This window comes from Solea senegalensis, linkage group LG15 (genome assembly GCF_019176455.1).
Source record: "Solea senegalensis isolate Sse05_10M linkage group LG15, IFAPA_SoseM_1, whole genome shotgun sequence".
In the NCBI taxonomy this organism is placed as follows: Eukaryota; Metazoa; Chordata; class Actinopteri; order Pleuronectiformes; family Soleidae; genus Solea; species Solea senegalensis.
This window is the reverse complement of record NC_058035.1, coordinates 9,248,406-9,532,039: the sequence shown is the minus strand read 5'-3', so window position 1 is coordinate 9,532,039 and position 283,634 is coordinate 9,248,406. Positions and strand designations below refer to the sequence as shown.

General features: G+C 40.9%; 19 protein-coding genes across 30 annotated transcripts; 7 read left to right on the top strand and 12 right to left on the bottom strand.

Moving 5' to 3' along the window:
* Nucleotides 1–71,957: 71,957 nt before the first annotated feature.
* On the bottom strand, nucleotides 71,958–76,352 carry ly6pge (lymphocyte antigen 6 family member pge). The gene is made up of 3 exons (XM_044045690.1): nucleotides 75,251–76,352; nucleotides 73,565–73,681; nucleotides 71,958–72,826 (listed from the first exon to the last, which is right to left on the bottom strand). Exons 1-3 carry the CDS (start codon nucleotides 75,309–75,311, stop codon nucleotides 72,633–72,635), a joined length of 372 nt encoding a protein of 123 aa, XP_043901625.1. The 5' UTR covers nucleotides 75,312–76,352; the 3' UTR covers nucleotides 71,958–72,632.
* A 178-nt stretch (nucleotides 76,353–76,530) lies between these two features.
* Nucleotides 76,531–118,499, bottom strand: tacc2 (transforming, acidic coiled-coil containing protein 2). The gene is made up of 24 exons (XM_044046297.1): nucleotides 118,467–118,499; nucleotides 113,200–113,447; nucleotides 112,243–112,365; nucleotides 104,509–110,595; nucleotides 102,861–103,415; nucleotides 99,270–99,521; nucleotides 89,756–89,874; nucleotides 88,007–89,393; nucleotides 86,576–86,633; nucleotides 85,926–86,133; nucleotides 85,535–85,584; nucleotides 85,337–85,443; nucleotides 85,040–85,193; nucleotides 84,573–84,719; nucleotides 84,253–84,294; nucleotides 83,429–83,488; nucleotides 81,485–81,610; nucleotides 80,968–81,044; nucleotides 79,551–79,594; nucleotides 79,011–79,019; nucleotides 78,223–78,383; nucleotides 78,003–78,109; nucleotides 77,597–77,717; nucleotides 76,531–77,502 (listed from the first exon to the last, which is right to left on the bottom strand). The coding sequence occupies exons 1-24, from the start codon at nucleotides 118,497–118,499 to the stop codon at nucleotides 77,437–77,439; spliced, it is 10,341 nt and encodes a 3,446-aa protein (XP_043902232.1). The 3' UTR covers nucleotides 76,531–77,436.
* A 5,251-nt stretch (nucleotides 118,500–123,750) lies between these two features.
* nsmce4a (NSE4 homolog A, SMC5-SMC6 complex component) lies at nucleotides 123,751–128,535 on the bottom strand. Of its 3 annotated transcripts, none has more exons than XM_044045688.1 (11): nucleotides 128,362–128,535; nucleotides 127,051–127,275; nucleotides 126,889–126,969; nucleotides 125,816–125,946; nucleotides 125,246–125,394; nucleotides 124,739–124,838; nucleotides 124,553–124,643; nucleotides 124,380–124,474; nucleotides 124,236–124,284; nucleotides 124,053–124,138; nucleotides 123,751–123,930 (listed from the first exon to the last, which is right to left on the bottom strand). In XM_044045688.1, exons 2-11 carry the CDS (start codon nucleotides 127,250–127,252, stop codon nucleotides 123,865–123,867), a joined length of 1,050 nt encoding a protein of 349 aa, XP_043901623.1. In that variant the 5' UTR covers nucleotides 127,253–127,275; nucleotides 128,362–128,535; the 3' UTR covers nucleotides 123,751–123,864. The 3 variants fall into 3 exon arrangements, with proteins under 3 accessions (XP_043901623.1, XP_043901622.1, XP_043901621.1); XM_044045687.1 differs by lacking the exon at nucleotides 128,362–128,535 and adding an exon at nucleotides 127,960–128,039; XM_044045686.1 differs by lacking the exon at nucleotides 128,362–128,535 and adding an exon at nucleotides 127,641–127,913.
* Nucleotides 128,536–128,618: 83 nt separating this feature from the next.
* LOC122781723 (coiled-coil domain-containing protein 177) lies at nucleotides 128,619–131,675 on the top strand. 2 transcript variants are annotated; one of them, XM_044045685.1, is made up of 3 exons: nucleotides 128,619–128,667; nucleotides 128,760–128,820; nucleotides 129,127–131,675. In XM_044045685.1, exon 3 carries the CDS (start codon nucleotides 129,267–129,269, stop codon nucleotides 130,953–130,955), a length of 1,689 nt encoding a protein of 562 aa, XP_043901620.1. In that variant the 5' UTR covers nucleotides 128,619–128,667; nucleotides 128,760–128,820; nucleotides 129,127–129,266; the 3' UTR covers nucleotides 130,956–131,675. The 2 variants fall into 2 exon arrangements, with proteins under 2 accessions (XP_043901620.1, XP_043901619.1); XM_044045684.1 differs by having other exon boundaries at nucleotides 128,649–128,820.
* A 30-nt stretch (nucleotides 131,676–131,705) lies between these two features.
* Nucleotides 131,706–136,196, bottom strand: LOC122781726 (zinc transporter ZIP9). Its single transcript, XM_044045689.1, has 7 exons — nucleotides 135,890–136,196; nucleotides 135,573–135,678; nucleotides 134,093–134,257; nucleotides 133,927–133,995; nucleotides 133,621–133,706; nucleotides 133,402–133,536; nucleotides 131,706–132,663 (listed from the first exon to the last, which is right to left on the bottom strand). The coding sequence occupies exons 1-7, from the start codon at nucleotides 135,983–135,985 to the stop codon at nucleotides 132,397–132,399; spliced, it is 924 nt and encodes a 307-aa protein (XP_043901624.1). The 5' UTR covers nucleotides 135,986–136,196; the 3' UTR covers nucleotides 131,706–132,396.
* A 781-nt stretch (nucleotides 136,197–136,977) lies between these two features.
* On the bottom strand, nucleotides 136,978–156,950 carry tmem63ba (transmembrane protein 63Ba). Of its 4 annotated transcripts, none has more exons than XM_044045097.1 (24): nucleotides 156,559–156,950; nucleotides 149,961–150,179; nucleotides 149,709–149,788; nucleotides 147,969–148,031; nucleotides 147,096–147,186; nucleotides 146,946–146,983; nucleotides 146,677–146,819; nucleotides 146,449–146,500; nucleotides 146,251–146,359; nucleotides 146,082–146,152; nucleotides 145,488–145,568; nucleotides 145,228–145,351; nucleotides 144,317–144,450; nucleotides 144,071–144,208; nucleotides 143,096–143,249; nucleotides 142,152–142,258; nucleotides 141,944–142,030; nucleotides 141,641–141,706; nucleotides 141,322–141,484; nucleotides 140,731–140,836; nucleotides 140,381–140,548; nucleotides 140,184–140,299; nucleotides 140,007–140,078; nucleotides 136,978–139,792 (listed from the first exon to the last, which is right to left on the bottom strand). In XM_044045097.1, the coding sequence occupies exons 2-24, from the start codon at nucleotides 150,153–150,155 to the stop codon at nucleotides 139,613–139,615; spliced, it is 2,538 nt and encodes an 845-aa protein (XP_043901032.1). In that variant the 5' UTR covers nucleotides 150,156–150,179; nucleotides 156,559–156,950; the 3' UTR covers nucleotides 136,978–139,612. The 4 variants fall into 4 exon arrangements, with proteins under 4 accessions (XP_043901032.1, XP_043901029.1, XP_043901030.1 ...); XM_044045094.1 differs by lacking the exon at nucleotides 147,969–148,031 and adding an exon at nucleotides 148,304–148,345 and having other exon boundaries at nucleotides 156,559–156,942; XM_044045095.1 differs by lacking the exon at nucleotides 147,969–148,031 and having other exon boundaries at nucleotides 156,559–156,942.
* A 290-nt stretch (nucleotides 156,951–157,240) lies between these two features.
* Nucleotides 157,241–158,620, top strand: mrpl14 (mitochondrial ribosomal protein L14). The gene is made up of 3 exons (XM_044045100.1): nucleotides 157,241–157,321; nucleotides 157,542–157,632; nucleotides 158,159–158,620. Exons 2-3 carry the CDS (start codon nucleotides 157,553–157,555, stop codon nucleotides 158,523–158,525), a joined length of 447 nt encoding a protein of 148 aa, XP_043901035.1. The 5' UTR covers nucleotides 157,241–157,321; nucleotides 157,542–157,552; the 3' UTR covers nucleotides 158,526–158,620.
* A 170-nt stretch (nucleotides 158,621–158,790) lies between these two features.
* LOC122781449 (calpain-1 catalytic subunit-like) lies at nucleotides 158,791–170,792 on the bottom strand. Of its 2 annotated transcripts, XM_044045098.1 has the most exons (22): nucleotides 170,653–170,792; nucleotides 167,173–167,422; nucleotides 165,962–166,031; nucleotides 165,754–165,872; nucleotides 165,535–165,668; nucleotides 165,245–165,413; nucleotides 165,030–165,113; nucleotides 164,851–164,936; nucleotides 164,663–164,737; nucleotides 163,940–164,100; nucleotides 163,683–163,852; nucleotides 163,576–163,587; nucleotides 163,247–163,458; nucleotides 163,116–163,155; nucleotides 162,946–163,011; nucleotides 162,337–162,394; nucleotides 162,137–162,201; nucleotides 161,928–161,996; nucleotides 161,763–161,841; nucleotides 161,546–161,659; nucleotides 160,276–160,334; nucleotides 158,791–160,193 (listed from the first exon to the last, which is right to left on the bottom strand). In XM_044045098.1, the coding sequence occupies exons 2-22, from the start codon at nucleotides 167,416–167,418 to the stop codon at nucleotides 160,167–160,169; spliced, it is 2,115 nt and encodes a 704-aa protein (XP_043901033.1). In that variant the 5' UTR covers nucleotides 167,419–167,422; nucleotides 170,653–170,792; the 3' UTR covers nucleotides 158,791–160,166. The 2 variants fall into 2 exon arrangements, with proteins under 2 accessions (XP_043901033.1, XP_043901034.1); XM_044045099.1 differs by lacking the exons at nucleotides 163,940–164,100; nucleotides 164,663–164,737; nucleotides 164,851–164,936; ... (5 more) ...; nucleotides 167,173–167,422; nucleotides 170,653–170,792 and having other exon boundaries at nucleotides 163,247–163,453; nucleotides 163,683–163,744.
* Nucleotides 170,793–172,655: 1,863 nt separating this feature from the next.
* LOC122781965 (calpain-2 catalytic subunit-like) lies at nucleotides 172,656–180,368 on the top strand. The gene is made up of 21 exons (XM_044046097.1): nucleotides 172,656–172,952; nucleotides 174,135–174,204; nucleotides 174,412–174,530; nucleotides 175,659–175,792; nucleotides 175,888–176,056; nucleotides 176,159–176,242; nucleotides 176,315–176,400; nucleotides 176,483–176,557; nucleotides 176,645–176,805; nucleotides 176,923–177,092; nucleotides 177,887–177,898; nucleotides 178,016–178,227; nucleotides 178,416–178,452; nucleotides 178,599–178,664; nucleotides 178,744–178,801; nucleotides 178,884–178,948; nucleotides 179,082–179,150; nucleotides 179,246–179,324; nucleotides 179,750–179,866; nucleotides 179,948–180,006; nucleotides 180,089–180,368. The coding sequence occupies exons 1-21, from the start codon at nucleotides 172,716–172,718 to the stop codon at nucleotides 180,110–180,112; spliced, it is 2,103 nt and encodes a 700-aa protein (XP_043902032.1). The 5' UTR covers nucleotides 172,656–172,715; the 3' UTR covers nucleotides 180,113–180,368.
* Nucleotides 180,369–180,736: 368 nt separating this feature from the next.
* Nucleotides 180,737–189,967, top strand: LOC122781966 (calpain-2 catalytic subunit-like). The gene is made up of 21 exons (XM_044046098.1): nucleotides 180,737–181,124; nucleotides 182,198–182,267; nucleotides 182,647–182,765; nucleotides 182,864–182,997; nucleotides 183,089–183,257; nucleotides 183,381–183,464; nucleotides 184,800–184,885; nucleotides 186,748–186,822; nucleotides 186,966–187,123; nucleotides 187,215–187,384; nucleotides 187,481–187,492; nucleotides 187,606–187,817; nucleotides 187,913–187,949; nucleotides 188,032–188,097; nucleotides 188,187–188,244; nucleotides 188,340–188,404; nucleotides 189,117–189,185; nucleotides 189,265–189,343; nucleotides 189,452–189,568; nucleotides 189,659–189,717; nucleotides 189,800–189,967. Exons 1-21 carry the CDS (start codon nucleotides 180,888–180,890, stop codon nucleotides 189,821–189,823), a joined length of 2,100 nt encoding a protein of 699 aa, XP_043902033.1. The 5' UTR covers nucleotides 180,737–180,887; the 3' UTR covers nucleotides 189,824–189,967.
* Nucleotides 189,968–193,753: 3,786 nt separating this feature from the next.
* On the top strand, nucleotides 193,754–196,152 carry LOC122781477 (cofilin-2-like). The gene is made up of 4 exons (XM_044045159.1): nucleotides 193,754–193,836; nucleotides 194,821–195,107; nucleotides 195,470–195,546; nucleotides 195,621–196,152. Exons 1-4 carry the CDS (start codon nucleotides 193,834–193,836, stop codon nucleotides 195,758–195,760), a joined length of 507 nt encoding a protein of 168 aa, XP_043901094.1. The 5' UTR covers nucleotides 193,754–193,833; the 3' UTR covers nucleotides 195,761–196,152.
* A 2,518-nt stretch (nucleotides 196,153–198,670) lies between these two features.
* On the bottom strand, nucleotides 198,671–211,681 carry rrbp1a (ribosome binding protein 1a). 2 transcript variants are annotated; one of them, XM_044046153.1, is made up of 27 exons: nucleotides 211,439–211,681; nucleotides 208,344–209,520; nucleotides 207,302–207,456; nucleotides 207,096–207,218; nucleotides 206,525–206,677; nucleotides 206,221–206,339; nucleotides 205,677–205,830; nucleotides 204,662–204,800; nucleotides 204,375–204,556; nucleotides 204,256–204,290; nucleotides 204,083–204,158; nucleotides 203,907–203,944; nucleotides 203,732–203,813; nucleotides 203,602–203,642; nucleotides 202,611–202,662; nucleotides 202,420–202,509; nucleotides 202,245–202,331; nucleotides 202,075–202,164; nucleotides 201,834–201,926; nucleotides 201,625–201,675; nucleotides 201,459–201,539; nucleotides 201,023–201,106; nucleotides 200,696–200,773; nucleotides 200,003–200,086; nucleotides 199,811–199,909; nucleotides 199,308–199,451; nucleotides 198,671–199,206 (listed from the first exon to the last, which is right to left on the bottom strand). In XM_044046153.1, the coding sequence occupies exons 2-27, from the start codon at nucleotides 209,497–209,499 to the stop codon at nucleotides 199,168–199,170; spliced, it is 3,525 nt and encodes a 1,174-aa protein (XP_043902088.1). In that variant the 5' UTR covers nucleotides 209,500–209,520; nucleotides 211,439–211,681; the 3' UTR covers nucleotides 198,671–199,167. The 2 variants fall into 2 exon arrangements, with proteins under 2 accessions (XP_043902088.1, XP_043902089.1); XM_044046154.1 differs by lacking the exon at nucleotides 200,696–200,773.
* Nucleotides 211,682–216,119: 4,438 nt separating this feature from the next.
* snx5 (sorting nexin 5) lies at nucleotides 216,120–221,845 on the bottom strand. Its single transcript, XM_044046474.1, has 13 exons — nucleotides 221,682–221,845; nucleotides 220,730–220,834; nucleotides 220,480–220,590; nucleotides 220,219–220,340; nucleotides 220,002–220,125; nucleotides 219,493–219,588; nucleotides 219,144–219,249; nucleotides 218,934–219,009; nucleotides 218,789–218,828; nucleotides 218,608–218,694; nucleotides 218,352–218,511; nucleotides 218,174–218,259; nucleotides 216,120–217,440 (listed from the first exon to the last, which is right to left on the bottom strand). Exons 1-13 carry the CDS (start codon nucleotides 221,715–221,717, stop codon nucleotides 217,390–217,392), a joined length of 1,200 nt encoding a protein of 399 aa, XP_043902409.1. The 5' UTR covers nucleotides 221,718–221,845; the 3' UTR covers nucleotides 216,120–217,389.
* An 895-nt stretch (nucleotides 221,846–222,740) lies between these two features.
* Nucleotides 222,741–233,163, top strand: mgme1 (mitochondrial genome maintenance exonuclease 1). 3 transcript variants are annotated; one of them, XR_006361830.1, is made up of 6 exons: nucleotides 222,741–223,436; nucleotides 223,557–223,794; nucleotides 223,880–224,012; nucleotides 224,209–224,339; nucleotides 224,685–224,872; nucleotides 232,167–233,163. XR_006361830.1 is itself a non-coding variant. In XM_044045482.1 (6 exons), exons 1-5 carry the CDS (start codon nucleotides 222,923–222,925, stop codon nucleotides 224,722–224,724), a joined length of 1,056 nt encoding a protein of 351 aa, XP_043901417.1. In that variant the 5' UTR covers nucleotides 222,741–222,922; the 3' UTR covers nucleotides 224,725–224,742; nucleotides 224,855–225,049. The 3 variants fall into 3 exon arrangements, 2 of the variants coding, with proteins under 2 accessions (XP_043901417.1, XP_043901415.1); XM_044045482.1 differs by lacking the exon at nucleotides 232,167–233,163 and having other exon boundaries at nucleotides 224,685–224,742; nucleotides 224,855–225,049; XM_044045480.1 differs by lacking the exon at nucleotides 232,167–233,163 and having other exon boundaries at nucleotides 224,685–225,049.
* LOC122781637 (glycine-N-acyltransferase-like protein 3) lies at nucleotides 224,469–227,342 on the bottom strand. Its single transcript, XM_044045483.1, has 5 exons — nucleotides 226,523–227,342; nucleotides 226,347–226,454; nucleotides 226,096–226,216; nucleotides 225,563–225,695; nucleotides 224,469–225,449 (listed from the first exon to the last, which is right to left on the bottom strand). Exons 1-5 carry the CDS (start codon nucleotides 226,595–226,597, stop codon nucleotides 225,047–225,049), a joined length of 840 nt encoding a protein of 279 aa, XP_043901418.1. The 5' UTR covers nucleotides 226,598–227,342; the 3' UTR covers nucleotides 224,469–225,046.
* On the bottom strand, nucleotides 224,469–234,849 carry LOC122781638 (glycine N-acyltransferase-like protein 3). 2 transcript variants are annotated; one of them, XM_044045484.1, is made up of 6 exons: nucleotides 234,208–234,849; nucleotides 234,025–234,132; nucleotides 233,774–233,894; nucleotides 232,879–233,011; nucleotides 232,389–232,766; nucleotides 224,469–225,071 (listed from the first exon to the last, which is right to left on the bottom strand). In XM_044045484.1, exons 1-6 carry the CDS (start codon nucleotides 234,280–234,282, stop codon nucleotides 225,047–225,049), a joined length of 840 nt encoding a protein of 279 aa, XP_043901419.1. In that variant the 5' UTR covers nucleotides 234,283–234,849; the 3' UTR covers nucleotides 224,469–225,046. The 2 variants fall into 2 exon arrangements, with proteins under 2 accessions (XP_043901419.1, XP_043901420.1); XM_044045485.1 differs by lacking the exon at nucleotides 234,025–234,132 and having other exon boundaries at nucleotides 234,208–234,847.
* Nucleotides 234,850–235,084: 235 nt separating this feature from the next.
* Nucleotides 235,085–237,562, bottom strand: LOC122781639 (cystatin-C-like). Its single transcript, XM_044045486.1, has 3 exons — nucleotides 237,283–237,562; nucleotides 235,898–236,008; nucleotides 235,085–235,459 (listed from the first exon to the last, which is right to left on the bottom strand). Exons 1-3 carry the CDS (start codon nucleotides 237,484–237,486, stop codon nucleotides 235,385–235,387), a joined length of 390 nt encoding a protein of 129 aa, XP_043901421.1. The 5' UTR covers nucleotides 237,487–237,562; the 3' UTR covers nucleotides 235,085–235,384.
* Nucleotides 237,563–240,110: 2,548 nt separating this feature from the next.
* On the bottom strand, nucleotides 240,111–244,514 carry LOC122781558 (MAD2L1 binding protein). Its single transcript, XM_044045284.1, has 3 exons — nucleotides 244,069–244,514; nucleotides 242,135–242,415; nucleotides 240,111–241,142 (listed from the first exon to the last, which is right to left on the bottom strand). The coding sequence occupies exons 1-3, from the start codon at nucleotides 244,487–244,489 to the stop codon at nucleotides 240,615–240,617; spliced, it is 1,230 nt and encodes a 409-aa protein (XP_043901219.1). The 5' UTR covers nucleotides 244,490–244,514; the 3' UTR covers nucleotides 240,111–240,614.
* Nucleotides 244,515–245,026: 512 nt separating this feature from the next.
* On the top strand, nucleotides 245,027–268,886 carry kif16bb (kinesin family member 16Bb). The gene is made up of 20 exons (XM_044045293.1): nucleotides 245,027–245,110; nucleotides 245,201–245,264; nucleotides 245,351–245,461; nucleotides 245,571–245,687; nucleotides 246,611–246,708; nucleotides 247,543–247,658; nucleotides 247,741–247,883; nucleotides 248,179–248,347; nucleotides 248,943–249,068; nucleotides 249,207–249,382; nucleotides 249,474–249,539; nucleotides 249,617–249,676; nucleotides 254,579–254,698; nucleotides 254,851–254,902; nucleotides 254,987–255,124; nucleotides 257,096–257,178; nucleotides 258,968–259,056; nucleotides 264,860–265,036; nucleotides 265,650–265,725; nucleotides 266,303–268,886. Exons 1-20 carry the CDS (start codon nucleotides 245,064–245,066, stop codon nucleotides 268,535–268,537), a joined length of 4,263 nt encoding a protein of 1,420 aa, XP_043901228.1. The 5' UTR covers nucleotides 245,027–245,063; the 3' UTR covers nucleotides 268,538–268,886.
* Nucleotides 268,887–283,634: the final 14,748 nt, after the last annotated feature.

Below are 283,634 nucleotides of genomic sequence, written 5' to 3'. Positions count from 1 at the left end.
CACACAATAAAAATAAAAATAAACACTGGCTAACTAGTATTGTTGAATATTTCCTTTTCCCAGAAGAGACGAGTAAAGCTAAAAACGAAACGGTCCCTTACCTTGAATAGAAATATGGATTTATATGGATTTAGAGTTTTAGAAATGTTGTTATTTTTAGATATTTTAACGCAGAAATGTTACATACTATATCTTCAAGTAAAAACAATATGCTGTGGATGATAATGGTTGTGTGTGTTTCAGGTACTCATGTGGAAATCTAAATCTGTTTCTTCCTTGTGGGGACAAAAAAGCAAGTCCCCGTATCATAAATGATTACAGTTATGGTTATGGTTAGAGTAAGTCTCCAGGAAATGAATGCAAGTCAATGCAATGTCCTCTAAAGTCACAGAAACCAGACTGTGTGCGTGTGTGTGTCTCTGTCACTGTCCATTGACTTCACCTGTCCTCCACCACTGTAATCCCTGTATACACCTGGGCCTGTGGGCTTTAGGGGCTTTTAGTAAATTGCATGTGTCAGACTTAGGACAATTACACTGATTGTTGTCCTAGAAACTGTGCTCAGCTCGTGCTCCGGGGGTGAAAAAGTTAACATAATTAAAGGTGAAAGGGAAAATATGTGGAAAGCATCAGAATGTGACGTCTGTTGTTTTCACTATCGTAATCGTGTGATTCAGACTGTTTACCGCCTTCATTTTCATCACAATATGTGCCGCGGCTGTTAGCATTCATAACACTATTATGCTATAAAAAGTCTTCACAACACCTGCAATGACTCGTTCTCATTTGTCGTAAGACGTTCATTTCCTCCCCACCTCTCCTCGCTCTCCAATTTTCACCTTTCACCACAACCGGCCCAGGCATATTTTTGAGTATGCCCTCGGTAAATTACTGCGGGAATAATACACAACTCCTTATATGGACGTCCTGGGAGTGTGTGCTTATAGGTCCCATCTTCAGGCTTTACAAAATGCATGTTCTCGTCTTCTTATGTGTTGTTAAGTTAAGTCAAAGTTATGATTCATTTGAAGATGCTTTTTTTTTATTATTTAAAAAGGGATTAGCGATAATTCTGTGGAAGTCTCCGTTATTATTTTATTTTTGTTCATAAAACCGAGCCAAGTGAACTTTGAACTGTGACGCATTTTTGAAATTTTACAAATTCAATTTGATTTTAAAATTTCTGAGCACTTTTTGCTCAGGTATGTTTATATTGTTGGTGAAAATGAAAACGATTCCTTTTTCATCAGATTGCCTACAGGTTGTGTTGAAAAAGAGGATATAAAGCACTCTATACTGCACATTCTTATAACCTCTGTATATATTAAAACAGAAAAAAGCAGCTTAAAAAGGATATAGATATTTTATCTTTTGGTTTATGTATAAGATTATCTCATTACATTACATGTCATGTCATGTCATTTAGCAGACGCTTTTATCCAAAGCGACTTACAATGGAATCGAGTACAATCAGCCAGGGGTGGAATCGAACTTGCGACCATGAGGTCTTTCGCACACAGGGTACCGGTCTTAACCACTGAGCCACTCCACCCCAAATCTCTTCTGTTAATGCCATGTGTTTTCTTTCTACTCTCTTCACTGATACCAAGCACTTGCTCATTGTATAAACTGTTTGGATTCTCATCTCTCTGTAATATTGGAAGGATAATGTGTAATGTGTATAATGTGATTGACAAATCTAGTAAAGCCACAATGTCCAGAACCAAACAAACAAATCAAAATGGTCCATTAAGAACTTTTAAATTGACCAGGTCTTCTAAATGTAGGCCTCACTTCCCCTCATGAAGTCATAATTCTCAGCAGACAATTCATTAGCCACAAACATTGTACTCCAGCTGTGATTGCACTGCTGCGCTTTACCTTCGTGTTCAAATTGTATTTGTTGGTATTCAGGAAAGGCGTGATGCTTATTGCTCATCATATTCTTTACTGACCATAATCAGATTGAGCTCCAGTCTCAGCACGGTAATGTAATATTCATAAACAATAGACAAAAGAGCAACACAAAGCAACACAAAGACCAGTCCCCGACCACGTCACTTTCACATTATCTTCATTTTGGTTATTACACATTAGGGGTCCTCCAGCAGACAGCGATGGGTGTGTGTTTTGGAGCACGGATCAACCTGAAACCCAGCTAATAAATGACTTCCTGTTCACACCTTAGTCTTCTTTGACACACAAAAGGTGAGGGAAGTGTTTGAAATCACAAAAGTGTTTGTACAGAATGGGCTGTTAGACTCAGACAGAGGGAACGCTGTGTGTAAACGCAAAGTGTTATGAGGTGGGGAGACTGAGAGGAGTGGGTGTAAACAATAATTAAACATAACATCTGTTGGAGGTAGAGACACTGGCAGCTTTGGAGCTGATCAGAAGCCAGAATTGACTTCATTCAGTCATTTAATATCAAATAAATAACGTTTGCTTGATCGATCCGAGGAGGAAAAGTCTTGCCTCCAGTAAGCTTCACATGTGGGAGTTTCCTGCCCACTGTGGGCCTCCCTCTGCCAGTTTATTATTCCTGATATGAACTATAAACCTAAATTTTGTTTTTTGATGACGAGCGTTGCTGAGTGATGATATTTCATGGGGGAAACATTATGTCCACTTCAAAATATCGGCAGCTCAGCACATTCACTGTGCTCGTCGAGTCCAGACCAACATTATAGCTTCATTTATGTATGTACCTGTGTGCGTGTGCAGAAGTGAGTAGGTGTGTGTTTACATGTCTAGATTAATGGCCACTGACACAGGAAATGCCACCAATGAGCGTCGAACACAAACACCTTCCAGTTTAGTGACGACGCGGGGAGAAGCCTTGGGGGTAAAAACATGGCTTTTGCGGTCCTCCGTCCCTCCCTCTCTTTATCATCCATCGCTGCCGCTCACCTGCGCCACCTCACTAATGATTGCTCAGCGGCCGCGAGTTTGCCATGCATCAATTACCAGATGTTCCAGAGAAGCAGCGGAAAGAGAGAGGTACAGAGAGAGAGCAAAAAGAGCAACGCGCAGGCTAAAAGGGACCGACACCGATAACTCGGAAAGAGAGAATGAGAATAGAGGAAATCACAGAGGTGATGACGCTATAGGAGACAAGCATGTGCTGCGGAGGAAGTGTAAAGAGAGAAGGTGAGAAAAGGCTGCAGGGAACCAGGAGGCCCATTTTATTAATCACAGCCTTGATCTGGTGGGAAACGCTGACAGCTGTGGATGGAAACAAGACTCCCGGGCTGCCGCCACTGCACGACTGCCTGCCGCAGTGAAAGGGTGGAGGGACTGAAGCAAAACAGGTTTTGGAATGATGTGGGTTTGTTTTGTTTTTTAGCAGCATGCTACGTACGAAATGCTCAATTTTGGAAGATGTTCAATATAATCCAAAATATCAATATTTTTGGATCACAAAGATATAATTGACCATTTCAGTTGAAAGCCCACAGGATTTCGCAGGTAAGCCAGTGGTTAATGAATTTTTAATTTGGCCTGCTGTGGCGTGTTATGTTTCGTGGGGGTGCTGGGAGAGTGTTTTAAACTGTGACATGTTCTGGATTTGTTTGTTACTGTGTTACATCATCTCGCACACTCATTTATGCCGGTGGTAAGCTATTCTGACACGATTACTGTAATAGCAAACGAAATACCTGTCCGTCACTTGCTTCCACCGTATCATTTAAATACCTGGGTTTCTCCAGACATGCTCTGCATCCGCGATCAAAACAAAACAAGACGGAACGAGGTACAAACGACTTATTGAGTTTGATTCTCACGTGAGACGAGCCTGGACAGAACACAGGGGCATACGTGATGTCATATCAGCCAGTCCTGGATTATTTAATACAGTCATTTATCTCTTCCAAGCACAAAGCCATGATGAAGTCATAACCAAGTGACAATTTGTCCACATTCCCCGTGTTGAATTAAGCTGAATTAACACTATTATTAGGTGTACGACACGAGGGACAATTAAGTTGTTAATAATAGGTTGGATTTCTGCAGACAGGGGAGCGGCAACACAGGAGCTGACCCCGCAGTATATGGCCAGCCAGTGGTCATCTTATTAGCCTATAAAAAGCTGAGGTGTGGGCGTGCTTTGTTTGCCTCAACATGCTCTCTCATCACACCAATATCACCTCATATCTGAAGGAGAGAGCACACACTGACGGGGGGAAGGGTGAGGAAGAAAGGTGGAAAAAAAGGCTTTTTTTTTTCCTTAAAAGTCTTCGATGAATGTGATTACACTCTGCAACTATGGTTCCTCTTTGTTATTAAACAGAATTAAATGAATGACTGAAATGCAGATATGAGAAGAACACCTGGAGCATTTGTCCTTTCCATAAATTACACCAAACGATTGTAAATGTGCGTAATCAATGTATTGGCAGGTTGGTGGAGTTACCAGAGGCAAGACAGACAGTGGCAAGTTCGTCCTCTCCGTGCACACGTTGTTGTTGTTTTTTTCTTTGACCTTTGTGCTCTGGCACTTGAGGTACTTTTTCATTTTAAAGGATACACGCAAATCCATTTGTGGCGCAGGGAAATTTATGCAAAGCAGTGAGCCGAGGGTTGAATCCACAGAAGCCACATACCAGCGAGCAGAGATTACGTAGAAAATAAGGTCACGCTGTTGTGACGCTGCACTGATCTTTTGAGAGAACTCCTCCTGTAAATTTGACTGACACATCAAAGTTTGAGGACGTTAATGAGGAGGGAGCGACAATTTAAATAAAGAGGTATAGATAAGGTCGCCACATGAAGAGCATCACAAAGTATTTCAATTACACTATATTAGATTAATCTTTTTCCGTCTTGAAAAAATCCTTGTAAAAGCTCTGTTTCATCTCTAAAGAAATGGTGACGGATAAGAAAAACAAAAAAAAGCACCACTGCACTGTAAGACAGGTCAGAACCCCAGATGAAATTAATGAACAGGCATCACACCTGCTTACATGGAACAGACGGAGGCTGCAAAGGTGGACGCATGATGCTGCCGCTGCACCTGCTCCTCTCATCCTCTACAAGATTGTTATCTGAAGCACCACAAGGCAGTGGGTGTTAGTTGGGCAAAAAACCCATCTGTACGATTTTTGACCCCCTTTGCGGTGCAATCTTTCAAAGTTCAACAGCACAAAGTTCAAGAAAGTAATTCCACAGTTTGACAAGCAGAGGGGATTTTGAAGCCTGAGACCTGTGGTCCTTTCTCTTGTCACATTTCCTGCGTTCACGTTTTCAAAGGTGGCTCGTGCTGCAACAAAAAGAGACAAAGGAACAATCTCACCACTAAGACTGTGAGTAAGTGTTCTCCCAGACTCCCGCATTCCCTTTGGAGGGCACACCGCAGCCCTTCATCTCCGCTCTTCTCTGTATCTGTCCTCTCATCTCTCTGCTTTATATGTTCTGCTTTCCGAGCAGAGTTCAAACACTGGGGACCAGTTTAAATACTGGAGGCTCCCACTGCAGAGCTCCAGTGAACTAGAGCGTATAGTGAAATGTAAAAATCTCCCGCGTTTGCTCCTGTATCCCCTTTTTTATGATATAGCCCCACATTTATATGAAGTGCCTCCCGTTCTTTGCCCCAAATAAACCCTGTTAAAGGCAACACTGTTTCATGGCAATGCTATTAAAGGCTGGGTCTAAGTGCTGGATGCATGAAACAGGACACAAAAGCTGGACGATATTCTTGCACATACGATGCAGCTTTCCAAACAAGCCAATGAACAAATCAATAATATGAAAGAAACAAAACAAAAGAAACGAAAGGAAGGTGGATGCACCTGGATCAATAGACTTGCAGGTGCCTCGTCGTGCCTCGTCGTGCATGCGTGTACATGTTTACATCGCGCGCAAGTTTGTGGCTTCATCATTTACGACCTATAGTGCTCGTGCCGCACGTGTCCCGAGGACGTGACCGCCTCTTTTGTGGTGTGCATTGTGGCTCCCGATCACCTGCCTGCTATTGAGTCTTCTACAGGAAGTGTTACAGGGACAGAGAGCACTGCGCTGCGAGCAGACCTTCAACTCCATCAATAAAAGGAAAAAAAAAAAACAAGAAGTGAAATGGCAGTGAAACTGAAAACCCTCCGTGGCATCCACACACACCTACAGTGAGGGAAGCTCTTTAAATCCCACAGTGGGAACGAGTTCTGAAGCGAAACACGTTTTTTTTTTCCTCTACCAATCATTTCATCATTAATTGGATGCGAGCATATTAATGCCACGCCTCTACAAATACAATTATATGGATTAGGTAATAAGACATAATCTACTGTTCAATCCTCATTACGCTGGTGATTAATCCACACTGATTAATACATTTTAATTAACATAATGAAATCCTTAAACTAACCATTCTGCCAACAGTGAGTGTGATCTTTGGTTTTGTTTATTCTGAAAGCAATATTGTGCAGTGCGTGTCTGTGTGTGTGTGTGTGTGTGTGTGTGCGGGAGAGAGAGTGTGTTCTACCTGGCTGACAAGGACAGTCTGTCGGTTGAAATTAGATTATAAAATCACAAAAGTCCCAATCAAGGCTCATGCATATTTCATCCCCCCCGCCTGACTTTCATAATTACTTAATTAATTCCCAGCTCTAACAAGATAGGGCAGCGCTAATCCACCAGCCTCCCCCGGGACTTCCCAGGGCTGCTATAGATGTCCTGTCCCAGGATGCACTACAGCAAAATAGAGTGAGACATCCTGAACAGTTGTGCGAACTCTTGCCACGAAAGCTATATCGGCTCTCTTGAGGGACCTCTCACCAGTTTTCTTTTTTCATCACTGCCTGTTGGCATTCCAGGATTCAAAGTTCCCCGTCAAGCTATCATCTGGGGTTTTGTACTTAGATAATGTGTTTCCAGCTCACTGTGAGAAACATTTCCTTCCCTCGACAGAAAGAATGGATTCTGACTGATCTGACACGTGGAGAAATTTGGGGGGATGCACCTACTTGCGTGCTGTTAGAAGCAACCTGTGCTCAGTCTGTTTTCGCTGCCTCTTCATCTCTCGTGCATCCAGTCAGAATACTGATGTCTCCTGCACTCGGTCTGAACGGGAGGCAGATAAGAAAACAAAAAGGAAGCTTTTCTTTACACTCTCACAGAGTAATGTACGATGAAAATGACTCCAGCACAAACAACCGTTTACATATTAACTCCCTCATCTTGTGTTGCAGGATTAAATGACTCCAACATCCACCAGAGGAGCGATTTCTGCTGTATCAGCCTTCGAATGTTTAAGAAAAATTTACCTGTGGGAAAGAAAATGGAACTGTACAGAAAAACAACAGTCGTGATTAATGTTAACACTCATAAGCTGCAAAGCATTTATTCCCTTTGGCGTTTAAAGGAAAGTCAAATGAGCTGTTGCTGTTGGACCAGGAGCTACTTAATCACTGATGAATGAATATAAGTTAACACAACTACACTTATGTAATTACACCTCTACGACCTCCGTGGCGAAGGCAAATAACATCTATTACTGGAATTATGTTGACCCAGTATATGAGTGAGGCCATGACCTTTCTTCCCTTGTTCCCACTTGAAAAATGTCCTGTCATTTATTAGGCTGTGATTCGTAAATATCTGTTGAGTAAAATTAGTTTTCTTTTGAGCACATTACGAATTAATTATACGTCCACCGAGGTATGAAATCACCACAGTTGAGGCCTCGTGTCAGCTCTGCAGAGGGACCGGTCACCTGCTGTCGCTGTGCTGCCTCTGTGCTTGCACGTTCCCCACAGCGGGACTCTGGCGACCGGGGGGTTTCCACAGAGAGTGTGAGTCTGTGAGATGGGAACGAAAGCAAGCAAGAGACCAAAGGGAGATTTAAAACACTCCAATCAATCAGTGATTTGACTCTGGGCTAAATCCATGTTGATAATTAGCCAATCAGAGTACGCTGGGCTGGTGGGAGCTGGCCAGGCAAGTGCCTAAAGGCCCTCTGGGGACGTGAACTGTCTCTTCCTTTCATTAACTCCTATCGTCCTCTCTACTTGTCCGCCTGATCCTGCGAGCGGCCGGGGCTGGTGGGTAATTCAGTCTCCTGTCTCTGGGGTGACCTCACGCCGCAGGGTTGAGGGAGCCAAGGATACAACACTTCTCTTTAACCTCTCTCTGACTCTCTCTGTCTTTTTCTGGGACCACCACTACTGTCTGTTGTTAGCTTTTTGTGACAAAGATATGGTCAAATGGTCTAAATACCAGGACCTTCTTGTTTTTCCTGATCTTTCACTCAGTTTTTAGACATGGAGGATAAAGGGGAAAAGATGGCGGTGCTTCGCTTTGGTGTTATCTTTTATCTGCTCTCTCCTCCTTTCTGTCTGTCTGTCTGTCTGTCTGTGCAGCAGTTTCCTCCCTTCTCACTGTTTGGAAATCTTTATGGGCTCTTTATTGCCGTTCTTAGCTGATTGCTCATATTTATTTACAACGAATGCAGTTATGAGGTAGGGATTTGAATGCAGTGGGCATATAAATGCAACACTCATCTCCTGTTAGCTCATTAGAATGTATTGCACAGCTTTCATCTAAACATTTTTCCCCTTTTGTCTTCTGCACCTCCAAGGATCCTCTCTTAGATTAAGATTGTCAGAAACAGCTTTGTTCCACAAAAAAGCCCAAAACACAAAGGGCCTTTAAAGATGAGCTACAGTCTTTAATATGTGTCAAAAAAACTCAGTTGTCATAATATGCAACTTTAATAAGGAATGTGCAGAGAGCCTTGTCTCGCAGAAATCCAACCAGCCATGCATGCACGCACACGCGCACACACTGTAATCAATGCAATTTTACATTATGGTTTTGCACATCACCATTAAAGCTGAGTTACAATGTGATTATTGCCTGTGACAAATGAAGAGGTTATAGTCAAACTATTAAACAGCTCATAGCTTTTGATAGGAGACATATATGATCAGTTAAGGTGCTTCAGGCAAAGAAGTGCTGCCTGTCTCTCTCTATTTTCCTCTCCATCTTTCAACAGTGAGACACTGTAGATATATTTTTACATTTTGAATTATGTTTATCTGCAGCCTGTTTTTTTTTTTTTCGAAGGAGGAAGAAAAGAAGGCAGTATTGATTGTGTGTGTGTGTGTGTGTACACAAACACAAAACATCAGAACATGTTTTTCAAACGTATGTTAATCTGTGCCAACAAACCCAACATTAATTCAAATGATAATGCTGTAGTTCAAACAGCCACATCTGTTTTTGCTGTAAAAGAACAACAACAACAACAACTCAACAATCAGCTCAACTGATGAAGAATTGTGCTTCTATAAGCCACAGACCACAAGTACCTCTTTGGAGAGTTTATATATTATGTTATGTCTATCAGTATAAATTCAGGTGAGATGACAGGAAGAGTGAGACATGCACCCGTAAAGTGTGTGCACATGAGTTGGCTGTGACACACACACACACACACACACTCACTGATGACAGGTGTGGTACGCTTCACCGAGCAGCTTTGCTTACTGACAGTTTGTGGCAGGTGAGCAGGTCTAAGCAAAGTGACGACTGTCACCTTTAATCTCCCAAATCCACACGCACACACACACACACAAGAACACACACTGGCAAAACAATCTTTTTTTTCTGCTCCACACCTTGCATGTCTGATTGTTATCCTGCCTGCTGGGGACCGGCACTACTCCAGGGGGAACCAGAGTGGTGCCGGTGACTAAACCGATCTACCTCTCCCCAGAGATCTTTTTTTTTTTTGTCCTCTGGTGAATACACAACTAAAGCACTGCTGCCCATTTCACCCAAACCCGCCTCCTGCGGGGGTACGCTTTAATGACTTCCTCTCACCTTCCCTGCTCTGCATATAGGTGTGGCTGCCATAAAAGGAGGTGGTGGGTGGAGAGGCTGTGGGTATTAACATATCATTTCCCGGCCTGGAAAAAAAGAGGGTGCTCAAATTGAACCACATATGGAGATGCATGACTTCTTTACAAGTAGAATGTTTTTTTCCCTTCAGTCTGAGGCTCAATGGCCTCGTGCACAGTTGTTATCAAAATGCCAGGGCAAGCAAACAAGATCATTAAATATCTGGCAAAAAAAAAAACTGTGTTTTAGTAGACCACTAACAAAACTGGAGCGCGTAACTTTTAAATAAAAACAGAAGTCTGTTACATTCAAACCTTTGTCAAAACAACAATCAGAGAAGGCAGACTTCAGCCCATGCACGCAAAAAGCCTCTGGCGACCTCTGTTGCTCATATTGGCAAGTGGAAGCACAAACAAACAGACGGACAGACAGACACACAGAGCCACCAAAAACAATACTTCACTCCCACTCCGTGCAGTGAAGTAATGAGTTTAAACAGTGCAGATTAAACCAGATCCACACGACTCACTCTGTTTTTCTCAGTAAAGTGGAGTGCAGGTCTCATAACACACTTCACTGGGTTTCGTGTGGATGGAGACTTTTCCTGAAACTATGCCGTGTTGACAGGAACTTTTTTTTTTAAATGATAAAGAAGAAGACGGCGCCTTATGGTGCTTTTCCACTCCACAGTTCTGGAACAACTCGACTTGGCACATCTTTTTTTTTTTTTTTGCTTTTCCATTAGCGGTAGTACCTGGTACTTTTTTAGAGGTTCCAAGAGTCATGAGCGCGACGTCCGACACTAACAATGCCACACTGCAGATCAGTTAAAAAGACTTGAAAATCCTGAAGACGTAAATTAATCTCCTAAATTTAGCAAGAACATTTCTATAATCTTAAAACAGAGGCGTCTCGTGTGTTTAGCGACAGCACTTCCCGAAGGTGGTGATCACAGTGTTTCGTTTCAGTGACTGTGTCAGACGGCGTCCGTGCTCCGGTCATGCAGGAAGTACTGAGCGATTCTGTGAACAAATCCTTTTAATTAACTGAGTCTAATGATTCAGTACACCGAAAGCAACTGCTTTACAAGTCACTAGTCACTCGTTTGTGTGTGTCACGTATAAAACGCAGCCACAGCAGGTTCATGGAGCTGTGCTATGACGCCTCCGCAGACGCTGAGGAGGTTACTACAGTAATGGAAAACCACATCGAACTGTGTGGAGCCAGGCCGCGCAGTGCCGAGCCGAGGCAAGCCGTGCAGGAACCGTTTAATGGGGAAAGTGTCGCCATTAGTGTGGGGTGAAGTTCATGTTTCCCTGAGCCAGCCCTCACTTTGTCAGCTTTATCAAAAAGATTGTCTAAAATCAAATACAGAGAGGGTGCCTCTTAAACCGACAATGGGAGGTGCTTCCACAGGAGACCGAAGGCTCTGCCTCCCACTCTACTCTTACAGACTCTGGTATCTACAAGTAGGCCTGTATTTTGACACAGAAGCTCAGTGCTGATCGTGTACAGCACAGAGACAGCTTACAAACAATGTCTCGTGTGACACTGTGATAAGAAACGCAAGTCACTAAAAGTTACACACTGCAGCTTTAGATTATTAATATTCATTTAGTTCCCAGTATGCTTCCCGCTGGTGAGGTTGGTTTTGGCTCGTGTCCAGCTGATCCAGCACTGCCCAATGAAAGGCTCCGGCTCGGTGTCAGTTGCAATACATGAACCTGACCTCTGGTGCTCTGTCTCTGCCGCAGGACCGAAGAGTTCCTTACCCCCATGGATTTTTCATTTGTGGATCCTGCAGAATCAATGTTCTGTTTTTACCTTCCCAGACAGGGACCATGGATCAGCATTTTTCTTTCACTGTTCCTTATCTCATCATGGCTGTGTGTGCATATGTGTATTTATGTGTTGCTTCTTCTTCTTCTACTACCTCCCCCCACTCTGTCTGCCCTTTGGAAACCACTTATATGAAATGTGTTTGCATCCTCTTTCGGTTTTTGAAGATTTCTGTTTATGCCAAGTACCAATGTACCAATACCAAGGTATTTATTTATATAGACAAATATATGTCCCTGGAGTTGTTCTCATCACAGCTGAGGTTTGCGGGCAACAGAGGGAATAACTGATTTCACCAAAGGCTGGAGAAAGTAGGGCAGGAATCCATCTTTGATAAACTAAATTGTTTGAACCATTCTTTAAATCACAGCACGAGGCAGTTACATGGCATTGCATCCCCAACTGAGAACAGTTGGAGAGTGTACTTTGGAAGCAGGTATTTTTTTCCCCATCATTACTCACACGGTGCCCATAGAAACCTGATTTTTTTTTTTTCTTTCTGAGGTTTAAGAGTTGAGAAATAATTGCCTAAAAATAAATCCAGTTTTAGGTTATAAAGCAAATGTAGGCTAGAATACAAAGATCCCAGACTTATCTTTGTGTCTTCGCGGGAGTGGATTAAATAGTTTTACATCACATGATTTCTTCTTCTTTAATTATGTTGATGAACTGGTTTAGGTCGTTCCCATCAGCCTGATGTACGCTCCAATGCTCATTTCTTATTTTTAAAATGTGTAATTAGTTTCGATGCAAACTGGGCAAACAGCTTGAAGTGCACTTTAAACGACATCGCCTGTATCTGGGATATTTTTGGCGTGAGCAGACACATCCGTCTTGTACGTAGCATACTAAACTCGCTATAATATAATAATTTACATTCAACTAAAGTTAAGATGCTACACATATCAGCGACATCAACCGAAACCAGTGGCCGATTTACTCAACCTATTAAAACAGACCGCACACAATCACAGGCAAATGACTGGTTAATGTTTGGGCCGATGCTTTTTATTGTTTAACAAGATACTGTATTTCTTAGCAGGCAATTATTACCTCTATCATGGAGGTCATGTTTTTGCCCTCCAGACATTTTCAAATGCACACACGTAGACCAAGGACACAACAATCTTTGGTGGCCGCATGTTTTCCCGATGGAGCTCACTTTCAAAATCCTGCTTACGGCCCCGTTTCATAAGGACTGACGTCATTGTTACCAATGTTGCGTCTCAATGTGACAACGGCTGTATAACACGGTTTCTAGCCGAGCCTCACTACCTATAAGGACCTCACTGCACACAATGAAAATGATTCCTCTCTTGTGCTCCCAGAACTGCTCCCTCAGTTCTGCTGTCCAGCGGACCATCAGAAGCACATAATGAGCCAAATTTTTACACTTCCACACTGGCACACTGGAGGCGGAAAAAGTAAATCTTGACAAAACTGCCCTTAAAAACACGTAGATCCACCAGAAGTGTAGCTGCTGCTGCTGCTGCTGCTGCTGCTGCTGCTGCTGCTGCTGCTGCTGCTCGTCACCACACAGCGCAGATCCAAACACAAGATGGAAAACATAATTGGATTCTCACCACACTGTCAGACAAAAACTCCCCATAGATATTTGGGTCAGTTAATTGGAATTTCACTTAGTGCCAAAGAGCCATCAAGTAAGGCACTGGGTTTATACTGGCCTCTATTCATATTGTGGAGCACGAGGAACTGAAAACATCCCACACTGTTCTAATTACCAGTCTGTAGACTGTTAGGGAGGCACAACTTTTGCTAGTTAAGGGAACAAGTGTCGAATGAAGAGAACAATTTTGTAAAGCTGTAAATCTAACGAACCCAATAAACATTTTAAGTACCATTCCTAGTGACCTTTGAAATGCTGCAAAAGAAAATGTGTGTGTGGGGGGGGGGGCAGTGAAGGTGGAGCACATCCACAGTTCTCCCTCTAGTCACCAGGGACTTTAGGTTTGTTGGGAGACATCACTGAGGAAAAGCTATACACAGACAATTGATTGGATGGCATTGGATGACTTCATCCAGGGTTACAGTGTTTGGACTGCACTGGCAAGGTGTAAAAAAAAAAAATGTATTAACATTTACACTGGGGTGAGATTCCGAGTTTTCTGCTCTTTTTCATATTTTAGTTCTGGTATCTGGTTGGCATGTGCATATTTTTGTCTTTCCCTAAGGTGAGACCCTATCCTCACATCACACCCTCTACTCTCCGCCGAGCGCAAGTCCCGATAATTTGCACTTCTCTGGTGACCCTTTCGTCATGCCGTGTTGTCGTGTTCCAGCCATTATATGCTACAGCCAGAATGTATCAGTGTCCAGCATTATTTCTGAGACTCCCTTTTCTCTGTAGCCAGGGGAGGCGTTAAAGGCAGGCAGAAAGCTGCTGTGCAGGTCTGGTTTCACCTCCTCAGTCTGACTCCTCCACCACATATTAAATCCCACCCACTCCCCTAGAAAGCCAAGAGGCCATAAAAAGCAGTGCAAGAGAGAGGAAAGGAGGAATCATTATGTGCAATTTATAAACCATTAAGAGCTGTATTAAAAAGCCTGCAATCTAATTCACCCAGCGGTGGGCTTTGGCATTGATGGTGGCTGAGGGGGAGAGGAGAGTTCATTTCACCTCTAGCAGGAGGAGCTGCTGTCTGACACTGACACTCACGTTAGTATAGTGGGCCTCCCCAGGGAGGACATGAAGGCTGACGGACAGCGTGAACGTTGAAGATTGTATCACTTCACCTATCCCATCCAGTCCGGGTGGTCACCTTTTAAACATGCGGGTGAAATGAAAGCAGAAGTTTGCCACCACACTGACCTCCTGGTGGCTCCATTATTACGACAATTTGTTGCGTGAACATTGCAAAAGACGGATTTTTGTTTGAGAATGAAGATTCCAAATAAAAGTCAAATGTGTCTGAAATACTGCACAACACATTAAACACACACACTATAATATGAAGTTATATATACTGTATATTAAACATTAAATCACCTAAAAAACTTGTGCTTGATCACTGGCTCAAAAAGAGGATTAAAGCAAACTTGATATTATGTATTACCGTTATTTGAAAAGTGACAAGAGGTTAAAATAGTTTATCTGACAAATGATCATTAGTTATGAGTTGAGTTAAAAGATGTTATTTCCTCACATGTTTAGTGCAAAAACAAGAATAAGAGACCGATGGAGACCCTACATCCATTCACATGGCAAAAAAAGACTCTCAGTGGACAAGGTCGAGTGATTGTTGGACACAGCCATTGCATCAATATTCTAAAAGTACTAAAGCAGTGAAGAACAATATTCAAAAGTATTTAAATGAATAAACAGTGAATTACAAATGTTGGTCAAAATATTCTTCTAAAGCCTCAATCTGTAGTTTATTTTGCTTCATGGCACTGGGTTGACGATGATTTAGCACATTCTTAATTTAAGAGTCTGTAATGTTATCAGCGTCTTAAATTACTCCAATAACATAAAGAAATACAGTATTGAAAATATAATTGCTTGAGTTGCACTGCATTTTTCAAAGAATACCAACAGTGGGATACAAAAGACTGAGCATTCGGTGTTATACTTAACCGTTCCTAATCCTTGGTTCTACAGTATGTCAGTATTGATGTTCAATACTCACCTCTACTGGGAAAACTCTTTTGAGAGGTTTGTGAGTAGATATTTTAAGCCTTCTTATAATAAATGCAGACTGACTGTTTTTTGTTGATATCACCGTTATGTTGATACGATATAATAGGACCACTATAGGCATGTCTAATATATTGTCCTTGTAGGGAGAAGGTCAAGAGGGTCAATAACTGTGGCGTTGAGAGCGTCTGCCCGGAGCCCGAGGCCCTCCCTCGCCATATCACAACAACACCACAGTCGATACACTCCAAACTGAGCCCTCATGCAGAACACTGTACAAATCGATATTCTTAAAAAGGTTACACATCAAACTATTAAATACTTTATTGATCTATATGTGATATCTAGTGCTTCTGTAGAAATCCATAGATATGGTATTCTTGTCCTATGGCAGAGAAGTAAGAAATATCTCTCCTTATTTTGATTTCCTAAAGTATCGCGTGGCAACGAAGGTGTAGAAGGGCGGCGAATAATTCCCATCCACTTGGCCACATGCCTTGATGACTGCCACTTTCTCCTCTAAGAACATCCTGTCAAACCAGAATATGACAGTTTTCCAGCACGCAGTTTGACATGATGTTCAAACTCTGAAAGAGGGACGATAACACTTAAACAGGGCTAGCTACAACATGAGCTTTGTTAAGAATATCTCAGAAAACAGGCTGAACATCCCCATTTTGAACCCATTCATCTCTTTTCTCACAGCTGTCAACATTTGGAGAGAAGCTGCTCGAGCTGAGAGACTGAGGCAGTCATGCAGAATCTCTCTCATCAAATCCACCTATTTCTAAACCCAACATTAACTTCTTTTTCACAGGACAGCCACACGCCATTCACCCGACTGCTAGAGATGCAGCCATACAGTCACAAAAATGCACAATAAACCTGTTGTGGAAGGCGGACATTTTAGTTTGTCAGGTCTAAATCTGGCAAATGGGAAAGGAAGTTGTATGAGGTGGTGGGGGTGGTGGGGGGGGTGACCAAGATAGATGGATGGAATAACACAGAGTATCAAGGTCAATGGTAGAAGCATGCAGAGGCACAAAGTAAAATGCAAGATGAGACAAAATGTCAAGAATCGGGTGCCAAAAAAGTCCGCTGGCAGCTGCACTTGCACCTCAGCCAAGCGTTACCTAGAATAAAATATAGTCTCATGATAAAATCCAGGAATTGAACATGAGAAAGAGACACGTCAATCCAAGGCGCAATAAAGGAGACTTTCATCTACAGAACCATGAGTGGTGAATAGGAAAACTACGAGTGGTTTGGGTCTGATGGCATTTTAGATAACTTGTTGTACCGCCACAGCATCAGAGGAGGGAGGAGGACTGGGGAAATAGTTTTGGGGACGCATTAAAGTACACAGAGAGAGAACGAGTAGAAATTAGTGACCAGAGGCAGTTATGAATGCACAGTCAATATATAGAGAGAGAGAGAAGGCAGGAGAGGGAAAATCGAAAAGGACACAAGAGAGCAAGAGAAAGTGAGTGGGACAGAGGAAAAAAGGCGAATGACATTGAAGAATGAAGGCAGTTAAAGATATCTGCAGAGCGATCTGTTATTACAGAAAGGGGGAGACAAACATCTCCGCTCCTTTTTTTTTAACAGCGAAATAAAGACACTCATCAATTTGAATCGGCAGGGTTCCTGGACCTCACCTTTTCTCTGTCAGACGTTGGGTGGTGAAGGCATGTTCCTCCCTCCTCCTGTCCATTCATCACGCGGAGGAAGAAGAGACCTTTCAGGGGCATGCTGGGTAATCTTGCGTGGCCGGAAACGTGGCGACGGTGAGCGGATGGTGGCAGGACCCTTTGTTATTTACTGCTCACTTAGCCCCTCTGCACCCTGACACGCACACAATTTATGAGGACAATCGTCGGGCCCGCTGCGCTCCATCGGAGCACTCCCTGATGGATGTACATGGAGCCAGGAGAGGAGACACATAGAGAGAAAGGGAGGCAGGAAGAGTGAAGAAGAGACAAAGATTGAGGCTGGGTGTCGTCCGGCTGTCATTACTGTAAATTAAACAACTCAATGAGCTTCACAATATGGACAAAAACAGTATGCATGAAGTCAGACAGCAGCCATTTCAGATATGTTGATGAACACCTCAGCGCGGCAGCTTGCATTTTTCAGAAGGCATGCAGCCCTGGCTCATGCTAGAAGTGATCTGAACTGAGTCACATACTCGTATGTCTTGTGAAATGCCACTGATGCACCAAAAGTCACCAGAATGTCAGCGATTCCACTGGCTGTGATTTGAGCTTTTGTTTTGGTGCTTTCATTTAAGCAGACACCTCTTTTCTTTGCCCCGGTCGTCCCATCTTTACCGACGCTCACCTCCGCTGTGCTCTACACCTTCGCTAACAGGGCCGACAGTACAATAAGTGATCGATCATAATAATCCATCAGAATAATCACTGATAACAAGTCCATTTTCATAAAAGAGGCAAGAGAGGGATTAACGAGCTTATCCCTACTTATGTTCCATCCATTTTGAGCTGTAAATCAATAATCTAGTAATAATGTTCTTCAGTGGGGCAACACAGCCCCAAGAGCAGCATCCTCTCCCTCTCTCTCTCTTCGTGAGTTATTTGAGCCATCTTGCTACCTCCTCTGTTCTCTATGAAGTTGCCTTTTGGGATGCCAGGAGCAGCGAACACATATTTTTAGTCTTTTCAACACAGGCTGGTGTGAAACAACAGGAGGCATTGGTAAGACTCCAAGAGGCAGAGAGTTCACAGGAAAGGGAGGGGAGGGAGAGAGGGAGAAAGCAAATGAGAGGAGAGGAGGAGTGATGGAGCCGAGGGAGGAGAGAGCTGGAGCTGGAGGAGAGAGACGATGGAGGAGACACATGGAGGTGGTGAGTGTGGGGCATTTTTACAAAACAGGTCTTAATCAGCATGTCCTCCTTGTTGGACCATACAGTATATATCTCTCTCCTGGGGTCTGTGAGTTATTGGGAAGGATAGTGTTTTTTTATTTTTTTTGGTTCAGTCACTTGTAAGTGCTTGTAAATGATTTGAACCACACTTAAATCAGTGGCATTCACTACTATTCTGACTCATTTAAGGGGCAATTTAGAATATAAGAGAACAAAGTTGAAGCGGTGGACCATTTTGAGAAAAAACTATTAAAGCATCTTTTTCCCCAAAGGGTAAAACTGTATCTGGCTCTTAAGCAGCTAAATATTCCACTGTGTTCACCAGCTAGTGGCAGACAAGCCAACAGTGACAATGTACATTTAGCCAAGCTCATTAGTTTAGCTGAACACAGCACCTGACGCTTGTGAAATAGTGGTGAAGAGAGCAGTAAGAGTGAATCATAACAGTAAAGCTGCAGAAAACAAAACCAGTGTACTAAAATACACTATAAAGCTCCAAAGGGCTGAGAGTAACTGAAGAACTGGGTGATCATTTTTCTACAGATACAAGGAACTTGTTAGCACGAGTTACTATATCTTCTTGATTAAGGTAAGAGAGATTGGTGTAATGGTTTGAAAAAGAGGGGTAAGCCTATTAAAACCTACACAAGCAGCGACAACAACAAACTTACTGATTCACTTTCACCAGCTTCTTCTTTTTTGCAGATCATCTGCCTCCATCTTGCCCTGTCCCTTGTGTCCTCTCGTGTTTCACCAACCACACCAAATACAATTACCAATCACTGCTACGCCAGTTTTTTATATATAAAAGGCAAGATATTTAAAGCTGCAGTTTGTAACTTTTGGTGATTTACATAGTCGTTGTTTTGCCTTTGTGAACAGAACTGATGTAACTGTACAGGTTTTGTCAAGCAATACTATCAGACCATTTGTGTGTACATAGCTGCAGTGCAGGGACAAGCTGGGCCAAGAAGCGTCACATATGTTTCATTCACTTCTGAAACCTTTCATGGACACGTCTTTGTGTTTCCAGCCGTACTCAATAGCTGTGTCTCAATAGTCCAAGGCTGCATCCTCCAAGGAGAGAGAAGTCAGGCGCTGTGAGATAAGAGAAAGTCTCGCCCACGCGACTCAACAATTCCTCTTATTCTTCTTCTCCTAATAAATGTACACAGAGAAGTTAAATGCTGCCCTCCACAGTTCAAAGTCCGGAATCGCAGTTCTCCCTGCCCCTCGCTGACTGCTGGTTTAAGCCCTAATCAACCAACACATCCTAAAAAATATTATAGATATATTTAAACATATCACATATGTTTAAATACATCCATCTAAAATATTTTTAGTAGTATTTATTAGTGATTTTTAGTTAGTTCTAGTTTTGTTAAATAGTTTGTAACACTGGAAGAAATGGCTCAGAGACAACTATGGATCAACATAGTCAAATAATTTACCATAAGCAAGTGCTACTAACCTGGAATATGACTTAAATAATTATTATTAAATATTCACAGCAGATCATTTTCAACGTGAAGTAGGAGAACAAACACAGGTTTGATCTGTTTAAATATGAAGGAGATGAAATTACTTAAGTTCCTGTCGATATTAAACGATAGAAAAAAGATCACCAAAATTATATCTTCATTTTGAGTGGTTGTCATTTTAGAGTTTTATTTTATGTATTGCATATGTTACAAAAATCACTTGTTTGTGTCGTGTCGTTAGGAGAGAGAAAAAAAAACTCTTCTGGAGGTTTTTTTTTTAGCGGCTTATATTCCACACTTCCATCTTGAGTGGAATCATCCAGTGTGAATGTAATTCCCAGGGAAACTGGGCTCCTGGGGTCTTGTGATTGTACCTGTCTTACTCTGGGCAGCAGTAATGATCAGGTTATGTAATGAACTCATGTGCTAACTGTAACTTCTTGATGCCATCTCGGTTACAATGTCTGAATCATTTGATATGAAATAAATGAATTACACTTCCAACTTCTGCCCCACCACACTGTGTGTTTACAGCACATTTTAAAAATAAACCTACATATACCTGCTAATTTTGGTGCAAAAAATATATATAATAGTCCAAATTTTTGTCAATTCAAGACTGATTAAAGAGTTCAACACTTAGGAGGATTTGTGTTTACATAAGTGTATAATCTGTTAAAAAAATAACAGTGTTGATGAAAGAGGATGAGGGAGGATGAGATTAGCTGTGGGCTAATTTGAAAAGTCCACACATCTTCATGTGGCTCCAGCTGGCAACTTCTTTCCTCCTCTAACTCAGCTTTGGGTCCTCACATCTTCATAATGCACAGAGAGACGAGAAGGAGACGAGAGCGAGCTGGCAAACTCGGCTGCCCATAAGCCACCGCCAAGCCCCAACAATGCTCTGCCTGCCTCAGCAACAATCTTTGCAATAGCATTTAGAAGAGAAGGTAATAGCCCACAACATACCCTGACACTGCATTTATTCAGATAATGTCGGCACATTTGAATACAGCAGATAGACATCTCTTTCCGTCTATTCTCCAGATTTCAAAATACCTCAAGTCATTCAGTGACGGAGGATGTAACAGATCTCTGCTGCTTGAGTATGTCCCTCAGGTCCTGGTGTGTTTTAGCTGACACAGCCTGTACAGTCTTCAGGTGCTTACAATCTGTTTACCATCAAGAGGACAAAGTGAGGAGATATTATATTAGGAATCAGTCATCTCGAGTGCAATCAAATGTGAGAAAATACATGTATTTTCCCCCCGTCAAAACAATTATCTTTACACCTTGTGCACGTCAAGCAGATAAGCAGTTTTTCGTCTTACTCCTATTACATAACAGTGTGCTGTATAATTGGATGCGTGAGTTCAGCAGAATATCTGGTGTTATATTCTTAGGGATTTACAGTTTATTACAGATAAAACAAGTGCAGCAACTTAAGAGCTGAGCCGAGCCGAGATGAGGATAAGAGACTTGTAGAGGGAATGAAGAAACACCAGAAGCCATCTGCATGTTTTATTTAACTACCCATCGTCTTACACTAAATCCCAACAGTGGAAAAGAATCCAACAATTAAAGCACATATGGCCAGTGACCAGTGCCTGAATTATCCTTCAAATGTAGGTTAATGAATTCAGAAGCAGGCTGAGCTCGTGAGCATCATATCTGAAAACAACGTGACAGTCGCACCTGCCAATCGGTGGCAGGGCTCCCCACGTGGGGTGGTGGAGTGGTTGGGGGGGGTGGCGTGTGATCGATCAAAACCTGTTGGGTGACAACACTGCTGGAGACGCCGAGACACAGAGACACCCACAGCATGTCCATTCATCAGAGGCCGTCAGGAGCTAATAAAACACACTAAGAAAGTGATTAAGACAGAGACACCTACTACAGCAGAGCCCTGTGTCTGATGCATTAATCACAGCCACTGTCAGCAGGTATCTGATCCCTCTCTGTCGTTGGTGTCTGAGTGTGTGTATTTGTTACCTCTTTAGGGCCTTTTCCAAACAAGTAGTCCCCATGGAAACTAAAACCTGCTTCTAATAAGGAACTACCACCTTTCTGAGGATATGGTAAAGTTTAGGACTATGTTGCCTGTTTGGCTGAGCATCAGAAGACGGAGACCCAAAAAGCAGGGATGATATTTTGATATTTTTTTATGTCAGTCGCAGAAAAATGGAGAAACAAGAATGAAAACAAAAGAAACCTCAAAAACAATAATTCATGAATCAATAACTAAAATCTCACTCAACAAAAATAAACTCCAAATCAATAACGCAGCCTCTCTCTACCCATAAACAGGTGTTGTCTCAGGCTCTGTGGAGCTCACTCTGAGAAACCCCCTCGTCAGCAGAGGCATATCATTCTGGTCCAGACCATCACACATATGAAAATCAACTACAACCAAATATCCTATCCAAATGAATGTAAGTCAATGCAATGTCCCATTGTTCAGGGCTTAGGTTTCAGCTGTGGTTTGTTGCATGTTCAGGATAAGGTTAGACATTAACCGATCATGGATAAGGTTAAGGATGACGTTTTGTTCAGGCTGTCCAAATTAGGGCTGAAACCATTACTCAAGTCATAGATTATTAATTGATTACTAAATGAATTACTAGTCAAGGATTTGAGTTGTTTTCTGCATTTTCAGCATCTTATTTGCTTCATAAACTAAAGAAATCATTAAAACGTAATCATTTTGGTTTGTGGACATAAGATGACATTTGAAAACATCATCATTTCCAGGTTTGGTCAACACTTTTCAACATTTTCTGACATTTTATGGCCCAAACAATCACTCGACAGATTAATCGATGATGAAAGTAATCATTAGTTGCAGCCCTGGTCCAAATAATGGACGTTAATGCAGTGTCTTGGGAAGAATAGCTGTTTGACCTGCGTGTGTGGTCTGTGAAAAAGCCTGTAATGTATACTGTGGATGTGGGCATGTTTGTGCACACAGACACACATACAGACCGGCCTGTGGATTTGTTAGGGAAATAGCTGCAGTACATGCATGGCAAAGGTGCTATCCTTTTCTGTTTGCCCTTGGATAAGGTCCACCACCTTTGTCATTCTGCCAGAAAGACACAGTGCTCGGACTTGGCATAAATACAAGAATATGTTCTTCCTCTCTCTCTCTCTCTCTCCCTCTCTGATCATTAAGTTTTGGTGTTAATTGATTAATCAAACTGAGCTGATAATGAGGAAACACTAGAAAGCCTTAAAAAACAAAAAGCGTGCTCCACCTAGGAGGATTTCGCACCATCGGCTCAGTAAATGAATAATCCAATGCATATGCTAAGTGTGATATATTCACTTTGGAGAGAGACTTCTCTGCAGCTGACAACAGTCTGGTTACACATACGTTTGTTTCATAAACTTGGCTTTTAGGAGCTGTTGCATTTTTTTTTTGAAAGTCCAAGTCTGCGCAAAGGCTTCACAACAGATTCATTAGATGACACCAAAATACCATCTGTGGTGTCACCATGAGCGAGTCAGGCTCCATATTGTTTATGACAGAACCAAGATGAGATTTTTAACACCCAGTTTTATTGCTTAACAAATGAAGACAGGCTGAAGGTGATTATTTATATCTATTAATTAAGTTAATTATGATGAGAGGATTTGCTTCCCTCGCCCTTGTTGTTAATTACATCTATGTCTACAGCAGCCAGGTTGATGCCGTAAATACAGATGTCATCGCTGCAGAGCCCGTTTCAAAGATTAAGCTCACCATGTGTTTGCATGCATGTTTGTGTGTGTGTGCGCAAGCATGGTTTAGAATAAAGTATCTGGTGCACAATGTCTCACACCGCAGCTGCAGGGACACACATTTGCTGAGTTATATTGTACAGAAAACTTAAATATGTGTAATCCCTCGAAATGGAAAAAAAAGGACAATGTTTTTCATTGTGTTTCATGTGTCTTTGTCCAAAGCAGCTCAGTAGTTCGACCTGCTGAGTGAGCAAACCCGCTCTGTCCCCAATCTATCTCTGTCCCTTCTTCAGACTTGCTTGTGTTGCTGCAAATGGGACAGCAACCAAGGGGTCTTCACTACAAGCAGCAGATTAAAGGATTACCATTAATTAGATGTCAGGGACAGAGAGGGGCTTTGCCTGTCTTGGCCATGATACAATATCTGTTAATCTGCTGTGCTCCTGGATAAAAAGAAATCAGTCCATTGACAGAAAAATAGGAAAGAAGAGATGAGGCCAGAGAAGAACTGAAAACAGGAACAAAGAGGCAGAGGAGGAGGGGTGGCAAAAGAGATTGGATGAAGGATGAAAGAAGTGGACGCGGGCAAATATGCTCATGGTCCACTTGAATGTACGCTGAGCTTTTTCTTATAGAGAGAAAAGCAGCTGGTGATAATTGGAGGAATGAGAGCAAAAGGTAATAATGAGTTAATAACAGTGTGATCTCTGGGGAAGCAGTGGACTGAAAAGAGCAGTGAAGTGGCAGAGGCCACAGAAAAATAAAATATTTTGTCCCTTTTTTCACGGCTGGCTCAACATCTCTACCTGATGGACATTTGTCCATTTCTTTTGTCAGCTTCGCCCTGCACCACTGCATCTGTATGGTTGTCAAAATAAAATAGAGAAAAATGCCCATCTGTGCATCGCAGATACAGTGTTCCTTTGTACACACGTCATTTCTTAATTGAAGACTTGGTCAGAGGGATAGCAGGCAAGTCAGGTGATTGACAGGTGACTGGCCGGTGTTTGATAAGGCAACAGTCCATAATAGAAGTCCCGACCCTTACTTTTCATGCTATTAACCCAAGCCAGACTGTTCGTGTTAACATCAACTTTCTTTGACAGGGAGTTTGATACAGCACCTCGGGGCAGGTGAGGGGAGGCTATCAGGGTCCTGTTAAACACCAACCTACTGCCCAGCAGATAATGCTCAACCTGCAGGCATCAGGTACTGTCCTCGCAATGTGGACGTCATTCACACTGGGCCTACAGCCGTATCGGCCTTATCACTCTCATTTGCACACATTTGTCGGCAATATTGCTTACAGGAAATGCAGCATAAACTCGATGCAAAGTGATTTTGATTTCAGAACATACAATCTTGCATTCTGTTGAGTCGGTTTAAACGCCAGAAGGCAACAGCACTGCATATTCTTGCTGCAGCCAGTAGCAGCTAATGTAAATTTAAGTTGTGAGGGTGTAATTGATGGAAAAGGACTGGGACATCATTTTCTTATGGCCAGGCATAGGGCATTCCCTCTATTTGAGTAGAGGGACTCTGTGTACCCCTGTGAGCCCCTCTCGCCTGAGACTCTAATTACTTTGGGGACCTGGAGAATTCAAAGGATTTAGATACGGGGAAAAGGGAATTTCCAATTTACTGCACCACTTGATGTTTGTCTTCATTCGTGGTATGTCTTGTGCTTCGGGAAGCAAACGGACACTAAGTGATCATTGGTGCATCCTGATAAAAGTGGAACATTATTAGAGCGCTGTCATGGGCATGTTTATCCCTGGGGAGTGTGTGAGGATAATAATCTCCTGGACAAACACCATGTAACCTCCAACTCTGTCTGATCTATCTCCATCTCACAAAAGCTCAACCCCTGCCTGTCTGGCCGAGGACATTTCCGCTCACGCTGTGATGGAGCAACCACCACTCGCACATTCGCACTGGTAATAAATGACCTCTCAGCATATATAAAAACAGAGCCGTCACTTGACTGAGCTCATACATTTTCACTGTGCCATTGTTGAGACGTGAAATATTCAATGATGAGTTCACATTTGAGGAAAATGTCCCGCACAACAATCTACTGTAGACGTGATATCTTTGGGTCCTGGTGAGGCAAATTATTTGGTTACATGCTAATCTTTAATTTCATTCCCTTAATTAGAATCCAGTAATCCAATTCAAATACTGAAAGGCATTAAAAACATATTTGTTTTCATTTTTTTCATTCGTTTGCAGCTTAGATTACATTTTCCACCTGATTGAGCACAGTCCCCCGTGGACTGTGGAACTGTGGAAGGTGCTGTCTAAACAGTTTAAAACATGGCTGCCTTGACAACAGATTCTCTGTAGCATGAAAATCAGAAACACATTTTGGTTATGAGGTCAACCGGACAATAATTGCCTGGCAGGTTGATCAATTAACACTTTTGGTTCCGTACACATGTGTATGTTGCACCTTTATACAAGGGTTCAGGAAGGTTTCTCCCCTTTGTGTGACTCAGTCAGTGCATATTAGATAAACGGATCACATCACATTACAAGGCTCAAACGTATTTGTGTGCTTCCCACTCATTTAATGTGGAATATTTGAAATTACGAGGCTACAAAAGCAGCAAAAGCTTAATTCGAGAGGGTATACTATTGCTGAATTAGAGCAGTAAGGAACCTCAATGGTAAAATGAGGATTTAATAGAAAAAACATATTCCCAGTGATTCAGTTGTTATCAGTTGAGAGCACCCCTGTGCATATGCACAGCCCCATGACCAATGAAATGAGAGTGAGTGAAAACGGGTGGTAAACTTTTCCATCATCTCCATTCTTTGCTATTTAACAAGGGGATATTTTGCCAGTAAAGCCACCATGTTTTATGGCCCTGCAGCTCAGTGTTGACAAAGACTGGGCACCAGAGAGGCCTGCAAAAAAGTCACAAAGTCATGCAGGACAGAGAGTGAACCTTGAATGACAGGGCTCCAGTGTTGCTAATGGCTGAGGACATTAATGCCAAACTTTCACAATTTATCTGAGCGATTGGTGAGCAAGATGTCAAACAGCAGAGCCCTGCAGGGTAGCCTTATGGTGCTTTGCCACTACACACTTTCAGCACGACTTGGCTCCACTACTCATTTTTTTTGCTTTTCCATTAGTGATAGTACCTGGTAATTGGTACTTTTTGAGTATCTGCTCTGGCAAAGTACCAAGTGAGCTGAGCCAATATTAATTGTGACGTCAAGAGACTGCCGGCCACTGATTGTCAGAGAGTGTCGTCACTGAAAGAGTCATGAGCGCGACGTCCGCTAAAAGAATCAAACTGAAAAACTGTAGATCAGTTAAAAAGACTTAAAGATCCTGAAAACATGCGTCAATCTCCAAAATTAACCAAGGAAATGTCTAAAATCTCAACATTTAACTGAAGAGCAACCGTGAGAGGTGAGCCACATCACAACCCATTCAGCCGTATTTCAGTTCAGTGACCGTCAGACGGAGACTGTGCTCCAGGAAGTACTGAACGATTCTGTGAACAAATCTTTTTAATTCACTGAGTCTAATGATTCAGTACACTGAAAATGTGACTAATTTCATGCAGCCGTGCTATGATGACTCCGCCCACGCTGAGGAGGTAATCACGATACCAAACTGAGTCTAGCCGTGCCGTGCCGAGCCGTGCTGGAACTGTAGAGTGGAAAAGCACCATTAGTTACATAAGTTAGGTGTGTTTGTTTGACTGTCTGTGCCTATGTAAGTGCAGGTTTGTATGTGTGTGTGTGTACTAAAATGTTACTTCTTTAGGAACTTTCCTGACATAAACACTGAGCTTGTCAGGACCAGTAGTCCTTGTAGAGCCCAAAACCTGGTCCTAATGAGGCAGAACCTCATTTCTGAGGAACTGCTTAAGTTTAGAGCTTAAGGTTAAGGAAAAGGTTAGTGATTAACTGATTATGGTTAAGGTTAGGGATGAGGTTTTGTTAAGGCTGTACAAAGTAGGGATGAAACAATTACTTAATTCATAGATTATTAATCGATTACTAAATAATCTTCAACTATTTTAATGATCAATTCATCGATTTGAGAGTTGTTGTTTTTTTCATTATTTTCAGCCTCTTAAATGTGAATATTTTCTGGTATCTTATTTGCTCCATACAACAAAGAAAACATTAAAACTTAATCAGTTTGGTTTGTGGGAAAAGGCAAGACATTTGAGAACGTCAACACTGATTAACATTTGTCTACAGTGTATGGACCAAACGATAAAATAATTGACAGATTAATCGATTATTATTGGTCCAAATAATGAAAGTTAACGCAGTGTCCTAAGAAGAATAGCTGTGCAAACCTGTGTGTGGGAGTGTGACAGACAGAATGAGACCTCTCAGCAGAGGGTGCTGGGAAGACAATCAATACTCCTCTCCAAGGTGTACGTCAACAGCCCTCTTTCGTTATGCGTGGTGAGGGAGGTTGCTGCCATGTCTGGCTGTAGAGGAGCCAGGGGAGTATGGACACACATTCACTGAGGCTCCCTGATGCTGGGCTTTGTTGTCTTTTTTATGATACGTGACAAGATAATGAGTCTATAGCACCTCTGGAAACATCCCCCGTGGGTGTATTATCCCTGTGTATCTTTTCTGTGGAGGAGTCTTACTGTTTTCCTTTTTGGATTCACTGTGAACACTGACACCAGATGTCCATTCAAAGGCACCTCTATTTTAGATGGGATGATGTCTAAAACCAAGAAAGGCTATTTGTGGATATTCTGTGCCAACTAACACGGGGAGAGGAGAAAAAAAAAAAAATCACGGAAAATGATACCGACAGCATACAGTGACAATGGGGCATAAAAAAAACACATTCCTGCAAAAACAATGAGGCCCCATATTATCTTCAAATAACCAGAATCCCAAAGGTGTTTTTGGATTAAATATAACTACAAAAATAATGGGCATATTTCAAAATGTGAAAATGCAACCCAATCCTTCTGGACACCGTTTTGTTGGACCAAGACAGTGGGACAGGTCTGTCGAGCTGCACCCCATCCATTTTTATGCATGCTGCCAGTAAGCCGTGCCAAAGTGGTGATATCCCTCATTAGAAAAGCAGGATCCAGGAAAGAGTCCAACTACTGCCTCCAGTACGCAAACTGACACAATGATGGTGCAGGGTCGCCACAGGAGATTTGAAGGTCAACAAGAAAATGGTTGTAACAGATAGTAAATTGTGGCCCTATGAAATTTTGGCCATTTAAATAGAATCTCATGTGCTTTTATAGAACGAGCTTAAGGGGAGGAGAGATGTGTTGCCCCATGCTTGTTAACACTAACTGAATTTGACTTGAGAAGGAAACTGCCATGCTGAGTGGGGTGACTGTGCGTGCATGTGAATCCAAGTGAAGCTTGTGTGATTTCCATGGCAGCTGTCAATTTATTCACACAGCGAGGAGCCACACACGCATGCACACAAAAAGTGCAGAATATTTGGCATAGATTAGGAGAAAGTGCAGTCATTCATTATCTGGTCATACCAAAGATAACTGTATCCACTGAGCCCACAAGAGCCAACATTTATCCAACCCTCAGAGCAAAGCCTGGGGAGGTTGACTGCAAGCTGGCTGGAATATGGAGTTAACGCAGGTTGCATCGCATCTCCCATATCATTGAGCAAAACATGCATCCTTTTTTTTGCAGTAATTACATATCAATAGCACAGCTTTCTTTCAATATGATTGTTATTCCCATATCATATTACCATATGTATTGTTTAATTTACTCACTCACACATGTGGGTAAAGTAGAGGCATACTCCCCACATACTACACATGTCGGGAGGTTGTACTACTACATACTACATACAGTCTACATAAGTAACACTCCCGTCTTACTTTGAAGTCTTTTACATTCACTCTGGGGTGTTCTAGGTGTGTGTGTGTGTGTGTGTGTCAGCGCGAGGAGGGCATCTGGTACCAGATATGGCACAAAGATTACACCCACACTAGATTAAACCACCATCACTGCCTGCTGGGGATCGGAACAGTTATCAGCTTTGTACTGCAGGGATGTGGGACTGATGGGGACAGGGGTCCTGAGGCAGAGGAAGGGGCCAGCTGGGTATTGGTTGTCACAAGGGTAATGTCTCCATCCTGAACACTGGTCTGCCACATTGAGATAAACATTGCCTGCCAGACAAACGTGGCACAAAATGTCAGATGTCTCAGAAGCAATGTTTAAGACATAGCATCAGGAATTTTGCTTTATGTGACTGGCTTAAGGACACCCTGCTGCTTATCTCCTTTTATTCCATTCTGTATCCTTGGCCACAACACTAGTCACTGATGCTGCTGTTGAAAGTGTTGTTGGGTTTTTTTGCCTTTTGCTGCTCTTAGAAAAACAGACCTCTGTCATTTTGAAGCTTGTTGTAAATTAAAAGACCCTTCTGAGGGCACTGGGGAAAGTAAAGTGGGCCCCTAATGAGAACATTAAACTAACATATGCTGAACCACTCTTTAGGATGGCTTTTATTTCACCCTGTTCCCTCTATTGCACCCTCTGTTAAATTCCCAGTTGCCTATTTTTGGAAAGTCATTGAGAGTCTTTGACAAAGACAAGCTGAAGTGAATGTGAAAGCCTGCCCCTAGCCTTGTCGCCTCAGAGTGGAGCAGGCCATCTGACCACCAGCAGTAGGTTGGGCCAAGTGGGGCCATTAGACTAAACCTGAGAGACCCGGGCAGCCACCACTGCCAAGCTGCTCCACTCTCCTTCAAGCTTCAGCACTACTCTGGCCAACTCTCCTACCACCACACCTCTTCTCTTCCCCTGCAGGTGGCAACGCTTCTGCTCAGCTAGTTCCCACAGGAGCACACTAAAAAAAAAAACAAAAAAAAAACATCTAGTCAACCCCGTTCTTGTGTGTGTGTGTGTGTGGGGGGGACAGTTCAGAGCACTGGTGACAAAATGGGACACGTAAATGGAGGTGTCAGTGGAGGTGCAGTCCTGGGGGGCTAATTTCATATTGCTGTCCAGATGACCTTGAGCTGGGTACCATGGAAACATTTCTACCTCGACTCTGCGAGGTGTCTTGGCGGCTCTGCGTTTGTGTGAGGACAAAGCCCTCTCACCTCAACACAGAGAAATTGCCAAAGGCAAAAGGCTGGAAATAATAGTAGGGCTCCTTCAGATACCCAGGGAAGGAGAGTGTTAGCAGGAAATCTTTTGAGTTGCCACTGTTCATGCTTCACAGCTCCTCTTCAGACAGGTAGCCGTATTTGAAAGCTATTGATGGCCTTGTTCAATCAACGGAACAACAAAGTCCTGAACCAAAGTGACTTGGGAAAAGTGAGGGTAAATGTGTGTGTTTGTGTGATAAATGGAGAGGAAGGAGGAGCTTGTGATTGTGTGCGTTAATGTGCGTTTAAAGGGCTGTGTGTGTGTGTGTATTTATAAGGAACAGACAATGAGATTATGAGATTTGATCTTTTATTATGAGTTTGGTAATGTACCAAACCATGTTTGAATCCAAGCAATGTGTGTATTCTATGTAAATTCATGTCAACTAACGCTATTAAACTGCTGTTTTTTGACAGCCAAATTGGAGTTAGAAAGCATTAGACTACACACATTTATTCGAGGAATTAAGCAATATTAGGCTTTGATCACCAGAAGTTGTGTCCAAGCAGGACCAAACAATATTTGTATGCAAATGCAGACAAAAACAAAACTGCTCTGGCTGAATAAAGACAGTCATGATTCTTTTTCCTCTAAAGACAAAATGCAAAATTCTTTAACAAAATAGACACATATTTGACATTAGTATTTGCAAACATTGCTCAATTTGGATGTATTTTAAATTAGATTTAACAAACTTGTGGATGTACTGTACTTGTTTCATTTTCTCCATCATACCATGGCTCATTGGCACAGACTGAGGATGTGTTTCTGTAGGATTAGGAAGTACAGGCATCTTTCTTTGTGCCACACCACACCCACTGTCCTGCTGTCTCAGGCTCAGCCCACCTGCCACCTTTATGCAAACCCAGAAAACACACATAGATTATCTTTGACATTTTCCTTCTCATGCTTGTTTACAAGCACATTTATGACTTTAGGCTAGGGTAAATAATTGTTTTGATTAAGAAGGCAGGTAAATGTGAATCTTGTTTAGTTTGCTTCCTTCTCCTCTTGAAAAATTAAGAAAGTTAGCAATTGCTGTTAACACCAATTAGGAATTAATGACACACTGCCTTGTAAACAGTGTTCTAAATACAGACCAAAGGGCTGTGCGTCATTGTTTAGTATTTACACTGAGCAAGCGTTTGTAGCTGGCATCTCTTTTCCTGTGAAGTGCCCTTGGAACCTAGTCTTTTATATCTCAATTAAAGTGCTTTCCCTGTGCTCCCTTGCTCTGAGCATGGCCATTATCACCATGGCTCCCAGCAGTGTAATTATGCCCACTCCCAACAACACCCCAACCACATACCGCGCCCACGCTGATCTAACTTGGACCTTGGAAGGCTCACCTCAGCCTCCTTGCAGCCAATCACAGAGCAGGATATGGGATCGGCTGTATGGCACTGGGTGCCGCTATGGGTGGCATTGATGAAATACCCCAGGGGAGGCCTGGCACAGCAAGGCTGCGGCTAAACCCTGAACTGCCTGTCAACAGCGCTTTGTCTGAACATGATAAGTTCCTGTTAAGAGGCAGTGCTGCCATGGTAGAGCCCACGCCCCCTGCAATCTTCAGCTGCAGAGACCTCCAAAATGTAGCCCCGTATTTCAAAGCAGCCTCTGATGTGTGGACAGCAGTGTTGTGCAGGCATTCTCTGTTCGGTAACAATTACCACAATGCTGACAGCAAATAAATAAATGTATAAATTATAAAATTCAACATTCTTGAGTTTGCTGCTGTGCTCGAAGTTCACCTTTAGGCAAAACCACTCCATGAAATAGAAATGATATTCATTTAATGAAACCCTGAGTCAATCTATGTAAACAGTACAAGGCCTTTGCATACACCAGACAGCTGTTGTTTTCTTACGCACACACAAAAAAAACTGTGTCAATATTTTTCAAGTCTCATATCCAGTCAATGTCAGCTTCCACATCATTATTGCCGCTTTTCTTCTATGGATCGAGATAGATTTTTTTTTTTTCTAATACAATCAAAATTGGGTTGCTGATATGTGATATTTGAACAGTTAAATGCACCCAGCGGTACACATACTGCGGGATGCCGAAACCAATGCAGACACTTATGGGGTGTTTCCACTCAGTAGAACTGTTCGGTATGTTTTTTTTTTTGTGTGTGTTTCCATTATGAATAGTACCAAATAATTGGTATTTTCAGTAACCCTTCCCTCGGGGTACCAGAGTAATGGTACGGTAGGGGTGGAGCTAGACCCTTGACAGAAAACCACTCCCTTGCACCGGTGTTTAATCAGCGTCTGCAGTCTGTCTCAACGCGACGTACATGTTTGTATGAGAGTCACAGCCACAAACCAAGTAAAGGTACGGTTCTCAGTCGAAACGCAAGCTGGACCGAGCGTATTACCGACCCAAACTGCATCATGATGGAAACATGGCTCTATTTTAGTATGAATTAACCTGTGGGCATGCACATGTCACCTGAACACATGTAGCTCTTCAGAGATATATAATACATAAGAGTTGTAAGAGAAGTAGAAACAGCAAGACCGATTATCTCCTGCTGTCTCTGGGAAATGTATTTTGCCTTCAGGTGTAGTGAATTATTTTAATCATTCTGAAACGTAAATGGAACTAATATACTGTATGCCTGAGTGAAATAATGTCAACAAAGTGAAACAAAGAACAGTGTGTGCTTGCGGAAGCACTCGTGGGTTAAAGACGAAACAGACTTTGTGCTCATGATAGCACGCCGCGCTTTCTCCCAGAGAAAGGGAGGAATGCAGAGAGAAAGAGAGGGAGATAGTCAGAGAGACAGAAATATGAATTGGTTCAATGACTTGCAGCCTTCCATAGGCAGAGTGGCATCTTAATGGAAAATAAGTGAAGGAATAGAACTGCCAGGTGACAAGTCCAGGGATGTATAGGTACAAACAAAGCACACCTGTTCTGCATAGAGAGCACAAATGAGACTTCACCATCATAAATCATGCACCAATAGTAGGCAGGTACCTACTCACATTTAGACTCTGGGGGCAGATGCTGTCTGTGGAAGCATAGAAAGACTGTTGCATGTGGAATAAACCTCCATCCATCAGTAAGAGAATTGGAGTACCCTTTGATGATGGCAAGTAGCCTATAGAACAGCATGAAACCTCCTTGAAGTTGTGTCATTTGCGTCACACACTGTGCAATATCAGACTATTCTTCAAGAATGACAGGATTAAGTCTTTGAGGGGGCCAGGGTCTGAAAAATCAACTGCTCTTCAAAAACTCCACAGGTAGGTCCAATGATGTTTACATATTTTAAATTAAAAGTGTCTGTAATGTCTTTCTGGTGTACGTTAAACCACTTTTTAATTTATTTAGCACCATGATTTGTGACGTTGTCACAGCACATGGGAACATCACAGGGGACAAGTAGCTGCACCGACGGGTGCACTTGGTTCTGTAAAATAGCTTCATATTCCTTGGCTGTTATGCAATCATGCAGAGCAATCATAAGACCTAATGATCCCCTCAAGATGGCAGACCCATACTATTACAGCTCCGCTGCCATGTTTAACAGTCGACAAAAGACATTGTGGGTTGAAAGCATCATTTAGCTTCCCTCAGATTCAAAGAGGATGACAAATGACTCCATACACCCTTTTCCTCTTGCTCATCCACAGGGTCCAAGTATACCGCAGGTGTTAGCGTTATAGTGGCTTACACCGTATATGTACGTATAGATGCCCAGAGTACAGGAGGAATAAGGCAGCCATAAAAATTTGACAAACACAAATGTCTTTGCCAAAATGAAAAGACACATTATCCTACAGACATTTGGAAGGGCAGGGGTGAAAATTAAAAGGACACCTACTATGTACTGGTCTGGCAGGCGCCATTAAGACACTTAAGGCAAGCATATGTCTAAAGTGCAACCTGGGGCCAAAATGCAGCCAAGCCCTGGGGACTGAATTTTATGTGGAACTCTATATGGACCTCCCACACATTATTGTTTGATTATGCAAAGTTCAAGTTGCATTTTGTAGGAATGTTTGTCACCTTTTAAAGTAATGTGCCTTTGAAGATGAAGCCTTGTTATGTTCTAGATTATTGATATACCAATTCATTTCTATACAGCACTGAAATATAATTTTCCTCTAAAAGGACACCCTTTGGGACATGGACATTTAGGCGTGGTAAGGAACGTCATAACATCTTATAGGGCACTGTGTCTCTTTTCCCCACCTTGTTTTTAATTTAGATTTTTGCTTTAGAGGCCACATGTGAATGGCGGCCAGTAGGGCACTTTCTCATGTTCTTACCACTATAGAGGGTACTTAGGTGTGTCTTGTGAGGGCACTTTAGCATGCTGCGTTTTTGTCCGTTAGGGCATTGCCCCCTCCCCCCCCGTGCACACCACTGCTACATCGCTTGTTACGCTACTACAGCAGGCTAAGAGCTGTCAGATAGCACCTACACACATAATGGCTCTATCCATCTGCACAGACTGCAGGTTATCAATCGTTTTCATCGCAAATAGATATACAAATTACATTATTATTTGCGTGTTCCCCTGTGTTTCCTGTGTCTTTTCTTGAAAAGTTTTTTTTAATTATTGTTTATACAATAAGCAACCAATCTTTCAACCGTTTATTTACATTCAGTTTAAATTCATTATTCTGAACGTGTGCAGAGCGTGACTGCAACTGGATGTGACAGATGTCAAATAAAGACTAAGGAATGTGTCACTTCCTAGAATAGGACTTGAAATGAAAGTCGATATTAAAAGTTACTCAGCCCTGTGACAAGCTGACCTGCAGCTTGTTTCATTTAGCCATTGTTATATTCACTTTGCTCTCACAGCTAAACGAGGCAGTTGCCATATGAAGGGACTGTAAGAATAGACATTAATTGATTTCTGAATTGTTTTGATGAATACAATGAATACAGAGGGAGTGAGAGAAAGAGAGAGTAGGAGAAAAGCAAGATTAGGCAGTTAATTATTTAATCAGTTTTGTTTCTGACTAATGATAATTAGGAGTAGTACGCGCTAAATACAATTTCGTAGACATGGGAGCAAACAAAATGTATTAACGCGGCAGTATATATCGTGTAATCAACAATTAACAGCACAGCAAAACACTGTTTGGTTATCACATAATTCACATTGCTGCCCCACGCACAAAACATGCGGGGATGATGAAGAGAGCCTGCACTTCACACAGTCTTTTGCATTAAGACTAAATGAAAAAGTTGTGACTCTTACGGCGTTCATATAGTTGTTAAAGCTTGTTAATTCTCTACTCTAATAATATTCCCCGTGTGGACAACTCGGATGTATTTCCCCTACAGAACGCTCCATCTTGTGAGACCTTGATTATACACATACAAAAGCAGAAGGCAGGGATGGATGATGTGTGTGGGTACATTAATCACATGCATGCGTTTGCAAAATGTTCTCCCTTTGTTTAGTGCTGCCGGGCTGCTATGCCTGCTTTAATTTTGCCTCTTAGTCACAGACATGCAGAGGTGCAAGGAAACAAGGGCACAACGACACAAAGTCAGCAAGTCACTGGGCAACAGAGGCATCCAAAGTCAACACAATCATTACCTGCTGTTGAATAGAAGAGAACCTGCTAGTTACCGTTAAGTAAAATATAAATGAACATGAACAGACATTGACACTGTCAAATCTCCCTTGCTATCACTGACCTGGGTTAACTTTGATGTCCTCCTGGTCTCCAAACCACAGGAGACCGTCGTTGTGACTTCTAACTGATTCCTCTTACGTGACAGAACTGTTGCCTTCACAGCATGAAGGACACATGATCAATACCTTGACGATATCTTGTGGTTCCCTGTGCCCTGCTTTCCGCTCACAGGCTACAGGTGCAGATTGCACTAACTAGCTTTCATTTGGACAGCTAGTCAGGTAGCCTGGCTTGGTAACATTAGCAGTGATTATTTTGACACCTGCTGAGTCACTGGCAGCTCAAGGACACTCCATGCACCACTAACTTTAGCTGTGTCTGTTTTATGTGACCATCTGTTAACAGCAAATGAACAAACCGAAAACTCGGCGCAGCAGGAGGTCCCCGTCACCTTAGATTTCATTTAAAAATGCATAAATTCTGCTCTGAAGCGCCCTGCTGTCCACACTTGTCCGGAGACCCTTGAAAAAATGCTGCTGCCTCTGTTTTCATATGAAAACTCAACGGATGTGTTTTTGGTCTGGGTGGGCAGAATTGGACACCTTTGTATGACCCAGTTACCCACATTGAAAACTTGACCAACTACCAGTACATGTTTGAGAAAAAAGGATAACAGTTAATTGCTAATTGATTACTAAATTAATCAAAAATGTATATTTTGATCATCAATTAATCAGTTCAAAGCTTTTTTTCATGATTAAAACAAGATTTCCGATTAAGCTTCTTCAATGCAAGGATTTTTCTTCATTTCTAACCAAGAAATCATTAAAAGTGAATCATTTTGGTTTGTGGACAAAACAAGACATTTGAGAACATCATCATTTCCACCGATAGACATTTTTTAAGCTGATATTTTATGGACCAAACAATTAATCTAGAAAATAATCGACAGATTAATCGATGCTGAAAATAATCGTTAGTTGCAGCTCTAATAAATATTACCACAACATCTGAAATGGCATTTAGTCCTTCAATCAAACACATTCCTGGTATAATAGTGGCCTGTGTTACAGAGTGGGAGGAGGTCACCTATATCTTTATCTAACTCAGGTATGTCTCTTTCTCCCCCTATGAATTATTCAGCACTCATCCTTTCATCTCCCTGACTCATGTGTCTGTCCCAGAGGAGTGATGGGTAAAGATCACTTTTCATGAACACTACCCTATTTCCCCTCAGGTGATCTCTCAGAGGGAATAAAAAAAAGACCAAATTGCTGAATGGAGATGGCTGTTGGCCTCCGAGGGGGAAAAGAGAGGGATAGAAATGAGGAAAATTGAAAAAAGGAGGGACTTTATCATCCGTTCTCTCAGTTCTTCTCCCAGTGCCACCAACTGGCAGAATGTCAGCTTCACCTGACCCCATAACTGCCTCCTCTGAAGACATGCCACAGAGCGACAAGACTCATAATCAACCGATCTGGACACAACAAGCAGATATGACCCCCTCAAGAGGAGAACATGAAAAACAGTAACAAAAAGTTAAGATTAGATTTTTCTGAACATTAAAGATGCTGATGATTAGCACCGTGGCTTGTAACGCTGTTTGTGCACCTTTGTTGAAAACGGTGATACACATGAGACAGAGAGAGAGAAAGAGTTGTGAGTGTGAGGATGGAGTGAGATGATTATCTGGAATAAGTATTAGTGTCTCATGGGCTCTTAATATTTACAGCCACACCTGACTTTCTCACAATCTTCTTTCCTTCCTTTCACGTGTTTGCCTGTTGTTAGTTGCCATGTCTTTCTGTCTCACTTGTTTCCCAGTAGGGCTGGATTCTAGGTGTTGACTTCTATTTAAAGACATCTAAAGTCAAATTGTTTTGAAATTCTTTTCTCATTTTGGCAAACATGCACAGAGCTCATGTTCCTGTGTTATGATACCCTATTCTTTTTAACACTGTTTTCTTTTTTTCCTTTTTTTGAAAAGTACAAAGTACAAAATGCTATTTTGAGCCAGTTCTGCAATCAGGTGAGTTGGTGAAAAGTGCGAATGCTGCTGCAGAGCACAACGGACTGCCTGCTCTGTCCCCATGCCGGCTGCCTGCTCCCATGGGCCCACGGAGGAATAATCAGTCATTAACTGGTGCAGGCCTGACTTCAGCTCCAGAGTGCCGTGTCCCTGGGAGGATCAATAGGCCAGGGTAATTAAAGAGCTGACCGGGGACAGAGGGGGGCATGTTGCCAGTAAATCCGCCGCAGCGGCAGGATGCCTGTAGCCAGAGTGACTACAGCACTGACACTGAGAATGCCTGACCATACACACAAACACATAAACCTTGGAACACATCACTATAGTAGGACCTTCACAGACCCTTAAACACTGGATGATTATCTCCATTAAGGGGCTGTTTCGGTGTTATACGAGTCGTTTAATTTATTGTGTGCTACCGTCATATTTGTAAATTGACATACGTAGTAACTGTGATTTAGACATCTGTGCTGTGCCCAGCATGATTGTGTCTCCTTGTGTCTCGAAGTGAAGAAGCAAATCTATTGAGCTGTCAGGACACGTGGTGATTTAATTTCTCTGAGCCGCTTTTAAGTCGAGTAATGTTTTATGGCAGAAAAAGGTAACAGGCAACACAAGCTGCAAAAACATGAGCTGTGTTTCTTCATTTTTGCCTCAAATGAAGTTGCTCTGGTGCAGAAATTCAAATAAAGTGATGAAAAACTACTATGGAAAATCCTGTGGGAAAACTGATGGAAAGGATGTTTTGCTGTTTGTTTACAGAGGTATAATGTGTTTTTGCAGAGTAAAGTTCAGTGTGTGTCCTAAATCCCTGAGCATTAGCAGGCTCTGTTGTTTTCTTTAATCTGATGCATTAGCAGTTCTTACTTTGTTCTAATAAGGACAGCGGTCTTGTGTTGTTGTCCTCCCTCTGAGACGTTTAACACTTCTTAAATCCAGCCCTTTACATTACAGCCCCTCTATTCACTTAATGTAGTGTAATCAACAATACACACTAAGTGCAAAACAAGCAAGCAGCGAAGTGGTTTTCATACTCAGGGAATAGTGCTGCAAAAAGATGCACGCTGCAATACCTGTGTTGATAATTAACTTCTGGTGCATTTCCCATTATCATGAAATTTCTGACGTTACAGGTAGTGATAGGCATTACAGTTCTTTACAGTTCAGTACAGCACGCTCAGTAGAATGATTACAATAAAGCTGCCAATGCTGCAAAGAAACCTAGAAAAAACTGACAAAACAAAATGATGTTAAAAAAATAATAATAACAAACAATACTAATAAAGTAATAATAATAGAATACAAACGAGACAAGTTTGCAATAACATTATAAAAGAGAGTCGGACAAAATTATTTAATAAACTACGCATCCTCACCTTTAGGAATTTCAAATAAGTGGTAGCATTTCTGCGTGTTTTTGCATCAAAGAGTGAGTAAACGCAATGATGCACTGACAGTTTTTATATAAAGTAGTTACAGAATTTGAGGAGGAGTGATACTAACTATAACTCTGGTGTATCATCATGCTATATTTTTAGACACGCCTAAAAAAAACCTGAATAAGACACAAGAGAGAAACTGTTTCCAATCGTTACTCCATAATTCTTAAAAAAAGATTCCACAATGTTCTCAGCTACTATTTTCTAACATATACAATGTGTGAAGAGGATCATTTCTACATTTGTTTTACATGCACGTAAATATTCATTTTCTTTAGTTTGTACAAATTGATTTTAATTTCAGGTGCATGCACTCTCACCTCTTGTAAACGCAAATGCTCCAAATGTAATTTTCAAATGACCTGAAACTGAAAAAGCAGTAGGATGTTGAATACTGCACCCAAACTCACACAGAAACTCAACACCATTCTCTGTGTCCTCACAGAAAGAGACGATAAATGCGATAAATCTGTGACCAGAGTTCCCACTTCATTTCAACTCTACCACAAAATGGCATATAATGTTGCTTATGAGGGACTGACAGCTCTTTGTGGCAGTAATCAAAATACTGCATGTACCAACATCAAGGTAAACAATATAACATATTATGTCACTTGGCTTGGAGTGGCTAAATCCAAATAGATTCTGTGGTGTTCATAAAAGCAAATTGTAAACTGTGAAAGGATTAAATAAAAGGTTGAGTGTCATATCTGCCTTCTGGGTTCCCACAGAGCCCGACGGAGCACATCAGAGTCAGAGAGCAGAGCAGACAGAACCATCACAATAAGTGGATTAAGAATTTTTAAAGACTGACTATTTTTATAGCATACGGAAATGGCCTAGATATTGATCACTTTAATGAGGCTCATTGAGCAGACTGCATCCTGTGTATGCGGTTTACAACTGACCATTGTATTATTCGGAGATTTAGCCAAAAGAGTTGTAAGAAGGTGTTGAAAAATGTAAAAGCTGTTTCTGTCCTACCAACATGTACTACTTTTGTTTTCTGGCATTACTGTCAGGGCAAAGTTTCCATTTGGACCAGAAATATTATATTATTGATTAGCTGGCATAAAAATATGTGTGCACTTCTTTGTTTTTCAGATTCAGTACCTTTATACTGTATACTGAACCTATCAATATACAGTTGGTCAGAATTACCTTTTTGACCTGAATTTGCCATTTTGATAGCCATGGAAAATTGCTATCAAATTGAAAACAAACCGTTGCATTCAAACTATTGTCAAATGAGTTCACACAACACTAATAAAGCCTATCAGCTACACTCAACTCTAGGTTTCTCAGTATAGTGTTTAGATCTTGTGTCGCCTGGCAACATTCCCAAGCTGCACATAGTGACTAGTTTTACATCAAGACAGAGGGAGGGAACAGCAATATTGTGCTAGTAAAGCAAGACGGCTGCAAGCAGGTCGGAGTATGACGGAATACACAAAGGAGCCCCCAAAAATGGAATTCAGAAGGGAATTCTACTGTATAAAAACCCAGTCTTCAGCAGTTTGACAGGAGAAATGCTTCTTGTCCCTGTGCTGACATTCTGTACACACAAACTGTCCCTCAGTCAGGTCTGATAGTATTGCTTGACAAAGCCCATTTTCAACAAAAATTGCCAAAGATTACGGACTGCAGTTTTAAAGAGTAGTAAAAATAGCTCTCCCTTTCTTTGTATTTCTCGGCCGTCAATGGCCCCCTGTGATGACCGTTGAGTGTTTCACCTAAAACGTAAATGTGTGGACCTATTGATTTGGATGCTTTCAGTTCCTAATGTGGCTCCTTATTAAAAGAGGTTTCACCGGAAATGTTACCTGGTAAATCATTTGTGTTATAAACACAGTGGCTGTTCCATCCGTGTTGGTAACATATTTCTAGTCTCTCAGCTCACTAAAATTTATTCATACCTTGGGAGTTTTAGATATTTACCTTATTAGACAAGTTTTTTACAGTCAGTGGTTTGGAATCTCTGTAAGCCCACAGAATCTGCACCTGTTTTTTTTTAGATGTGCAACTATGAATTAAGTTTTTGCATGAAATGCTTTGCAAAGTGCTTTAATTTAAAAGTATAAGAACCTATTTTACTCCCTGTGCAACATATAACATTTAACATTTGGGCAGCCCATGGCCAAAAGGAAAGGAATTGGGCTTATAACCGGAAGGTTGGTGGGGTTCAATCTCAGGTTGTGCCAAGGGTTGGAGTGCCCATGAGCAAGGCACCTAATCCCCCACTGTTCCTGCACCTGGCTTGTGTGAGTGTGTTCACTGCTGGTGTGTAAAAAGGATGGATAAAATGCAAAGGACAAAGTTATTGTTGTATTGTTGTGCTGTCCTTGGCACGTCGCTCTTGAAAATGAGACACCATGTCTCAATGGGATAATTTTGAGACAAGAAATAAATAAATAAAAATTTGCTATCACTAACTGGTTTGTCTAATTACTAATAGTAATTCTAAAATATGCAGTGTTCATGGTGCTGTTGTGGTGCACTGTTTACTGTATTTGCAGTCAGTGAACAGAATACTGATGACAGATTACTTATTAAATAAATCCCTAATGCAATAAACTCTTGTCAGCTGATTGTGCTACATCCCACCAGTACAGTGTTTGAACAAACTTGCACCTCTATAGCAAAGGGCTACACTGTTGGTGCAGATCTATTACTGCCAGACCACAGGGGAGAGGAAAGATTGCCCCACCTCTGTCTATTTATGCTAGATATAACTTTTGGACAGATCATGACATTTCTCCCCGTCTCAAAGCCTCCCAGGCACTGTCCTGAATGGATAACTTGACTATGTTGTTCAAAGAAAAAGCAATTATGTCATTGACATTAACACAGGTTTGGTTTTTTTACGTTTGCCTATGACAATATCTGATGACTGACCATAGTGAGGCCTTTTCCAAAGAGATAACTGCTCCCTCCTCCCTGGGACTCTATCCTGTCTGCTTCCCTGAGCTCATTGATTGTTTGATTTATTGATCCAACCCACATTTCCATTAAGATGTACAGGAAAACTTTGTCCACTCTTGTAAGGAGATATTAAACAGGGAGTCGGAGAAGTGTATTGACTTTGTGGACAGTGACTCTGATCACTGTGAACAGCCAAGGATCGACCACCCGTCCCCAGGCAGAGAAAAGCCTTGATCAGGCAGAGAGGAAAGCAGCTGATGGGCGTGTCCATCAGCAACAAACACTCCACAACTTGACAAAAACACAAGAGGGTATTAACTGTGATGCCCATCGATCTGTCAGCACTGCACACAAGCTGGCCCATTCAATTTGTCGAGAAACCGAGTGGGCCCAATGTGATCGTAAGAGACTACAAACGGCAAAATGGACAGTGTGGGTCAACATTGTCAGTGGGAACACATTTGTGTTGTGAAATGCAGATGGACAAGAAAACAGGTAAGAGCGCTCAAGAAAAAAAAGATGGTGGTGGGGGGGGAGGGGGGGTGATGAGGAGCATGGAATGACAGTGAACAGGAAAAATACACCGCTCCACAGGGGACTGATTTAAGCAGTGTCATTAACAGTCAAGGCAGAGATTCCCTCCTGGCTTTAGTGCCCACTGAGAACCAAGGGTCATTCTTTTTCATTCTAGACAGATCTGTGAACAGGAGGGAGATTTATTAAGAGCTTAGAGTCAGCTTTATTCTGTCGTGTTTGGCAGAATGTTACAGGTGGGGTCAAAATAAACAACAAAAACAAGTTTGGAGCTGCTAGACTGTCCTTCTCCTCTTGCGGCTTGACAGCAAGCTGAGTGGGTGTACCCTACAACACCAATTTAAAAGTGTGAATGTTAATAACCCACAGAATCTTGGCTTTTCACATTCCTAGTATATGCAAGATACAGTAAAATGCACTGCAGAGTGTAAGTTCTATTTAATTGTGTCAGACATAGCAGCTTTTTTACGGTGCACCCTGTTGTCTTTTAAATTCCCCAGCTTTTCATTTAAGGAGAATATTGTATTTGAAGTTACAAGCTGGAGTTGCTGTGGAGAACCGGGTAGAGCGACAGCAGTTTTACTGCATGTCATTGTGGAAAGAAATGATGGCCAGAGTGATAAAGCCTTCACAGTAAGAGAAAAGAAAAATAACTACACCTAAATCAAAACACAGCATGTCTCGTGGCTACATGGTGGGTTTTTTCATTTAATATCGTCAACTTACAATACTGTAATGCATTGTTTTTATCGCATAGTTCATCTTTGATGATACTTGAACATTGGTGCACGATGAGTCAATTAAAAATAAAACTATCGTGATTTAGATAATTGACTTTCTTTTTCACAAGACCTCCAGCAGAGCACAAAGTACAAATAAATGAGATTTAAACTGATTTTCCTATGGATATACTTGATATACTATGTCTGTACTATACTATAATTTGTTGTCATTAAAAGCAAAGGAGGTTTTCTATTTTATGGCACCATGTCTAATAACACATTATTGTTTATAGACACTTATGGTGGGATGGCTAGGTTGAGCAGGATTTATTTTAAAGGCAACTTTGCAAAGCAAACTGAGGTGAGGACTATAGGTGATGACCCAGTAGAGTAGTGAAGCAGAGCAGAGGCGACGCTGGGCCAGGGATGTAAAAGAGACAAGAAAGGTTTGTTCCAAGTTTAAAAAAAAATAAATAAATAAATAAATAAATAAATAAAATAAAATAAAATAAAATAAAAAAACACAAGGAGCTCAAAACTGAATTGAATAACATTCTGTTCCGTGAAACGAGTATTTCATTCACTCAAGGTTTATGGAAAGATATGACAAAAAGTGACTGCTGAGACACAACCATACACTGATAACCATGGTAGGTATAAACTAAAAATGTGTCTTAGGTCGTTTCCACACCGATTAGTCCAGGGAGACTTGGTTTAATTCAGGGTTGCAACATTCAGCCAGTCCGAGTTTGCTTTCACACTGCACTTGAGTGAACCTAACCAAACCTTTGGAACAACATATTCCCCTCCTCCTTTGAGGAGTTACTGAAGGAGAAGACAATACAAACAATGAACAAGAAAACTCACTTCTCTACCTGGTCCAAATGCAGTAAAACTTAATTTCTGAGGAACAGGTTTAGTTTAGGGTTAAGATTTGAATTGTAGTTAGGTTAAGGTTGGAGCATTCACTGGTTATGGTGAAAGACAATAGAGTATAGTCAATAGAGATTCCTCAGAAGGATAGCTGCATGAACCTGTGTGTTTGCAAAATCATGTTGGGGTTTAATCTGATGATCCTGTTCCTTTTCACCATGTATTAAATGATTGATTAATCAGATCTACATGAACGATGATTTGTGAAATGTTTAGGAGTGGAATGGACAAAAAAGATGATTGAAAATCATTGCGTTTGAGTGGCTGTAATTTCTCTCCATGTCAGAATATGACAATTGTCATGGTCATGAGTACTCCGAATTTCCCAAACCTGCAATTAAACAGGGGGCACATAAATCACTGGAGCAGGAAGAATGGCAGACAGGGACTTTCTTTCAGAGCCATCTGTACAATTACTCTTTGTCAAAATTTAAGAGGCTTAAGCACCAAATGACAGTTATTAATGAGACACATGTTTCTCAAACATCGTATTTCAAAATCCCATATTTCACAAGCCCCAAAAACACAATGCCCTTATCAACTGAAAAAAATAATGTATGCCTGTATCTCAATCAATGTGCTGTTGATCAGATAAGTCTAATAAATAGGCAACACTGATTTAACATTTTAGCACTGCATTCCCACAGTTTAATTTCACTTTCTAGAAAGAAAAAAACAAAGTTAAATGAATCATTCAAGTTAAATTTGACAAAGCAAGAATTAAATCTCCCAAATGCAAAAAAAAACAAAAAACACACACACACACACAGACAGGAAGCAGACAGTGTCTTTGACTCCCACCGCACAAAGCCATTATTGTGGGTGCAATTTAAAACAGCCCTTTGTAACATGGTAATTATGGCAGATGGGAAGATTTTCACATTACAGTAATCTAGAATTGCTGACGGGTCGCTGGATTTCTGCAGTGAGAGGGAAGAGGTCTGTGAACAGATTAACAGAACAATCTTTTATGTTTTATCTCTGAGACACAAGCAGAGAATAGAGGTGGTCAGTGTGCTTTTAAATCACAGAGTCAATTACGCTGTCCATATGGGACACCAGTGATTTGGATATTAAAGACAGGCGGAGATGAGTGTGAAGGGCCTCTATCATAGGGGGGCTCCCCAAGCCATCTTGTGTCCCTTAAGGCTACATTTATGAACACCTGACTGACTCTGATGCGAGGCTGCGCTGGTTGTGATATCTTTGTTAGTGGAAGCAGTGATATCAGGTTGAAATAACGCAGAAGATGGAGCACCTGGTCCAAAAGAACAGATAACATCTCCAGGGATTCAAATAATTAGCATCAGATTCACATCAGTAGCACTTCTAAAAACACATTTGTGTCTGGCAGCACAATAACACCTTCAGTCAGTGTTTGGGAATAATCACACACAGAACCATTGACAAAAGATGATGAAAGAGAGCAATGTTACAGAATCTTTTTCAGGTAGGATGTAGTGCTGTGACAAAAGAAATGCTATGTATAATTATTCCTAACAAACACTCACCTAACAGGCTAGAAGTTACGCTTGTTTAACTGCTTTTTAAGGCAAATATCAGCAAATGACATGGCAGCAACTAAATGCCTTTAGGCATATAGACATGATCAAGATGACCTTTTTAAGGTTAAACCAAGCACCAGAATGAGGAAGAAAGGTGATTTATGTGACTTTGAACATTGCATGGTTGTTGGTGCAAGACGGGCTGACCCGAGTATTTCAGAAACTGCTGATCCACCGCGGTTTTTGTGCACAACCATCTCTTGGGTTCACAGAAAATGGTCTGAAAAATAGAAAATATCCAGCGAACGACGATGATGCCTGAGGTCAAAGGAGAAAGACCAGACTGGTTCACAATGATGGAAAAAAACACTCGATACAACCAAGGTATGCAGAAGATCATCTCTGATTGCACCACACGTCGAACCTTGATGCAGAACACCACATCAGTTGACACTCCTGCCACTTTATAAGGTGTCCTGTGTATCTACTGAAAAAAAGAAAATTTAAGCGAAGATATTAGATTAACCTACAATTAAGCAGTTTCCCTTAGCTCTACACTGTATTCAAACATCTTTCAGTTCATCGTAGCGTTGACAGCAGAAAAGCTCTCACAACCAAGTATGCCCTTTGACCACCAACAATCAGCAGACAAAGTTAGAGACTGTGTGGTGCATAATATGGAGCATTTATCAGGAGAGAAGCCAAATCTATTAGAAGCTAATGGATACTAAAAATGAGCTAAAAGCATGGATTGTGTATAAAAAAGTGGATGTAGTCTTCTAATTTCAAAACAACCTCTTGTTTGGAAGCTGCAAGATTAAAATGACTGCTGCCATGTCAATTTTTTTTAACAAAGAAATAAAATATAAAAAAAATACTTTCCCATGGGTAAGAAATTTGAGCTGCATTTTTCTGTGTAAACGGTGGTTCTATGTGAATACCAGTATTATTATTGGGCCATATTGTGTCCACTATGTGCTATCCTTTATCATCTATGGTCTTCTTTAAAAGAACACCATGTTCTTTTAAAGAAGACCTGCAACTAGTGATGAGACCATTAACTACTCAGGAAAATGTTTACTGTCAATATAAATAAGAGTTATTTTTGCAACCAGCAGAGTCACTGCTCGGGTTTACTGCTGCTTCTGTAATATTTCCTTGACTTTTTTTCCTTTTTGAACCGAGTAACTATATCTGTTTTTATATACAGTCTATGGCTTAAAGGAGAATGTATTAATGCTCATGGGTATATTTGGGTGTGTATATGTATAAATTTCGCAGTAGTTTGCTTCTGCAGCCCGTGCATAGCCAAATAAATATTTACATATTGTAGGTTTAATGTGTTGTAGGTTGCAGTTTAATGTGTGTCATTTGAACCATTATGGACATGAGAAGTGTTGTGTGATATATGCAAAATGTCCATCATTTAATTTATATGGCACTCAAGAAAGACTGTAGACTGAATATGACCTGAAAAACCTAAAGACTACAATTCACTAAATGACTAGTCAATATACAGTACATCCACTACATTTGGACAGAAATCTGTTAAAGTTTCATCAACAAATGAAAGACTTTTTCAGCATTTATGCAAGGCAAGTCATTTCAATACAGTAATAGATATATACTATATACCACAGAGATCAGATCATATTTCTGTGTACATTAAAAATAAATGTAAAACAGTTTTAAATGTTGGAATACCAACTTGGCAATACAAATCTTTAAGGTGTGCAGACGCCAGCTGACAAAAGTTAATTATTGCCAACCAATCTAACAGTGTTTTTCTTTCCTAGTGTGATCAGACTTCATCAGTCAACTGTCACGACCATAAAACACACCTTAAAACACATTTACCCAGAAATTACAAAGGTTTTTATGCTGATTATGAATTTACATATTCTCAGAAACATATATGGCAAATAAATACAAATTGTTTGTGTACTTTTTTTGTTTGGTGGTGTCTTTCTTAGCACATTGACGCAAGATGGCTGGTCATAATAATCCAGTGAGGTCCCAGACAGCAGTAGATAATCCAAGTGATCAAAGGGTCTTAATGCAATATGAAGGTTTTTTTAAAGGTCAGTTGGAGATCTGCTATTTCCTTTAAGTCCTGTGTCCTCCTCTGGCCTGCCAGCTATTAAAGGTCACATCACACATCTCCCCTTTGGACAAAAAGACGGCAAAGAGGTCTGTGTGTATTGTGGAAGGGGCCATACTTCATCTAACAAGAGCAGGCACTGCTATTATACTACATGCTATCACACCAAATTCATAGTGCACTCTCTCAACACTGAGTTCTGCAGATATAAAGGTTTGTCCTGCAGCTACTGAAATGATTAAAGTTACCACAGCTAAAGCGGAAGCTTTGAATTCCCGTGTAGTGACTCACTGAATGATCGCAAACGGAGGCACTGCCATTAAATCTCAGTATTTTTATAGACAGTAAATGACATCAGCTATAAGGAAAATAAATGATCTTTTCAATACCTGTCAAAGCCAAGATAATTTTAGCACAGGCACACCATTTCATGTCATAAAAATGAGTTCGCTTTCCACTGAGAATGGCATTACGAGTTATAACAACTAAATCTTAGCTTAAACTGATTGCACCTTAATTTTATTTTTGAAATTGACAACTGTTTGTCTTAAACTTGTCACCAAATTGTTAACGGTAAAAAATATGTAATTAAATGCATTATATTAAGACACAAATTGACTATGAAATGTCAACAGAGATTTAGGAAACATGTTTATGTGAAATATTGGCTTCAGTGATAACAGTCGTGCCGCCAGTATATTCACAAAAGCTATGTTTCCATCATGGTACAGTTCGGTTTGGCACAGTACGGTATGGAACGGTCAAGCTTGGGTTTCTAATGAGAACAGTACCTTTAGGCAGGGTTCTCCATGGCCGCATCAGCAAGGTATGTAGCATTAAGTTGTACCCATGCAACAACAACGAACAACATCAAACACCACAACGGAGGATATCCAGCAGCTTGTTTTTCCCTGCTTGATTTGTGACTCGACAAGATGTCAAGCAGGGGGGTGACGCTTTCTTGTCGCCCAATACAACCCACTGTTGTGAGTGGAGCTCCACTCGTACCCTACCATTACTCTGGTACCCCAAGGGAAGGGTAACAAAAAATGGATAAGTTGGGGCCAGTTATTTTGGTACTATTCCTAATGGAAATACAAAAACGCAAGTACTGTACCGAACCAGTCCCCTCTGTGGAAACAAGGAAAAGATATTTTCTATTTGTGAACCACAAATTGTGTTCATGTTTTGGTTTGGTGCTTTGGTGTTGCACCACCCACTCAGTAATAGTTAGCTGCACTTTGACAAATTGGATGCAAGCAGAGTGAACAGAGAGCAGCTAGCAAAGTGTCAGAAATGGGGGATCTGTAAACTCCCTCTTCTTCAGCCAGGTTACTTAGTTTCCCTCAATCATTTGAGCAGTGCTACCGAGCGCTGCCTGGTTGAATATGCCAGGCAACGCGTCAAGACTGTCACTCGCGACGGAATATCATGGACACATGTACAGACACACATGGAGTCTGATTTGACTGTCTAGAGCTAGACTATATCTCTGAGTGCTACCTGATGCTGTATTCTTTGTCAAATGTCATAAAAAAAAAAAAAAGAATTATGTAACGAATGATGATAATGGGGGTGGGACTAGATAAGCCTTTTGCTTCTCCCGCTTTCCCTTTCGGTTATGTGTATTGTGTGAACTGCACTGTTGTGTGATGAGTGATCTAAATGTCATGACCGAAATAAACATATAAATAAAGAGACATGAAGTAGTGACACCCGGTGACTGAAACCAGCAGGAACCGTTTACTTTAGAGCACCTTCATTTGTTAATTAAAATATCAATATTTGCTCTAGTGTATCTATTATCATATTGCATGAGAAAGGACAAATTGATATTTTGACCAACCACCTAATTCATGTTTACATCGATCTCCTACGAGCCTTACTATTACTTTTTAATAGAAACAAGCAAAGAAACATTATACTATGCTCTAATTATTTTGAATTCACAACAAATAAGAGAATAGCATTTATTGTTTTTTACAGCAGGGGTGATTATTGTGATTCAGCAGAACACCAGCTCTGAGGAATAAGTACCTGTGTCATCACCAGCATCTTGCTACGGCTGTATGTTTACGACAGTCACCAAACTGTGTTTGTTTACTGTCAATGGAGGACAAGACTAGACATGTAACAGAAACAAATTAACATGATGTTAATGAAAACCCATCTGCCTGAAACATTTTGGCATATGATGCAGAACAACATTACATTAATCTGAATACTTTAACTTTTGACATTTACATTCCACTGTGTTGGGCAAGGAGAAAATGAAGCTCATTAAGAAATGAAATTATTTTAATTAGTCTCTTGTGGCTTATAGGGAAAATAGCAGCGTTGTGAAGACCAAGTAAACTGAATAAATGCTGCAGAACATATATGGGGAAGTATTTGTGTGTTTCAAGACTGAAAAACAACTGTAACAACTGAACTGTAGTATTCTTTTGTCACCAGATGTTTTTCCTTTCTTTTTTATGTACTGTGAGAAAATTATATGTTTCTAGAATATACTAGAAAAAAGTAGAAACAAAAATCTATTTTAGTAACAAATAAAAGGAATTCACAGAATTTAACAAATCAATTCATGGTGGTATGAAGTACATCGTGAATTTCTGGTGTCCCATATAAAAGGAAACATCTGACTATAAAGCAGGTCTATGAGCTGATTAAAATACCAGAATGCTCAATCCATACAGACCATACTCAGAAAACACCAGTCCAATATTGTAGAATTTCTTATTACCTGAAGTACAGGTGGAGATAAACCAGTTCAACCCATGACAGTGAGCTGATTTGGCGACATAAGGGCGTGACTCCCCCGGCATCCGTGTTTCTTCAACGTCAACAGTCTATTCTCATACAAAGCTTGATGTTTGTGGAGACAAACAGCCACAAACCAAGCAGGAACAACAACAGTCACCCTAACACCACCAGATAACTAGACCCAAGGCGACAGTGTTTAGCTGTTTAGGTTATTTCAGCACTGACAGACGCTTGCACTTAAAAGCCACGGTTTTTTCCATGGAGAATAAAACAGTGGACTAAATAAAAGGAAGACTAGAAGGCCAAAAACAGATATACATGAATACCTATGAGATGAATACATACATAATCCTGTATGGAAATGCATCATGATAACTGGCAACTAATCTTTAAATAGAGGACTGACAGCTTATTAAGCACAGCATCTTTTCTGTTATTTGTTATGGGCCCAGTGTGTAAGAATTACTACACCTACCAACAGTACATTACATTACATGTCATTCAGCAGACACTTTTATCCAAAGCGACATACAATAAGTAGATCTGATGAGACTGCAGATTGTAATAAACAGAGGACATTTCTGTTCCGTTTCATGTAACTATAGTGGCCCTTACATGTGCTTCTTCATTTACACAGTAAGCTTATATTTTAAAACATGAAACACACACTGGTTTGTTTATTTGGGCTGCTGTAGAAAAATGAAAGCCTCAGGAAAGCAAGGTCCTTGACTTAAGTACAAATAAAAGCATCATTCCAAGGTTATAAAAAAATAAACAGTTTTTACATTAAAATTATTAAATACTTATACAGCCAGTTTCAATGTCTGCCAATAAACCCTCATGGATGTAGCATACTGGATTTTAACATGTGTAACAGACTGTCTGACTTATGGATGAGGGCTGAAGTTATTATATTGCATATTGTACTGATTTTAATAAATCACTGTAACAAAATGTATGCATAATGAGCTTTAAATTGTCAAGGCTACCTCCACACAGCATGTGAAAAATAACTAGTTTGTTAATGTAATTTTATTTAATTCATTTTAATTAATAATAAATACCTTTTGTTTTTCTTCACTCACTGAGTCTATACACAGTCATTGGTTTGCGTTTCCATGCCTATTGCAACAGAACTATGGAGACTTCAAGCTCACTTTCAAAGCTAATGATTTAAGAAGAGTTTAATTAGTCATGCCAGCTGCGGCAGGATATTTGTCATCAGTGAAAAGGTGATTTTGTGGTCTGACATGAATGGATAATGGTATCTTAATCTATGATGTATGGCATGTTGCCTTGAAAGTAACCTTGGAGACAGACGTAACCTCATTGAGTAACCTTAGATTTAATTCCAATTGTTTTTATATTTTGTTTTTGTTGAAAACAAAGCTTTTCTGTACAAGAAACAGTAGAATGTCTACTTTAGCCTGATGTGACCCAACATAGATGAAGAGCATTTTCACATTAACACAGATCAACAGCAGCTCTCCTATACATCACTATAGATAGATAGATAGATAGATAGATAGATAGATAGATAGATAGATAAGCTTTATTTTCAGACTCAAGGTCCAAGACAAACAGTACAGAAGGAATAAAAATCACACAATAGAAAAATAATAATAATAAAATAATAAAAAATATATATAAAAAATAAAATAAATAGAAAAAAAATTATCTAATGACTAATTTTTAAAAGACACTTATACCAATGCCCCCAAAACTGAGACGTGCAGCGCGTGTCACTATACATAATGTTCCCCATTGCCACAACATTTCGATTCTCAGAATCATTTAACCGGCAGATGAACCTGTGCATTACATTTCTCAGAGCCGCTTGCAGTGTATTCACTGAAGCACTCACAAACAGCTCACTCGCACTGGTCCATCTGGGCCTTTTTAAAAGTATCCTCAAGGCGTCATTGTATGCCACTTGCAGTTTCTGAAGGCTGTTTTTTTTATATTTCAACCACAGATGTGCAGTGTACATAGGTGAACAGTACGCTTTGAACAGAGTCAGCTTCACACAGTACATACAGTATATACAGTATATACAGTACCAAGGGCACAGGATTGACAGGAACACTGATGAGGCACCATAGTACTACTGCTAGCAACGTGAAGCCAACATGTGACAGAAACCAGGTTTAGTTTGCTAACTGAAGCTAGCAAACATGAGTAACTAACATTAGTGGACATTATATTTTCCAGTAAAAAGCGACTTCAGGTAAATAAATCAATACAGCTAGCTTAATTTGATCACTTGCTGTCTGGGTGGTTAAAAAACAAACACACTCTAAATACGCCTGTTGATTTCCCTCTCTTTTTTGGTGACTATAAACGATAAATGGTGTAGGCCGGGACAAAGTGGCGTCTGTGTTAAGTAGTGAAGGCCAGAGAGAAAGTGGAAGGCACAGACATTTACCGGTTTGCGTGAATTATTATGGACTGACAGCCGTAAAAACTCACCGCTGTGTTGTCAGAGCACATCCTCAATTGCGGCCTCGAGTTCTCTCGCAGCGAGAATCTCGCCGAAGTCTGATTTCGGCTCCGTGTGACGCGTTTACGATGCTCGTAAAATCCGCTCGCTCGCTCACTCTCGCTCGCTCACTCCTCACAGCGTTAGTGTTGCCAGATCTCGCGAGAGAAACAAGCAACCGAGCCTATGAAAGACCAAAAACTAGTGAAACAAGCTACTTTATATACACAGAAAACCTACGAGAATTAAACTTTGCACACACACATAAATATCATCCTGAATCCACAAATGTATTATTGCTTTTTATGTGCTCATTTTATTTTTTTTTATTTTAGTTCCAGGACATCAAATGAATATGTCATAAAATAGAACCAAACTCAGATGCTCCCTCTTTCATTTTGAATATATAACAAATAAAAATAAATAATAATAATAACAATAATAAAACACTAAATTGCCCTCTTGAGTGGTGAAAACACGAGGAAGTGCCCTACTGGCTGCCATTTTTGTGTTGCGTCTAAAGCAAAATAAATATTGAACAAAATTCTAGTGGAGAAAAGTGATGCAGTGTCCCTATAAGATGCCCTTGCAATGTTGTTTCCTATGGGTGACCACTGTTATGAAGTTCTTGACTATCCCACAGTGTCCCAAAGTGTGTCCTTAGAGGAATTGATATTTAGGGCTGTAAAGAAAATAAAAATAGTGCTGTGCTGTAAAGGATGTCCCTGTGATTATTATAATTTCAATCTGAATCGTCAACGATAATTAATGATGAAGAGAGGTCATGTAAAAATATGTGGGGGCCAGCTGCTTCTTGCATCAAAATAAAATCACGTCAACCTACAATAGAGTTGCAATTTTATTTTCAGTGACATAATACACCTTAAAGAATGGTTCAAGTTGATTCTGATTCTGATCCATACTGAGGCTTTCTTGCATATTTTCAAAGGCAGTGCATATTTAAAGGTGACAAACATTCCTACAAAATGCAACTTGAGCTTGCTTAAATAAACAAGAATGTGTGGAGGTCCACATGAAAATCAGTCCCCATGGCTGGGGCTGCCTTTGGCCCAAGCAACAGCAGATCTTCAGTTTCATAATTTCTTTCCTGATATCCACCTATACTCTCACCAGTAATTGAGGTCTTGAAAGCCACCTTTTTTTTCAAATTGCATTTATGACGGGCACAAAAGAGAATTTTATCAAAATGACGGATATTTGTTTGTAAAGGATGAAAGTGTGGGGGAGAAGAGCAAATGCAGCGGGACCTCCTACAAGGTCGTACTCTCTTCATTCATCACCAGTGCTTGACACAGTGGTCCCAATATCCTAAAGCATGAAGTGGTCTTGAATGTGCATCTTAACCCTGTGTTCCGGGATGAATTGCTCCTTTAGTGTGACAGCCCCAGTGGATGTGTGTTGATTACTTGCCACATGCACTCATTACTGATCCACAGAAAGGCATTATTTGGGTACAAATCAGGGGCCAGAGAAAGATAATGTTTCCTGAAAAACCACTCGTGTGTTGATAACTGACACCTGAAGTCATGCATATTGATTCATTTCCAGAGGCATTAGCAAAAATCAGTTAAATCTGCGTAGTTTGGGGCTGCTGCAGCAACAGTGAGTGAGATCCATTTAAAGACATCTAAATACTGGAGCTGTGCTATAGTGATAGGAACAGTAAATAAATCCAGCCTTCATGATGCATTAGTTTTAGCCTGTGATACCCCATTGTGATAGAGCGTGTTTGTTTAATGAGTCATTTTTAAGATATTCCTTCACAATACAGCCGTCTTGTCCCCTTTATTTATGGCTTACTTTCTATCCACTACATTGGCTCACTTCATTTTCTGCAAATTACTGTAAAAAAAAAACAGTCCTACTTCTACTTTGATGTCAGCAGCTCTTCAATTATTGTTTTATGATGAGGTGTTATGAGCTGTGGTGATCACTTCCCTTCCACCAACTGCGATTCCCTTTTTTCTATGAGTTTTAAAGCCCATAATCGGCAATCTATATATTGCAGTTGTGCCATTAATAAAGCGGTGCAGCACTCCAGGTGTTCTGGAACCCAATCAATGTGTGTGCAGAAGTCAAAGGCGTTTGCCGCGACACATCTTTCCTGGAAAACTGTGTCTGGCTTCCCAGAATCTACCTCAGCAGTAAAGAGAGAGAGAGACACCTCTTCAGATTTCCTGCTGAAATCCAATGTGGCATCTTCAGTTTCCAGAGATTTGCGTTATAGCTTCTCTCAGTCATGATTATGAGGTAACCACCAGCACAAACAGGACCACATGAAATGAAACACCATAGTGAATAAACATAAAAATGTACAGCACATGGATGCTTCCGGGAGGGGGGGAGGCAGTGGCGAGCAGATTCAACTCAAATGTGTACATGTAGTGAAAGGACACACAGACACACACCAATCACAGATCCACTGAGCTCAGAGGCATTCATTATTAACAGAGGAAATCATAGGAGGTTTTTAATTGGAGATGCTCTTGTGGGTGTCTCAGAGGTAAGCGGGGTGCTGTCACTGTCGATCTGCAAACTTCCTCAGCTCGGAGGAAAGCGGCGGGACGTCGCACTTTCATGTGCACCTCCTGTTGACTGTGAAGGATGTAATTTGAAGCCGTCCTTCTCCTTTCACCACAGCCTCTGATTAGCAGTCCTGAATCCCAGGCTGGAGCATATTAATTCAGGAATGGCAGTCTGGGAATCACCACCATTAGTGGAACGTATGAAGTGAGTGAACAGCAAAATATGCAAATGAAACGGAGGCATCACCGTGGCTGTCAATCACTAAAATGAAATAAAAATTCTGTACAGCTGCTAATAATACCTCGCTAGAGGGAGGGAGTGGAGGAATGCATGATGAAGAGAGACACGGAACGGGGAAGTATGATGAATCAAAGGCAGTGGACTTGTGAGGCTGTGATCGTCGCAGGCACTCAGGCAGTCTTTGTGAAATGTGTCTAGGAATTAATGACAGGTAGGACATTTCTGATCATCCGAGGTGTGTCACTGACTCATTGTCACCTATCAGGACAGTCAGTATAGAGTAACCGTGTTAGTCCAATTAAAACCAGACTTTCAAATTACATGAAAACATAGTCCGACTGAAACTGTACCAAATCGAAATGTCAACTAACAGACCCAGATCATCTGACTGCTGGTTGAATTACTATTGCATGTATATACATTCAGTTGAACCAGAGTCAGACTCAAGCTGACCTGGGTGCTCTGCATCAATTTTATGCCCTGTAAGCATTAAAAAGTGGGTAATTTCAAGTTCATGGATTGTAGGAAGACTTGGAATGGTGCTTGACACTGCTTAATACAAACAAGCTGAAAGGGGGATTATTGCCCCCTAGCATAGTGGATGCAGACACACTTCAATAAAGCAATTCACCACTAGTGCTCATATACTTGGACAAGGGCAGTAGTCTAATTGGACTGCGTAGCTTGACTAAACTGAGCATTGAAACGTACTGACTGTTGCGACTTCCTGCATGTTCCCATAATGACAAGCTGCGCTTAGCCACGATTACACAGCTCTGTTCACAAAGGGGCTCAGGCTGAAGAGTTGCTCTTTTTTCATCAGAACAATCAGACATTAGCACAACAGGAGCTTTGAGCCGGGATGTTAATATCAGACATGTCATATAAAGAGGGCACAACATCTCATCATAGCCTAAAACTGCATGATGTTCTGTGTTTGGCTCAGTGTCTGAACCCGGGCCCAGTGTGCCACAGATCGTCTGGTTGGTCACACTGTGCTGGCTGGCAACTGAGAGTCCCTCTTGCTTGTCACATATTGACCCACTTCGTCTGACAGCTGAAAAATCAGAGCCATCAGTCCATGTGTGCTCTCTGTGTGTATGTGTATTTACTCGCCCTCCAGCGCTACCTTCTCTCTAGAGGCTTCTGGGGCCTTACCTCATTTGCGCACATCACAGCAACTTGGGACCGGGCTGACAGGCTCATTTTCCCCACTCTGCATGGAGCAGTGCCTAAGAACAACCTGGCACCTGGAGTGGTTTTAAAATTAGCTGCTTGCTCTCTGTCACTAATGTACAGGGAGCAATAGCCTCCCTGTGAGTGTGTGGTCGGCAGGCACTCAGCATGTGCAAGCCACAGCTGATCATACTATGTAGGTGTACAGTGGTCTGTGTTGACTGAGGTTGCATTGACAAGCTGGGGCGAGATGTGAGAGGGAGATGGGCGGGGTTGCAATCCTGTGTAGAAAGTGCTCGCTGTCTCACCACTCAGTAGGTGAGAATTGTGCCCAAGGCTGTGGGTTGATTGCGTTGATGTGAAATGATTTCTTTTTTAAGTGGCTGTGAGGTGCACAGACCATCAACGTGGCCCTGGTCTTGTTGTCACATGGTCATCGTGGCTCAGGTTAGAACTCAGCTGCTGCTCCCATTTCCCAGGTAAAAGGACTTAAACATGTTCACCTCAGCGAATCCACAGTTCCTCAAAAAAATGTCACTTCAGTGTCAGGGAAAAAACAGACTGTTCACACAAATAAGATAAAATGAAGTGCTTCATGAACACATTAGGCAAAGAGTTGCAAAGAGTCTAGCTTTCCATGCATGCATACTCAGTCCCATATGGGCAGCTCATGGCCAAGAGGAAAGGAAATGGACTGGTGGGCCAAGGGCTGGGATGCCCCTGCTCCCCGGGTGCAGATAACTGCTTTCCACTGATCTCTGCAGGTGTGATACTAGTGACCACAAAATTATATCCACATAGGGTCTGTGTGTTCTGTTGCCGCAGCGGAGCACTGTGAACCCCCGTATCCCTAGACTTCTGCTGAAAGATGTTAAACATCAGCTGCATTATTGTTTTTAAAAACAAGTTCAGAAAAACCCAATCATTTCACATTTAATTAAAATTTGGTCTAAAATACGGAGGCATTTTGGCTGGCAGAATTGTTCAGGATTATTACCATTAATAAATAAACACTAATTTCCTCCATCCCTTTCTAATATGTCATTTCGCAATTGGTATTTACAAGGAATTCGGACAATCAACGATCTTTTTCTCGACAACATTTTTCCTACATTTCAGCGACTGAAAGCGAAATTTAACATTATCAACACAGACTTTTTTAGATATTTGCAAATCAGAAATTTTACAATACAAAAAACAGATACAATTCAAAACACTACACAGACTACATTTATCGGAACTGCGGCTGTCGATGATGTTTCCTACAGTCGACCCCCTATGTGATCGAGCTGTGAGCGATGCGAGCTGTGAGTAAGGCCACAACAGCTTTGTCTAATGACCAATATACTATAACACGTTACGTGAACAAAAGAAAAAGCACAATATAAAAAGGTGTGATACTGTGTTTGAAAAATTCAATGAACACATTTGAAAAAAGAGAAAACAAGTTCATAACTGCTGTGGAAGTTATGAAGCCATGTGGCGTTACCACGTAATGTGTCTCATCTCACCCTGTCCTGCCTACCGACCTCCGCTGCTCTCTGTATTCCCGTCTTTATAGGACAGACAGCATCTGTTGTTCAGTCACGCTCATACAGTGGATAGAACATCCACCAAGTGTGGAGGTGGAAATGGAGCGATCAATTAGATTTTAACAAATGACTTTCTGTGTATTACCCAGCAGCTGTTAAATCGGTCAACCTTAGCACACCGCCCTCTCTGAGGGGACGTGTGAGAGGAGGAACAGGGCTTGTCTGCACTGCATGCTACATCATGGCAAACTGCAGAGAAAGTCAGCTGTGGCCCTGGGCATGAGCGTGCTGCGCGTAGCATGGCTGTGAGATGGAGGGACGGAGGATGGAGGTGGGTCATTTGGACCCCAGGGGCCCCTCATGGAGATGGTGCAGGGACTGAGGGCCAGGAGATGGGCAAGTTGCATATGGAGGTCCAGAGTTACCTTAGGCAAAGGCCAACCAGGCCATTTGTTCACTTCCTCTTCCATTAAATGTATAAATACAACACATCCCTCTGTTTCTGTTAAATATTTTTCCCACGTTCATAAATGTAGAAACAAGGGTGTATGCGCAGGCACAAACTTACTTCAGAAAGGACAGACCCACTTTTAGTCCTACGACAAACCTCACTCTTTAAGGGTACAAGCACAACTCAGCAAGGCAGCTCCCTAAAGGATGTAGTTTTATGGTAAAGTGCTACTAATGACTCAGAAGAACATCTTAAATGGCCACTTAAAAGCCTACAGGGCCATAAACTGTGTGACACAGCAGTGGGATCAGACCACACACTACTCATTGAGTGATTGAATGCATCGTGTTGTGTGTGTGTGTGTGCATGTGTGATTTTGGAGACAGACAGACAGTCAGCATCATCCACTTGTTGCACGACAGGAAATAGGTGAGAGCGTTTAGATGACGCAAGGGGAAGGTATTCTCACCTTGTACATATGTCCTCATGTCAGATTTAAGGACTGTAGCCCCATGCAGAGAGAAACACAGCACTTCAGAAACACATTTTCTGTCATAATTGTTGTCAGTAGTTAAATCAGTAGAGAAGAACTGCAGCCCGCCAAATGTCCATTACTGAACAGTCAATATAATCACTGTGCACAATAGAGCAGAAAGCCTATACTTACGGACAATACTGTATAACAGCAGAGGGGTTCGGACTTTAAGTTTTGATAAGACGCTTGCCATGCCAACCCATGGCAATGAAAAAATAAGATTGAAGTGAAAAAATACAGCTGCCAGAAAAGATATTTCATATCATAATATTAAATATATAGAAAAAAGTGTGTCTTTCTGTGTCTCGGTAGAAATGTGAAATGTTATCCTCCGTATTATCTTATTTCACTATATTTATGTAAAACAAAAATCAATTTTTTACCACTGGTAAGTTTTTTTTGTTTTACTTTGTTTGTATTTCTGTGTTTTTAATTAAATTTGAATGACTGACTGATGGACTGCAATGATTTTTTGATTTTTTTTTTCACCCAGGCATTTCAAAACATCAATATTAATAGTGAGCTTTATAACAGATTAGATTCTGTCTGAGTCTTTCTGTCCACAGCGTAGCAGCAGCAGCAGCAGCAGCAGCAGCAGCAGCGGCAGCAGCAGAGAGGGGACATTTACAAAACAGATATTGCTGCCTCTGACTCATTCTGATAAAGCAAAATGCAATTTTGCTTATGATGAGAATTACTCCGTCAATTATTTTCCACAGCAATTAATTCTCATGTCTCACCTATAAGATGCAGTCTGCTGTTTGGGAGAGGTGATAAAATGCAAAAATAATTGGATTGATTATTTCATATAGGTTTGTAATGACTAAGCTATAATGGTTTTCTCTTTTAAATGAATTTTTTTTAACTATTATGGATGGTCTGTGGTGTCCACGTGGTACTCTTTGGGCTCTCAGATATTTAATAAATATCCCTTTATTGTGCTTTACTCCATAGGTAAAGCTCAGGTATTGACTCTTATGTCCACACTGCCTTTCATATCTCCTCCCCCCATCAGTTACCAACCCCCAAGTCTAATAAAGCTATCGAGGAGCATTTCTTAATTAAACCTTTATTTATTAACTTGATTGTTATATAAGAAAGGACAGGGTTAAGTCTGTAATTCTCTATCTCATATTGGGACTTGACTGGTTTCTGCCCCAGGGGAGTGGGTATTTATAAGCTGAACGTCAGGCCCACTGAGTGCTATAGTGCACATAGGCGTGTAGGCTAAAGGCTTAATAATAAGACAGCCAGTTGTCCTTAAGAGGAATAGAAACTAATGAGATGAGGATATGAAAGAGACAAAGGACTAAAGATAAGAAGGTGGAACAGACGGTTTAATCTTAAAACTATAAAAAAAAAAAACAATTTACAAATGATAAAACAAAGAACCATAGTTTTAGTTACTGGAGGAAATCAAGTATAAGTGCATATGGAGCTGAATCACAGAAGACTGCAGGGGGAAAAAAGTCTTCTTACTGTGGACATTTTATTTCAGTGGCTGGGAGGCAGGAAGCAATTACACTAACAGCAGTGAAGAAAAAAATCCTTGGAAGGTGAACATGATTGGAATATGTGTTTCCTGTTGGGTTTGCTGTACACAAGTGCACACTGTACTGCAACTGAACTGCAAACATTTGCCACATTTCACCCTGCGGTTTGATCATCACATTTGTCCTTTGGTGGTGGATCAGATGCCGGATAATATTTCCGGTTCTGCCACCAACAGTTTTACAGTTCCGGAAGTGCTGCTCGGCCTGGGCTTCAGGCGATCTGTTGCCTTTGGGCACACAGAGCAAATAAGTGTTCAACTAAATAGGTGTCTTAAATTTCACAACCCAACAAGGAAATAAGGTTGATTTTGACATGGGTCTAAATAAGCTCTGTCACTTTAGAGGAATGGCACTTCATCCTTGCACATTTTAGTGTCTGGTTCACAGTTTTTTAATGCTTTGCTTTGCAGCACTTTGAAACACAGGTTTTAATGTCACATATATATACATATATATATATATATATATATATATATATATATATATATATATATATATATATATATATATAGCTATTAAATGCACACCAGACAGTTTTAGTGTCTGCTCTTTGCTGATAGTTTTATCAGAACTTTTTAGTTGAAAGATCCTCCCTATACCTCCCTAGGTTATTACACAAAATAATAATATTATCATATGAAATTAATGTAATTGACTCTCATGTTCTTTAAATAGTTCATCTTGCTCTTTTTTTTGCACAAATTTGACTATGGCTTATGTGGCCTCTCTGCATTGGATTTACTGTAACAAACTGTTGCATGGCAACCAGGTTCTCAGTCAGAATATTCCAGTGACATTCACACCCTCACCTTGCAATTGAGGTAGATAATTGTGTTTCCTGTATGTTCTCATCCTTAATGTGTAGGAGGTGCAAATATCTTCTATCAGCATTTACAACTCTAATCATAATTAGTATTAATAGAAGTAGTATTATCATTATTGTTATTATCATGGGCCAGTGATGTACGAATGTGCTACCTGACTACCTGCCTGTGTAGTGAATCCATACATTTAAGTAAACTTGGTAACACTTTAGATTAGGGAACACATATTTACTATTGTCCATACTAAGCAAAGCATATTGAGATTGTAATTCATGTACACCAACTTCCTTACTTACTACTAATAAGCAATAATTCTGAGGATATTGAGGGAAAGCTCTTAGTTAATGGCTTACTGGCTGTACAATAAGGCCATGCAGAATAAGGCATTAATAAGTACTTAATAATGACAAATTAAGTGCCAATATGTTATTAATTTGCATGCTAATAAGTAACTAATTAATGGTGAATATGTGTTCCCTAATCTAAAGTGTTACTGTAAACTTAAATCCTTCCCTGAACCGCCATCCATGTTGTGTGACCTGCATTAGAATTGGATCTCTAATAGAATTAGTGCTCTTTTTTTGTGACCCGATAGCAGATACTGTCATTTTGGACCATTTATGAACAATGAAGTTGTTAACAACACATCTCTGCTGAGTGATCTCAAAGACATAATTCTCCAACAGCTATCATTCTCCCACAAAAGAAGAAATAAACAGCCCAAACATGACTCAGCAATATAGTACATAGTTTTTTGAGCACAATAGCATTTGTGCAGACGGAGCCTATCTCCTGTGCCCCTGGTGGCCAAGAAATGAAACTGCATTACACCTAAAATTGAAAGTCAAGTAACCTCTCATTGAACATTCCGCTGTCCTTTCTCACTAACCCCTCCCCAACGACCCTCCTCACCTCCAGCTGAGAACAGCTTAGGTCATTACAATCTGCTGTCAAAACTTGTGAACACCCTGCGCTGGAGCCGCCAGGATTTTGTGAAAACAAGAACAAGGAGGGTAAGGAGGTGAAATCTGACAGTGGGAGCAAGGCCTTAAATATTTTCACTTTTCTTCCCGTCTTTTTTTTCCCCCTGCCACAATTGACCGCATGCTGATGCTTGCAGCTACTTTGTGGCGGGCTGCACTAATGTGAGAGGATATGGAGTTACATGGAAAACGTGGAGAAGGAGCCTGTTACCCTGAAATTGAGGAAGGAAATGTCTCCGGGACTGATTGCGGAGCCGAGGTATCAACGCGCGTTACAAACACATGAGAAGGCTTCTTAAGGAAATTCAATTAAATGTATTTGCATCGTGCCGAATCACAACATACATTAGCACAAGCACAACACCTTATAGGTCAAGAACTTACAACAGTGTAGCTAAAGTCAATCGACTCCCCAATGACCGAGCACTTATTAGCCAATGTTATTATTAGCTGTTTGTAAAACAGCCAAGACTGGGTCAGAGAATGAAGACAGTAATCCCTGCTGCAACTTAGTAATAATATATTGAGCCGTTAGTAGCAGCATGAGATGCTGACCCGAGTCCAATCATTTCAGCAACTAATGGGGGCCTTAGCTTAATCAATGTTACTTTTGGCAAATACTAGACTGAATCTTGATTAAGATGAAGCTGGGGGATGTTGAGGAGGTGTGTGTGTGTGTGTGTAATGTGTGTCCAGGTATTACTAATGTTGTAGGGACCTAAACCTGTTTAAAACGTCACATTATGGGGACTTGTCTTCCTTGTGGGGACAAAAAGCAAGTCCCCATAATGTAAATGACTACATTTTGAGGTGAAGATATGTTTTAAGGTTAGGTTGAGGCCAGTAGTAATTGTGGTTAAGGTTAGAGTAAGTCTCCAGGAAATGAATGTAAGTCAATGCAATGTCCCCTCAAGTCATGAATGTTGAACATGTGTGTGTGTGTGTGTGTGTGTGTGCATGTCTTTATTAGGCTGTGAGGACCTGGCTGTGGTTCAAACCCACCATTGTGAGGACATTTTAGTAGGTCCACACAACTTTAAAGACCTTTTTGAAGGTTAAAGGTAGGATTTGAGATCTTGGAAAAACTGTTTGAGTAGGCTAACGTTATGGCACCTTTTGTTCCATAACGTTGCTGCAGCTTGCATAAGCTCTGGCGTTGTCTTCTGAGCATGCACGATTAGTGCACAAAGAGGGGTACGTGCATAGGAGGTAGGGAGGGATCCAATTCATTTGTTCGGGCCATTCAATATGATTGGACGGTGCTTTTACGGGCCTGTCCACATTCGTTTTGGTGACAATGCATTAATTAATTGGTAACAATCGGGTTGTGAAGAGGATTTGAAGAAATACAAAAAAAATGCTCCAGAAAATGATCTCCCAAAAAAAACATTTAGTTGAGATGTTTATGGTCAGGGTCGTGTGAATGCATTAAAACTATGAATGTCCTCACAAGTGTAGAGAGACAAGCGTTTTACTTTTGTTTTGCTTATTTGTATCTCGACAGCATTCAGCTTGATTTAATCACGTAAGGATTGACAAGATGAGGCAGAAGCAGCGGGGGTGGGGGGCTCCATTCACCTGAACAGGAAAGTGGTCTCAGACTTTTGGACTTCATATGGATGATGCTATCTGAAAAGAGAGCCGCGCAGGTGTCAGCATACACAGGGAAGACGTTATCTCAGCTGTTTACTTCTATGTTTCCTGTATCAGGATTTTTCAATTTCAGCTCAACAAAAGCTGAAATACTGCATTCTTCATGCTGGGAAGAATGCAGTATTTCTCCTCTGAACAGCACAACTCTAACGGGATGTGTTTCTCTCTGCTCTGCTCTGCTCTGCTCTGCTCGGCCCAGTGATTCAGACAATATAAGACTGAACTGTTACTCCATTATCCACTGACATTAATTTGAAATGAGTGTGAAATAATTTGTCTGTTTGGACTTGCTGTCCTGTGGAGTGGGGCTGTTTGGTGTTTGATTTAGTGTCACCTCTTTGCCCAGAACTCTGTTAATCCTCTGTTTGTGTTCAAACACCTCAGCTGGTTGCTCTGTGTCGGTCTGTCTCCGCACTGGCTGCTGGGAGCAGTCTGTCTAGTTGGCTGCTGGTGGAGCTGGTCTGGAAGGCAGCCTGCTGTTGGGGACAACGTCTGATTTTAGAGGTTTGTGACAGTGCTTGTGGATCGGTGTCTATTTTCTCTGAATCTCTCTGTCTGTCATATTTAGCGTGCACATTTTCCTCTCTGTCTGTTGGTAACCAAATTAGCAAGACTGACTGGAGCATATTGATAAAAAGCAGAAAAGCACAATCAATTTGGCGAGCTTTTCTGTAATTGATTTATTAATGATTGAAAGCATACCTCATCAATGCAAAATGAATCTCCTCATTTGTTTTGAAGACTTTCTCGTGAAAGCCATATCGGTTATGAGGAAGTTCTCCAAGTCTTCAACAAACATGAGACGCAACTTTTGTTTTACATAAATTAGCTCTGCTTTCAACCGGTCGCCCCCTGCTGGCTGCACCTGAGCGTGGATTGCTGTTCTCTGGGACCTTTAGGGTCACCAGAAGACCGTGTGTTCGGCCTGGAGCCCTTCCCCTCACTCCTGAATAGTACCCCTGATTATCTCATAGCTTTGTTGGCTGTTCCCTCATCTCCCCTTTAAAAGGACTGCATTACTTCCAGCTCCCCAGACTTGTCAAAACTAATTTGCTTTCCTATTATCCCCTCAACTGATTTCACCGTGACCCCTCCCTCCGCAAATCTGCAACCCTCCACTTCCCTAATTCCAAAATCCCAACACGACCTGGGCAACCCCTGAGCTCCCTCCGGCCCCATCCTGTGTGCTCCCGTGATATTTATAAACCCCCGTCCTTCTCTACCACTCTTACCGGACCGAACGCAGCACAGACTTTTCCTTTCATCTCAAACCTTCAGAGAAAACACTGCAAACGGCGGTGAGTGAGCTTGTCACATAAACACACCAACGGCCAGTTGTGTGAATCGATGTGGACAGCGAGTCACCGACTAGTAAATAAAACCTGTCCAACACACAACGAACCTGAAAAAGTTTTTGTTTGCCAACTCAGGCAGCACTTCCACCATCATATCCTTCACAGCACATCACCCCTGCCTGAACCCACCCCACCCATTCCTCTGCTGACAATTAGCGCCTCACCAGTGACAACACAGAGGATCTTCATTAGTGAAGAATGCTCAGTTATACCAGTTGATAGTTCCTTTCCAAAATTAATTATCTCACTTGCAGGGTACAGCTGACTGAGCCTGCCCTCACCCCAGTGCACACCGGTTACTGATGTGACTTGGTTTGGGCTCCAAGATCTACTTTCTTCTCTCTACTCATTCATCCCAGCATTTGCTCCCTACTGTTCTCCATAATAACATCGACCTTTTTTTTAATATTGTATACTTAATCGCGTGCTCATGTGATCCACTTAAGCCAAGTATACCTCCTCATTCAAAGCAGATAAGTGGATGCTGATCTTGTTCCTCCTGTCCGACCCACAGGACGAGCAGAACTGTGGCAGATTCACACCGGTCCTCCCTCTTTATAATCCAGCTCCTTCGGTTGTCCTGTGGGGCATCACAGAAATAGATGCCACGGCCAGATATAGCTGAAACAGAAAAAGGTGCAAAGGAGTCTTCTCATGAGAGGAGATGAGGAGGGAGGTGAAAACTTCAGAGAACATATGGCGTCAGTTGTGCAAGATGCTGCATATTGGCTCAAAACATGGGATGTGTGCACTAATGAATAGTTGTCAAGGAAAATGAATATGATCACAAAACAATCTATTATTTCAATTTAAAAAGTATTGAAAGAAGTGATTAGACTCTGTGGAAACAGGCACAGCATGCGGGGCCAGCGATACACTTTTTCTTATTTGGAGATAATTATATTTTATTTGTTGTTTAACTGGCGGAAATGTCATCTAAACATGCTGTACTGTGGTGTCATTCAGGTTCAGGTTTTCTCAGTGGCCTCAAGCCAGAGACCTGCCTCTCAGAGGGTGGGCCATTTAGACATATTTCAAAGTAGCTCAGACAGGGGAACACACTTATTACACATAATTCTCCTCCCCCTCCTCCTCCTCTTTCCTCCCCCCCTTGGCTCCCTCTTTAGTCACCCAGCTCTCCGCCTCTCACACTCTGTAGCTCCCCTCTTCCCTCTTTCAAAGACTGTAAGCTCACATGCTCCTCTGTCCGGAGAGGTAGATCACTTTAATTCTGCTTCACAGACCTTTTTCAAAAACACCCAAGACCTAGAGACCTCAGAACCAGTGACCGTCGAGTGAACCCGGGCCGACCAGCCATGACCAGGATGCCTGTAAACACAGCCATCGTCTCATTCCCCCACAAGTGCTTTTGTTTCCTCCTCACAATGGCACAAGCATCTGATGTCGAGCAGTGTGTGTCCCTTTCTGCTCATATACGTGTGATTTTGTATTCACTGGTCATCGAGTCCGTCAGTAATATCAGCTGTTTTTGTCAAGTGGTTGCAGACTGCTCAACCACGAACCAATTTAGGCAAATTACATACACATACTGTTTGTTTTTAGGAAACTTCTGACAGACATCTCTTTTCTCATGCTTCTCTCTGAAGCTCTCGTAACAACAGTTTGCTCAGACTTGTGGAGAAAATAAAAATAAAGCAAATTATAAAGGTTTCTCAGTGATTGCAGTCGAGCCATGGTTGTGATTCTTGAGATGAAGTCATGGCAGGTCATTTAATTGCACTTTTTTTTCTTTTATCGAAGACCTTTCTTTGTGTTATTTTGAGGGGTTGCATCTGAACTCCGTGTTGCCAAAACAGTCTGACCCGTCCAGGGACAACTGAAAAGTTCTCTTTCTCCAGAGATGCAGCTGTCCTAGATGAACATTTTTTTTTTTTTATGTGTGTCAGACCTAGAACTAAAACTAGAGGACCATGAATCCAGGCTTACGACTTTTCCAGGAGCAGAAGGAGCTGGAGGACTCCGGAGGGCAACTGATACATTTTGGCTCTGACTGGTGGCAACAAGTGAATCAGTCAAATAATTAATGTACTATAACACATTATTTCTACTTTGGGGGGAATCTCTTAATTGATGTGATAATCATAAATGTAAATGGCTTTTTATCTTTTATTTCTTACTGTCAACCTTTACAGTGTTATATTAAAAAATAATTAGAATTTTGCCACAATACATTTTGGCTACTCACGTGGAAGCACAACAACTTCCTTACTGATATATAGACGAATACACAGTGTTAACAAACCTACTGGGTTTTTTTTTGTTTAACCCCACATTGTTTTATAGATGTTTAGCAACACTCTAGATGTGCCATTGATCTATTTGCGCCTGATTTCTTCATCTCAATTTCCTCAGAGTAATTTGAGCACAAGTAAAAATCAGTCATTACAGAGCACAATCGTCTTCCTAAATACCGAAGTTCCCTCTTGCCTCTTCTATTGATCAGTCTAATCAGTGCTGCTACAGACTGCTGTCATTACAAACAGGCTGTGCAGTCAATGCACCTGACAAAATACACAATACAAAAAACCTTCACATCCAATTTTACTGCAAAAATATAGGGAAGCATGATTGTTTCTCAGAAAGTCAATCCCTCCGAGGCAGAGCCAAAGGGAAGCACGTGGACAAATGAGGACAGCACAACACGCACGAATCCACGCGCACAAAAATATAATAACACAGATGCTCACGAATGGGACATTCTGTGGAATTCTCAGGGAGTGAAGTCACTCTGGTTTACTTCAGAAACCAGTGTAGATGCAAGATTTTTTGTTTTGCCGCCTTGTTACTTACATGGCACCTTCCTTAAAGGGCAGCCGGCTCATTCCTGTGCTGACTGACAGTGGGATTTGCAGTGATAATGTCTTCTGGTGCCAGAGGATTGGGATTAAACATACTCCAATTTAAAAAGTAAAGTTGCCATGGTGATAACCTTCAGTTTTAGCTCAGATGGTACGCGTGAGAAATACAGTGTTATTGTCCTGAGACAGTCTATTTCAGTTCTGGCTTTGGCCATGATTGCACTTTCAAATCCTCTATCAAATTACAGGGCAGGTGACATTTTCCACACAATTTCTGCAGTGGGAAAACTACACAGTGCACAAATATTCCCACTTTAGTAAATCAGGATCATAACATTGTTGGAACAGTCTGACATGAACGCCTGCATGAGCCCCGGAGGACACGTTTTGATGCTCTTTACCTCAGCAGCACTGTGACCCGTCTGCCCACCATTAGCCCTTCAAGTTTAGGCAAACTTTCTACTACGATTCCCTAATTAAAGTGAAAGAATGCCTTTTTAGGGGGTCAAAAGCTTATGAGAGCCGACATGGGGCCGCTCTCGTGACAGTCTGTGGACCTACGCATCAACAAAAGGCTCTGGTTGTACAGGCCAGGAGACTCGCAGTTTGGGGTCAATTTATATCCCCCTCCGGGGCAGTCTGTTCACACCATCACACCTGCCTGTCAAAGGAGACATCAGCAGGACATCACCACCGAGAGAACAGGGAGAGGAGGGAAAGGGGGAGAGGGAGCGAGGAGTTTAAAAAAAAAATAAAAAATAAAAGTGGCAGACAGCAATAAAACAATACAATTATTATCACTATTGACCCGAGCCAGTCTCAGCAGTACCCAGGAGGCGAGCTTGGTCAATAGAAAATTGCAACAGTCTCATGATAGAGCAGCCTCTCGGACGGTGTGGCTACACTGCCTCCTACAGGAGGCTGTGTGAACTACAAAGTCAAACACATAAACTGAAGAGTGGTGATAATGCTGGGCTTTACTTTTACAATGTGCAATACAATGCTGATGGGTTATTTAAAAATGTTAGTGTGTGGTCGATAAGCTGTGATCTTCACATTAATGGGTGACGTGGTTAGTACAACACCTTTACATGTACATCCACCTCATTAATGGGTCTCCTGTGATATCCTACTTCCAATTACCAGGATCAGGATGTGCAGAGCAACAATGCACGTCTTCAAAAAAGCAATTAAATTAAACACTGTTCTTGATTCGGCTGATCACATTCATTGAATGTATTCCATAGTTATGGAAATGAAGCATTATTTCTATAATGAAGTCAAACATGAAATGTCTGTGAGTAGAAAAACACTATATCATAAAAATGTTATAGTCAAGTCACGTGGTAAATTTAATAGAGACATAGATGCTCTGATAGTGTCACATTATACAAGGTAACGAGGAGCATGCAGGTCATTGTATTTCATCTGAAACGGCAGCATCAGGACTTCAAATAATTGGCTAAAAATGAAATAACATATAACATCTGAATAACAACCCTTGTGTGGTCCGAGTGAAAGTCGAAACAACCTCTCACGGTCGACATATTCCATGTTTTTCTGATTTGAGGACTGAAGGAATTACCTTCACAGTGGAGCAGATGCAAAACAAACTTTTATACTGCTTACATTCACATAACATCGAGAAGTATGTACGGCCGCCATTGTGCCATACAACATCATTTCCTTACAATAATACAGTGGTTGGGCATGTCGTCCAAGTGTGGATATAAGCAAAGGAGCTTGCTCATATTCAGTTTTCCTGTAGACGAATCAGCGCTTAGGCTTCTACATATCTGAACTGGCATTGAGTTTAAGTCAACCCTTAGGAAATTTATAAATAAAACAAGGAAAATAATACATATGCATATGATGTGCCATAACTGCATCACTTAGACATTTTCAAATATGCATGAAGAGTTCAGCAGCTGCAATGTTTAGATGGAATGTGCTTGACATGATAAATGAAAACCAAACACGTAAACAAAGGTAACACACAATAAACAATGTAGACTGTCACATAGAGTATGTAGTAGACTTTCCTCTGGCGACTCTCTGGTTTTTATAAACGCAGTAATTCTGTACGGGACTTCAAACACAGTGGATTATCTTCACCGGTCACGTGAAAGGCTCGTGTGGATCTGTCGCGTGTGCATGAGAAGTGTTTCTTCACCACGTTACAAACTGACTGCACACAGCTCGTCAGATGTGTGATTGACGGGTGGAAGGCTAATGATGCAACTCATACACGCTTTGAGCTCCTGCAGCAGGAAATATACTGATACCGAATAAGAAAAGAAAGACAGTAGCACTTTACATTTAAAGCACAGTCACTATATGGTAACTTTATAATGTGGTAATTACGTACAGTGCTTAACAAATGTAGGTATTAGGCCACCACCCAAAGCCACAGCTGCCCTAAATGAACAGCATTGGTAATTATTAAAATAATTGGTAATTATTAAAATAACCGAAATGATGTTTGTATTGCTAAATATTATCCATGAGGCACATTATTATTATTTCTTGATTAAAACGTCAAATTATAGTTATTAACTTTCATTCCTGAACAGAAAAATTCGTTTTAGTGGTTGAATGTTATGCTTGATTCATTTCTGGCTCAAATTTGCATATAAAAATGTGAATTTGCCAAATAAATAACAATAGCATTTTAAGTTTTAATGTTGTTTTTTTTTAAAAAAAGATTTCTATAATATTTATGTTTTTATGGTCTGCTAAATTTGTTAAACACTGTATATTTTCAATTTTGAACACGACTGTGATATTTCTTTATAACCACACTATTTACATTGTTATTACCAAGCTGGATAATGCATCATCCTAAGATGGCCTTTTATCTTAATGATTACCGTACTATTACTGTGTTGTTCCTGTGCTGTGATATAAAGCGTACCCAGAAAGACAATCGTTAACACAGTCCTGATGTTACTGTTGTGTAACCGCTGAGAATCACACCCTCGTGGTGAAACGAACGAACATAATGAACTTGAACCTCATCTCCTCTTTAATGAAGGAAGCCAAAAATAAATCGTGTCCGCCTGTTATTTCAAACACTTCCCCCAGGATCGGTTACTTATTGGCTTAGTTGAAATCCAATGAAAGTCGCATCTACTTGAGCACCGCTAAATGGATTCAATCCAGTGCTCATAATCCATGCAGTCACACCTGGTGCATCATCCTCTGCTACTCCAGGTGTGCGTTGAGTGGAGAAGGACGGTGAAGAAAGTTGGAAATGCAGCGTTAATTGGAATTGTTTGACGAAATGACAAGTGAGTCTGTGTGTGTGTGTGTGTTGCAGGTGTGTGGGTCTGTTACGCTGGTACTGGTGCCGTGTGTCTACTTGAGAAAGCAGAGGGACAGCAGAGGCAGAAACAGCAGCAGAGAGCTGAGTCCCGTCCGCCGGGAGGCGAAGCTCGTCACATTGCAGTCGTCACTGTAGCAGCAGTGAACTCTGACGCCCGGCGCTCTGTAGCCCTGGCTGTTAGCCTGACTGCAGAATGACTTGTAGGAGCACGACTTCATCACTCCACCTGACACAGAGACGGAAATAGAAATAGCTCAAAAAAAAAAAAAAAAAACATCCTTGGTTTTACTGGTATTACTTTTGTGTAAGCTGGGTCTGTTACTGGACAATCTCAGGTAAACAAGGAGGACATTTTCAAAGTCTGGAGGTCCATTTTTTTTGCATCAATAGAGGATATTTCTGATTAAATAGTGGAACACATGATTGGTCAAATCAGAGGTCAAATAACTTTGAAAAGTGGTAACTACTTTTGTTTTTCTGGTTTGCTATGTTGAATTTCTCTCTCTCTCTTCCTGTTCTACTGTCTGCCAACTGTATTTCTTTATTTAATCATTTACATTTTGGGTGTGGATGTCTTGTATCCATACAATCATTGCCAGAAGACACCAGAATTTCAAACTGGTGTATACAAAGTAATTTACAGACGGGATAAAGATTTCTGCTGTTGGTTTGGAGGTTTAAATTAGGACGGTGTTAAGTTAATTTTTATGAGGATGAATTGTCCCGGTGCCATGAACACATGGTGTCCTAATTAAGGGTATTGATCGAGTAGAGTAGGAATGACAAATCTCCATATTCTCTTCAAAGCCTCAGACTCCTTACAGACAGGTACGTGCCTCCAGACAGCAGCGCGTCCTCCGCTCAACACAAACTCAGACACACACACGTGCCGTAAGTGTCGTTTGCTGTTGGTCGGAAAAATAGAAGCTAGACATGTTTACGACACTGTCACTGTTGGACTCACTGTCATGGCCCAACACCACGGCACAGGCATCAGAGTAACTGGGACAGGATTTTGACCCTTGCTGGTTGCAGTCTTCGTTATTGGAGCCCATGCAGGTAAAACACCGCAGAGCCTCACCTGACAGAAACAGAAAAGAAAAAGTGCTACAGACCCACACATAAACACACTGCACAGCAATCAAATCAGTCAAATGTAATGGCACCATGTTATTTCTATATTTTCAACGTTAAAGAAGTACAAGCACGTTGAAACAGACGCTTATTTTAATGAATAAAAGCCACATGAACACATCTGACTGAATGCTATAACATAAATCAATGGGAACTGTTTCAAATGCAAATATAAACATAAAAAAAATGCCCTCCGTCAGGTTTTGTGACTTATTCTTTTGGCCACTGCTGCTCCATGTGTCCTACAAAAACCCATTTTTAGACCCTGGTGAATCTCTTAAGAAAGCCAGCTGCAGCTGCCACAGCGATGGTAAAGACTGCATTACACCGTGACATACTTAAACTCAGTCCCATTTATCATAAACTCAGGACCCCAACTCTGGCATTTTTGGTATCTTTGATAAGAAAGGATCTCTCGGTTTGATGAGCCTGTGAACAGAGGCATCGTGGGCGACAAACAGGAAGACTTTGTACTAAATCATCACACGTGTTTTCCGAAATACAGGAAATGATTGAACTGCTTGTCCTGGGCTTTAAAGTACATGCTTCCTACCTTAAGCTTAAGCTTAAAGAGTCGCACACTTCAGCACATAAAACACACACAAATGTATTTCTAAAGCCTTCCAGAGGAAGGAGTGGTGGTTTGAGGGTGTGCTGACCTTTGAAATATCGAGTTAAGGCTTCCTTTTGAAACCCTCTATCTGTTTTCTAAATTCTACTATGGCCCTTCAGAAACTGTTTTTTAATGCTGCTTCCTAAGAGGATCAAACAGAGCGGGATTTATCACAGAAAGCCTCAAAGTTTTTTGGGTTGTTTTTTTCTTCACAACAGTACGTCTGTTATTGTCAAAACAAAATAACCTCATTTGACCCCATCACAGACCAAAGATATTTTTTAAACTGAATGAACTAACGAGCAAGTCATACACGGGGAGACAGTTTTGACGTGCCCCACTTTCAGTCCTTTTATCGCAGCTTTAATTACAACAATAAATCAATGACAGCAACAAGCCTGCAGACCATATTTTCCTCTGCAGAATTGAGTAGTTTGTTTGCTTTACGCCTCCTGTGCTCTTCTATGTGTTGAAGTAGCATAAAAGTGTCCCCTGCTGTTTGTGGTTGACCCCAATCTTTCCCCACAGCACAGCCATTCTACACACACACACACACACACACACACGCTGGAAGTCTTAGCCTTCAGGCCTATTAAGAGATTAACTGCTGGGATTGCATGCTAGCTACAGGGGAGGATGACAGTCTTTAAGGAGCCAATAAATAAATTAAGAGCAATTAGACACACTCAGTGTTATCATATGGTCTCATTGGAACATGCCATTTCTTTGTTATGTCCAACACTTCCTGTCCTAATGTCTGAAAAGGGGCTGCAACTAATGATTGTTTTCATAATCAATTCAGAGTTCCTGAATAGAGACACAGACCAATATCACAGTAATATGAGGTGAGAAGAAAAAACAAATTTTTTTTTTTTTTAAATAGGGGAAATAGAAAGTCCTTACTGTTGTTTGGTAGCAGGACCAGGGCAATGAGGAGCAGCAGACAGTATTGGACAGCTCTCATGGCGCTGGTGGTCCTTGTCTGTTCCGAGCACACAATGAAAAGCAGCGTGTTTGCTCCTAAAGCTCCCTGAGCTTAATCTGAGCTATCAGATGAGCTAATATCCCCTTCTGCGCTGACCAGGAGACGACTACTCCATCATCCACCGGGGCCCCGCCGCTCTGCCTCAGCACCACTTGCTGCTCCAGCTTGGATGGACCAAAAGCCTGTACTTGGACACACCCACTCACCCAGCACCTTTAAATTTCACGTAACCTCCTTGTTCTAGCCACACCCCTCCTGAGTTCCGTTTCCTGGTCCAACCCTTTCTTGGGGACCAGGTTAAGTGATTAAAGGTTGACTTCTGTCTTTTGATGTACATTAAAAAAGTATTGGACAATTTCATTGTCTTTCTTTTTACATATTGATGATATATATATATGAAAGCTGCTATGTGTGTTAAGATTAAAGGTCCAGTGTGTAAGAATTTGCGACGTCACATAAGTCATGTTAGTATGTATTTTTTTTCACAGAATAGAACCAAAGTAACCGGCCCCAACCGCTCCCTTCACTTCGGGTGATGGTACGGTACGTGTGGAGCTAGACCAGCGACAGTCGACAGAAGAGCGTCACTCACACTCTCTTGCGACAGGACGTCCTCCTCACAAATAAAGGGATTATTGTAAGGCTGTGAAAAATGAACTGTATTTTTTTTTTTTATTTTAAAGCAAGTATACACAAACATATTATATTTCTGCAAATATAAACCCTAAAATGGCCTGGAACTCTGCATTCAGAATAGAAAATCAGAGACTGCATTGCAGTTTCAAGATATTCACTTCATCATTTCAGGTTCGAAACACTGTAAAAACCTATTATTGTAGTAACTGTCAAGATACAACACTACTAACATAAAAAATGTTAATGTGTTTCGTACTATTGTTAAACAGTTGAATTGTACAGCCTGAAGAGACCGGATGAGATGAAAACAATCATATAAATATATTTATGTAAAATGATTTGAAACAGGATTTTAAAATGAATTCTTATATAAAAAAATGTTTTTATGATCATATAACTGTTTATGTTTGGGCTCAGTCTGGTAGTTATTGCTTTCTTGGTACAACCCTTTGTGGAGTTGTTTTTTTTAATAACTGGCTGTTTATTGGTTACAAGGCACTTATATTTAATTATATATATATAAAAAAACCTGTTACAAAATGACCACAGTAAGGCCACTGCGCTGTATTGACACCTTTTATTGCACTTGGTAAGCAGATGCTATACAGTAGCTGTGCAGAGAAGTTATTCTTCAGTGTGACACAATGACCATAGCAAGACCACAGACCGTGAGCATGACAAGGACATACCCAAAAAAATGTAATCACCCCTGGTCACAACTGAATACAGTCACGATTATATAGCCTTTTATCAAAATAAAACCAGAAAAATAAAGTTGCACGATTTCATTGAGAAAGCTATGACAAGTATGACAAAATATCTACAAGGTTACATGAGGAACGCTGATGACAGAATAACTATATACAAACATTACCTTAATAGAGGTTTCTTTCTCTCTCACATGCAAGAAGATGACCGTGATAGTTGGTGTTCTCTCAGTGGAGTATCGACATTTTATGAATAGATCGCCCTGTCGGGTACTCGTTTAACAAAATCCATCTTTCTCTTGTATAAAGAGGAAACAACAACAGGAGTGAGTGAACAGTCTTCTCCCTCAATGGCTGTCATGGCAACATCATTATAGATAAGATAATTTAACCCACAAACCATGCTCTCCCTTTCTCAATATCTTTCTCTCTCTCTCACACACACACACACACACACACACGCACACACACACACTCATAGCTGATATGGTCAATTTTTTTAATTTTCAAAAACAGACCCGTTACAGTACGATACACAGACACATTACAAATGTACAGAGTGTTTGACAGGAAGCCATTACCGTCGATCCCGTGAACACAAAAGTCAGTAAGAAATATAATCCAAGGAGCACTTTGACCTTAGATGTCCATCAGTCCTTGGATATGTGGTAAGCACAACTCATCTGCTTCACTTACTGAGCAGTTTCTCCACAGCCTCTCCTCTTTTCATTGAGACTTTGGCCTTTGGTGTGGTGCAGCCGCTAACTCTTCCCCATCTTGGCGATCAGCTCATCACAAATCTTTGTCAACTCCTCGATCTCTTTGTTCTATATGACAGATAAATGTAGAATTAATACGTTTATCCACATACAGAAGATTCTCTCTTTTATTTTTCCAGATTTCATATTCACCACCACAGACCTTTTGCTCCAAAGTGCGTTCCAGTGAGTCCACTTTCACCTGCTCTTTCCTCAGACTGGCCTGGTAGGCAGCCTGCTCTTGCATAGCCTTGGTTTGCATCTGTATTATATCTGTACTCGCCCTAAGAACAGAAAATAGTACAGCAACAATCAAGCCACCTCTCCAGTGTGCTTACATGTTAAAAGTCAGACTAGACGATAATTCTTACACGTTAGTCCGACTAAAATCGAGCTAGTCTTAGTCGGACTAACATACCCGGATGATGCGATTCATAGTCCGGTTACTCCTGCATCTATACACCGAGAAGTAAAAGGAGGCGACGTATCAACTGTCGCCGGACATCACACAGCAGCGGCGTCTTACTTCGGACAACACAGCAACCGATGTCGAGTAAACGTAGACTTACTTTTCTAGTTTCTCCTCCGCGTGAATCTTCAGGACATGATAGCGCTGTTCCTCTTTGCGGACTCTGGACAGATACTCCTGAGCGCTCTTCTTTAGGATGTCTTCATTCTGAACCGGCAAAGAAAAAAAGGATTTCTTTAGATCGCTTGTCACGCGGCCATCAAGCAGATGACATGACTGCTGGGCGGTTTTCTATTGTGAATGATTTGTGCGTCAGTCACCTTACGAAAGCCATCCACTGCATCCTTGAGCTTCTCGTAACGCCGGAAGAGGTCGGACATGGACTTTTCCACAGAGTTGAGGTCGGCCAAAGCCTGATCTTTCTCCATGATCAGCTGCTGGATGGTGTGATGCGAGAGAGACTTGTCTTTCTGGTCTTCCTCTGATGGACACACAAAAATACTGCAGATCAGATCATGATCCTGTTGTGTGTGTGTGTGTGTGTGTGTGTGTGTGTGTGCTGTAGTGAGCAACAGTTTAAAGACCTGCACAACACACACACACACACACACGTTACACAGCATATATCAAAATGGGTTTGTGAATTGTTATGACTCTACTGTAAGATACACGATATGTGTTTTTCTGATAAACTACCGTTGCATGCAAACAACAACACTCAACAATGGGAAAATCAAAAGACCAGCAAACGACAGAGAAACTATAGAGGCGGCTGGTTTGAAGCTTCTTCTCAACTCTTCAAGTTTGAAAAGGTTTAATGCTTCGAAGACCAGCCTGCATAACTCATGAAATTCTACATGACTGGCACAAGCCTCCATTGCAGAAAAAAAATCCAGACGTGCATGATATGTTAAGGTTTTTCCAATGTAAACATGTGGCATGTTCACATTGATGTTATTCTAAATTCATTTTTACATATTAAAAATACAGTCCGCATAAAATGGACAGATAATCGTCACATGATGAGATGGAGAAAGTGAGCACATCTGGCCCCTTTTTGACAGACAGATGGAGAGATGTGAGCTGACACAAAGTCCTTGCTACTCACCTGGCATGTCTGTCAGTGTTATCAAACAGTAAAGGGCAAAGATGGGAGCAAAACAGGAAAAAAAAAAAAGGAACTGTGTTAAGTCAAGCTGGGACGGCAAGACACGTGAGAGAGCCGAGCGTTAAGACACAAGCAGAGACAGTTTCCTTTTTTTGTGACAGTGCGTCAAATGCAAATAGGAAATTAAATTATACAAAAATGTCCAGAGGTGGTGAAGGAGATGTGGGTGAGGGCAGGGATGATGCAGAGATTAAGCCTGAGGTGGAATTTAGTGTATCCAGAGAAGCTGGACATGAGTGGACCAATGTGATCTCCCCCTCGACCAAAGACAGCATCGGGATTCAGTATCAATCAAACACAAAAAGCAAACAGACAGCAAAGGGAATATAATTTGCTCAAGTGCAACAAAAGTGGTCGCAGAAGCTAGGAAACAAAAGTAACTTGTTTAAAAACAAAAATTAACAGGGGCTTAAAAAGACAGTGACTTTAGTAATGTAAGGAATACAAAAAAAAAACACCTGTATTTAAGGTTGAACTCACCAATCAACTGTGCTATGGTCTTCTCATACTCAGCAAACATTCTCCTGTGGGTGAGAAAATGCAGATTATCAGCATGTGGAGAGTTAAAGTATATAAAGATATACTCCACACCTCTAAAATCAATCTTTCAATTCAATGTAAGCCTGAGTCGAACTAGGGTTATTAATATGCTTTAAATAAGTGTTGAGCTTTTGTTCATAATTTTAATATTGTACCAAAATTGGCCTTAACTCTACTATATATATGATGTTTTATTGGTCTTCTTGCAGACTTGTGTAAAGAAAACATCTAAAATATATAAATACTGATATATATATATATATATATATATATATGTGATTTATTTATTTAGTTAATTTAACTGCACTCTGGCTGCAAATATATATATTTAACTACAATAAACACCTTGATGGGTCGTTTCCTCAGAAGTTTGTATTCAGCACCTGTTTTATAGCACATTTTATTGCCATAAACTTTATGAAACCTCTTCTTTTTTTCCTGTTTAACAAAAAAAAGCTGCTGACACAGATTTCCAATCTTCAAGTTTTCTTATTCATTTTCTCCTCTTTAACTGTAGTTTTTTTTTTCTTTCTCTTTTAAGATCTCCTTTTTTTTACGACAGCTTTTCAATTATGGAATATTTCAACTTGCTTGTTCTTGAAGTGCTTCATGTTTTGCTGTCCAAGCACTTTTGTAAGCGTGTTTTGAAAAGTGCTACATAAATATACCGTAGCACTGTGCATCCTGTTTTTGTTCTCGCTGTTTAAGGTTCCCTTACCTAAGTCCAGGCTAAGGACCAACGGGAGCCAATTAGAATTGTTTTCCGTTGCCAGAGGTAAGAGGATTGATTAGCTTTGCCTCCCCCTTAGCCTTTAGCTCCTCCTTATCCTGAGCCTAGTAAGTCAAAGTAAGTAATCTCTGCCTTATCCACACTAACTGAGCTGTGACCAGCTGGACCTGCACCTACCACCTGCTGACAGAGTCCAGTCCAGACCAGTCCAGGCCTTTCTGTGTGGAGTTTGCATGCTCTCCCTGTGTGTGTGTGTGTGTGTGTGTGTGTGTGTGTATGTTGACCCTGAACAGGGTGTACCCCACCTTTTTCCCCATGTCAGCTGGAATTGGCACAAGCCTTATGTGGAGTATAAAGCGATGGATATCCATCTCTCTGTAACTCCTTTTGTCAGACATGGCGTTAGGGTTCACTTACATTTACATCGAGATGCAAATGTAAGTCATCTAACTTTTTTACTCATATGAGGCATCGACCCTCTGCTTTCTTCCTCCGCTAAGGCTGATAATACGCTGGACTCTAATCGTGATAATGAATAAAGACACTGTGACACACATGGGCGGGACCTTGCTGTGATGTAAGTGAATGACAACCTGGAGTTGTTATTCACTTACACGGTTAACTCACCTCATCTCCATCAGTTCCCGTTGGCTGTCTTCATACTTTTTCTTCCACTCCAGCACTTCTTTCTCCTTCATCACAATCTGAGGAGAGTGACAAAGTCATCACGTGGTACAACTTTTTATTTAACCTTTGTTTAACAAGTGAGACAGGGTCAGTTATTGGCATCATACGTGCAATTGTTACAGCCATGTAAACAACAAATAACATCGGCAGACATTGGGTACAAACAACAATAATTTGGCTTTCATATATCAGCTGTAGCTCACTGTAACTAGTTACTATAGTGTATATTTACAATGAATGAAAGGGATTGTTATGGAGATGTTTGATTATCAGGTGAGATGACCAGTGATGGAACCTCTGGAGCGAGTGATGAGTTCATCTCGGCTCCAAGGAGAACTGAGATAACCTCAGATAGTGTATGACGGACTTTATTCTATTTTAAGAATGGAAACTTCTGACTCTGACTGAAATAACTTGCACCAGTGTAGAAGGCTTAACAAAGTTTTAGACAACAAACCTCTTCTCGAGCTATTCCCAGTGAGTGGTCCAGGTGCCGGGGCAGGTGAGGACTCTCCCCATCATTGTAGCTGGTGGTGGAGTTCTTGGACACAGCACTCTCTACTGGAGATAATACGTCTAGATGCTGCTTTCAAGTACCATAGAAGAGGAGAGAGAGAGAGAGAGAGAGGAAGGCAAATATTAGCATTCACAAACCAGACTGAGCTACAAATGGGACATCCTCACCCTCGGACCACACGCACATTCTCAGCATGATTCCTCAAACTATATCAAAAGGTACCACACGGCAAAATTAATATGTAAATCAGGCAGGGCAGTGATGTTCCTGAAGACTTGGTCAGCTGCGATATGATTGGATGAAACAGTCTTCGGAGTCATAGTATGAGCCAAGTGATTGGCTGATGCTGCCCTCGGCTCATGGCAGCAGCTTGAATGTGACTGGGTCGGAGCAAGGCAGAGAGGGGAAGACGGGCAGCAAACGATACAGCGAGGACTGCATCATACACGGGTGATGGAGGACAGGGGAGAAAACTGGGCAGCATCGGAGTTAGTCTCATGTTAAAGCATACAGCATGGTCTTACCTGATGGAGTGAGAACAGGTACAACGACAATGGTGCGAGGTGAGCCAGATAATTCACAGAAGTGATCCGATTTTAGATCCGAATGGGATTTTTCGTATAAGTAAAAACATATTTTTTTCCCACTGTAAATAACAACACGGGTTCCACTTTGGCGGCTGGCGTAAGGAAAATAAAGAACCTCCTCTTTACAACCTCTGCTGCATCATCCTAGGCTAAAACAGACCCCCGTTCACGGTACCTTTCCACACAAGGCCCTGAAACTCTTTGCCGATCTGAAAGGGGTTTAGTCATCCTTCAGAGAGCCGGATTAAGGGAGGATTTGATGAAATGGTTGAGGCCCACAGGGGTAAAGGAGACTGAGACTAATAAGCAGAAAAGATAATAAAGTGTTGGGTCTGGCTGGAGCAGTAATTTCATTATTCCAACGGAGAGAACGACTGGTGGAGTTCAGGTCACCATGGACCTCTTTTGCTTTTAGTCAGGTACAGTAAGTTCACTGAGGTTTAGGCAGATCATTAAAGGAACGCGCATCAAGCACCATCTTTCTGAGACAACCCTGCAAAAACATCAATATAATCAAGTGCCACTGAGTAAGTGCCTCACACCCCGGTGGTCCTTGGCCCCCAGGGTAGTTACCCACTTTATCCAATTGGTTTCTCAGCTCTTTCCACCTCCTTCAAGATCAAATGCCGAGTAAACTGCCAACATGTTTGCGTCACATTCAGGTACTCTAGACAAAAATCACTCGGACAGTAAACAAATCTACAAAATGTGAACAAACATGACAAACATCACATCAAAAACAGCCGAGTAATTGCGTATAAAGACTACAAAAGAGATACTAAAATAACTGCTGAAAGTGGACAACACTTACAGGGACAAAGTGCAGCTACAGGACGCAGTAAATATAGGAAGAAAAAAGAAAAGTCTCACATTCCATTCCTTCTAGGATCTACAGGAGCTAAAGTATATACAGTGCAGTCTTTTGGTATTTGCATATACATTTTGGCTCTGTACTCCAGTGCAAGGAGAATAAAGTGCTGAGTTTCAGTTTTAATTTAAGGGCATTCATATCAAAATTGAGTAAACAGAGTAAGATTTATAGCCCTATTACTTGTTGCATATTAAAGGCCTGCAATCTCTACTCTCTAAACTAATGTAGACATGAACACCTTCATCACCTTTAAAGCTGAAAGTCAGCACTTCAGCCTCAATTATTTCAATACCAACGTGTGCTTGTGCACTGAGCCAGGAACAGTAAAAAAAAAGTTTATTTATGACCAAAAACTTGGACTGCACAGTGGCTAATTATAAGATAAATAGACACATCACAGAGCTATACTCTTTATACAGAGCTTACTTTGAATAAGGGTGAACCGTTGATATTCCACCGCCGAGTGCTGGGTTTCTTGATTCGAGACTGTAAAACGTACGGGACAAAGGCAAGAGATTTGGAAGGAATGAGGACTGGGAAGCACCTGCACTGCTTCTGATTCCCATCTGCACCAAGAAAAAAAATCCTATACCTCGGCAGTGTGCCGGCTCAGCACAACGCAGCAAATTGAACTCTTATGTTGACACCTTCCCAGTGTCGCCGCTTGTTAGTGGGGTTAGTCTGGGAAAAGGATCGAATCACAAAACAGGAATGTGACTGGGATTCAGGGTGAGGAGAGCAAAGCATCGACAAATGTCTGACTCATTTATAGCCATATAACTTAGTCAGTTTATTTATTTAAGTCAAATGGAAGTGCGAGACACTCCAAGTCACATTCATGTAAGCCTGGACAGACAACTTGGATGTCGTCCCACATGCACAATAAAGGGAAGGGACTAACAAGGCACAGCACTCTGTTTCGTGAGGATTTGCTGGTCACGCGCATTAAGCCATGTTAGAGATGTCGTAATGTGGGGACGGGAGACTGCGGATGTAGCGGCGCAGCCACAGTCGCACTTCAGTCAGTGTGTTTAGGGAGAAGGACAGGCGGGATGAGACACACTCACACGACACATACCTTTACACACACCTGCTATTGTGCAATCACTCATTCAAGATGCATCTTTGCTCTCTTAGCACACGCGCGCACACACACACACACGCTCGTACAGCAGGTGCAGGCTGAGTCAGCGCAGTACCTGGGGGGTTACAGTGAAGAGGGAGGGGCACTGAGAGATGTTTTTGGCTACCTGCAGAGCCTCTATCCTCAGGGCAGCAAGTACCAGCTCCTCCTGGGCCGCACTCAAGGGAGGTTGGGAGGGGGTTGATGGATTTCAGAGGAGGGGTGGGGGGGTATTGCGGCCCAAGGATGAGAGAGCAAAGGAAAAAATATATACAAAGTTCAGCACAATCTTTTTCACACAGTAAGCTTAAGTACGGAGGGGAAGCTAAATATGCAGGTTGTAAAAATGAGAATAACACACACACTGTCACACATCAGAGCCAAAAATGGGTCGCCAACGGCCTAAAAGCTTCATCAAAAGAGGTCATACGTGGACTGTCAACACACCTGTAGTTTTTGAGCGAATGCAGTGGGGTTGGTCACAGCCAGGTCAGGCTCCAGGTACTGCAGGGGGTCGTCACACTCAGTCAGCCTGTCTAACAGGGGCAGGGCCAGGCCAGGAGCAGAGGCCTCCATAGGGCCCTGGCCGGAAGACTAAAAGGGGCACCAGGAGGAGTAGGCAGAGGGCAGGGAGGAGGGCAGGGGTCAGCATGGCAAAGCAAGCGCCGAGAGTTTGTTTTGAGTGGCAGCACTGGGAGCAGAGTCACTGAGCTCAAGCTGGAAACTTGGTGACATGGCCGACTAAAGCGCTTGCACCGCAGCACTCTCCCTCTCTCTCTCTCTCTCTCTCTCTCTCCACTGTGACTAAACAATCATGTGGTGTGAATGTTGTGAAATCAAAATTCTCTTTACATGAAGGTGACAGGATGGAAATGATATAATCATACCACTGGGTACGGGCACAAAGGGCTCACCTGTTCGTCCGCCTCTGTGCTCTGTGTTCGGCTGAGTGTTCCGCACTCTCTCTTCCGGCCCTTGTCCCTAGCAGAGCCTTCAGGACCGGGCCGAGAGCTCAGCACCGGTGTCTTCATGCCTGCTGTTATCTGGGCCTCCATCTCTTCAAAACTCCTGCACAGAATGAGATAAAAGAAAAAAGGGTGAGAGAGAGGCAGAGGTAGACGTACATGATGAGTAATGTAGTGAGTTAGATGGATGAGAGTTAATTAAGCTGTTCGCATAATGAAATCACTGTGTGGTAGATTGTGTTGTACCCTGTGCAGGGGGAGCTGGGCGATCCATGTGCAGCCACGTTCTTGGTTAAGTTGTCAGACACTGAGTCCAGCTTCAGGTACAAGGATGGCTTCTTAACAGACAGCGGCTATGAGACACAGCAGAGAGTACAAAATGACTTCTTTAGTGGCTTTAGTAACAAAATCACAAACTAAATCTGAATTAAAACCAATACTCACAGGTGAAGAGGAGCCAATCTTCTCCATGTACTCGATTTCATAGTCTTGCTCTGACACAGGGTGACAAAAGAAAAAGTTTCAGATGTAAAGAAACAAATGGAGAGACGTTTCACACTGTCTCTGGACTGATCAGGGGCTGAGGCAGGGTTCTCTGCTCTGTTTCATCTCTGACCCACATGTCTTGAGTCACATGGCCCCTGGGAAGAGGTGAAAAATCAATAATGTTGCCAGATAAATAAGAGGCACACGAGGGACGATGCAAACATACACTTCAAGCTATGAGTTTCCTTCCAGCGCCACCTGTCTGTGATATGCTTTCATCCATGTGAGCTTTGGTTTGGATGCAGGTGGTTGGAGGCACAAATGGGAATCAAAGAGAGCAACGCCTCACCTAGAGTCTGATGTGGACGATTGCTCTCATTAATGAACGACGTGAGGTCAGACGGCTGAGGAAAGTCCTGCTGATCTGAGTCCAAATCTGCCTTCATGTCATGTAGGGATGCCCACTTATGGTTGGTGGAGGAGGCCAACTTCTCCTCATCTGTGGCATGGTCTTCCTGCAAGTGGAGGGAGGGAGGTTCATCTGTAGGCGTGGGATCCTGCAAAACAATCGATTATTAATCGATTACTAAATTAATCGACAACTATTTTGATAATAGATTCATCGGTTTGAAGCTTTTTTCATGATTAAGACAAGATTTTAATCATGATTTGAATATGTTCTTTATTTCTTTGCTCTGGATAACAAAGACATCATTAAAAGTCAATCATTTTGGTTTGGGGACAAAACAAGACATTTGAGAACATCATCATGTCCAGGTTTGACGAACACCGATCAAAATCTTTTAAGGTTTTCTGATATTTTATGGATCAAACGATTAATTGAAAAAATAATCGTCAGATTAATCGATTATGAAAATAATTGTTAGTTGCTGCTCTAAAAACAAGACAGACATATAAGACAGTGTCAAGAAGGGGGGGATTCAGGGAGAAACTATACATGGTGTCAAAGTGAAGAAAGAAGAAACATTATGTACACACCTGCGATTTATCAGACAGCAGTGATTTCTTTGGCGACCTCTTCACTCTGAAAGTATTACTTAAGAAAGAAAACATTATCAAAATCCAAAGTCACAGAGCAGCATACAGAGCAAAACTCTTTCCTAACTGTCTAACTCCAACACTGTATTTAACAATATCTCAAATATGTAAAGCCACAAATATTAAAATGTTAAACGGGTTGGGTACATCGAATAATAACATGAATCCTTACTGTAAACTATGAGTGACTGAAAGAGAAGAGGATTGAATCTATTTAGTAACTGAACAAATCCCCAACAGGAATGTGTTTAATGAAATCCTGTTTAAGTTAGTTTGGACACTGAAGCAAACTAGTAGATTAACTGTGAGTTGCAGCTATTTATGTTAACCTTATGCTCAGTTTTAAATTGTATAGGCCCCATAATGTTTAGATTCCCAATGAATGTGGGGTTAATTTATGGTAAAACACACATCTGATCGTCTATTAGTGTTTACATTTCCTGGTTGTGATATTAAATAATTGTTTTGGGAAATCATTGATAGTAGTAGGACAACAACCGAGACACAACACACCACTATAAATAAAACCTACTCAACTGTATGTGTGTTGTTTTGGTTATTTCAGCAATAGCCAACAGAGGACACAAGAGGGAGCAAGAGCGCCTCTTTTGTTACACACAGGCCTGTCAGTATCACAACGATATTTTTACCATTTTCAATGTAGAAATTCAATGTAACTTTTATTTTTATAAAGAAAACAACTGTTTTACTATGGTAACAACACAATAACACATAATCTTTCTGTTAAGGTTGCCTTTACAGTTTCTTAGTCCTTCAAAGACACTGCTACACTGACCTCTAGTGGCTGTTTGAGCCTTTGTCACTGCTGAGTCTGACCACACGTCTCCACATTTAAATGCTCTTTGTACATTTAAACGTATTTCAGCATTTACTGGGACAGTAGAACTATTCCGCTTTGATTGCCATGACTGTTTCAGTTTGAACCTGTGCAGATTATATTGTACTGTAGCCTACAGAATAAAAAAAAAACTGTACAATGGCAAATAGTTTCCTTGATTTAAAATAGGCAGATTAAACTGGATTGTTTGATAGTGGGTGCAGGGTAATGGGATGTTTCTGTTAATAGGGACAGTGGGGCGACATGCTGACTTGAAATAAGCCACATGGAATCAAGGTGGATGGTTGTGTTGCCCCTGTACTTACAACAGACAACATAGAGAGGACACACCCCTGGACTTCCTGTGACATATGAGAATACACAGACACAGGTGACAGAGAGACAGACAGAGGACACCGCATGGCACAGTAGACAAGTAGACCACATATACACAAACTAACACTGACAGAGATTCAAAAAGTGTGCACTTGCCCAGAGAGGTTCGAGGCTTTGGCGGCACTGTGTGAACTTACGATTTGATCGGAGTTTTCTTCTTCTTGGCAGGTTTGTTCTGATTTTGGTCCTCCAGTTCCCCAACATTGTCATTGTCATTTTCATTCTCATAGTCATTGGATGAAATTTCAAAGGAGGCAGAGGCCTTAGGAGGGGAGTTGCCCATCTTATTAGACGATTTGAACGGGTCTATGGAGTCGTCCACGTTACTGGGGTCAAAAGTATAAGACTGTCTGGACAATTCAGGAGAGTTTGTGATTCCTTTCTTCGAAGAAAATGGATTGAAATGTGGATCCTCCCATTTGTCAGGTTCAAAATTGTAGGACGCTTTAGGAGCGAGGATTTCATCCTCGTTGCCGTTGTGGGTCATTGGAGAGCTGTTGTCCAGCTGCTCTGTCTGTGCTGGAGTGGCCTTCTTCAGCCCCAGTTTTGGTTTCCTTAGAGGCATCTTGGCACCGGGCTTCTTGACCACTTTCTTGGGTGTGGGAGAGGCCTGGGGTACCGCCTCACTGCTCTCCTCAGAATAGTCAAACTCCAGCCTTACTGACTGACGTTTGGGGAGGATTGGCTGCTCTTCGAGGTCGGCGATTGGTTCATGAGGAGGAGAAGCTGGGGGACTGGGTTGTCGCGGGTCCACGGCAGGGACAGGGGAACTTTCTGCACGGGTAGTGATGGAGGCGCACACGTTACCTTTACGATCCAGAGTAGGAGAGTTGGCAATTTTACTACCTCCGGTCTTGAATGGGTCAATCTTGTCAAAATTATCTGGATCCCATTTATAGGAGGCACTAGGGGGGATGGGGGATTCGTCTGTGTCTGTTGCACAAGCAGGGAGAGGTGTCTCTTCTTGGCATAAGGGTAAGGCAGAAATGACAAGGCTTTCCTCTTGGCTGTTATGACTGGTCTCCTCCAGGAGAGGAGGTGGAGTTTCAACGCGACTCTTCCTGGTCCTTCGTAGAGTTCCTCCGGGGCTCGGAGTTGCAGATCCCCCTTTTGCTCCCTCCTGATCCTGCAGAGGCTTCTTGAGCTCTGGGGGGCTGCTGGATGAGGCTGTCTGTGGACTCTCCGGGTTGGAGTTTTGTCTGAGAAGAGGTTTCTTCTTCAAAGAGCCAGGGCGGACTTTCTTGGGCCTGTGGAGTGTGCCTGGAGTGCTCTCAGTGCCTAAACTGAAGGATTCGGAATGTGGTCGGAAACCTCCTGCTGTGCACCCGTCCAACAGAGCAGAGGTGTCTAGTTCTCCTCCCTGGAGGCTGAGGGAGCGAGTCAGTGTGTGATTTGCTGAATCTTTAGCAAACAGCTCAATGTTGTATGCGCCACTAGCTGCAATTGGCTTGTTCTCGTCAAAAGTGATGGATGTTAGTGGATCAACTGTCAAGTCAGATGCAGAATCACTGACTGAGGTGTCCTCTGAAAAAGAAGAGCCATACGGAGTTAAGGTTTGGTTCAGAAAATCTAGCATGGAGACTTCATTCAGTCCACTTACAGGGATGAATGTGCTATAAATAATTATGTCAATCTTTCAGTAGGATAGGAAGTCATGAATGACCACATGAGACAGAATGACACAACTGGTTGGTCAGCCTCCATTGTGTGCAGTGAAGATGCAGCTCGAGGCAAACAGAGCCAATTCTGAAACCCAGTTTCATCCACTAGATGGTGCAACACAACTTTATTTCCCCTGATCTTTTTTTTTTCTACCTTTGTGCACAGCATTCATGTAACATAGTATTACACTGAGCTAAGCATAAATCACATCAGGGAATACCTACCTCTCACTGCTCCTTTGTCATCAGATATCAGTTGCTGGATCTGAGGGTCTGTAATAGAAACAGCCTTGACTGGAGTTGTAGATTCCGGGGTCTCGAATGCTCCATCAGAATCTGAGCTCCTGCAAACAAAGACAAGGGCACACCAAGTCAAGGCTGCTGTTAATCAGAGTGAGATCACTTGAACTGCAATGACACAAGAATCAGGAATCAGGATCATTGGAATTGGAGTTTAATTAAGACATTTATCTCCCAAATAAAAAGGTGGAATATCATTATCTAAGAACATTTATAGTGTTCACACACAATCACACATTCACTATTTTTTGTGTACATACAGTACATCAAGTACTAGTTAATTTATACATTTGTAATGAACTTAAAGGGTGACAGATTACGGCAAATCTGAAAAAGAATGTACCTGAAAACGCACACAGATCAGATGATGTCACAAAGATGTCACAGCTATTAAACAGACAGCGGTTGACCGAGGAAAACATCCAGCCACAAACGGCAAAAATGTCTGATTTCTGCGTAACAACAGGCTGCAAATAATAATCTGTATTATCATCCTCAGCAAGACAACACTATGATCCATCCTTTAGCACCATGTACCCAGACACATTATCATAGCAAAGCTCAGCACACACCCTGAATACCTACGCTTAATCTGTCTGTCTGTCACCTCAACATCTTGTCCTGTCTCACCTCTGTCTGACCGTCTCCCCAGCAGACTTGATCATGCCGTCATGGCGGGAGCTCCAGGAGATACGCCGAAGGAGACCCAGAGCTGGATCTGAGTCCGGACTGTCCCCATCTCCTGCCCCTCCCAGCAGTGTATCCCAGCCCCAGCGAGCCCACTGCAGTGGAGACAGAGCCTGCCACGCACTCACTGCCATGGCTGCTGGCGAGCTAACACCTCTCTATACCGAAATGCTACTGCCTGACACACAGATAGACAACGTGTACTGCCTCGTCCCAAGATGATGAGTAACACGGGGGTAGAAACCTTTCACCTTCTTCTTTCTGCTTCCCTCTTTAGTCTAATTATCACCTCTCTTTGTGTCTAATCTACAGTGCTTTCCATGTGCTCCTCGTCTCCATCTGTATCCATCACAGTACATCTCCACTGCTTCCCTGTAGGAAATGAGACTAAATGAGACTGGCTGCAGAAGCCCACCTCCTGCATTCTGTATTTTCTTTCACTCTCTCAGCCTCACGCCCTCCCTCTCTTCCTCTCTCTCTCCCTCTCTTTCTGAGCCACTGTATCCACACAGAAGAAAAGGCAGTTTATCGTCCACCAGCTTGATCAAACCACCGCTATGTCGCAAAGATAATATCTTTCTTTTCTCCTGTACACCTGTACACAATCTTTTTAGGTATCCAAATATTGTGTGCAGGTATCACTGACACACAACAAAAAAAGAGTCTTATACAATGAGCAACTAAAATGGTCTTGAAAAAAACCAAACACCTCAAGCAAAATGCTGCCATTATTGTGTATTGCCACAGTTATTGATTGAACTTCTCTGGAAGGATTCTCTCGAGGCCCTGCTGGGGCCCATTCGCCATGTTAGGGGGGCTCTTTTCTCACATGCACACACAATATTCGGTTCACATAAAAGGTGATATAGCGGCAGACATCAATACAGTCAATGGAGCTGATGCAACAAAAATTTAGAGCTGCAAAAATAATGGCTGGTCATAAATATTTTTTGCTGTCATGGTCAATATGCCCACCATCCCTCGGGTCATATCACAACAGAGGTGGAGATTCTCCATAGCTGACAATAAAGCAGGAGACACACAGACTACTGTTAACTCTTAGGGGTACACATACATCTAAAAATAATGTTTATTACATATTTATATATTAGGTTTGCGACTTCCTCAGATGTAAGGATGTAAAACAATCTAGTTAGTTTCTCGGTGCTTTTGATATGAGATGGACAGTGTGTCCTAGCAGGATAAGACTGGTAAGACCAGCAGTGAAAAAAGGCTACACCAAACACACAAGACATTACATTACACAAGGAACCAATGAGCATTCTTACCAAATGTACTGTATGGACTATTAAAAACAACAACAATAATAATAATAATAATAATAATAACAACAAATTATAATAATTATATAATAACAACAACAACAACAACAACAACAACAATAATAATAATAATAATACAAAAATAAATATATAAACAAACAAATGTGTGGAAATAAAACTAAATGCAAAATGAATCCAACTGTCTGTAAACAGTTCTGATGTAAGCGAAACAAATGAGCAGCAAAAAAAATGCAGTTGCATTTTTAACCACAAACACTGTGTTGCTATGGTAACTGGAGGTTGCCCTTGCCATATGCCCCACTATGGAGGAAGACAAAAAAGGCTGGATGCACACAGCCCGAAACACACACACACACACACACACACACGCACACAACCGGTGTAAGCACAACGTATGATGTAAGCCACTCCTGCATCAGCCTCATTTCTGCTCGCATCTGCAGATCAGTCTGAATAAAAATGGAAATACAGTCGATGGGTTCTTTTTGGTGACGTTTAGAAACACCTAATGCTAAAACTGACAAATTGTTCACAGCTCATACGTTTTTACGTTGCGGACAAAACGAGCCGCATGAGCGTGAGCGTGAGCAGTGAATAGAAACAAAGGCGGCAGCAGCAGTTAATAACAGCCCCTCACCGACTGTGCACCATGAGGCAGGGAGACGCTGCAGCCAGACGTGCCTCTGCTCCAACCAAATACAAGTCAGCATGTAGCTCTCACAGGGCTAAAGGGAGAACCATTGCCAACCTCAGAGAATTGTGGGGAAACAACGCTTACACTGCCTGCACCACCACAACAGCACATTAAGATGCTGGCATTAAAAAGGAGGACATGTTTGATTGATTGGGGGGGTAACATCTGATGTCAGCACTGAGATGGGAAATGTGAGCGACATAAAGGGATTATAGCTGATGTGTATAAATGACAGCTGGCTGCTCAGTGATTAGACTCCGTGGATTAAGTGCGGCATGATTCCTACGTCGTCTCATGCCCGTCAGACACCTTAAAATACTGCCTGAACTCCATCTGTCATCTACCTCTCCTCCCTCTGTAGTATCTCTACGCTGGTAGCCATCCCATCCTTCTCTGCCAGTTTGGAGCTTTGATTATCAAGTAGATTTGTAAAATACTGTTTGCAATTTGGGTAATTAAAGATTGTGCTGACAAACATTAACTTAGGAGCCTGGTGTGGGAAAGGCTGTTGTCAGCATTAAGTGGTCTGTGTCATATGATTTCCATTAATTCATGTCTCTTTATGAGGCTAAATGTCTGTTTTGTTCTGTATTGTGTAATGAAGGGAAATAGTTTGTGGTTTGTATGATCTCCTTCAGTTTGGAGACGTAGAGACCAACAGAGGGAGCTCCTGTGCTTCTACCCTCCTGATTGTCTGGGCATTACATCATAACCACTGTGCACCCTGAGGAGCGCCACAACAGCCTATTATCCTTTTATAAGAGTTTTCCAATACAGATGTGATGTGGTCAGCCGGGAGCAGCATTATAGGGTTTGTAATTGGACAAAAGAACAGAACAGAGCTTTGTCTCGCCGCAAATGATCCTCAATCTCAGGAAATGAAATCTTAAGGAGAATCACTCTGCACATAACCACAACCTGAACAAAAGTGATGGCGCTTTATTTTCTCCATCTCTCGTCTCCCGCCAGACTGACATCTACATCCATCAGCGACTGAGGCCAGTGACACAGACAAAAGAGTATCAGACAAAGATAATCTCTGTGTGTAATACCTCATTGGGACTAATCTAAGACTCTGACTGGAAGCAGATGGCACATTAAACAACAACAACTCAGGTCTGTGAGTCTGAGCAGGAACAGAGCGGGGATTAAACGTCCAGTGTGTAAGATTTGATGCCATTTTGAATATCACAAAACGATAAAGTAACAGTGATTATTAATTAAAGGTCAGTCAAAACTCTCATTAGCCCACTTAAGAAAACACTTCAGAGTTCTACAGGGCTCAAAAGCTTCACAGTGTATTTTTGAAAGTGTTATGCAACAGAAAAAGTGAGTACTACGACACAGTGTGCACACCTGTGAGGAAAAAGCCATTAAATCAACGTCCCTGCCATGAGAATCCGCACTTTACTGGCATTTAAATTTACTATTCAGTCCTCTGAGGTCTGACTTTAGAGGCGCTTTGAGATGGAAAATGACTGCAAGATTCCATAAATCATTAACTTCTGCATTACACATGGCACATACACATGCATCCATCCTCCTTCCCGGGTCCTTTTTCCCCTGTGTCGTAGTGTGAGTAATGTGTCTGAGCTAAAAATAAAAACACAGCAAAGTGGAGCACTCTTGCTCCATTTCTCGCCCCTTTCTATCTTCTGCTCTCTCTCATTCTGTCAAATCCCCAGTTTTTCTTTTTCACGTCTTCACCTCTTTCCACCTTAGTCCACACATCATGTTCTATTTCAACAGCGTCACCAGTTCCTGCTTCCAGAGTGGCAGTCGCGTCCTCCTTTACATCACCCCACCAGCCTCCCAGAGGCATCTACTGTACTCATTGCCTAATTCTGATTCCCGCCGGCTCTCCTGAACATTGTTATATTTAATCCATTACATTTTTCCCCTGCATTTGAGGGAAACTGGTGCGCATGTGCCCGCGCATGTGCTCCAATTCACTCATCTTTATTTACATCACAAAACCAAACAAGGCGATGAAGTGCTCACGTTGGTTTTTTTTGGAGTGCAGAATGGCATGGCAGTGTACACACACACACACAAAGATGGAACAGAGGTAACAGACACGTGACAATGTTCCCCCTACAAGTCACATTCATGTTGCATGGGAAGCTATATTTAAGTCTATCGATGAATAAAACACGAGCTGAAGCTGCTCCTCAGACCTCCAGCTTTCATCTGTTACTCGATTTTCTCGATCACACCGCTGAACATTTGCAGGAACGCAAGTCAAGTCACACTCACATGTGCTCCTGAGAGGGACAGTGGCTCTGTCCTTGCTCCATGGACTCGTTGGCTCCCATCCTCGGCTAGCTATGCCTTTCCCCCCCGCCCCCCGGACTGCTCCTGCTCTCCAGCCACACACCAACATTCACTTGCTCCAAAAAAAAAGCTCCTTCTCCTTTTGCTCTGATCTTTGAAGAGGAGGCAGCCTGTGTCCGAGGAGGTGAACACTGGCTGAGTTAACAGCACTGCAGTGCAGAGGATGAGCGAGCCGTCTTTGCAGCTGTGGATGATTCAGGGCTCCCTCTTCACTTCATGCACAGCATCCTTTATCCACTGGTCCTCAAAATATACACAATGTTGCTGCACATGTCATCTGGAAGATGTAAACAAAGCAACGCCAACAGAGGATGAAATCGCCCGCGGCAAAATGTCAACAAAAGAAAAACATCCACAAGAAATGCAGCGAAACGATGATCCTGCTTTCTTGGTGTGTTGCTGGAGTGTCTGAGGTGCCTCCTCTCTGTTTGGTCTCTGATATCGCTGAGCCGTGTTGCTGCTCCAACTGCCTCCTCCCCCCTCTTCCCTCAACTCTCTCCCATGACAGCAGCCTTCTGTGCCTTTAAAAAGACAAGCAGCTTTTCTCTCTGCCACCTCTATGCCGGGGAGACAAACAATAGCAAACCTCAACAAACCACAGGGTTAAGCAGGAGCTTTCTCTTTCACCCCCCCGTCAGTCTCCGTCCTCCTGCCTTCCACAGTAATCACCTCTCGATTTTTGTCTTTGTCCCGCCAGTATTCCCCCCCCCCCATCCTGTGTTTTGCACAGTGAAAATGACATTTTCATGCCCCTGTTTTTTTCACAATGGAGGCTTCCAACACCCAGCGTGGCCAACCAGAGTGTAGCCCGAGGTAAACAATATAACCTGAGAAACTAGGAAGGTATGTTTGTGAACCTGTGTGTGAATCCTGACCCTGCTATGTTCAGTTTCAAGCCACTCTGGCAGCAGATGTTGAGAATTTTCATTATTGAACCAAAAAAAAAAAAAATCACACTTTTTAAATATTGGATTACATGAAAGACGATTTTTTTTCTCACAGTCAGAGACAAAGAGACTCGTTCATCCTGACATTGGTGGTCATCTAGTTTACCGGCACTCTCACCAAACTGCACCACTGACCAGAAGAGCACTAAAAATATTCTTTCTTTCGTCTTTAGTCGTCTGTGTGACACATTTGGAGGATGTTTTCCTGTGGGATGGAAATAAGAGCAGGAACTGGTTCCACAATATTCCCATTGATTGATGAGGAGCAACGAGACAGAGACTAGAAATATGAGAAGTATAAATCTATTGTGCACTCATGGGAAAGTGAGGAAGCCAAGGCCTCGCTACAATAGAAACTGCAGCCTGCAGCAGTGGAAGACGCTCAAACATGCTCTGTGCAGGGTTCGGGTGTCTCACTTGAGTCTGTAAGGACTTTAAAAAAAAGTGGACTGCACCGCATTATACACAGAAAAACTGTGTCAGTCCAAACTAACACTTTAATAAAATGGGGGGTGTTTGCATGTAAACATGAAGTCCATTAAGTGATGTATTGATGTGATTCTAGTCTCAGATGAGCCCATTGTTCGATGTTTCTCAGCCTGAGGGGACAAGTAAAACGCTGCCCACTCACAACTTCCAGCACAGGCCCCTGCTAAAGCAAAAATATTGATCGTTATCTCAGACTCAGGCTCCGAGACCATAGAAAGATGCATGTAGGGCAGCAAAGCATGTATGGTATTCTATTGAGTGACCAGTATAAACATCCTGTCTTTGTTACAGCAGCAAAGACTTGAAGAAAATGAAGAAATAAAACATTCTGCAACACCAGGCGCTGGAAGATAACGCTGTTGGTTGGTGTTTTTGAAAGATTCTGAAAGATTCGTAATGGCACTCGTGAAGAGGGTCGCTATGATCAATAAAGACTCTTTTAACGTATTTTAGCTAATATATTATATATTTGCATTTGTCAAATGTAAGTTAGATAACGTAATTGTAATTTAGAAAGAGGTTTTTGTAAAAAAAAAAAGAAGGTCATCCTACTGTGAAATTTGGGGTCTCAGATACAGTCTTGCAGATATCCCACAAAAAATGCATACAGACTCTTATCACATTTAGAACAGAGTAAAAAAGACACATTTTGAGAAATCCTGGACTTTTTACATGTTTCCTTAATCCTGAACATCTGCAGATTGGGCAGATTAAAAGCCCAGGGACTATTTCCTTTATCTGCAAAGAAAAAGCTACAAGGAATTGATAAAACAAGGCTATTTCTTCTCTTTGTATCGTTGAAGACAACGACAAAAGCACTTAGTGATAGAGTGATCAGGGTGCTTCAAAGAAACAAAAGTTTAGATATGCATCGACCCATTATCACAGCTGCAGATAAGCTCCGTGGCTGCGTAAGACAATGGAGAGAACACATTCATTACAATTACAGGTCAATGAGGAGGATAAACTACTTATACATTACAGCCTGTAAAATGTGGAGCTTTATATCAGGCTCACTTTAGAGTGAAGCGGTTTAGTATTTTTTTTTATGGGAATTCAAATCTAAAACAAATGAGTGAAGGAAGTCTTCACTTCACTCATCCCCCTCGTCAGGGATTGTCTTTAACAGCATTTTCTCATGGATGGAGGTCAGTTCAGCACTTTGTGTTGTCGACCTTTAGCCCCAATGAAGTATCAGTGAGCAAGATGATACTTTTCTAGCACGTCCGAGGAAGTCAGATTAGTGTTCTCTATCATATTGAGACTATCTCTTTACTCAGAGAACAACAGGTACAACGTGACCCACAGTATTCTGCTCTGACTTGAAGTAAATCAGCCTCAGAGGTTAAATACCTGGTTCTTCCCTCTCGTGAGTCAGAACTGAAGAAGTATTCAACTCAACTCAAGCAAGTCCAGTCGCCCACAGCTATCAACTGAAGAAGATTATGACCTGGATGACTGAGAACCTCCACCGATATTAAAAGTTAAAGTAATACATCCAAAATGATGTTTCTGAAATGTCATGTCACAGTTCTCCTTGTAAAATGGCTCTGAAATCACTTGAACATACATCTTAATAAGAAACCAGTTATGTATTGCAATGTGAATAGGATCCATATTTAATAATTCAACAAATTAAATAACTTCACTACAAAATGATGACATTCTAGACTGACTGAAAAGATGGAGGCTCCAATTCATGGTATTACAATATACATCACTGTATGTTAGTGAGTTTGACTGAATGTTTAATTCATTCATGAAAAATATTCACGCTTTTCCCAATTCACAGTTATCACAATAGTGAGGTCACTAAAAAATAATGAATAGGCAAACAGGACAATCTATGACGTCCAGTCAGAATAGCTAATCCAGATTACTGTGTTGCTACTTCACTTCCTTTCACTACTATTTCACAGTCAGAAGTCTAAATATTAGTTCTTTAATTACTGGTCTTACCTGAGCAAAGGGAGATTAGAGAGCCAAATACTATCAAGTCAAAGTCAATCATACACATTTCTGTATGGTTAAAATGCAATGTTACACTTGAATTTCACCAGTTCCAGTGGAGACACAGGCTGGGACAGAACTCTGCTGCACCCTCTGCTGGTCATACATAACACTGCATGGTAAAAGTGGCTGAGTCATTCAAGCCAAAAAGGAGTGGAATGTTTAGTGTATTAAGAGTGTGAAGAGTGAGAAGTATTGACATGTAAGCAGCATGGAAGTTATAAATAAAAATACTTTTGTGCTGAAACACATGTACAGTAGCAGGTGTTAATAATATTAATGTTAATGATAAATTATTATGATTTGACAAATTTAGTGCAGCCTTTCTATATTGATTATTAGCTGCAAGTATGTGATTTGGTTGGTTCTGAATTCCACTGCTGCATTAATGCTGCATGTGATCGAATGTCATAGTCATGTTAAACACATCTTTTTATAAGAACAATTTAACATTTAAAAACTACCTGTCTATCCCCAGCTGCACATTTCCACACATCAACTGTGTATCGGATTCTCCGTGTACCCCTCAAAGAGAGAAAACTGCAAATGTCTGGAGCTCTGCTAATTAACATGTATGAGATCATTGCAGGCGCCAGATGTTGATGTAACGCTGCAATCTGACCCGACCTGGGTTTGAAGGAAAACGGACATGGCTACTTCTCATCAAGGACGAGTGTACGGTCTTTACGGTCTTTACAAATCAAATACATAAGACAAAACAACACACATTCAAATCGCAGGTTCAGGAAGACCACATTCAGACCTGGTATTATCAGCTGTAATTTTGCTCTTTGCTCGATCTGTCATGACATTAGTGTATATTTGACTAAAGGGCGGGGAAGCCCAGATACAATAATCATAGTTCAGGAGACACATCCAGAACGCATTTGAATGCCAGGTGTGAACATCTGTACTTGGCAGTCTAGTCTAGTCTGAACGAGGCTGAAAAAAGAAAAACAAGTTCATGTTCATACCTTAAGGCAGGGAGGCGGGGTGCAGAAGCAGAGCAGGGGTCCTCCCACTGGTGAGCAGAAGGTGTGGGAGGGGAGGCAAGGACTGGAGGTGGAGGAGGAGGAAAGAGGGGGGATGCTGGAGGGGTTGGGGGACTTTCAGGTGTGAGCCTCTCTGGGGGTGTGGGAGGAGGTGTGGGGAACTCTGCACTGTCGTGGAGGAGAGGAGGGAGGGGTGGGTGGTGGTGTTCAGAAGCCTGCTCAGTGAGGGGGGGCCTGCAGGGGAGAGAGTGCAAAACATAAGCAAAAAAAACAAAAAAAAAAACAAGATAGCCAGTAGCCAAATCAAAGCAATTTGGAAAAAGATAATCTGTCTCAACCACAAGGAAAACCAACTAACTAAAATATAAATATAAGTCCACTTTGGTTCCCATGCTTGTTCTATTAGCTCTCAGCATTGAAGAAGCTTGTCTGAAGGTGTCTGACTCCGTCATCACCGGCCACCTGGTGGAATGGATTTGGCACCGATCCAGGCCAGACTTATCAGGAGTGGTAGACTCTCTAATCTGACAGGCAATGCTATGGACGCCCATGCAGCTGTTACCCACTTGAGGGCATGCCTTCTGTTTAGCTCTAAAAAACCCCGTAGCATTTTCTTCTTAACAGTGCTTCAACAATATACCTCCATCATCTAAAGCACATTCATCACAAAGTACACTCCTCATGCATCGAGTCAACTATGTGCTGAGCTGCACTTTCTAAGCTCCAGCTCATTTCAGACGGACACTGAGCTGTGTTATTCTTCACCTTCCTCCCCCGTAAACTCAGAACATAATAACATTTAATGAGGGCGTGTGCATTTCTTCGAGGCGCTACGAGTCACAATTTACACTTAACACAGTCCTGGTTTCTCGTGTTTTCGTTGCATTATTTGTATTCGCGACCGGACGGCTGCGTGAAGATGAAACATTCTGCGATATGACATCGTCAAAATGGTCCCATTCATCTGAGTGAGGCCAAAGCCATTATGTTACCATCTGTGGACACGCGGCAAAGAAATAGACACAACCAAGTCAAGCTGATGAACAAAAACAAGTTGAGAGAGAGAAGACAATTGGCAGAATATAAGATTACTGTGGACACTGTAGCTGTCTCCGTACTGCGTCGGTGGCTGTTACATGGAGATAATGTCAGTTGGCTCACTCAGGTGAACAGATGGAACTTACTCCCAGATATGATGTGTATGAACAAGCAGAGGCTTTATCACCAACACAGAAAGAATGGGACAACTTAGAGGGAGGACACATGCTCTTTTCTTCAGCAACACACTGTTGGAATAAACACCTGGAATCTGTCCGCTTCAGCTTCTCACTGTTGGTAACTGAGCTAAAGCAACTCATGGTCAGAAACCAAACCATATGAGATACTGTGGTGATTTTCAAACCTATGCTTCGATGAACGAGTGTTAAACAAACAAGAGTAACTTCCACACTCACTTTAGTGTAATCTACAGAAAACATGTGGAAGCAAAAGACAGAACGTCTAAGGCAGGCTGTTAAACGATAAACAAAACAAGGTGATGATACAGAGAAATGCTTTCTTCTTTTCGTAACGATGGGAGGACAGTTTCTGCCAGCAGCTGGGTGTGTGCATTTGCACATTCGGGAACAGTTTGTAAATATTACAACCACACGCATCGTAAATAATTTGCTGATTTGTTTCTGCAACTACTGTGATCAAGTTGGTAAAGTCTAAAGTCTGGTGTGGTCGAATAATGACAGGCAAAAAATACAATCAAATCTAATTCCCATGTGCTGGCAACGCTTATGGAACTGTAATTGCCATGGCAACTAGACTATTTACAGTTCAATGTGGGCTTAAGCGTGGGCGACAGCCAGCACTTCCACCAGAAACATGAATGGGAAAAATACTACATACATACCAAGCTGAACAGTCACCACAATCATTTCCATATACTGTATGTAATAGAGAGAGTTGGGTAATGGGCTTTTAAACTGAAAATAATTGATTTAATTACATTTAAAACGTCAACATTCTTTTAAAAAAAACACTCACAGACGGTAGATAAATATTACATGATTTCACTCCGACAGACAGTCAGACGGAAGAGAGACGCACAGCATGCTCTAACCTGTCACATTTTTTAAGTACACATCATTTTTGCAACTTTGTTCCGTGTTTTCCGCCATCGGCCCCTTTCATCTTTCCATTTGTCCCTCCCTTTCACCCATCTGGTGAGGTTAGAAGAGGCAGACAATAATAATTAGCACCAGTTACCTACGTACAGACCATCTGCTGTATCCGCCTAAGTGGTCTTAAACACAACAAAGTCCTGCTACACATACAGTAGCTACGTCTTTCCAACTCACCCAGACTCCAACCATGGACGACTCCATCATTTACCTGCAGATGTAGCTACAGTCAGGGATGGTGAAGTGATTTTTAATCCAAAACACCAAGAGTGGAGTTACTGAAGGTCCAAGTGTCTTTCCTCTCTGACGCTGTCATACATACATACACACACGCACACACACACACACACACACACTCTCGCGCTGCAACACATGCTCTGATCTCTGGCTTTTGTTCCACTCTGTCTGGTCTGTGCAAATGACTTCAGTGGAGCTGAGTGCCTGCCCAAATTCCTCCCACTACAGGCTTCAGTTCACAAAGCCGGACAGACTGAGCAGAACTGACAGCTAGGACGGCCTCTGGGGGGGCGGAGAAAAAAACAACACATGTACAAACACACACACACACACACACACACACACATCATGCATTCACATTTCTGTCTCTGCCACATATATGCAAGTGTAACTTTATCTATCGATGAACTGTATAGTGGAAATAGCAGTGTCACTCCTCCAACCCCCTACACTGAACACACCTCGTCCCAGCAGCCGTGGTGATGGGACAAGTGCTGTGACTGACAGGCAGCAAGTGCTACTCATGTGCTCATGGCATGTGGGGAGTCTGCTGGACAAACGGCAAGAGAAACTTGCTGTGTTTGTAAAAAAGAAAACAAAAAAAACACATTACATACACAGAGAACACACAAAGAAGCTTTTCAGTAAAAGAACAGCACACAGTATGTGAAGGGTTATTTAAGCTAGACCTGTTAAAATGCTTAAACAAATACTGAAAACCCACATAGAGGCCACACTGAACTGTTTACAAAGTGCATTTAAATGAGGTCAGAGCATAAAGGGTTTGCTGCCATGACGTCAACCAGTTCAAATCTGTGCGATGTCTTCTCACTCTCAACAATCTACCAGACACCCAGTGTCTGAGGGACAAGTACAAATCCAATGTTTTAAATGTGTGTCAGAAAGGGCAACTTGATGTTTTAGGAAAATGGTAAAATGCTATAATCCTTAGATTTTACCCCTTTACTTGGATCGAATGAGGATTAACAGGATTCAGAGACTCCATTATTAAGATACAGCAACTTTCGCCACACACTGACTCAAGACTCAAACCATGCTTGCCTTTGTCATTCTATCCTGACCCTGAAAACAACATTTCCAACTGAAAGAATAAAGAAAAATGTTGATAATTATTACACATGAATCAGATTTGAAAGACACTCACCTGCTGTTCTGCAGCTCCTCATCAGGATCCTGGACTGCCTGTGTCACTGCAGGTTCTTCTGCTAGATCTTTGAATGGCTCCTCAGGTGGGATCTCGGCAGATTTTTCCACTAGGTTCTTTGGCAGTTCATTGATCAGCTTCTTCTTTGGTTCAAGGGGTTCTAGTGTCACCTTTGTTGGTTCCCAGTCTTCATTTGTTGTTGAATCTGGGAGCTCTGTTGTACTTTTTGCTGGTTCTAGGAGCTCAACCGCCTCTACTATCTTTACTGAAGACGTGAATGGCACCGCTTTGGATTCTCTAAGGCCTTCTGAGTGCTCCTCTTCTTTCTTGGGTGATTCTTCCTTTGTGCTCTGTGTTGGTTCTGGGCTTTCCACAAACTTCTTTAAAGGCTGAGGAAGACAATCTGGCTTTTTTAGCAAATTTCTAGGCGGTGGCTCAGTCGTCTTTTCTGCTGCCGGCTCAGGTGGTGGGATCTCCTTCTGTGTCAGAGGAGCAGCAACCTCCTCAGATTGAGTGAGAAACGCAAATTGAGGAGACTCCAGAGAAGGGAAAGCTCTGAAAAAACAATACAAGAGGAGGGGGAGTGTTGTGGTTTAGTTTACAAGATGTGCACAAAGAATGACTATCAAATCACAGTTTTGTGTGTGTGTGTGTGTGTGTGTGTGTGTGTGTGTGTGCAGATACGGGCATGTTTGTGTTGCTGTTGTTGCATTCAGACTCATTCAGACCCTGGAGAGCAGAGACAATGTCACAGCTGATGTCATCCTTTGAATATAAAAAGCCGCAGTACGTCCATTAGACATCAGCAGGCAAAGTCATCTGACCCGAGTGCACGTCGATACAAAGTGCATCTCTGTGTTTACCACCTCATTCATATTCATTGTCCCACTGCTCTCTGCATATTGAAGTCCAGTGTTACAGGACTGCTTTAAAAAACATTACATTAAACGTGCAGTTTGTAACAATTAGGATGTTTCATTGGAAGAAATTGAAGAAATTACCCATAAGCATAAAATATAATATGTTTTGGTTTTATAGCCTTATAATAAGCCTTTTTATACATTAGGCAAGAGCCTTGCTTTTCACAGGCAGCCATCTTGGCCCCGTGGACGCGCAATTCACAAATGAAGAAAAATTGCTTGGTCCACAAAAAACCCAGAGCATAAACCGAATGATAATGTTGAGGACATGGCAGTGGCTGTAGGAGATCAGAAAGAGTGTTTACATCATGTGAGGACCATGTAATGGGAAAGGGAGGGGTGAGCGGAGGAGTCCTTTGTTTATTGCAATCTGCAGTCTCACTATTACATGTCACCAATTCTTTGCCAAAACTACTATTTTAAATAAACACTCCATAGATGTACAACTCACGGAATTATTACTAAAAACTTAAGATATCCATCTCAACAAATATGTATCCTTATTCTGGAGTACTGCGCCTTAAACGCACAAAAACAAAAAGCCTATGCGAGTGCCTTTCTCTGTGTGATATACTTGAGCAGATGATATGTGACAGTCCGCTCTGTGAAACACATGAACAGTAGGGGGCATGAAGACCTTGTGGTGTCGTGTATGTGCACTCTTCTACACTTGAACTCTTGAGGGATCATGTCATATGATAATTACAGACACATGCTCTTATGTTTACCTTTGCGTCTCCTCTGCATCGTCCCAACAGGACGCAGCTTCCTTTAATGCATTTATCCAGTTTGTTTCTGGTTCTTGGGCTGTTAGTGCGGCCTCTGGACTTTCTGACACATTAGCAGCCTCTGCGTCGACAGACGGTTGCACATCAGGAGAAACACACAGAGGCACTTCATTATGGGATTTCCCTTCACAGTGCGAAGGAGAGTCACTTGTATTGTCCACGATGTCATCCCTGGGTTTTGACAGCGACACCTGATTGTGTGGCTTCTCAGATTGGGCAGGGGTTGTGAGAGAGAGCGAATCCAAATCTTCTAGGCCCAGTGACTTTTCCTTGGAGAAAGCAATGCTCCCCTCAGAATGACAAACAGTCGTCTCTGTGCTGCTGTGTGACACGCCACTTTCCCAGTGGTCTGTTGCTTCGAGTATCGCAGAGCCACTGTCTTTAGCACTCAGACTTTGATTTATGGCCCCTTGTTTTTCTGCTGTCTCATTGTTTATCGCTTTTATTTCACTTTGTCCACTCCCCTGGGTGCTAGATTTTTCTTTGTCCATGGCTGTTTTATCTTCCCCCATGAGCGCCTCCACATCAGTGCCTTTTATGGCTGTTTGTACTCCTGGGCTGCTTTGTGTTGCTGGGGTTTTATTGGGGCTTTGGAGCTCGTCAGACTTGCATACCGCGTTCAAAATTTCACACTCCTCCCTACTGTTGCTTTTCACAGCCACTGCAGTGTTACGATTGTTTTCCGCAGTTTCTGGTGGCTCAACATGATCATGCAGGACGCTGAATATTTTTGTTAGAATTTCAGCCTGGTTTGCACTTGGAATAGCTTCTGCATGAATGTCGGGACTGTCTGCGTTGACCTTTGATGGAGTCGAGATTGGGAAAGGTGAAGTCTCATGCTCCTGTGATGCCGACTCAACAGATACAGCAGTGTTCATCGTGGTCTCAGATTTTTCATGCTGGTCTTGACATGGAGCTGATAGATTGCTTTGTTGCTGACCTTTAGCAGCCACATCATTCAAAAACTCAGCGCCTGGTATTAATTCAGCATCTGAACCAACTGTCCTTAACTCAGCGCTTTCATTCGTGCCTATACCTATATTGGAGCAAGTTATTGTTCTCATTTCCTCAGCTGGGGCATTTGTCTCTTCCTCATTTACATCATTGCCAGTGTAAGATGTGACAGAAAGCCCTTGTACAGCTTCTTGTGCTCTGTCTCCTTTTTCTTTTCCCTTTTCTTCCACTTGTCCATCACCTCTGCTGGTGTCATGCATCAAGCCATCCTTACCTACTGACTGACACAAACTCCCAACAGAGTTATCTCTCTTTTCTGCTGCCTCTGGAACCAGTGCTTGGATCTGCCTGTCCTGACAGGTAATCTTTTCTACCCCGACTAAACAGGCACCCGACAACTCTTCTGTGAGGTGTCTGGATTCCTGCTGCTGCTGGTGGTTCTCTTGTTGCTGAGCAAAACTGTTTGGATTTGGTGATTGGCCAAGTGTTTCACTCAGACCTGGTGCTGTGTCTCCGTCAGAGCTCCATTCCAGTGTTGCTGCCGAAGTTTGGTGCAATGCTTGAATGGAATCAGTCTCAGGGTTTAGCATGTCTTCTGACAACCCTACAGGTCTATCAGGAAATAAGGAAGAAGCCTCTGCAAAAGCACTTTCCTTTAATTCTTCCACTCTTATATCACTTATTGGTGCATCATTGTTTTCTACTTCATGATTACATTGGTGCTGCACGTCTCCATTACTCTGTTGCTGTGCTGTAATTGCCTTTTCTGTCTGCAGTTCGCTGTTATATACCTTTTCCTTCAGATTATCTGTTGCTGCTTCACCACTTTGTTTCTCATTTTCTTCCGACTGCGTGGAGGTCCACTCTCCAGTACTCGGTTTGTCTTTAATGTCATCATAAACCTTGTTGGTAGGCAGGTCAGAGCTGAGTGTGCAGCCAATATTCATGATGCCGTCCCCAACGGGTGCTTCAATAAAAACAGGTTTAACGGCAACAGGGTCTGACTCAGTTTGAGATAGAGAGAGTACACTGTCTGCGTCATCATTTGCTTGTTCACCCACCACAACATCAGACCATTTTTTCTCTTGTGATAATGGCGCATTTACATCATTGATTGCATTATTCTGAAGCTCAGTATCCGATTCCGCACATCTATACTTCACTTTTGAAGAGGTCTCATCTGCTTTAACACCAACGGGCCCCAGATCCTGTGCTACAGACATTTGTGTCACTTTCTTGCTTTTGTTTCTGTTCGCCTCTCCAGAGACCTCCTCAGTGAAGTCACAATCAGCGCTGCCCTGCTCCGTGTCTCCAAGAGGATAGATGTCACAGTCCGTAATGAACTCCAAGTGACTCAGCATCGGGCCAGGCGGCGGGAGTTTACCGGCAGATTGCTCGATAACAGGAATTGACAGGTCAGAGACTCTCACGTCTGAAGTCACAGACTCCCCATTTGCCAGATCAACAGAGGGGATTGTGGATTGAGACCCTTCGTCTGCTTCTGTGGGATCTGAAGTAACTAATCCACAAGGAGATGTAGGATCTAACTGGGTAGGAAGCTGGTAAGTGGCATCACTAGGCTGTGACTGGAGAGAGGTTGTGCAGGTTAAAGTGACTGTTTCAGGCTCTGAACTGGTGTCAACAGGCAACTGAGTGGTGACATTACTTAAAGGTTTGCAGGAAACAGGATCGTGATCAGCTATCAACACAGAACATGAAGAGGCTGGCTGTTGAGTAACTTCTCTTTCTTCCAGAACACGAGAAGTACTACTCAGTAAAGGTGATTCCTCAGGCTTGGCTACATCTCTACACTCTGCCTGGATCTTCATCTCCTTTACCAACACATGCCCATCTGTTACAGGATCGGCCTTAAAGATGGAACTTCCTGTTGTTTGTAAACAGTCAAAACATTCTTCATTACCTGTCTGATTCTTCTGAGTAGGGCATGGAAGCTGTTTTGTGCAGGCCTCTGACACCGACTGTAAATCCACAGTATTTGTCACTGAAATCTCGTTACCTGATTGATCTTTGGCAATATTGTCCTCGGTAGCTTTGGTCTCCAAATCTCCTTTGTCCGACTGGGAATCTTTCTGTGTCTTGGGTAAATCAGCTGAGCTCTGTGTTGCTGATTCATTGCCGGCAGGCGCTTTATTCGCGGGGATCTCTGATCTCTTCGAGCTGAGGAAATCTGGGAAGATGTAGCTGGCCTCAACAACAGGATAATATAAACTCTCATGTGTGGTCAGCGGAGGCAATGAGGCACAGTCCAATGGCGAAACCGATATGTTCCTAAGAGCCACAGTGGAATTGTCCCCTTCTTTCACATTATCTGCAAAATGAACTCTGTGGTTACCTGCACTGGTGCCACACACGTTCACAGCCACTCCAGACATCGCAGTATTGCTCTGGGACTTAAATGCAGTTTCGGTTGTCCTGGCCTCGGTTGTGCTACTTTCAGGCTGAACCTGTTGATCGCTGCTTGTTTGCTGCTCGACTTGGGTGTGTTGCGAAGTAGTGAGAGGCTGAGGTTCAACTACAGGGGGGAAGACGTGGCAGTTGTTTCCTTCTTTCTCAATGGCCGACGACTCCTCACAAGTGTGTCCCACGGGAAGTGCTTCCTCTGAAATCAAATTCTGTATGGATTCAGCCCTTATGCCTCCACTTGCACTGGTGGAGCTCTGCTCAGAGTGAGTGGAGAGAGGTAAAATTGCTGCGCCATGCTGCTCCTGGCAGAGGTTAGAGAGACAGTCCTGCTCAGTGCAGATGCTCTCAGTGATGGAAGCAATCGGCTCACTCCAGCCCTGTGACTTCAGCTGTGACTCTGCAACATTGGTGGGCGGATACGTCTCCGTCTCAGCTGATGACACCCCACGAGCATAGCCTTCTGGCTGGCTGAATGAATTGTGCTCTCTTGTCAGCCCTCCTTTCTCTTCTACAGCCTCTCTTCCTCCTCCCTCTCCTGCTCCCTCCAATCCCACAGCGCTGCGAGTCTGGCGATCAGAACCAGTGAGTAGCCCGAGGGGAGAAGTATTGATGAATGCTTCTAAGCGGAGTGACTCCTTTTCTCTGTCACCCTCTTCCACTGGTAAAATATCTGTGTCTGCACTGTGAATATTGGTCTCCCCTCTCCCTCTAATTTCAGCCTCAGTTGAATTGTGTGGCATTTCGCTGCAGCTTTCCTCAGACGCCGCCTGTCCCTCTTTGGTCGAGAAGGCAAGTGAGCATTTTCCCTCGGAACAGATTAATGAGAGCTGAGAGGGGCTGCCCAGGAGCCGCTCTCTCTGTTCATCTGCAGAACCGAGGCACTTTTCTCTTCCTCCCAGATCTTTCTCCCTTACTGATTCCACACGCTCTGTCGCTGCTACACTGGCTTCGCTCACCAGCAAATTATGCCTCACGCTTTCTCCCTTCTCGCTGCTTTCTATCACTTCTGGTATCGTGGGTGTTGTCAGTGGCAACGCAGCAACCACCACTGAAGCCTCTTCCAGGGCACTTGCCACACATCTCTCTCCCACACAAGTTTGGCTATTGGTGAGTGGGCTCCATTTCTCCTGAGTGGCTATCGTTGCATCTGTGGTGGTAACTATAGCCTCTTGTATTTGTGCATCGGATCTCTTATCAGCAGAAGTGAGTGGATGGATAACTGTAGTTTGGACATGTGTCACGGGTGTATTTTGGTTGTTGATGACATCTCCGGTTACATGTTGCCTCCACTGTGTGTTCTTATCCAGGCTGTGAGTCATGCCACATGGGGCATCGGTCCCGTCGTGGTTATCTGACTGATGAGGCCACTGTGAAAGCGTCTGGGTGGATGCAGGTGAAGAGTCAGTAAGCTGATCTTGCCTGCCATGTGTGGATGAGAGTGGGGGGCTGGGCTTTCCTGCGGGACTCAGCTGTTGCTTGTAATCGAACCCATTATCAGGCTGTTCCCCACAAATCACTGTCTGAGTGTCTGCCTGTGACATTGATTGTACACTCGACTCTGATTCGGCATTTATGCCTGAATTAATGAACGACTGAGCCTGTAAATCATTGTCAGATTGTACCGCTGTCTTTTCTTTCAGCTCAGTCTCCACATGTTTCTCCGTCTTTTTCTTTTTCCTTTGTCTCTTTTTGTCTTTCTTTTTTGCCTCTTTGTTCTGTGCTGCCTGTCGGTCACTTGCTTTGGACAGATTCTCCTCTGTGTGCTCGTGTGCTCCTGCTTGTGCCACTGACTGCAACCCGAACAAGACGTCTTTATCACTTAAAGGAATACCACTGCCTCCAAATATATCAACGGAATCATCTTTACTTTCAGATTGAAGGCTGCAAACATCAATGCTGCACTCATCACTATTCTTTTCTTTCTCTGTATGTGCTGCCTCTGTTATTGCCTGTGTTCCTTTGTCCCGTATCACTTCAAGACAATCAAGACTGGGATTTTCCTCTACTGCTGCTTTAGAATCATCATGCTCCTCTCTAGGACTGTCTCTCTGCTGTGTAAAAACATCGTTATGTATTTCCTTCGTTGAATCTGTTTTTGCTGCCGTTTTTAATTGTGCACTTGGGAGTGTTTGCTTCTGCTCATTCACCTCTGTTTCTATTTCTAGTTTAATCTCTGTACATTTATCTGGGATTCTTGCTGCTTCTTTTTCATTCTTCGTCTCTGCTGCTCCCGGACTGTCCCCCTCGGTACCCAGTATGTAATTTCTGAAACTAAACACAAGTAAATCCTTTTGACTGTTTGCTGCCTCACTCTTTCCGTGTGTATCCTCGTTTCCATGGTCTCCGTTGCTATGTCCTGGCTGGACTACAATTGGAGGCAGTGATGATGATTCACTGGACTTAACTATCACGTCTCCGGTTTTCTTCCCTTCATTACGGAGCTTTTCATGTGTGATGCTGGCGTGCTCCACAGAGGGAAGTATGCCCAGTGAGGCCATTTGCTCCTCACATTCCTTCAATGCCTCCTGCAGCTCCCAGTCTATAAGCACAGATGAAGGGGGGCTCGGGGACCGGACGACCAGGTGAGGCGTGGCAGTGGACTGGAGTGAAGGCAGAGCATCTGTGGGAACTGGGTCGCTGTCATGAAGCCTGAGACGAGGGTGGGTGACGGAGAGAAGGAGTTGTCAGGCAGACAGCTGCTCATTCCACGATGCCACAGTGCAATGCTATTGGCAGACGAGAAGCCCATGCCCAGCCACTGCACACACGACTGCCCTCACAGCCCTATTCTGAGATGTGCATTCCCCTAAAAAGTGGCCTAATACCAGCTGTTGCTAAGCATAGAGTTATTAAATATCATGCACGTCCGTTACACAATACTTAGGAATTAGGAATAAGTGCAGAAGCATCTATCCTGCTTTTTTTATTGCAAAATTAAACATTCAATCCAACATATAATGAGCCCTCAAATGTCCATGAATTATAAAGGCATCAGAAAAAAGTAGATTTATAATTAGATTTTAGAGTCTGTACTATTAACTGTTGGATGTGCCTATATACACAGCAATAATGCAAACTCTTGATAATACAATAATTTAAATCAGCGTAAATGAACAAACTTAAATACATAATAATAACACAGACTCATTGTTATCTCCTATAGCCCCCACCCCTCTCTTATATGTGAGGTTGGATGCTCAAAGTAAAAATAGTACGACATAAATCTTGAACCAAGACCTCAGCAAATCGACTGCAATAAACTGCCCTCAGTTCAGACAATGATGTCAATGTGTGGAGCAGTTTTGCATCATTCCTTTGAAATAGCTGAGTCACTGCTATTAATCTAGCTTGTAGTGCAGGAGAACTGTGTGGGGTCATCTTTATCTTTAATCATCCTGACATGATATAACACATATATAAGTCATCAACTGTTTTCTGGAAATCTACCATACACGTGGTCATCTCTGATTGTCTGATATACGTGCAGCACTCATGATGTTCACAGCTACGACATCACCTCTCAAACCTGCCACTTAAGTCTCGATCAAATTCATTTGGAACTAGAGCTCACTGAAGGGTGGAGGAGGAGTAAGATTTTAGCATTTGGTAAAATTGACCGAAATAAATGTTTCTGGCAATATCTTTATTTCAAGGCTGTGTATTTCCTGTTATTTTGCAATGTTTGTTTTAAAAAGTGGTATTTATTTTTTACCTCGACTAAGGACATTCCTGTTTTTAAACTGTGACCATTTCTCTGTCTGTCCCTCTTTGAGCAGCATAACTCAAAAAATGTCAAGAATTAATTTAGGAAAAAACAATGCTTTTTTTTTATTAATAACTCTGCTTGTTTGAAAGAACAAATATAAGTAAAAATTCAAAGACCTACAGTATGGTAGAAACATTGAACATTGAGATGCTCTACTAAATTGTGCAGCATAGAAGCAAGATCAAATAATAAAACATCTGTTTAGACAATAGAACTTGCCCATGTCACGCCTTAAACAAATTAGTGCAATCAACCTCAGCGCTCAAACAAAAGCGGAACGTCAGACGGCTTAAACGTCAGCGTGAAGATTATTCATCCAAACATGAAACCAAGCAAAGGGCCACACCTCAAGCCAAGTCATCTTAAACAAACGGCACACAAACTGTGATCACACTCCATCAACTGCACTCTACTTTCACGGCTTAGTTCCACACCATGCTCCCACGTTGTGAATTTTTTTATGCAGCCTAACACTGACCACACATCCCACAGCAGACAAGGCCGTCCATCATGCCGACTCTATGCAGTACCTTGTGTCGGGAACCACCAGCGGTCCACTCACTTCCACATGATGATGCAGAGCCGCCAGCAAAGGGTTCACCTGCTCACGTTTCTCTGCGCCTGAGCAACTCTGAGCTCTGCACTCACCCACACATGCAACACATCAATATCACATTCACTTCCACCCCGGCTGAGTTTTCTTACCCTCATAAATCAAGCAAAAGAAATATAAAGTGCACCATAATACAGTGATGCAATAATGGTATGATATACTTCATTATTTTTCCAGTCTACGTAATTACTACACTATCATTTTCTACCTAAAAAAAAAAAGTTGGCATTATAAACTTAAGAGAAATACAAAGGCTTTTCTGACGTCTAAGGTAATGTATTATTAAGGAACAGTGAAAGTCCCTTATTATTTGTTTAGTGGGAAAAAAACAATCAGACATGTCATTACACTTTGTGCATTTATGTTGAGCACAAACACACTGTACATGATACCACATCAAAACAGTAAGAGAAGCCAGTACAAAAACCACCACGTATTCTATCTTTCATGACAAGTAAGCAACCGCACCACATCCACATACTCATTGTGCATAATAAGATTCTGACTGAGAACAATTTCAAAGGCTGTTTGTTTGTTTTCTTTTTTTTTTTGTTCATGTTGTTTTACAACGTTTGGCATCTGTAACGCTGCATTACTGCTGTCTTCTCTTTCCTTTGCCTCTCCTTCTCTTTCTCATACCTTTTGACTGAAACTAATTACACCGCACAGTGACAGCAAAGTCACTGTCTGTCTGACATAGAACTCCAAGAAGAAGTTTCTTCAGGAAGCAGACAAGGAATGCAAACAGTCTGTTGATATTTACATAACAGCCAAAAAGTAAGCCGTTTTGTTTTGTTTTTCCTTTCTGCGACATCAAATCATATATATGATGTGTGTGAGTGAGTGTTGAGTTTTTTTGTGTGAAAAAACTCACCCCAGTGACGCCCCCCAGATGTTGAGCTCACTGCTGAAGTCTAGACTGGGCAGCAGGTCGTGTGGAAACTCAAGCTCCTCCTTGTCCTCCTGCTCTCCAGCTGCACCACCTCTGCTCTCCTCCACTCCGGAGAGGACGGGGACGTCTGCGAGCGCCGGCTGAGACAGCAGACTCTGCTGGCTGGCTGAGGCGTCGGTCAGCAGCGTTCTGTCGTCCCTCTGGGTCAAAGTGTCAGCGTGACCTTCAGCCTGTTGGGCAGACAGACACAACTGAAGTGAGTTGGTGCTCTGCTGGAGTAAATGAGTATCTCAGCAAGTGTGAGCATGTTGCTGGCAAACATGGGGATGCTCAGAGCCAAACAGCATGAGCAAATAACTCCACCCATGTGTTAAGTTAAGTGTTATTTGTGGACTGACACAGAGGTCACATACACTGGAATATGCCTCTTCCACTCTCCTCATCCTAGTTCAGTCACTTTTTCCTTACTTATGACCATCACATGAACACAAAAAATTCAATCAAACAAAGTTCCCACTAAAAAAGCAACTTCAGTACTGCTGTAAAGTTTCTTCCCCGGGTGTGAAAACATTTGAACGTGCAGCGGGTAAAAGTAATCATTACAGAAAAACCAGTCCTGCTGGTCCGTGACAGGCCGAACCAGATATGTGGTTTAATATTTGTACAAGGGTGTATGACTTGAATTACATTTTCAGTCTTTAATTATTTCCGTTACCTTCAGTAAACAAAGAAGTCACTCAGTGAACTCTGCCACGAAGAACACATTAAAAACATGACTTTTTTGAAATCCGTCCAATAGTCCAGCCACACACACACACACACACACACACCGCAACCCTTGGCAGAGACATCGTGTTGCAGCAACACACAACACTTAACTGCACACTGACTACATGGTGCAATATTTCCCCACATGTGCAGCCCCAAATTTACAGAGGTGAACAGTTTTCCCTTGTCACTCGTTGGACGTGCGCAGGTGCAGATCGCAGACCCTTTAACCTTCAGAACATCCAGAACATGCACGTGAGAACTGTTTTCTGACTGAGAGCTGATTCTGATTCTGACAGCGCGAGGAACATAAGGACACAACACAGCTGCGGTGGTAAAGCTGTCCACTGAGTCCATGTGCTGAGATTCAGAATTGAATCCATCCATCCATCCATCCATTCATTCATTATTCATGAACAAGCAGTAGACAATATGTCGGCACGTACAAGCAGTGTTGACGATCATAACAAGTGGTAATTAAGAGTGAATAATAACACCTTTTTGGGACAAATCCATGCACATTTAATATATAATGTCTTTGTTCTAATATATTTGCACCAAGTCAAGTCAACTTTAAGGTTAATTTAACGACCAATGTTGACCAAAGTGCTTTACAGAGTTAAAGGCACAGCGACGTAAAAGGTATAAAACATAAAATCAAGAAAAACACAAAAGCAAAACAGTAAAAAAAGTAACATAATAAAATAGTAAACTCTAGATAGAAGAGTCCGGGTTGAAGGAGAAGAGGAGGATCTTTAAAAGAATGCTGCTGTAAAATATGATCACACTATGCAGGAAAATGCCATCTCTGATGTAGTCTCATGTCAGTAGTGTTCTTCCTGGACAAAGATACTGGAGACAGATTAACAGGAAATAAAGTGTGTAGTGACGAGGCTGTGAGTCACTGGCTTCACCTGTGTCCCCACCACAAAGAGCTTCCTTTGTGTGTGAGACATGCAGCACCATCTCTAAGCATTTTTACTCACATGAACAAAGACTAATACACAGTTCATGTCTTGACTGAGTCAGGCTTCTATAGCTTCTGTATAGCCTCTTTTTTCACATCTATATACTGTAAGTCCTACTTTAAACTCTTCCTGCTATGATTATTATCAAAAGTACCATGATCGAAGATAAGACAACAAGGAAGAGACGAAAAAGAAAGTCTGGGTGCTTGTAATCTCTCCACAGCAGTGATAATTCTCTGTTAATGTCACATGATCAGGTTATAAGATGGTTTGTCTGTTTGACGTGCCTCTGGTTTCCTGTTTCCTGCCTTCAAGCTTCCTTTGCTCACCTTGATGCAGTTGAAACTGTGAACGCGCACCGGTGCATACAAATGACTGACATGTTCACACTCTGTGTGGTGTGAGCAGATTACAGCTTACACCATTTAAAAGGTCATAGTGCGACCATGTGAAAAGCTCAGAGAGGTGAAAAAAAAAAACCCTCAAAAAGTTGTCGTTTCACCTCACATTACTTTGTCTGTTAATAATGAAACGCACACAAACAAACAAAAAGCAGGGGCTCCCTGGGAACTGCTACTTGTCAAAAAGCGTAACTGTGTCTACGTTTACTTAAGAGCTTTAAACGTTAACAGAAAGAGAAAGACTCAACGCAGGGGCAGACCCGTCACACAAGCACACATAACATGAAACAGAACTGAACTTGTCCACACTGTGTAAACTCAAGCACATCACTTCCTTGACCTCTCTCATCCCACCCACCACCACCACCTCTGTGCTGCACTTACCCAGCAGTGAGCTTCTCCTCCACAGAGCACTGCAGCTTCTCTCCCCCTTCTACTCTCGCTCAGTCGGTGCACAGCCAGTCACCGTTAGGTCTCTGTGTTTGGAAGATGACACGAACATGCTGCAACACATGCTGCTGACGCTCTTGTCCTGTACTGAATCAGACTTCCTCCTCCCCTCCCCGTCCTCCTCCTCCCCTCCTCCTCACAGTCCTGTCCTCTGTTGCCACTCCCCTGTTAGGAGTCTAGAAACACTACACTGACAAACACAGCCCTTGCAGCACAGGCTGGGCAAAGGGAAACTCTCCTCCCCCCTCTACTGTAAACTCTTTCCACACAGCTCTCTCTCTCTCTTTCTCTCCCTATCCCCTCCTCCTCCTCTTCTCCCTTCCCTCTTGTCTTTCTTCTGGTTGCTGGTTTAGCTGACAATGACATTGCCTCTGCAGGTGAATGCTGACTGAGAAGTAGGCCATGGGTCAGACCTGCAGTGACCCTCTGGAAGAGCAGAGGATCGGGTTACCCTTGGAGAAGCTCTGGTTACATGCTCACACGGGAACACGCACCAGGAGACACACACACACACACACACACACACACACACACACACACACACACACACACACACACACACACACACACACACACACACACACACACACTGTCTGACAGCCTCCTGCATCTTAAACACACCCAGCTTTGACCTGCTGTTGTTGTTGTTGTTGTTGTTGTTTCTGACACAGTGAGATACTGTCGTGCTTTATGGTTTAAATCACAGCTAACTGACATTTGTTTACTGTGACTTCACGGCTGTGCTGGGTATAACTCTGATCCTGTTATAATGAATGCATTTTACTGCAACTTCACAGAGGTGATACCATACAGCCATGGTTCTCAAACTGCGGTGCGTGCACTGTACCATCCAGTGGTACGCGACCTTCCTCTGGTGGCACTCAGAGGAAAATCAGAAATACTGTTCTACCGTTACATATATAACAGGGTATATTAATAATGAGTAGGGTCACCTTATCTCGCTATACCAGTGTGTGAAGTATTATGTGAGGAGGAGGAGGAGAGCAAATTGATCTTATTGGGAATAAATCTGCCTCCTTTTAATGTTGGATATGATAGCGTTACTTTGATACTACTTTCATAGTTGTGCTGGGTATTTACTCTTTTGCATTTTACTGCAACTTGTTATGTGCAGTAAATGTTAATGATGCAATTTATCGTGAAATTTTCAATTAAAATTAAATAAGTAGCCACTTTTACTCTTAGCCAGCTCTCGGGAGAGAAACACAAACATAACATAAGAATATTTAGTGTCTTGCATGGTTGATTTCCTCAGGACATTAAAATGGGTTTTCCAGGACATAAGCATGTTTTTTCTAAAGTAAATCCTTAAACATCAAGTATCAATCACACAACCAGGTGATAAACAAGACATGCGTAGTAAAGAGAGTAGCCGCCATAAGAAACCACAGGCCTCGTGGATGTCTGATTTATCCTCCTCACATGAGGGTCACGGGGCCTGGAGTCAGTCCCAGGGTCAACATACAGAGACACATTCTCTCCTACAGTCAATGTAGAATCCACAAACAGCATGTTTTTGGACTGTGGGGGTGCATCACTGCAGAACCTGGTCAACTCAACCAGCGGTCGTCTTGCTGTGAGGCGACAATGCCTGCCACTACACCACAGTGTGACCCCTATGTCACATCTACGATGTCAAAATAAACCTAATCTGTCCCATTTCTGTCCATTTGTACAGCAAAACACTAGCTCCCCTGATGATAATAATACTCATAATGTATATATTAACAATGATAAGACATATTCTAAAATATAAAAAACTTCAAAACACAACATTATTCAGGTAGTAAAAGCCGATGATGGAATAAGGTGAGATTTTAGTCATGATTTAAATCTGCTCATTGTGTGCAACAGTTTGCAACACAGTGGAAAATGTACTGTGCAAATACCAACATCAATAACAAAGCAGTTCCTTGGTTACTGTAAAATGATGCATTAGAAATCTCACCAACCAAATACTCTGTAGGGACTCACACTCTACTGAGGGAGAGGGGGAGAGAGAGAGAGAGAGAGAGAGAGAAAGATTGTACCTGTAAACAGTCATTTTGATTTTCCTGAGGTGGAAATAGAACAACATTGTCCGCAGTGCCCTCTTCTGGCTGTAATGGGGGAGTGAATAAGAGAAACGTGACTGAGTGACACACACACAGAGCTGCAGTAGTCTGCACTAATGCACTGAAAACACACAAAAAACATTTTTTAAAACCATATAACAATCACATCCATTGAGCTCCAGTGCGTTTCGTTATGGTCAGTGAACTCTTTTACTCATGACACAAATGTTTATGTTAATCCTATTAGTAAAATCCTCCCAGTCCTCTGGTCGCATGTCTGATTTGTTATTGCTCTTACGATAAATGATCCTTTAAACAAGTTATTTGGCACAAATACAGGCATACATTATGACCTTCCAACCAGCATAGGAGAGGATTTTCTAAGCTTGTGTAGCAGTAAACACAGATCACGTCTGCTCTCCTCAGATTAATACATTCACATATTATTTTATTGAAGCCAACAGCTTGTGCAAGAGTTAGTTTTGTTAATGGACCGTGCACTAAAGAGTTCAGAGCATATATGCACACTGAAGCAGCACGAGGGTGCTGAAACCCCAGCCATTCAGCGGCAGCAAGCTCAGTCTTACCAACGCCTCGGTCGTGCTGCTCTCGTTCCCCATGTCTCAGCCAGCTGCGGGGCCACAAAACCAATGGCCCCCTCACATCAGATGACTGAAAAACACTGAGGGCAAAGTAAGGACCATCAGCATTCAGCCATTCCCAGGTTTAAAAAAGAAACAGGGCAAAGAAGAAGGCACAAAGTGAGGTGGGAGTGCTGTGATCCCACACACTCCTGCTCTGTGGGATTAAAAGTCTTTGGTGTGGGGTTGAACTCACAGACTATAGTGTGTGTGTGTGTTTAAGAGATTAGGGATATGTGATGCAAAGCCCCCTCCCCATGAGCAAAGTGCAGACCTTAGCTCTGCTGATGTGGATTGACTTTGGAACATTTGTTAAAAAAAGTGCTCTACAAATTAGGCTTATTATTATTATCACCATCTGCACTCAGAATAACTATCATGTGATTATTAAAGTGGATTAAGGTTACATAGATAGATTAAAACACCTGCTGTCTTACATTAAAAGTAACAGGTCCAATCCTGTGCAAATGAACTAGACTAAGCACACATACTACACATGCAGGCTGTCACATGGTTGTGCTGGTGCATGTGATGTGACTGAGTGACTGTAACATACTGACACAGTGACTAAAGGCTGAGTAATCCCTGGTAAAGTAATCCTCATTCAATAAATGGCAGATTGCGGCATCTTCTCAGTTCTCTTCTCAGTGAGCAAGAGGTATGACACAGACTTTTAGATTTATCTTTAGACTGATGAGGACAGGGGAATGATGAGGACAGGGGAATGATGAGGACAGGGGAATGAAGAAGACAGGTGAATGAGGAGAACAGGTGAATGAAAAGGACAGGTGAATGAAGAGGACAGGTGAATGATGAGGACGGGTGAATGATGAGGACGGGTGAATAAAGAGGACAGGGGAATGAAGAGGACAGGTGAATGAAGAGGACAGGTGAATTGGCACTAATTAAGGTCCCTGAGTGAGTGAGAAAGTTAAAGCATTTGTGACCTTTGACCCATGTTGACTGATACATTATGTGTTTACACATTTTATTTTGTCAGCACTTTAATTTGTAAAGGTTTGCCTTTAATTAAAAAACAATTAATGTGAGATTTGCGTCCCCCTAAAAAAGTAACTAAGTAACTTCTACTCTGAGTAAATTTTAAACAAGCTACTTTTTTTTTTACTTTTACTTGAGTAGAATATTCCAATCCTCTTTCCACCTCTGCATCTTACAAGGACACTTAAAATATGTTTGAATTATTTCAGGAAAAAGACAGCAGCCTTCAAACCTGGTATAACTTTGTGTCAGACACAGATAGAGGCATCATCATCATCATCATCATCGTGTTTTGCACATGGCCTTGTCTTTATCGTATTGTAGCTGTGCAGTGAGCGCACGGTGCCACACAGAGGTTGTTTATGCATTCCTCATATGACTGTTGGGACTTTGTTGTCAGAAAGCACTGACCTGAATATGCACGACTTTATAAATAGAGATCTACCATGTCCACTGCTGTGCACTAGACTTGATTCTACTCTAGTGCACATGTATTCATTCACATGTCACGCTCCACCCACAGTGAAATATAAAAGCTTGTATGTTCCAGTTTGCAGTCTTTAATTTAGACTTTTAAAGATAATGCAGTGACAGCACGAGTATCTGTTTGCTCTTATATTCTGCAGTGTGTTCACTCCTCTCCTCTCATGCCAGCCTGATAGCTATTTGTGTGAATGGGGTGTAATTTCAGTCTGCACTCATGTGGATGTGTGCACACTTAAACTGGCAGCAGTGTTTTGGGGAGTTTTTCTGGCAGCACCAAAGAGCAACTGGTCAAATCATATGATGAGGATTTGAAGCCAGAGTCTCCTCTCACCTCATTATCACCCTGTCCGTCATTTAACATGAGTCCGCCACTAAGCACTACTGGGTTTGGATGAGCTCTGTATGTCTTTGCCTCAACACCTATGAGGTTTGTGTTTCCTGCCCCACATGTGACCCCTCCACTGGCACAAAACCCCACCAGCAGCACAACCTTCAGACATCTCTTATGTTTTAGTTTTTTCAGTAGCACAGAATACAGGGCGTTGATATAAGTGTTTCACAAACGGCGCAAATGTGAGTACTATATGACATTGTATGTTTTCTCATTGCCAAATGCTGTAACACCCTGATGTACAACTTAATCTTGTTTTGGACAACACAAACAAATCCTGACCGAGTCTCTGGGAAAATATCACAGCAGTTCAACAAGGTGAGAGACAAAAGGAGATCAGCTAAACGTACTGGGCAGAAGATGAAGACCAGGCAGTGTAATAAACACACTAAAAACATCACACTGCATCAAACAATATGTTTTAAAAGCACAACCGGCACACAAACATCAATAGGAGCTCTAACAGGTACCACGCTTTTAATATTAATTTACTCTTCTCTCTGAAGGATGATTATTTACCAAACAAATAATACAAATGTGTACCAATGCTGCACCACACTGAACTACTCACCACTGCAAACAACAGACTTTTCCTCACGCAGTTTCTGCCTTATGGTTGAACCCCCTTTACTCTGTTGTTTACGGTTTGTTTCCAGGCCCCTATTCTGAGGAGTCTGTTGCTATATTTGCATCTCACCGTTGAGTGGAAAGAAGACAAGGACGAAGGGTGGTGGTGGACACAGGGCACAGGCAGAAGTGGGGACAGGGCGGGGAGGGAGGAGCTCGAACTGGAGCTGGGGAAGCCATGTCAGCTTTAAAGGGGGGGGGGGCTAAAGGTGGTGGAGTTGTGGTGTCCCCCTCAGGAGGCCAATCGGTCAGCTGGAGGGGAAGCTAGGGCAACACTGTAAACAGACATGGCCATGCAACAAGGTGTGAGGCCACCCAACAGCCTATTGTCTGATAATGTAAAGAGACTACAGATCCTCTATCATTCATCCAACATGTCATTTTGAGATACATTTACAATTCTACATGTAGTATCTTTTGATTTGATGTGGGTCTTTGACTGACATGTGCAGACAGCAGTTGAAACATAGTCACCACAATTAAAGAATAAAAAAAATGCAACCATGCCAATGGATCTTAGCATTATTGTGTGCATTTTGTATGCAGTGTTATCTGCCATGATCACAGCTGAGTGCTCGGTGTGGGGAGCGAGCAGGCTTATCATCTCTATAAATAACACTGATTTGATCAGCTCTGCTTCTGACAGATATCACAGTAGAAGCACTGCTCTCCCATTTTGCCTTTGCAGGTTTCCGTCTTTCCCAACGGTCCCTCAGGTTTTTGTCTAAATGAGTCGTGTACATTATTAGCCATTGTCTTTAGGATTTGTGAAAATGGTTTCCACCTCCCTCTACCACAAACAGCATCCCTCTCTCCCCTTCCTTATGTGCACAGCTTGTTTTCCCTGCCGACGTCGCCCCCCACTGGAGTACACCGTCTCTCCTTCTCTCCCTCTGCCTGTGACCACTCAGCTACCTCCTCTTGCACACTCTCCCCGCTCAGTGTCAGGCTTTGATGTGATGCTGCAGTCAGCCTCTGCTCCATTTACCTGGCTGTGAGAGATTCCTATGCAGCTCCCCATCTTGTATTCCATGTCCTCTGGTGAAGTGACCCTGGCACTACACGGCGGACAGAGCACCTTTCTGCAGAACTGCATCATTATCAGCCAGGCTTAGCATTGCCCAAGCAGGCAGCGCTCTGCTCTGCTGTGGACTGAGAGCGTGCACGCCTCTCTGTCTGTACGAGTGTGAGCCTCAGTGACTAACAAATGCTCTACACTGCGTTTCCTGTGGTGCGCCTGTGACATATATATATATATAATTATATTATATAAAATCTACATTACATAAGGACCTAATCAAATCAAATGTCTAAAAAAAAAAAAAAAGGAAGCTCTTCTTTCTCAGCCTAATAGTATGAAGCCTGGGTTCAGACCACTGCTTTAGAGGGAGGGAATACTCAGAGAGAGATATGATGGGCAGCATAAAGGGAGCCTGCGCCTTTAAAATACCCTGGAGATGATAAGGATGGTAGAGCATCATCTCACTGAGAACACACGAGGCTGCCAGTGTGATCATCCAACTGATCACTGATCACAGTGGAGTTCACTGAGCCAAAATAGAGCAGGAGCACAGAGAAAGATTAAATGACACAGCTAAGACTACATGAATTAAAAGGTTCAATGTGACCTTAAGCATGGTCAATGGTAAAAAACCTTTTGAGTTTTAACGATGCCTGAAGGGTGACAATTGCAGATTGTTGCCACCCTTACAGAAGAGGGAAGACTAAGGCTGAGGAGAATATAATGAAGTGCAAATGGTAGCTCAGGTAAAGATACGGATTTGAGATGAAGAGTAATTCTGCCAAAAACAACAAAAAAACAGCATTGTCCCAAGGCCAGAGAGACAATGTTACCATGTATTTATTTCCAAATCAAATATTTGTTTGAAATTGTTCCTCAAGTAACATCCATCCATCTTCTACTGCTTTATCCTCCACATGAGGGTCACTTGGAGACAAACATCCATCCACTCTCACACTCAAACCTACAGTCAATTTAGAGTGTCCAATTTGCCTAATCCTCAAATGTACATGTTTTTTGGTCTGCGGGAGGAAACTGGAGAACCTGGAGAAAACGCACGCACACACACACAGAGCTTCCTCATGTCGATTGTTTCCCTGTCCCACACACTAGCTCTAACCTATTAAATAATATAGCCAGTAAGGACAGAAGGATCAACTAAAGGTTCTCCTAGTAAAACCTGCGCCCCTTAAATATAAAATGAAATAATATCTGAACAATATACATGTATATGAAAACATCCAGCTTCATACTGAAATGTGTACACTGCTTAGTCACTCTAACAAAGTTAATAGAAGAAAAAGGTAAAAAGATATATAATATATATACAGACACATAGATATTCTATGCTGCTATTATAAATTTTATTATCCCAGAACATAAACCCTGTCTACTAATGTTAATGTGCATGTAATGTTTGTCAATCTGCCTATAAAATGTATTAAATCTGGACTTAAATATAGAAATAGTACTTACACAATGCAGAGCGCCAGCCATTTGCCTAGAAGTGATGACATAATGGGATCTGCTCATTACTTAAGGCTGCATTTAATGCACAAGCGTGGTCAGTTAACTAGGTTTCATTTACCATTTTTCTACTTATAAAATTGGATATAGTTGTATATTAGAAATATATACAGTATAGTGCATATATAAATCAACAATATGGCTGTTTACACATGTGCACAAATAAAAACTGCATTAGGTTTTTTTGCTTTTTATATTTTATTATTCAAATATCTAAGTATATAAGAACTATAAAACAACCAACACACCTAAAAACAACTTTGGATTCAGCCAACAAAAAGTGATGTGGTCCCTCACTCATTCTGTGTGGAAGGAGGCTGAATCATTGTGTCGCTGATGTCGAGGGCTTCTATGAGCTCCTGGAAAAGAACAGAAATAATGAAAATGATGACCTAAGACATAACACAAAGATAGTATCACATGGTTTTCTTATATTTTTTGCTAGAATAAGTCATTTGTGATCAGGCTTGAACTTGCTAACCTTCCACATCTGTGGACATATGGAGATGATGCACTGTTGACGGCTGGACGATCCTCCAGCTTCCACATCTCCCTCCTCTACAGGTGCTGAATCACACAAAAAAAACCCACAAATTTTATCTAGAGACATATTCTTTGCCATTTCCCAACCAGAAAAATACGACTAAGTGTAACATGTTCTCACCTATACAAGGCAATTTGTCATCATCTAGATACAGCCGTGCCAAACCGTCCTGTAACACAGGTCACACCTACTCATCACATCTACTGACAATCACTAGAGGGCAGTCAAGCTCAATTTAAACAAACCTCGGCATAGGCAGCTCACCCTGACTAGAAAAGATGTGTGGAAAATGTTCTCTACTGTCCGGGAAAAAGAGTTGGGGTCGATGACAAACTCGTAGTACAATATTGGCGATGTTGCTGAAAGGCAAACAGACCGGTGAGCAAATAATAACTACACAGTGAAGATTTTTTAAGCGCCTGTGATGTTGAACTCACGATCATCTTCGTGATAACCCCTTAGGTAGGCCAGGATCCTTTCCACCTCTTTCTCAGTTGCTTCTTGTTGGCACTCATCCATTTTCTTCAGCTGAGAGACAACATGGTGCAGTAAGTAACACATGTATCTGACACTGTCACGTGTGGCGTTGGCAACTGTAGTCATGGACGTGCAAGTGTAGCTACCTGAGTGGGCATCACCCGTTTGGCTTGCTTGCTGGGTGCTTTGCTTTGCCGTGCTATCTTTTGTTTTGGGGGTGGAGGCTCTGCGTGGAAAGAGCCCCTCCTGATGGAAAGAACACACGCAGGGTAAAGAAAATGTTATAATTACATGACAAATATTAATAACAGATTAAAATGTCTGTCACGAATTAAGTTCATCTTTTTGATTTTTAAATACAGCATTATGTTGATTTTTGAAACCATCCAGACACCATGATTGATCAAATCCCATCACAAAAGTTAAGATATTTTGAAGCATGATTGTATAAGGCATTGACATAAACACTGAGTTCACTGAACATGTAGCCAAGCACACTGCTGTTTCTGTGAATGGCCCTGGGAGCTGGACATTTGCTCTGGCAGCATACACATTTAATTAGGTTTATCACCGTGCTCATGTACGTCAGTGTTGATAACGTGTTAGTACCTCTTACAACTACACACAAATCAGATCAGTGATCATACACTCACATGAAGTGGAAGGACGGTGCTGTCCTGAAACAGCACTCTGCTCTTCTGGCTAATTTGTGCCAAGCATCTGGGGGAAGGTAGCCATCAGCTGTCCCTCCGTTGTTCTCGTCCTCGTCCTCTTCTAGCCGGTTTAGACCCATGAATGACAACTGTCAAAGACGCAGAGACAAAAGCATTCTATTTTTTTAACATACAACATACTTAAAAAAAACATTTTTTTTATCATGTTGCTGCTTCACTTGTAACAACAACAACAAAAATAATCTGTGATACAAAGTGTGATACAAAGCTATTATATAATAAATATTTTGGGACTTGGGAAACAAGTTATACAAAGCTGGATTTCTTAGAGCATGTTAAATCTGTGTAATACACTTAAATACCAGGTATTGCGATTTTTATGTAATTACAAAACTGATTTAAAAAAAAAGACCTACATACTACTTGTGTGTCAGTTTATTACTTACAAGTTTTTGCCAAATATGTTGAAGATGCATATTTACACATAAATTGTTCGCTGCTATTTTTTCTTGTTTTTAAATATACCGCACAAATAAATGTATTACTCACAAGACGCTCCGCAAAAGTGCTGGTATCAAAAGCAGAACCCTCAGCTAACATTTGACTGGCTTTCTCCTTTCCCAGGTCTGTGGCCAAAACAAGGAGTTGGGCATCCAGAGCTGCTTCCCTGGACTGCCGCACTGCCAAAGAACAGAGATAAATCAAACTCTCTAACATAGTGTACATCTCTAAGTGAGTCATACATGAAGGGTTGTTTCGTGGATACTACAATCCCAGGTACATACAATCAGTCATAAGGAAAACATGCAAACATTATGCTTGAGAAGCCAGTTGCTTTCACAGGGCTCAACAGTCTGAGTGTTATACTCGCATGTACGAGTAAAAATAGATGTGTGCGGGGAAGTGAAATGACACTCAACAAGAGGAAAAAAACCAACAACTAATTAATGGGAATTAAAATTTCAAACAATATTCTAATACCATTATCACAACCTTGAATTCTATCCAAGACCGATATCAGTACTTTATTAAACTCTTTGAAACAACTTAATTGTTAATATAACATTGTTGCGTTTACCATCAAGCGACAATTGGCCAATTAAAAAAAACATCTCCAACTGCGTGGCAGACATGTGCCGCTCTCACTCATGTCCTAGTCATTAATAGTGATGGTGGACATCTCCCTTTACAGCATATTAACAGTGGTTATTGAAGGATATATGATCACAGATTGTATCACACTTTACTTTACTTTGTGGTATCCAATGCAATGATGGGATGGGGTACACTGTGACGTAGTGGCTAGTGTTATTATCTCCAAGAAGGATGCCAGTTAGCGTCCTGGTTCAACTGAGGGCCTTTCTGTCTGCTTAACTGGACACTCTAAATGTAAGAGTGAATGGTTGTTTGTCTCTGTATGTTGGCCCTACGATGGACTGGCGACCTGTCCTATGAGCTTTCCCTGACCTATGTCAGCTGGGATTGGCTCCAGCTCATGTGGAAGATAAAGCGATGACAATGAGACAATGAATGAACAAACAAGATCCAATTGTTTTGCCAGTATAAGACCACTACCAATACCAGGCATCAAATGGGCTCATCCTTACTCAGAATACACTTACCATCGTTAAAAAGGTTGTTTGCTTCTTCTAAAACCTCTGTCAGTCTGTTGTTGGAGGGACTCAGCATATCCTCTCTATTCTCTATTGAAAAAACACAAGAATGTACAATAAGAAACTTTTACCAAACAAGACAACATTTAAGTGCCTGGCAGTCTCACTCACGTTGTATGCTGTTGATAAGGTCTCTATATCTGCTCCGAACTGCTTTCCTGAGAGTCGGGTCATCGTCGTCGCTCTGCAGGTCTGATGGGGTGAAGGCAGTGTTACCGTCCTCCCCGTTATGCTGCTGACGGCCTCCTCTCCCGGGACGGCCATTCTGCTGCTGATGACTCCCCTCGTCTCCACTGCCTCTGTCCCCCTCCATCTTCAGTTAATAGGCGGGTGAAGCTGCGTGTTGTTGTGAGAAGGAAACACGCCGAGTCAAACCCAAACAAACGGTGTGACTGTTTGTAAACACCAGGGACAAGCGTAGAGAGGCGATTCTAGTGGTGTTGTTATTCTACGATGTTTGACTGTTTGACTATGATGTCAAGTGCGTTTAACAAAGTCAAGACACAAGTCTGTAACTTTGGCTCATTTACAAAGACTAACCATAAATATTGCACGACTTAAATCAAATAGAACACATTAGCCTAATGGAGTTGTGCTGCGTGTGTTCCAGGAAGTAACCTAAAGTAACCTTCTAAAGTCGTGTTACTGCCGCGTTAACCTTTCGCGGAAAAGTGTCGTGGCGTCAAAGAAAATCTACTCACGTGTCGTCAATAAACGTCCAATGGAGGTACAATAATAATAATAAAACACAATAAAAAAGCGGAACTCCAGAAACCAAAACAGAAGCGAGATACTGCGACACCAGCAACTACAGCGGAAAACGGAAGTACTGCACATTGTATCATCATGTTGCTCTCACATTGTTAGCTAGCAAAATCAGTTACGTTAGTGACCTAGATTATCATTGAAGCTGTCCACGCGCATGTCACCACGACACCACGTTCAAAAATAAACTCACATTGTAATCTAGTGTTTCTTCTAAAACGTCAACAGATTACTAATTAAATAACGCCAACATACCTGCTAACGTACAGACGCAGGAGTGCGCCATAAATATGTTAACCTCGTCATCGTGGAAGACGAAGTTCGTTTTGTTTTGGGTTTTTGTTTTTAAACGAAGCCACATTTTATTCTATTATGATCATTTTTTATTTATTTTTTGAACACTGTTGTTGTATGGCCATATTTCGAGTCAGTTAAGCAATTCATTTCTGCCCCTTGTTTGTCAACATACAGTGTTTTACAGTTAAAAAACTTCAATAAAATCAGTAAATAAATGACTTGAATTGAAGATAAACTATCTCTGATGTCATCAAATTAATTCTACGTCAAAACAGCTAATCAGCGGCTGAATCATTTTGAGAATATTGCCATACCTGAACGCTTCCTGCATAAAAATATAATAAAAAAACAAACATGTACCATCACAGCATAACAAATGTCGGTTCCTTATCAAGGCACTGGACGTGAACTGATAATTTGACAGTGGCGCTCGGTTACACTACAACTGTGTAATACACTCTTTGTACGCACATTAAGTAAAATAATCACATCTGTTTTACAGTGTGTGATTTAAAAAGCAGACTTCATTTCCTTCAGCGGGCTGTCCTGTCGAAGGGGAAACTATCTTCAGTAGATGCGTGCGTAATGGCTGCGTGATGGCGTCACCAATGAACTGGTCATCCCAGCTGTACGTAACAGTAGATGGCGCTCCAGTCTGTCTCTGAGGTATCTGTGCTCTAAGACCGCTCTTATATTCTTTCTTTTTTGAAAACACCGTTGTCATAGTAACCAGCAGTGCCCCTGCCTGTCTCTTCCAGCTGATAGTTGTCCAACTTCACTCCTTACATGGGTTTTCATGGATGAATGAAGTTTAATATGGTAGGTATATTTCGGTTTCTTTCTTTCTTTTTTTAATTTCATTTTTATCACATACTTATAAGTTCACATTAAAAATGCGTACACGTTAAATTTGTATGCTTTGAAATATTTATCTGAGAACTTTTTCTTTGTATAGCGGTCCTGATTTATTGTTATTCGTGTTTTGGCTGACTGTTCTTTATCATGGAAATATGGGTCAAATAGTTTTCAGCATTCTCATGTGCTTGTTTAAAAAACATGTTCATTATTAAGTATTAAGCGTAAACATTTGAAGTGTCTATTTGCTTTATGTCTGCATTGCTACAGCCGAAGAAAACACACAGGCAGCTCTAATCCCTCCATGACCTCTCCACCGTGGATTGACTGAGGATTGTGCTGGAACACAGGAGCATTGAGACTGAAGCAGCGGAATTTCATCCAGGTGTAAACTGTAAACTGTAGTTTACATGATGGAGCAGAGATCCACCTCTTCTGCACTTCATCTGGATCTTAACAACTTTGACAAGCCTGAAGCTCAGAGGAACCGGTACGTCTTAACCAGCCCCCGCTCTCTGCAGTCCTGTGCACGTCTCGGTATCAAACCTGTTGACCTCCTCATCAAATCTCTGAATGAGTTGACTGTGGGAAACAATGACGTGCCTCTTGAGGCAGTGAGAGTTATGCACGAATCCTATGAAAAGGAGAGGAGGAGGCTTTTACAAATGTGCCGAGAAGAGAGGGAGAGGATTATCCAGGGAAACAGGTGGCCTGGCTCTGACAGAGTGTCAGGCCTGGAAGTGGTGCCTCTCACCAAACTGAAGGATCACTCAGTGCACACACAGTCCATCCCGTATGCAGAGCTGTGCTCTAAAGGCAAATCTGTGAGCAGGTCAACTACTGGTAACAGAGAACCAGACCACAGCACAGTCTGCAGCTTCAGGCTGGGAAACCGCAGACACTCTCCTGCCACTGAGAGGAAGGTGGAGAGGTTCACAAATGACATCAAAAGGGAGATGTGTGTCACAGTGTCTGAGAGAGACCGCAAGATAGCAGCTCTCATGCTGGTAAAGCACGAGGAGGAACAAGCGCGCCTGAAGCTCTGTCAGCAGGAGGAACATGAGCGAGAGGAGGCCCGGAGACAGAGGGAGATTCAGCGGGAGCGGGCAGAGAACAACAGGAGGAAGAAACTGAAGCAAAGTATGCAGCGCTGGCAGGAGGAGCTGGAGGCACGCAGGAGGCTGAGGGAGCATCAAAATAAAGAGAAGGCAGGACACATGGAGCAGGAGGTGATGCTGCAAGAAGATCGCTGGAGGCGGCTGAAAGAAGAGGTGGAGGCACAACACAGAGTTAAGTTAAAGGCCGCACAGAAAGAGGCAGATCAGCGCAAACACTACCAGGAGAAGCTGCTCAGACAGAAACACGAGGCAGAGAAATGGGAACAAGAGCAGGAGCGACTGCTAGCAGTGGAGAGGGAGGAGAAGGCCAGGAGGAGCAAAGAACTAAAGAAGATGAACGAAAGAAGGAGGCTCCAAGAGGAAAACCATCGGGAGCTGCTACGTCATATCCTGCTGAAACAGCAGATAAAGCAGCAAGTGGAGGAAGAGAAGGCACAGGTGAGGAGCACCCTTGAGAAGAAGTTGCAGCACACCTGTGAGAAACGTACGCAGGCTGTGGAGGCACGGATGAAGGAGCTGCATGAGAGGGCAGCCCAGGAAGAGGTGCAGGTTCAGAGAGCACAGCTGAGGTCCAAATTACACAGCGTCCAGCAGCTCACACACAAGCAGATCCTGCTTCAACTGAGCCAGCGGCGCATGGAGAAGGCAGCTCTGCGCTCCTCAGCCCGGCTCAGGAGTCGAGCTCAGCAGCTTCAGCAACGCAACAAACAGAGGCGGCTCTGCCACCAGAGGCTCAGAGAGAGGATTCAGAGAGAGGAGGAGGCAACGAGGAAGGTCAGAGAGAGCTGCATCTCCATGAAGGAGTGGAGGAGGGAGAGGCTGCGGAGACAGCGAGACCAGATACTGCTGGAGGGGCAGATGCTGGCTCGAGCCTCCTTTCACATGAGGGAGAGAGTGAGGCAGCACACACACAGTCAAACCTTTCATCAGATGGCTCTGCAGGCTCAGCTGACTGCCTCCATGAGCCACATGAAACTATGAAACAAAGGTTTTACTCCCATCCTGACTTCAGGATGACTCCACATCTGTCAAGGGCTTGAGTTGGTTCAGATAGTCACAGTCTATGACGAGAAGCTGCAGTGATTTCAGAGCTGTAAAGCAGTGCAGACAATAATTGGGCATTCTAAAAAAATCAAGCACCACAGAGGGCCCTTACATGTCATGGATCATCAGACAGAGTTGTTTTGGCTCAAAACCTGTCACTCAGTGAACCATGTGCCGGATTTCAATAGTGAATTCAGGAGTGTAACGACACGAGGGATCAAAGTGCGGTTCGATATGAATCCACGTGGGAGAGATTGCCCTTTTATACCAATTTCTCCTTTGTATCGAATTAATCTGGGGTTATGTCTGGTCGTGCGGCCTGGCCGTGCAGGGGCCTCCTGTCAGGGTAATGCAAACTGTGCTGTGTGGTTTGAATTGCACAATTTAGCTTGTTACTGTGTGGTAATATAACCTTATCTTCCTGGTGAGATTGTTGAGATCAAACACAATCGGGGGCAGGTTGAGTTTTCAGATTGAGGAGAACGAGTTATGCCACTAATGTCAGTGTTCTGAGTTTCTGAGTAACTGGAGTGCAGAGAAGAGAGGAAAGATTATGGGAGGTCCTATTTAGAATGATTTCACTGCAAGTACGAAGGAAAAGTAAACAACGCAGAATGTAAACAACAGTAAAAGTATCACTTCTGCTCTGGAACATGGCAAATCATAAACTAGCAAGTGAAGGCAGTGTTATATGTTTCAAAACGTCTTTTAATTTTATAGTAAAAGGAGATTTTTATCGCATATCAAGTAATAAATTTAACTTTCAAGCACAAAACGTCTTGATATTTGTCTGTATATAGCATTGATATGATTGTTCTGTGTGTGTCCACTTCTCACAGGTAGTTCATGAAAGGCATATATACCCATTGGGGAAATCTTAAAGCATCAAATATCAATTATTATAAAGCAAGGTTTTATTTGTTATTACTGGAAATGTAGACGTGTCTATTTCTTAAACTATCATGGGCACAAATTAAGTGAGACTCCCTCTTGGTAATCTCAGTATTTGCTCTAATATGCATCCAATAACTTTGGTCAGTTGCACAGAGAAACAACTCTTTAAAACTAGTTGCACAAAAAATACACTTCACAAACAAAGGAGTTAAAAATGCACACATCTCACATCATCTGTAACTGACGGTATTTGGTCGCTGCACATGCCTTGTCCTCCGCCTTAACTATAACCATTTCACTGACAACACTACGTTGTTTTTAAGATTCTACAGCAAAGTCCTGAAGGACCAACAACAGCTGGACTCAAAGTGAGGTTTGACTAAGAGTATAACCTAACCCCTTACAGGCCGTACACAGAAGAAACTTGTTTGACATCATTTTCCTCTCAGGTAAGGCAACACAGTGCCCTTAGCACTTTCCTTTCTCAGTCATCATGCAAGCCAAGAGCCAGTACCATCGGGACCCCGATTCCGAGAATGAGAGTCAGCATCTCCAGGAGTCCTACATGGCGTTTATGGTGGATCTCTGGTGGAGCGCCAGCGTGCTGCTGAAGACCGGAGGACTGTTGGTCTGTTCTGCTGCTGCTGATCTCGGGGAGAACATGCACCGTGGCCACATAGAGGAAAGTCCCAGCGGAGAAGAGCATTCCCACACCTGTTGAGTTGAGCTGGTTCTGAGGCGAACTGCCAGACTGCAGACACAAACACGTTGCATCACATAATAAGAATAACAATAACAACATAGAAACACTCACTGCAACTGTACGATATTGAAATATAAGGTGCTTCTCAAAGTCAAGGATCTTCCCTTAGTAGAGCGGATTTGTTTAAGTTGGGTCCTACAGAGATAAAGCAAGACTCCTTGCATTGTGGGAACATCTAAATGGAACAAAATAACAAGTGTGTGCATCATTGTTTGATTGACGATAGATTGATGACCAGATCGGAGCGAACCGTTTTTTCCAGCAGGAACAAAAGAGGCTCATGACCAAGTGGAAAGGAATTGGGCTTATAACCAGAGGGTCACTGGTTTGATTCCTGGGACAGGTCAAGGGCAGGGTACCAAACCCCCATTGCTCCCTGAGCACAATTCTAGTATTTTATCTGTCCTTCATGCAAATTAACAAACATAGCCATTGCAGCTTATGAGTAGGTTTGTGGTTTCTAGCTGTATATTAATGTCAGTTAATAGTGGCATTTACTGGCATTTGCACACAGGATTGTGGGTTCCTCTGCTGAGCTCAGGAAACAACAACATGTGTCCTTGTAAATCCTCTGTCCAAAGGACTCAGTCATTCATAGGATTTTAAGAATCCTACACACGAGGACAGTCTTTTTGCAGCGGTTGATCATGATATCCAATCCTTGCAATTCGGCAGATCCTTGCCTGACTCTGAGAAGCATCTTTTGTCTTTCAGCTGCATTCTTACTGCGTGTAATATGAAGTAAGTGGTGATGGCAACTACAGGCGATGCTGCTGAAAAGGCCAGCAAGTGTCCCTGGATTTGTTTCTTCTCAAGGCCGACGTGCATCAGGAAGGAGACCAAACCAAAAGCTGCAGGTGCCTAGGAAATAAGAGTAAGCACTTTTTATTAATGACGTCGTGTTCATGACCAGTACAACTATGTTTGGTTTTCAGAGAACCTCACCTTGTGTAGAATCACAGCAAAAAACACGATGACTTGCACGGTCACTTGACCCGTGGACACGGCAGCACCGAGAGCAAAGCCATCAGCTGTATGCAAACAAAAACATCATTAATGGAAATATTGGTGCAGCCCGCGGTAGGTCAACTCTGAGTAAAGCTCTTGTGATTTGAAGCATAAAAGATTCAGTGACGCAATCACATGCTGAGTCACATGAGAACTTCAAAGCCTCTGGGGCTTTATTCATGCTTAAAGCCTGCACTTTCTTCAGACATTGTGTCCAACCTGAACAAACACAAAAACTTGTACCTGCAGCATGAATAACCAGCCCAAATGTTGCTGTGACACCAGCGGTGTTAGGTAACCAGGTGGTTTGGTCTGTAATAAAATACGGGATATGTGATAAGAAAACAAAATTGCAGGTGGAGCTGCCTTTCTGCCAAGGGAAACTGGTTCTAGAGGTCTGCCTGCTTACCTCGCGTGGAAATGTAACTTCCAATCTGATCCACGACAAACATAAAGGTGAACCCCAATGTTAAAGCCACACCAATGAAGAAACGAGGTGGAGGGCCTTTCTCTGTGGAGGAGGCGTTTCCCTCGCTGCTATTCAGACTAGATGGCACATCAAAGGCGGAGGATGCTGTAGAAGAAGGACCGGGACAGCGTTCGATCACATGCACACAAAAGAGGCAGAGATGCAGATGCAGAGTGTCATACATATGTACGCAGATCCACTTCACACAATAAAAAGGAATCTCCTCTTAAAATCCATGAGACAATCAACAAAAAGAGACTAATAATATACGTAATTATAATTCTGGACTATTTTACATTTTAAAGCTTTTCTTTAATCTCAACCAAATGGCAGCTTTTTAGTGGATTTAGGCATGAAGCCATGGTTAAGACCACCTGCTAAAGGTTAAACCATGCATGAGAATGTGGGAAAAAGGGACTGTGAACATTGCATGGTTGATGGTGCCTGACAAGCTGGGATCTACTGGGATTTTCACACATCTTCCAACCGTTGTTTACACAGAATGGTCCAAAAAAGAGAAGAAAAAAAATCCAGTGAGTGGCAGTTCTCTGGGCAAAATGCCTTGTTGATGCCAGAGGTCAAAGGAGAATGGCCAGACTAGATAGAAATGATAAAAAGGCTACGTCGACTCTAATACACTGCTATGGTAAGAATGCACAACATGTCAAACCTTGAAGCCACTTAATTAGGTACACAGGACATCTTTTCAAGTCGCCAGTGAGCGTAATTCAAATATTATGGATCACTTGCTGGAGAAAAAAAAAGAAGAGTTTTTGAACTGGTCGTGATAATCTACACATCAGTCTCTACACCCTATTCAAGCATATTTCAGCTGATTATATTTTCCACTAATAAACCTCCACCTAGCCAGGAAAAGTATGAAAATATGAACTATCATAGTACCAAGAATTACTATAGCCATATTGCACATATTCATGCCTTTTATCCTCGTTTCTAAAATGCTTTTCTAAATATTATTAAACGTCTAACACTTTCAATACATCTTTTTTTTTTTTTTTAGAAATATTCACACAATGTGTCCCAGAGAGTCTGTGCTGCTTGATTTGAGTTGTAATGTTGTTATGCTGTGCATCGAGCCATGCTAAAGCAGATTTAAGGTTTTCTTTTTCGGATTGTCCACGGGTCATTTCAGCAGCAGACCACAACAGATGCCACATCTGCCTCTTTATTGGGTGACGTGTGTACCTAATAAAGTGGCCTGTGAGTGTAAGTGAACAGTACAACGAATGCAGACATTTCTTATGAAACAGGGTCCTTGATTTGTAAAGAAGAGATATTTCCAGGTTGATATATTATTCTAAATGTGATCTATAATCATTTATTTTTTATGTATAATCAAGTCTTTATGTCAGATGAGTTAGTCAGAGGAACCTACAGTGTATTTTGTGCTACTGCTCACCTCTCCATGACTCCTGCAGTAAATCCACTCCCTCTGGGATGGTGATGGACAGTGCTGTCCCACACAACAGTCCTGCCCCGAGAGTGGACACAAACTGCAGGCTTCTCTGAAAGACAAGAGTCAGTCCACACATGAGGACATCAGCTGATCACTGTCTGGGGCTTTTTCCCTCCTCACTACTTCACACCAGTCACTTTCATAAGAGCATAGCAACATAACCAGTAACGTTATCTACAGCAAATCCCCGTGACACAGTCAGAAAAAGAAGAAGCGCAGTCTGTCACACTGAGCTCTAAATAAAAAAAAAAGGAACTTACCTCAGAAAGTGTGAACAAGAGTGGAATGAATCCAAGCACAAAACAGCCAACAAACATCGCCACCGATATGAATGTAATAGTCAAACCCTCGTCCATGACGAAGACCTCTCCTTTGACACACGCAAAAGTGGCGGCTCACTTTGGTCCTGTGCTACATTTCAGTTTAAAGTCCCCATGAAAACGGAGAGACTGGTCTGACTGAGTCTGGTTTGGACCGCGGAGGAGAATATAAAAGCCATTCTGACTTTCCACGTCGCACATCGCTATCTCTGCTCCTCTGCAACACAGCAGCGACACTTCCCTCCCGAGCAGCAGCACCTAGTGTCGGACACGGGGAACTGCAGCTCCGCGCTGACCTCCGCCTCTCCTGCAGGCGGGAGCAGCGAGAGGTCATTAAAATAAACAGGAAGAGTTTCAATGATCAGTTTTGGACAACTTACCAATTATAAAACGCTCTATTTTGTATTCCACATTGACATTTTGAAATACTGTAACACAGGCCCATAATTCACAGTTCAAATGTTATTTTCTGCCTGCTTATTAAATAAAGTGTATATAATTTAAGGTTTTGGAGAACGTAGACTTTCAGAGTTTAAAATAAGCTGCGTACATTAGGACTGTGGCCTACTTCTGGGCTTTTCCGGTATTGCAGGGGGTCTCAGACTGGACTATATTAAAACGTATATATCTATGTTTGTATACTTTCTATGCTTAAGTATGTCTTATTAATTATAAGGCATTTTGTTGACATTGAATAATAGAAATTACAAAATATGTCTATACAAATCACATATTCACAGATGAAACAATAATGTTGACATGTTGACAATTAGTTTTGATCAACACCAAGATTACTACAAAACAAATATTATTCAACACTGCTACATAGTTAGACGTGCATAGGTAACGTGAAATTTAAAGCTATCTTACATGTTAATCACCATTAATTACTAGTCACACCAAAAACAGTAGTGTGCTCCATTTCAAAATTTGACTTTCAATGTGCGAGAGAAAACGAGTGACTTTTTTTTCAGCCTCAGATATTATACATTGCTATTGTTAAATACAAACTCTTTCCATCAACAAACTTGGTTAAACACATATTTATTGTTCAAAGAGCTGAGGGGGAAGAAATGTATGAAGATCGCAAATCTGTTGTACTTGACAGCCCTTGGGAGAGAATGAGGAGATGGTCAAGTGTTGAGATCTGTTATTGTCGCTCTTCCAGTCTAAAGTAAAACTAATAGAAAGGCAAAGCACACAAAAACACCTTCTAACTGGTTTCAGACATTTACTGCCCATTCGGAATACATTATTGAAACAAGCTGAGAATGTCTATTAGAGACTGTTAACAAAAAACAACATGCATTTATTTCCAGTGAGTCCCACCGTCTATACAGAGCTTATGGAAAAAAACACAAAAAACAAAACAATATTTCTTGGTGATTCCAGACTAGGAATAAGCAAAGACGTGACTGGAAATCATTGCAACTATCGGGCTGACAAATAAATGCGATTCCTTAATATGGGACTGGACATCAGTAGATTTTGTTGTACTCGTATTAAACTTAAAATTTCTGGTCAGCAAGTGAACCATGCTTTAGAAGCCGTATAAACACAGTGATCATACTCTGGCTGAAGCCACATTCAGTGTTTAAAAACCAAGTCGTTAGATGAGATGAGATTTTTTTTTTTCAGCATCTCCCTCAGAGCTAGACAGTACATGTTATTCTGAGAGGACACGTTCAGAGACTTTACATCGCAGAGGTACAAAGATGAAGAGGTATTAAAAATAAGATCACCTTATCATGACTAGAGGAGCAGCAGACTCAGTGGGGTCAAGTGAATCTTCCGTTACTACCATGGTCATATGGAACTAACCTACATTTCATTTTTGTCAGTGTCGCCAAATGATGGAAATGTAGTTTAGGTTCAACATTGTTGTCATCGCACCCACATAGGCCCAACAGGCCCTCCTCAGTCAATCATATAAGCGAAAGTAAGATTAGTGCACATTTCACACAAGGTTCTCTGAGTAGCTGTATAATACATTTTTCATTTTATGGTCCAATAATAATAATTATAAGGACTGGTCCATATTGACAGACTGTAGTGGTACGTTGTCTGCAGCACTGTGTTTGTTTTTCCCAAAAATCTTCTCACAGTGTGCAGAGACAAATGAAGCTTCAATCCCTCAGTCAAGGTCATCACTGCACTGACACTGAATTTACGTGAAGATTTGTGGCCTTGTGTTTTTTGATACACATTCTTTTGTCTCGTTTGTGTTTTTCCAAACGCAATACAGGCTCCTTCATATGGCAAAGGCAGATCATATTCACTTTAATTGTATGTTACATGATCGAGTGTGGAGCTGTAGTTCATTCTGTAACACATTTCCATCATTATTTTAAAAAAAGACTGAAGTAAAATGTTTTTTGGGGGGGGGATTTTGAAAATTAGCATGACATCCAGTGGTATAACTTCTGAACTCTCTTGCCCAAAAATGTATGTTTTTGCCTCAACTTTGAAATTCAGCTTTGAGAAGTGGCAAATTGGGAAACTGTAACAATGCTTTGTGACGGCTACAACTTAGAATATGGTTCCTAAATGGAGAAGCATCAACACAAAACACTAGAGAGGACCTCATGGATATTAATTACCTGATTTGTAACAATGTCAGCGGAGAACTAAATTGAATGCTAATTTGAAAAGCTCTACACACATATGTAAACATTTGGAAACAAAAATTAACAATAAAACAAATAGCGAGAACTAGTTTCAATGACTATAATCTGAATTTTGACCCAGACATCCTCGGATGGAGAGAAAGGATGAGCAGAGTCTTCTTGGCCTTCAGTTCTCCTGCAGCAGTCACACGAGGATCATTCCCTGACTGGGGGGCAGCATCAGTAGCAGCAGTCCAACAGCAGTACCAACAAAAGCTCAAGGATGGAAACGGGAAAAATGTTCTAATCAATGTAGTGTTGCAAATCATGAATCATCTTCTTCCATAGTTTAGGAGTGTGTCAAGTTAGGTGGCATTTTCAACCCCGTGCCAAAAAATAAATACCACGTCAAAAAGGGAGTTGAACAAATCCAGAGTTTTGTAGCTGTACAATGTTAAAGCATCTCGGAGTGTAGTGATGTGTTTTTGTTTTCTTGAAAGCATCTAATCCGCACAGATCAAGCCGTCTGCTTGTGTGGTCATCTCTCCCACGCTGCTTATTCACAGGAAGCTTTGGAGATTGTGACAAAAGACTAAGGGGAATCCTTCCACCCTTTGAACTTGAAGGCATGCTGTACTACATCACCTCAGTGAAACGCGCTGTTTTCGGACAGGTCCTCTCTTTGAAGTGCAAGGATGTTAAGGAATACAGTCAGAATATCAAACCCCTTCCAAGACAAGGCAAAAATTCTTCATTTGTGCATTTATGTCTTTCATTCGTGGGTCCATGTGCAGGGTTTTAGGGCATTTCTCAGCTACATCGGGGCACAACTATGTTTCCGCACTGTCGGCGTACATTTCATCGTTAGGAGAGACAGTGCAAGAAATGCAAGTGTCCATGAGAAAAAAATCCATTCAATACTTAGTAGACAGACAGTGTGCTTATGTTAGTGTAAAGTCTCCCGATGGAGGATGAGATGCTTTGGAGAACTGTTGGTACAGTTTCTAGTTTAGTTCAGCGCACTCCTCAAATTAATTTTCTTCTGTTCCAGGCAGTATCAGTGTCGCACTTCATTATCAAGGAGGCTGTCCTCGCCAGACGGGAAGTCCGCACTCAGCCCATTTTCAACATTGATTATTTCCTCGTCCTGCGAGGAACCCTGGCCGTCGTCCTCCCCACTGCCTGATCCGCTCTCCTCTGAATTGGGATCTTGAAGTACCTGAGCGATGTACATTTGCTGTGGGAGAAAATGGTGTACAACTGTTAAAGTTTGTCATTTTTCAACAAAAAGCTGGTGCCCAGAGTTGGGGACCGAACTTCCACTCGACATAATTGACCCCAACTTAACTTAACTGAACTGTAGGAGACCAAATTCAAGGTTCCAGTACCTGTATCAAATATGAACGGCACCCAACCCCCTTAGTATTAAATAAACATGACTGAATACATACTGCTGCCTTGTTAGCGGCTGAGGTGCACACGGGATGTCCATTCTCCATTCCGTCAACATCCAGAGTGTCAATCTGGTATTGAAAAGAACAATACACATTTAAGATGATGTCTAAAATACACACTTTGGAAATTGAAAAAGTAATATGCAAAATAAATGGCTCTATCCATTTTGTTACCTTGTAGTTGTGAGCACTGAGATATTTAAAATGCCCAAAGCAGACGTGAGAGAGGCAGATGATGATTGTGACGATCAAAACTATGAGCGTGAACATGGAAGTTGCAGCTGAAAACCCTGGGGGGGGGAGATGAGGGCTTAATATATTAAACCTGATGGAATAACATGAGTGCCCTGTGGATGGAATAGTAGTCTTACCCGAGCGAACAGTGAAGAAGAACAGAAGCCAAAACAGACACAGAATGGGAGCAGCCACCACCTGGTTGACAGCCCCAGAATGTATTTTCTTGTCCAGTTTGGTTGGCAGATAGGCATAGTACATGTTGTACCTGTCTGCTAGGTGCTTCAGTAGCATGTACATCAGCCCTGCACAGGGAGGAGAGTCATGTTAAAATAATCCAATTATATCTGCTGATAAGCTTCATTATGAAAACAGAACCAGAAATGTTCCATATGCCATATGTATATGTGTCCTGCAGTAATTGAACAAACATGCACTCTGTCTCCTCTGTTACTGCTGTTTCACATCAGTTAATGGGAGCACTCACCAAAAGGGACAATGATTGGGCAGGTGATGCTGTAGGTCATAACCACAGTGAAGACACACATCATCCAGGCATACGCTGCCCCAAACTGGAACTCATAGGCTTGGTGCTAAGAAAACACAATGACAGGATCGTGAAGAAAACTAAAAATGCACAGCACTGTGGAGAAGTCTTAGACCATCATTAGATTACTATGGGGCTGGAGCCAATCCCAGCTAACATAGGGCAGTTCATTGCAGAGCCAATATACAGAGAAAAACAACCATTAACTCTCACACCTACTGTCAATTTAGATTGTCCATTTAACCTAATCCTAATGTTGTATCCTAAAGTGTACCCAGAGAGAACCCATGCACACATGGGAAGAACATTTCACGCTGCACACAGAAACCGGTGACCTAACTGTGAGGCAACAATGCAAGCCACTGCACTACTATTGAGCATGTTGATTCAAATAATATACTGTATTAAATATTTAAATCAAACCCTTTCAGTTTCAAAGTAGATGTTGAATCCAAAAGAATTATAACTATATATAATATTTTGCAAAGACCCGTTAATTATTTCAAACCGGTAACTAAGGCAAGGACTAACCCTTTTGACATTTCTCCGTTCTGCTGCAGAGCGAGCCAGGCAGAGGCGAATCATGTACATGAGAAGACCAGGGATCCTCAGCAGGTCCATGGCATTTCCAATGAATGCAGACGCAATGACATAGTTCACGAAGAAGGCTCCATTGTCAGGAAGGTAGACACATCTGAAGGGCAAAGAAAAACATTAGCATACTGTAGTTAAGAGAAAAATATCCGACACACACCACCTGACACTTTGTGTGCTTCAAAGTGCATTATTGCAGAATCGATTGTTAATTTAAATGAGGTTTGTGTCATCTCATAAAAAAATTGCTACTTACTCAAATCTCACTTTGCCGTCTGCCAAGAATCTTTGGTCAAAAAGCCAACGGAAGAAAACATCCAAACTGCAAAGATACAAGGAAAGACAGGAATCAACAAAAATATTTAGACTAAAACAAATCATGTGATCTTACAGTCTGTATTGCAGTAAACTACATAAGTACATTTAAAATATGTTTTCATATATATATACATATATATATATACATACACACACAGATATATATATATATATATATATATACATACACACACAGATAGATAGATAGATAGATAGATAGATATGTGTACATATGCTATACCTGCTGAGTCCAAGGGAGGGCAGCAACAAGACCATGAAGATCAAGAAAGTGTAGCATTTATGCATTGTTGTCCTGTTCTCCCCTGACCTACAAAGGTCAAATGACACATTTATACATATTAAAGACACTGAAACAAACCTCAAATGGAAATAAAGAAAAGATGACAGTGATATGCTAATCTATCAACTGCAGAAAGTGTGAATCATACCGGGTCCAGTGTGCTTCAAAGAAGGCAGAGTAGTAGACAATAGTAGGAAGTAAGGCGGAGAAGGACCACAGAAGGAGGGTGGGGAAGAACTGGGTGACGATTGGATTCTGGAGAACAGATCAAAAGCATGTTTTGTTGGAAACAGTGTTGAGAACCTGCACATCTACCACAGCTTCTGATTTTAACACCGTTAACGTTAATGCACCGATACCAGTATCGCGTATCAGGTCCCGTACTGTCCTTGTTCATAAATCTACTCTGATACTGCTGCACTCAATTCCACAAAACATATCATCAAGTGAGCTCAGCAGGTGCCAATAAGCAAATGTGTTGCAATGTCAACAGTTTGGAAATACTTAAAGATAAGCAATGACGACAAAAGTAGAGCAGACTGTAACCTGTGTTTGATTAACAAGAGGAAGCGAAAAGTAGCTCCTTCAACAAAAGTAATTTGAAAGGACATCTAAAGAACCAACTCAGCAAAGGAACCAACACAGCAAAGGATTTGCTCAACTATTATTCATTTAAATTGAATCCAAATCTATCAGTTCCTATACTTTTGCTCACCTAAATACCTGCAGTCCCATTACAAACGAGGCTTCTAAGCTGTTTGAAATATCTCAATGTAAATAACTGCAAATAAAAGCTGAAATACTGATCCCTTGTTTTATATTCCAATACTTTTGGAGGGGACTGTAAATGTTTAAAAAGAGGCAATAGTAACTAATGTTGTATTTTGTTCATAGTCAAAAGTAAAATTAATTTTCAAAATATCTTTCTTCACTGTAATGGTATTATTAAGAACTCAAATTTAAGTCATCATAATTGTACTCTGTCAGAAAGAAAGTGGTATCAGTGCATCCCTCCTGTGTATACTGTTTTGTTTGTTTTATTCCCTTATTGTGCCTCTGACCTTTATTCTTGACTGGACTTTGAACACTCACATTTAGGTACTCCACTGGTTTAGTAACATTGAACTTGTCCATGGTGGAGATAATGATGGCTGGGGTAGTGAGGAAGAACAAGAGGAGGAAGAGGACAGAGTTGATGACAAAGCAGCGGATCCACCAGGGGAATCCACCCACGGACAGGTGCTCCCTGTGGGACAAAGGTTATGTCGTGGTTAGACTGATGCTGGGTGATGACCTGCAGTTATGGACACAGCTGTCCTGTGAGCTGATACTGCAGCAAAAGAAAACTTTAAATGTCTTCAAAGTGAACTGCAGTTCAATTATAATTCCCATGGTAAGGACTAAAAAGGATGGAACCGTTTCCCCTTTTTATGATAAACTATGGTAAACCCATTACATTTGATTTATCATTAACACTGAATTTAATTTATATGCTTTGACAAACTCAAAGTAAACACTGTGCAGTATCAGCCAAAGTAAACAACAGTTTCCCAAACAAATGAGTAGTGTAGAGATTTGTCAGCCTTTGAGGACTAAATGTGAGTGAAGTGTGGTATTATTCTGGCTTTATACATAATGCTGAAGTATGCAGTTCACTTTTACTTTGATGCATGTGGGAGGGCTTCATGTCTCTAACTAACTAAACAGCTCGTTAATGAACTGAAAACTTTCAGTGTCACTTCTGCTATATCACACTCTGCTGTATTTACAATGCATGCCTTGTTTGTGCTCAATTTACTCCTAATATTTTTACTTCATAACAAAACAAAGTTACATAGTTTACATGAACAAAACTTTTCATTCATTTTTAAATCCAACAATTATATAAAGTGGTTGTTAAGGTTGAAGTATGAGCAACTTAAATTTATTTTATTGTGTATCAGTAGTTTTAAAGATTTATTTTTACATTTTAATTATAGTTATGACACCACTAATAGATAGAAATTGGGTGTAACTATAATCAAACACTTCATCTCTAAAAACACAAGACCACAAAAGTGTGCTTACCAGTAGACATTTTGTGGATCAGGGGCATAGCTGACAGTCCAGTTGTGTGTGTGCAGCTTGGCAGCGAATGGAGAACCCTTGGGCTCCCGACGGCACTGACAACCCTGACACTTACAAGCATTGAAGTCTTTCAAAATTCTGAAAACATTTATAAAAATAAAGCACAGATGTAGCAGTGGGTCAAGAGCCATTTTATGTGTCAATTCATAAATAAGTACATATTAGCTTAATGTTCTATGTACTTACATGGCAGTTATGGACTCATTCTGAAAGGTGACAAATGCCATTCCTAAGGGTTTCCTGTTGACCTTCTCTCTCTCCTTCCTGTATTCTTCTTTTAGTTGTGCCTCAAGCTTTGTGTAGTAACTCACGGCCTCTTCCTGTCAAAGACATTAACATGTCGTCAAGAATCTGTATTTGCTCTTATTTTGACTTAAGTGCTGATTGCCAATAAAGTAATGATGTAAATCAGTTCATATGCCTGCTCTATTAGCAAGAAATATTATGACGAAAAAATAAAAATCTAACTTGCATTTTAAGTTTTAATAAATTAAGATATTATTGTAATTATTATTATTATGATTAAGATCATGATTTTTTTTACCTAAAATACCTGTTAGCGTTATGTAGTTTTTGACAGCAAACAAAGGATATATAACACTTAAGTAACATGATGCAGAGTCATCACACTCTGTAACCTCAAAAAATAAAAAAATATCTAAGGGTTATTATTTAATTACTTTACTTATATAAAAACAGTCATGTGCTATTCCACAAAGAAGACACTTACAGCAAATTTGAACTCATCAAAAAGTCCTCATTAAATTCTACTTTTTATTTTGTAATCATATTTACACTAATTTAATAATGGTTACTTCATTTAACCTTTGACAACAGTGTCACATGTCGTGTGTCATGCAGTATGCCAAAAACACACGCAACCACACACGCACGCACACACACGCGCACACAGCCAGTCGAATGTAACTGTAGAAAAAAAAGTGTGGAAATGGAGATAGCAGCACAGTAAACTGGTAATGTTTTTCCTGCTTTGTCCAGCAGCATATTGGCAAATCTAAAATAATTGGCTTTCTTATCTTTCCCTTGAAAAATGTTGTTGTAAAAAGGTTGATAAACTTGTGATATGGCAGTCTGACCCGCTCACAGCCTTTGATGATGCAACAGCAAAGGTGTCCACATGGCTTTGGGTTGATCATGGTGGAAATATGCTCCTTAACATGCACGTCAAGGAAGAATTTCTTGCTGCGTTCTGCCTTTTTCCTGCATACAAAACATCAGCTGTGTCAGAGTGAATGACGGATTCTCTAAATCATACTCCGCTCCTAAGGCCTACAAGACATTTCCAATGCTACAAAAGGACAGAATACACAGCCACACTTAGTTAACACTCAGTTACCTTTCAGAGTTAAGATACATCAGTCTGGCCACGTTGTAACAGATTCGAGCTTCCAATACAGTACAGTTGTCATACGCTTGCCTATGAAAGACAGGCCGGATGAAAAGGTGAAAAACTAGATACATTTAAAGAAGCACAAATTGTACAGTACTTTTGAAGATAGCATCTCACATTTCAGCAAGTAAAAATGGTTACTTGTAAGGTTTTTTATGTGTCACAGCCATAGATAGCTTTTGTAGCACAGGAGTAAAGATAAGATCTTTTCTTTAAATACCATTTGGCCAAATCGAAATTGGAGTTGAGCCAAATGTCCCTTAATCAGTCTCAACACATGACTTGCATAATCCTGCTCATCTGGCTTCTAATATGAACAATTATACACATAGGGCTGCTACTGTCTGATCCCAGCCATAAGGATGGACACAAAACAGCTGTAACAGGAAAAGGCATGCTCCTGTAATGCATAATACAGTTACTGCACAGCTTAAACCCATGACTAAAGAGCAGTGTACCATTTTGGTTAACAGAAAGATTTATTGTAAGACATCAACTGCGGAGGCAGGACGCCGGTGAGAGATTGTGATGTGTGCTTACTCAAAGTGTTGCTTTATCTCCGCCTCCTCTGCATATTTGGAGATTCCATTGACAAATAAAGTGCGTTTTACCTGCATGAAAATGAAGACAGTAAAGGAATTAAAGAATCGCTAACAGCATTTAGACCCATGCGTCCAAAACAATGATTTTATGAAAGTATGCAACCCACCAGGTCATCCTCCTTGTAGTGCATCTTGGAGGTGTGTCGTCTCATGCTATACACCGTCAGTAACAGGTAGAGAAATGCAAAAATGGTGTGCATCCACAGTAGCGGATTACTAGGGAAATAAAGGTTAAAAGGGATTTAGTGAGAGGGGGAGACAATATTGAGTATGTGTGTACCATGCAAGGTACAAGAACTACTCACTCAGATTTTAAATTTGCTATAGTGGTTCGCCCAAAACTATAGGCATTGCTATCTGTAAAAAAAAAAAAATCATTGTATTGTACAATCAATGTCAATAATACAGCAAACATGTGGAACATTGTTTAAATAAATGTAGTAGAGACATTTCACAATTATGACACAAAATGAACAGCAGAAAAAAAGAGCATGATAAAATAGATACAGTGGTTTTAATTCCAATCAACTTACCAAGTAGGGTTCCCGAGAAGTTAACGGGCAAGATGATGCCTACAGAAAGCACACCCACCACTACCAGCAGGCCAATGATGTGGCGCTGAAAGGACAAGTAATGCACTGCATCCTCCCCACACTTCTCCCTGATCTCTTCAACCCTACAGAGAGAACACACCGACATAATAAACTACTTGCAATCTTATCAAAACAGACAATCCACGTACGATTTAATCAGTGTTAGTTATATTTGTTATATCCATTTTGCAGTAAGAAGGTTGACTCACTTAATACGGAAGATGGCAGTTAACCAGGAGCAGAAACCCTGAGACACAGGACAGCAGAAAACTGAAGGTGTTGTACAGAGTTCCATGTGCAACACATTGTTTGCCTCACATGAAAGAACACATGTTATCATGTGAAAATAGCATACTTACTGTGTCTTTCTGATCAATGTCCACAGAGCTGGAAACTGAAGTTAGACGTTCATAGCGCTCAGGTGTCTCTGATGTCATCCCAGAGGCCATACTGCATGAAGAAAAACACAACACACAGTATTTACCAGTTACACAACTACCAAACATCAGCATGTACCACAAGGGATGTTAGTTCTTTGTACCTAGGGAAAGTGGGATTCGATTAATATGGAAAGGTTGAAAGTACAAAACGCACAGGTACACACACACACACACAACCTGAAATGGACTGAGGGGAGTCCATCCTGTGTATTCTGTGTGAACTCCACACAAGATTTTTATTGGTAAACCAGTTAACCACAAGAGGATTCTCTTCAGCCACATTTCACACAGCATTAAGGGTAAAAAGCCTACTTTACCCAGGGTGAGTACACAGTCACTGCTAGAGGAAGAGTTGATAGAGATAAAGATAGAAAGCAAAGCTTTACATCAGAAATATTATTTAGCAAGAAAATGACACTAACACAGTGATCATAAGAAGCAGATTTTCTGCAACAGACCCACAGCTTGTGCTGAACATGAGACTGCATATTATTTACTGTATGCACATTTGATTGCACACTGCAGAGAGGTCACATCAGATCAATTTATTCCTAACTGGAAGGTATGAAGAACCAGGCTCTACTGAAATTCTACATGAAAGAATTACATTACACAGGGAATTCTATAATGGAATGAGGAGAGACAAGCAGCCTTAATCCACTATCAGTCCTCCTCTCCCACATTCCTGTGAGAAGTAGGAATGGCTTGTCTCAGCTCTAGCAGATGGGATACACTGTAGGTGTACCATGTTAGGGCCTGTCTACAAACAACCACAGATCAGTGAAGAATTACCTCTCCCTGTAAGCATCCTGTCTGCACGGCTCATGTGGCACACTCACACAGAAGAAGACCATACTTCATAAAGAGGTCAATACAGATTAGCACACAAAATCTGATTAGGATGGCAACAGAGGACAGTGAAACCCAACAGCAGAAGTACAAGAGTAACAAGGAGCAGGAGAATGATTAGGAGTCCGGCACAAGGAAATGCCTGGGTAAAGAAATTGAACCATCAAGAGTGAAAAGACAGATTGAAACCCACAGTGGCCTAGGCAGGATGGATAAGAGTTATGAGTTCAGTTAACAGCAAAGAAAGAAAAGTCTAGGATATGAATAATTTAACATACTATTCCCGATCATCCAGGCGACTGTACCTCTGATCCATTCGTCTAAAAAGAAAAGTAAAACAAAGCCATTCAGCTCAGTTAAGGGGAAATGTCTTCGGCAATCTTGGGACGTGTATTACACCATAGGCACATCTATAAAAGTTATTAGTCCAATCAAAAATGTATTTATCGTCTGATTTGATAATAATTATTTGTTAATCTTGTGAAGCACAAAAAGAAATATTAAATACATTGTTTTTTTTAAAGATTCACGGTAGCATTCACTTTTTACAATTTACAGTAATGTAAAAGACATCAATCAGCACAAAGTCATAAGACATGGGTCAGCCCCCCCCACACGCACCATGCTGCAACCACATTCTCTGCTCACATGCAGCTGCAATAATAGTGTATCTGCAACACCAGACAAACAGGGGTATGTAGGTGATGGAGCACTGTGTCCTGCTCTTTCCAGCATTCACAGTCAAATTCACACCACTCATTGCAGACATGACATCAGTCTCAAATGGGTTCACTATCTGGCAGAATGCATTACATTATAGTGAAGAGCTTCAGTCCATGGGGCTCGGATACAGACAGTGGTTTTTGAATTGCTTTTAAATTAATAATACTTACTAAACATGTCCCTTCAAGATTATTCAAAGAGCAGTCTGTCGAACAACTGACAAAGTATGACAATGGCTAGCAACTACGACATTAAAAGGGAAACTGCTGATGTTTGACTTCCTGTCTGGAGCACCATCCTTGTGATGTCTGCTTATGTCAGAAGACCGCACATCCCTGCCCTCACACAAAAATGACAGAATTTTCTGTTTTTAGGTTGAACTAATATCCAGAATGAACAGCAACCAACTATTGCACTATTGATGAAAATGTATTCTTAGATAGATAAAATAATAAGGTTGAGAGACAAAAATTAAGTACCTTCTAAAAGCCTGTCATAGCCGTTCTGCAACTTCTCACGATACACATTTTATGCAGGCTACTGACTGTCTGCTACACTCACTTAACATGCTGTCTTAACCCTGGCAAATGTTAGAATTATTTCTGCAGCAAATCTGTGTAAGTAATCTGAATTCTCCATTAAAATTATTTCCTAACATGTACATCAGAAAAGACAATCAAAAACTGATCAACATTTGACAAAAATTATTATTTCCTTAGTGTCAAAATCAAACAAAAAACATTTTTGGGAGGTAAATCAGGTTAGCATGTTTTTGTCAAACAAGTCAGATCAATGGTACTAATAATCATTCAAGTGGATTCAGAACATACTGTACATAAAAACATCGAATTGTTTATGAATAAATTTTAAACATAGTTGACATATTAATGCCTGCAAGATGGACATTACGTTGTTGTACACAGTTGAAAAGCCTTGATAACTTCCATGAGTTGTAATTACCTGTCAGCGTCAGTCACCAAAGCGAGGCGCCCATAATCCCATGCTACTTTTCTCAAGCAGGAGAACACAAACAGCAACCCCTATGAGTACAAAGTAAACAGCGGCTGTCAGTACTGACTACGTCCTTTAGTTACATTACAGGAGCCTTCTAGACAAAAGGATGGACAGGCATTGCACCATCAATAAAAGCTTTCTCAATTAAATTAAATGGAAAGACAAACTCAACATCTGTTTAAGGACAAAGGGACTCACCAAGAAGCACATAAAATCAAGGGCGAGAACAGTCGGCACCCCTCCAAAAGGCAAGCCCTGGAGTACAGTACTGCGAATTCGGGCCGAGAAACAGAATGCCCTGGTGTCATTTGGCGGGGGTGTTGGGCAGCTCTCTGAAGTGGAACAGCCATGCACCACCCCTGTGGCCATTATTAATATTAACACTCGGTACATCACTTACTGCAGCATGTTGACAACCTGTAAAGAAAAGGCAAAAGTCAGTCACCAAGTCAGCCGCTTATTACTTCTGTCCCATTTGAATTTGTCCATTGTAACATGGGGCAAATTCTGAATAGCTTTCATAGACAGAAACGCAGAGAAAACTAAAACTTAAATTTGCCATCTCATGCTCCATGATGACATTTGTCATTAGTCACATGGTTTGCTTTTCATCCCATTCATGACCACTAAAATGTGCCCAGTGTATACATGATGTTCCTTTTTCATTGTCATTATATCTGACAATTACATAGTCAACTTTGCACCAAACCCAAGGAAAGTAACTGTATATCTTGTAGGTTGACAGGGCTATGATGCTGGGATACTGCAATATAGTATTTACTCTCCTTTTTAATATTGACCCAAAACACAAAATATCTCAGGTTTTACCTTGCAAGATGAGGATCGTTTTGCTACATTTGGAATGATGGACCAAAGCTAAAAGCAGGAGAGCAGCATGAAATCTGTATAGAAACTCCTCTACAATACATTAGGGTCATTTAACTGTTTAACTGTTTAACTATCCATGTAGGGTCAGATTAGGGTGAACCTAACACTGAAAAGTAGATGTGGCGTGTTGGGAAAATCCTTCATACTCTGCTTTACCACCTTCGTTTTGATCTATGATAATTTCTGTCAGAAACAACAAACAGCGGACCCGACAAGCCAACTAAAGTCCAAAATAGAAAACACCTTTAGGGCTGCAACTAACAATTATTCTGTCGATTATTTTCTTGATTCATTGAGTACTTTTTGGTCCACAAAATAGAGAAATATGTTCTAAAATAATCATTTTTTTTTTAAATTAATCAATTTTAATGATTTGCTTGTTATATGGAGCAAATAAACCAGACAATATTAAACACTCAATCCGTTTAAAATAATGATCAAAATAGCTGACAATGAATTTAATATTTGATTAATAATTAATGAATTGTTGCAGCTCTTAACTCCATAAAAAACATGAGTGGTGATGAGGGATAATTAGGGATAATTTTCGTAACATCACGGGCAAGCCAAGACTCTCCTTTTCATGGTACAGGTGTTACAGAGAGAGTTGTGGTAAGTGTGTTTGCACAGTTGCACTGCTATACTTATGGCCTTTGACCCACTATCACCAGCAGCATTCACAACGCTGCTCATCTACTACAACACTAACTCATTTATCTGCTCACTGGAATGCTGTGACATCAGTGGAGAGGGACGCAGCCAGAGTTAAACAATAGGCCAATAGAGACGACAGGGTTTAAATGGACCAGTATCAACCCAAGAGGACACAACATCTAAACACCAATCCCCACACAAACAGGTACACAGAACTCATCCTGGACTCATCAACTCAGTTCCAGATGTTTCATATTCAACATATTTAAAAAAAACTGAAGTGCACACCATTTTTAAAACAACTTAATATATACTCAATAGTGAATGCAAATATCTGATCAATCAATCAAGGCAGGAACTCAAGGCATTTAGGAATGTAGAGGTGGTCAAGATGACCAGTGGAAGTTCAAACTAAGCATCAGAATCAGAGGGAAAGTGGATGTAATGACACGACGGCAGGGTTGTTGGTGTCAGACAAGACAGGCTGGTCTGACTATTTCAAACACCGTTGATCGATTAGGGTTTTAGCAAACATATCCAAGGTTTTAAGAGAATGGTATGAAAAAGAGAAAATATTTAGTTCCTGTTGATGCCAGAGGAGAATGGTCTGACTGGTTGGAAATGATAGTAAGGCAACAATAACTCAAATTACTTAAGTTAAAATGAGCTAACATTTTGGATGTAATATTGTGGCATATATGTGGCATGTTTACATTCTAATGCATCTATACACACTGAAGTGATCTGATCAGTGGCTAATACCATTACTATGTTATTGACATGTGCTGCTGACCTCTTCGCCAGCTTTACTGTTTAGTAAATTTATTAAAAGAGTAAAGAGGAGTCAACAGCTTTGAATTATTATCATTATCATGTGTGTTTTTCTTTTAAATAAAGTTTATATTTAAATTTCATGTTTCCCACTAACACACATGCTGTGTGCATTTCCATCAAAAAAAAAAAAAAACGCCGCAAAGCTTGTTGTTTGTTTACATCCATGGTTACTGGATGTCTTCTGTTGAACTGTCTTTGTTGGCATACACATACTAGCACGCTGTGGCATGTCCTTGAGCACATGCCTAATCCAAGTAAAACGGGAAACAAGCAATTCTATTCATAGTGCTTCTAAATGTGCAATACCATGACTTCTAACAGTTAACAAGTACAATTTCATGACATCTCATCTTATCAGAAATATACAATGTTTTGTCTGTCCCAAATACTGAACTATGTCAATATGATTTCACCCTGTGTGTGATTATCTATTTTAATTCCAGAACTTAATCTTCAGATTGTACGACTTTATTGTAAACACTGCTGACAAAAGCCTTACACTTACACTGGCTTTAATTGTAGTGTGTAAAATGTTTTTTGTTTTTTTACCAGCACTGTAAGATTAAAGCATGACTCAGCCACACATAAATACTGTGCCTTTCCATGTGACACTATAGCTGCTAAGACACCATCAGACTGGCAAACATTTCCGAGTACAAATAAACATAAAAAAGATGGCAGTGAGGGAAAATGTACAATGCTTATCCGTTCAAAACCCTAGAGTAAGGCTGATGTTTGCTCTACAGCTTAAGCAGGCAAAACAATGAGGTATGTATGATTGTCAGGGAAAACATATGTCCTTTTGTTTTGTTTTAGACAAACAACATCAGAGCAAGACATCTTCCCTTGACAACTGAAATGGGAAAAAAGTCATATACTACAGTGCACCATCACATTCCCACAGACAGCTGCATGTTTGCATGTTTGAAAAACTTGTCAAAACCCTGTGCATTTAAACGTACACAGTTTTTCCACAATTGTATGTGTAATTGTTAATCATTATTTCTTTATAATCTTCACAAGTTAAATATTTAAACAGGCTTTGTTCAATACTAACTGAGGGTTAGAAATTAGATTAGCAGCAGTCAAAATGCACTAGCATTAATTGCTTTTGCTTAGCCAACTAAATAAAACCAAATTTAACAAAGGAGGGGCTTGTAATGTTCCACCTCATTTCCCTAGCATGTGCACTTGTGCCTCCTGCTGTGATAAAAACCAAGTATTCAAAATAATCACCTGGCAATGGCTCTTACATAATACATTGTTTTCACAACACACATCATCATCAGTACCTCGACTGTATTTCTATGACCTTTATTTAACCAGGAAAGTCTCATTGAGATTATGTCTTCCACAAAAATAGGTATCAGTTACATACATTTACTCAAATGAAATTGCTATAAACTATACTTGAAAATCAATGAACGTGACTCTAGGATAAAAGGTATAACATCTTTAACAAACTTAAGCAAGTCCAGTTGCCAATTTCTACACTCTTATAATATACATGACAATGTATGACTAGTATATGTAAACTATTTTTATTCAAATATGTGCCCTGGTCATCTTATGAACTCATAAACATTTTTTATTTTAACATATATTCTGAAATCTTCATAAGACAGAGAAGATGAGATAAGCTAGCCTTCATTGTTATTGTACAGAAACCCATACAACAAAATTAGGGGGTACGACAACTGAAACTTAAATACTCTTACGATGCTGATGGCTGATAATTCTGATTTGACATATTGGCATAATTGGTTTTAGCCAGTAAATCATTGACAATTTGCCAATAGCCGTTATCACATATCACGTGTGGTCAATGCAGTTTCATAATCATGTCACACCATGACTGTAAAATAGGGGAAAAAGAAAACACGACATGTACATGTACTACTTAACAGGGGATTCAGGAAAAGGTTTGTGACGAAAGACAAATTACTTTCTTAGATTTTACTTAGTCACCACCAAAGTAATTACTACTCTAGGTGGACACTCAAATGAAGTAAGTAAAATATCTTTTCCTAGTGCCATACATGCAATACACAGTGAAACCATCATATATTCAACACAGAAGTGATCGTACCATACTAGGATTTACATTTGACAGCACAGTAGACAAATTTAAGATCATCTTATAATAAAACAGTATTGACTAAATGCTACATAGGGTTGTAACCAATTCACTTCATAATGGATTAATCTGTCAATTATTTTCTTGTTTGGTCCAATGCAAAATGCAAAGAAATTATCATCGGGGGTTTTCCAGCAAGCTGATAAATCCAAATACTCATATGAATTGTTAAAAAACCCCACTCAAAACAATTTGTTGGTTATTAAATATGTTGATTATAACTGATTATTAATAGATTATTTGATTAACTATTTTGACAGGAATTGCAATCAATCACAAAAATATTGTGCATCCTAGCGATTTGAAAATTGCATTAGGCTGTATTTCAATTTCGATAAAAACTTTGATTAATTCTTCAGCCCTATGCTGCCATGGTACCAAAGAGCCCCGCACTCATCTAAATTCCTCAGCAAAACACCGTTGTATAAAAACAAAGCCAAGAATTTCCTTATCTTTGTAAAAGTAATCCAATCATGACCACGATTATAACATTCTACATTGTAAAAACTGAGTTGAGGGTTTCATCCCATCTTTTGATTGTAAAGTGAAGTAAACTGGTTTAACTTAAAAGACAACAAACACTTACAGCTATGTTATCCATTCGTTGAGTGCAAAGTTATAACCTTGCACTGTGTGGTTGCAGTCTCATGAATGTAAGGCTTACTTTAATGTGAAGAGCTTATCTCCATTATCTGTGTCAGTGTTTGCATATTTCAAACTCAAGACTGCAATACTACATCACATCACTTTAAATGACCTCATGATGGACATTTTTCATTTTCTACTGATGGGTGCCACAAAACCTTAATCAAATCCTCAACCATTACTTTCAGCATCATACATGTGGATGCGCATTACTGGCATCTGGTAAGGAGTAAAGCTTGTCTGGTCCTTTTATTACTATTGTGAGAAATGTCAATATAACTGTAGTGCAGTAATGCTCAAAGTATTAATACTGCTCAAACCCTCCAATGATTATCCATTTAAAGGCTGTGCACATGGAAACATGTATGTCACTAGTCACAGGTTGTGACTATTCCCTGAGGAAACACATCAGTGAATTCAGCACAGTTTAAACCCTTTACTTTAGCATAATTGTTCAACCACTAGCATTACCAAGATAGATGAGATGCATTAGGAATCACTGGCTTCTTCTAGTTATGCAATGATGTGTGAAAAATACCAACCACAGTCCTACAGTAAACAGACTGGCTTTAAAAAGTAAAGCTGCATATAACTAGCATCGGCTGATTATTAATAAATCGCGGGCCCTCATGTGGAGGATAATGCAGAAGATGAATGAGTGTAATTGCTCAATTATTACTCATTTATAGTTAAATGAATAAATTAAACATATTTGTTCTCAGAAGACTCATAAATGTTGGTAACCATTAAGGCTGCAACAAGAAATCAATTATTAATCAATTACTACATTAATGGTCAACTATTTTGGTAATCGATTAATCGGTGTTCATCAGTCTTTTTTTCATTGCATTTAGCATTTAGATACAATATTTATACATTTATAAGACATTATGTGCACTGCAGTGCTGACACGAAATACAGATTGGAGATAAAGACCATGATAGTGTTGTTCAATTTATGTTAATTTAAGTCAAGACATTTTGGTGGGTGGAGGGAGAAAAAAAGACAACAAGCTCAATAAATTGGCATCATACATTGGCACATAATCCTATAAATGGCCCAACCTCTAGCACATAATTGTTTTCTTAATATAATCTACTTTAACCTTTATTGATCCTGGGGCTTATTTTATCTAATATTCATGTTACTGGGTTTGTTAAGGCTAACGTCGTATATATTTGTATTGTTTAAATATGTCTTAAGATTTAACTTTAATATTGTGCTCATTCTTTAATACAATAATTGTTTTCTTATTTTAATCTACTTTTAGCCTTCTTTTATCTGATTCTGGATTTGATAACCAAAACACCAAGCAAATTCCCAAAACCTATTTGGAAACAACACATATTGTGATTTCGAATCCTCACAACCAAGAAACCTTCATCAAATATTTAAGTCCGATTCGCATCAGTGATGAAAGCCAGCTTACGTTGCTGTTGACCTCACCGGGGCTCAGTTAGCATGCGCTAATGGTAACGGGATGTGTTTACCGAGTCTTCTGTTGACAGCACCCTTTAGTTCTAATGCGAAGTAGCGCATTGGTTTTGACATTTATCTCCCAAATACCACAAATAACAACCAACCAGACACGTATTGGGTAAAACCGACAGAGTCAATAAATAAGACAAACCAATTTACCTTGCTTTGATGCGCAGCAGGAGAAGAAACGGTCACAAATAGCTAACGTGAGTTAGCAGTCAGCCGTGTAGCGTTGATGTTAGCTAACTTAGCCACTTAGTGTAGCAAATAACAGGTGGAGGCAGTCACACGCCTGGCTGACGGCCGATTCCTGCATCAAATTGTATCTCGTTGAGCCTCCACGGCCACAGTTCTAACCTTAAGAAAATTGAGCTCGACAGTCACACGGTCTAACTGTTAGTAATGACAGACAATCCTTTACTGTGTCGACTGCGTCTGTGAGCCGGTTAGACAACTCTCCCAACCAGTCAGTCTAGAGGTAGCAGGCGCAGTCAGATTATCTGTGACGTACATAGAGTAAGACCGCATAGACAGACGACACATCTTTCCATGAACGCCATTAACGCCGTCTTCTCCGAGTCTTTGCTGTGTTGCTTCTATGCTACATTATTTCTATGTTATCTCAGGCGCATGTGTATGACGCAAAACAAAGCCAAAACAAGCTAACATGCTAATTACCACCAATAGCTATGTATGGTGTTTACCCTGTGCTATTTTTGAAAAAAAAAATATTATTATGACATTCACACAATTCTATCGAACCAAAGCTTTCTTTTTTTTTTTTTTTATTTCAGCGAGGAATATTTTCTAATGTTCTAATGTGTCTATCAGCGAGCCCATCATGAGCTAGCCCCTCTGCAGGCAGTCGGTCGACTGTCGCTGACGTCACACATTTGACATTCGCATGGAGCGTGATATCAGGGTAATGCTAACAAGACGGACGTTTTTAACTTAAAATTTAACGTTTTTCGATATATCAGTATTGTATCTGTATCATTATTCTGAATAATGAATCCATAAACCAGTAATTACTCGGCTCATTTGTTTCTATGTCGTGTTCTTCCCTGGTGCCAGCGATGACATTAGCCAACCCCTGATGATTAGTAGCTAACCGTGTATGTGTTTTCTCTCATCTGATCCAGAGCTCGTAGTTATGACTTTCCCAAATCTTTCAAGATCCTTAACTGGCCTCATCGCAGGCTCATCTCCTGTTTTCCATCACAGGGCATTCAGGTAAGAGACTCTATATATATATATGCTTGTACAGTGTTGTTATAATGTCTAACGAAGTAAAAATACTTTGGTATTGGTAAATGGTCTGTGTTAATATAGCTCTTTTCTAGTCTTGATAACCGCTCAAACAGAAATAAATGGTCACAAATAACTCTTCTCAGATATTAAGATATTGCTTAATACTTACTCCTCCCTCTCATCATCTTATATAGCTATAGTACATTCACTAATGTATTATGGTCTACATTTCTTTTCAAATGCATTTTGCCTTTTTTTATAATTGTAAGTTGTTTTTTGTATTTATTCATCAAAAGCAAATTTATTGGCTTGAATGTTATTCATCATTTTTTCTGTTGAGTTCCTTTTGGCTTCTTGTCAGAGCTGTACAATGGATATTAGATGTAGGATGGGGGAAATAATTAAGTTATGCAACTTGGTTAGTAAACATGTCACAGGGAAAATGTTTGCTCTTTAAGTTGCCCCTTATGTATACTACTGACCCTTGATATACTACTTGTTTTTCCAGTGTTACTGCTGTTGCAGCAGCCATTCAAAAGATGACAAGAGTCCGTGTAGTGGACAACAGCTCTCTTGGAAATACACCACATCACCGTCCTCCAAGAGTCATCCATGTCTACACCAAGAACGGTGTTGGAAAGGTTGGTGACACAGTGTTGCTTGCCATCAAAGGACAGAAGAAGAAGGCGCTCATCGTTGGACACAAAATGCCTGGAGATCGCATGACTCCACGCTTTGATTCAAATAATGTTGTTCTTATTGAAAACAATGGAAATCCTACAGGGACAAGAATAAAGGTTCCTATACCCACACATCTACGGAAACTGGAGGGAGATTACTCTAAAGTGTTAGCAATTGCCTGTTCGTTTGTTTAACTGCTGTGATCTTTTGAAATGTCAGTCATACCCTGTATATTTTGTTTTCACTGGAAGGTATTTGTTTTTCATCAGTAAACTTTAAAATAAGCCAACAGAGTCACAACATTTGTCTTTGTCAACATGTTTGACCTTTACTGAGGCCTTTCTGTGCTTACTGTAAATATGACCTTTACCCTGAACACACAGGAGTTTCTGATGTAGTCTGAGCAGAGAAATGTAGGGCAACTATATGTTATAAACACAATGAACAAGACAAGACATCTTAAACCACAAGATATTTTTTATTGAAGGCACAACATACATTCACAACACATAACACATGAGTGGCACATTTTTAACAGATTACGACATCATGGCGTCATGTATAAGGCATTCAGTATCATATGATCCCTGCAAAAGTCACTCAAGTGAACTGATGAACAGTATTTCTCATGAATGTGAGTCAGTGTCACTGCTTCCTTTAACTAAAATCCTAGTGCAAAATTAAAAAAACAAGGTTGTCAGTTTGACTTCAAATAAAGATAATACTGGTCAAAAATAAAGGCTAAACTTCAATGGCAAAAGTCAGAAATGAGAGGTTTCTGCTGAATCAGATCAAGTCTCTACTGCCACCTACAGTACAGGCACAAAAATTACACTATCAATTTAACACTATGGTGATGATTTCTTTATACATTTACTTCTACCATGGAGATTATGTTTCCAGTGCTGTATGTGTTACAATAAACTACTGAACTTCAATTAATGAAATGATGTATGGGCCAAGGAATCCATTACCTTTTAGGGCAGATCCATTTATGGGGTGGAGGTTTTTTCTTTCTTCAACAGCATTTTAAAAAATTTAATAAATACTACAGAGGTCACTACTGAAAGAAAATAAGACATATGTAGAGTGCTAACCTCTTTTAACAGTTCAAGTTTGGAGGAGATCCAAACAATGATCCAGATTATGGGTATAAAATATTCTTATGAGGTGATCCTTATTCAGTTACTATACAAATATATAACTTATTCTGTTTGTACAGTGGCACAATTTGTTGAGAAAAAAGGAGTTGGTTGTTGGTTATATCACTGATGTGTTGGCAGAGGTTTGTGCTCTCGAAGCACCTTTTATTTGCAAAATAAATTTGGTTGCAAAAAATTTAGATAATGGCAGAATGAAGAAGACTGTAAGACTTCACTTTAAAATTCTACAGTAAAGGACGTACATCTTAAAATATTTTTTTTTCATTCTCTGAGAAAAAAAATAGTAAGCTAAAATGGATCATAAATCACAAAGTCATACAGACAGCAAATTCTAAATGTAGAAATATAAAATCAGCCGTTACCGTGCATGCATTATACAGTTAGTGGTTATTTGTCATGCACAGACTCATGCTGTTTTTAAGATATGAAGGGTTGGAATAGCACATGGACTGCTTAATACTGTATGTTTGCATAGTTTCTTAAATCCAGCTGGGAGATGCATCTTGGACTTTGGTTTTATGTTACACAACTATCTTTTTGCTACTTTAGTTGCTGAGGTGGGAGAGTGTTAAAGGACCAGTTTGAGGCTAAGGCTGAGGGGTCTTCAGGGCTCCGGTTTCATGGATGTCTGTACCTGCATACTCTGCATGCTCCTCTATCGAAGGCTCCGCTTCATCCGCACATTGTCATGTAAAGCCACTGGCAATGTGAGAAACAGAGTTAGACAAACAGAAGAGAGTTAAAGGCCGTGTGGAGGTTTTCTTTTATGAACAGAACTCACCTCTGTGACATTCATCTCAGCCACTCCTGACCCCTCCTTGTCAAACTGCCGGTAAGACCCTGTTAAAATGTCACAATTTACAATCATCATACACCTAGATTAGCCTCTGAGATACGTTACTACAATGAGTCTATAATAGGCCTAATAAAACATTCATTTTATATGTATGCATTTCATTTTATGATTATTATTTTATATAATGCATTACAGCAAAGCTATCACCTGAGAGTATTGTAGACCATCTACACAGGACTTTCTGCTTGGAGTTTGCATGTTCTCCCTGTGTGACAGTGAGTTTTCCCTGGGTAGATTGCCCGTAGGTGTGAATGTGAGAGTGAATGATTATTTGTCTGTGTGTGTGTGTTGACCCTGTGATGGACTAGTGAGCTGTCCAGGATGTACCCCCACCAGAGGATAAAGCAGTAGACAATGGATGGATGGATGAATCAATGTAAGCGTACAGATATTCCAATATCAATGTGACCTGTGCTTCCTTAAAAACAAGACAGTGGCGAATGATGTAAATAAACATCTATAGCAACTATTTGATCACATGATTCTCTTTCAATCTGTACAAAAGAGGACGAGGGGCTCAAACCAGTGAACTCATGCTGAGGTTTCAAGCCTTTTCAGCTTCTGGGGCAAGGATTTCTAAATTTCACTTCCCTTTTGGCCTATTAACCATTTTCAGGTCAGTTGCCACACCCATTCTGTGGTTTGTTTCCCCAAGAGTTAACCAGTGTAAATGTGGATATCAGATATCGGTCACTTCAAAAAAGTCTGATGAAGGCAACGTATTAGAACTGGGCATCAAGATCTGCGGTGAAAATGCAGCCCCTATTGTCTGCGTCGTGCTAATGTGTAGCCCACACTGCATGTTTTAAAGTGGTAGATGGAAAAATAAAAGCCTAACAATTTCATGGTTGAGACTCCAGCACTCTTCAGATGTGTGCACTCATGTGTGGAAGATGAATAGGCTACCCCAACATTAATTTGTGTGATATGGACTAAAGTTATCTGTAAGTGCTTAATGCTGCATTCATTAGATTATTGAGCACTGCCCATCATTAAGATCTATTTGCTGCTACTGACAATCACTCATAACTTGCACACATGAGCACTAAAAGCTGCAAATTATGATAATAATCAACAATGAAGGAAGAACCGCGTTGTTTTTTTTATGTATTGTTCGGTGTCCTCGAGTGCCCAGAGAGGCGCCTCCAAATAAAATGTATTATCATTATTATTATTATATTCATTCACTACTCACTGAACATGGCTTCCAGCTTGACCAAACAGCAGATGAAGTTGTCAAAGTCAATCATCTCGTTCTCTGCATACCGGGCCACCAGAAGCTGGTTCAGTCTGTTATTTAGTTTGAAACCTTTAAAGGATCACAGCAGGAAAAGAGAAAGGGCTGCAGTTATCACACCATGACTGTGTGTGTTTATTGTATATGTGTGTAGAAATATTTAAATGCACTGTACCTGCTGCTTCCACAGCAAGGCGCATCTCATATGAGCTCATGGCACCAGACTTGTCAAGGTCATATTGTCTAAAAATGCCCTAGAAGACAATGAGAGAAATGTATATATACATACAAGAGACTAAGAGTGCATAATGTTCCTTTGACCTTATAAATTCATTCTTACCAGCCACTTCCGGATCTTGTTCCAGAGGATCTGAAATTCCACCAGTCCCAAACGGGCGCTACCATCTTTCTAGTAAACAGGGTGTCAAGGGGTGAATCTAGACACAGACAATCACTGGCATGCAAGCTGTTTTTGTTGTTGTCATTTTTTTTTTTGAAAAAATAAATACACATTTTGATCAGTTCATGCCTGATAACGCAAGAGGATACATCCATTAGATTGACCATGGTCCTACAGGACTCCATACTGAAGCCATCAGTCTTCAGGTCTTTGTCTGAAATAATTAGAAATAATTTAAACAGCGTCAGTGACTAATCTACATTCTATATTAGAATGTAATATGGCAGATGTATAAATAATATGTCAACTTTCAAACCCTTGTGAATTGCTGCCTAAAAATCAAACTTACGCCGGGATACGACTCTGTTCAGAATAGTCCTGAGCTCTCGAATTGAAATCTCCATATCCTGGAAAACACAATGAACAAAAGAAGATCATTTTTTCAGTTTAAGTAGGAGTTGCTTAAAGCTCCTGTGTGTAACTTCTGTTGCCAAAACAATGCTAGTGTCAGAACCACTCTAACTCAGCATATGCCTCAGGTGAGCCTGCAGAGCTTCCTGAAAGTACAACTCTCGGTCTATCTTCAAACCATTCTCTTTCAACATTAGTTTTACCTCAACTCATGTTTCAGAGAACTGGTATATTCTTTAACCTAGAGTTTGCTGCTGTTTCACGTCACTAGAGTAGCTGTCATGTAAAATGCATCACTCTGTGTCTCCACAGACACAAAACAAAACACTGCTATACTGAGAAACACAAAGAGAGTCATGTGGAGCTGCCAGACTTAATCAGCATTGTCTGAACTAATCATTTATTCCATAACAAGGGTGATACCATTTTTATACTAAACATTAAACACCAAAAAAAACACTAAAACACCACACCACAATATTACCACTATTAGTAATAGTGAATGATAATAAAAAAAAAAAAAAAGAAACATTTAGACAGCACTTACCTCTCCTGCCAGCTGGGCAAACATGGACTTAAAGGAATCATCAATATCATCTTCAGTTATTTCATCCTGTACAAAAGCGAGATAAGAGTGACAGATTACTGGTATGCTAGTTATTTCATGATAACATACATTTCATTTTCTGACGGCGTTAGTTATGCGTCACTACGTACATCATCTCCTAAATCAGCAGAGATTTCATCGTCCAGTTCTCTGCAGTGGACACATTATGACATGTTTACACATAAAAAACATACAGACTGACATGTTAAAAAACAGATATGAGTTAATCCATGTCACATACTCCGTTTCTGATTGCTTCTCAGTGAAGACTCTGAGGACAAAGTCAGCCTCTTTACTGGGCTCAAAGGTGGAGGGGACGACGATGTACTCCCCAGGTGGCAGGCGCAGCCGTGTGCTCACTTCTCTCATGTTAATGAACGTCTCCGAGCGTGCACACGACGAGTGTCTCAAAAAGAAATCTTTCTTCAAGTGGACATTGTGGCAGCCTCTGTACTATGGGCAATAGGAAATAATCCATCACGTGAGAGGCATTTGTTTTTCCTGTCAACCTCTTTTTTTTCTTTTAATAATAATAAAAAAAACACATGCTATATTCAAAGTTTGGCCTACCTCTTCTGGGACCTGTAAATCAAAAAAGGGAAAATGTTATAAGTTTAAATTGAGGCAAAATCTCTGAAATTCAAAGAGGCTTGTGACTTTTTCATCCTTGTTCTCACCTCATAGAGCGCAAAGCCGATGGTGTGCATGTCCTGACCTTGGCGACGATACCTGCGACGATCCTTCTGCATGAGAGATACTAAAAAACTGCATGCCACCTCATCGTCCTCCGGGTCATCATCTTCCTCCAGTAACGTGATCTTATACTGAGGGTTGATCCAAAATGTGTCTACACAGACGGTGCATTTGTGTTAGAGAAGCCATTTTCTGGATGATATAATTGCATGTTCCCTGTAAACATATGGTTGGGACTGACTGGGGTGGTTCCTGCAGCCTCCAGCGGTGCTGCCTCTTCTCCATGTGCCATAGAACTTCATGGTGTTCCAGTGGCTGACAGCGTCCTCGCTCAGAGCATCAGCCGTCAGGTTACAGATCTCTAGTCGAGAAAACTGTCTCAAGAATTCACTGAAGGACATCCTGGGAGATTAAAGTGAATTCTGAGTCAAACACCTGATTTTCAATTTATTGAATTAAAAAAAAAAAAAAAAAAAAAAATTAATATTTCTACATACAGTATATATATATATATATATATATACACATATATATATATATATATATATACATATATATATATATATATATATTCAATGGTTTATATTACACCACCGTGAAATCCACTTGTCTATTTCAAGCACTCAATGAATAGAATGTTGTAGTTCTTTTTGTGGCCACCAGAATTTTCACAGTGCCAATACAGACGATGCAGACCTGCTCAGGCTTTGGCAGAGGTTCATTCACTCTGTCATATGTTTATGTAACATCCAAACAATCCTGGAGACATCATTTGAAGGTTGAAATCCAACATTGTGTCACTTTAAGACCCAATGGATAAAATAACACTTTCCTTATCTTTACAAGTATACTTATATCACTTGTCTCATGTAACTCTTGAGAAAGAAGAAAATAAGAAATCTAACAATTCTTTAAGAATAAAAGTCCTATCAGTAGAATACATTCCGACACTGGCCAATCTTACCAGAACTCCCCGTCTTCCATCTGAAGATGCAAGTCCTCTCGTTCAGAAGGGTCGATCTCGTCCCATTCAGATGAACTACACGTGACAAGACAATGATTTGAAAGTCATTAAAGAAGACATAAACCAAAAGATTAAAGGGACTTTTAGTGAGCCAGAGGTAACTGGTAATATGGTTTTGGCCTACTCACTTGTCACTCCAGGCACCAGTCCACTCCACCTGGCCCCAAGGATTACGTACACGGATTAAACGTGTCATGTCGCCTTGAAAATCAACCTATGCAAACACCAGAGTGATGAGAAACTTAGACAATAACTGTTATCATTAATGGTTACCTATTAAAGACAACAGAGTCATGCACAGGCAGACCTCCTTCAGTCCAGTCACTGAGTAGGCGTGGCCCTTCACAAGCTTCTTGAATGTTACAGCCTCCATGTCAAAGGCACTGGTGATCTGTAATGTTACGTAAAAAGATGAACTGCATCCCTGAGTATGAATCATCTGGCACAAAAAGTGCTTTTAATGTAATTGGCTTTCTCTTGATGAGTGTGCCTTGGTGGTTTGCCAGTGTGGTCCACACTTACGTCTATAGAGCAGCCCAACAGTGAGCCTCTCTCCAGGGCTTTACCGATAATCCTGTACAGATCTCTGGGAGCCTTGCGGAGCTCGTACATCTCAGACACGCCACCTGTGAAGTCTTCAAAGCCTTCAGTGGTGCTTCCTCCAGACAGTGCCTCGTAGGATCCATTTAGTCTGATAACCACATTAAGAATCAGTTTGAGTGTCATCGACAGCAGTACTTCAGATTATAGTTGGCAGCTTCCTACTAAATACACTCGCGTTGAATTATTTAGCTGACTCTTTCAATACCTACTTTGCATAAGCCTTCTCCATGAGTGCACTCCAGAATTCATTGCCCTCAGCCGAATGGACAAACATGAGCTCCCCATCTTTGACAGGCAGCCGGTCATCAATCACAACATCCACCCATTCGCCAAACTGCCAAAACTGCAAAACAGACACATGTTTAAGTATTCCATCGAGCCACACTGCCTCCCTGAAAGTCCGGAGGGCGAAGACTGGAGTTAAGTACCTGAAAGTGGAAAATTCCAGCATAGTCATCTTGGAAGGTCTGCCCATGTGGGACAACACGATGAAGAAGCTTCTCATTTAGAGTGAGTGAGGCGATGGCCGCCAAGAGCCAACAATCACCTGCAAGCGAGGGGAGGCACTTAGGAACCAGCAAATGATGGCTTCCTACTGTTTTTCTTTCCATGGCAGTTTGAACATGAATGACTCACCAAGGGCTCCCTGACAGATGTCTGTTCTGGTGGCACCGCCCACAATGAACTGAGGGTCCTGTGTCAGTTCCTACAGGTGAAATTAAATGTGTGGATACAATTCCATCAAATAAACAGATTTCAGTCCAATCAAACATTTTACAGACATTAGCATGCAGCCTCTAAAAAGAACACATGGAAGAAGCATGTCATGCTTCAAGAACCAAAACCTGAGAGCTGCTAAGATCACTAAAGTCACTGCAACCTCACTGTATTAGTTAACTAATTAAACTAGGAAAGCAATCAAAACAGAGACAGTGGATTATACCAGCACCACATTTCCCTCACTGATGGGTGCATTTTATCCTTCCCTAGGGCGACACATCTTTCACACCACTGCTATTTTTGTATCTGTGCATCACCTCCCTGTGTGTTAACACAGCAGTGTAAACAAATGTCCAAGCGGGGAGTGGTCAGATGCCATGAGATGTAAACAGCTGCAGACACCGGACTGAGAATCTCGTACTTGTCCTATCCTGTCCGCGTTTGCAAGCATGTCATGAGATAGTGTCCTCTCGTTCACCACTGTTGCCAACATATTTGCTATTAATGCTCAATTGTATTTTGTGAGTGGATGGCAACTGGCAAAATAAGAATTTCATTGGTGTGTGGGGGTATTATTTTTAACTGTGCATACAGTATGACATCACACACCTCGTATCCCGTGTGATTTCTCACAAAAGCTGTTCCTCAGTGAGGTATTTCAAGCTTTCGGTTTGGAGTATAGACTGTATATAAAAGTGGACATAGTCTCCCACTGTGAACCTTTAAGATTTGCCATGCCAGAGTTTGAAACATTAAACCAGACTACTATTGGATGATACTAGCTGTCAATCACACTAGTGTCCACTAATTTGTGCTGCACTTTATCATCCATTTTCCACTAAATATGTACATAATATAGAAAAATGACATCATGTTCTATTGAAGGTGACCTGAAGCTATCAACAAAGACCATTAACTTCTCAGGAATAGGTTGACTGATATTATAAACCATTCCAACAGCAGAGGATCCCCTTGGTTCCACTTCAGTCATACTTCCTGGACTTCCATTTTTGCCCCAGCAGACTATGACCATTTTTGTACAGTATATGATCTGGAGTTTGAACTGCTATTCATGTGTAGAAATGTGTGTGTGTATATTTAAATCTCTCTCCTCACAGTTTTCTCACCGTGGGCCTTATCCACTCCACATCTCTAGTTTTAGAGGAATGAGGCGCAAGCTCCTTAAAGCCCAGGGATGGAGGCTCAGCTGGGAAACAGGGGTCTTCAAACAGGGAGCCCGACTCCACACACTCTTGTTTCAGTGCCTCATAGTCCTGGTTGGCGAAGTGCACAGCCTGCTCGTTGGAGCCCATGCCTTCGGCTCGGAGCCTACTGGTGTATATTGTTGCAGATATCCCTCCGGCTGGATCCATATTGCTGCAAGATAAAAATAATGGCACTGGTGGGTGGGCGGCTGAGCGTGTGTGTGTGTGCACAGTACTGCTGTCTATTAATAGAAGAAAGTTTATCAGTGGCACACTCTTGTGTCAGAGTTATAGCATGCCAATCATCTGTGAGAGGGTGAAGAAAGATTATTTTACACTGGTAATTCATTTTTTGAAATTATAACAAGACGCCAAGGCTGCTAAAAAGACTATGGTCAGGTACATTCTACAATTAAAGGCTTACACATGATGACTTATGTATGTACTTGCGTATGTTTTAAGCAGTGGCGGCTGGTGGGATTTCTGTGGGGGGGGAGAGGGGCGCGGTAGTTAAAAATCAGTTTTTAGATGCGATGTATCACCAGTGGTATGAATCGCAGCAGCCTACTGATGCCCCCCTCCTTAAATTAAATGATTCTCGTTGGACCCACGTTTGTCTGATACTGCCATTCCAAAAAAAAGGTATAATTTCCACATCAAAACAAAAACCCCTGGTGAAACTATCAGTTCAAACCCTACAGACGTTTTTATGTTAGGACCCTTTTTACAGGTCACGTAATATCTGACCCAATATGAAAAAGAGTAAAGGGAGGAGCAGGCTACTGTCTCAACATTGTGTTAAGTGTGTAGTTGTGAAAAAGTTCATACAAGATATGAACTTTTTCATATCTTGTATGAAAAGTATATATATATATATATATATATATATATATATATATATATATACATATACATACACATACATATACATATACATACACATACATATGTCACACTTTTCATTCAGATAAAAGGCTGGAAAATAAATTTAAAAAAACATTTTATGCTACTGACCAATTTTACAGTACTACCAAATTTAATCTGTGCCCAGCCTTAAAATGTGATGAGAGTAATGTGAACTCGGAGTGAGAGAGTGCACCATCATCATGCACCACAGAGAATCATAAGAGACACTAAAAGCTCTGGTCTGAGAGAGAACAAACTGAGCCAAAACCAAACCTGACAGGCTTTCTGTTTTTTGTCTCCTGAGCCAGAGAAGTTAAAATAAGCTTGAGAAGCCTGCTGAAAATGACAATGATGACTCTTGTGTTTCTAATGTTGTGGCAACAACCCTACAAAAGGGTAACAGCAGTATTTTAAGAATCTTCCTAACAACAATGTTAATTTGATAGTAATATCACTCCACTAAAAATGTAAGTTAGAAATAAGTTAATATCAATGCCCCACATGCTTGGATGAAAGCAGTGCCACCTTCAAAACAGAAAACCCAGGAATAACAAAGCAAGTTAGAATTATGACACCTTGGTTGTACAGGTAGACTGAGAGAAAAGAGATCATTCATTGACGTTTCATTGTTGGCACAAATGTACAGTATTTGGCCACAGGATCAGTATTCTGATCCTGATTTTGGATTTTTAACTTAAAGCAGTTTTCTTTCAGCCCCAAGTTCATGAAGTTTGTACAGCCATGTGAAGACAAGTCAGTTTGAGTCTTTTTCTTTTTCCTGAATGCACCTGCTTTTCTATGCAAGGAGGGTTCACAGCTGTCAGTTAAGTCACCAGGGAGACTTTTTTTTCATACTTTTGTTCCTTGTTTAAATAAGAGCTGGGAAAACAGGGACATTGTCTTTTATGCCACACTGGTCTACTGGAAAGGAATTCTAATGAGTTCACTAAACAGTCCAGACACTCACAGTCCAATAGACTTGGACTGAGCTTGGCAGTCGTGAGACAGCAGGAAAGCTGAGAGAAACATAATGCTGAAATTAAAGGATACATTACTGTCCTAGGGAAAGAAACAATCCCGCAGGACACGACATTGTTTATAAGACCAACCCCCAATACGAGGCCCCCTGCATGCCTATAGAGTCTGCAGGAATGTCCCCCAGCTCTGACAAACAGTAGAGAGAGGCTGCTGCTGGCAAATAACTACAAAGATATCTCCTTTTCACCCAAATGAACAAAGAAATGCTGATCAATGCAGTCCAGTGATGGTGATGTCATCCAGGACTTTAACCTCAACAATCCATCTGAACTACCCTGTCACTCAAAACACCGTACAGGAGCCAACACTGTCAAAACAATACAGCAACAACACTGCCTACTTTACTTCATAAAATGATTAAAAAGAATTTCAGGCAAAATATGCAATATCAGCGATCTTGTTTAACATCAGTTTCTCACTTTAAACCAATGCTATTTTAGTTTGATGTTAGTATTTGTTTTTGTGACGTTATTGATTAAACATATTGTTTAATAAAAGTGGCTATCCAAGTCATTTTGGTGTAACTTCAGTAAATCCATGATACCAATAATATCACAATACAACGATTCTGGGATAATCAATATATTACAAGACAATCATAAAGCGATACATCACGATATCTTTCAAACTGGAGAAAACAAAACATTCGTGAAAAAAAAGTGCAGTATTTCTCTGTTTATTCACAACGCACATGAAGTCTATGTGAGCAGTGCCACCATGAGGAGACATCAAGTAGACAAGTGACAAGTAAAACTGGCAGGGACTGTTTTTAATTTTTAGTTTTCCAATTAAAAATATTTGCTCTAGCGTATTGATTATTGAGGAAGGACGATGACATGTCACCAAATCAATATTTTAACATAAGCATTTTTGTAATATTAGTTAGGTGTTTGTTTTGTTTATTTTTTAACACCACAACAGTTAGTAGCATGTCATTTTCTACAACATTAAAAAAACACTTTTGTAGTACTACAAAAGCATATGCAAACAAAATCAAGGTATTTACATATATATATTTAAATGTAAGGATCTTTAATGTTTTATTTTATTTTTTTTTTTTTCTTACAACTATCGCGATGTTATCGGAAATCGCAATTATTTTGGATAATCGTGCCTTTCGCCTCCTGCATCTAAATACTGATGCTTAGCAACAGCGGCACCTGTTCAAGAAGTGGGCCTGTCTACGACCCTGCAGTAAACATGGCTACAGACATTTCTGACAGCAATAATTCTTTTTTGACACAATCACAGCGAGTCAACACCGGATGTTGAACAGGTGTGCTAAATCAGAGAGCCATGAAATGCGACAGCTGTGACTGCACACTGACTATTGTTAGCGCTACAACACGGAGCACAGTAAATCTGTATCACCGCACTGGAGGCCTGAACTACACACGAAGCACCGTTAACCGTCGGCCGCTTTGATTAGAAATGAGGCAAAGTACACGAGACACTCACCACCGCTTCAAATGTGGCTCCGGCTGATTTCAGACTGACAGACGATTGTGCGAATCTGTGAACATACAAACAGGCAATGGTTTGGTTTCCAGGAGCGCAGGAGTCAGGACCACCCCTCTCTACTGCACTAACTCACTCACTCACACACACACATAAAGGAGGAGGGGCCACTGCCTCACACCTTGTACCACACAATACTGTAACTTACCGCGAGAGGCGCTGTGGCCAACGAGCAGTCTTTCATAGACAAACACACAGTAGAGCACAGATGTTTAAATCTAACTTAGATACCATAGAAACATGTATGTGAAACACATTTTTGTGTATGTATGTGTATACACTTTCTCAATAATATAAGGAATGATCTAAATAAAGGGTATTTTGTTCCAAAATGTTCCAAATGAATAACATCAATATTTGACATAACAAATGTCAAATAATAAAAAATACCCTGTGTTTGTCTGAAATCACATATAGAAGAACCATGAACAGAAGCTAGTTTTTTCGGCTATATGTATAATATTTACAACAATAAATCAAACATTGAAATAGATTTTGTTGTTGAAAATGAATAAACTATGATCACTATTAAAGTGAATCGTTGCTCATATGTAATTGTTGAAAATCCAGATATTTCAGTCTTCTTTAAAAATGCCTGTAAACTGAAATAATAATTGTGAGTCACTGAAAAGATAATGTGCAATAAATGACTGCAGAGGTTAAAAGTCACCAGACCCCACATTTATGTGCCTGAAAACTAGAAAGCCAAGCTACGGATGCAAATGTCCTGTTTTACTTTGTAATGAAGCCAAGGTTTTGTGTATGTAAATGTTTGCATTGATGCAGATTTAAATATACTATGTTGCTTGAAATTCAGTGTTTAAACTGATTGACTCTGTAGTAAAGTGATAGTCTTAGAGTGTATTATTATCTCAGAATGATTGGAGCTGATCTCTGTGGCTAAACAAATAATGTGACACCCGAACCCTAACCTGGAAAAGTAAATATTAACATTCAGTAAATCCTTATCCTGGTGTAATTGTGTCCTCTGAATCACACTGACGAACACAAAGGTACATGTACATCAGCGGTAGTTATCTATGCTATAGAAACTATTTAAAAAAAAAACTTTAAAACTGGGGCCACTCCCAAACAATAATCCTCCAATACTGCAGTACCATGAAGCTCCATGGACCAATTTGTAGTCTTTCAGCTCAGTGTTTTGGTTTTGAGAAAATAGCAGTAACAGGTTTTTATGTATTATTTCAATTCAGGTTAAAACTATGGAGCATGTTATGTATACAAACTAATTAAAGCAAATTTGCTCTATAGGAACCAAAGCAATGTTGTTCTCAGACAAACACTAGCTTTTATTTACATGATGACAGTAGGGGATGTCTGTTGGCTGTTTGGTAAAAACAGCAGTTCATGTATAATTAATCATTCATAAAGCCATGTAAGAACAGTAATAATGTATTCTGTCAATAGTGCATTCCAATGTAGCCACAGTGAAGCCTAATGTACAGTAGCTATGCTGATTGTACAAACACACATCACCTAAAGCTTAGTGTTGCAATGTCTTGCATTTCCTACTCTTAGTTTTGCTTAACAGTTTCTCCATTACAATATGTTTAAGCTTCCATTACACATGCTCAAGCTTCCATTTTTTAATTCCCAGCTGTGTGTATTGAATTCCCTTCAATAATGTTGGAAAACCCTTTGTCTTTAGTGGCAATTTTAAAAATTATAGATATAGAATGGAATAAAACAAATTAAATATGTCGACCATCAATTGCGTCACACTCTAGCATCAACCCTCATCAACAGCCCTTAGGCGTGTCGCTGTTTGTTCTTCAACTGTGGCCACAGCCATTTCTCTCTGCTGATTTGTTTGCAGCTGTCTGCTCTGTTTGCCTCACCTGCCCAACATTGATCCCTCCCTGTGATCCCACCCTGTCTTCTCCCTCACCTGTGGTAACTACACTATAAATTAAGCTGGGACAAACACGCCAAGCTCACAAATCAACTCGGACAGATGAAATCTAGTCCCACCATAGGTAAGGATGACATCCACAGCAGACCGACTGGCCCATCAGCAGGCTAAGGAGCGAGGCTTTGGCACCAACAAGCAGGCAGTGAAGTTCAAACAGCAGGATTATGAATCTTTGCGGCAGCAGTGTTTAAAACGTGGACGTCTTTTTGAGGACCACTGCTTTCCGGCTGAGTCCAAATCCTTGGGTTTTAACGAACTGGGACCATACTCATCCAAGACCAGGGGAGTGGTCTGGAAGAGGCCGACGGTAGGTAGCCACCAGGGCTGGGATAATATCTCTTCAATTCTGTCTTATGGATCTAAGATGAGGTTTTTCAACATAAAGTAATTGATTAAAATAACTTAATGACTAAATATTGACGAGAATTAAAAGTTAACCAATAATTACCTTTAGCAACCTTTTAAGGATTGGTTTCTGTCACTAAGGAATTTAAAATTGAGGGTTCAGGGATGGCAGATATTGTTCTAAACCACTCAGTGACCTTCTTACCATGGAAGAATTGCCCTGGTGCCTGGGTCGAGATATTCAGAGGTTTTAGAACGTGAAACTCAGTCCTTTCAGCCAGAGGTTAAGGTATGAATAGCACCCAGTGAAACTTACCATATAACTAAGGTTCTCAGGACACAATATTTAACTTGTCCCTATCTTAGGCTTAAGAGAACAGATCCTTTGCTACTAACCTTTTGATCAGACCATGTGACACACAGCATTTGAAGAGAGCCCACATGTGTTAATGTGAGCCAATGCAAACAGGAAGTTTTGAGGAGACACTTTGGAGTGACAGAAGAGGGAACCACTAAATGGCTTGGGTTACTGAAAAGATAATGTGCTATAAATGACTGCAGAGGTTAAAGGTCACCAGATCCCACATTTATGTGCCTGAAAACTAGGACTTTGTGGTTCCTTCCAGTCTGGGGATTCTAGGGTGGGGACCGAACAGTTTTACATGCCAAATTGATTTGTATTGTGATTCTGCTTTACACTTCGTGACACTGCTTTGTCGTAATTGCGATTTTCTTTTCCTCTTCAAAAAAATTTAAATGATAAATTCTTTTGAGACAAAACCAATGCACATTATCTCAACTGAATGGGACAGTGGACATTTAGTTGCCACTAATAGAGATTAAACAAATGGAATCAGACCAAATAGAAAATAAACTATTTTTTTTACTTTAGCCTACTCAAAGTCCACTGAGCTAGTAGAAAGTAAAATAAAATTCTGGGCCAAAATGTGTCTCAAAACAGGACAAAGCTCGGATTTGAGCCTTCAACAATGAAACCAGACCTAGAATTGTGTCTTTTGAGAGTAAAAAGAAAATAATACTGTTCCTACTTAGAGGACAACCAGTTTTCAATGACATCAATGAATCATTGCTGGAATGTCTCTAAAATCTATGCTCAAATATTCAACTCCTTGTTTTTATATAGGAGCTGTGTTCCAAGCCAAAGTTCATCGATGATGGAGCCACAAGGACAGACATTTGCCAAGGAGTTCTGGGTAAGTGAGGGGAAAGATAATGGATGCTGGGGTGTTGTTGCTTTTAAAAGGAAACCACAAACATCCACGCGACCATTTCCCCAACCAGCAGCTATTAAAGTTGCAAAAGGAGGTTTGTTGGCACATGCTGTTTACAGCACGGCCGCACTGTGGTGAACACAACATGTTGCCTAATCTCACAACATGTATCTGCTCTTCGCTGTGCAGGTGACTGCTGGCTTCTGGCTGCAATAGCTTCTCTGACTCTGGAGCACCAGATCCTCGCTCGAGTGGTTCCTCCTGGACAGAGTTTCACAGAAAAGTATGCCGGGATATTTCACTTCCAGGTCAGAAAAAAGACTTTTCTCATCCGACCGCATTACGCGTCACGTTTTCAGGATTTCAGGAACTGATCTACAGTTACAACGAGTGAGGTAGTGAAATACCAAAACAAATGTTGAAAGAGAACAGTTGAAATATGGACCTGGAATTATCCTTTAGTGAGCTCTGCAGGTTTAACTGAGGCATGGGGTGAGTCTGGAGGGGCAATGGTGCTTTTCCACTATATGACTTGGCTCAAGTCGGCTCGACTCTACTAGGAAATGTCCTTTTGTACACGACACACACACAAGCAAGTGATGAGCAAAGCAGTTGTACTTCGGGTGGACTGAATCATTAGAATCACTTAATTAAAAAGATTAGTTCAGTACTTCATGCATGACCGGAGCACAGACTCAGTCTGACAATAGTCACTGAACAGAATTCACGATCGCCGGCTTTCGGCAGTGTTGTGGCTCCTCTGTTAAATATTGAGATTTTAGAAAGGTTCTTGCTAAATGTTGGAGATTAACACATGTTTTCAGGATATTTATGTTTGCCATTGTTCAGTTTGATTCTTGTTTTGGACGTCACTCGTGTTCATGACTCTTCCAGTGACGACACTCTCTGCCAATCATTTGCCGGCAGTCTGTCAGTGTCACAGTTTAGTATCGGCTCAGCTCGCTTGGAAACTCCCCAGAGCAGGTACCAAAAAAGTACCAGGTACCAGAGTAGAGCCGGGCCTAGCCTAGCCGAGTCGTGCTAGAACTGTATAGGGGAAAAGCGCCATAACAGTGTTTTGGCGACAGATGTTACAGACTGGATCTTTGAATAAAATGTAAGTTTGAAAACATGTTCACTAGTGTAGGACAAATGCTACTCAATTACTAGTTTGGAAGTACAGTAAATGCAATGATCATTATTGCAAAAAGAAATGAAAAGAGTCAAAGCTTCAACTCACATACTCTTCAGTTCCCTAAATGTTTTACCTGTCCTGCAAACGTAATCATTACTTAAACTTGAAGTCATCTTGAGTTTTGTATCTAACGATAGCAGACGATATATTATACAAATTGTCTTAGTCATAATGCAGGATAAAAGAATAACCTTGTCAGTTTTAAGTATTTGATGTTGCTGATGATAATATTTCTCCTCAGTTCTGGCAGTTTGGAGAATGGACAGATGTGGTGGTCGATGACCGTTTGCCCACCAGAGATGGAAAACTGCTGTTTGTTCACTCGGCACAAGGCTCAGAGTTCTGGAGCGCACTCCTGGAGAAGGCCTACGCTAAGTACAGACGATTCCTGTTTTATTAATGCACCTGCGATGTACAATATACATGTACAGTTACAGGCAAATGTGTTTACATCTCTCTGTGTCTGACAGGGTCAATGGCTGCTATGAGGCGCTGTCAGGTGGAAACACTATTGAGGGTTTTGAGGATTTCACAGGGGGAATTGCAGAGATATACACGTTAAACAAGCCTCCACCAAAGCTCTTTCAAATTATCCAGAAGGCCCTGAGCCTGGGTTCACTGTTGGGCTGCTCCATTGACGTGAGTCTTATTTTCCTACTCATTTGCATGCAAACAAATGCACTAAGAGTCATGTCGTACTGGTGGAATCAGAACTGAAACGTTTGCTCTCTGTGTTTTCAGATATCCAGTGCCTATGAGACAGAGGCAGTTACTGCTTCTAAACTAGTGAAAGGACATGCATACTCAGTCACTGGTGCAAAAGAGGTACACTAACTTTGTCTTTTTTTAATTTTACTGCCTGCAAAGCACATAGTGAACTCTTCCTCTTTCCTTCAGGTTCGTTACCGGGGCAGAAAAGTTCAACTGATCCGTGTCAGGAACCCGTGGGGTCAGGTGGAGTGGACGGGGCCTTGGAGTGACAGGTAAATATTTTTATTCTCTTTACACCATCAGGTACAATTGGCTATTACCACTTTCTAAATACATGGTTATTTCTCAAAATAGATCCAGTGAATGGAACTACATCAGTAAAGATGAGAAATCAGACCTGTACCATGTGGCAGAAGATGGAGAGTTTTGGTAAATGTTCCGTCGTTAAACTTTCACTATTGATTGACGTAACAAAATGTTCTATGATTTAAAAAAAAAATGAGTTCCTCTTCTCAGGATGTCCTACTCAGATTTCATCAGACATTTCTCCAGACTGGAGATCTGTAACTTGACACCAGACACACTGACGAGCGTTGATGTCAAGCACTGGAACCATTACCAGTTTGAAGGGATGTGGAGGGTTGGCTCCACTGCTGGTGGCTGCCGCAACAACACAGGTAGGGGGAAAAGTCATATGTACATTATGTGAGTGAGAAGTGTATATATGTATATATATATATATATATATATATATACATATATATGTGTATACAGACCTTTTTTATGTGTTACAGCCACGTTTTCATCCAACCCTCAGTATGTGGTGCGTTTGGAGGATGTGGATGATGATCCTCTGGATGACAAGGATGGATGCACATTTCTCGTGGGGCTGATGCAGAAGAACGGACGACAGAAGAAGAGGCTTAACAGCAAGCTTGAGACGATTGGCTTTGCCATCTATAAGGTGTCACAGAATTATTATTCTTTTTTTTACAGTACTGTGCAAAAGTCATTTATTGTTTTAGCAACGCTATGACCATATAAATATAATTATTTCTCAATCGCCCAGCCAGGATGTCCATGTGAGCCCCATAAAGTACCCTATCCAAGCTACCTGGGTATAAGTGGGTATAAGTCTTGAAGTGGGTAAAATGATGCAGGTCCCATATGGTTTATTCATTTAGAACCCATACCGTCAACCTGACTATAATCCTTATAGGGCCAAATGCAGTTTTAAAATAAAACATTATTCTTGTCAAAACCCCAGCCTGTACACAATACTTGCACATGTTGTATGAGTTAAAGTCATTGACAGCTTTCTAATAACCGCAACCCAAAGTCCCAAATTATTCCAATCCAAATGCCACCGTTAGACAGACGTAAATACAATAAGCTTTTGACTTTTGCGCAGTACTGTACACACTCACCGACCACTTTATCAGGCACACGGGGCGCCTAATAATGTAGTGTTCTGTTCTTCTCCATCTGCATCCAAGTTCATTGTGTTGTGCGTACAAAGATGCATTGGTTGTAATGAGTGGTTACACAGAGTTTCTGTTGCCTTTCTATCATCTTGAGAACTGCACCACACTTGTTATTTATTCTTTCAAACTATTCCTTGTTAAAGGTCAGCACTTTCTTCCCAATTCCCACTTTGTGCCTAATAAAGTGGCAGCCGAGTGTGTACACATTATTCTGTATTTGACCTTTTTAAATATTGCATTAAGGTTCTATAAACTGTCTTTTTCCTTTTTGCAGGTGCCAGATGAGGTCTGTATTTCAACTGCTACCTGAATCTCCCATTTTAAATGCAAAACATACATCACAGGATTGTGAATTTCCTCGAATGCTGGTAATAACAAAACCTCTTCTGCTGTTAAACTTCAGTGCAAAGGCCGCAGAAATGTTCATCTAGGTCCAGAGATTCTGCTGCGACAGAGAGCTGTGGCCATGAGCAGCAGCTTCATCAACACACGTGAAGTGTGTGACCGCTTCCGGCTTCCCCCCGGGGAATACGCCATTGTGCCTTCAACTTTCCACCCTCACAAGAATGGCAACTTTGTTCTCAGGGTGTTCTCAGAGAAACAGGCCGCAACCAGGTACATGTGCTACAAGGGCTGGTGACCTCAGGGGAAGCTGCAGCAGATCTCTGAGCTTTTTCTTATACACCCATCTAGTGGCCACCCGTGTCTTTAGTCACCAAGTTAAATTGAAAAGCGAGAAGTACTTGTAATTTCCTTACACTCCAATAGAGAGTGCTCAAACTCTGCATTTCTATTTTTTCCAGTCCACTGGAGGAAGACGTTGATGCTGAAATAGAGGAGGTGAGAGAATCCACAGAATAACTAGCAGTCTTCACACAATTTTGAACTACATTTTCATCAATAAATTGTAAAAACAAGTTGCTTGACAAACGGAATATTAACTTCAACATGTTCAACACTCACACTCAGAGGTGTCTCTCTTACAGAAGGAGATATCTGAGCGTGATGTGGATCCTCATTTCAAGAATCTCTTTAAGCAGATCGCTGGAGACGTATGTAGAGGGACAAAGACATGAATGTCACGTATCCACAGCTATGAACAAAACAACAAGATGTTTTTTTGTCAAACAGGACATGGAGGTATCAACCTTTGAACTGGTTAGAATTTTGAACAATGTCGTCTCCCACCGTAAGTAACTTCAAAATGAGTAAAGACACTTTTCATTTTCCTTTACTTGACACAAGCTTTGTTTTGTCTCTTTCTCTTGCAGGGTCTGATCTCAAGACGGACGGATTCAGCCTTGAGACAGGTCGACTTATTGTCAGTCTTCTGGACGTATCCTCTTTAAAATACAGAACATTAAAGATACAATGGACGTTGTTATGTTGTGAAACAGTCTGTCCTCCAACCATAACAATGTACATAATAAATTCAATTGCATGTTGAGCTCTTAACCAACATTTTCCAGAAAGATGAAAGTGCCAAGTTGGGACTGATGGAATTCCATTTGCTTTGGAGCAAAATCCAGAAATATCTGGTAAGTTCTGCTCAGTGGTGTCTGAAAACCAATTACGTCACATGGGAAAACCTGGCCTCGCCTACTGTGTAAACACAACTCATGGGGTCCCACAGGAGATCTTCAAGACTCACGACACGGACAACTCCGGCACCATGAGCTCCCACGAAATGAGAGGCGCTGCCACTGAAGCAGGTACCAGGCGTTATGACATGAGGAATCCTAATCACCAACAGCCAACAAATGGTCGCACGTTCATTTACACACACAATAGTTGCATTTGACCCAGTTACGATTCACGGACACTTGCTTTTCTGATAAGAAAAAAAGAATTATAAGACTTTAACTTTGCCAGGACATATTTAAGTTAGTTCAAAGAAGCACAGCTTGATCATTTGCTGGTATAGATGATGATGTGTTTGGTGTGTCTCACAGTGAGTATAGCTGCTAGACTGGATGTGCCAGTTAGACTCTGTCTCTGTATAAACACTTTGCCAGAGGAACAAAGTGAGCAAGGGTGGGGGCTGTGCAATATGACTCATCCATTGTTATTGTCTGACACACTTTACTTCCTCGGGATCAATGTCTATGTACATGGTTTTTTTTTTCTTCTTCCACAGGTTTCCATGTTAACAGTGCCGTGCTGCAGGCCATTGTCAGTCGCTATGCCGACGCTCAGTACGCCATAGACTTTGACAGCTTTGTGGGCTGTCTCATCAAACTGGAAATGCTCTTCAGTGAGTATAGCAACAAACACAGACACGCCCCGGCACAAACTTCAGCATACATGACAACTCACACCTCTGTTTCTTCAACAGAAATGTTCAAGTCTCTGGAAAGGGTTGACACAGGGAAGATTGAGCTGGACATGCAACAGGTGTGTGTGAAAAAGAAACGCCCACTACAACAACAAAAACAACAACAGCTTGTTGTGTAACTTTGTCAATGTTCCTTCACAGTGGCTGTGCCTGGCGATCTACTAACTCTGGAAGCAGCATGATATCATGATATCATATGAGTGGGAAGATGGGGTCCATACAGTTTATGATCCATTAAAGAAGTCACATTTCATGTAATCTGATTAATGAGTGGGGCATTTTGTGTACACTGTAGTTACTTAAAAAGAATACAATATTATGTAAGTTCAAGGGAACATTTCCCTCACACACCAGAACTTGATGAATAAAAAGCCTTTTGCAACTTAATAATGAAACATCCATGAGTGAAAATTAAATTATATATATGTATGTATGTATATATATGTATATATATATATATATATCCTATATATATATCCTATATATGTATGTACATATATAGGATATGGTTAAATAGCATTTTCTCTTTTGCATTTGGTGTTTTCGCTCTTTAAGATGTTGCAAAACAGATGTTAAATAAAAAGAATAAAAAAAGAAACTATGGTATTTTGACTCTCCCTCTTACCAAAACTCCACCTCATTTTTCATGTGTTTGTTTTGTAATTTAACTGTGAAAAAATAAAAAAAATCATACAACCACAGGAACGCCTGGTGTTAACTTGCAGACTCGGGATCAGATTGGACGTTGAGATCTATTCCCTCTGTGGAGTAGCGCTCAAATTACAGCTGCACAGACTGTGGGCTGACACAAAGCAGGTGTGAGTCAGGTGAAGCTGCCGAGCTGCGGGCGTGGAGTCAGACTGATCCTGTTCCTCTGCACGCACACGAGACACAACCTCACTGTCGCACACAAACAAACCCAGCACGCACACAGTTCGCGATGTCTGGCATTGCAGCAAAGCTTCAGCACCAACGAGAGCGCGCTCACGGGATCGGAACCAACTCGCACGCGGTGAAATACCTGAACCAGGACTTTGAGTCTCTGAGGAACAGCTGTCTGGAGAGAGGGCGGCTGTTTGAGGATGACTCCTTCGAGGCTCTGCCCTCATCCCTTGGCTTCAAAGAGTTGGGACCAAACTCCTACAAAGTTCGGGGCATCACATGGAGGAGACCCAAGGTGGGTATAATATATATGAGGTTCAGTCATTTCTCCTCACAGCCTTGTGATTCATTCATCAAACATGTATCTCTCATAAAATCATTTTAGTTGTTACAGAGATGGCAATTTATTTATTTATTTATTTATTTATTATTATCATTATTATTATGAAGTATAGAGAAAGCTAGAAGGAGTTGCTCTGTGTTCTTTGTGGATCTAGATAAAGCTCTTGATCGGGTGTATTGTGTGATTAAGTCTGGAGTGACAGATGGGATTAAGGTGAAGGTGGGAATACACCAGGGATCAACACTGAGCCCCTTGTTGTTTGCAATGATGATGGACAGATTGACAGATGTGTGTGGAAGCCTGTTTCCGCCACTTTAAAAGAATGCATATCAAACAAAGTCATCATTATGAGATGCTATATCATAATAAGGAGATAGTAGACCTGAAAAAAACGGCTTCCATAACCTCTGGTGTTTCTCATTTGCAAACTGTTGATATATAGCATCCACCCAGCTGACTTTTAGTGTGTTTTCTATAGGTTAGGTTAGTTTTAGGGTAAGGCATGAACTGGTTACGGTTAATGCTTTTTTTAAGCCGTAAACTGTGTGAGTGTGAGAGGATGCCAGCTTTTTTAGCACATTGTGTTACGGAATGTGATACACACATAAACTTGGAATGATTGATTGCTGCATATCGACATAACACACTCAGAGGTGTTAACACCTATAATTAAAGTTTTTAACTTAAGACTTAAGACAGTTATCGTTATCAACTAATATTACTATTTTCAATCGTAAAAATGTGTTTGGCGACATTGGAAGTTAATATTTTAAAGATGTTTTTTTTGCCCTATGTTTAAACATTGGTTAGGGTTGCAGTATATAGTGTTAAGTCACTCATTAATTAAGTTTCCCACCCCACTGTTTGTAAAAACTGCAAACTCTAGCATTTGTATTGTTTTCCTGTAACTCGTCAACACCCAAAAACATGTCTATGTTTTATGAGCAAAGAAAGGCACAGCTATGTGAAGTAGTGCTGGATAACATGTTATAAAAGAAAGTTTAAAAATGTCTCTTTTCTGTCAGGAAATATGTTCTGATCCAAAGTTCATCTTCGAAAATGCTTCCAGGACGGATATTTGTCAAGGAGCACTTGGTGAGCAGCACGCACACACACGGTCCCTGTATTTATTGTCACACATTTCCAACCTCTCGACACAGTATTTGAATGGCTTTGCATGCATTTAGATGTAGCTCTGCCTGTGAATCCCAAGCGCTGACAGCAGCAAAACCTCCCATGACGCCTCTCCATCTACACCCAGTCTGACACAATGTCTGCATGTTGTATTTGAATTGCTGAACTATGTGGGGAATTTAAGAGCGCCTCAGACGTGTGAAGCTGAGATGTATTTGTAAACAAACTGCAATCTTCTTTTACTTTATTGTTTCTGCTGGTCTTCCCGAGAGATACCAAAGTGTCTTGTCTTATGAAACATTCATTTATCTAACATTTGTCTCCTGTAATTTGTTTGCAGGTGACTGCTGGCTCCTCGCAGCTATCGCCTCCTTGACTCTGAACAAACAAGTTTTGTCTCGGGTCGTCCCCCATGACCAAAGCTTTGACGACCACTACGCAGGCATCTTTCACTTTGAGGTACAGTCCTTGGACACCCGCAACACAGCTGTATTCGTCTCGTAATGCACACGTGGCTCAGAAAAGAGAGTTTTATTGGTCTTTTCTGTGACTCTCAGTTCTGGCAGTTTGGTGAGTGGGTCGATGTGGTGGTCGATGACCGTTTGCCCACCAAAGATGGAGAGCTGCTGTTTGTTCACTCGGCGGAGGGCTCAGAGTTTTGGAGTGCACTGCTGGAGAAGGCCTATGCCAAGTATGCAGGAGTAGAACCTCTGGATTCACAGCCGTCTGTTTCAGTGTCTCTGTTCTCTGGTCTAATCCGTCCTGAACTCTTTGACCTCTAGGCTGAATGGATGTTACGAGGCTCTCTCTGGAGGCAGCACCATTGAGGGTTTCGAGGACTTCACTGGAGGCATCGCTGAGAGGCATGAGTTGAGCAGCGCTGATCCCCATCTCTTCCATACCATCACGAAGGCCCTGAAAAGAGGCTCTCTTCTGGGATGCTCCATTGATGTTTGTTTGAGCTTCTTGTTTTACTCTGTTGTAGATTTCCTTTTGGTTTTCTCTTGGATCTGCCGAGTAAATCTTTTAGATGCAGTATGTGTTTGAAACACAGGTTTTTCCTTTGAATGTCAGATCACCAATGCACGTGATTCAGAGGCCGTCACATATCGCAAACTGGTGAAGGGCCATGCCTATTCAGTGACAGGAGCAGAGCAGGTGAGCAAATGTCTGTCTACTGTACATTCAATACATGTATGTTAGGCTGCAGTGGATATTACATACTGTGTGTGTCACAAATGAGAACCTGGAACATGAGTGGAGAAATGGATGGCCTCATTCCCTCATTCATTTAATCATTCATTCATTCATTCATTCATAGGGGCCAAAAAGTACCTGAATGATGCCTCTGAGTAATAAAATTAATTTTTTTTACAGTATTCTGATTTACCACGATCCAAAAAACATACAGGTTACATTAATGAATGTAATAATCTCTTTAAAGGTGTTAATCTGAGGGCTATAGACTGCATGTCACTTACTCTCAGCTGGGATTGGCTCTAGCTCCCTTGTTCCCTCTCAAATGTTAGGCAGTATACTGAATGCATGTGGAATTGTGGTCATTGCTACAATAGTGTATAGAATTGTTTTAGGTGTGGTTGTATCAGTGCACCCACCGCTCCCTCAAGGAGAAAGCCAATGAACAAAAGGCTCACACCTGCTTTAAGTTTTTATTTCAGGAATAACCTTTAATGGCAGGAAACAGAGGTTTATAAACCTGTAAATATGTTATCTTGTGACTTCTGTTTTTGAATAATTTCGTTCAGATTTACCTGACTCATCATTAAAAAGCAGCAGACAGGCAGTCTTGTATAAAGTCCCTTAAAGGGATACTTGAGTAAAAGTACAAGTATTTTATCAGAAAATGACTTTGGTAGAAGTTGAAGTCACTTTTATTTTTTTATAATATTACTTCAGTAAAAGTCTTTAAGTATATGACATTTACTGTACTTAAGTATCAAAAGTAATTTTCCTATGTAAAATGTACTTAAGTTTTAGAAGTAGAGGTAAAAGTATAGTAAAATGGCAGGGAAAGTTGTCTTTCAACATGGAAGACTGTGGGTTCAATTCCTGGCTCTACTAGTCCTTGAGCAAGACACTTAACACTGTGTGAATGGATGAATGGCTAAACTGTAGTGTAAAGCAGCCCATCAAGACTAGAAAAGCTCTATATAAATACGGACAATTTAGCATCGCTTCTTCTGCTGATTTTATTTGGTAGTAACGAGTAACAAAGATAGTTAAATGTAGTGGAGTAAAAGTAAAAGTTGCTAAAAATATAAATGAAGTAAAGTACAGATATGTGAATTTTGTACTTAAGTACGGTAACAAAGTCTTTGTACTTTGTTACATTACAACACTGCAAACCGGCATGGATTTTAAAATCTGTATTTTCTTTGATAATGTGTAATATCTCATACACTCACACTAGTACTGTATGATCATTTTACTTGTTGTTCGATTGAGATTAATTGAAGCCTTATTCTGTGTCAGGTGGAACACAGAGGAGGCAGGGTGCAGCTGATAAGGATTAGAAACCCGTGGGGTCAGGTGGAGTGGAATGGTGCCTGGAGTGACAAGTGAGTGTTGTGCACGAAACTGGGTATAAATGATCCATGATGTATCCCAATGACTGGCAATGCTGTTGCTTTACTTCTAATACTATTGACAGACCACGTTTTCACTTGCGCTCACATATTGCAGATGCATAATCTAAGGCAGGAATCTCAAACTGACCTGGGGGCCACATGAGCTTCATGTCTGGTCAGATGTGAGGCCGGTAAACTGAAAGAAAAATCCACCTGTGTGGGGGGAAATAAAACAACTGTTAAGAAGGGATGGGCGAAAATGATATCACAATATTCCATCATCAAAGAGCAAAAAGGACATTCATGATGATGTTTCACATCAAAATACAAACAAAGTGTTTGTTTTCACAAAGAATGATATATCTAGTTCACATTATAGAACATATTTATGATGCAAAATGAATCTTGAAACGTGACATTCTCGTTTTAAATGAAATAGCTCAATAACTACAGGGATTGTTATTGAACTGTAACATGTTCCAAAATGACAAAGCAGTGTTCAATCAACTTCTGTATGTTTTTGCAATGTGGGAGGAAACTGGAGAACACACCCATGCACACATGGACACAGAACATGCAAACTCCATGCATAAAAGCCCCTATTATGATAATAATTCTGGCCCCCCGAAAAACAAAATCACAAACATAAAGGCTCCACCCCATAATATAACACACCTGGTAGTGATCAGCCAATCAAGCCTTTTGAGAGGTCGAGAGGTCGACAGCAGGTCGAGAGCAGAGTGTTCATCAACAGTGATACAAGCAGTTTAGCTGTAAAAGAAAACAAAAATGGCCATTATTCAAATATAGTTGAGAGATAACAGCCAAATCCACACATTGTAAATGTAAATGGACATTATTACATATAAACTAGTGGTTCTCAAACTTTTTATACCACCTGAGAAAATATTGAGCTCTTGTAGTGTGAGCGATAAGGTGACACAAATATTATTATCCGGTCAAAATAACTCAAGAACAGTATTTCTGATTTTCCTCCAAGTACCACCAGAAGACGACCGCGTACCACTGGTGGTACACGTGCCACAGTTTGAGAACCATGGATATAGACATCACCACATTTCAAAACCTAATCAGATTTAGAAAATTGAGGTAGATATTATTTACAAACTCAGTACAACACTTGTTATCCACTTTGCGCTTATTTGATTTATTTGTTAATATTATTACTCTTGTCAGGGTTTAACATTTTAGAAGTGCAACTCTTGGTCTTAAGACCAGATTATTGCAAATTATGCTTTAGGATTTTATCAGTTAATGGGCCCTTTGCACAATGTTTCGTTTACTTCCTCAGTTTGACGGTGCACGTCGGCCACTGTCTGTGATCAGTAACACAACATCTGAGCGTGCACCAATAACACTGAGTGGAAAGTGTTAGAATACCATACAGCCACTTTGCATGTAGATCTGTAGACAGAGCAACTGCCATTTACAAATCTGAATAAACACTTCCATTGTTCTGCAAAGTCATTTTATCTGGTTTGGCTTGATATTAGACTGGCTGAGGAACTATTCAAATGAAACGAATGACTCTTTGTAAAAGCATGAAAGAGAACCCAGCCTATTTGAAACAACTATTGTACATCCTTTGTTTGAGGGTTAAATTACGTATGTATACGTCTGTCGTGCCTGTACACCACATACGTACACACCCAGTGAAATGGCTGGTAGATCCTGTTGTCAAACAGACTCAGGCCCTGAAGCTTATTTTTGTGTTTGAGGCATTTGTACCTGCCCATACTACCAGCTGAACAACTCCCGACTGTGTAAAGCTGCAATTATCAGCCTGTTTTTGTACTCTGAAGTTTGTTTTTTCCATGTCCCTTCTGTTCTAGTTCTTCCGAATGGAGATACGTGAGTGACGATGATCGAGAGAGGCTGTCGCACCGCTCTGAGGATGGGGAGTTCTGGTAAATGTCACTGAATCTGATTTCTTCACCAGTTCCTTTCCATAGTTGCCCCTTCATTTAATAAATAGTGATGGCATAAATACAGTAAGGGGGAAATAGACTTGCTGCTACTGACTGTGTCTTGTCTTGGCAATTTTCCACAGGATGTCATTTTCCGACTTCCTCCGTCAATACTCTCGCCTTGAGATCTGCAACCTCACGCCCGACGCCCTCAGCGACGAGTACAAGAAATGGGCTGAGTCAGAGTTTGAAGACACATGGAGAATGGGAGTTTCAGCCGGTGGCTGCAGAAACTACCGTGGTACAACCAGTTTTACAATATTGAATCCATTGCTAGTTTATGTGTCATTAACCAGCACGTAGACCTCATTAACAACTGCTACCCTTCCTAGATACCTTCTGGATGAATCCTCAGTTTGTGATAAAGCTGGAGGATGTGGACGATGAGCCTGATGATGGGGAGGAGGGCTGCACCTTCATCGTGGGCCTGATGCAGAAGAACAAGCGTCGCAGGAGGAAAATGGGGGAGGACATGGAGACTGTTGGCTTTGCCATCTATGAGGTTGGCAGCTGAATTTAACCTGACAAATTCAGTGATAATAGTTGTGCCTTCTATTCCGTCTGTTCTTACATTTCGTTTGTTTTTATGTTCTTGCAGCTGCCTGAGGAGGTATGTACGCAAAGATGAAGACACTTCATACTAGTGAGCACAATTTAATAAGAAATAGGTCAAATATAGTGTGCCTTGGCGTGACCACACACTGCACGTGTGCGTTTTTCCAGTACTCTGGCAAAAGGCAAGTGCACCTGAAGAGAGACTTCTTCCTGTACAACTGCTCAGCCGCACGCTCCGAGACGTTCATCAACCTGCGGGAAGTGAGCAACCGCTTCAATCTCCCCCCCGGGGAATACCTCATCATCCCCTCCACCTTTGAGCCCAACAAGAACGGAGACTTCTATGTGCGGGTGTTCTCTGAGAAACCGGCCGATTTCCAGTACGATCATTTCACCAAGAAATGCCATTTCCTAATGTCAAAGAGTGCCGGATTATAATCAGACAGTGATCATCAATGTGACTTCTTGCTTTCAGAGAGATTGACGACCCGGTGGACAGCCATGTTGAAGAGGTAAATCATACCCCTCAATGTAGGCTTAAGTTTCTTATGACTATTGACGTCAACGTGTGACCCTCTACTTTGTCATGTGCAGATTCATATCGATGAAGATGACATCGGCGACAGATTCAGGAGTCTGTTTGGACAGCTTGCGGGACATGTTAGTGAGCTTCGGATTTGGTGCATCATCTCATGTGGTCCTGATTCGACTTTCCAGCAGTTCACAGTTTCTTCGTCATGTGTTTATAGGATGTGGAGATTTGTGTATTCGAGCTGCAGAGTATCCTCAACAGAGTGGTGGCGAGGAGTGAGAAAGAGATTTTTTTTCCCCTGCATTGTTTCAGACATCAATGTGGACCTGACACTCAACACATGTACTCCTTGTGTTTTATTCGTCCCTAGGAGACGACATCAAAACCAACGGGTTCAGCCTGGTGACTTGCCGCAACATGGTCAATCTGCTGGATGTATCCTTCCTTATAATCCTGTATAATCTGTATGAAATAAAAAAAGAGTTGTTGTTTTTTACCGAGCCCAAATGAACAAACTAATCAGAGTGCTTATATTATATTTTAAGGCAGAAGCTTACGACGTTAACAAAGACCAACAACGTCCTGTCTGGTTCCCGATAAGCAGCTGTATTTAGTCGGTGCATTTTTACATGCATGTTAGAAGTCCAATTTTAGTCCGACTAAGACAACAATTCAGTTTTCTTCAGTGTTTCTTGGAAACACGTTAGTTCGACTAAAATTGAGCTTGTCTTAGTCAGACTAGAGACTAGAGTGTTCTGCACATGGACCAAAATTTCCTCCCTGGTCTTTGACCCGGAAGTAGAAGTAGACAATGTATCCAAGCATCGCTCAATCTTAATTTGTATCATGATTAACTTGAACAGCAGGTACAGGTCTGTGACGTAAAGGTCAACAGGAAACTGATTTGATACGTGCTAGGTTATAGAGAGATACTGCACCACCTACGGAGGCGGAGTCAGACGTATAAGGCCAATAAATCAATTTATCTGTATATAAAGGATAACACTGACATCAAGGGAACCCAGTGAGTTTGACTCTCCTGTTTGTTTTATCATTGCAACATAGTCAACCTGACATATGATATTGTTGGAAACTTCTTACTCTGTTTGAGGGCATGTCACCATTTTCTTTAACGTTTTCTTAAAAGAAAGATGGAAGCGGTAAGCTGGGACTGGTGGAATTTAAGATCCTGTGGACAAAGATTGAGAAGTTCCTGGTGGGTGCTCTATTTTTTTTGTATCGACTTCAACACACCTTGCACACACATAATGAGAATGACATGGACTCTCTATTAGGACCTGTACAAAGCGCGAGACGTAGACAAAAGCGGCTGCATGAGCACTTCTGAAATGAGGATGGCTGTTGAGGATGCTGGTGAGTCTGTGCTCCACATTTTTAAAGATTGACATCGCAGTTTAGTGTCCTCACCTGAGTGTGTTTTTTCCACATGAACGCTGACTTCACCATGTTGAATTTTGGCAGGATTCTCTCTAAACAACAGCCTGCATCAGATAGTTGTGGCCCGCTACAGCGATTCAAACCTCTCCATTGACTTTGACAACTTTGTGTGCAGCCTGATTCGCCTGGAGTCTCTCTTCCGTGAGTTTTTCTTTCTTTTTCTGTTTTACTCGTACTGTTCATGCACACACCGTGAGCCTCGTGATCCTCATTCTGATGTCTTCTCTCCAGAAACCTTCAAGGCCCTGGACAAGGACGGCAATGGTGTGATCGAGCTGGGTTTTAAGGAGGTATGAGTCCATTTGTGATAATGAGAAGAATGAGTTTATGCACCACAGACTCATTTGTATGCGTGTGTGTTTTCATCCACAGTGGCTGAGTCTGGCGATGTTGTAGAACATCTCTGAATGTTTTCACTTGAAGATTCCAGATTTGCGATGGAGCAAAAAAAAAATCAGTTGATACACATTTTTGTTGTCTCTCTAACATATTATTGAGTTTATTTAGTTTGCTCTTGAATAAAATATATGTATGATCACACCGTTTGTGTGGTTCTCTTTCAGCAAGTAACTTAACAGTTATTAGTTTGACTTTTGGTCATTTTTTTTGCCGACTGGGGAGTTGAATTATAAAATTGATACCATATCAGTATAGTTAATAATGTAGCTGCATCCAGCATCGGATTAGCTTCAGAATTAAATTGGTGATTATTTTTATTATATGAAATTGCCACTGTAGTATAGAGAAGGAAAAATAATCAGCAGTAATGCAACATTGGGGATGTAGTGTGTCTCCAGCACTTTAGAAGTAACGCGTTACTGTAATTTGTTATTAAAATTACTTTTTTCCAAGTAATGAGTAAAGTAAGGGACAGTAATTAGATTACTTTGTCGGCAGCCCCTCTCCTGCTAAACAGGTGAAAATAGACTTCATTGGAATACAGTCAGGAGAGACTTTGATTTTAATTATTTTATTGCTGTATTTTATTTATATCTATTCATGAAGGAGTATAAACACAAAAAAAATTGTATTTTATATGCTGGAATTTGCAGAAATATAAGTTAACAGAAGTTAAAGAAAGACTTGCTTTGTTTTATTAAAATATGGTGGAATGTGCAGAAAATAGGTTTCAATGTTCAACAAGTTTCTTCAAGTCAGAGACTGTTGCCTTTAATCAAACGTTTGTGTTTCATTTGATTCAATTTTATGTGATGGAATATGCAGAAAGAATAGAATTAGCCTGAAAGGTCTATTAGCGTATAGCGTATTCGGGTTGTGCATCATGTTTTTGAAAAGTAAAGTAATCAGTAAAGTAACTGGATCAGTAACTTATTTCTATTTCCAAGTAACTGGATAAACACTGGACCTCAGGGACCTTGCCGGAGCAAATGGTTCTGTACTTAAAATGGGGGATGTGCACTAACTGCAGTGGAGGCACGGCTGAGTCCAACATAAAGTTTATTGCAGTAGTTAAGCTGGGTCGCGATAAAAGCGTGAATGAGACGTTCAGAAATATTCAAAGCTAAAACAAAAATTGATCTTAGATAAAAGTTGCAAATGGTAAAAACTCCATTTGTGGATGTGAGAGTCAGGCTTGTAATAGAGACCTATAGTGACCACACCCAACCGTTCCTCCCACCTGGCTGGAAACTTTAGCCGCAGCAGGCTATTCAGTGTCGAGTTACTCTAAACAGACCGGCACAAATCTGAGTGGTGTGTAATGTGGACAGGTGAAAGTCGACTATTCAACAAAATCGGGTCTAAAGCAAAGTTAAAGAAGGATTAGGATTATGTCCCTTTCATATAATAGGCATCGATATGATTATGATGTATATAATATAACAGCATTAAATATACTTCAATATGATGAGTATGCAAGAAGAAAGTTAAAGGATGATTTACTATATCATCCATCCATCGTCAACCACGCTCTCCTCCACATGAAGGTTGTCCCAGCTGACACAGGCTGAAAGGCGGGAACATGTCGCCAAGTTCACTGTATAATGACAAAAATGTATTATTACATTCAATAATAAATACTCTCATCAACATTTAACCCTCAGAACACAGAGCATTTAGGCTGCTTTTTTACATGTTAAAATGTAGAAACAGTGGTTATAAGAATGTGCAATATGTCAATCAGATTTTTATTTTTATTTTTTAAATCAGATTGAAATGGTTTGATTTTAGCTTAGTATGACAAACACAAAAGCCAAGATCTAACACTTTTTAAAGCTTGATGTTGACACACTTGGAAAAGGGAGGCGTGTCCTCCATTTGTCACAAGCTGCAGTCTCACTGTAAATTGAATATATCATAACAGTGTCTAAAAAACATAATATATAAACTAACTTTTTTTAATTTTATGTCAAGGCATAGTGCAAATGCCTTGCCTATGCATGCTACTAACAAAAGACAATTTACCAAGGGTTAATGGGCTAATTGCAAAATCTCACCACACACATGCACAAATACACAAAAGCACATGCATAGAATGTATAGAGTATGCAATGCATAGAATATAAATATAATATATAAATCCTGAGGGTCTCCCAGGGCGACCTTAGCCTTCTGAGTGGCTTTGAGTTGGAAAATATGGCCACGGTCAATCAAGTCAATGCCAATGTCAAGTACCACTGATGACCGTTGACACGTTAGCAGGTGGATTCCTTTGAAAGTCAATGAGCATCTCTTTAGCTTTAGAGACATTAAGATGCAAGAAGGAGTACGCAAACCATTTAAGGACAGTCTTTGAAAACATGCAGTACGTATGAAAGTAGACTTTGTTGTTTTAGTTATGAACTTGGGGGGGCTGACGTATTTGTATGTTTTATTGCACATGCACACTTGTGCCAACATTAACCAGTGTTCAGTGTTACTTTCTGTTCTTTACCAGCAGAGGTCAGAGTTCTCACTGGTTTACACTTAGTTTCTTTCACGTCACAGACTTGGTTGTGTGTGTGTGTGTGTGTGTGTGTGTGTGTGTGTGTGCTTGCCTGTAGTTACATGCAGTTTTTCACTCCCACAGAGAGCAGAATGCAGTCACCATTCCCTGCCCTGCAAGGCTCACATCTGAAAAGCCTCTGCTGGCAGCTACAGCCCTGCTTATGGAAAAACTAACAAAACACAGAAAAACAAACCAAGCTATAAGTAACTTTATAATTCCAGGGTTCCCTTCTGTGTCAGTGAAAGCTGTGATGTGCTGATTCTAAAGCCCTCTTTCTTTGAACAGGATGTGGGACGGGCCTCGATCTGTCCGCTGTGATGCTGAATCTGTGGGAGGACTTTTGTTATGTACAGAATTTCATTGTTCAACAACAGAACCTTTAAACTGTGTCTTTCCTTGAAAGGAAGGTGGAGAAATTCATTAATAACTTCCAGTTAAAGTCTTCACAGGCGGACAGACACAACCAAAAACACAACAAATGACAATTGACATTCATTTAATGACAATAAATGAATGTGTAGAAAACGGAATCACATAAATGTACTTACACTAAGGGAGGAAAACGGCAGTTACACTTATGGACATCAGAGAGATGTTTTTTTTTTATTTACCTACTTATTTATTTATTATAATGTTAAATGATACTGTTCAAATTCTCAAATTGCCTGGATGACAATCTGGCCATTTTACTATCCAGTGTTTGAGCCACTGTAATTTTCCAGGCAAATACATGACACAGCTATATATACACATATATATGTATATAATCTTGATTATATATATGTATATATATATATATACGTATATATATATATATATATATATATATACACACACATATATATATATATACTTTTTTTCTCATTTTTTAATCTGTGTTTTGGGGCTGGAATTATTATTTATTTGTTTAATTTCCGACTAAACTGAATCTGGGGGAGATGAAACATGTCCTTTTGGCATAATCTGTATACTCATCTTACCTTTTACCTTATAAGGCAACTTGACTGCTTCCCAGAAGCAGATGAGCTGAAGATGTGGACAGGTTTGTTCTCCATATAAGGGTGCCATGTACTGCTCCCACCCATGAATGCCTCAGGCTCACCTGTTATCAAAGTTACTGAACTACAGCAGAGGGAAAAAGACGACTTGTTGTTTTTGTTGTTGTTGTTTTTTTTGGTGGGAGGAAAGACAACAAAGCACATTGAGATTCGGGGCTCTAGATTGTAAATGTTATTTTAATCTAATTAAGTACTCACAATGTGCTGAGGTTGCAGCTGAAACTGTCACACCTGTGAGAAGGGGAGGGTGGGGGCTGGGTTTTGTGGAGGTGTGCTCATTTACCACGGCTCCTCCTCCGTGAGTCAACCTGCTCTGCTCTCCTTCCTTATGACCCTTCAGCATTGTGACTGCTGCTCCATTTGTTGTCTGCTGCCTGCTCCTTCACGTATCTGAAGCAAAAATGGTGAGTCCAAAATGTGTTTGGCTGGATTGACCTGCAGTGTCACAAAGCTATCTCAGTGTGATTTTGAGTTATTTGTGTTTGGGGTTTTTTTTTGTAAGCATTTCTGGAGAAATGAAAGCATCTACAGGTGAAAAGCATTTCCTCAATTTAGCAATAATAAGGGGGGAAGCGAAAAGTGTAAATTGTGAGAAGCATGGTTGTCAATATATGTGTATTGCAAGATCATATTTTGATTGTGTGAGAGAGGGGGGGGAAAAAAAAGGTGTTTGCTGAGGGACTTTAGAGACTGGTTTATGAAAGGGCTTGTTTAAGGTGTGGTTTGTCTCCAAAATGGAGAGAGCTTTGTTAGTGCTTGAAACTTGTTCTGAGAGAATCCTTTGGGGCGGTCTCTCCTGTGCTAACTTGTTCCACAATGACTGGAATGTGATATAGCCAAGGCCTTGAAAATGAATGGGGAAGCTCAAGCGTGTGGACATGTTAATGCAAAGAAGATGGTGCAATATTTGCACACTTTGAAGTGTTTGCAAAGGCACCAAATTCTACTTTTAAAGAACTTCCTGTTTCTTCTTTTTTTTCAGTTCTGCTTTATATCTCTTCCACAAAGTACAAGGCACGATATACTTGAAATTAACCAAGGCCTAAATCTTCCCTGTGGTCAAATTCGTAATTCTTACATGTCTATCTAATTTGACAGAAATGTCAGTGCTAAATTTGTCTGTCTTTGTTAGTATTTGAGTGAAGTAAATCTTCCTTTTTTAAGACGCCACAATTTTTTTTTTAAAAAAAGTTAATGTTCCAGTGGCAAGAGTAGAAGTGAAATGCAGGTTACAGAAGCTTTTTGTTGTATCTCCAATGGTCAGCATTAAAGCATTAGTATGTGGAAAACACTGTTAGTTCGCTGACTTTTTCACTGCATTTATTTATTTTTTTCCTTTTCTCACCCGTCAATGCTCACATGTAATGTTTTGTGTTTTCTCATAATAGACATCTGGGGTCAAATGTACCGACCAAGTGACATCCGTCTACAGTGCAATGCAGTTAACGAAAACCGATGACGATCCAAGCGAACGTCCAAGGATAGTTCAATTTAATATCACAAACGGTTACATTGATGTGACGAAGATTTACAGGCAAAAGGAGATTGAGGGCAAGGAGGATGTACACAAGTTCTTTGGAAGTTTGTTCGATGAAGAGAAATGCTGTTACTTTCTGTATGACTGCCTATATGAAACCAAGGACACGCAAAAAAAAGACCTGGTCTTTATCATGTGGTAGGTGTTTTTTTTTTTAATTTTTTTTTTTATTGCAGCTAAAGCACAAAATAATTTTTTTAACCAGCAGACTTTGACAAGATAAGATTAGTATGCTACCCTAGTCAACATGATGTGACTCGGCACAAATATGGCCTCACCATTAATCAAGAGATTAGGTTGTTTTTTCCTCTACATGTTACAGATGTGTGTTTCTGTAATTAAAGTTCAAATCTTAAATTCTACTTTCACATACTCTACATACTGACCTAACCCTTTCATTCCACTGTAGTCTTTATCTTTTTATCTTATTCTGATGTTGCAGGACTGTTTAAAAAAAAAAAAAAAAAATTAATAACCACAATTATTTCTCTTCATATCAGGACTCCCGAAAATTCAAAGGTCTCAGACAAAATGCAGTACTCCAGCTCCAAACAAAGCATCACTAAAGTGATGAAAGGTAAACTTTTTTTTTTTTTTTAATTCGATCAAATCTGGTAGTTTTCTTTGGGTAACTCTTAATGTCGTCCACAGCTGTCAAACACATGTTCGAGATGCAGCAACTTTCAGATGTGAGAGACAAGGAGGACTTTGCAGATCGTTTAGGAAGAGAAGTCATCAAGGTCGAGGGCCACGCTCTGAAGAAGTGTGGCGCTTTCGCAAAAGGGAAATAAAGACTGGGATGGGATTAGATTCCTGTGACACCAGCTTCATTCATCCTCGGTCTACTGAACCCTCCATTCTTATTGGCTTGGCTGATTGACATATTTAGATATTGGTGCCATGTCGCTTGAGATTAGCTACATTTATATTTCTCATCAGTTGTATGTAAATGCATACTGTTTGAGTCCACCCATACATTCTGTTGTCCTTCAGGCGTCTGTTAAAGTTGACTGTTGAGTCTGTAAGTGCTAACACTAGGTTTAATAAAAAAAATAAAATGCTGGGCCTGAAAACCTTTCTAGACTGTTACTCTGAACACCTTTTACAAAGGCAAACAATGGATGATTTAAATGCAAAATGGAGCAGTCAGTGCATGTATTGTCAAATAAATTTACAGCAATCAGTCGTGTGCTTGTTCTATGTTGTCTTACGTCAGTATGACTTTGGCTCAAGTATAAGTCGGTGTCTCGTGAAGTAGACTGTCGACCAGTACTGGATGATGGGGGATCACCAACGGATGTTAACCGAGCTGCGACTATCCAGTTAATTGTGGTTTTAAAGGTGTTGTATGCAAGAAACGTACAATGCCAAGCCAAAAAAAAAAGTCGACACCTGGATTTAACTAAGCAAATAAGGGGTTGCTGCAGTTGGTCAGGTCTAGGTTCAGCAACATTATATGCCCAAAGAATGAGGTCAGCTGACTACCTGAATATAATGAATGACCAGATTATTCCATCAATGCATTTTTTTTTCTTCCCTGATGACATGGGCATATTCCAAGATGACAATGCCAGGATTCATCAGGTTCAAATTGTGAAAGAGTGGTTCAGGGAGCATGAGACAGAGTCCAGACATTAAACCCATTGAGAATCTTTGGGATGTGCTGGAGAAGGCTTTGCTCAGTGGCCCAACTCTCCCATCATCAATACAAGATCTTGGTGAAAAATGAACGCAACACTGGACAGAAATACATCTTGGGACATTGCAGTAGCTTATGGAAACAATGCCACGGTGAATGAGTGCCGTAATCAAAGCTAAAGGCGGTCCAACAATGTGACCCTTTTTTTTAGGTGGCAACTTTTTTTTTTGGCCAGGCAGTGTATTAAGTCAATGGTCTCTAATATTTTTGGCTTAACTCTGTTTTATGAAAAAATAATGGTATAGTTTGTCTTAAAATACCTGGGTTTGATGTACAGCCATATCAGTTTCATTCCAATTTAACGTTTAACAATTGTACTGGTACGTTGGTCTTTAACTGCCGTGAGATTGTTTTTGCAAGTTTATCACTGACATTACCACATCGATGTTGAGTCCATCCATCCATCGTCTACCACTTTATCCTCCACATGAAGGTTCTAGGGGTCACTAGAGCCAATCCTGGCCGATGGAGGGCAAAAGCTGAAAGTCCATGCAGAAAGGCCCTTGTTGCAAACCTGGGTCTTCTCGCTGCATGGTGTCAAGTCAATAGGTGAAAACGGAGACAAGATCAAGCATAGCACTCATGGAACCATCAGATAGCTGGGGGTGGTCTTCACATGATCTTCTACTGCATTAACCTCCATTCAGAAAACCTAGGCCTGTCCATTTTAAATAAATAATTTAAAAAAAAAAAATAGTTTTAAGTCAAAAAGCTGAGTTCAGGGATCATCTAACAAAATAAATACTGAATTAGATTTACCAGACAACCAGGAAATACAGGAAAACAAACCATAGATTCCTGGCTCTTTTCTTAGATCTAAATGAATGGACCCCCAATTAATATTATTGATATCACTTTACCTTATGTCATAAATGGCTGCTGTGCAAAACACATGCTTGCACATCGCATACACAGTACAACTTTGACTCATTGAAAGCTTGGTAACAGAGGCCATTCATACTCAATGTGACGTATATAATATAGAGATTTTACAATTTGCTTCTGGAAAGCACCTGATGGTTTGAATCTTCAGCTTGACAAAGATTCTAAGAAATCGTCCGACGAAACACCGACAGCCATGGACTAGACTCCAGAGTCTAAATGTGAATATCATGGAGGTAGTGTGAAGAAATAAAAGACAACATTTACTAGCACGGAAAATTTACCAGAAGATTACTAATGAAAATTTGTAAGAAAACAAAGTAAAGGTTTGAACACCATAGGTATATACATACACAATGTGAAAATAGGTAAAAGTGACTTGTACACTTATTTATTATCAAGTATTTATCTCTTAAATGACACACAATGTTAGGGAAACACAGCATAATATAGTTTTTCAAGAAATGTTTGTACAAATTAGCTCTTTTTGATATGTACTTTATGAAATGGTTTGTTGTTTTTATGAAAATGTTGAATAAAGTTACGTCCAAGTTAGGTATTTAACCCAAAGTAAATGATGTAATGGATATTGTTACACTTTTTAATTTTAAAATAATATGATAATGTCATCCTAAATAGTTGTACTGGCATGTTTACGGATGCAGGTGGATTTTTACTGTCAGACAAAGCCAACCTAGCAGTTTAAGTCTAATACGTCACTCACATTACTTCCAAAGAATAGTTACGACAAAATCCTTCTGGTTGTCGTATGTTTGGAAGCCATTTGCACAGGTGCTCTCCACTAGCACCGTGACACTTTACAGACTGTGTTCATTAAATCTGAGTGTGTCCACTACCTGTACATCCCCCCCACCACCATATAACACTCTACCTTATTTTAGCTGTGTATCAACATACTGTATGGACCCTGCTGCATAGGAATACACCCCGCCACTGTGTTGTCATCACAACACAAACCAAGTGTGTTCACTGTGATTCCTCTGGAGATTGATGCAGTGCACCTTCTTTCACCATTTCCTGTTTGATTCACACCGGATGTGAAACTATGTCACCGTAAATCACACTCGGCGATTGCAAACAACCAAGACACAGACGCTCGCAGGCAGAAATGACAGCGTGACACTGTAGTTTATTATCATTCACACCAATTCAAATTCAATGTGATATTAGCAACCAGCTACAGAGGAGAGCAGGCCCTGATGGTACTGCGTCGTTGAACCAATAAAAAAATGCTCCCATCACTCAACCACATAGAAAAGACATACAAAGTAATTGCACAGGTTGATGCACGTTTGACGCACAATCGGTTTCCCTTTTAACACTGAACTATGGGGAAATGTTTGGAATATAAGGCAGGGGGATAAATAACTTCTGACATAGCCAGAATTGTTGGTGGAATGTGTTTCAGTAAAGACTGCAGCGCGATTCCCTTCTACAGTCTTAAAATTGAAATGCTCATATTATCAAACATTATACCTACAGTTGCAACAAATGCAATCAGCTACAGTAAAAGAAAGAAATTGCTTTGGAATGCATAACTATGTTAAGTATAAGGCATATTTGGCGTATTTGTGTCGTGTCCGCGATAAACTTCTGTCAGACAGACGTTCCTTCCTTCAGCTCTACATAATCTTCCTTGAAAACAGAAACGAGACAGAGATTAGTGTCGAAACAGACACGCATACTTAATTAACTGCATCTTAGAAACGTGTATGCGCGCCCTGGTCTCGTCTCACCTTGCCTTCCAGGTGCTCCTGTAGTGTTCTCACAGACTCCCTCTCTTTGGTCAGCTGCTCCTGTGTGGCTTTGAGAAGCTGCTGGAGCTTAGTGGCTGCTTGGCCCAAGTCTTTGGACAGCTTCTTCTCCTTCTCCAGGCGCTCCTGTGATGGTGACCAAAGCAGAAAACTTCATCTCAAAGCACAAACAGAAAAGTTCCTCTCCTGGGATTGAAACTAAATAATTTGGGTACAACTCGCACACACTTTGCCTCACCTGCAGCTAGGGCGTGTGTGTGTATGCTAATTTTTACAGGTCCTCATGACCTCAAAGGGCTATGGGACAGGTTAGGGTTAGACTAAGCTAGGATTAGGGAATGCATTTTGTGTCCTCACGACTGTGTGTGTTTGTGCAATTCATCCAACCATCGTGTGCTTGTTGCTTTTGTTTAGGTAGGTACTGAATGAATGAATCTACACGAACTACATCGAGCTTGTCGTCAGAAACATGTACTGTAACACACCTTGAGCTGAGCAATGTCTTCCGTGTCAGTTTGTGGCGACTCAGCTGAAACTCTCAAAAGATCCAGCTGAGCCTGAAACTCTGTGATAGTTTTCTGGGCCTGGAAGTTTGACAACACAGTGATGTAAGAGTTTATTTAAAAAAAATGAAAATAAATAAATAAATAAAAAAAAACAGTGCTGTGTCCTGCTACCTGCTCCAACTCCTCCGACAGCTGCTGTTTCTGAGCCGTCTCCGCATGCAGCTTCTCAGTTGTCTGAGTCAACTCACCAAGGACCTGACGGGTGACGAGCACACAGTAAACATACCGAGACAAACCATTAACACGTAGATGCATTTATGCAAACATTCTTGTTCCACAGCAGCGTTGCGCAACCACAAACATTCAGACACAAAGCTGCTCGACCTGTGTGCCATGTTAGTTTCCTCTCAGACCACTTCAGCTGAAAGGCTCAAGACAAATACGGAAAGTCTGTTACAGTTAAGAGTCCTACAAAGACATATTCAGAATCAAAAGGGGGGAAGAGATGGGCATGCTGTAAAAGGGTTGAGGGAAAAAGCTGTGTTAAAGTGTTACATCCACACAGTCAATGCAAATAATGGGTTAGCACAAACAGCCACTGTCTTGGGAGAACTGGACAGACTGGAAATACAGCTCTTCATTATCTGTGACTCAGTGTTGGTGTCACATCCTTGATTTAGGACATGGGTTTGGCAGTGTGTTGCTGGTAACACGTCAATTAAAAAGCAAAAGCAAAACATACCTATGAATATCTATGAAAATGAAGGCCAATTTGAATATAAAATATTAGAAACATTGTCTTGGTCACTGTCCAGTACTCTCTAGCAGCAAGTGAAGGGTGCCCTGTGACCTTTGCACCCTGACCTGACTGGGTTGAGCCTCAGTTGGGCCATTCTGTTCGTGCTGAGCCAACATCGTGATCTTGCCCAGTTGCTCTCTGACCTGAAACAGGAAGTTGTTGCTTTGTCACTGGTTACATAACCTCCATTCATGAATCCCCTTTGTGTTGCATGTCACTGACACCTTATACCAAGCTGGTTGTGTAGGTTATGGCGGGATTTTAATTTTAATTCTCATTCTTAAGCATCTCACAAGTAAAACGTCTCCATTTTGCCTCAGTTTAACTGGTGCTTGAATGGATAAATAGTGCTATCTGAATGATGGGAAAGGTGGTTGAGTCAGAAAAGTCACCTGTGCAAGCTCCTCCTCCTGTGCCTGGGATTCCTTCTGGGCCAAATCCAACTGGCTCTGACACTCTGACAGCCGCAGCTGAAGCTGAACACAGAGCAGGGTATATGAAAGAACTGACGTCAGACAGATGTGTTTTCTAAATGCAACACACAAGGTTAAAACCTTTCAACACCTTCACAGAAATGAGAAAACTCAAAAGGATCCTATTTGTAAACAATGTTTATTTAAACAAAACATCTGAATCGGGATATCTATGCTGTAAAACACCAAGTAACCAACAATATAAGACAAAATACAACGAATAAAAAACATTTACTAATTGTAATGTTGAACTATTCTCAGGAATTAATTCCAACATAAAGGAGAGAACCTTATGTGAACATAAAATCGAACAAAAAAAACAGTTAAACTCAGGTAATTTTATTTGTCCTTGTACCTGATTTATCTCCTCTAATGTTCCATGGCTGTCCACCTGCTTCTCCAGCTGAGCTTCCAGAAGCATCATCTGCTCCTTCAACTGCACAGAGTTCAACGGTTATCATATCCCAAGTGGGGCCATTTAAATATGGATATTGCTATGTGAAAAAAAAAAAACGTCCCACCTTTTCTACACTTTGGTTTTCTGCCTCCAGCTTGCTTATTTTCTCCAAAGCCTGGTGTTGTGTGAAAAAAACAACCCATAAGTTTTATCATTATTGTTATTATTATTAACAATAGTAATAATAATAATAATAATGATAATAATAATACTAGGGAGACACACACATGGTGAAAAAGCATGTCAAAGAGATGGTGATTTATATTCACTGACCACACTCAGCTGTTCCTCTGAGGTAGCCATCTTGGACTTCCATACCAGCTCTTCCTCTTCCACACTCTTCTGCAGATGTTTCAGCATTCCTTCCTAAAATAGAGGATCGGAAAGTTATACCGTGCATTTTACCCACATTTATGCTAACCCATACAAACACACAACACACATTGACCAACCAAATGGAGGAAAGATTTGTTTTACATGACTTCACATAAACATCAGGGCCTCAGTCACTCACCGTCTCAGCCAGGACTGTCCGATACTGTTCACACTCAGCCTGCAGGGACCCATAACTCGCTTCAGCCTCCTTCAGCTTCTCAAGCAATTCCTGAAATTAACGAAATTAAAGATTCTGCCTAAATTTAAAACCCTAAATTGTAACTGTAAATAAAAAAAAAGATGGCTTACAGGCAGGGCTGGGCTGGACTGAGACTCCTGGCTTTGCAAGGTGAGAGCCTCCTGGGCTTTTTGTGTAAATACTTGTAACCAGTTGGACTAGGTGAAGAGCAAAGCAGGGGTAAATAAATACATGAATGAAATCATCTCAATAACAGACCTTTTAGCAATTGGACACTTTTCTTACCAGCTCTGTCTCTAAGGGTATCTGTGGAAAGAGTGTCCGGAGACTTTCTTTGATTTCAGTTTGAAAAGTTGTCAGCTGTGCTGTTGTGTTCTGCACAAACAATGGACGACATGAGGGTGGTTAAGAGCAAATTGATTAAAGCACAAGTGCGTTACGAGACTTCCTGCATCAGTCATCATCGTCTCGCTCACCTCACTCAGCTGCTCTTGAAGTGATGAGACAAGGACATCCTTCTCTGTCAGACTAGTCATAAAAACAAACAAAGAAAAGTGTAAATAAGAGAACAAACAATACTGCGGTGTTTCCAAATGAGTGGAACAGTTCATGTTGGTACAGTACAGTATGTTTTTTTTTGAGTTTCCATTTGGAAAATTACCAAAATAACCAGCCCTAGCCGTTCCAATCTTTGGCATCCTTCCCTTTGGGTTCTCCAGAGTAAAATGAAACGTTATGGTTTCCAGGGGTGTCCAACGAGGGCCAGATTTGACAATGTGAATATTTGCGGGGGCCAATGGTCCCTTTTAGACCTTTTTTTAACGGTTAAAGTTACATACATATGCACGGTTTTATAATATTTTAATTTTAGTTGTCACAAAAAAACGCAATGTAACTAAATCTAAGCGACGCACAAGTTCTTTCACATCTGGAGTCAGATAACATAAAATAAAAGATGATGAATGCATCTGTCTGTCTGTCATTTCAAAATCAGGACTCTGGTTTCAAAGTGCAACTCCTTACCAGCAGAGCTAACAAGGTGACAAGTGATTGAGACCCATTTTCTGTCCAAGTCTCTGGCCATAAATAATGCACTATAAAACCGAAGTGGTGGGCTGAACAAAATCTGATCGAGGGCCGAGATTGGCCCGCGAGCCAGACTTTGGACATGCCTGGATTAGACAGTAAGCCTATAGGACGAGTGAAAATACAAAGCTTGGCGAGTTGCTGAGACAAACAGCCAATAAGCCTGCTGGATGTCCTCCATTTTTGTCTGTTGTGACGCGTTCAACGTCGCCCTTCGTTTGTCGCCGCACCGCTACAACGTCACACTATGTTTCAGTCGAAACACAAGCCTGACCCAGGGCTTTACCTTTCCAAACTGCACCGCGCTGTACCAAACTGAATAGTTCCACATGTTCAACACCATATGTGACACAGATCTGTTCACATGGCACATTCATTTACCTGTTCTGTAGCCGAGCGAGTTCCGCAGAGTCATCCGACTGCTGAAACAGACAGTACATGCAAATGACCCAAGGAGATAAATTAATATTCTGCAGTTGAACCAGTATAGCTCAGTGAGAGGTGCACTTACCCGGGTGTTCTTTAATTGTACCATCTCTTCTTTGAGGTTGGTAAGTTCCTCTTGAAGTGATGTGATGAGACTGGCATCCTCACTAAAGGGACACACAGTTTGTATTGACTGAGTTGGTGGACGGACGGATGGATGGATGGAGAGATTGATGCGTAGACAGTGAAAAGCGACATACCTCTTGTTTCTTTGCTCCAGTTCAGCTATAGTGTTCTCCTGTGAGAAGATAATTAGTGATTAGCATTAACACTTTAACACTTTCCACATCTTTGTATAAATAAATCCCTTCTTAAGAAATCTCAGAAGTGACACTGTTAAGTAAGGGACTGAACCAAGGACACCTGCAACACTTACAGCAGCTTCCTGTTTTATCTGCAGTTGCTTCAGTTCCTCGTGAAGTGTGCTCAGCTGGCTCTCTCTCTCCTGAAGGCTGCAAAGGGGGCACAGTGTTCAATAAGTCAATAAAAAAAAAAGAACAGCTCTTGATCTAAATGTTGACACTGATGAAAGGATGACCAAACCCTTACCTGAGCTTTAGCTGTTCCAGTTCTGCAGCATTTACCTACGGAATTAAGAACAGCAAAAATCCTTATGGGCGGCTCAGCTGACTAGCCATTAGAGATACATCAAACAGAGAGTGTCCTACCTGACTGGCCTCCTCTAGGGATTTGTTTTGACTGGCCTCCAAAAGTGAGGTGATGGAGGCTAACTGCTGTATAAGCTGGCCTTTCTCTGCCTTTGCTTCCTCCACCTGGGAAGTGAGGGCATCTACCTGAGCAGAACGCTCCTTGATGTCGGCCTCCAAATTCTCAGCACGCATTTGAATTTCTGCAGAGGAAATAAAAAAAAAAACATAAAAGTTTGTAACTTAAACTATGAAGCTAAGCCTGGTTAGGTCTATTGTTAAAAGACCCGGTTTCCCCAGAAACTGACCAGAAAGTGTGCTGCTGTCCTGGTGGGCCTTGTCCAAGGTGACCTGCAGGCTGCTATTTCTACTTTGTGTTGTTCTCAGTTCTTCGCTCACCTCCTCCAACCTCCTCTGTGACGCCTGCTCACTCTCTGTGTGGCTGGCCTGACAAGAAAATAAGAGTGTGTCAAACACCAGACTGTGTTATAGGACACACTATATACGTCGACATGAAGCCAGGCAGTACCAGTGTATGTGGGCCAGCTTGGTAAGAATCTTAAAAAATATCAAACTTTCACATATTTGCATTTGTATAGTTATTGACATCCAGAAAATATAGAATTTAACATGTCTGGTAATTTCGTTGGACTTTTAAGGACATGTTTAATTTCTCCAAGAAAGTGCTTTGACCATGAGAGCATTTTTGCATAGTGCGTTTTAAACTCTTAAACTGCCACAAGAGTTCACAAGTTCAACTGTCAGGAAGTGCTGAGTCGATTTCTCCAAATAACCGAAAAATCTACAAACTACAAACTAAACAGCAATCAATTCAACTATGTGGTCTAATAAAAAATATGGGGGGACTGATGATGTGAGGCAGGAACGTACTGGAGATCTTAAAATCAGTGAGCAGTGGTTTCAATGGAATTAGACTTCTCCTGTTTTTTTAGGTTGTTTTTTTTTACAGCCAGTTACAGAAGGCAGGGGAGGAGAGGAGAGATGCTCGGACATGCACACATTCCAGCTGTTGCTGTGAAGCCTTTTCCCTGCAGCCTCATTATTGTATGGCTGCATTCCAGCCAGGCCCTGAGCTCTGTGATTACAAGGTAATTAAACGTACCTTAACATGAGAGGGGTTTGGGGGAAAAAGTGGGAAATACCTAGTCTTGGATTTCGCGGAGGCTATAACTAAAAGGGAGCTCAAACATGAAAGCCCATAAAAAATGAAAAAAGATCACATTTTTTTCCACCCCTATGTGAAAACGTGATGGTGTTTAATAAATTAAGAGAAAATGTAGTATTCCCACAGGCCAGGCCAACCTGCAGCAGGGACAGTTGCTTCTCAGCTGTGAAGACCTTGGTCTCCAGTCCTTTCCTGATGTGCTCAGCAGCAAGCAGACTTTCTGTCTTCTCTTCAACTTCCTTAGTTAACTTTGCACATTCCTGACGCAGCTTGGCCAACTCTGCATTTTGTCTGAAGGCAGAAAATAAGAAAAGAAAAAAAGAAGAGAGACAGAGAGAGTGAGGAAAACATCTGACAAACATAAGTCAACCCTCTGGTATAACATACCTACCTACACAATTTATAACCTGTTCTTTCACTCGTGACAATATTGTCAACATGAAGAGCTATTATTAGTTTTTTATTTGGGCATGATAGAGCCTGAAGGCAAATATCAAATTAAGGGAAATGGAAAAGATGGCAAATCAACAAAATGATAACTTGATTAAGATCAATGGAACCAGAATTAGTGAACCAACAGCAGTGGATGGAAAATACTCATTTTAACCTAATTCATTAGTCGGTAAACATTTACAATACATTTTCATGAAAACCAGCCTACTGTTGCAGAGAAGGACTCACTTGCTCTCAGCCTGACTAGTGGCTTGGTTGAGGGCATCGCGGAGAATGGAGTTCTCCTGCTGTAGTCGGACAAGCTGGGCATTGGGGCCTTTCTCCAACTGGTCCTGCAGACTAAGGACCTGGAAGAGAGATCATTCAATTTTTCTTCTTCTTTTTTTTCAAATAAACAGAAAATATTTGCACATTGGATTGCTGCTAGGCATTCAATTGTTCTACACAATTATACATTTTACAAGAGATAAAAATGTATCTGGTTGACCGTATTAATCTGAACTGCAACTAAGGAAAACTTAATAGAACTAACCTTTGCATTGAGCCTCTGTGTCTGGCCAACATGGTCCTGATAACTGGCTTGCATGCGAGCTTTAAGTGCTATCATCTCCTGCTCCCTCTTACTCAGCTGGGAACTCAGCCTGGTCTCGACAGTGGTCACCTTGGACTTTTCAGCAGACAGTTCCTGAAAAAACAGTGACTTTTTCACACATTTTCACACGTACAGTTCAGGACATAATGACATCACAATAATTGAATGGGTTAAACTTGTTTTAAGAATATTGACCACATTCCTGGACACCAACGTTAAAGTTTACATTGTATACACAAACCGGAAAAACACACCGCTGTGACAGTGGTAAGCATTGTATCTTTTCAGCTACTGCCATCTACAGGCTGAAAAAGATATAACATGAGACATGTAACATCTTATGTAAAGAGTGGGATATCATGAAATTCAGAGGACAGAAGTCCAGATGTCATTATTCATTTGTGTTGAACTAAGATTTCATCTATATTTATTTTAGGGAACAACATAGTACATTTTAACAACATGGTTTTTAGGCTGTGGCATGAGTTTGTCTCCATCTATTACAACTTACCTTGGTGAGTTCTCTCAGGCGGTTCTTGGCTGCTGAAGCGTCCTCTTGTTCCACTGCCAGTTGCTTCTCCCTCTCCTCCAGCTGTTTTTTCAGGACTGCAACTGGGTCTCCTTTCTGAGTGGCCTGAAAACAAATGCACACAGAAAGACAGTAAGCACCAAACAATAAGCGCCTTTGCTCTCCGGCTAATGAGCAATTTCTCATACCGTGTGCCAGGTGTCCTGAATGATGCCAGTTTTCTCAGACAGGATCTCGATGAGCCGATGCGCCTCCCGCTCACTGAACACCATGCTACTGATAGTGGAAACCAGGGCCTTGTAGGGCAGGTACAGTGGAGGGTCAGCAGAATCCACCGCTGTCACTGAACAGACAAATCATTTCAATTAATTTCATCCTTAAAGCGAATAAAATGGATGATTTTAAAGCTAATCCAACTGTCACAAATAATCTGAAAAATCCAGGAAGAGAGCGACGTTGCTGTCCCAGAGACGAGGCACAGCAACCTTGCCATTTTCCAGGATGGCAAAAAATGATGGGGCGCTGTGGCAACACTAGGCAGAGCCAAGTCTCAGGCAAGGGAGAACTCCACCACCACCCTCACCCAACCCATTGTCAGGGTACTAAGACCCTTTGTCAGCTAACAAAACAGGGCAGCTTTGTTCGGACAAACTGGCCTGCTCTATGCCATCCAGAGCAGAGTGCCACAGAGTATCCAACATCGTCATTGGCACGACTTTCCACCAGTAAACAAATAGATGTTTATCAGAGCTGACAAGGGCATTGCTGCCTTCCATGACTCACGCAATTCTCGTCATTTCCTTTTACTTCAAGAAAGAGAGATATTTTTAACAATGATACTTGACGTAACTATCAACAAACTATTGTGGCTCTGATTTTTCACATGCAGACATGGAGTTGCAGGGAAGTGTAGTTTGGAGCCGCATGGATAAGGTAGCAGTATTGTGCATCAAACAAACAATACATGGTTGAAAAGGGCTAATCAGTTTCGATAGGGTTGTCAACAACACTGCACAATATCAACTGAGAGCCACACCCTTCAGTCTTGGTTATGCACATAACTGACTAGAATCTTAACGAAGTGACCTATGTAAACTACTCCATACCCATGTTGATGTTATATGTGGGTTTCCAACATAAAAGTGTCATATATAAAAAAATAAAACACTTTAAACGTGTACAGTAATAACTGCAAAGTCGTAAGAAGATAGTCCAATAACATCTGCTTACCAGGCTCACTCTTCTTCTTAGAGGACTTCTTCTTGGGTTCCTGAGCTTTTGCTGTAACAACGGGGGCTTTCTGTGACCCCACTGGAGGCACTGCCATCACTGGGACATCTTTAGTGACAGTCTCCAGAACCGTCTTGCATGGAGCCGATGAGGACTTGGCTGGGGCTGTTACAGCCTTTGCTGATGTAGGGGCAGATTTGGCTGCGGCAGAGGCTTGCTTGGCTGATGCGGGAGGAGCAGCAGCGGCGGCAGATTTGGTTGATGCAGGGCGATGCAGATTGAGCAGCGGCAGGTTGATGGCAGAGCAGCGGCAGATTTGGTTGATGCAGCAGGGTTGAGATTTGGTTGATGCAGGAGCAGCAGCGGCAGATTTGGATGATGCAGGAGCAGCAGCAGACTTGGATGATGCAGGAGCAGCAGGGGTAGATTTAGCTGGAGGAGCAGATGTAGTTGGGGCTGCTGCAGCCTTTACGGGTGCAGGGGCTGATTTAACCGTTGGAGCAGACTTAGATGATGCAGGAACAGCTTTGGCTGGGGCATTTCCTTTTGCTGGGACAGAAACGGGGGCTTGGGTTGATGAAGAGACAGCAGAGGACTTAACTAATGGTGGGGCAGACATAATTACAGCTGGCTGGGATGAACCTGGTTCAACCTTTGCCACTTTTTTCTTCTTTTTATCTTTTGGGGACGGTGCGGGTGAGGGCTCAGCAGCGGGGCTTGGTTTGGCAGCAATCTTGTGATGGTTTTCTGCTGGCTGAAGGGCTGCAACTGGCTTGACCTCAACAGCAGGGGCAGGAGCAGGAGCAGGGGCAGGGGCAGGGGCAGGGGCAGCAGCAACAACTGGGGCAGAGACGGGTTCAATGACCGCATCAGTGTCAGAGGCCTCTTCAGTTTTTTCCTGCTCTGGGATTTTTCCATTGGGTTTTTCATCTTTCTTCTTTCCACGGCTTTTCTTCTCAGATATTTTGTCCTTCTTCTTTTTGTCAGTGCGACCAGATTGTATCTTACCTAACTCTCTCCGTTGCTTTGCCAGGGCCTCCTCATAAGAGGTCTCTTTCATGGAGAAGGAGGAGACAAGAGCAATCCCGACAGCCGAGATTACCATGAATCCACCAAATACCATTATACCGAGGGTCTGGGGGTCATAGATATCCATTGTACAAGTTTTCTAGTTATCCTAAAAAAAAGATTGGGAAAACAGTCAATACAAACTGAAATTACAGTCAATACAAACTGAAATTAATACATTATATGTAAAAAAACAATTATCTGTGCCTTGAGAAAAAAATCTGACAGCTGTTATAGTAAGAGCAACTGATTTGTGGCGAGTGCTGCACTGCCAAAGCATTTACCCTTCGTGGCCTCTAGGTGTCTCAGTTATCTCCATAAACCTTTGCCTTGAGGCTGAATGCATAATGTAGACATGCACATCTTATCAGCAAACTGAGCCCCCCCCCAAGGCCTCTCATCAATGGTTAAACATATGATGACGCAGCTCTAAAATCACTTTCGATTATTTGAAATCCAACAAAAGTGTATATATTTTGTAGTATAGTACAGTATTTATTAATTAATTAACTTCCCGATTAGAAAAATAAATAGCACAGAACACAGTAGAATACATTGGCTCTACGTAACTATGGTCATAAGGCTGCATTATTATAGTTACATTACACATTGAGAGGTGTACCAAAACTTTTCATATTGCCTATTCTCTTTGCTACTGTTGCTGCCCAAATAAATATTAAACAAAGAACAGAGGAGAAAATGTCAGTGAACAAATCGATGAAGCAACTATTCCACAAAAGTGACTCACATTTGACAGCAAATCATAAAATGATCAGAGCTATAATTTCTTGAATGTGTTAAAGATTTTATTGCATGCGTGAAACCTAGTGAGGAGAAATCAACGACGTATCAGCATCAAACAGGATATGCATTTGGTTATTTCCAGCCCTGCAAGTCATTCTTTCAATTCTCCCTTTAAGGTCCTAAAAATCTCATCCTGTCATAAACTAGAATTTGTAGCCTGTAGGGGGGGAAGTTGTCTGCTAGGGTTACTCTTTTTTATTTGTTAAAGAAATCCTTGTTTAGGGATTCAATCAGCCATGACTCAAATGCAAAGGGAAGGGAACATTGTGATGATGTGTTCAACTGCTGGACTATTTCAGAACAGAGTCCAGAGTCCCTGTTAACGGCAGGGTCTGAAAGCTCCAAGTGAAAAAGGGGAAGAGTTGGTTAGGCCTCCTGATCTGAGATGTGACACTCCACTCAGACTTAACTCAGACTGTAAGAGAAAAGACATCCTCATGTGCAAAATAAATTAGGCTGACTCTCAGGGTTCGTGTGACACGACTACAAGACAAAACTTACTATAGTAAAACTCCTCAACAACATTACATCTGGCTTTTATCCAGTGGCAATTGATTGCAATAAAAAAATGATGATCGTCATCAGAATTTGAGATATTAACAGTGCTAATCCAATAAAGTTACATGTATGCGTACTGTAGTTTTTCCCTTCAGTGCCTGAAACCTACGTTTCAATAGTCTTAGTGTTGGACACATATGTAAGAGTAGAAAATATGAACCACGCCCATTCTTGATTCCACACTTTAATACATGCGCAAAACTTCAAATTTAGTTTATTAAATATCAGTCCAGTATCAATTTTCTTATTAGAACCGAGAACAGAAGCGAAAACAGACAGTGACGACTTATGAGACATCAGGGACGCCGTTCACTGTTATCCCCACAAACATGCTATAAAACAAGACTGTGCATTTCTCCAATTCATTTCATGTAAAACTGTTTGAATTACTTGCAGACTAGCATTGAAGCTAACACTGTGAATCAATGAACTTGGCGACCGACGTGCACATACTGCTATAAAGTGTCGCGTTACGTAACAACAATTGCACTTTCAACAGCTACAGCAAAGCAAAGAGCTAGTGAGGAAAAAAAACATCTACAACAATGTCAGATAACTTTAACAGACTGTTTTTCCCCCTGTAGTTGTACTCAACAGGAGTTAGCTTTCCAGGCTAGCTGACGCTTAATGAATAAAAAGAACATTCCCAGATTCCCAGCATTTACCTCGCCGGTGATGTAGCTGCGTCTGTTTGCCGCACAGGGAATGAAGAGAGGGCTAGTGAAAAGCTTCGCGCGGCGGATGAAGTGACTTCTGCACAAAGCTACACCTATTCTGTCCAGCTATTCAGCTAAAGTTGCCTCTTTTTTCCACTGGTCTCCCTCCCCCTCACTCCGCTGGAGAATCCGTGGTCTGCTGTGAAGTCGTGGCACTTCGAGCTGGCCAGACGTATTGGCCCCGTGCCCCACATAGCTACCGCGGACCGACAAGGCCTCTGATTGGCTGGAGTGTACACTCAAGCCGGAAAGTGAGCGCGGTGGGAGTTGTAGTCTTTTACTTGGACCAAAAACATATGAGTCTGAGTTTTCAGTCAAACAAAGGTGGTCTGTTAGGGGGGAAAGAACACATACTCGAGTGAAGCAAAGAGGAGATACTTTTAAAGTCAGCCAAATTACATTTGACAACTTTCGCTGAATAAATGTAGTTGTTTTTAACCACAGTGTTTTAACTACAGTGTCAAAGTTAAAGTATCAGCGAGTATGGACAGAACACATCATGAATGAAATGTTGTTTTGTGTTTGTGAATGACTTTTAGTCAACATCAGCAGCAGGGGAGCAGTTAGAAGCAGCTTTTTGTGACTCTTATCTCTCCTTTCTTCTCGGCTCACTTTCACCACAACAGCCTATGGTCACACCATCCATGCATCTTCTACCACTTTATCCTCCACATGAGGGTCGCTGGGGGCCAATCTAAGCTGACATAGGGCGATACATGGGGTACAGTCCACCAGTCCATTGCAGGACCACATAGAGAAAAACAACCTTTCGTTCTCACACTCACGGTCAATTTAGAGTGCCCAATTTGCCTAATGCCCAAATCTTGGACTGTGGAAGGAAACTGGAGAACCCAAGAAAACCCATACACACACAGGGTGTGTACAATATATAACCACTACACTGGCCACATGGCCCCTTATGGTCACACTGTGGTATTAATTATTTTGTTGTCCCTAATACTTTTGTTGTTCTTAATACGATACATTAGTGTGTTTACATTAACGTGTTTATTTGCCCCAAAAGACCTAAGGCGTCTTGACATCATCAAATTGAATATAATACCCATACGTTTATTAACTATACTTTCAAAAATGCTCTAAAATTTGTTTTGGGACTAGTATTTTATATGCACTTTGGGCAAAGGCCTTGCAAACTAGCCAGAATTTATGTTTTGCATTATGAAGCAGGCGCTTACCATGAAAACAAAGAAGACTGACATTGTTTCTTGCATCTAAAGGCCATCACAGTTCCCCAACATGCTTGGGAAAGATAAGGATGGGCGGAAACCCTTCTGGTATGTTCTGTCCATCAAAACATTCATTCATTCATTACTATCCACCTCTGAACTTCAGTAACTTATTTATAAGTGAAGAAGTCAATCATGTCCTGTATACATATAATGACTGGCATCCTCTTCTAAATTAAAATATTGTTCCGTGTGTTTTATCAATACTACACACATTCTTTACCATCATTATTGTAGGTTTGTGTTTGTTTGTTAGTTTCCACTAGTAAGGGAAGATAATTGGATTCAATTCACATAAAAAGCTTTACAGGGCAACAGACCTCCAAGAAATGATCATCATCACAGCACTGAAATGGAGCTTCTCTGCAATGACAATGGATTATTGCTCTGTGCATTTGTGGCCTATTGGTCTTGTCGATGGAGCCAAGCGACGGAATAGTGGCCAGCACTGTTACCGCACATCAAGATGGTCACCAGTTATTTGCATGTTCTCCACATGTGTGTGTTCTCTGGCTTCCACTCACAGTCCAAAAACATGGAGAGGTTAACTGGACTCTCTCTGAACATGAGAGTGTTCAACTTTGTGCGTTGGCCCCTTGCGGTGGACTGGTGATCTGTGCAGGGTGTACCCTGCTTTTCGCCCGATGTCAGCTGGGACACCCATGACCCGCATGCATTTTATTTGATTCTTTTTTTTTTTACAATTTCTGTTGGGATATTTAGCTTTTTTCCAGCTTTGAGATTTTTGTTTGTGACTTTCCACCAGCAGCCATGACCTTCATGTGTAGGATAAAGCAGTAGAAGATGAGTGTTAAAACGACCTTTCTTCACATGTGAACTCACTCACAGCATGCATTCCTATGCACTGCTATAGACATACATTTATCTAACAGTCACTGGTGCTGACCTGTCCACAAACCAGATCTCTCTCAACAGAGCCAGTATATGTCAACTTTCAACCTTCCCTTTGCAGTGCTGCAGTGTACCTGACATGTGGCATATTCCTTTCCTTTTCTCACACCGACTGTGCTCTCTCCCACCTGCTGAAAGTTCAGCATCGGCCATATTTGCTCACCAAACTCGCTCTTGCTCTAATATTTGCATTGTGTCATAGTCAAGATGACAATCAGCCTTTCACTTATAGGATAATAATAAAACAAACAATAAATTTGAAGTACTTCTGCTGTGAAAAGAGGTTACATGATTGTCTCTGGATTGTCCGTGCATGTGGATTATGTACTCAGTATTTGAGAGGAAATTCAGTATTTGTATTCGGTGCCTCAAAGCAAATAAGTGAGCAGGGCAGGCTACACTGACCTAGGAAAGGTTTGGCCCAAGCATGAAACTCACAAAACCTTTGGTCATTTGAGCTTTTCTAGTTTTTTATGTGCTATGTGTGTTTGTTTTGTGTGTATATCCTGGTACCAGGACATTTATGATAGTTGTCTATGCGTGATGGACGGAAAGTGAAAGAGCGACAGTCTCAGTACTGGTATTGTGTCTTTACAAATCGTGCAAGCTCAGAAGGTAGAAACAAAGGCCAGCAATGTTTTAAAATCTGTAGCAGTGAGCAAATGTTGGCTGATGTATACCAGGAAGCAGCATCCTGTTCTGTTTCACTAAGGAAGCGCTGACAGTTTAGTTACACTAGAAAGCAGAGCAGGTGCACTTTACTGCAGTGACTCCCCTCAGAGCTCATGGTTTCTACTTGAGACACTCATCATGCTTCATGATTCCCAGTTCCTCTCCAAGAGTTCTGTCGGTACTTATCACAACGTCACAGCTGAACTAAGGCTTCACAAGTTCAGTTAGCGTGAATAAGATGTTTGCTTGCCACGGTTCGCCTGTCAACCAAATCAACCAGACTGAAGGACACTTTCATATCATGACACGACTCAGCAGATGAAAACACATCTCGCCTGTTTGTGTTTGATGATTTCGACACAGTAGCACAAATACTGTTGGATTAATTATTAATAGCTGATCAGTAATAATGTCTCTAAAAGCTGTCACTAGATTAGATCTAATTGAAATCTCCCCTCTCAACAGATATTTAAAGCCTGAAACTTAATGTGTGTTTGGGGAGATAAGATTATTTATTTTTGATGAAAGTCTCTTTGAAATGAGCAGATTTGGTCTTTCACAGTAAACTATCAGTGTTGTAATGTAACAAAGTATAAACACTTTAATTCACCTACTTTACTTTGTTATTTATCTTTCTAGCAACTTGTACTTTTACTCCACTACATTTCCTCTACGTATCTTTGTTACGCGTTACTACCAAATAAAATCAGAAGAAGAAAGAGTTGGTAATGGTCTGTATTATATCGAGCTTATTTCTACTCTTGATGAGCTGCTTTACACTATAGTTTTGCCATTCACCCATTGACACACTGCTCAATGACACACATAGACTAGCAGAGTCAGGAATTCAACCCACAACCTTCAGGCTGAAAGACCACCACTGAGCTACCATGGCTCAATCCTAACTCCTCACGTTTTATATACTTGTACTTCTAAAAAAACCAAAAACATTTTATATCAGAAAGCTACTTTTGATAGTTAAGTAAGACCTTTGCTTAAGTAATATTATTAAAAGTGACTTTTTTCTTAGAATTTTTCTGGTAAGATCAAGCATCACTTTAAGGTACTTTATACAAGAATGCTAACTATACACTTAAGAAAATATTTTTTCTTTTTTTTTGGTTGCCAAATAATTTAGCAGATTTCCAGTTTTACTTTACTTTAAGATTTGTGTGTATATATTTTAAATAATGTGGATGAAATACATTGTGATTCATTTATCAAGCAAATATCGTGGAAATGTCTGGTTTAGCTATCCAAAAATAGAAATGGCAGTAAAAACAGTCAGAAACATTATCAAAAGCACAGGTTATCTCTTATCACAATGTACATTGCTTGTGCTATGTGTGGATTTGTTTAAGTTCTGCTCAAAGGTCTTTATATGGTGAGGGTAAAAAAGGTGCTGGATAGTCTTTGAAGTGATTTGCTCCAGATTATTGTTAAGGCCATGTTGCTTAATTCTGCCCATAAAGACATCAGACATGGCATGTGCATGCTGGTTGTGGTCATTCCCATGAGCACCCTGGCATTTCCTCAAAGCTCACCTAAGACACCGCACTGTTCCATTCCAGGACCAACTGTGGTCAATGGAAACACACACACTCAGCTATTTAACGATACAATAAATAAGACAGAAGCACGCTGCCACCTAGTGGTAAAATGGGGGACTATTTAAAATCCCACAAGGCAAATACAGTATTTACAAGCAAATGGACTGTATCCCCCACAAGCAAATGGATGATTGTCACAGATTTTACAGTATATCGTTTGAAACCTCTAACAAACGAGCAACAAAAGTCTAACTTGGGAAAATATTTATTGAATGCCATTATTACAAATTTATAAAATACCATCCGGTAGGAAAAGCATCGTGTTGAGGACTTCACACAGTTGGAATCCATTAGAAATACATTCAATTTCATATAAAACTATAATGCATTTTAACACTCCACCGAGTCTGCTCATAATTGTAAAGTATTTCATCTTTTTTTTAGTGCATGGTTTTCTTGTGTTTTTTTTTTTATTATTTAGAAGCTCTGGTAAAAATATATCAGGTCAGATACACGAGAGCCTGTCATTAACAATTTATCATGAAAATAAAGGCAAAAGAAAATAATTACAAACTGAAGAGGAAAGGGTGAAAAGGCAGAGCTGGTTGGGGTAAAGAACAAACACAGTACATGGTTATTGTGTATCCTCAGTGCAAATGTGCAAAGACAAAAGCACTATTGCTCAAATAGTCCATTATTTGACTTGTTCTACAAATCTCTTGCTGACACCTTGCAACATTCACTCATATTTGCAAAGCTAATGTGCATCTATGACAATTATGGATCTGAGGCCATCTCTTACAAATAAGAACCAATTCAACGGTCTGCTCCAGAGGTGAAGTGCAGCTATTTTTGGACAATTGATGTTCTGACTTGTCTTCTAAATGTGGTGTTTGGCCGACACTGTCATTTCACAACTCAACAATGCAAAGCACAAAGAAGTTTTTTTTTCCAGGCAAAAGCTGTGCTTCCTTAAAATTGTCAACATAGTGTTTAAGCATATAAATCATACAACACAGGCTGTGGCTATGCAAAAAAAGAAGAAAAACGCCTCTAAGCCTTAAAAAAAAGTATTTACATGAAGGAAATGTTCAGAGTCCAAATTCATGGTGACAGAAGTTAAGTGAAGAAGGGCACAGTTTATATTATGTGCATAATATAAAAAGAAGAATGAGGAATTACCAAAAAGGAAAAGTCACCTCTGATTGTGCTGCAAATATGGAAGACGAAAATGGTGGTAGCCTCACTCTCTGAGGACATTTACAGTGAGTTAGACTTCCATAAATAATGGAAAAGAATGGACCACAGACCAAAGGACAGGGGGCTCTGTAAACATGAAGACATTCTCCTCACAAGACACTTGGTCTTGTGCAGGGTTTGAAAGGTGTATCCAACCCCTGGATGGGAGCAGGTGGGTCTCAAATTTGTATCCATGTCCATGAAGGGACCCTGGGAATGCCAGGTTGCTTTTATTACGACTATCTGGTCATTTGGTGATGACCGGACACTCAAAAAAACATCAGTTACTCTTGAGCAGGTCAATGCATCCCTGCAATAGAGCCACATTGTTCTGTGGAGAAAGTGACAAGAGATAGAACATTATTGCCAAATGGTTCAAACCATTATTTTGAAAGGCCAACAAATATCTCACAAAATACTACTACTTATGTGCACTGTTAAATCCCAGACATTTATGTGCACCCTTTAATCCTAATTATGAAGAACTATCATTTGGAAACAACATATTTCACTTATGCAGACCGGAAAGAACCATTGTCTGGATGACATGTAAGCACATAAGTACTTATCTCTTAATCTCTGATAAATGTCAGAGTGAGCTCATGAAAGAATACAGCAGGAGAAAGTCTGGATAATCCACAGTGAGGGAATGGGCAAGTGTCCTGTTTCCTGCGTTCCTTTGTGAATAGAAACTATGTAATATTATCTTTATGCTGCATCCTTCACCTGAAAATGAGCTGTCAAGCAATACTATCAGAACTGACTAGGGGGGTGTTCGTGTGTATACAGAGACAGTGCAGGTGTGGGCTGAGCCAAGAAAAAAATGCTCAGTTTTTTGACCAGGTTTTTTGAGAATCAGTAAATACTTTGTGTTTTCAGTCATACCCCGACCAGTTCGCACCCATCTTGCTTTACGAGCACAATGTTGTGGAGCTGACAGGCTTAATCGGCGTTGTAAACTTAGTTGACATTTGTTTATATTTAAAAAAGGTTACACACTACAGTTTTAGAATGACCTGACAACAAAGTATGAATGTAAATCTACTGCTACATTGTCTACTCACCTTGGCATGTTTTATTTCAAGTTCAGCCATCTCTATGAGGTTCTTCCTGAAGGCCACGACACGCCGGCCCTTGAAACCTGTGAGCTCTAGGATGAAAACACGGTGCAGCATAAAGGATCTTGTTGTGTACATGCACATAATCTCTAAATCTCCATCTATTCTATATGGAGCTACATACCTCTCTTCCCAGATTCTGACAGTTTGTCAAATTTCTGCAGGCAGTGCTGCTGGTGCTCTTCTGCCTGGGCGATGTCCTTGCTTTTCAGTCTTGCCTTATCTAAAGCTTTGTTAGAGTTCTCATAGTCGGCTAACGCCCGGGCACGCCTGTATAAAAGGTCCTAAAAGACAAGGTCCGGATAGTTTAACAAAAAGATATAAAAGAATAAACAATGCAGATTCCGATTATTACCAAACAGATGATAAACATTTATCACCTTAGCAGCCTGGATGTCTCTCATGTAATATCTTAGCAACTCTGTCAGTTTCAGCTCCTGGTCAGATGCGACTCTTCCCTCCACCTTCTGCACCCAGAGAAAAACAAGGCCAAACAGTATAATAGCTGCCACAAAATCCAAATAAAGAAGACACGGTTTGTTGATACGAGGCTCTACTTACTCTGAGCTTCTCAAACAGGTCTGACAATTTCTCCAGGTGTCTGATGGCAAATAAATTTAAAGGTATGACAAGGAAAACACTGTAGCTACATCTTTAAGATGAATTATTATTTACCAGCATCTTGAAAGGGTTTTAGTCTACTTACTTCTTATTAGCTGTTGTATCCTCAGCTGAGATAGTGTTCAGAGTGGCAGAAAGGTGAATGTAATCATCTGCAATATCTGAAATCAAACAAATTGAATATCTTATCAAAAACAAATTCCAGATATACAGTGATTGTCAAGTTTGTTTTTGTACCACTCTAAAAGCAATTCACTATGTTAATATATTCAATAACACAAAAACATTTCCATACTTTTGTGTGCACGGGTCATTTTCTCAGCTTTAGCAGTGGAGTCTTTAATCTTGCTGAAGTAGTCGAGCAGAAATGTCTTCTCCTGCTCAAAAAAATCATCTACCTCCTGCGTCAGAAACAAATGAGAGACACGTCAACAAAGGACAAGGCTACAATGCTGCATCTGAAATGTCGTTCAACAAATAAAACAAGGCAATCAGAGATGGCAGACTTCACCCCATTCACGCAACAAGCCTCTGGTGCCCTCTGTTGGTCATATTCGCAAGTGCAAGCAAGTGTGGAAGCACACACAGACAGACAGACGCACACACAGAGCCACCAAAAACAATAGATCACGCAGATGACCCACCTTTACTCCTGAGATTAGGACCTCATCAGCTGACTTCACCATGTTTTTAAAGAACCCTCCAAACATTTCCTTAGCATTCTTTCTTCTCACACTCAGCTAAATTTACAGAATAAAGAAAGAACAAATCATAAATCATGAAGAGAGTTTATTATTTGTTAGTTCATTCTGTTGTGTAATGGAACTAAGTAACCCCTAAAGTAAATATTTGTGCTTATACCAAGATTTCCTGATTCTTTTTACAATTCTGTTTCACAGTATGGTCCACAAATATATGTAGCGTATGCTCTTTTATCACAGCGCTACCTAGAGTTAAAATATAAAGCATTTAGCTCTGAGCCTAGTTCTGTAAACAAACACTTCTGCGACTGACTGACAAAGCCTGCACTGATATGTGTAACTGCTGATCACAGCAGGATGTATGTCATGTGCCACAAGTGGCCAGTAAACTCTACTTCCTCTCTTTCTAACGAACAACTTGGATAAGGAAGTCAGCATTATGAGGAACTCACATCCTGGTCATACTCTAAGAAAATCTGGAAGTTTCTGTCTTTGCTTAAAATGGGGTGGGAGGACAATCTCTGCAGGAAGATTTCATGCACTTGGACTGTCTTCTTGAACACAGCCAGGTATTCACTGAAAAAAATAAATCAGCTTTTGTAAAAATCATAGCACTTTTCATATGATTCAATACAACATATTGATGTTTTGTTTGAAAGTCCCACTCACGCCTCCAGCTCTTGTTTCATTTTAGTGTACTCTTCTTTGGTCATTGTGGCTTCACCTTCCCCCAGTTTATGCATCTTCTCCCTTGGGCTCTCAAAGTCAGGCTTTGGGGGTGCAGGTGGAATCTAAGAATAACAAAGCACAACATACTTTACACATTTGTGACAGCTTACACCCATGGAGTACAAAGAAACTAAACTCAATTAACAATTTCACATCTTTTGTCTATGTATGTAAACCATATCTGCAAGTAGTCCAACTCACTATTAGGCCAGCATAGTCCTCCGTCTCAACCAGAGTGTCATGTAGCCAGATAAAGTCTTCATGCTGCCTGGGAACGGAGAATTCTGGCTTCTGAAAAGAGCTAAGAGTGGTCTAGAAACCAATTCAAATCATAAGAATTTTGTTAGGAAATCTGTCAACACACAACAAATGTTAATACAACTTATTGAACATACTTGAGGTTACAGTTTTTTTTTGTATTGTTTTTTAAATGGTACAAACATTTTTCTACCTTTGTATGGACGGTAAACTTGACTTTATCCCTTTCACATAGTGCATCAGGAATGTCAATCAGAAGAGAGGCATCGTTGTTTAGATCCACAGACACAGAGCGCATCTAAGACAAATACACCACAGTTATCCAAAGCAGCATTCTGTATTGTAATGTATCATAAGATTGTTATTAATTGTTATCTTATAGCCTCTAGAAAAGAATGTGGAATGTTTCCTTTAATTAGGTGTCCCCAAATGTGACTATTTCACCCATATGCCATGTAAAGGGGCTACACATACCTTCATTCACTGATATGTGAGGATATGTGTTGTCATTTTTTTTCTAGATTACCAACCAACCTGCCTAACTACACGGGACAGCATAAAAATCATTAAGTTGGTGAAAAACATGCCTTATTCAATAGCCCAAAATTATATAATATGCAGTTTTTATTGTCATTACTTTAGAGAGATATTTTGAGGACAGCAACAGTTTTCAGTAATTCCTCTTTGACATGACAAAAAGTACGTAACTAAGAAGCACACCCAATTATATCCTAACGGCAGAACAAAATTTATTTTTATCATACTGTAAGTTGACAATATTGACTATATGCTGGTAAATGTAGGTCGACTGTTGCAGTGTGTCAGTGCTGCACAGCTCTATTTAACAGTCGTTTAATGAAGTAAAGCATTGGTATGAAACCTTAATGCCACCCCGGGCTGTTGCTTTTCTTTACCATTCACGAGCGCATGTTGTAACGCGTTCAAATAGCATCGGTAAACAACATTTTTTTTTCTTACAGATTACACAACTCGTGACAGTTTATCCTGATAAAACGTCAGCTAGCTTTAGCCGCAAGCTAGCGTTGTATGGGCAGAAAAGTTAGCGGTGAATAAAATGCTACAGAGCAGGCGTTACTGTTAGCTTTGTCTAGAGCCATTTACACGACGGGGGCCAGTCGTCTTACCTTCTCCTTGCTGTTTTCGTCTAAAGTGGACGACATATTTGGGACTTAAATTGCAAGAACAGGCCAAACATCCAAATAACAAAACTGTGATAAACAACAGGAAGAAGTATATGGTACTCCCTCCTCTAGCCGCCTGACGAGCTGTCAAGTCAGTTTTCTCTTCCGCCCCATCCTGGTGATGAAACATTAAATCCCGCCTTACGTGCAATTTCACTGGACAATGTCAGTCCACTCAAGCTACGATTGGGGTTTAACACAATGAGTCACGTTCCGTGTCCGTAATGCAGGCTGTCATAAGAGACTGATAACATACATTTAATTACGACAGTAAATGTCACACGTTGTTGTCATATTGGTCATTAAAGACGGAAAAAACCCACTTTGTTGAAGTAGCACCATATATATTGCTGCACCAAGGTACTCGATCATTTATGTCATTAGCGTGCATTTACTGATACACAATATTACCCACACACACGACATACACTGGACAAATGATTGGATTCAAAGGAAATTACGTTTCTATTTATTTTAAAGGCATTCCGATGACAAATAATAATAATAATGATAATAATAACAATGATGATAATGATAATAACAACAATAATGATGGTGATGATTAAATGATGATCAAACTAATTATTTTGATAATGGGACTATTTCACATTCACAAGATTAAGTCAACAAAACAGAGCTTCCGCAGTAGAATGTACAGCCAAAGACAAAATAAAATAAAAATCTGAAAAAAACAACCACTAAAAAAACCTCAGTTGTTGTATAATATTTTGAATCTATGAATTAAGACCAACATCCACTGTAGTCGAAAAATGTAGTAGTATTCGAAAATCTTTTGAAACACTAAGACTTTTAAATTTCTCTCTATAACTTATTTTGGAAGTGCAAACGTAAACACTTGTGTGTCATTGTTTGTCATTTTAATGAAAGCTGAATAAAGACAAAAACAGACAGAACGAAACCGTAAGTACCGCCGCCAAGTTGAGGACTACGGCTGTATTTCAGTGATACACTGCATCGAGAAACTCCCACGTCCGGAAGTTAGTGCAACACCGGAGGCGCGTCGTTTAGAAACAGGCGCGTTTGTGTGGTTCAGTGACTCAGGAACATGTTGGGGCAAGTACCAACGTCAAAAACTTTGAAATAGCTGTTTATATGTATTTAACTGTATAAACCTCCACATTAAGTTATCGTCTTTAGGCGTTTATCGTGTGAAGGTCGACAGAATGTTTATTCGTAATCATGTGACGTCTGTAGTTGCCATCATGTACCAGTGCACCTCCCTCCCTATGAGAAACTTCTCTGTCTGCCGATACCTAAGCTCCCCAAAAAGACGCAGCTCATACAGTTTAGTAGACAGTGAGCGGTACTCCTCTCTCGTAAAGTCGGTCATGTCCTCCAAAGTCAGCTCCCAAACTCCAGAGACTCTACTTGCGGAAGATGAGCACATCTATGGACGCATAGTCAAGGCTCATATACCCCCCACAGTGTCCGAGATGAGGGAACCTAAATCCCTCCATCCGTTCTTGCTTCATGAAAAGACTGAAGAAACAGACGAGGCAGAGTCAGCACCTCCACTACGGATCATTCTAAAAAGGGGTCAAGACAGGGCTTCCATACCGAGTGTGACGCGTGTTCTTCAGCAGACGCTTTCCTCGGAACAGATCTTTTATCTGGAGAGATGGAAGAAGAAAATGATTGCGGAACTTGGAGAAGATGGCTTCAAGGAGTACAGTCAAAGTAAGTGTATTAACTTATACCAGTACAGGTTAAGTGTTGTTTTTGTGTGTCTGATCCTAATCATGAGGTTTGGTTTCCTTTTTATTACATAGTTGACCTAAAATCCATGTTTCCAAACAGACTTATTTAGGCAAGGGAAACGTTTCCATACAGCACTGGATGACATTCTGATGTCAGATGCAACACAGAAGGACGAATATGCTTCGGACACACTAGAGCTTCCTCCTGAAATTCAGGGTTACGTGGAGAGCATCTCTCACATACTGGAAGATGTTAGTGCTGTGAGAGCTATTGAAAGCACTGTACAACATGACACCTTAAAGTATCTGGGAATTGTGGATTGTGTTGCTCGCTACAGGTACGTAAACAGTCATTTTGCAGACACAAATTGACTGTGTTCTTGTCCCACTATCTTCACTACAGTTGTTTTTCGTTACCCGCAGAGGTGTACTTTGTGTTATTGACTGGAAGACGTCAGAAAAGCCAAAGCCATTCCTGAGCAACACGTACGACAACCCCATTCAAGTGGCAGCCTATGCTGGGGCTCTGAACAACGACGGCAACTACAAATACCAGGTGTTCTATTGCGATGCACTGATCTTACATTTCCAGATTTTCACCCATTGTTGTTGTTCCATCCATCCACCAGATTTATGATTTAAAGTACAGTTTATAGAATATTGGAAGAATATAAAATCATTTATCTTTGTGATCAGCGTATGTCAGACTAACAGGTAAAATTTCATGTGCCACCGATTGGTTCCTCCTGCAGGTTGAACATGGACTCATTGTAGTGGCCTATAAGGATGGCTCACCAGCACACGCTCATAAGTTGAGCTCAGAGCTGATGCTGCAGTACTGGAACATTTGGTTGCAACGTCTTGAGAAGTTTACAGAACTGAGGTAAACCCATCAGAGAATATTTTTTTCCCCTTCCTTTAAATACTGTATGTTCTGTTGACTCACATCAAAATGCATTCATACCATTTCACGTGGATTAATCTGAAAATTAAACGTATAGTTGATTAGTAATTGGTGAATCAAGAGGGATTTTTAATTCAAATGAACAGCCATCAAGCCAGGTAGAACATTTGAATTACTGTACTGTAATATTATTAATTAAAATCATCAGTATTACAATTTACAAATTCAATGTAAGTTACAACAAGCACCAGAACAGCCTGGACAGTCTTGAAATCTGTTAAATGGGCACAATATTTGCATTATGAATTCATCTTGTCATTACAGTTCCAGTCACGTGTCAAGTGCCTTCTCGCAAAAGAAATGAGATGTTGAAGAGAGTTCTGTAAGTACATATCAAAGAAGGCTCTGAACCCAAAGGAAAAATACAGTATAACTATGCTTACCATGCTGTAGGATGTCAACACTTATCTCGCCCCTTTTCTGTGCTACAAAAGATAAATTATTATGGTGAGGTGCTACACGAGGATCCAGGAGAAGATGGAGGTGCCCAATACTAAAACTCAAGTCAAAATCCCAAGCATGGATTATATAACTACACACGTGCCACAGTCCCCAGGTGATATACCTTATGATCAAGATTACAATTGCCTTACAATATCTTTAAAATCATTAAAATAGTTACAAAATCAGTTGTAATTGAAATGAATCCACCCTGCCCTGTATGAGGGATCCTCAGTGAAGCCAAGGTTTTTAAAGAGCCTGTAGGAAATGATGTTGTCTTCCTCGATGAAGCAGAAGACTGGGTGGCCCTCAGCACGGAGTCTTTTTGCCATAGTGCTGACAAGAACTTTGGCATACCCTTTCCCTCTGTGCTCTGGCACAGTGTACAACAGGCCCATGGCACAGTACTCGTACAACAGAATCCAGGACACCGGCTGATCTTGTCCGTCAGTGATGCAGTACGACGGATAATTGCTAATGAAATGTTTAACGGTGTTGTAACTCTGCTCATTCCCTCCAAACTTCCATGTTTTATTCACCAAGTCAACATGGGAAATGTCAAGGGAGGAAATCCTTGATTCAAGATCACTGCAGGGAAAGAGACATTTATGATAGCATTACTTGATTTGGAAAACTTCTACTTTCATATACAGATTTAAGTGAAAAATCTTCTGAAGTACACTGAAGTTTTAAGAGCGTACTTATCAACTGTTGGTGTGAGAAGATGGCTGCTGTCTGCCAAATACACGAGGTGAACCGCACACATGTATCTAAACTTAACATCTCTCACAGAAGACACTTCTTTAAGTATGGGTGCTTGGGACAAGTCAAATCCTGAAGTAAAAAAAGAAAGATTTGAAAACATACTTCAAATAGCAAAAGTGAAAGTATCCACTGCTGAAAAAACATAAACATGTTGCTTGTGACATATTCGTACTGTGATGTTGTTGTTTTTTTTTAAGATTGTCAGAGTTGTAGAATTCCATTTGTAATGTAGAAACTACAACAATAATGAGGCAAAGTGGTTCAACACATAACTGAGAAATGTATTGAAGTACAGTAACTATTTATGCACAGTGTATTTTGTGTGCTCTTTTTGTCTCTGTCACACTGTATGGTGGGGTTAATAAAGTATTCTTCATTTGATCGAACTGCATAATAGAGGATATTACACCACAGAGTTCTGTCGTGACTAAATAATAAAGCACGTCATCACAGAAGGCAGTGCTCTCACCTCCTGTCATGAAATCCAAACTCCAGTCTATTACATTATCGTCCATCAGCATTTTTCTTAAAGCCTGCTCCTCAGTGCCGTAGCATGCCACCCTTTTCCTGGACTCCAGGACACCTTTGATCTGTGAAGTAAGAACAAACCAAACTCATGTGTCATGGAAAAGAAAGGTAAATGCAATCATGTGGAATATAGACATTTCAGTCTGGTGGTGCTACGATGTATTTAGAGTATTTCTGGTGAGATGAACTCACCTTAAGGTCAGGTCGGCAAATGATGACTTTAAACTTGGGCCATGAATCAACAACTACCTCCTGTGTAGTTGGTTTGTTCCTGTTTATATTATAAAGGTATCCGTAGACCTAAAAACAACAAAATTCGGGCTGCAGTGGGTTACAGGTGTAGCATAAATACGTGCAAGTTTAAATACCTTATAACTCTGAGGTAGATGCTTGAACAGAACTCCTTCTGCAATCTCCAGCTCGTTTTTGTTAAGGATCTTCATGTTTAGTTGGTGGAACTTGACTGACTGGCTGGTTTTCACACGTGGGGTCCAAAGTCCGGGCTTCTTCCGTTATCTGTGCTCATCAAAATGTCGTCTGACCATAGAAGTTTCTTTAGTACTGTCTTGTAATTATATAGGCGGCTGCGGGGCCACTCCTGCACCCGTTGCTGCCACAACGATATCACACGCCTTGTCTCTTGTGCGTCACGGATGTTTTGGTGCCCAGGGATATTATTATATTACTAGTAGCTAGTACCTGCTGAAAAAGACAGCTTAAGATGGTTGGTGGTTATAGCTAGTCTTAGGCTGGTTTAGTTGGTTTACCCAAACCGTGCCGTGGCGAGGCGAGGCAAGTAGAGCCGGTGGAAATGGGTCACCCAGTCAGAATAAACTGGTGTCACAGCTGGCTGGACCAGCAAAATCCAGCTGCACAGGAAAAATAGGATTGCTAGATTCGTGAAGCTCTTCTGCAAGCAACTCCTTTGCTAATAACTCCAGTGGAAGCGTATTTCCACCGGCTCTACTCGTCTCGCCTCACCTCAGCACGGTTTAAATAGCGTTTCCACTAGCATAGTTACTGGTACAAGGTACTATTTTTGGTACCTGCTCCATGGATGCCCTGCTCAGGCGAGGTTCCAAAAGCGTGAGTGGGTACTGTGCGATGATTGGCCAGAGTGTCACAGAAATAGACGTCACAAATCAAGCCGAACAGTGCCGAACTGTAGATCGGGTTTAAACTACTCAACAATCCTAAAAACGTGGGTTAATTTCCAACAACTACCAGGGAAATCACCGTCGATCGCGAGCGGCATCACATACCCTAGTCTGTGGAGTAGGAGTCTGTACTCCGGAGACTTGTGGACAGAAATCAAGCCGAACGGTGCCGAACTGTAGATAAGTTAAAACTACTTAACAATCCTAAAAACGTAGGTTGATCAAAAAGGAGTCTGGTGTAAAGTCACAAGTCACGCGTCACTCGTCTGTGTGTGTGTGTGTCGCGTATAAAACGAAGTCACCGCAGTGTCACGCAGCAGTGCAGCGATGACTCCGCCCACGGTGAGTAGGTAGCCTACTTTTTAATTGTAGTGGAGATGCAACCTGAGAGGGACTCTGATGACTCATGCACATATGACAAGTGAACATGGGTATGTTGTATCATTTTAGCTTCACTATATTTTAACTTGACTTAGTGCAGTTCAACATCCCTGTTTTTGCAGATTTGAATCTCAGTACATGCAGTTAAGTGTGTGTGTGTGTAGGACAAGTCCTCCAAGGCATATTAAAGAAGACTATGCAGTGAAATTTCCCATATCTGGCTGATCCTAGGAGCAATTTGAGCTATGTAAGTACATTACTAAATTTATTTACTCCTCACTTCTCTGTAAATCTTTTTTCCTTTTTCGCAGAATGTGAATATTTAAATCGTCCACATACTGTTGTTGGATGATGTTTTAATTCAATTAAAGATCTGTTAACATCTCTGCACCCATCATTTACAGTATGCCATCTCTCCTATAAGATCTAATCTGGTGGTAATTGTAGGAGCCATCTTTGCAAGTTTCCTGCATAGTAGTAACCTTGAGTGGTGTGTGCATACTTCAATGACATCTGGGTGATGGGTGTGTCACTGTGGGTGTGTTCACTGTGGTTACAAGTAGTTGCACTCATCCGTTCACCACTGATTCAATAATTATAATTGGCAACTAATCAGATTCAAGATTCAAGATTCAAAGTGTTTATTGTCATATGCACAGTAAAGAAACACGTTTCCCTGTACAATGAAATTCTTACTTTGCTGTCCACTCACAAAACACCAGCATAAAGTAGAAAAAGAGATGCTTTTGTAGAAAAAAAAGTATAAATATACATAAGAAAAATATAAATATTACAAATAAACTAAAATAACATATATGCATAAAATAAGTGTAAACATATGCATATATACAAGGAATAAGAGTATTACAAAAAAAACTAACATAACATATATGCATAAAATAAGTGTAAACATATGCATATAAACAAGAAATAAGAACTGTACATAAAGTGAACACTGGTTGTGCAATTTAACAGATTTAAAGTGACATGTTTCAGGGTTTAAAGTGACGGTAACAGATTAAAGTGACAGTGTAACCAGGTGACAGGATTATTGTAGTCCCGTTCAGCTGTTGAGGATTCTGATGGCAGTGGGGTAAAAAGAGTTCTTTAGACGGGTTGTCCTGCATTTGGCACTCCTGTACCTCCGTCCTGAGGGCAGGAGTGTAAACAGTCCATGTTGTGGGTGGGTGCTGTCTTTGATGATGGTGGCAGCTCTCCTGTGGACTCTGCGGTGGTAGATGCTGTGCAGTGAGGGCAGTGGGGACCTGGTGATCCTCTCAGCTGTCTTTACCACTCTCTGCAGGCGTTTGCGGTCCATGGCTGTAGTGCTGCCGTACCACACGCTGATACAGTTGGTCAGACTGCTCTCCACGACACAGCTGTAGAAGTTGCTGAGGATCTTTGTCGACATGCCAAACTTTCTCAGCCTCCTCAGAAAATACAACCGTTGCTGTGCTTTCTTGAGCAGCTGTGTTGTGTTGGTGGTCCATGTGAAGTCCTCAGTGATGTGGACCCCGAGGTACTTAAAGCTGCTCACCCGCTCCACTTCAAGATCCCGGATAAACAGTGGTTGGTGAGGTCTCCTCTCCTTCCTCATGTCCACTATCATCTCCTTCGTCTTGTCTGTGTTTAGGGTGAGGTTGTTGTCCTCGCACCAAGAAACCAGACTGTCCACCTCCGTCCTGTAGGCCGCTTCGTCCGCCGCAGTGATGCATCCTATCACTGCAGTGTCGTCAGCAAACTTCAGGATGATGTTGTCTTTATGGGAGGCGACACAGTCATGTGTGAACAGGGTGTAGAGGATGGGGCTGAGGACACATCCTTGTGGAGTGCCAATGTTTGTGATGATGCTGGCTGATGTTTTATTGCCAATCCTGACAGTCTGTGGTCTGCCAGTCAGGAAGTCAAGGAGCCAGTCGCAGAGGGTGGGGTGAATGCCAAGGGTGGACAGCTTGTGGGTGAGTTTGTAGGGGATGACCGTGTTGAAGGCGGAGCTGTAGTCTACAAAGAGTATCCTGATGTAGGACTCCTTGTTTTCCAGGTGGGACAGGGAGTGGTGGAGGACAGCTGTGATGGCGTCGGTGGTGGACCTGTTGGGTCGGTAGGCGTACTGCAGGGGGTCCAGTGAATCCGGGATGCTGCTCTGAATGTGCGCCAGCACCACTCTCTCGAAACACTTCATTATGATAGGAGTGAGTGCTACTGGTCTGTAGTCATTCAGGCAAGTGGGTGGGCTCTTCTTGGGGAGGGGGACGATGGTTGTTGTTTTGAAGCAGGAGGGAACGGTGCTCTGGTTTAGGGAGAGGTTGAATATGGATGTGAAGACATCAGCCAGCTCGTTAGCACATGCTCTGAGTGCACGGCCAGGAATGTTGTCTGGTCCTGCTGCCTTGTGGGGGTTGATTTTCTTCAGGACTTTGTGGACCTGACCTGAAGAGACTGTTGGTGGTGGTGAGGGGGGTCCAGTGGTCCAGGTGTGTGTGTGTGTCCCTGTGTTGTTTGTTGTAGCCTCAAAGCGGGTGTAGAAAGTGTTGAGGTCGTCTGGCAGGTTGTCTGTGGAACTGATGGTGCTGGTGGTGGTCTTGTGGTCTGTGATGTGCTGCAGGCCCCTCCACATCCGCCCAGAGTCAGCAGTGGAATAGAAGCTGTCCAGCTTCTCTCTGTACTGCCTCTTTGCCGCTGTGATGGCGTGTCTCAGTCTGTACTTGGCAGTTTTGTACTCAGCTTCGCTGCCTGATTTAAATGCAGTGGAGCGAGCACGCAGCATGCTTCGTACCTGAGTGTTTACCCAGGGCTTCTGGTTGGGGAACTTCCTGACATGTAATCAGTTGCCCAACCCTAATATTTGGGATTCCACAGACATTTTACCCTGCTCTTTCAAAACTGAATAACATTGTCTTTACTTTAGGAGAATTTTTACAATGCAGAAGATGGTAGTGGGTATCTGGCATGGCAACTGAAATTTGTTAAAAAGGGAGCATCAGAGGGACAAAAGAAGACCTCCCGTCGGTCACCAACACTAATCAGTAGATGTGTGACATTGATTGTAGTTGGAGTCAGAATTAGTACACCTAGCTAGTGTTACATTTAGGAAAAAACGCTCACTTCTCACAGATGTACTGTATGACTAATCTCAGAATGATAGACCTTTGTTTCTCTTAAATTTGCTGTCAGAATAGTAATAGTATTTTTTCTTAAATTGGTCTGAAATTGAACATTCTAAAACCTGCAGAAACCCTGAAGGACACAATGTAATGTCATATACTTGTATAAAGCAGACAAATCCATTAATCTGTAAATGTCCCACCACTGTTACAGGTGGTCCAAAGGCTTAGAGAGACCCCTTCGGAGAGGAAAACTGGCTAACGATAGATGAATCATGCAGCATATTTTATGAATAAAGTAACACAATGTTAAGCCGGTAATCAAGAAAAAAGGCTGACATATTTCACAGTGCAAATGAAATACTAGTTTCCAAATATTATGCTACAGTTTGACTTATGGTGGGCCTAAAAGTATATATTTTTTTTGTACATCTCAGCTTATTATCATGTGACATTTGATAACATTTGATTGTTTAATTTTTATTATTATTAAAAACCCTCTCAGGTAAATACAGCCACGGTGATGTTGGCAAGATACTTTATTTGAAAACAAAACTGAATTATGAATATGAAAACAGATAACATGTCAAAAAAAGATAAAGTAGAAATATAAAGCAACTACAATATACCATAACTAATTACATAAATATACAGTAAATACTACTACAAACATAAAGCTTATACATTATTGTTTGAACTAGTGTAAAGTGTGAAATAAAATTGTGACATTTGACCCATTCATTTAAATATCTACTTCCTCTTCTCTGCAGTCCATCTGATGTTTTCTGCCTCATGAAAGTGTGTGTGTGTGTCGCGTGTAAAACGAAGTCACCGCAGTTGACTCAGTTTCATGCAGCCGCGATGACTCCGCCCAGGACCATAGGGTAAAAAGGGCCATTTTGTGGCACTTAATTCTGATGCCACTGCTTTGAAAGAAGAGAGATTTCTTCTAGAGAAAAGATATTGAATTTTTTTTTTTTGTTTCTTTTCAATCAACCATTACAAAACTATTGAAATACTGTATGTACTCCATAATCCATTCTTCCTACCATCGATAAAATTGGTCTCCTCTCCATTTAGAAAAAAAAAACAGCCTTACTTTAGACTTGTTTCTGTCGCTGTTGTCTAATTCTTCTGTGTACCAGCTTCTTACTTTATCTCCTGGCGGGAACTCTGTTTTAGTTGGACTATGACAATTATTATTATTTTTTTATTATTAAGTATTGTCTGCTTGCATTTTATCTGATTATCTGAACACCCTTAGAGGTCCAGTGTAAATCCCATCGCTCTGGAGCTGGATGGCTTTACAGGATCATAAAGTGGATGAGGAGGATGTGCCATTTGAATTTCCTGTGGTGGACCTTGGTGAGGTGCTACACGAGGATCCAGGAGAAGATGGAGGTGCCCAATACTAAAACTCAAGTCAAAATCCCAAGCATGGATTATATAACTACACACGTGCCACAGTCCCCAGGTGATATACCTTATGCTCAAGATTAAAATGTCTTTAAAATATCAGTAGTGGTGATCAACCTTTTACATGACATACCCAAATATCAGCTACACATTCCTAGTAATTGAATTGAATCCACCCTGCCCTGTATGAGGGATCCTCAGTGAAGCCAAGGTTTTTAAAGAGCCTGTAGGAAATGATGTTGTCTTCCTCGATAAAGCAGAAGACTGGGTGGCCCTCAGCACGGAGTCTTTTTGCCATAGTGCTGACAAGAACTTTGGCATACCCTTTCCCTCTGTGCTCTGGCACAGTGTACAACAGGCCCATGGCACAGTACTCGTACAACAGAATCCAGGACACCGGCTGATCTTGTCCGTCAGTGATGCAGTACGACGGATAATTGCTAATGAAATGTTTAACGGTGTTGTAACTCTGCTCATTCCCTCCAAACTTCCATGTTTTATTCACCAAGTCAACATGGGAAATGTCAAGGGAGGAAATCCTTGATTCAAGATCACTGCAGGGAAAGAGAAATTTATGATAGCATTAACTGATTAGGAAAACTTCTACTTTCATATACAGATTTAAGTGAAAAATCTTTAAAGTATACTGAAGTTTTAAGAGCGTACTTATCAACTGTTGGTGTGAGAAGATGGCTGCTGTCTGCCAAATACACAAGGCGACCCACAGACTTGTATCTAAACTTAACATCTCTCACAGAAGACACTTCTTTAAGTATGGGTATTTGGGACAAGTCAAATCCTGAAGTAAAAAAAGAAAGATTTGAAACCATGTACCATATTATGAGCTAAATATACTTCAAATAACAAAAGTGAAAGTATCCACTACAGAAAAAACTTAAACATGCTTGTGGCATATTCTTACTGTGATAATAAATGTGTTTTTAAGACTGTCAAAGTTGTAGATTTCCGTTTTTGTAATGTAGAAACTACAACAATAATGAGGCAAAGTGGTTCCACACATGACTCAAAAATGTATTGAAGTACAATAACTATTTATGCACAGTGTATTGTGTGTGCTGTTTTTGTCTCTGTCACACTGTACAGTGGGGTTAATAAAGTATTCTGGGGGTGGAGTGACTCAGTGGTTAAGACCGCCTGTGGTTAAGACCCTGTGTGCAAACACTTCATGGTGGCAAGTTCAACTCCACCCCTGGCAGGTTGTACTCAATTCCCTTGTAAGTCGCTTTGGATAAAAGTGTCTGCTAAATGACATGTAATGTAATGTATTCTTCATTTGATCAAACTGCAATAATAATTGCATAATAGAGGATATTGCAACACAGAGTTCTGTCGTGACTAATTAATAAAGCACATCATCACAGAAGGCAGTGGGGTGGAGTGGCTCAGTGGTTAAGACCCTACCTTGTGTACCAAAGACATCATGGTCGCAAGTTCGATTCCACCCCTGGCTAATTGTACTTGATTCCATTGTAAGTCGCTTTGGATAAAAGCGTCTGCTAAATGACATGTAATGTAATGTAATGTAATGCAGTGCTCTCACCTCCTGTCATGAAATCCAAACTCCAGTCTATTACATTATCGTCCATCAGCATTTTTCTTAAAGCCTGCTCCTCAGTGCTGTAGCATGCCACCCTTTTCCTGGACTCCAGGACACCTTTGATCTGTGAAGTAAGAACAAACCAAACTCATGTGTCATGGAAAAGAAAGGTAAATGCAATCATGTGGAATATAGACATTTCAGTCTGGTGGTGCTACGATGTATTTAGATTATTTCTGGTGAGATGAACTCACCTTAGGGTCAGGTCGGCAAATGATGACTTTAAACTTGGGCCATGAATCAACAACTACCTCCTGTGTAGTTGGTTTGTTCCTGTTTATATTATAAAGGTATCCATAGACCTAAAAAAAACAACAACAATCTAAATTCAAAATGTGGGCTGCAGATGTAGTATAAATACATGCAAGTTTACATACCCTATAACTCTGAGGTAGATGTTTGAACAGAACTCCTTCTGCAATCTCCAGTTTGTTTTTGTTAAGGATCTTCATGTTTAGTTGGTGGAACTTGACTGAATGGCTGGTTTTCACACGTAGGTCCAAAGTCCTGGCTTCTTCAGTCAAAAATAAATGATATCCACTTTGGATTGTGGTAACTTCTAAGACCTTGAAACTGGAAAAAACAACCCAGTTGTGCTGATCAAAATGCAGTTGTCGTCTTCTGTGATACTGTATGAGGACAGGTTCACAAGACAAGTTTGTTTTGTATTGGGTGGTACAAGTGTGAGTACGCGCAGTTATTAATTGGAGGTAGTAGCGTGGTTACTGACGCCCTTCCCTGTCCCGAAATCACCCCAAAGATCCAGTTCAAGTACTTTTTGTTTACGCCCTCTAATGTCATCATGTGACTCATCCCCACTTTGTGGCTGTGTCCGCTTCATTCTGATGCCACTGATTTGAATATCTCCTGTGATATTCTTTTGAAGATGTTGAAATAGTTTTTGGCTTGATATTATGTACACCATAACTCCAGTCTATTCAGGCCTCAACCTGCTTGCAAGCTACTTCCCGGTTGAAAAAAAAGTGGAAAGTGGTAGCAGAACATTAAAAACACATTGTGAAGTTCAGTCACTACTTTTTTTTCAATCATTTTACGATGAGTACGATATGTAAAATGTAGGGAAATTACAGCAAAAGCAACCAATTCAAACGTTTTGAAAAATAATCTGCATCGCCAAAGCACCAAGAGAAAGATTATCAATATACTTGTCATTTGTAAAATTAAAAAAACAAACATTAATTTACAATGACAAAACCCCTGAACATTTGCTAGCCATCATCACAAACACCAAAATATGTTTTAATACCTTTATTTAGCAGTGGAAGGTCAGCAAAATCAAAATAAAATGTAAATGCATTAAATGAGGTTCATAAGCAGCTTTATTTTTAATTTCTATTAGGCAGAATGTAGTTCATAATAAACAATTTCATGTAAAATGTACAGTATGGAGCTCTATTTGGCCATACCGCATAGGTTAGTGCAGTAGTAAATAATGAAGCTTTCAAAAGATGTTAATACTTGAGTATGCATTTCTGGACTATGGTTACACAGCAAACAATGACAACACTTTCGATCCTCCATGTCTTTCTGTGACTAGCATTCCTGTTTTAACAGCACCATTTTATCCACCCACGGTTGACTCCACACAGTAAATGTGCACGTGTAAGGCTGAAAAGAAGGGTTCAGAAAAGGAAAAGTTTAGAATAAAAGGTCAGAGTGACAACGCCACCATTGATATTAGCAGTAATAAACTATTATATCAAAACGATACAAAATAATGTTGACTTTGTTAAGATAATTGTTGGGTATATGTGACGCATCTCATTATTTTCATCAAAAATACATTTAATCTCTTCTCAAGAAGAACATTTTATAGTGGATATGGTGTTATTGATATTTGATGGTTGCAAGCATATTCCCTTTGATTCTCTATGGAAACAGTAAGAAAGTGCAAGGTTTCAAAGAGGGGGAGGTATGCAGTTGTTTCACACCTGAAAATACAAAGTATACTCTATGGGTGTTAAAAAAAATACAGACTATCTAGTCTAGTGTCCACTAACTACTAATATAAAATAAAATGAGTGGACTCAGCAGTCAAAGTATTACCCGAGCCAAAGCAGGGTCCTGGTGGATGGCACACACTTCATTTGTGTTGTTCTTTGTGCAGTTGGTCCTCGCCATTCTCACAGTGATGAAGTAATTGACTCCAGAGACAACCTGAATGGAGAAGTGAGTGAGAAATAAAGGAAATGGTGAACAAGGTAAACCTCAATTTCATGACATTCCATTAGGTTTCACTTTCAATGAACTGTGTAATGATATGACTGATAAAAACTTATGGGGAAATAAAAAAACAGGGTAGAATACAGGTGCAAACTGTCAAAGGGATCTGCTAGCAGCTGCTATCAAGTTGGACACTTTCAACTTCTCGTTTTCCTTCTGTGAGCTGACGTCAAGACTTGAGTTTATTCTTTTTAGAAAGAACACTTCAAAGATGGATGATTAAACGTAATTTGTGTTGATAAAAGTGAACTTTGACCCTGGATTACTCTAAAACTACAGAGAAATATACTAATAAAAGATGTCAAAGATAGACAAATATTCTAATTTCTGTTGCAAAAAGGGAAATTTGAGCCTCAATAAATCTGAAATCATAAACTACTAATAAAAAATGTGCACTTTCAAAGATAGACAAAAAAACCTCAGTTTTGTTGTGAAGTAATTGAATAATTAGTTAATAATTAAAATAAATAAATAAAATGAGCCAAGGTGAGATTACTACATTCGTCCCACATTGGCAGTGTGACAGCAGCCATTAATCACAAAAAGGTAGCGATGGAAGAAAAACAGGAATATTCAATGAGAATTAAATATACGCAAAGAAATGTGCAACAGGAAGAACATAAAAACAAGAGGAAAGACTATAGGTCGACTATAAAATAGACACAATGCACTTTACTCATTTGTTTTGATGTATATCTTGACATTTTTCTTTTCAGTACGTTGTTTACAAATGCTTTCTATAGGATTTTATTTTATTTTCAAAAGCGGAAATATGACTACTTGGTCTGGTCTGTACCGTTTGCGTAGAATCGACATAAAGGAGCCTACGGTACATTATTCATTTAGACCACGGACAAAGTGGTCGGAAACTGAAAATGTTTTCATTTCAAATCTCATCCGTTTACTTCAACTACTGCAGTGCTGGTTCTCGTCCGGGTTTTGCTCAGCATTACGGTGAATGCTGCATTGTTGCTTGATTACTCATCTGGGCGGGGGTGTTGTTAGAGAGATTTGACCACTGTTTTTGTGGAAGTTTGGCCTACAGAATTGAAGCCTAGATCTTTTTCTTTGAAAGTGATTTTGAGAACCACTACCATACACTCTGTCGACACTGAGGGCATATGTTACACTCTTGTATTAACCACGGAAGCACGTTTTAAAACACAAACGTTTCGGGAATCGACTAGTCAACGGTAACCGTTACTAACCTGTTTCTGAACACGGACCATACTCGCCACTTGGCTGAGGTACGCGTCGTTGCTGCCTTCGTTGTGTTTGAGCACGGCGAACTGCAGGGCGTCCTGTACAGCGGCATCATTCATATCAGCGTCTACGCGGCCCCCGACCATTCTCTGAGCGAGCCCAACGGCGAGAAGAACCGCAAAAACGGGAAATATGGCTTGACACTTCATGTTTCTGTCGCTGTCAGGTCCAAACAACAGATCAACAACCTCCCGTTTGTTAGCCTTGACCAGTTATAAACAGCGACGTCACAGCCGTTACGTACACGGGGGGTGGGATTAAACCACCGACCGTGATTACGTAGCCGCGATATCAAGGAGGGTTGACATATCCAGCGCTCATATTACACGGTTTAGATTGGATGAGATTAGAGTAAAGTAGACCACAGACACGTCTGTGACGTGTGATCTAACTCCACTTTGTTTTAATACAATAACAACATTCTATCATAACAAAACGTCATGCAATTCTATAGTTTACAGCAGGTGCCACAAATAAATTGTCTTTAACCTTTATTTAACCAGAAGAACCTCTTTTTCAAGGGAGTCCTGGCCAATATGGGCAGCAGCAGATATAAAAACCTCAACACAGTTACACAGTAAAGAAAATGGATGAAATTTACCAGCAGATTATGAGAAACAAGTGCATGTTGAGGAGTCAGCATAAATAACTCTCTGTTTGTATTTGACAGCGCTCAAAGAACCTAGTTTTTCAGTCTTTCTGCAGCATGGACCTCCATGATTATATTGATTGAAGGGGGTCCTCTGAGCAATAACTTTCAATACATGTTCTGCTCTACTTTTCGCAGAAAAGTGGCTTCCTAGAGACATGAGTTCGACAACAAAAAGCAGGTGGTAGTGATTCAACAATAACTCAAAGTACTGATATAACCCCACCCCAGTAAGCAACATGGTTTTGCTGTGTTTGCAGTGGTCAAAGTGCACTAAAGAAAATGACACAAACCCCAATGACACTATCACTACATATTCCTTTGGACTTGAGTAAATAATCAGCATTTTGTAACAAGAAAAACATCTACATCTGTAACCATGAATGTATACTTAAATTAAATAAAACTGAAGGATGAAAGGTCTCCTCATATGCATGATTATGTAAAAAATGGCATTCAATCCCTGTTGGTCTACTACATGGTTCTCACATGTCAGAACTCACTCATACTGAACCAGAAAATGACACTGCTGCAATCACAAACTATGCATTAGTCAAAGCTTTTATGAGAAATTAAGAGTTGAATTATATCCAACAAAAAATAATAGTAATATTTGACATAGGGTTTGATATAGTTTAACTTTTAATAGTATAAACTGTGCAGGGAGTTTATGATGTTATGGGTCACCCTGATTGAAATGATATGGAGAAATAGTAAACAAGGTTTGTGTAAACAAGTATTAACTACACAACAGAAGTGACAAAGTCCATGTGCTTAAACAAAGAGAGCTTGTGAGATTTTTTACCAAAGACCAAGCTCTCATGCTGTCAAAAGTCTGAATGTTTTCAATTTATGATGGTCGTGAGTATTTTTTTTTAGGTCAGGAATTATATGTAGGCACACAGTAGGCATTAATATGAATTCCTACACTTCCAAAGAAGGCCGATATTACATATTAATCCTTCAGTATTAGTAAAGTCACAATGATTTACAAATTACAGGACATCAGGCAGTAAACACACATCTGAAGCATACATTACAAATAACAGTAATATTGTTCAGTAATGAAACCGCAGCTGTAACATGCAATTACAGAACTCACCTGTTTCATGCTGACTTTCAGAGATGGGTGGTGTGGGTAGTGCTGCTGCTGCTGCATGACACCAGACTTGTAGCTGTATTCAATCACAATACATCCATACAGTCACACCACTGCATTAATTTTAAGTACCATTCACTAACAACAACTTACATGCTTCAGACAGTGGTGTTTAAGTGGATGTTTAATCAGAAGGCCCCTCTCCAGCAGCTGTTTGGGGTGTCTATAAATATTTTTTGAGTGCATCTAGACAGACAGAGTAGATAAACTTATTACTGTACAAGCAAAAAAACAACAAAAAACTGCCACGGCTTACATTCACTTCACTTGGCTACTGAATTTCAGCCCAATATCAAACAAGTACAGTAAGAGGAGAACTAAGCAGCAGCAGAAACTGTGTCAATGGGCACACAGTTGTTAATAATAGTAATGACTATGATAAAATTAATTTTTAACTCTACCAAACATAGTGACGTGATCATGCAACTGAAATGAATCAGACCGGACATACAGGCAGAGACAATAACTGTGTAGAAACCATCACATAATCTAATGAACGAACTAACTTTGACATTCTTCTCATCACAAACACATACAGCGCCGATGCAGTGCATTTCACATTAAACAAACTAGGTAGCACGTTAGCACACATAAACGTCTTCACACAAAAAGGCCTAAAAAATAATAATAATAATAAAAAACAACAGCATAATGTTACCTTTATATAGCGATTTCTTCTTCTTCTTCTCCTCCTGCTCCTCTTTTCTTCTTTGTGCACCCTAGGGCTCGGACGGCCTTTTCATCTCACAAGTAAACCATCACATGTCTGTCACTTGACCCCCAGCTGTTGACTTGTAACCTTGTCCAAAAAAGTGGAGAAGTTCAAAAGCCGTTGATCCACTCTAAGAGACATGTAACTACAGTACTTTTTTCCACGACTATTGATTTGCAAATGTGTCCCAAATAGGAAATGTTCACACATCACATTGTTTTGCTTTTATCTGCCACTGAAATTGCAACACTGCTGAACTCATATGAAGGTTTTAATAAATGTAAACATACATACAGATGACACTGACAATCCACAGATTAGATTAAACACAGCAATACAATGCATCAAACCTTTCAAGTTATGTTCATTAAAAATATATTTCACCACTGTGTTGTTTTGTTAAATAACCCTTTGAGATCCCTAAGGACAAATGTATATATATATATATATATATATAAAAAAAACCATTATCTATAAATTTAAACAATAATATACATTTCCTAACCTCAAATGACGACGGCTTCTTGAGAAAATATTTTCTCAATATTTCAAAAGATGATGGAAATAAGAAAATAAACTTCATTGCTTGTGTCAACTCACTGTTGCTTGAGCTGACATTGTTTTAATCACAAGTAGAAACAAAATTAAACTATAAAACATACATAACTCATTTAAAAATGTATTTAAACCACCATTAAAATTGAATTTTTGTATAGAGAGCTCTAATACCAGAATGTGCACTCCCCAACTCTTGGAGTCAGTTACAGAATCCCTTGATGGTCAACGGTGCCTGAAACCACACATAATCCTGCCAGTCCAACACCTCTGCTCTCGGTTCCTTACAGGAGCTGGGATCTGTAGACAGAGCAATAATTTGCTTCTTTACACAAGCCGGCACTTTAAATTGCAGTTTCGGACGGAACCAACCGACTCCGCAATCCCTGTGAGCCAGCACCAAGACCGTGGTGGGCATTAAACGAACAGGTCTGGTGTCAGACAAAAGGTCAGCCACAAAAAGTGTGCGGAACAGTTGCCTTAAGCATGAAGAGACCCGTAGGCATTGATCTCCCCCTGCCAAAACCAGTGCCTCCATGTTTATCTCATACAGTTCTTTGGGCAGGACAAGGGAGCCACCCATGAGGAACAGCACACGGGGTACCCTGCTTAGAGAAAAAAGCACCTCCAGCTGCTGTAACACCTCCTCTAGATCCTGTAGAGTTTGCTGACACTTCCGCCCGTCCATGTCTGCAGACTGCACCAGCCTGCGATTCACTGTGTCTTTGTCCTGAAAAAAAAATATATGCCACACACCTTTAGTTATACCATCTACATGTCTGACTTCACACACCAACTCACAGTTACATAAATATAATAATTAAGGATGTCTGCAGTCTTTTTACTACAGAGGATCTGCTGATACCTAGAAATTATCTGAAACTTGTGTTTATATACCTTTTCTGAGGTCAAATTTCAAGCATTCTCAAGATACATTTTCATGCTTTTCCAGCACCGTACAGCTGTGGCAAATCAGACTTTTACTGAACAAATGCATATGTACTCAATATGATTATTTTACTTTTAAACCACATTAAAAGAGATGGTATTAAGATACAAACAACCATAATAGGTTGTCAGTCACCCATTCAGGCAAGCTCCAGTTGGAGCAGTTTTCGTTTAGACTCTCCACCTTATTTTAGTCCTCCATCTGACATGCAAAGTATTAAGTCAGATAGCTATTTGTTGTGAAAGAAATACAGTAAATATTTCAAGCATTTTCAAGCACTTCAAAAATAACACATTTAAATTCAAGCACTTTTGAGGATTTCAAGCACCCATACAAACAATTGATTCTTGCATTTGCCTACATAAAAGAGCTGCACAAAACACTAATTAAGAAAAATGGTCAGTCAGTAAAATCAATAACATTCCTATCTGAAGTTACCACAGGCAGAGAAAGATGGAGAGGGAGGGCTGAGGTTTAGCTAAGGCAGCTCTGTCTGTTAACTGCTCACTATTAATAAAAGTAGCAGACAGCTTGCACTTATGGTAAGCCCTGTAGTTGGCACACCCTACCCACAGCTGGGTAGGGGTGATGCTGACTGCTTATCAGTTTAAAAAAAAAAAAGAGCCAAGATCAGCTCCATTCCAATTCCTGAGATGAAGATTGCCATGATAAATCTAAGTATAAATGCATATACATACATACAGCAGTATCAAAACAATAATGAAAATTTGGCTTATCACATACGCAAACTTCACATCTAATAACGTGTTCACCTGCACAGAGGATTGCCGTTTCTGTTGAGAATACAGCAGCTGATCATACGTCATGGGTAGCTGCTGCCGCTGATAGAGAATGCACTTGAGGATCTCACTGACGAAGCGGCAGCAGCCTTCTTGGGTTACAGTGCCAGGAAAGACGACATCCACACAGCCTTGCTCCTGTGCTCTTTTCACCACCTCAGCGTCATTGTCCTCAGTGTTGCTGTGTTGTTTATTGGCAATCTCATCAGATTCTTGCAAACTGCTGTCACGTGAAGTGTCCTCGTGGATAATGTCTGTACAAACGGGAGCAGGAATAATGTCGTTAGAGTAAACAACAGGCCTGTTCCTCTCAATTTTAGAAAGTTAAATGTTAATGAAATCTTTAGGCCTGTTTTCCAACAAAATGATAATCATAAAATTATAGATTGTACAGTGCTTTTCACGGTATTTAAGGCTGCTTTACCTCGTTTAAACCTCACATATAACCGCTGTGCAAGAATTACAGAGCTACTTTGATTAAACAAAAGTAGAGTCAGGGAAATAGTGACTTATACATATTTGAAAATGCCCAATATTGTGTATAAAGTACAAGTAAGTAAGAAGATGCTATCTGCCATCTTGAGTCTTTTCACTCATCCTGACATGACTTGCTAATATAGACCTTTATCTTTTACTACATTGTATAAACTTGAACTCTGCTAGTGCATTTCAGTGTTCTTGGTTGGTCTGTCAGCATGTGATCTCTTCTGTGTACATATCTTTGTAGCAATACATTTTTATATTACATAGAGAGGTTTGATTTCCCAGATTAAGTAATTCCATGTAATGTGTACATCTGTGCAGAAGATGTTTTTTTTCCCCAGCATTAAGAGCAACATGTACATATACATTCTTATGAATTAACACATTCATAATTCATAAGAATGGTTTAATTAGATTATAAATAATGTCTTAATAATATAACCATTCACTGATGCCAATCAAGGTTTATAACTCTATAAAATACATGACAGTTTAGTGAGAGAATGTTTTTTCTTTGATGGAATCAAAGTAAATGCTTTCTGAGAAAGTCTGCATCTCCAACACAACAAGAGAAAGGCTACCACTAAGCCTACATCTGGTCAAAAACCAACAATATTTAATTGGTAGAGAGGATATTCACTAAAGATCACTACTGTCATTCTTACTAGTTTCAAACTAGTTACAGATTATCAATACAATACATCAATACAATACAATCAATACAATACAGTTTTTACTGGTCAGAATGATGTGACTTTTGCATTTACATGAATGAGATTTGTCATTATAGACATCTACACTTCAGCTACAATGAATGTCAATATGACTAGTCATAATTCAAGTTCAAGAAATCTTGGATTGAGTTTCACATAGTCAGAAGTTGTAGATTTCCCAAACTCCAATTGTGAGTAGTCTTCATGACATTGTTGATATCTGAAACACTGAGATATTCACAATTGTATAGCTCTATTTGACAAACCCCATACACATGAATGGCAAAATTAACCTGCAGATATCTAAGACTTTAGTTTTGACCAATAAGAATGACGTCACACATATCTACAATCTGCACACAATGTACGTCAAAATGACGTCACAGATATCTGTAACAGTAATTCCAAACAGTCAAAATTTGTTTAAATGATTTGCTATATATTATGTACAAGCATTAGCAGTGGTGACATGATGCTGCCTGGCTGGGGGAAATGTTTTAACGGCTTACCATAAGACTCACTATGATAAGACGTTAAAACACTGAATTGCTACATTTGACTATCCAGAAATATAATTACAGACACCAACATCCTAACTTTATTATTTTCATTAGTATTATTATTATTTTCCAGCTTTAACTAACAGTTAAATGCCAGTCATGTGAGAGATATTTATAATCCACACAGCGGTTGTCCCTTACCACGGCCTACCTGCAGTGATGACTGAAGAGGGCGTAGCGACGTTTTCCTTGTCTTCGCTACTGTTTACATTCTGTTGCTGGGAATTTGAACTACAATTACGGGATATGTCTTTCGATGGCGATTCATTTTTCGCATCTATAAACGTGCTTGCGGCCGTTGGCAAGTGCTGTTCGACGATTTCCGCAGAAGTTCGGCATGAACGCGAGTCGTCGGGAACACTTTGTAAAGCTGTTCGTGTTGTACTCGAGTCCTGTTCAGCGCTCGTGTCCTTTTCTGAAGAAAACGATAGTCGTCGACTTAAGCCATGTTCCACACTTTTAGTAGTGCACGCACTACCCGAGTCGTCTAAGCTCGATGTAAGTTTAAATACTTCGTGGACTTCTGCCATAGTTTTGAATATCCCCGCTGCGTCTCTGCCGCACTGCATCATGGGACACGTGGGTTGGCTTCAATGCCGCGTTCAAGTTACACGGAAATAATCGGAAAAAAACTACTTCTCTTTTGAAAACGCATATTATGATCCAAATATTGTTCCAAACACATCGAAGAATCTGTTTATTCTTGCATGTAACCGGTTATCTTATGCTCCATCAAAGTAATTCAATAAAGATTTAATATCCAAAGCAGGGGTGCACATTTCTAGAAAAGAAAAGCACGTCTTATGTTCTTTTTTCTATTTATGTTGTAAGCATTTTAAGAAACAGCAGCCAAAGGAAATAAGGGGACTGATATGTTTGTGGGTGGTCAGGACAAATATGACCTAATTGATTAGCAAATCCAAATTTTTGGATGTTTTGATGTTGATCTTTCTAAGTGTTTTTCTATTTCAAGAAAGTAAGTAAGTAAGTACGAAAGAAACCCAGAGAGTGGAGACAGTGCTGAGGACAGGCCCCAGATGTGATAATTAGTAGAAAGCCTTGACACCTGCTCACATAAGCAGGACTCTTATTTCAAGTAAAGAGTTGCAGGCTGTTGGATGTGTCCTCTCTGAATCTGAGTTAACTATGGCCTCTGTGAGAGTAGCTGTTCGAGTCCGCCCGCTGAACAAAAGGTTAACATCTGTTTTTAGTTTGTCCAAATTTTTGAAATGAGTGCTTCAATATTTTTGACACAGTTTAGTTCACATCTCCGCTTTCCACAGAGAAAAGCAGCTGTCGTCCAAGGGCATAATTCATGTGAATGGGAGCACCACGACCATTCAAAAGGTATTTCCTTTTTTAAAATCACAGAATAAAAACTGCATTTCATGAACTGCTGATGTCTGTAGGTATTTGGTTTGTTTACATTGTAGCCCTCACATATTCGAGGGGAGCAGTTAAAAGACGGAGTGAAGGCCTTTTCATTTGACTTTGCATATGATTCAACTGACAAACAAAGCCCCACATATGCAACTCAAGAGAAGGTATCTGCAGTCTAATTGTTTTTGCTTAATGCATCAAAATGTCTTGTCTTACACAATGTTTTTTATTTTATTTTTTAAAAAAGACTAACCATTTCCTCTACTGATGTAGATTTTTCTTGACTTGGGGTCGGATGTATTGAAAGCTGCACTTGAAGGCTTCAATGCCTGTCTGTTTGCATATGGTCAAACTGGCTCTGGAAAGTCATTCACCATGATGGGCCACAATGTAAGTAAAGCCCATGAGGTTTTGTTTTACCATTTATAGTGTATTGACATTCTTAAATCATTTCCAACTTAAATGCGTGGTCCAAGAGATCAAAATATTGTTAATATAATATGATTGCATACCACAAATATCCTCTATCGTGCTCATGACAATTCAGGTGTTTAAGACAAATCTTGTAATTGTTGCAAGTTGTACTGAATAATGTTAAATTGTATTTAAAATGTAACCAGGATGTGAGCCCAGTCGTAAATCAATTTGCATATAGGAGATGGTGCATATCTGGATTTAGAGTTACAACACAATGAAATATTAAATGCATTTAAATCACCAAAAATCATAATTCCATATGTCAAATACACTCTAGATGTAGAGCTTGCATGGCAGAACACCAAAGGAGTTTATTCTCCTCGCCACATCAGAAACTGACTGATCGCCTCATCAGACATCCCACCCCTTCTCTCCATTTATCTCCATGTTTCTCCCCACTAATCAGAAAATGTGATGAGGGCAGCAACCCATGGCATTTCTACCATTACCATGCAGCGCAATTGAAATTTCACATTACCACGAGGTGTCTGCTTGTCTACCAGGAGGCTTGTGCAAGGTCATCAGCAGAGCTGCTGTCAACATCCCAGATAATTATATATGCCTGTTAATGCTTACTATCTGCTACTTTGTAATTAAAACAAGAGGACATGCAGCTCAAAGTGGAATTGCTTTTATGCTTCAGTAATTCCATATCAGATGAGCTGCTGTTTGTGTTGTTTCACTAGTCTGTGCATGTGCTGAGTAGCGGTCACACTCTCAAATGAATGGAACATAATGGGAGTAATTGTCATTTAAAAGTACACTATTTATAACGCTGTCATTTTGTTATAAGAGCTTAATGTGCCACTTTCTCCCTGTTTTCCCCCAAATGTCAGGAAGATAAAGGTTTGATTCCACGGATCTGTGAAGGCTTGTTCAAGGAGATATCTCACAGAAGCAAGAGTGATTCTGTGTCATTTCGTACAGAGGTCAGGTAAAGAACAATTATACAGAAAAAACCCTAAAGTCTTATATTTATGATAACTGCCACAAAGTGCTGCAGACGTTCATGTCTTATTTTATTGTTTTCATTATTAATTTTGACTCCAACCACCCAAAAGGAACAAACACATTTAGCTGACGGAGACTTTAGTAGAAAGGATGACAAAGCAAGTCTGAAGTTAAAGCATTGTTAGATTAATGAGTTTTTACAGTTTGTGGTTCCGTTTTTGTGTTGTTTTGTATAACATAAGTCTACGCACACAACTTGGCTCATGATACTTGGTCAGTTGCTAAAATAAGTGTTCATGTTTTAAGGTCATAACCCCACAGCTTGTCGGAAATAGAATTTCAGCTGTAGCTCTGCTTTCTTCTGAAACCAATGATATTTTTTTTTTCCCTTCATGATGTTAAATCATCACACATTTTGCATTCTGCAGTGTTTCATATGTAACTAGCTTCATAACCCCCCCAATATTGTAATTGTAATAAAAGCAGCTATGCTTGTAGTCATTGAAAAACCATATAATGTTGTAATCAACAAGAAAACACCCTGCCTGTCTGCATCCACATATTTGTTTTTTTTAAATCAGCCACTCAAAATTGTAATTTTGCTTATTATACACACCGCCATGGTATTGATTGTGTGCTTTATCTATTCAAAGTCAATGCCAGAACAATAATGTGCCTTTAACCCCACTCCTGTTTTGTTAGTAAGTGATTTTCAACACATTTTGTTTTCACCTGGTGCTGTGCCATTTGCAAAACAATACTGAGACTTTTTTTTTTTTTTTTTTAAACCTTGATTTTGTATTTGTCTTGGCACCAGCTATTTAGAGATCTATAACGAACGCGTGCAGGACCTTCTCAAGAAGAGAACGACATCACCAAAGGGTGGAGGATTGAGGGTGAGGGAGCACCCGAGAGACGGGCCCTATGTTGAGAGTAAGCATCCATTTAAAAACCTCGGCCGAGTTTTATTTGAAATGCAGACAAAGTAACATGATAAAGTAAACCTTGTGTTCAGATCTGATGAAACACTCGATACATAACTACAGTGACATGGAGGACTTGATCATGATCGGCAATGCCAACCGCACAACGGCCTGTACGAGCATGAATGACCTCAGCAGCCGCTCTCATGCCATCTTTACCATCCACTTCACGCAGGTGAACTGCTGCGTTCAGATGTTCTCCTTGCTGTCATGTTGTCAGTTTGAAAAGGTGTAAATGTGTTTTTTTTTTTTTTTTAGCATAAATTCAGGAGCTCTAATGGTCCCCATGCTTCAGTTGTATCAAGTGATCAAACCCAAATTCACAAACCAGTTTGCCTCATTGGGCTTTACCATCTGTAACAGGAAGTAAAATGGATTGCGACTCAGGAAGAGGAGTTTCTTTTGTAAACTGTGTATTCCTCTCCAAGAGAGATGTTGCCTATACTAAACAAAGATGATCAATGCCACAGGCTTGGTTTGACACGGATATGCCACGTGAGACGTTGAGTAAGATCCACCTGGTGGACCTGGCAGGCAGTGAGAGAGCGGATGCCACACAGACCACAGGCACCAGGCTGAAGGAAGGTGCCAACATCAACAAATCCCTGGTCACTCTGAGCAGTGTGATCTCAGCGCTGGGTAAATGACAGTTTTTGACACATCTATATCCAGTAATATGATTGTAGGCATTTTGATATCCTCCACTGAGGAGTTGCTACTCAGCATCTACTTCAGCATTTGCCAATCCTGGTCCTCGGGGACCCCCTCCATGTTTTAGACGTTGCACTGCTCCAACACACCTGATTCAAATGAATGGGTTGTTATCAGGCTTTTGTAGAGCTTGACAACGAGCTGACCATTCGAATCAGGTGTGTTGGAGCAGGGCAACATCTAAAACATGCAGGACCAGGATTGGGAAATGCTGATCTACTTCAATATAAGACACAAATGTGTCTTTTCCAGTTTTATTACACTTTACGTTTTATATTTGCAGTTTCATGTTTGGTCCCATTCAAAATCTATAATTTGGTGAAAAATCTACTCTGATTAAAAACGACTTGAATGAACTCACTTCTAAACTGGTGCGAGCTATTTTAATTTAATTTTATACTGCATAGTGACCTTTCTGCTCCCCAAAAAAGGATCTACTGAGCTTAGGGACAAAGCATTCCATGTCTTGCAAGGATTGTCCAGTTTTTCTGAGTTGATGTTTTCTTTCTGCATGACTCCCCAGCTGACCTTAACATAGGAGGACAGTCGACAAAGATGAAGCAGGTCTTCATTCCTTACAGAGACTCTGTGCTGACATGGCTGCTTAAAGACAGCCTGGGTGGAAACTCTATAACGACCATGGTAGCAAGTATGTACTTTTAAAGAATTTTCTGGCTGTTTCAGACACTGTTTTGTCTGTTCTTGAAAACATATTGATCACAAAGAACATAATTTTCACTGAATGTTTTCCCGCCATAATCAATATGTGTGTATTTGTCCCTGGCAGCAGTTTCTCCTGCTCATGTGAACTACGGGGAGACACTGAGCACTCTGCGCTACGCCAGCCGAGCTAAAAACATCGTGAACTCTCCAACAGTGAATGAGGACGACAGCGTGAAGGTTATCCGAGAGCTGCAGGCTGAGGTTACAAGGCTCCACAGGCTACTAGAAGAAGCTAATCAGGTCCTGCATGTTTTTACTGTAATATATGTATGTTGACCGCCTTTGATGCAAAGGTCATATTGTAAGTTTGGACTGTCTCTTGCAACTCTAGGTCAAGAGTGGCGAGCCGTCTTCCCCTGTGAAAGTAGCAGAGGAGCTGCATCAGAACGAGGCAAAGGTGAGGCATACTAAATCAACTAGAGAAGACGAGTGTATTGAGGCATTCTCTCTAATAATACACCTTGTTTCCTCCAGGTTCTTGCATTGACCAAGGAATGGACCAGCAAATGGAGTGAAACTCAGAATATTCTGCAGGTACAATTATTATAACTGCCTCACACAAAACATAGATTTGCTTGAACATTTCTGAATAAATATAATATAATTCAGTATAGCAATAACATACATTTTTCATTTTCAATACCAAAATACATGGTTTTGGTGAATTATGTAGAAGGATGCAATTTAAAGCTTGTATTAAATGATTTAAACAACAGAAAATGGATTCACACTGAGAAGAGTGTGTTAAGATTTCATTAATTTTAACATTAACAGTTGGAAGCAGAAGTTTGGACAGACATTGCTGCTTGCAGTAAATACATCCTGCCACCTGGTGTCACTGCATGCCTTGTGAATAGGCACAGGCAGCCTGGAAATGGTAATTAGAGCAGAGTCAACCTGGCATTTAATTTAATTTTCCATCTATTAAGATTTAAATGGCATCCAAAAGCCAAGGTCATATAATGATCGTAAAGTTACGATATGACAGTATTCGAGGATTGTTACAAAGACGGACAGCACAGACATGACTTCTCCTTCAAATCAGAATGGTTTCTGACAGGGTGGCAGTCTCCTCACAACAAAATAATGCCACTGTTTGCCAGCAGAGTTTACACTGAACACTTTTCCTCCGTTGACTTTGTGCCCATCCTCCCAAATAACACCAAATGTCATTTGTTTGGGACTCATCGTGTTCAGCCAAGCAGCCTGTTGCATTATGCATTGAGCTGTGAAACGAGCCAGTCGTGAAGAGTGGAGTAACTTTTTCTGTTACATGCCAGCAGTGTATTGTCTCCATCATTTTTTTACTTGGGTTTAAAGTTGGGCTTGGAAATAGAAACTGTACTTTTTTGCAAATCACAAAGGCTTCAGGATGTAGACCTGGGGTTTATAATTTAATGGCTTCAGTAATGGTAAATAATATATTTAAGTATAAAGTAGATGATACTTTGATGGTATCTTATATAGCAGTGTTCACGTTTCTTTGTATTTAATTTAAATCTATAACACGGTGAATACTGAAATGAACCTTAAACATTATCGGATATCAGAACAAAATGCAATCCTTTTTTTTCTTGAAGCCCTAGCTTAGTGTTGTTTAGCAGCCTATAGGTGATTTAAAAATATTAAGCTAAACATGCAGGAATTTTAAACGCACTGTACGCGATTATTAGTTCATATGTGCATGAAGGGCAATTAACATTCTTCTGTGTGGGGTGGTTGGCAGGTGACCTTTAAATGGCTTGACAGCCCTTTATTCATGACACTGTATTGGAACTCATTAGCAGCTGTCATTGCTCCTAATTAAGAGGTCTTGATTATTGACATATGGCACTTTTGTTTCTGACTCTCTGGCATATTAATTAAAGGCACTATATTGTGAATCTGTTTGCATGTTCAAGCACTGATGATTCTTTTGCATCTCTACTGGCACAGCTAACAGATGTGCCTTATTTAGATCTGTGCCCTTCACATGTAAACACACCTGTTTTGATGTGTGATGCAATAGTGACATGTGAGTGAAAAGGTCACAGTACTGGTGACCACCAGACGCACACCAGTGAGTGTTTGATGAATGACTCTATGGATTTGACATTTTGTCTTCATGTGCATTTGCTTTTGTCTGCATGGAAGAAAAAATGCTGCAGAGACTTTACACGTGGAGTCTATGAATCGCAAAGTATTACAGAAGCACATCCTGTCCCAATTTTAAATTGGCCATTCAAAATTCTGTACCTGTTCTGGCATACAAATGCCGACATTACTGAAGAAACATAATAATAGATCTCTTTTTTTTTGTTGTTGTTTAAATTGATGGTTATTATATAATCTAAACTCCGTATGGTTATTATAAAAATTGCAGTCTCTAGTCACTTTTTTTTTTTTTTAAATTGGGTCCTCTTCTCCAGCTCTTTCACATTTTGTCTTTCGTTTGGTTAATTCTGTCGCTGTGCACTAGATAAAATGTTGTGCTTTTGCTGCGAGGAGACGAGCTGACCAAGAGCAGTGTAAACAGAATTTTGAATTCTGTATTCAAAGCAGATTTAGAATGTAAAGTTATTCATCGTCAGCTTCCCAGATTGGTTACAGGGCATGTGGGGAAGAGAAAGTAATTAATATGTGATGGATTTCAGCGCAGCCTTTTACAGTCGGAGGCAGAAACAGATTGAGGAAAACGAAAAAGGCAAGAAGGTGATGAAGTGAAAGATCTTCTGCAGGGTTTATACGGCATATGTACTGAACATGTACCAACACACACAGAGATTCGTGTCCATGTGTGGATTTGTGTACTCCTCCCACATCATGCTGAAACTCTGCATCTCAGTCAGATAAAATGAACCACAGTGTTTCTTTGATCAACATTGTGCATTGAGCACAAAGGCACAACTTAAGCTCTGAATTCTCTGAGGCTTGATCTGTTTAATGTCGATCTACTGTCAGCAGTTGCATGTAGCATTTTTTTCTTGACTTTTACATCTTTTTGGCCACATTTCGTTGATTCTTCACATGCCAGCAGATCCTGGCTCTAAAATGGGTTTATTTTTCTAATTTATTAAATTAGCTTTGTGAGCATGTCTTAAGTTCTGTTTGTACATACAAGGACTAAAATCAACAGTACACATTCTTCAACAAATGACCGATGCAAATTATAAGCATATACATTGTCCACATGTGCAAAATGATCATTAACAGACATGAGTTTCATGTAGCAAAGGTAATGGACTATGACAGTCTGAATCCTCCTTTTAATCATGAGTTGCATGCTGATGGCTGGAGTGTATTCATCTTATAACCAAAACACTCAAGTGGTTGGATAAGGTCCTGCCTTAACATGCAGTACACGCAAAGCATAACATGAAGTGCAGAGTATGTAAGTGGAAAATTGTGTAATATCTAGTCATCACCAACAAAAAGCAGCCCCCACCCCCGGTATGTGCTTGTCTGCTTTGTTGGCAAGTTGCAGCTTGACAAGGCTGGTGGGCAGACAGGAAAGAATCAATGTCTGACCCAGTATGGCAGTGCTCTGAAATGCATATTAACCACTTCAGAAACATGTACTGTCAAAATGCTGAGAAAAATCCATAAAAGTCTGTCCAACCACAGATGACTGCTTTATAGCAAGTCTAAACGCTGCAATTCTGGCTGCTGGTGTAGTTTGCAGTTAATTACAGTATGTTCACCCACTGCCTCCATCTACAAGGCAGGCTTTTCTTTGTCTTTATAGCGCGCACACACACTGGCTGACTGACAGTGTGGGTGTGGTGAGGATCAACTTATTTTTTATTTATTTTTTTGCAATGTGTGAATATGAGGATAAAATAGGAACTCATTTGTTCCTGGTGTCTGAGGAAAGTGACACAGTGCATTAATCCACCAGGCTGCTTCTCACCTCTAATGAAGTCTGAAGAATCCCTTTTAATTAAGTATTGGGACCGGGGTCGATACCTCTCCTCCTTCATTAGAAAAAGGGATTTCTCCCATCTCACAATGAGTGAGGTTATGCCGCCGGTGGACACATCTCTCACTCCTAAGTCTAATCTATATGAAACTGAGCAGCAGCAGGAGGTTGAAAGAGCTGGGATCTAGTTTATGCAGAGTGTTGGTTCGGAATCCCCCAGAATGTGAAATTTTCTGCTCTGCCTCTTGGGAGGTACTTAAGATAATCCATGGCAATGCGAGGCATTAGTCCACTAGCTTAACAGAAAAAGACTTTTGATAGGGCCTCAACTTGGGTAGACTACAGGTTATTGCCCACAGAGAAAAATATTACCCCACGAGTTAAGGTCGTCTTTGTCGCTTAATTCAGCATGTTGTTGAAAATGTGACTCTCCTGTTTTTATTCGTCAGGCTTAACTCGTACCTTCTTTTTTTTTTCTTCTCCGTCAAGTTAGGAAATAAGTGACATTTTTTAAACAAAGTTGAATGAATATAACTTTTAGAATGACAAGCATGCTGGAAGGTGGTGTGACTCATGCTTTTTATTTCCTCAGCAACTATTGTTGGAGGAAGTAAAGCAGTTCACGGAGTGAATCTGAGGTTTAAGGGTCACTTTCTAACTGGCTTTCAAAGATTAAATGCATTGATCTATACCACTTATATCACATTGCCTTGAGTTGTAACACCTTTTTGCAGGGATTTCTGGACAAGCAGAATGTTTTTAATTTGTCTACATTTTGAGTTGTCTAAATGTATTTGTGGCTTTACAGAATAGCAATGGTCTGTGTAAAATATGGACTTTTTTTATCATTTATCTGCTGAAAATTGGCATTTATAGCAACATTTAACCACATTTTTCATCATGAGAGAGAAACTTATTTCTTTCTTTGTTTATGTTCAATAATAATAATAATAATAATAATAATAATAATAATAATAATAATAATAATAATAATAATAATAATAATCTGTAGTGCCTATTGAAAAGCTGCAGTTTTACATTGAAACTACTATGACCCTCCACACCATTCTCTTGATCACGTTGTGAAGTTTTTATGTAAAGTTGACATACTTTACAAGCTGGGGTTGTTTTTAATGGCAACATATTGTGTTGATAGCTGTGTATCAGTAAAGGCAATGGTGCATGGGATGTAACCCACAAGTGTGGGTGGGTGGTGGTGGCACTGCTTCCGTTTCCCTCACTGAACACAATGAACAGTTTGACTCTCGCCATGAAAACCTGAATGATTAATGGCGTCTCTGTAGCCGTTAGCCACTCTACTGCTTCATGGCGACACATGGTTGGCGCCACAACGCCACTGTTCTGTGTGGCCTTCAGGGAAGGAGGAGCAGTCGTAAAGAATTCAGTTTTCTGCTGGTTGCCATTAAATGTCTGTCACCGTCATTTTTATGGTGTTCCAGCCACAGTCAATTGAAAGTGTTTTTTTTTGTTTTTGGGTTTTTTTACCCACTTACTGAATATTCTCTTGTGACTTCCAGGGAGAGGCTGTGGTTCTGAGGAAGGAGGGAAGTAGAGTGATTCTGGACTGCCAGTTACCTCATCTAATAGGCATTGAGAAAGATCTACTTGGCAGTGGCATCATCCTCTATTATTTGAAAGTAAATACGGCATTTTCACTGGACAATTCACAAATTATCTACCATTTAAAAAAAAAAACGAGCTGTGGTCAAGAGTTGCTCTGGTTAGTTGCTGTTGATACCAACTTGTGTACAAAATAAATACTTGTTTAATGTCCTTTGAATCATTGTAGGAGGGGAGATCACGGGTTGGGAGTGACAAAGCATCATGCAGTCAGGATATTGGTGAGTCAAGGTTACAACAGTATCCAGCTGCTGTGTTGTACATTGGAATTAAAGTCTTTTTTTGTGTCTTTAATTGTATTGTAGTGCTTCATGGGCCCGGGCTCCTCAGTGAACATTGTGTGCTTGAGAACCATGCTGATGCCGTGACTCTGATCCCTCAGGACGGCGCACTGTGTTCAGTCAATGGCTCTGTGGTCACCAGCCCCTGCCAGCTGACTCAGGGTAAGCGTCTGTGCAAGGATAATTCGCTCGTGATATTCTTTAATGAACGTGGAACGGGAAGAGTCATCTGTAATAATTTCCCTTTTCATTCACATTTTTTCACCAGTGGGGTACCAATTACACTTCCATTTATTGCCAATGAAGTTATGAGATCACTGCATCACATCTGCAAATGAAATCCACTTTATGTTGCCGTCTCTCCCACAGCAGCGTACCCTAACATGAGTGGATTGTGAACACGGCTCTCCACAGGGCAGATGCCATTTCTCTTACTAAACATTTTGAAGGGCGAGAGGCCCCAGACAAAGCTCCAGACAAAGCCCCAGGCCCTTCATTTAATTGGCAGATGGACTTGATAGGGCCGACAGGTTTGAAGTGGGCCACATCATTAACCTTTCAAAGGACAGAGCCAAGCCGAGCTGAAACTCATGCCCCCCTGAGCCGGCCCCGCTTGCCGGAGCTGGGATCTTTCCCTTCTTGCCGCTTTGCTTTCCAAAGATAAAAACTCCATACAGAGCCAGACAGTGAAGTGTCTGGCTACGCTAGTCTCTTTATAACCATTTCAATTTATCCAATATCCCCTTCAGAAATGGCTGCATCTGAAGCTATTTTCTTGAACAAATGATAGTAATTTTCAGTCCAAAAGCAGCTGGAATCCATCACAGGCTGCCCTCTCAGGTGCTTTGTCACTCGTCAAAAGTCATTAGTAGAAGCAAGATTAGTATTTGCTGTTCTGAGAGAGGAGTTGGAAAATGGAGAGGAGAACCTCACGGAAATCCGTGGATATAGCAAATATGAGCTTGAGTCTGATATATAAACCCTAATATCACTCCAGTTATGTAGCTTTACAAGACTTCAAAAGGTTTCCTTGGACCAATTTCTCTGGTAAATCATCCTCCTGGTTCAGGTCACTACCAGTCATACTGGGGAATTTTGTTCCTCAATGCAAGTCTCGGTACCTCGGTACAGAAGGATGGTGTAAACCCATTTTGTTAAGTTTCCCCAAGTTCAGTGCAGACTAGGCTAACTGAAAACCCATGATGGCAGGAACATTCTCAAAGCTTAAGTATTTTGCACCTTAATTATAAAAGAATTACTTTCCTACTTTTTTACTGTCACTTACATCTATTATTTGAATCATTTTCATAGACTTGTAGTTAAAACACAAACAAAACAAATGATAAACAATTGGAATTTAAAAAAACTGTGTAACCTCTTGGATTAAGTCCAAAAAGCAGCCCTTTCATATTGGAATATACTGGATATTTACATATTAAAAACATATGTAGCATAGGTTACAGGCCTGAATAAGGAGTAAATAAATAAAGGACAAAATTAAATTAAATTAAATAGCCCAACAAGTATTACAGTATTAAACCATGTTTAATCTGAGGGTGGCTACTAACATTCACAAGGCATATTCAAATATGTTTCAACAAATAATTTGCATGGGGGACATGGCATCACCATTGCCACCTATTTATATGGCACACATTCTAGTTGAAAAATGTTATCATAGCACCACTAACTAACTGGTTTACTGTCTTGGGGGAAAAGAAATAACTCAGACAACAATCATTTAAGACGAAGGCTAGACCTCACTGCGAAACCAACAGTAGATGTATGCATTGCAGTCACTCTGTTTGAGAAAATGAAAGAATTATCACGAGAATGAAAGTACAGCACAGAGCGGCTGGATGAAAAGAGAGATCATTAAAATAAGTGATGCGTCCTGGAATTTAAAAATAATTATTCAAAGTCTGATTTGAACTGAAACTACCACTAAGCACAACTTTGCTCCCTCTAATAGAATAAGAGCGAGGGGGGTTTCCTCCTCTTGCTCCATTTCCCTGGTGCCTGTGCTCACAGTGTGATGCATAATTCAGTGGTTGCTGCAGGATTTATACCAAACCGTAAATATGATTGTGATTTGCCACTTTTTTCACACATTACCTCTTGGGTTTTCTCCAGGTAGCATCGTGCAGCTTGGACATGGAACCATACTGAGGTTTAATCACCCAAGTGAAGCTGCTCAGCTCAGAGAGAAACGCCAGGTACAGACAGTCAAACAATCACAGAGGAGCTCGATCATGTTCTCATACTGTTCTGCTGTTTTTGTAAAACCAAGTCAGTGTCGTGCACTTTGTTTCCATCATCTGAAATCCTTCAAAACACAACCAGAAAAGGGGGCCTACTGCCCACTTTTCATCTACCACTGGTCCACTGGAGACTCATATTGACTGGCTCACAAAGAAAGCTGCAGACAAGCGCATCATGAACACTTTCTTCACAATGTTGTTCAGTCTTTGACCTCGGAGAGATGGCCAGGTGCAGCGGCTTTCAAAACCAGCTGCTTTTCATCCATCTTGCAACAGCCCCCTCTTGGCTTTCATTCACTTGTATTGTATTTGTTTTGTTTTTTTTAAACGAGCATTGTGTGAATACACACAGTCGTGAAGAAACTATGACCAGTATTTCTTTAGTATTTTTCAGCTTTTGGATTTATAAGTCTAAGTTGGTGTTTACATGGCAAATTACTTTTTTTTTTTTTAACTTTTTTTCCCCACAAACATTGTATTTTTACTGGCCTAGTCATCTGTATCTACAGAGTTGACAATATGATGCCACCTCAACAATGAACAGCCTTCATGTGAATATTCTTCCCTCTAGACTTGTTTTTACATCAAATTACACATAAAATGATAGTAGTGATAGTATCTACAGTATATGGCATAAATGCTGGTTTGCCAGTGTCCTGGTTCCACAGTTGGGGACTATTAAATGCAAAGTAGATAAGCGACTTGATAAATCATTGATAATGACGGCTTATGATACTACTGCTATAATACTTGGTGTAGTTTTAAGTAAAAGTCATTGTAGGATGTCAAAGAATGGCTATACAATTACAAAAAAGCACAGCCTCTCTGCTGTGGTTCTTTGACATTGATTCTCACAAAGATCCATTGGCTTCATCTGAAAACTGAATGTTTCCACATGTAAATGTTGAGTAACATCAACGTCCTCATTATGGATTATTTTAAATGGCTTTTATCTGCGATTCACTTCCGGCACAGTTTCATCTGTGCTTCACCGACAGGAGAAAAGGATCACCACTGGATGTACCATTTCAGTGATACTCTTTGCCCTGGCAATGATGACATGCTGGTCAAGTCCGCTCAGCCCGAGTGCAGAAGCCCCAAAACCAATTCAAGAATCTGTCAGCCCCAGGATGCAGATGGATCCTTCAGGGCTTGGAGAGGCTAACTATTGGGCTTGGATGCGCTTCAAGCCGGCAAAATCCAGGTCCCTAGTCCTGAAGAGAGGGAAGGTGACTGATCGGTTCCTCTTCTCCCAAGGAGGTATAACATACCATTAGTCACAGAAGTGAAACCTCTGCAAGAAACTCCAACAAGACCAGTTGCCTACAGATGCAACTCCTTAAGATCTAAAATCCCAGATGACAGGAGCTTCACAGACATTCCCCTCAGGTTTAGAGTGAAAATATGGAGACACTTTTCATCCAAACTATAAAAACTCTGTGGAACTAGAAGAATTGGCCAGGTGGCGAGTTACAGCTGCACTGTTTCCAGCCAGCATAAATGGGCATTTTATTTTAGGAATGTGTAATTTTATGCTGTTCATTCTCATTTTTGGAAACCTTTATAATTCAGATGAGAATTTGACAAATGTTGCCAAAGTCCTTCAGTCTCCCCTTTTTAAATTCTGTTAGCACCGATGTACAACATACTACAATGAAACCATTTTTTAATTGCAAATTTAGCATTGGCAGCTGTCACTCATTACTTTTCATTTCACAGCATGGTCTCATTCTGTTGTCTGCAGAGCGGGCTGCTGTCTGACTTCAGCTTGTCATTGACTGACCTGTCCAAATCGACCGAGAATCTGTCCAAGGTGATGCTGCAAAACCCAGGGTGAGGCTAGTGCAGACGTGTGCACTGTGATTTTATTACCACTATTATCATTGAAAGATTATATGTCCCCATAGGAAAACTATTTCAGTGAGTAAAACATGGCCAATATTTGTTCTCATGACAGTAAACACCTCAACAACACAGGACAGATCTCAACATCCTCACATCACATCAGTCTGCAGTAGTAGTAGTTAAATTTCTAATCATAATATAATTTATTGTTACAACAATGGAGTCCGTTTGAAAGTCAAGATCCGTCCACTTCATTAAATCACATGTCTATGCTGAAAGAGACCTTATATCTCAACAGGTAGACTGATGGATATGCTGAAAGGAAAAAACATACTGCACGGTACACAAGTACTATGGCCTACCAAACTGTGAAAAACATTATGCTAATGGGCATCTTTATACCCTGCCTGCCACTGCTTTGGAACTGTGACAGGCCATTGATTTGTTGACCTGTCACTTTGTGTCCAAGTGTTCATTGAATTAGTGCCCAAAATCCAATTCACTCCCTAGTGATTTCCCATCTTCTGAATAAGTAGTGAGCAATTTGAAAACACAACTATAATCTGAGTGGAAAACCTTAATGCTTTATATCCTGTGGAGCTCTCTTCACATGTAATATCATTAACAATGCTGCAGCCCCCAAAAGTATGGCTTTGGATCAGGAGGCTTTTTAGGCTTTTTAGCAGCAGCTGCTTCTAAGGACTTTTTAAACCGGAAGTCTATTTTCACTGCATTCGGTCATTACTGATCAGATGTGATGGGTCACATACCTACAAATGTCTTGCATTTGAACATGACTGTCAAATAACACACATGCACGCGTCATCAATTAAAAAAGAAAATTATAGATTTTTTTGAAATGAGATGTAGATCAGATATGCCATTTCATTCATATAACATGGCCAAACTAGACATATATCTATTCTAGGAAGACACACTGAGATGACACAGGTCTGATATGAATACTGGAATTGACGTTTGGATTTCGGTGTGTGTGCCTAGTAATCTGAACATCTGCTGCTCATCCATTCTAGCTTATTTGTCTAGTATACAACTGAACAATCAACACAGTTTTCTGATGCTACAAATGGCTTTCTGCAACAAGCCAGTGGCATAGAAGCTCCATGGTGTCATTGCAGTCCCCTGTTTATAGCTGATGATATAATTAAGGGGATTTTCAAACACTTGTCATTGCTGTGGACTGATGATAATCAGCCATTCTTGGGGCAATTTTCTGCTTTGCCTACCCAGTTGCAACACTCTGGCTTTTAGTGCATTGCCTGCAACCCTGTTATTCAGGTATCAGAGGTTGAATTCTGGTGTTTGCATAGAGGATTATTGCAAGGTTGCTAATGGCTGGTTGTTACACAGGTAAAAAGCTGAAAGTGGCATTTTAGGAAACAGTTGGGAATCGGTGATGGACATGGAATGAGTTTGATTGTAGTCTGTAGGAATTAATGGCAGCACAGCACAAAAACACTGTTAGAATTGCTGAACATGTGCCATAAAATATTAAATTATGCCATTCAGCTATTATTGATGTCTTGAACTATTTGCCTTGAACCGTTTTTGGTTCAGTATTGGTTCCATTTCTTGTTTTAATTAATTAATTAATTAATTAATTAATTAATTTCACCCTTGTTCAATGTGTTGTTCCCATGGCATCTATTTCCTTGTAGCATGCACAGATCTTAGTTTGCCCAATACTCTTGGAAATGGTACTCGGCAATAAAGCAAATAATTTTAATTCAAAGAGTGGCTGTGGATATCTGTTCAGCGGTGGGAGTGACGCAACATATCAATGAATTGACCCGTAGTTGCCCGTGGGTCTGCTTCAAAGCAACCGCGGCAACCAGCCCGTTCTCAGCTACATCAGACAAGAGTGATGACAGGAAGAGGCTAACTACAGTGACCTGCTGTTACATCATGGGGCCACTTCACATCTGTATATTTATCCACATTTATATGCAAAATTCAGGTGCAGTTATGTCGGCAGAAAACCGATTCCCTCACTTGCCCATGCCTCTAAGCATAATGTGTATACACAGATTCATCAATTCCACTTAAAGTTGCAACAGCACATCAAATCCCAGCAGTCATTAAAGTAAACATTTGTTCATATTTTAAAACGAGAGGGTTCTCAGTTATGATTTATTCAGTCAGTTTACAGTACAGACTGTAGCGGTTTCGTGTTGGTGTAATTATGTTGAGTCACATTAAATATCTCAAAGTTGTATAACAACTTTGGGAAAATTATTAATATTGGTTAAATCTTTATATATCTTTTAGCTTCAAGATGCATACCTGTAGCAGAGACATTTTTTATGTAAATTTTGTTTTTTTTATATGTACATACATACATACATACATACATACATACATACATACATATTATTAGGTGCCTGCTGCTGCAAGGCAAACTAGTCAGAACCCTAGGGTTCTCACTAGATTGCATTGCAGAGCAAGCATCTATTGTAATCCTACGCGTTTATTAGGTGCCTGCAGCCACAAGGCATACTAGTCAGAACCCTAGGGTTCTCACTAGAATGCATTGTGCTGCGAGCACATCTTGTAATCCTGCGCGTTTATTCCGCTTATTATTCCCGCGCCCCGCCAAAAGTTTGGCACGCTACTCCTCCCGCAGTTTTGAGAAAACCCCAACAAAAGTTATATCAAAACGTGCGCCTTGACCGGGAATGGTGTGCTATGACTTTTCTAAGACTTTCGCGTAACCATGGCGACAGAAATCGCGAAAATGTAAAATAATTTCCACTCACACAATAATGGGAAACGACCGTAAACCAAGCCCGATTTGGAGCATCACAGTGTCGTCATACTTTAACGTAGAAACGTGGTTGGAACTTTAAACGAGTCACAAGACTTGGGACTTTTCTGACCTAAGTCAAAGTTTTGATACATGTTACGGTTTTTAAACAATCGCAGTTTACGTTTTGTACTTTTTTTTTACGTTTTCAGATTTTATAATGGGTGTTTGAGTGGTGTGTGGGCGGCAGCTAGAGTGGCCCACTCTAGCGAGATCCAGCAAAATAATCACCAAAAATCTCTAAACAAACTCCTCTCCTGCCCACAATTTTCAACCTACACGGACAATTTTTACATCAAAACGTTGCCATGGGCGTCGTCTATCCCTGTGTGTGTTTTCATGTTCATATGACTTGTAGTTTTTCTTAAAATCACCTCAAAGCGCAGACAACTCCAGTCACACTCTACATTCACTCCCATGTTAAAATGTCTGCTTTTGAGTTCTGGGAAAATCAAGACGAGGGTGATTTTAAAACTGTGATTTCTCTGTCAATTCACGTCCGTTTGTCACCAATTTAAATGTGGGAGTTGCCGAAAGCCTCCTGACGCTCACAAACCAAAAATTTTATCTCTATCATCAACCGTTCTTGAAATATGACCATTTTAAAACATGCTGTTTTCACTGATTTCTCTGCTGGTTTAGGAGAGAAAGAGACAAGCGTGTGTTTGCGTGTGTGTGTGTGCGTGTGTGTAAGGATCAGAGGGGACTTTGGGAGGGGCTTGTCAGTCTCTCTGTATTCTTCCACCCAAAACTATGACGTCTAACTCCTCCCACAGTTTTGAGAAAACCCCCACACATGTTATATCAAAACGTGCGGCTCGACCGGGACTTGTGTGCGATGACTATTTCTAAGCGTTTCAAGTAACCATGGCGACAAAAATCGCAAAAAACTGCCATACAACTTCCACATACACATGAATGGGAAACAGAGGGGCTTGTGAATCTCTCTCCCCCTCTCTCCTTTAAAACTTGGTCTTTTAAAGGGTGACTCCACCAAAAAGTACTTGGATTGGATCCAAATCATATAACTTCCACATGCCGCAAGAACTGCAGGCACCCTCGAAATTTCGGCACGGAATTGCCGATCTAGTTCCGCTTGATATTCTCGCGCCCCGCCAAAAGTTTGCCGCGCTTCTCCTCCCGCAGTTTTGAGAAACCCCCAACACAAGTTATATCAAAACGTGCGCCTTGACCGGGAATCGTGTGCTATGACTTTTCTAAGACTTTCGCGTAACCATGGCGACAGAAATCGCGAAAATGTAAAATAATTTCCACTCACACAATAATGGGAAACCGAAAAAAACAAGCCCACTTTGGAGCATCACAGTGTCGTCATACTTTAACGTAGAAACGTGGTTGGAACTTTAAACGGGTCACAAGACTTGGGACTTTTCTGACCTAATTCAAAGTTTTGATACATGTTACGGTTTTTAAACAATCGCAGTTTACGTTTTGTACTTTTTTTTTATGTTTTCAGATTTTATAATGATTGTGTGAGTGGTGTGTGGGCGGGAGCTAGAGTGGCCCACTCTAGCGAGATCCAGCAAAATAATCACCAAAAATCTCTAAACAAACTCCTCTCCTGCCCACAATTTTCAACCTACACGGACAATTTTTACATCAAAACGTTGCCATGGGCGTCGTCTATCCCTGTGTGTGTTTTCATGTTCATATGACTTGTAGTTTTTCTTAAAATCACCTCAAAGCGCAGACAACTCCAGTCACACTCTACATTCACTCCCATGTTAAAATGTCTGCTTTTGAGTTCTGGGAAAATCAAGACGAGGGTGATTTTAAAACTGTGATTTCTCTGTCAATTCACGTCCGTTTGTCACAAATTTAAATGTGGGAGTTGCCGAAAGCCTCCTGACGCTCACAAACCAAAAATTTTATCTCTATCATCAACCGTTCTTGAAATATGACAATTTTAAAACATGCTGTTTTCTCTGCTTTCTCTGCTGGTTTTGGAGAGATAGAGACAGTCGTGTGTTTGCGTGTGTGTGTGTGTGCGTGTGTGTAAGGAGCAGAGGGGACTTTGGGAGGGGCTTGTCAGTCTCTCTGTATTCTTCCACCCAAAACTTTGACGTCTAACTCCTCCCACAGTTTTGAGAAAACCCCCACACATGTTATATCAAAACGTGCGGCTCGACCGGGACTTGTGTGCGATGACTATTTCTAAGCGTTTCAAGTAACCATGGCGACAAAAATCGCAAAAAACTGCCATATAACTTCCACATACACATGAATGGGAAACAGAGGGGCTTGTGAATCTCTCTCCCCCTCTCTCCTTTAAAACTTGGTCTTTTAAAGGGTGACTCCACCAAAAAGTACTTCCAAGGTGGATTGGATCCAAATCATATAACTTCCACATGCCGCAAGAACTGCAGGCACCCTCGAAATTTCGGCACGGAATTGCCGATCTAGTTATTATTATTATATTCATTCACGACTGTACAACTGGACCCAAGGCAAGTCTAAACTTTTAAGAGCTTCTTGTGGATCAGCTGGTGTTTGAGTCATGCTGCTTTTAATGGCCACCATGGCTCTGGGAATCTGTAGTACGACGACCTTCACAGTATCATCCATCCTGGCCAGAAACCCAAGTACGAACTTCACTATTCGCCTTCAACGACCACCAACAGGCTGTTATTAAGAGCTCCCATTTTCTGAAAGTGTTTTTACACTGGTTAACATCCATCACTCCAGTACAACTTGCCTCCTCCCGCAGGAAGCTTGAGTGCAGCTAGAAAGATCTCATTTTCAAACAGTTTTTTTTGTGTGCGTTTCTCAGGCGAAGAGCGTTTTTAGTCGGCATTAATTCAAATATTTTATTTGGAGTTTCTGAAAACAGACTGGAGACGTTTGAGAGTGTTGTATTGGATCTGGCAAAATGGACGTCTTGTAACATTTGAATAATTAACCTCATACAATTGAAACCATCTGTGTGTGTGCGTGTATGATAACCAGGGGGATGGAAAAGAAGGAGAGGCTCAACCATCAGGAGGTGGCGTGGCAGCAGGTCCAAAAAAGCTTGAACAAACGCAATCAGGACATCAAAAGACTTCCAGAGCAAAACAATGAGGTTACCCAACAACAGAGAGAAGAGGAGATGAAGGGGGCAGAGATGGAAGAGACTGGTAATGAGTAAGTAAGAAGACAAACTGTGCTCCCTGTGGTGATATTAATGAATCCTTTTGTCTGACACTGTAAACCTCTGAGTGATGTGTGCAACAGAAAAAAACAAAAACGTTTTCAAGAAAATTTGGTCAGCGTCTTACGCTGATCCCAGATTTGTGTTTTCCCATTTACTTGTGAGTATAACTACATCATGGCCCGCAGGACATCCTTTGTACTGATCCTCGGGCTCTGCAGAAATCCTTTAAGCATCACTAGGACCTGAACTGCACCCTTCTTGTTGTCAGTTTACTGACAGAAATCATTTTGAGCTGTACTTTTGGGTTTTGCTCCTTCTCCAGGGTGTGCTGGGTTTTGTATGCAAATCCTCACATCAACATGCACAGACTCTATTTAATTTCACAGTTAGTTGAGTGGCGCCGATCCCATGCATCCATTTTGGCTGTTTGCTTTTTAAATCTAATGAAAGGCTTTCAAAAATAATTGAATTTACATTTGAAAACAGAGCTTGGCTGCAAGTATTAGTATAACCACAGCTTTATTGTGCATGTGCCTCCTCTTATTAAGACCTTTTTTTTTTTTTAGCAATAGAATATGAAATTAACGGTCCTCTTTTTTTCAGTCTGATGGATGCACTGGCCGCAGAGAAGTCCAAAGTGCCAAGCAGCTCTACCGCAACAGAGAAGCTCATTACTCCAGTATGTATTCACATTTTGTTTTTTTGTTTGAAAATTAATTTAATCTGTGGGTAGAATTGAACGACTTTTAATAGTTTTTAAGAAATATGGTTTAGCACCCTGTGTATGTAGCCAGACAGTTCCTTCAAGACACTAATTATTTGTAGAATCATTTACTTTTGTTTTTGGGAAAAAAAAAAAAACACAAATCAGTATGAACCTCCCAAAGCCAGGTGCAATAAATACTTTTCCCTTTCCCTTTTTTTTTAATTATGCACATATTTAAACCCTATTACCCTCTACTCTAGGGGTTTCAAAGAAACTACAATCAATTTGTGAAAGCATATTGTGATGAGAGCACTTCAAAATTATATTCTGTTTATTCACATACCTTCACTCCACTTTCATGTGCATGTTATGTATTCAAACATTTATGAATACATTAATAAATGCTCACTTTTTTGGTTGGATGATTGGTTATTTTAGGTCCTGCAACAGCTGTCTTATTTAGGAAAAAATGATTCTGTACAAAACATCAGAGTTTTAATTTCATCTTATTTTTTTTCCTTTTCTCATTCCCCTACACAATGTAAATTAGGCCAAACTTGGAAAACCCCTTGTCCCTCACGCTGATATTGAGTTAGACGGAGACAAAATACAGGATGGAGTAAGCACTAGGGGAGCCCACAATCAGGAGAGGGACTTGTGTCATAAATTAAGGCCAGGGCTGATGTCTGAAAGGCCGTGGAGAAAAGCTCAGACTGGGCTTGGAGTTTCAAGTTATCAGGGAGAGGTTTGGTCAGGGGATGCCAGCCTCCAGCAGACAACTGTCCTGGGCCTGGGTGATGGATGTGGCATGAAGCCAGATGGGAATGCTAACGAGATCCAAGATTTTGTAGCTGACTGCTACGAGAGGAGACTCAGCTCTGGTGGGAGCTCATTAGGCAGTATGTCCCACCTGCAGAGTAGGAGAAGGACTACCTCCACGTCTGTCCTCCCACAGACCAACACTCAATCTCAGATGGACAAAAAGCCTCAAAGCCGTCAGGTGCCTTCCCATCCACCAGAGCAAACAATCTTCGAGGGGCAGTTCTGCAATGGAGAAATTGATGAATTTGGACCTTTGGAGGAGATCGTGGGAGTGTGTTTGACGGAGATGGAGGCAGCCACCGTGCAAAGCTCAGGATTGGGCTCTTTGGTCAGCAGGGTCTCATGGATGGTCCAGGATGCAAGACGTCTCCTCTGGAGCTCTCGCTCAGTATTGCAGCAGATCCGGGAAGAGGGACTACAGCATTTCGGAGCCCGGCATGTCACGTCTCTGGTCAAGAAAAATCATGTAATGTCGCTCCTGAAGAACAGCCAGGTCCTCTCCTTGGTGAAAGGGAGCTTCGTCTTCTCTTTGTGCAAGGATAGTCACACTTTTGCCATAGTGAAAGACCTTCCGCTTATACAGCACATTCACATGGAGATAACTCAACTACTTCAGCCTGAGGTGGCAGCTGAGATTATTCACGGCTGCATTAATCCTGACAACACACAACCCCTAGTCCTAACACCAATGGAAACTTTAGGCAAAGTAGACGAATTCCCTGATGATGATGATGATGATGATGATTTAGAAATCTCCGAAAATATTTGGAAAAGGAGCAAGGATATTGTGGAACTGCCGAAAGTGCAAAACATATCTTTCATAGATGTAAAAAAAGATGAACTGATCACAGACCAAAGGCTAACTCATGTGTATAAAGTCGGAGATCAGGGTTTCAAGAACTCGAGGACGGTGGTGAACACAATGGATGTCCAAATCTTCAGTCAAATCTTGATAGAATTTCCTGACTCCCTTTCAAATCTACAAACTCTTCCATTGCAAGATGTTATAAATGTTTTGAATTCTACCATCACCACCACAGTCATCACCTCTCAAAAGATTTTAGCTCTCTTTTGGCTGAACGTGGCTAAATGTAGCCAACCTCATCCCCGTCCTGCCCTCCTGATCCTGACAGAGAATGGCCTCTACACACTGACCACTGACTTTGGGCCCCTGGTTCTGTTCAGTCATCTCCCATTGCTGCAGCTGAAGGAGGTGCAGATAGGCTTAGCAGGCCAGAGTTTGCGTTTGATGGGCACTACAGAGGAGAGCATCTTGGGTGTCTACACTCACAGCCAGAAGCTTACCAGGGAGCTGTGCCGGGTCATACTTGGTGCCATCTGCCCCAGAGATAACAGGGTCTCCCAACATCCACTGCTCCATGGAGATTTGATGAGGATGTCGCTAGACTGTAAGGTTCATGTTCCTGACCTGCTGATGGATGCTGGTTTTAGGGTTTGCTGCCAGTTTCAGAAGAGACGAGCTGATCTGATTTACCTCCTTCATTGTAACATGGACCAACCTGCAGTTGCGCTGGGACAAGTACAGCTCCTACTGTACATAAGTGTAGGGGTGTGCATCAGTACCACTATGCATCGTAAGGAACTTGCCCAGCTTTTTCTTACCGATACCTATCTTGGTCTGGTGCAGGAAGATGCCGTCTTTCACCCGACTGCAGGCTGTGTCACCACGCAGCCCTACCGTCCCCTATTCCATAACTTGACTCTTCGTCAGCGCTCACATGTGCGCTGCATGCTTCTGCACGATGAAGACGAGCACGGAGTTGTCAGACTGGATGTAATCCTGGGAAATGTGAGGGGCATGGGTCACCCTGAAAGCATGACGGAGGCAGCTACCCCTCCTGCACATGCCTTAAACTCATCTCCGCGTGTAGAAATGTGGAAATTAACTTTCAGTTGCTCCACTGAGGCTGCCTGCCTGATTAATCACTTGTCAAATATCTGATCAAGGACTGAACAGCCACGAATGAACAGCCCAGCTTGAAAACTCACTCACTGAGGGGGCTGTGGAAAAACTGCCTCCCTACAGACTGTTCAAATGACAGCTTCACTGATAACAAAGCCAACTATGACCTACTTTGAAGTTTCACTGTTTATTTGTTTCTCTGTTCTGGTCATTTTCATATTAAAGTACAAGTATTTTAGTTTGTTTTGCAAAAATAAATAAACGGATGGTTATGTCTCGTGTTTTAAATAGAAGGGTCAGCAAACAATTTTTAGGAAATATTTTCGAATGATTTTAGATTTAACCAAACGACTTAAATTGTTTAATTTTGTAATATGTGAGCTCATTGTTGTACATTTTAATTTTTTTTTTCTTTTATTAAATTGCTCTTTTGAAATGGGTTTTGTTTGAAGTAATAAAAGGAATGTAAATCCACTGCTGCTCTGGAGTTTTGTCTTCCATTTAGAATTAGATACGCTCTGATAGGTGAGCTTTTATCTTGTGGGGAAAAACAAAGTATTCAGAGTCAACATTTCAGTTATCTTTAAAGTCTAATATATTTATTTTTTCTTCTCTCTCTACCCTCCTGTGATGTTATAAGCTTCTTGTTTACTTTCAGCCTTTTCTCTACTATGAATATGTATTCCACTTTTTTTAACCTGAACTCCACGTTAGGAAGATGTAGTGGTGTCTGAGCTAAATATTTGGTTGCTGTGCACGATGGCTTAATGATTTACCTGTCTCTCCACAAAGGGCTGCTTTAAATTTTGGATAGGTTCATTATGCCGCATCTCAGAATGAGCTCGAGCTTGATTCACATCCAGAGAGTCGAAGCTAAAGACTATCTGCTCTGTTTCCTGCCTCAGTGACCCCTTCCAGTGTGGAAAATTACAGAGGTGGTATAATGCAATCAGACCCCTTGTCAGCCCCAGCGTGAATGATGGAGATTTGGCCTTGAATGAAGAAACACATCATACCTTTAAAGCTGTGAGGTTTGAGCCAGGATGAAATCTCAGGGATGTGAAAGGATTGTTTTTCTCCCTTTGGCTTCAGATGGTTAATTACCATTCAAGGCATCGACTGCGTGTCATGTCCTCCTATTTAAAAAAAAAAAATACAAATAAAATAAATAGCCCAAGATGATGCATATTAAAATGAAGATCTGGTGTGCAGAAAAAAAGGTTTGAACTATGGATTTAATTTCCCATGGGCTAATTTCATCTTGATATTACATCAATGCCATTGTGCTGCATATGGTTATTAAGGGTTTAATATAAACGGCAAAAGGAAAGACAGCAAGTGTCCTGCAGATATGTACATAAATCAGGGCAGCGCTTGGAACCAGACAGTTGTAGTTTGGTTTAAGTTTTATTATCCTTTCCTTTCAGTGGCTACAGATGGACTTTAAAAAAAAAAAAAAAGAAAGATGTGCCCTTCATCCAAATCCCTATAATCAGGAATTAAGAACAACAAATGAAAGTGCCACAGCCCTTATATCTTAAAGAGTGGTTTACCAGAACCAGAAGGTATAAAAGATCTTCCTTCCTGATAACACCACATATTATTAGGGTGTGAATATGAGGTGTTATGGGGTGCATGAGGGGGTGTGATACATCACCGAGGACTGCTCATGCCTTACCCACCATTCAGGACACTCAAAGGAAGAGCCATACTGTGCCGTTCTTTTTTTTTTTACACAATCTTGCCCGACAAACTAACGGCCTTAATGAGTTAATTCTTCTTACAGGCGCTGAGAAATGCCACACAATAAATCAGAATGTTAGAAAATGCTCCACAAATGCAAGATAAAGGAGAACCGTTGTTGTCCACTGAAAACGGTCAGAGCTTACACATGAATCATAATCTTAGTGCTCATGATTGTATTTTTAGTACATTTCACCAAATACTCTTCTTAGATATTTATATTGCTTTACTTCTTCGTGGTCGCATTTAATGATTGTGCATGCACCTACTTGCCTTGGATTAGGAAGCGTGATTGCTTTACCCGAGTTTCTACATCTGCTTCTTCAAGACCATACATGTCACTCCCAGTGTTTTAGTAAAACAACGTATTCATGAAAATTGGCTAAATCTCAGTTTTGGAACTGTATTTTTCTGTTGAAATGGGAAACCCATGGATTGTGATGTTGAGTCCACTCAGTGGTTTGTGTGTGAAATCTGTCCAGGCTCGCGTTGGACACAGCCAGGTTAAGGGAAGTGCAAACTCTGAAGGCGCAGACAAATGCTCACTAGCAGGCTCCCAATCTATAACCATTATTCTGTGTAATTTCCCACTGGGTTCCTCAGCCCTTATATGCACTGAAATAGACAGGTTATACTGGGATAATTTGTTTACCATCTCCTCTGGAAGCATGTGAACGTGTTACAGCCATGTCTCTCAATGCTTAGCTGTTGACGGGCTGAACGTTTATTTTTATATCCATCTTGGTCACTGTGGCAGCCTGAAAAAAAAAACGTGATTGACTGTGATTGTTTTCTTTTGAAGGCTAATTCACAGTCTAGTATGTTGTACATATACACACATACAGATGGTGTTGCATTCAAATTGGATGTTTATCTTATTTTTTACATTTTCTATTGTATTTTAATTTAACATTTTTCAAGCACATATTCACAGGTTGTTGTTTTTGTTTTACTGCCCTGCATATTTTTACTTGTGGCCAATGTTCTGACTGTGAGTTTCTAATTAGCAGACTACATGTGCAATATTGGAAATGCTATTATTTGTGAATTAGAGTAAGCCTTGTATAGTGACAGGCCTCATTTCCTTTGGTTGTTTGGTCTGTGCCTTATGATGTACTATATGCTCTTGAGTTGTGTCCCATGGTTTAATTTGTGCACTCTCGAATGAGTATTATGGGCTACTGAACAGCTCTGATGACGTACAGCGTATCCCTCTGAAGGTTGCTGCTGATTTGGAGGTTTTTGAGGCTGCGATCTAAACAGCGGTGTCCTGTTGACAAACCACAGACGCAATTATGTTCATGTGTTTAAAGGATGAGGAAGCAAAGGCATCATGACTTTTGTCACACACCATTATATTCGCATCATTTTCTCTACATAGCTCACTTACAAATCTAAACTGCTGCCCTCCTGCTCTATGATCCATGCTGCTGAAACGCGTATCCGTTTTAGGCCAATTTAGGCTTATACACATGTGCTAATGGTTATCTGTTTATCACGCGTCGTAACTTTCCGTAACAAGTGACCCTTTGTTCCAGGCCATTAAATCGTGATTTTTAATATTTGTAAGTAAATACTGCACGTATATAAACCTTGCATTGTAGGTAAAACGTGTCGGGTGCACGTCCTCTTATCTCACTTATCTAGAATCCTGTCGTCTCTGTGTTTGAGGAATAGCTCTCACAGTAGATTACACTCCTGGCGTCATTACCACATGCTCCTGAGTCTCTGCTGTGCTAAGTGAGGCCAGGTTGTTGTCGGGACGTGAGGAAGTATCAACTCTAAACAACACGTTTGCACGTGTTTATTGAAATATATCACATTAATAGTGCACGTAGTTTTGGAGGACATTATTATTATCATTATTACAATAGGATAACTATTCTGGATTAGTCTGAAATCTTGAGATAATGACTAAAACACTGTTCTGTTTAATGTGTGTGTGTGTGAAAACAGCAGGACGTGTGGATTTGTGCATTAGTCGATGGAGACAAACCAAAGTTACATCAAGGCTTTTCTTTTAAAGGCTTTATGTCAAGGACACTTTTTCAAGTTCACTTCAATCTGATTGGAAGTCTTTTAAATGTCCAAGCGTGCCCCACTGTTTTAAATTCATGTCACTCAAAGGCAGCACATCGCAATTAACTTCTTTACTATAGCCCGTCTAAAGAGAGCCAGTGTTTTCCAGCAATGTCAGGTTTTATCCACGCCTCTGATGGAATGTGTCGAGGGTGAATCTCAAAGGACGCGGACACTGTGGCGACCTTAATGTCACTGGCATCTTTGTGCGGCACTCGCTTGTGAATGTCTGTCCGCGGGCCAGAGGAAACTCTTTGCTCTCTGAATGGATGAGTTTGTCACACAGTGTCATTTTTAAATTGGACTCCATCTCTCCCGATCCACCCCTGCGCAGTTTTGGACCTCACATGAGCTTCATTAGCATTTGCGGGGACTGTGAGACATTTACCACCATGGATTGTGACAGATTTCACAAGCTCAATTTTACTGTTGCCCTGGGCGGGGGGGCAGAGGCGGTGCACACCATCTGCTGATTGTGACTGTACCCAACACTTTCATAAGAAGCTGTATTCATTGCTGACAGTCCTCTAATATTTCTGATACGTCTATGAGCCATGTTTTCTGAGCATGTATTAGGGCATAAAGGAACAATATTAAGTTGGTAAATTTCAAATATTTTACATCAGATTTTTTTAAATCTGAAGTTTCATGTCCTGAAAATGAGAAATGTTCTGTGAAAGGATGATAATATCTCTAACCTCATTCTTCCCATGACTCAAGACTTTTTTTGTCCTTCAGTTGTTGCACAGGTCTGTATCTATATATAAATATAAAGAGCTTCTGTGGCAATGAAAAAAAAACAATTCTTTCAGGTGATTGTACAACAATTAAATTATAATCATTTCATATTCTGTTTCTGCCAAATGGAAATGATGTCGCCGTAATCTTACACAGTGGACCTTAAGAAATGAAACCATCTCAGTCAGACCGGGTCTGTGAGTTACCTTTGTTTGTTTTAGAAACACTCTGCTAATTAGTGTTCATTGTAATTACTTACCCATGTGCTTTCCCTTTGTGTAATTCTTTTTATTCTTAAATTGAATATGCGGTGTGCGAGCAAAAAGCCTTCAAAGAGCTGTGCAGTTCATATTTGTGCTGCTGGCAGGTTACTGCACTCCTTTGATACCAAAAGTACTTCTGATTACATTCCTCTGAAAGAAGACAAAGGTACTGTGCAGCAGGTCGCGCAGGCGAGGAGCTGCTCCAAGTGGATTTGCTTTTGCATGATTTTCTCAAGACTAAAAGTTGGAGAAAGGGATGGAACCTCAAATATTTATGAGTAGTGCTTAAGGGAAGACATTTCCACAAACTAAACTAAAAGAACAAGAGACTGCATATTCTACTAATAAGAACCGCACAGTGTTTTGTTGCATTATATTAGTTCAAAGCAGCAATGAAATGCGTTTGAAGAGTCCATGGGCAACCAGCCACAATATTCTAACGCCATTTGTATGTGTGTGTTGCCTTCAATAAACTGCAGTTCCCTTTTTTTTATGGGTTTACGGTCAAAAAGTTGGCTCTTTATAAATAGGCTGAGGGACTAGTGAATGATGAGTATGGCTGATGATAGTCAAATGGTGTTGTTACTTGTAAATGCGTCATCACAGGTAATTTAGAGCTCACTTGTCTGGCAGTGGCATACTTCTATTTCAGTAGCAGCTGGCTTTAAACTTCTGCATTGATTAATGCTCATTCAGCCTGGGCTCAAGTCAGTGGAGCGCTGTTAAGTTAGATTAGTAAATTGTCCATAAGAATTGTCTGCGTTGCCCTCTTTTCACTACCAATTAGAGACCTCTTCAGTTCTTCTTGTATTACATCGCATCGAATGAGCGGAAGATCGGCGTTTACAGATGACGATGAGATTTGCACGGCCGCTTTAATATTAGTTATTCACCAGCATGTGCATAGTTTACAACAGTGCATGAGAGTTTTATTTTCCAGCAAACATAATTACGGGGATAGTTTAGGTTTTTATTTATTTTGCCAGAAGACGGCAGCGTCATTGTCCAGCCACAGCAAAAGACTCACCTAATAAAATCAATGCGTGTCTAACTCTACATTATCTCACAAATAAACATGCCGCATTTCTGTGAAAAAGCAAGCCGATTATAAACTTGTTCCACACCAAAATAGAGAAAATCAGCCATTTTCCATCAAAACATGTTAACCTACTGCTGCCTCCATCATTGAGTTTTAAATGTATTCTCTCTTAACTTTGGTGTTTGAAATCCTTTGTTTGGATAAACCTAAGTCACACAAATGTCCGTGCCCCATATACTGCTAAAAACACTTTCTCAATGGAGTTTGGTGGAAGACAGTGATGGATTTAGAAATGTCTCTTTCTCGCCAGAAAAGTGCCACACACTTGAATAAACTGCATTATCAGTTTATGCATGATTATGTGAACAACTAAACACAAACAAATTGCAACAGCGCATATAAATTGCTGCTTCTGGAGGTCTGTAATTCAACCAAACCCTAAAACTATATGTTTACAATAGAAATGAGTTAGAGAAGTAATGTTTCATAAATGCATACAACAACAGTGACAGGTTCTCGTTTAGCTTAACAAAACGCTAACGCTTTGAATGTTTGTAACAAAACAGAATAAGAGTGACTCATGAAAGCCTGTACCACAGACCATAATGTAATTGTTAATAGTTGCTATCGCTCAACAGCCCCATCTCTGCAGTGCTGACGCAGCATTGTCTTTTGAAAAAAAAAAAAGAAAACAAATAAAATTCACTGAAGTTTTAAGCAAATAATTATCACCTTGCAGCACAATAAATTAGCACCATCTGAAACAATCCATTGCACTAAGTGTGACTGGCACCGGCAGATGAAGTGCCACAGTGGTGATGAGTCCCATCACCAAGGCTTGCTCTTCTGGGGCTTGGGAAACATGATATTTACGACAAGCCCTCTAACAAACAGGACAAGGCTGTTTTCCAAACCTGCTGCATTTTACTTTTATGGGAAGCAGGTGAGAGTAGTGACAGGCGGAGCTGGTCCAGACTGCTGATGCTGGCGATGTGAGCTCCACACCTCCTTTTTCTAGGCTTCCAGCTTCCAGCATGGTGTCATTAATCAAGCTCCAGAAGTTAAGTGTTACTGGAGGCATTGCTGTGTTATAAATTGCATGGGAAATACGAAATTAGTTAGCAACAAATCTATTTTACAGTCATACTGTATTCAGTTGGGGATGCATTTTGTTCCAATTGCTTTTCTGTAGGGATAATAATCACTGCTTTGGACCAGAAGCGGTGCTGGCTCACCTGATGCAAGGGAGACCAGAAAATAGCTTAGAGGCCTTATGGGAGTCACTGAAAAGCAGAGAAACCGAGTGTACCCAGCGACTTTTTCCTTCTCAGACATCATTTGTGTGTAAATGACTGTGCTGCATGTGTAGAACAGGAAGGATGTTTACACTTGGTGAATCCCACTTGGCAAACTGGTGTCTGTTCCTGCTCTCATCTTCAGAAGCCACGCTCAGCTGACTCCTAGCCAATAAAAGCAATTTTCTTCAGGTCTCTCTCTAACACACAAATGCATACACACGCACATTTTCAATAACCCTCTGAAAACCCTTCTCAACTCGACAACCTATACCCACCAAGGCAAAGTTTTTTCCCGCTACACCGAGTTCTGCGTTCCATATTTCATCGGAGTCTCTTTAAAATGACTGAAAGAATGAAGTGTAAAAAAAAACGCCCCCCCAACACACATCTTTGGCCCATCCTTGGGACCTTAAACCAGACAAGGGACTATTCCCATGTAATTGGTGCTCATGTTGCTCCTGTTTCCATTTAGTATATATTTTTTTAATGTGGCCATGCTTTCTGAACAGCGGGAAAAGGGTGCAAAGTGTCCCTCACTACAGGTGGCAAATTACTCCTCAGAACTGCTCAAACACCACTGTGCAGGGCAGAGCTGCCGTAAAGGCAAAACAATTTGTCCAACATGAATAGACTCCCTGGAGACTGTCTTAAGTGTTAAATGACCCGGATGAACCCAATACTAATCCGCAGCTAGAATTATTCAGGGTTGGACTGCTAACACGTCTACCCTCTGCACAGCCATTTGAAGACTGTTTATGTAAATTCAAGGTGATCTGATTTTCTCATGCCTTAGTTTACTGTCTCTCTCTCGGCCCCCTGGAGACTCCGGCAGTCACTTCAATCTTCCCCCAACTCCTCCCTGTACAGGCATGTTGCCATGAGTGTGTGTATAAATATTATGCAGTGGAGGTGTTTTACATATAATTAAGTGTTACGGTGTGAAATGTCAGGGATTTATTGACACTTAGAAGAAGACACTCCAACGAATAAGGGGAGGAGGTGCTGTAGCATGTAAACCTAACAAATACAACAACAACTCAAAAGCCTGGTGTTATTGTTGACGTTCTCTGGATGAGTGGATTGTGCATACATGCACGTAGTAAAAAAAATAAAAATAATATAGATATATATCTATAGAGCCATGTTTGTACACAGACAAATCAAACTTGAGACCCGAGGCTATAAAAATATTAAGAATACAACTTCAAGTTCTACTGCTAACACAGTAGGGGGCAGCAGTGAGCCATGGGTTGAACATCATGGTTGACTTGTGCACCTTTCCTCTTCTCGCTCACTCTTTCGTCGTAAAACATGATGGTGACGTGCCCTCCAGACATCTGTTTGGTTGTAAATGGAAAGAATAAATAAAAGCAAAGGCCTACGACTGATACTCCTGCAAATTCACGACCCATGCAAACATATATTCCCTTTCAATATTATCCTTATCGGTACATTTATTGCACGCGTCAGCGTTTATGTTCAAGTGCATCCGTGTTGTTTTTAGTGTAACAAACGAAAAGGCGACGAGTGAGGGGGAGAACCTGAGACGGAGTAAAGTTGGGCAGGAAAGTACAGCATGACAGCCAGTCACTGTACACTAGAGAGAACTGATAATTAATTAATGCTGCTGAGAGTGTGAAGTGAATCAATTTGCCTCCTGAGCACGACACGCACTAACACCCCCATCTGACAGACATGGTAGGGGGGTTGCTGAGACGGTAGCGCAGGAATCTACACTCTCCTTGTCAGTTCACCTCCGTTTTAATCACTTCTAATTGTTTCCAATGGCATGTAGTAAATATCCAATGAGATTATCCAGAGAGTGTAACACTCACATCCCCCTGTTCATCTGGTTCCTTTCTCTCTTTCATGCTTTTCCGTATTGTGGCTCATTCATGCTCCACCTCAGTAAGTGCCGGATGCCTTGATTAAAGTAGCTGTTTCATAAGTGTCTCTTTTGTTATGCGTTTGTTTTTGTGTGTCATTGAGCCGCGTGTGTTTGTGTGCAGGCGCTGGAGTGCGTGTGAGCGTGCACGCTCCTGACAGGGGGTGACAGCTGGCTCTCTCTGCCCCCTGTCACAATGAGGCTGTGACTGCTGGAGTGTGACCAGCCTCTCGCCCACATGCCCTCCTCCCACTCCACTCTTCCACCCCTACAGCCTGGCCTGCCCTACTACTTTGCTTGTGGCTCTCTCTCTCTCTCTCTCGCTCTCTCTCTTTAGATCCTCATTGCATATGGGTCTGGTCAGCCATGGAAACCTGCTCAGTCCAATTAGAAGCCGCCGCCAGCTGGGCTTCCCTTCCATTCTTCCATCCCTCCACTCTTGCCCTGCCACGTCCCTCTCCGTTCCTCTCCAGTGGCTTCACGCTCCAACATCTCACAATCAGAGCCTCGCTCACGCCCATAATCATGCCAAGCTGATGGGCACACTGTCCCTGGCGCGTGGGATGGAAGCAGTGATTTGTGACACGTCCTCTCTCTCTCTCTCTCTCTCTGCGGACACTGTGTGCTCACATCCATGCTACTGCATCCACATATACAAAGCCAGGCAGACAAATGCATCCACTCTCTCCCACGCCAGATGCTGTGTTTTGTCTCTGGCCTCTCCAGCTGGTTAAGACCAAACGACTGGAGAAAATAAAGCAGTCTGTTATTGAATTCATATCTCAGTGGTTTGGGCTATGGTGAGGACGAGCACATTCGAGCTTAAGAAATCTGTTGGCACAAAGGACAATGCATCAGTCTGGAGTATAATTGCAGCTCAGTGGTGTCGGTGGAATATAACTCTGTATTCTGCAACTTAACATGTATTAACACTCATGGCAACTTGATACTGCAAAGTGTTTCAGTAAATAATAACAGCCGGAGGTCAATATGTGAGAGTTTGAGAGTTTATTTTTGGTAAAAAGCAAAGTGATCTCTCTCTCTTCACAGTTCAGGGACTTTCAGAGACATTATACTTTAACTGCAAAGTGATTATAATCAGTGAAATGAAAGAGGTATTTGTTATCAGAGAGACTCATTCTCAAGGCGCGTGTATTGTAGCTTAAATAATTAAGAGTGATCACAGCTTTGTCTCATTCTAACGTAAACATTATTGCAGATTTTTCGTTGCAGTCTCTTGTTTCAATAACAGAAAATTTTGGTCAACCATTGTAACCATCTGCAAATCCTGTGCTTTGAAAGGGTTACTGATCGAAATGGCTTCACTTTTTTTTTATTTTTTTTTTATTTTTTATTTTTTTTACTTTGGCCACTTCTTCCTTGTCTTCCCTCATATTTCACTCTGTGGTCATCAGTCACTGATGGAGGCCTGATTGCACATGGAGTGCCTGGATCCCATTTTGAGATGTGACAGGGGCCTATTTTGTGCTGGTGGCAGTGATGGCTGGTGTCAGAGCTCATGACAGGACGGTCACCGCCCTGTCTCCAGAGGTTTGGGAGTCTGAGGGGTCACGGGCCCTTTTTGTCCTCTTCTCTGTGGATGTTTTTGACACGGCTTGTTTTAGGCAGAGCCAAAGGCAGTACTTGATTTCTCTCTCCCCTCTGATTCTCTCGGGCACTGAGTGTGAAGTTTATCTAACAGTCACAGTGCTGACAGATGGTCAAACCTCACGTTATCACAGCCTAATAGAAGCCTGCACTGTGGTGGTTAGCTTCTGAATTGGCTTCTGAAAGGATTGGTCATATATATTAGAGCAGAGAGTATTGAGCTAGAGAGGGAGGAGATATTGAGGTGAGACGCACCTAAGCTTATAGATCTGACAGCCTTTGTTAATAGATTGGTGAACTGATAGATGTTTGATGGAATAAAACTGACTCGGGTCCCAGAAATGCAATTTTTTCCCTTTGCAACAGCCAGTGAGAAACGTTGCTGCAGTGATTCGTCTGAATGAGTCCCTGAATTCACTCCGAGCCATCACTGATATCCCCTGTTGACTGACCAGTCTACTTATTATTACCAAGCTCAACAAAAGTATATTACAGCAAAAAACCTCCACAAGGTGGATTTAAAGAAATCATCCAAGCGTTCATCATAATTGTGACTTTGTGTCTTCCTTTGGGCAAGACTGACTTAATCAATTGCAGGAGCTGACAGTTGTGGCAAGAGGTGTTTAGCTCGGAGACAAGAGAGAAGGGTGGCACGGACAGACGCTCCAGCCGCTCTCAATTAATGTCAGTGTCTGTTCCAAACCACAAAACTCTCCTCAGACTCACTCTAAAACTTTGTTAGTCCAGTTTAAGCTCAACAAAGCTGCTTTTTTTTCCTTTCTTTTTTTAACTTCCCTTGCACACATCACTAAATGAGCCAATTAAAAGTGAATGAGAAAATGTCTATGTGTGTGTGTGTGGGGGTTGTTTTGCGAGTTGCATCTTGGAGAGAGAGGATGTGGCATTCTGCGACTGAAAAGCCCAAATAGTGTTTCCTGGTGTCATTTTAATCATCTCCATCAGCTCGTTTTGAACAGTTAACACCTCTCAAGGAGGCTCAGGCAATCTGATAATGATGCTAAATGAGTCATGTCTATTAATGAGTTCATACTGCTATGCATCATCATCGTCGCCGTAAATCAACACCGATGTGATGAGTCCTGAACTGTTTTTCAATTACTGTCGTAGTAAACAGAAGTGAAAATTCACAGCTGTAATGGCTTGTGAATAATAAATGGTGAGCTAGCGAAGTTAGGACAAAGCAGACGGACCGCGTTGTCCTTTGTCCTCCACTTGTCTCACTCGTCTCTCTGGAACCCTCCACACTTGACTGCTGAATGATTGGCTGTGAAATGGCGCATTTAAAATCCATGCTGGGTTGAAGTGATTTTGCTGCCTACCTTGATGCCTATTTTGTTATGGAAATTCATGAAACATTAACATAAGCAGCGGGAGTCCAGAACAGAAAATAATGAATCCTGGTGAGAAGGAGCAGCGGCCTCCACCCTTATCTGTGAATTAATAAATACTCATACAGTAGAGACACACAGGGGTCACACCAGCATATGCTCACCACACTTGATGGCCGTTCCCTCATTGTTAACTGCAGGCTTCCCCTCATGAGAAGTGAGTGTTATATGTCACACATGCAACACAGAGAGGTGGTTCAGGATGGACAAACTGGAAAAACTGAAGTTAAATAGGCCTCCAACCAGCAGCTGCCATTATCACAATCATTCAGATGAGACATAACGGCGCTGTCGTTCATCTGTGAAATGTGAAACTCTGGTCATCCACTGTCACTGTCAGATGTTTTCTTAGCATATGGGCCAAGATAATGAGACAGTAGTTTTACCGCACAGCAGTGGGGTCGCTCCTTTACCCCCCACTCTGCTCAAGGAATAAATCCCAATCACATGATCGTGAATGCAAACAGGGCGTCGCTTATTACAGCCTGTTGCTAAGGCAACAGTTCTCTGAAGCAACAGAAGACCCAAAGGCTCCGTTGGTACTGACAGGCGAGATGCTGAAAATCTGAAGCAATCAAGCTGATCTACCTCGTGCCTCATGAATATGTGATCTCAAACATGTTTGGGAAATAATCAAGTCAATGTAGTTCTTCACTGCGCCGCCATTTCACAAAACATCCCAAAAAGCTGCAGATGTTATTAAACATGACACGCTCCGTGTTGGATATCAGCACTTTTGTTACTCAAGGTAATTTGTAACATTGGCCAGAAGCTTCAGAGCATAAAGGTTAATCACGCAGGCAGACGTTGCTGCCAGGATTCATTTGATTACTTAGATATTTTTCTTTGATTAGTGCCGAGAGTTTGTTTGTCTGCAAGAAAACAAATAAACACAGCGACCAAACATACAGTCAAGTGGTGCTGTTTTAGAGCAGGGGTGTCAAACTCAAATGACTCAAATGAGCATATAGTCTGGTCTGGCCGACATAGAGGAAAAAAAGTGGGAAAAAAAACTATTTAGTAGCCGGTGGGCAATATAAGATATTCATACAAATTGCTTGTTTTGATATAAAATGATTCACAAATTGATGGTATCAAATTCCCATGATGCTTAGGGCATTACTGACCACTGCTGATGAGTTTATATTCATCCATCCATCTTCTAACACTTTATCCTCCACATGAGGGTCGCGGGGGAGCTGTGTCAGTCTAAGCTGACTCAGCGAAAGGCGGGTCACACCCTGGACACATCGCCAGTCCATCACAGGGCCTGTTTATATTCAATTCAATTGTATTCGTATAGCGCTCACACTGCGGGTGTTTCTTTGATAAGTTGGGCTTAATAAACCTGTTAATTGGCCCCTTTTACAAGTGGTAGCTTTATCTAAAGTGTTGGCAGGCCTTTCGACAATATATTAAGCATAATTAAACGTCGTTTTACAGTGAATTTAAATGCAGTGACTTAGACAAAAATGTGCACACTGTACTGATATGTGTAAAAGTTCAGTATTCGTGGAGTCACAGAATTGAAATACATGAAATACTATTTTATCTTTACATCTGTCATTTAAAAAAAAAAGTATTATTAATATGGGAAGAGAATAAAAAAAAAACATTTTAACAATTGACTCCAGCTCTCCCACTGCTCTGCTATTCACTATTTGAAGTTAAGTGCACTCACATCAGATGGCTGGAGTGAAAAGCAGCAGGGCTTCAGGAGGAACCTTGTACTCCCTGCAGCTTGACTTTTAAGTCCTTGATCTCTAAATGTGTTGCTGATTCATCCCCAGAAAACCTGGAAACCAGAGACGCCCATGTGAGATTTCACTTTGCTTAAATGATAAAGTGAACATCAGCCGAAATGAACAACATGCTCACAATATTACAGCTAAATACGGCTAATGCATTCATTAATGTCCAATTTAATTACTCGGCATTTAAGAGCTGTTGCTTTAGATTTTTTTTCATTAGGGTTTTCGTTTTCTCCTGACTCAAAAAAGAAAAAGTAGAGTTTTTAATAACTTCCAAGGTAAATGTATTAACAGGGGAGCAACACATTTAGTCTTCATTACTTCCCAAACTGCCCACAGTTGATTATTGTTATATAAAGAGAGGCTATCATCTAAATCTCTTGTTTGAATTCATCTCTCCCAAAAGCACATTGTACACAAAAACATTGCATACATGTATTTAGATCTAATCCAAACAGAAGCTTTTGATCCATATAACAACTGAGGAGGACAGTCGGAGCTAATGATGCAAATTTAACTGAGGTTTAACAGCAAATACTGCTGCAGTGTCTCCAAATAACATAAACACAGGGCTATATATTGGTCCCAGCAGCTACTTAATATTCTTGGAGGCAGGAAGTTCAAATCCCCAAAGTAGCAAAATAAGTTTTCTGCTACACGGCAACTGAAAACACTTATTTCATAACCCAATGAAATTTCCTTTCTTTGTATTACTTTACACTCAACCAAGATGTTTTTTTTGTTTTGAAAACAGCGGTAAAATCATTTGAGCTTTGGATGTCACTCATGTGAATTATTGCTAAATTGATAGTCTGCGCAAGCTGATGGGAAATAGAAACTGTTAGAGAGAAGCCCCTCAACACAAAAGTACTGATCAGTGTTTTTTTTTTTTTAAATGACAACAATGAAGAGGAAAAAAGCTTACTGTGATAACTGAAAACTGTATTTTAGAGAGAAACAGTCTCCATCTGGCCTGAATTTGCAGTGTCACCTGAATAAGCACATTATCAAGTTGGTAATTAGTGCAACAACAGAGAGAATGCAAGAGAGTTTATTAATTTCCTTTTCTCTATACTTTCTCCTGTCATGTGGGCCATCGGCACAAGACTTTCTTTAGTCGGACAACAAATTTAATCTTCATAACCGTCTCGCGCTTGCGGAGTTTAATTGACGAAGCCTCACTTCTTCAAAGCAAACTGGCAACGCTGCAAGTCAATTTCCTTTCAACATTTCAGTGGCTCTCGCTGCCTTTGAAGGCAGGCATCCATAATGAATGGCGTCAATTTTCATCCCAATTAAGAGTGTTTATCTCAGCTTAGTTCA

Bases quoted from the DNA above. Each gene is read 5' to 3' on its own strand.
- LOC122781726 (XM_044045689.1), bottom strand. From the start codon at position 135,985: ATGGACGAGGGTTTGACTATTACATTCATATCGGTGGCGATGTTTGTT. The intron at 133,996-134,092 runs GTAAGCAGGCAG...ATTTTATTACAG, and splicing joins AAGTTACATTTCCACGCGAG to ACCAAACCACCTGGTTACCT. The intron at 132,664-133,401 runs GTAAGAATGCAG...TTGTGTCTGCAG, and splicing joins CTTACTTCATATTACACGCA to TCTGGCAGTTCGCCTCAGAA.
- tacc2 (XM_044046297.1), bottom strand. From the start codon at position 118,499: ATGGGGAACGAGAGCAGCACGACCGAGGCGTTG. The intron at 89,394-89,755 runs GTAGGTATTCCC...CTTCTTTTTCAG, and splicing joins TGACAAAGGAGCAGTGAGAG to AGGACACCTCAGTCAGTGAT. The intron at 83,489-84,252 runs GTAGCCAAAAAC...TACGTTTTACAG, and splicing joins TGAGGATAGAGGCTCTGCAG to TCTCGAATCAAGAAACCCAG.
- LOC122781477 (XM_044045159.1), top strand. The intron at 195,108-195,469 runs GTAGGTGTTTTT...TCTTCATATCAG, and splicing joins GACCTGGTCTTTATCATGTG to GACTCCCGAAAATTCAAAGG. The intron at 195,547-195,620 runs GTAAACTTTTTT...TGTCGTCCACAG, and splicing joins CATCACTAAAGTGATGAAAG to CTGTCAAACACATGTTCGAG.
- tmem63ba (XM_044045097.1), bottom strand. From the start codon at position 150,155: ATGTACCGAGTGTTAATATTAATAATGGCCACAGGGGTGGTGCATGGC. The intron at 147,187-147,968 runs GTAATTCTTCAC...TTCTTCATGCAG, and splicing joins CAGGATGCTTACAGGGAGAG to TATGGCCTCTGGGATGACAT. The intron at 144,451-145,227 runs GTCAGACTGCCA...TGTCTTTGACAG, and splicing joins TCATCAAAGGCTGTGAGCGG to GAAGAGGCCGTGAGTTACTA.
- LOC122781966 (XM_044046098.1), top strand. From the start codon at position 180,888: ATGTCTGGCATTGCAGCAAAGCTTCAGCACCAACGAGAGCGCGCTCAC. The intron at 184,886-186,747 runs GTGAGTGTTGTG...CTTCTGTTCTAG, and splicing joins AATGGTGCCTGGAGTGACAA to TTCTTCCGAATGGAGATACG. The intron at 188,405-189,116 runs GTATCCTTCCTT...TTTTCTTAAAAG, and splicing joins ACATGGTCAATCTGCTGGAT to AAAGATGGAAGCGGTAAGCT.
- mrpl14 (XM_044045100.1), top strand. From the start codon at position 157,553: ATGACTTTCCCAAATCTTTCAAGATCCTTAACTGGCCTCATCGCAGGC. The intron at 157,633-158,158 runs GTAAGAGACTCT...TTGTTTTTCCAG, and splicing joins TTCCATCACAGGGCATTCAG to TGTTACTGCTGTTGCAGCAG.
- snx5 (XM_044046474.1), bottom strand. From the start codon at position 221,717: ATGTCGTCCACTTTAGACGAAAACAGCAAGGAGAAG. The intron at 220,126-220,218 runs GTGAGTGGGACT...TATTTTTTTCAG, and splicing joins ATGAAACAAGAGCTGGAGGC to TGAATACCTGGCTGTGTTCA. The intron at 218,829-218,933 runs GTAAGTAGACTA...ATTTGCCATCAG, and splicing joins GATACAACAGCTAATAAGAA to ACACCTGGAGAAATTGTCAG.
- LOC122781449 (XM_044045098.1), bottom strand. From the start codon at position 167,418: ATGGATCCAGCCGGAGGGATATCTGCAACAATATACACCAGTAGGCTC. The intron at 163,156-163,246 runs GTATGTGACATG...TGTCCACTGCAG, and splicing joins GAGAAGCAATCAGAAACGGA to AGAACTGGACGATGAAATCT. The intron at 161,997-162,136 runs GTATCCTCTTGC...CCTGTTTACTAG, and splicing joins CCATGGTCAATCTAATGGAT to AAAGATGGTAGCGCCCGTTT.
- LOC122781723 (XM_044045685.1), top strand. From the start codon at position 129,267: ATGATGGAGCAGAGATCCACCTCTTCTGCACTTCATCTGGATCTTAAC.
- kif16bb (XM_044045293.1), top strand. From the start codon at position 245,064: ATGGCCTCTGTGAGAGTAGCTGTTCGAGTCCGCCCGCTGAACAAAAG. The intron at 249,383-249,473 runs GTCCTGCATGTT...TTGCAACTCTAG, and splicing joins TACTAGAAGAAGCTAATCAG to GTCAAGAGTGGCGAGCCGTC. The intron at 249,540-249,616 runs GTGAGGCATACT...TGTTTCCTCCAG, and splicing joins TGCATCAGAACGAGGCAAAG to GTTCTTGCATTGACCAAGGA.
- nsmce4a (XM_044045688.1), bottom strand. From the start codon at position 127,252: ATGGAGGGGGACAGAGGCAGTGGAGACGAGGGGAGTCATCAGCAGCAG. The intron at 124,475-124,552 runs GTGAGTTCAACA...TTTGCCTTTCAG, and splicing joins GGGTTATCACGAAGATGATC to CAACATCGCCAATATTGTAC. The intron at 124,139-124,235 runs GTGAGAACATGT...TGTGTGATTCAG, and splicing joins TGACAAATTGCCTTGTATAG to CACCTGTAGAGGAGGGAGAT.
- ly6pge (XM_044045690.1), bottom strand. From the start codon at position 75,311: ATGAGAGCTGTCCAATACTGTCTGCTGCTCCTCATTGCCCTGGTCCTG. The intron at 73,682-75,250 runs GTAAGGACTTTC...TGTTTCTGTCAG, and splicing joins GGTCCTGCTACCAAACAACA to GTGAGGCTCTGCGGTGTTTT. The intron at 72,827-73,564 runs GTGAGTCCAACA...TCTCTGTGTCAG, and splicing joins CGTGGTGTTGGGCCATGACA to GTGGAGTGATGAAGTCGTGC.
- LOC122781965 (XM_044046097.1), top strand. From the start codon at position 172,716: ATGACATCCACAGCAGACCGACTGGCCCATCAGCAGGCTAAGGAGCGA. The intron at 174,205-174,411 runs GTAAGTGAGGGG...TTCGCTGTGCAG, and splicing joins CATTTGCCAAGGAGTTCTGG to GTGACTGCTGGCTTCTGGCT. The intron at 176,057-176,158 runs GTGAGTCTTATT...CTGTGTTTTCAG, and splicing joins TGTTGGGCTGCTCCATTGAC to ATATCCAGTGCCTATGAGAC.
- LOC122781639 (XM_044045486.1), bottom strand. From the start codon at position 237,486: ATGAAGTGTCAAGCCATATTTCCCGTTTTTGCGGTTCTTCTCGCCGTT. The intron at 236,009-237,282 runs GTTAGTAACGGT...TTCTCCATTCAG, and splicing joins TGGTCCGTGTTCAGAAACAG to GTTGTCTCTGGAGTCAATTA. The intron at 235,460-235,897 runs GTAATACTTTGA...CCTTCTTTTCAG, and splicing joins AGGACCCTGCTTTGGCTCGG to CCTTACACGTGCACATTTAC.
- LOC122781637 (XM_044045483.1), bottom strand. From the start codon at position 226,597: ATGAAGATCCTTAACAAAAACGAGCTGGAGATTGCAGAAGGAGTTCTG. The intron at 226,217-226,346 runs GTGAGTTCATCT...CTTACTTCACAG, and splicing joins TTTGCCGACCTGACCTTAAG to ATCAAAGGTGTCCTGGAGTC. The intron at 225,450-225,562 runs GTACGCTCTTAA...CTTTCCCTGCAG, and splicing joins CTCACACCAACAGTTGATAA to TGATCTTGAATCAAGGATTT.
- mgme1 (XM_044045482.1), top strand. From the start codon at position 222,923: ATGTTTATTCGTAATCATGTGACGTCTGTAGTTGCCATCATGTACCAG. The intron at 223,795-223,879 runs GTACGTAAACAG...CGTTACCCGCAG, and splicing joins GATTGTGTTGCTCGCTACAG to AGGTGTACTTTGTGTTATTG. The intron at 224,013-224,208 runs GTGTTCTATTGC...TTCCTCCTGCAG, and splicing joins ACGGCAACTACAAATACCAG to GTTGAACATGGACTCATTGT.
- rrbp1a (XM_044046153.1), bottom strand. From the start codon at position 209,499: ATGGATATCTATGACCCCCAGACCCTCGGTATAATGGTATTTGGTGGA. The intron at 202,165-202,244 runs GTAAGCCATCTT...CGTTAATTTCAG, and splicing joins AGTCCAGCCCAGCCCTGCCT to GAATTGCTTGAGAAGCTGAA. The intron at 199,452-199,810 runs GTGTGTTACAGT...TCACCATCACAG, and splicing joins AAGACATTGCTCAGCTCAAG to GAGCGCCTGGAGAAGGAGAA.
- LOC122781558 (XM_044045284.1), bottom strand. From the start codon at position 244,489: ATGATGCAGTGCGGCAGAGACGCAGCGGGGATATTCAAAACTATGGCA. The intron at 242,416-244,068 runs GTAGGCCGTGGT...CCGTTTGTACAG, and splicing joins CTCTTCAGTCATCACTGCAG to ACATTATCCACGAGGACACT. The intron at 241,143-242,134 runs GTGAACACGTTA...TTTTTTTTTCAG, and splicing joins AACGGCAATCCTCTGTGCAG to GACAAAGACACAGTGAATCG.
- LOC122781638 (XM_044045484.1), bottom strand. From the start codon at position 234,282: ATGAAGATCCTTAACAAAAACAAACTGGAGATTGCAGAAGGAGTTCTG. The intron at 233,895-234,024 runs GTGAGTTCATCT...CTTACTTCACAG, and splicing joins TTTGCCGACCTGACCCTAAG to ATCAAAGGTGTCCTGGAGTC. The intron at 225,072-232,388 runs GTGGATTCAATT...ATACAGGGCAGG, and splicing joins GATCCCTCATACAGGGCAGG to GTGGATTCATTTCAATTACA.